General features: G+C 43.4%; 1 protein-coding gene across 3 annotated transcripts; it reads left to right on the top strand.

The window, feature by feature from the left end:
• The first annotated feature begins 102,284 nt into the window (after positions 1 to 102,284).
• ZNF608 (zinc finger protein 608) lies at positions 102,285 to 225,273 on the top strand. Of its 3 annotated transcripts, none has more exons than XM_086961096.1 (10): positions 102,285 to 103,420; positions 103,994 to 104,909; positions 156,246 to 156,501; positions 199,829 to 199,916; positions 202,958 to 205,409; positions 211,376 to 211,796; positions 212,291 to 212,466; positions 215,273 to 215,426; positions 221,880 to 221,958; positions 224,301 to 225,273. In XM_086961096.1, the coding sequence occupies exons 2-10, from the start codon at positions 104,220 to 104,222 to the stop codon at positions 224,305 to 224,307; spliced, it is 4,323 nt and encodes a 1,440-aa protein (XP_086817222.1). In that variant the 5' UTR covers positions 102,285 to 103,420; positions 103,994 to 104,219; the 3' UTR covers positions 224,308 to 225,273. The 3 variants fall into 3 exon arrangements, with proteins under 3 accessions (XP_086817222.1, XP_086817221.1, XP_086817224.1); XM_086961095.1 differs by having other exon boundaries at positions 211,373 to 211,796; XM_086961098.1 differs by lacking the exon at positions 224,301 to 225,273 and having other exon boundaries at positions 221,880 to 221,962.
• Positions 225,274 to 288,358: the final 63,085 nt, after the last annotated feature.

The following is a 288,358-nucleotide window of genomic DNA, read 5'->3' as shown; positions in this document are numbered from 1 at the left end:
CCATAGTGCTCGTAGAATTTGTTCCTTAAACTCCCACTAATGTTAGAGCAAGGATGAAGAAGTCGGAGGTTACATAGATACTGTCCTCAATAGTTATGCACTGTGCTTTCAATTTGCTACTTGTACTGTGACAACTTTCTGCTCAATCATTTTGTGTTAATCTTAAGGAGCATTGGTTACAGACTATGTCTTTCTTTTTTCATGTAGTTGCTCCTTCCAAATCCAAGACACCATCAAGGAGGAAGGAGCAGGCTCGAATGGCCCGGCAACGGAGGCTGGATGCCACTGTTGCTGAATATCGGCGGCTGGTGGCCCTGGAGGAGGAGGAGACGCAGTCTGGAACAACAACAACGTCCACTGGGACAGCTGCCTCCTCCTCCGTGCGGGCTGCCAGCCAGCGCAGTGCTCCAGCGGTACGGAGCCGGGCTACCAAAGCCAAACGCCACCGCCCAGCAGCAAAGAAAGCAGCTGCCCCTCACAGGATTTGCAAGGCACACCGGCGCCGCTTATCCCTCAGACTGTCCTACCTGGAGCAGGAGGTCCATAATTATAAGAACGTGGTGGAGGGCCTCCGCTTCGAACTTGCCACCCTCCGCAAGGAGCATGATGCCCTGGCTGCTAATTCCAACAGCACCCTGCCATAGTGTCCCTTGCCCCTTTTTTAGAGACTTTTGGGGGGTGGGAATTGGGAGTTGTGATTTTTGGGGACTTTTGAAGGACAATCGTTGGGGTTAGGGAGGGTCTTGCGGGAGATTCTTTTGTTAGGGCTATAAAAATATACTTTTTGAAACTTTATCTGACCATACCTGTTTTTTACTGCTTTTGAGTCTGGTGGGTGGGGGTTTAACATAACAGTAAGTTTGTTTTCCTGAATAGTCCTAGGACTTTAGTAGTACTACCGTCAATCAAATCTCTCGTCTCTCCTAATACTCCATTATACTACCTCCAACCAAACGCCTATCTTACCTGTAATTTCTGTTTGCAAGTAGGGCTAGGCCCAGGGCTGGCTCCACGGGAAACAGCAAATAAGGTTGGCAATCCTGGGCGGATAAAATTTCCTCATAGCGGTGGTACTAGTGGTGTGACACAGTGGCAGTTGCTTGCCTATGAAAAAAAGAAAATGAAATCTGGTTTGTCCTCCTGAGCAATACAAAGGTACAATACAGAATATAGCAGGTGACAGAAGTACACTAGAACAGTGCCACGTTGTAGCCTAACAAATGTTAAAGTATAACTAATTCGGTTGAAGTTCTTTGACATTAGCCATGGGTCTTTGTCAAGCAGAGTAAGAATATATCCTCGGATTTCTTCACCAGCCTGTTGCTATCACCTTATCCTCCCCAGCAAGTGTGTGGATTTATTGCTGTAATTTAGTCACACATCAATCAAAACCACACAGCCCGGGGGAAGAGGGTTAGGGTTTGAAAAATGGATGGGTACGGGGGTTTTTGGGAAAGGTTTTGGGAGACAAGAAAAAGTAGCACAGCATGGACGAACAATTGTGAACATAAACAAATCTTTGGGTACAAACCTATCCATCAATCTTTGAAAGTGCATACACTACTGTAACTGCATGCATGTCAGTTAAAAGTAATTAGTACTTTCGACAACTGTGGAAGAAAGAATGCGACAGTACAGGGCGTGGGTGGAAATATTGATAACTATATTCAACATAAGGTCTCTGTAGCCAGATACCTGAGAGCCTTGCTGGTCACTATAAATCCATTCACAACAACACTCAATGGGGTTGGTCTGGAAGGTGTCAGGTTTACTCCCCGTGATCCAGTCGATGCAAATATGGTTCCACCTCCAAATGTCACCAACACCCAGAAGTGTAAACACAGGGTGTTCGAGGCATTAGGCGGGGGAGAAAAATAACAAACTAAAATAAAAAATGTGGGATGGGTAAAGGTAGGGTCAGCAGGGAAAGGATACCTGTAACAGAAGACAAGACAGGCATCAGTGAAGTGCTGTCCTAACATACAAGGGTACTCTCATATAGTCTCACTAAATAGTCTGCAAGTCTCCCGCCTACTCATGGGAAATGTAGTTTCATAGTACGGTAGGCGCTTAGGGGCTGCGTAACCTGACAGAAGGTATAGTAGATAGAAAAGGAGAAATTGCTTTTTTTCTAGGTGTCCCCTCACTCACCAGGGTTGCCCCTTGGTGACATGCTTCATCATTGGGGCCATCCCAGTCCTCTACGGCCTGGGGCGTGCTGCGACTTGCGAATTACGTAGGAGCACTTACAAATGACTATGTGTGGTGCAGATGTGATAGTGGAGTGGACTAAGTGATGTGTTAAGGGATCAATGTAGAAGCAGAGAGAGAGCCAAGAAATGCAGTCACAGTCAGAGAAAAAGGCAAGGGATACTGTATCTATGTGGTTGTAGTGGTCCTGTTGGAAGTGGTAAGTAAGTTGCCCGCAGAAAAAAAATCCTCCTATTAGCGGCACTCCTCCATTGCAGCCGACGCTTCGTCCATCGATGTTGGTCACCAGAAGACACCCTGTCCACTGCCTGCCTGATGCTGAATTGTGGCTCGCTACTGTGAAGCCTGACTCCATCCTTTTTTCCCCATTGCAGAGACTGAAACCCGGCCTGTAATTATTCAACGAAAAACAGGAAGTGATATAATATTACAACACCACTGATAAATAAATATAAGGTATGTAGGCTGTGGAGTGCAAAAAGTCACAATTTGTTTTTCCTAGTAGACAGTACAATGTTTTTGAAAGTGCGTACTCTGAGTCACCTTTTGAAGGATAAATAAGTATGGGCAAATTAATGTATCGGATCTTGCCCCTCAAGCTAGGTGTACTGTAAACTGTGTTTTAGAACAAAATTAGATCTTCCTAGCAGTGCTCCCACCCAGACCCTTACTAAAGCCAGTCGCAAAAATGTAGAAGACCCCCAATCAAATCTCAAAAAACGAGGCCTAGCAGAAAACTGGTGACAAAACTTACTTTGAAAGTAAAAGTAGGCCGAAGTACCCTAATTACCCATTACCCACCGTGGATTGCATTCAAACCACTTGCAAGCAACCAAGCAAAAGTAGCCATAGCCAGCATCGCTCCAAGACTCGAAATCCCCCCCACTCAAACACATGCAATAGAAATACTGCTAACCCTAACGAACCCTAAGTTAAGAATAGTGGCAAAGGCTTTCTTTAACTATGCCAAATCCCCCCTTTCCCACCATGGATTTTCTTCAAATGACTTGCAACCAAAATTACACATTCTCACGAGTGCTCTAAGACCCCAGAACTCAGTTTGAAAAATCTAGAACACCCCGAAACACATGCAATCCTGCTGCTAGGGCTAACCCTAACGAACCCTAAGTTACAAAAAGTGCCAAAACTAAAGGCTTTTCCGCGCGGATTTTGTCCCAACCACTTCTACCCGGTATTAGACCTTCCCAGGAATGCCCCAAGACCCGGCAACCCACCCGCCAAGAAGCGTAACACCCCCAAACAGGCCAAAAGCAAAATCTCATACTTGCAATATTTCTGGGCCTTCGGTCCAAACGCGCTGCGTAGCTAGGCCATAAGTCGGGGTTGGCACGACGGATTTCCTGAAAAGCAAATGCAATCAAGATTAGAGTGTCCCAGCAGTGCTCCCAGACCACGAAACTCACCCGCAAACAGACGGAACCCCCCCTAAGAGCACCTCAAAGGCAAGCAAGTCATCAAAAACACAAAAAAAATTCCGCCTGGGATTTGGTCCAAAACACTTTTATCCGGTATTAGAGCTTCCCAGCAATGGCCCCAGAGCCGTCAACCCAGGAGAAAACGAGTAGAAGACCCCCAAACAGCCAAAGAGCAAAAGTACAAAAATGGGGACTTAGTCACTTTTTCACAAATTTCCCAAATCACTCCGCGCGCGCTCTGCAGCTAGGCCCTAAGTCCCCTCAGCCACCATGGATTTGCTTCAAACCTCTTGCAAAGTAAAGTATTTATAGCCAGCAGTGCTCCCACACCACGAAACTCACCCACAAACACCAGGAAGCCCCCCAAACAGGCCCCCGAAAACGCTACATAGAGCAAAATGTCAGAAATAGCCCAAAAAAAAATCGGCCTGGATTTTGTCCCAACCACTTCTACCCGGTATTAGACCTTCCCAGGAATGCCCCAAGACCCGGCAACCGACCCGCCAAGAAGCATAACACCCCCAAACAGGCCAAAAGCAAAATCTCATACTTGCAATATTTCTGGGCCTTCGGTCCAAACGCGCTGCGTAGCTAGGCCATAAGTCGGGGTTGGCACGACGGATTTCCTGAAAAGCAAATGCAATCAAGATTAGAGTGTCCCAGCAGTGCTCCCAGACCACGAAACTCACCCGCAAACACCAGGAAGCCCCCCAAACAGGCCCCCGAAAACGCTACATAGAGCAAAATGTCAGACATAGCCCAAAAAAAAATCGGCCTGGATTTTGTCCCAACCACTTCTACCCGGTATTAGACCTTCCCAGGAATGCCCCAAGACCCGGCAACCCACCCGCCAAGAAGCATAACACCCCCAAACAGGCCAAAAGCAAAATCTCATACTTGCAATATTTCTGGGCCTTCGGTCCAAACGTGCTGCGTAGCTAGGCCATAAGTCGGGGTTGGCACGACGGATTTCCTGAAAAGCAAATGCAATCAAGATTAGAGTGTACCAGCAGTGCTCCCAGACCACGAAACTCACCCACAAACACCAGGAAGCCCCCCAAACAGGCCCCCGAAAACGCTACATAGAGCAAAATGTCAGAAATAGCCCAAAAAAAAATCGGCCTGGATTTTGTCCCAACCACTTCTACCCGGTATTAGACCTTCCCAGGAATGCCCCAAGACCCGGCAACCCACCCGCCAAGAAGCATAACACCCCCAAACAGGCCAAAAGCAAAATCTCATACTTGCAATATTTCTGGGCCTTCGGTCCAAACGCGCTGCGTAGCTAGGCCATAAGTCGGGGTTGGCACGACGGATTTCCTGAAAAGCAAATGCAATCAAGATTAGAGTGTCCCAGCAGTGCTCCCAGACCACGAAACTCACCCGCAAACACCAGGAAGCCCCCCAAACAGGCCCCCGAAAACGCTACATAGAGCAAAATGTCAGAAATAGCCCAAAAAAAAATCGGCCTGGATTTTGTCCCAACCACTTCTACCCGGTATTAGACCTTCCCAGGAATGCCCCAAGACCCGGCAACCCACCCGCCAAGAAGCATAACACCCCCAAACAGGCCAAAAGCAAAATCTCATACTTGCAATATTTCTGGGCCTTCGGTCCAAACGCGCTGCGTAGCTAGGCCATAAGTCGGGGTTGGCACGACGGATTTCCTGAAAAGCAAATGCAATCAAGATTAGAGTGTCCCAGCAGTGCTCCCAGACCACGAAACTCACCCGCAAACACCAGGAAGCCCCCCAAACAGGCCCCCGAAAACGCTACATAGAGCAAAATGTCAGAAATAGCCCAAAAAAAATCGGCCTGGATTTTGTCCCAACCACTTCTACCCGGTATTAGACCTTCCCAGGAATGCCCCAAGACCCGGCAACCCACCCGCCAAGAAGCATAACACCCCCAAACAGGCCAAAAGCAAAATCTCATACTTGCAATATTTCTGGGCCTTCGGTCCAAACGCGCTGCGTAGCTAGGCCATAAGTCGGGGTTGGCACGACGGATTTCCTGACAAGCAAATGCAATCAAGATTAGAGTGTCCCAGCAGTGCTCCCAGACCACGAAACTCACCCACAAACACCAGGAAGCCCCCCAAACAGGCCCCCGAAAACGCTACATAGAGCAAAATGTCAGAAATAGCCCAAAAAAAAATCGGCCTGGATTTTGTCCCAACCACTTCTACCCGGTATTAGACCTTCCCAGGAATGCCCCAAGACCCGGCAACCCACCCGCCAAGAAGCATAACACCCCCAAACAGGCCAAAAGCAAAATCTCATACTTGCAATATTTCTGGGCCTTCGGTCCAAACGCGCTGCGTAGCTAGGCCATAAGTCGGGGTTGGCACGACGGATTTCCTGAAAAGCAAATGCAATCAAGATTAGAGTGTCCCAGCAATGCTCTCAGACCACGAAACTCACCCACAAACAGACGGAACCCCCCCTAAGAGCACCTCAAAGGCAAGCAAGTCATCAAAAACACAAAAAATTTTCCGCCTCGGATTTGGCACAAACCACTTTTAGTGCTTCCCAGCAATGGCCCCAGACCCGTCAACTCACCTGCAAAGAGGTAGAACAACACCCCCACAAGTGCTGAGTCTTTCTTCATTGGGCGTAAACCAGCCCTCTGCTTTGATGGAAATAGGAGTCTGGAGGAGGAGGATAGAGGAGCATGTTCTTCTGAACTTGTGAACCTGAGGAATGCAGACTGCGGCACCTTCTAATAAATTAGCAAACAAGTGAAGACAGTTCTGCTGATGGGCTTGTTTTTGTGATTATCTGATTAAAGTTTGAATTATATTAACTGTGCACAACAAAGAAAGACAGACACACAGGAATAAAAGTGAATAAGGATGAAAAAGAAAGTTATTGATTCGTTGTCTCATTTTCAGGGCTCGAAGTCGGTATCACGGTCCAGGAATAAGAATAAGGCTTCGTCATCATACTCTGCGAATTCAGCCAGGGTGAGGTCAGTCACAGTGCCACCTGACAGAGTAGAAATTCCCTCATCTATGGTGCTGGCCACCTCCTCTTCATCCGGCACGCTCTCTCGTACTCTTATATCTGGTGGTATGAGGTGCTGATTCATCTTGATCATTGTTAACCTCTCCACATTTTTGGGCGAGAGGCGGCTCCGTTTGGGAGTTACAATCCCACCAGCAGCACTGAAAACCCGTTCAGAAGACACACTTGCGAGTGGGCAAGACAAGTAGTTTAAAGCCAGGTTGGTGAGCTGTGGCCACAATTCTTTTTTCCCATGCCAATACGCCAATGGGTCAGAATTAACATAGACCTCTGTGGAGTCATTCAGATAGTCCTTCACCATCGACTCAAGGTCCTCCTCCAAGGTTCCTCCACTTTGCGTAGCTCTTGCTGTGCCTCTGACCTTTTGAGAACCAAACCCACGCAGAGCTAGCCAATCCTCTTCAGCCTCCAATGTTTCTGTTGTCTTTCGTGCAGATGATCCGGTTGCGGGTGTCTTTAACGGCTGAGAGGTCACTTGTGCCACAGCCACAGGTGCAGAAGTGGATTGTTTTGACTGGGGATGGCCTGCTGATGTACTGCCATTTCCTTCAATTTCCAGCCGTTCTGTTTCAAACTTCTTGGCTGACAAGGCTAGCCAACGTTTGTACTTTGTAACATCTTCATCAGCAAAAGGAAAGAATGCTCTGCCTGCCAGCGCCTTTTTGTAGCGTGGATCCAGAATAGTAGCACAAATGTAATGCTGTTCTGAGTGGATCTTTTTAAGACGTTCATCACCTTGTAGGAGCACTAATAATTGCTCAGCCAGAAGCAAAGAGTCTTTCTTTTTGTCATCTTTTCGAAACACAGAACACACCTCCTTCAGTTGGTCCTCCAGCATGTACAACAATGGGATAGCTTTTCCCAAATTAGAGTCCTCCTTGCTGACTGCACGTGTGAAGACCTCAAAAGGACGAAGCATGCGTGTTAGGCTTTCAACTATGTTCCATTGCGGCCCACCCATCCTCAGCTCCTCTATACCCTCTTTCAAGAAATATTGATCGAGTTGCGTATACTGCTCATACAGACGCTCAAGCATGTAGAAGGTTGAGTTCCAACGTGTTACCACCTCCTGGATGAGTGCTTTCACTGGCATTTGACATTGATATAGCATGCTCCTCAGCTGCTTGCGGGCCTTAAAAGAATGCCTGAAATGCTTGCAAATTTTTCGGCAGTTCTCCAATACACTGTACGCTGCACTGCGTTTATTACCCAAGAGTTTTTGGACAACCAGGTTTATACAGTGCGCCAAACACGGCACTCTGAAATAGTAACCGTCCCTCATGGCCTTAACTATATTGGAGCCATTGTCCGTGGAAACATAACCAACCTTGCGTTTTAGTGGGGACAGACAGTTAAGGACCTTTGTGTTAAAGACATCCAAAATGTTTTCTGCTGTGTGACGTTTCTCCAAGCCAAACATGGCTAGTGTTGCATGTTTCCGAGCACCTTTAAAAACAATGTTAGTGTCAACACCTGAGTTTAGCTTTGCTTTAGCCCCTGAAAAAGAGACCCAGTGTGCAGTGATGCACATGTAATCAGCGCCTGCGCCACTGGTCCACATGTCTGTTGTCAGATGTATAGTGTGAACAGCACTCTTCTGCAAAGCTGCCCCAATCACCTTCAGAACATCTTCATGTAGTGCTGGAACCGCAACTCGGGCAAAATAGAACCGGCTAGGAACCTTCCATTTAGGGCAGAGCGCTGTCACTAATTCTAGAAAACCAACCCCTTCTACAAAAGAAAAAGGGAGAAGGTCCAGAGCTAGCATTTTAGCCAGCTTAGTGTTATACAGACGGGTCATTGGGTGGTTGCGTTCATATTGCGCTTCTGTAAACAACATCTTTTTAATGTTGCCCTGGACCAATGATTTACGGGATGATGATGATCTCTTCGACCCAGTTACGCTCGCTGATGAACTTTTCCGCATTGATGTCTCACTCTCTCCCACACTCTTAGTGTGGCTCCCATGGGGTGTGCTGCTGACATGGGAACTGGGTGTAAGTGAAGTGTTTGAATCGTCTTCTTCTACCTCCTCGTCATCAGCAGATGACAAATCAACGTTTTCATTACGTGCAATTCCGGCTTTCTTGACCGCCTCTAGGTGCGGAAACCATTCGACAGCGTGCCTTCTCTCAAGATGACCTCTCTGGCCTCCGGTACCATAGTTAGAACCAAGCTTACCACGACTAAATCGAAGCTTACAAAGGCTACAAATGGCTACGTTTTCCTTTTTTGGGCAAACACTAAAGAAGTCCCAAACTGGAGACTTGAAATGTCTTCGGGGGCCGGAGGAGGCGGCGATACTGGTGGTGGTGGTCCTGCTGCTAATGACAGATGAAGTGGAGGATGTGGATTGCCGAACTTCAGTACGTTTTGCACTTTCACCACCACGAATTGAGGTCGAGGACGAGGTGGGTACCTTCTTGCGAAGAAATATGGAAGCGGTAGGTTTTGGTGTACTACTTAACTCCAAATCTAATGATTCCATTTCCATTGCCTCCTCGCCGACATCATCATCACGCTCAGCAGCTTCTCGGGATAGGGTCAAAATGTCTCTTTGCTGCATGCCCGGTGGGGCTGCAGTGACCTTTGTGATGACTGGCTCGTCGTCATCGTGAGAGGCTTCATCACCAGCAGTATCTGTCACTTCTTGTTGAGCCTCATCACACTCCATAGGTTTGAGTTTTTGGACGACCTTCCTTTTACGCTTAGGTACCGGTGTCAGATCATGGTGTGCCTCTGCCTCACTGTCAGACCGCAGTTGTGGTTCCCAAGACAGATCACTTGCACCAGAACGAGGTGGGCTTGAAGAAGATGTAGACACCCCCCTTGATCTTTTCCTTGCTAGGGATGTGGAAGACAATGAATGATCATCAGGAGGAGTGGCTTCCAATGATACCTCAGCTTCATTGTCGATTTCCAAATGTGCCCCTACTTCGGGAGGAACAACTATTGTGGGCACTTGTGAACGTCCATGCACCTTTGCTTGCGCATCTCCTTTTGCTGCCTCTCCTTCCACATGTACTTGGGCGTGTACTTGCACATGGTGTTGTTGTTGCGGCTGTGGTTGTTCAACACTTGTCAGATGAGTTACAACAACCTGTGTTGATTCAGGGACATTGCTGCTACTTTCTTGCGATGAGCCAACATCACTGGTCGATGGTGATTGGAGAAGTACACTGACTGCCTCTGAAGCACTCAAGGGCTTTGACTTAAGTTGGCGTGGTGGTGGAGGCACTGAACCCAATGGAGCAGGGGTGCTGCTCTCAGGTTGGTCCCCAGCAGATCCTGCTGCTGCAGGCGTACTTTTTTTTTTGCTCCCAAAAAAAGTGGCGGGTGGCACACCAGCCTCCTTGGTAACTTGCTTCTTCTGCTCCTTACTAGCAACTTTCTTGCTAGAGGAGCTACGGAGAACTTTCTTTGGGGGCGGGGCCATCTTCTTCAGAGCAGGTCAGACAGCAGGCCGCAGTTGCACGAATTGTAGAGTTGTCTGAGGCCAGACGTGACGTCGCGTGACGTTATGCTGCACACACACACCGCTGCAGGACTTCTTCCTGGCACTGGTGGTTCTCTTGAGTCTTGTGCACCTAAAAAAAATGGAAGACAGAGGAACATCAGTTCAGTTATAGAGCACAAAAAAATCGAAAAACACTGCAAAATCAGCACAATCCCAATCCATCCATGCCCTCCATAATGTTTAAATTCAAGACAACCCACAGAAAGACTAGGCCCATGCTAGACTCAAATACCCCTGGTGAAAAGGCCACAAGTACAGGCCCAAAAATCGAAAAACACTGCAAAATCAGCACAATCCCATTCAATCCATGGCCTCCATGATGTTTAAATTCAAGACAACCCACAGAAATACTAGGCCCATGCAAGACTCACTACCCCTGGGCATAAATAAAGGTTGAAAAGTAGGCAAAATGGTTGGAGGCCTAACAACAAAGCCTGCATTCAAAATGGCCACTTGCCTGCCAGCACATGGCCAGTGCCTGTAGCTGCACTCAAAATGGCCACCAGCCACATGGCATGTCCCTCCCCATGAACACCCCCAAAAATCGAAAAACACTGCAAAATCAGCACAATCCCATTCCATCCATGGCCTCCATGATGTTTAAATTCAAGACAGCCTACAGAAAGACTAGGCCCATGCTAGACTCAAATACCCCTGGTGAAAAGGCCACAAGTACAGGCCCAAAAATCAAAAAACACTGCAAAATCAGCACAATCCTATTCCATCCATGGCCTCCATTATGTTTAAATTCAAGACAGCCCACAGAAAGACTAGGCCCATGCTAGACTCAAATACCCCTGGTGAAAAGGCCACAAGTACAGGCCCAAAAATCGAAAAACACTGCAAAATCAGCACAATCCTATTCCATCCATGGCCTCCATGATGTTTAAATTCAAGACAGCCCACAGAAAGACTAGGCCCATGCTAGACTGAAATACCCCTGGTGAAAAGGCCACAAGTACAGGCCCAAAAATCGAAAAACACTGCAAAATCAGCACAATCCCATTCAATCCATGGCCTCCATGATGTTTAAATTCAAGACAACCCACAGAAATACTAGGCCCATGCAAGACTCACTACCCCTGGGCATAAATAAAGGTTGAAAAGTAGGCAAAATGGTTGGAGGCCTAACAACAAAGCCTGCATTCAAAATGGCCACTTGCCTGCCAGCACATGGCCAGTGCCTGTAGCTGCACTCAAAATGGCCACCAGCCACATGGCATGTCCCTCCCCATGAACACCCCCAAAAATCGAAAAACACTGCAAAATCAGCACAATCCCATTCCATCCATGGCCTCCATGATGTTTAAATTCAAGACAGCCCACAGAAAGACTAGGCCCATGCTAGACTCAAATACCCCTGGTGAAAAGGCCACAAGTACAGGCCCAAAAATCGAAAAACACTGCAAAATCAGCACAATCCCATTCCATCCATGGCCTCCATGATGTTTAAATTCAAGACAGCCCACAGAAAGACTAGGCCCATGCTAGACTCAAATACCCCTGGTGAAAAGGCCACAAGTACAGGCCCAAAAATCGAAAAACACTGCAAAATCAGCACAATCCCATTCAATCCATGGCCTCCATGATGTTTAAATTCAAGACAACCCACAGAAATACTAGGCCCATGCAAGACTCACTACCCCTGGGCATAAATAAAGGTTGAAAAGTAGGCAAAATGGTTGGAGGCCTAACAACAAAGCCTGCATTCAAAATGGCCACTTGCCTGCCAGCACATGGCCAGTGCCTGTAGCTGCACTCAAAATGGCCACCAGCCACATGGCATGTCCCTCCCCATGAACACCCCCAAAAATCGAAAAACACTGCAAAATCAGCACAATCCCATTCCATCCATGGCCTCCATGATGTTTAAATTCAAGACAGCCCACAGAAAGACTAGGCCCATGCTAGACTCAAATACCCCTGGTGAAAAGGCCACAAGTACAGGCCCAAAAATCGAAAAACACTGCAAAATCAGCACAATCCTATTCCATCCATGGCCTCCATGATGTTTAAATTCAAGACAGCCCACAGAAAGACTAGGCCCATGCTAGACTCAAATACCCCTGGTGAAAAGGCCACAAGTACAGGCCCAAAAATCGAAAAACACTGCAAAATCAGCACAATCCTATTCCATCCATGGCCTCCATGATGTTTAAATTCAAGACAGCCCACAGAAAGACTAGGCCCATGCTAGACTGAAATACCCCTGGTGAAAAGGCCACAAGTACAGGCCCAAAAATCGAAAAACACTGCAAAATCAGCACAATCCCATTCAATCCATGGCCTCCATGATGTTTAAATTCAAGACAACCCACAGAAATACTAGGCCCATGCAAGACTCACTACCCCTGGGCATAAATAAAGGTTGAAAAGTAGGCAAAATGGTTGGAGGCCTAACAACAAAGCCTGCATTCAAAATGGCCACTTGCCTGCCAGCACATGGCCAGTGCCTGTAGCTGCACTCAAAATGGCCACCAGCCACATGGCATGTCCCTCCCCATGAACACCCCCAAAAATCGAAAAACACTGCAAAATCAGCACAATCCCATTCCATCCATGGCCTCCATGATGTTTAAATTCAAGACAGCCCACAGAAAGACTAGGCCCATGCTAGACTCAAATACCCCTGGTGAAAAGGCCACAAGTACAGGCCCAAAAATCGAAAAACACTGCAAAATCAGCACAATCCCATTCCATCCATGGCCTCCATGATGTTTAAATTCAAGACAGCCCACAGAAAGACTAGGCCCATGCTAGACTCAAATACCCCTGGTGAAAAGGCCACAAGTACAGGCCCAAAAATCGAAAAACACTGCAAAATCAGCACAATCCCATTCAATCCATGGCCTCCATGATGTTTAAATTCAAGACAACCCACAGAAATACTAGGCCCATGCAAGACTCACTACCCCTGGGCATAAATAAAGGTTGAAAAGTAGGCAAAATGGTTGGAGGCCTAACAACAAAGCCTGCATTCAAAATGGCCACTTGCCTGCCAGCACATGGCCAGTGCCTGTAGCTGCACTCAAAATGGCCACCAGCCACATGGCATGTCCCTCCCCATGAACACCCCCAAAAATCGAAAAACACTGCAAAATCAGCACAATCCCATTCCATCCATGGCCTCCATGATGTTTAAATTCAAGACAGCCCACAGAAAGACTAGGCCCATGCTAGACTCAAATACCCCTGGTGAAAAGGCCACAAGTACAGGCCCAAAAATCGAAAAACACTGCAAAATCAGCACAATCCCATTCCATCCATGGCCTCCATGATGTTTAAATTCAAGACAGCCCACAGAAAGACTAGGCCCATGCTAGACTCAAATACCCCTGGTGAAAAGGCCACAAGTACAGTCCCAAAAATCGAAAAACACTGCAAAATCAGCACAATCCCATTCCATCCATGGCCTCCATGATGTTTAAATTCAAGACAGCCCACAGAAAGACTAGGCCCATGCTAGACTCAAATACCCCTGGTGAAAAGGCCACAAGTACAGGCCCAAAAATCGAAAAACACTGCAAAATCAGCACAATCCCATTCAATCCATGGCCTCCATGATGTTTAAATTCAAGACAACCCACAGAAATACTAGGCCCATGCAAGACTCACTACCCCTGGGCATAAATAAAGGTTGAAAAGTAGGCAAAATGGTTGGAGGCCTAACAACAAAGCCTGCATTCAAAATGGCCACTTGCCTGCCAGCACATGGCCAGTGCCTGTAGCTGCACTCAAAATGGCCACCAGCCACATGGCATGTCCCTCCCCATGAACACCCCCAAAAATCGAAAAACACTGCAAAATCAGCACAATCCCATTCCATCCATGGCCTCCATGATGTTTAAATTCAAGACAGCCCACAGAAAGACTAGGCCCATGCTAGACTCAAATACCCCTGGTGAAAAGGCCACAAGTACAGGCCCAAAAATCGAAAAACACTGCAAAATCAGCACAATCCCATTCCATCCATGGCCTCCATGATGTTTAAATTCAAGACAGCCCACAGAAAGACTAGGCCCATGCTAGACTCAAATACCCCTGGTGAAAAGGCCACAAGTACAGGCCCAAAAATCGAAAAACACTGCAAAATCAGCACAATCCCATTCCATCCATGGCCTCCATGATGTTTAAATTCAAGACAGCCCACAGAAAGACTAGGCCCATGCACCACTCACTACCCCTGGTCAAGGCCCCAACAACAGGTCAAAAATCGAAAAACACAAAATTTTACAAAAAAAAAAAATCGAAAAACACAGAAAAATCAGCACAATCCCAATTCATCTATGGCCTCCATGATGTTTAAGTTCAAGACAACCCACAGAAAGAATCAGTCCACCCACCACTGAGTACCCCTGGGGAAAAGGCCCCAAAACAGCCCAAAAATCGAAAATCCCAAAATTTTAGTTGCAGCAACTGTAATGCCCCAAACAAACTTACTTGTAAAATTTCTAATCCAACAGTGATCCAAAGAAAGTCAAAAAGGCCTCAAATCCAAAGATCCAGCAGCATCCACAAAAAGTAATCCTTCCAGGTCCACATCCGAATGAAAAGTGACCAGGAGATGGACAAAGCACTGGGAGGAGCCTGCTGAACAGGAACAGGAAGTTGAAGACTATGGGGCACTTCCTTCCTCCCACCCCCCTGCCCCCCTCCCCAAAATGGACTCCTCGCTAAAAAAGTGCAGGCAAATGTCAAACTAAGGAGTTATTCACATAAAAATCATCATTTCTAGAAGGTTTATGCTGCTTGCTGGTGGATTTCTTGTGCAGAATTGCAAATTTATATTTTCGCTCGCCGCATCTCAAATCTCGCAATTGCGAAGTACCGCGAGACGTGATCTCGCCGTACTCGCGTTGACAAACTATCGCTGGCAAGCCGCGATGACGTAATCGCGCTCGCAAATTCCCGCGGGATCACACAGCAAGATCCAAAATGGCGCAGCACTCGCAAACTATCGAAAAAAACAACTCGGCAAACGATGATAAACGCCGCGCGCCGCAAAAATTGTATCACCAACGCCGCGCGCCGCCAAAAAAATCCGCTGCGTGCGAATTTGCGGATTTTGCGGGAAATCCGCAAATCTCGCGGATTGCGGATTTCCCGAAAATCCGCAAAATCCGCGAGCGGAACGGATTTTCCGCCCACGCTTACAACCTGCACAGTACTCTGTTATGTTACGTTAATTATTATTTGTACAGCGCACGTACGCCCATGGGCTTCATGGTGCTATTGGAAAGATCAGATAAATAACATAACAAGGGGAAAGTCTTCACAACATTCTATACAGCGAAAGCCTGTGTGAAGAGCAAGGTTTTAAATGCCCGTCTGAAGGTAAGGAGATCCTTACTCTGTCTAAGAGTCAGAGGCAAGGAGTTCCATAAGGAGGCTGCCAAGAAGTGGAAACAGCTGCCTCCTTGTCGCTTCTTCTTAAACCGGGGCACCACCAATAGATCTTCATGGGCTGAGCGCAGACTACGCGAGGGGGTGTATCTCCCTATCAGCTGTCTTATAAACAGGGGGCCCTTGCCTTGTAAGGCCTTGAAAATAATGCAGCCGGCTTTAAATGCGGCTCTCTGGGCCACAGGTAGCCAGTGTAGTCTCTCTAGTCCTAGTTTGATGGATTCCCACTTGGGTAACTTGCAAATCAGCCCGGCTGCTTGATTTTGCAGATATTGCAGTCTTTTAAGTTGACCTGCAGGCAGGCCCAAGTATAGACTGTTGGAGAAATCAATGCGGGACAGAACTAAGGCGATAACTGCTTGGATCAGGGCAGAATGGGTAAGAAGGTGAGCAATTTTCTTGATTTTTCTCAGTTGGAAGAACCCCGAGGAGACTACTGTTCCAATCTGTGTTTTCAGAGAGAGATCCTCGCTGATGGTCACTCCCAAGCTTTTTACTGAGTGAGATTTTTTAGGAGGAAGGCCCATATCCAGGGGCCAGAAATGGGGGCCCCAGCTGATCTCACTCTTCCCGGGCAAGATCAACTTGGTCTTGCCCGGGTTCAGCTTGAGATGGTTCAAGGTCATCCACTTCTGGAAATGGGTCATAGTAGCCTGGAAGTCACCAGCAGCATCGGAGGAGTTCAGGGTGAAAACGAGCTGTAAGTCATCAGCATAATTATATGCGGTGACTTTATAATCTCTTAAGGAAAACAATAGGGGCCGCATGTACAAATTAAATAATAATGGGGACAAAGAGGAGCCTTGAGGGACTCCGCAGAAAGAATTAATTTTGGGGGCTGTAAAAGACCCTAGCCGGACAGACTGGGTGCGCTCCGATACGAAAGATTGCAGCCAGCCCAAAGCAGAATCTCTAAGGCCGGCCTGTTCGACACGAATGACCAGAATGGAATAGTCAACTGTGTCGAACGCTGCAGACAAATCGAGAAGCACCAAAGCCTGATGGAGATTTTTGTCGGCATTGGACCTCAGGGTGTTCTGGACGGCAAGTATCACTGCTTCGGTGGAGTGACAAGGCCGAAAGCCTGCCTGATTAGGTTGCAGGTACTCAGTGTTTTCAATAAATTTCGAGAGGCAGTTGGTAACATGAGCCTCCAAAATTTTTGAAAGGTAGGGCAGGAGAGAAATAGGCTGATAATTTGTGAGGTCGAGAGGGTCTATACCGGGCTTTTTTGTGAGTGGAATTAGTAAAGCCTGTTTAAAACTGTGAGGGACCGTGCCAGAAATAAGGGATTCGTTAAGCAGTGGTATCATGCCATGAGGGATGGCACGTCCAATTTCCCTCATAATGTGAGGCGGGCATATATCCTCAGGGGATCCTGATTTTACTCGTGTCAACAAGTCTGAGAAGGTTTTTAGGTCAATAAGGGGGAAGGAGTGTAATGTAGAGGGGTTGTAAAAGCAGTCGTCCAAGATGGCACAGACAGGGGATTGAGATATATTTTGTTTTATGGCGGCTATTTTTTCACTGAAGAAGTTATTCAAGGAGTCACAGAGTGTTTGTGTGGGGACTACCGGGGGGAAAGTTCTGTCATTGTTGCACAGCTCGTTCACAATGCTGAATATCTCCTTCAACCTGTTTGTAGAGCTTAAGATTTTTGTTGAGAAATATTCTGCCTTGTGGTGGAGAAGAATTTTTTGATAAACTTTCTTAGCCGAGCAATAAGCTACCCTGTCTTGTGGGTGATAATTGGATCTCCATGCTCTCTCTTTCTGTCGTACTTCCAATTTTAATTTTTTTAGATCGGGTGTAAACCACTTATGGGCATCAATGCTTCTCGAATTGCCAAAGCTAATAGAGGGAGCATAAACATCAGCGGCTTTGTTCAGCCATTGTTTAAGCCTAGAAATTTGCAACCTCCACGTCAGTGCTCTGCGAAGGGAGAGATGTGCTCAGTGAGTTTAGGAATGCAGGCATGTCTGCTGTTTTCCATTTCCGAATGGTCCTGCTTGTTTGTAGCCTGAATTGAGTGACTTTCTCCATATGAAATGAGAACACTATGCTAAAATGGTCTGACCAGCTACAAGGGTTTATAATAATAGAGTGGACAGGTAAGTTCAAGGTCCAGATTTGGTCGAGACTGTGACCCTTCTGATGGGTCTATGTATTAATGTGTTGGGTCAGGTTAATATCATTTAATATGTCTCTCAGCTCGGCTGCTTGAGGATCCAGTGTTACATTGTCAAACCAATAATTTAAGTCTCCAATCAGGAGTAATTTAGAATGGTTTGTAGCAAGAAGGGCAAGCTGCTCTGCTAAAATGGAAGGGAATGTGGCCATCGTTTGTGTTGGGCGATAAAGTAAGACCACTACTAGTGCTCCATTAACGGTATCTAACTTAACAACAATGTTTTCTGAGTTCGGCAACAGTAAGGATGCTAGTTGCCTAAGTTGGTGTGTTTTGTGGATGATAATGGCCACTCCTCCCCCAATTTTCCCTGATGAACGGATTACTGACAAGATGTAATAGTCAGCTGGTAGTGCGGACAAAATGTCCGGTAGGGAATCTGGAGTAAGCCATGTTTCTGTCAACAGCAACATGTCCGGTTTTTTATCAGTTAACAGTAAAAATATGTCGATCTGGTTTTTAGTCATAGATCGGGTATTTAGATAGATACAACGGAAGTTGCATGTTGTGCCGGAAATGGTGGTGTGTACTAAGTACTTGGGTAAGGGATCAGAAATAAGAGTGCTGGTGTTAATGATCCCAAGCCGAGATGTTCGTTTTATCGTGTTGGGGGGCACGTTATGGAAGTAGGTCTTAAAGCTAATAGCTCAGCAGATTAGTAAGAGTAGGAACGGGCAGAGTCCATGGCCCCTGGTCCCGGACGCTCGCGGACGAGCGCAGACGAGCGCAAACAAGCTTAACTCAAGCGCAACTCCAGCGCGCCTACGTCGCGCCTGCTGCGCTCCCTCTGACACATCGCGTTTTATGGGAGTGAGCCTCGAGCAACTGGACCGCTGACTCTGGTCCCAGTGCTCTACGGCTCCTCCCAATATGGCGCCCGTTCTCGCCACCAGACCGGCACAGGGAGCCGCGGTAGGAGAGCCGCCCTCCACTCAAACGGCACAGGAGCCGCGGTGGACTGGGACGGGGGGGCTTATTGCTACAGGTAGGAAATTAAAATAATTGCCAAATTGCAATACATGTGTTGAAAAGCGTGTTACTCTGGTCGGTTATTGCATTTATGCTTTTATGAAAAATGTATTCAGTAGCACAATATCAATCAAATATCATTGCTCAGATATATGTAAATAATATGGCTTTAGTATTAACTTTAGATTTTTAATCTATCTAATTTTAACAAACTGATGAGGATTTTAAATTGTTTGGAAGACAGACTATGTATTTCCATAGCTTGTAGTGTGTCCTTGCTTTCTATTATCACATGGTGTGGTTATTTTGAAAATAATGCAATGAGAAAAAAAATGTGAAAAAAAATATTTTAATGGTGTATGGTTCATTACCTGACGATCTGTGAGCAAAGGCGGACGCCCGAAACGCGTCAGATTTAGTGACTCTTCTTTGAATAAATCTCTGCCGAAGAAAATACGTTGGATTTGTGTGGTCTCTGCTATCGCGGTGGTGGTGTGGTGTGAGACTGCTGCTGTTGCATTCAATTTCGGAAGGCGGTTGCTTCCGAGGTAAATCCACTCCCTACAAGCTGGCTGTAGCGTTCAACCTACTTGTCTTTGTTTTCTACTAAGGAAATCTTCCAGCGACAGCCCCCGCGTTCATACGGATCAAGCAAGTCACGGTGAAAGGAATACGCAGTGACGTCGTTGCAATCAATATCAGATGGCGTGTACTGCAAATGGCTTTCGGCGGTGAATGACGGCGGTGGGGAGGAGTACACAGCATGAGCGGTAGGACTTTGGAAGCTTATGTAGTTCAAGACTCCCGGATTTATATATACCAAACAACTCAGAGTTCACCTTTAATATGTCAGCCAAAATTCTACGGGGCAGAGAGGCAGCGGCGGATGCACTCTACTCCAATCTCCCTAAAGTGGTCTCCAATTCCGGAGCTAATAACAAGAACACACCAAGCGAACAGGACAATACTAATGAAGGTCAGATACAATCTGCACTAAAGCGCCTTGAGAAATGTATGCGCCAAGAAATTACTAAATGGTGGGAACACAAATCGCTCACCAAATACCTCGAGGAGGGACGTGTTCCGTGGGGTCTCTGCATATTACTAGCCCCAAGCTATGACAATCCAAATCCTGACATGTTGAGGGAATGGGGCCATAGCAACCTGGAAGCATCTGCAAAATTGGTTCAAATTTTAGTTAAATATGCGTCCATCGATAGGGATCTATTGATGAAGGAAATTGACGAGATCAATGAATTACTGGCAAAAATTTGAACCTAACAACATCATCACTAAAACACGTAAGGAGATCAAAGAAAGACTGTCTAAACAAGAAGAGAAAATAAAAGCGAGAAAAATATATAAATTTGCCCGCGATAAGGAGGATTACGCACAGGGGCGGATCTACACTTTCGCTCGAAAATTTTAAAATGCAAAAAAATCCAAATTTGCACAGCAGACGAAACAAGTTAAACCTGCAAATCCACCTGGAGCCTCTACATCGGCTGCCTTGGACTCGAACGTGGAAACCAGTGACGATGAATCACTAACGAGTGGCCCATCGTCGGATGATGGTGGCTCCGCTGCAATGGACCCTAATGCCAGAATTCTCGACTTTCGGGAAGAAGTGGATTTTTTTGTGTCAAACCGGCTACAAACACTCAGACCTTTGACTCGACAGCAGAAAAAAAGTCAAGACGCAACAAAAGGAGGCGCGAGCGCCGAAAAAAGCGAAAAATCGCCCAAAAAAACAAAAAGGCAATACTGGCCAAAAAACGATAGAAGATAATGCTATTATCAATTTGACAACAATGACCCTCACCGAGGCTGTAAAACACCTGGTTAGCCTCGGTTTAACCTATTGCCAAGTCTCAGACTTCAATTATGCCAAGACCCGAGTTGATATCTATTGTTATAATAGAAAACTTAAATTGAAGAAGTTTTTCAGTCTTAAGGATGGTCCCAGTGAGAACGCACCATCCAACAACACTACAACGGTCTTAAGGAATCCAGCATTACCGGCTAGAGATACTAAACCTTTTCTAATGCTACATCAACTGGTGACAAATGACACACATGATGCCAGCTCAGTTTCAACTCAGGATGAACTCCGAATAGCATCTATTGAACAAGTTGGCGCCAACATCAGTCCTTTTAAACCTAAATCTAGGTTTACTCCAACCATGTCCAAAGACTTTATTGATGTTTTTCAGGATGTAGTGGTGGAAGACCTGAAACAACTACATCACAAAATCAAACAGAAGAAAAGATACAAAAGCAAACATGAACATGAATATTCATCTCTTATTTCTAAACTGAGTAAAGACCACAAAAACATTGTTACTACCGCTGATAAAGGAGGCAATGTGGTAGTTTGGCCTCAGGATGCTTACATTGAGGAGTCTATGAAACAACGTAATGACCCCTCATGTTATACCAAAACGACAGGGAAACATTACAATGAGGCCAGAGAATCTTTAAAGAAACTACTGCATAAATGGAAAAGAGAGGGGATGATCTCCAAACAAGAATTTGACTTCTTGCATGTTAAGTTTCCTGTGTTACCCAAGCTATATCTCCTCCCTAAGTCCACAAAAAGGTTGTCCCAGTTCCCGGCCGACCTATTATTTCGGCAATTGCTGGAGTGGCGGAACGTGTCACTGAATACATCGACTACTTCTTGCAAGATCTAGTCAAAGAGCTGCCAACATACATCAAAGACACAGGAGACTTTATCAGAAAGATCAAGGGTGTTCAATGGAGTGACGATTTGCTATTTATGACTTTAGACATTGAATCGCTCTATACCAGTATTGTACATGCAACTGGTCTAGTGGCCTTGGAGCACTTTCTTGGAAAAAGACCTATTAACTGTTATAATTATAACAAAATGTTAATTGAACTCACAACGTGGTGTATTAACAACAATTTCTTTCTATTTGGCAACGATATTTATGTCCAGAATCGTGGTGTTGCTATGGGGGCCTGTTTCTCCCCCAGCTACGCGTGTCTTCACGTGGGCTGGTGGGAGGAGCAGGTCCTCAGGCATGCATATGGAGCGGCCTTTGATAAGCATGTGGTGCAGTGGATGCGTTACATAGATGATGTTTTTGTTTTATGGAGGGGAGACTATGAAAGTGCTAATACCTTTCTTTTGTCTATTAATGCCAACCAGGAGAATTTAAAATTCACTCCCAACATTAGTAACTCTGAAGCCGAATTCCTTGATGTCAAAGTATTCATCCACTATGGTTTTTTAGCAACTAAACTCCACAGAAAGAGCACTGCTGGCAATAACATCTTGCATGCCAGCAGTGCCCATCCACAACATATAATTGATAATATTCCTTTTGGGGAGTTGCTCAGACTAAAGAGAATTTGTAGTACAGACACTGATCTTGCCATCTGTACTAATGAGGCCTTGGATAGGTTCAGACGTAGGGGAAATAGGGAATCCATCTTGAAGTCAGCAATTCAAAAAACCAACGCTAGAACTCGTGAGTCATTGCTATCTTCCACTCAAAGTATTTCTTTGGAAGTTGAAACTAATATGGATGACCAAGCCCCCAGACTAATAACCAAATATAGCAAACAGGCCAGGCAGATCAGATCTATCGTTAAACAAAGATGGCCTATCTTAAAGGCTGATCTAGTCCTGGCACCCAGACTACCAGATAGCCCCACTATTACCTATCGGAGGGGACCTTCCTTAAGAACTCAAATTAGCCATGAATTCCCTGAGCTTGGTAAAAAAGAAGAATTGTTGAAATCCCTACCGGGATTTAAATGTTGCTCTACTTGTAGGGCGTGTAAATTTGGGAAAAACACCACCCAATATTCCACACCATTCAGCCCAGTTATGACGAACATTAAGGGGCACATTAGGATTGCGGGCGGACTTTGTCTGCCCGCAACCCTGACGGAGAACGGGACCGGCCGCCATAAGGGCGGGGGTCCCGTAGATAGAATTAGGATGTGCCCGCCACAGTGGCGGGCACATCCTACATGTTTATCATTGTGGCGGGCGGTGCACTCAGCACCGCCCGCCACAATGATAAACATTTCAGCACGCATTTGCATATGCAAAGCGGCAGGCTCCGCGCGGTGCCTGCCGTTTTGCATATGCAAATGTGGGGGGGTACCATAGGTAACCCCCATGTACACCCCCAACACTGGCATCATCTGGGGGCGCCGCGGGGGCCCGCAGCAATCACCGCCTGCCTTTCCGTGGTGGCATTGCCGCCGCAGAAAGGCCCCTGAATTTAGCCATCGTAATATGGCTGGCGGTGTCCATTGGACACCGCCACCATATTGATCTATCACTGCCGCGGTCACAGGGCGACCGCGGCGGTAAAGCGGCGGACGGTCTTTCCCTCGCCACTGTCCCCTCCGCCATCCTAATCTGGCGGGGGGGAATCAGGACATGCATGTCGGGCGGATTGCCTCCGCCAGGCCTGGCGAAGGCAATCCGCCTGACATCATAATGGGCCCCTTAGGGTTCATTCAACTGCAAGACTGATTTCGCTGTCTATGTCCTGACATGCACCTGTGGCCTCAGATATGTTGGCAGCACGAAGCTACAGGTGCATGCCAGGATTCTCCAGCATTTGCGTGCCATCGTTAACAATGATGGAACATATCCGGTGGCAAGGCACTTTAAAGCCATTCATAATAATAATCTACAGTGCCTTGAATATTATGTCATTGCCTTGGTTCCTAAACCACGCAGAGGCGGTGATAGAGATAGAATGCTAAGGAGACTGGAGTCACAGATGATCTTAGAACTAGACAGCAGGTTCCCCAATGGGTTGAATACCACAGAAGATTTACATGTGTTTCTATAACCACTAAATTTTTCTTTTTTTTCTTGATTCAACTTTAGTGGAGTGCTCCGCCTTTTCTGCCTCTCTTGCCAGTTTAACTTTTTTGAATTTCACCTTCATATTACACCAATTCTTTCATATTCTTACGGTTTACCTATATACATTTTTCTTTTCTTTCTGTATATTAGGACTCACTCTTTCTTGCACTTTTTTAACGACACAGATGCATATTTGTTTCTGTCTTCCTAGTTTGTAATTCCCCATCATGATGTGGTTCTTTATTTATTTACTTATTAGTATCCTGAGTTTTTTTGAAAAATCTTGATATCCAAATGTTGCTGCTATTATACTTATGACCTTCAATGCATTTATGCAGAGATACTATCTGTTACTGTGATAAGCCCTTTTATGAAAATATGAACTATGGCTTACATTTTTGCGATTTTGCACATATTTCCTTTGTTTACAAACAATCTGCATTATTTGCACAGTTCATACTTGCACTTTATTTGCGAAATTTGCACTAATATATACAATGCTTGTTTTGCACATATGACATTTTTGTCAACCTGCACAGTACTCTGGTCGGTTATTGCATTTATGCTTTTATAAAATATTTATTCAGTAGCACAATATCAATCAAATATCATTGCTCAGATATATGTAAATATTATGGATTTAGTATTAATTTTAGATGTTTAATCTATCTAATTTTAACACACTGATGAGGTTTTTAAATTGTTTGGAAGACAGACTATGTATGTCCATAGCTTGTAGTGTGTCCTTGCTTTCTATTATCACATGGTGTGGTTATTTTGAAAAAATGCAATGAGAAAAAAACTGTGAAAAAACATATTTAAATGGTGTATGGTTCATTACCTGACGATCTGTGAGCAAGGGCGGACGCCCGAAACGCGTCAGATTTGGTGACTCTTCTTTGAATAAATCTCTGCCGAAGAAAATACGTTGGATTTGCGTGGTCTCTGCTATTGCGGTGGCGGTGTGGTGTGAGACTGCTGCTGTTGCATATATATTTATATATATAAGAACAATCTCAGCTTTCTCTCGCCAGGAGCCCAATTCACGGATACCAGCGGCGCAGAAGAAGAGAAGGAGACCCAAGTGCAGGTGAGCAGTGATTTATTCAATCGTGTGGAAGGCGCACCTTAGCATAACGTTTCGGCCTTCACAGAGGGCTTGGTTCCTAAACCACGCAGAGGCGGTGATAGAGATAGAATGCTAAGGAGACTGGAGTCACAGATGATCTTAGAACTAGACAGCAGGTTCCCCAATGGGTTAAATACCACAGAAGATTTACATGTGTTTCTATAACCACTACATTTTTCTTTTTTTCCTTGATTCAACTTTAGTGGAGTGCTCCGCCTTTTCTGCCTCTCTTGCCAGTTTAACTTTTTTGAATTTCGCCTTCATATTACACCTATTATTTCATATTCTTACGGTTTACCTATATACATGTTTCTTTTCTTTCTGTATATTAGGACTCACTCTTTCTTGCACTTTTGTAAGGACATAGACATTCTGGCACGCATATTTGCTTCTGTCTTCCTAGTTTGTAATTCCCCATCATGATGTGGTTCTTTATTTATTTACTTATTAGTATCCTGAGTTTTTTTGAAAAATCTTGATATCCAAATGTTGCTGCTATTATACTTATGACCTTCAATGCATTTATGCAGAGATACTAGCTGTTACTGTGATAAGCCCTTTTTATGAAAATATGAACTATGGCTTACATTTTTGCGATTTTGCACATATTTCCTTTGTTTACAAATGATCTACATTATTTGCACAGTTCATACTTGCACTTTATTTGCGAAATTTGCACTAATATATACAATGCTTGTTTTGCACATATGACATTTATGTCAACCTGCACAGTACTCTGGTCGGTTATTGCATTTATGCTTTTATAAAATATTTATTCAGTAGCACAATATCAATCAAATATCATTGCTCAGATATATGTAAATATTATGGATTTAGTATTAATTTTAGATGTTTAATCTATCTAATTTTAACACACTGATGAGGATTTTAAATTGTTTGGAAGACAGACTATGTATGTCCATAGCTTGTAGTGTGTCCTTGCTTTCTATTATCACATGGTGTGGTTATTTTGAAAAAAATGCAATGAAAAAACTGTGAAAAAAACATATTTAAATGGTGTATGGTTCATTACCTGACGATCTGTGAGCAAGGGCTGACGCCCGAAACGCGTCAGATTTGGTGACTCTTCTTTGAATAAATCTCTGCCGAGAAAAATACGTTGGATTTGCGTGGTCTCTGCTATCGCGGTGGCGGTGTGGTGTGAGACTGCTGCTGTTGCAGATATATATATATATATATATGTCACTGACCATGTTATGAATGATGTAATATGTGATGTCATCAGCAGTGCATTACACGCGCAAGTTATAGTGAGTCCAACTAACTATAACGTGGAATTTCATTGGTTTTATGTCAGTAAACTTTCCAGCTAACTATAACTGGTGTGAAACCTATGGTTTTTCAGTGAATTTAATAGGTTTTTTAAATGATAATTCCTAACTATAACTGGTATGAAACCTATGGTTTTTTCAGTGAATTTAATAGGTTTTTTAAATGCTAATTCCTAACTATAACTGGTGTGAAACCTATGGTTTTTTCAGTGAATTTCATAGGTTTTTTAATAGCAAATTTCTATAGCTATGAAATGTAATATTTTCTAAGATGAATCCTATATTGTATATTTATGTAATACTATTTTTTTATATGTATTGTTCATGTTTTTTTTTTTGCCTTTGAGCGCTCTTGGTTCGCGTACCGGTGAGCGCACCGGTAAGCGCATATTTTTTGGCGCGCCCCGGTGCGCGTACCGGGGTGCGTCCCATTAGCGCTCCCCAAAAAAATGTGGGAAAGTAATTTACATAAAAACCACTGGAGACACTTACACCTAATATAGAATAGGCCCTACTACATAGCAGTCCCTACCATTTACCCAAATTTGGTGGTATTCCATTGAGCCATTTGCGCTGTAGCCCTGTCTAAATATCCTGAGGTAAATTACATGACAAAAACACATATGAAACTGTTTGAATTTTCAACCAATTAAAATGTTACTTACATTTTGTACTTTTATGTGCTGACATTTGATTGGTTAAGTACATGAATATATATGAAAAATAAGAGGGAAACACAGCCATTTTGACTAACACTACCTAAGGTACATTTGGAAAGAATTTTGACAGAAAACTTCAACTACTTTGAAATAGGTAAGTTGTTAATTTGAAAGGAAAACTATGTTATGTACTTTAAATTAATTTGGGAAAACGTTTTCAGATAGTTATATACTGTCCCTCTGTAAGAGTTAGAGATTGAGATAGGTTTCTCTGTTATAATTATGGATTGAGTTAGGCTTCTCTGATATAATTATGAATTTACTTAGGCTTCATCACAGGCACTTTCTAATAGTTCTACTTCCTGCCTGAAACCATACACTGCCCAAAGATAACTTCACTGTTAAAAACTCACAAGTACCTGTCTGAACTGAAACCCAACAGTGCCCTATCTCTACTGATATATTTATTTTTTATGCAATTTACAGCAACAAAATGGAAGGAGAACAGAATATTTATTTCGAAATTGTTTTGAACAACAAGCCTGAAGAAAAAATTGCTGAGAATGATAACTTTGATTTTATGGATGACTCTCTGGACCAACAATTAGTTCAGTGTGTGGAATCAATAGAATCACAAAATGAAAATGAGGACATTCCAGACAATATATTTTTAGACGTTTTATTAAATTTTGAAAAAGAATCAGAAAAATAAATTTATATTTAATAATCAAAAATTGTTCGAGCCATTATTCATTTTTATATGTAATTCATCAAGTATTTCCAAAATGTTTATAATATAAAGTTAGGCTTATAGTATACTGTGCAACTTTTTTGTGTTACATAGTAAGTTTGCTCATAGTTACTTCCTTTCTCCCACTATATTATCTCCAATGTGTATTTAACATCTCTTTATCATCTCCTTCCTCCATGTTGTTTCTGCTTTCCTGACAAACTATGGTATGAATTCCATATACCACAATAACTTCTATAACAACATGCAAGATATCTACAAAGGAGACGGTGTATATTAAATTTTAGACATGTTGGTACTTAATAATAAATAAAAAAAACAACAAAAAGAACAATTAATAAACATACAATTTTTGAAAAGTCTGTCATTCTTTTTTCCCCATGGTTCGCTCCCCGGTGCGCGTACCAGGCGCTCCTCCCGCAAAAATCAAAAAAAAAAATTGACCCCGCGGGGCCCTTTTATGGCCCCCACATCAAACCTAGGGGGTCTGGGGGGATCTACCCTGCCCCCTTATGGTCAATTCCCCCCTTTGTTTTTGCCACCTCTTGTGTCTCGATTTTACCGAGAGACAAAATGGCGGCCGCTCCGGACTGTTTCGAATGTTTACAGACACCCGAGAGCCAATCAGCTTTCCGCACGCAAGTCGCGTAGCGCGCCCGGTACACGCCCCGGTGCACGTACCGGGGCCCTGCCATAGATATATATATATATTTTTTAACCTAAATTACTCAAAATCCACTGGAGCACATATCTTGAGACATAGCAAGGGCACATCGGGCTACCAGTCCCTACAATTTTGCCAAGTTTGGTGGAAATCCATTCAGCCATTCGGGCTAAAAGTGAAGTCGACCGCCCTATGGAAATTAACATGGGGAAAACACGTTTTGGGACCCCCTTTTATCTCGGCCCCCGCTTGACGAATCACCCCCAAACTTTCAGGGAAGGAGCGGAGCGGAGCGTGCCATTTTCTTGGAGAAATTCGCGAAGATTCGTCCACCGGCGCCAAAGTTATTCCCAATAGAATGTTGCGGATTTCCAATGGAAAGTAGATCCTAACTATAACTACCTACTGGCGACCGCCAGTAGGTGATATATATATATATATATATATATATATATATATATATATATATATATATATATATATATATATATATATATTACCTACTGGCAGCCGCCAGTAGGTAGTTATAGTTAGGATTATTTTCAATAGAAAATCTCAACATTCTATTGTGAATAACTTTGGTGCCGGTTGAGGAATCTGCCTGAAAATTTCCTCAAATTTGCCTCGCGCCGCCCCGGTCCTTCCCTGAAAGTTTGGGGGGATTTGTCAAGCGGGGCCGAGAAAAAAGGGGGGTCCCAAAACGTGTTTTCCCCATGTTAATTTCCATAGGGCGGTCAACGTCACTTTTAGCCCGAACGGCTGAATGGATTTCCACCAAACTTGGCAAAATTGTAGGGACTGGTAGCCCGATGTGCCTTTGCTATGTCTCAAGATATGTGCTCCAGTGGATTTTGAGTAATTTAGGTTAAAAAAAAATAAGCGCTCCCCGGTACGCGCACCGGGGCGCTAACCAGCGCGCGGAAAGCGGATTGGCTCTCGGGTGTCTGTCAACATTCCAAACATGTCAGTAAAATTTCCAGTTAACTATAACTGGTGTGCAACCTACGGTTTTTTCAGTGAATTTAATAGGTTTTTTAAATGCTAATTCCTAACTATAACTGGTTTGAAACCTATGGTTTTTTCAGTGAAAAAAAAAATATATATATATAAGACTCCACTGCTGCTTGGCACTTCAAATTTCTGAAGAAAGGAGCACGGACCACAGCTTGGTGCATTCAATCAGTTTTATGCCATAAGGTACATAAGCCATAACTACAAGAACCATAAGGCTCTACATTGCAGCCCATTGTGGCGCCCACCAGAGGGCAATCATTGAGAGACACATAAAAGCAACATTTTGGTTCCAGTTAGTTTGTTTGTTTCAGCCCACAGATGCCTGAATAGCTCCTCCTCAGAAGAAGAAGGCCAAAGTTTGGCCGAAATACATCAGGAACATCGGAGTGTGCAAAGGTGCAATAAAATGTATATATATATATATACATATATATATATATATATATATATATAAATTCACTGAAAAAACCATAGGTTATAGACCATATATAGTTAGGAATTCGCATTTACAAAACCTTATTTTACTCACACAAAACCATTGAAATTCCATATATAGGGGCCGATTAGGATGGAGGATTTTCCGCCTCCTCCGGGCCGGCGGAAGCCACCTCCGGCCCGGAGGAGGCGGAAAATCCTCTGCGGACTCACCAAAGACCCACCGCCGCATTACGATGGCTGGTGGGTCTTGGTTTCTGTCCGCTGCTTTTCCGCCGCGGTCGGATTACAACCGCGGCGGAAAAGCTCTCATTTGGCTGGCAGTGTCTATCAGACACCGCCAGCCAAATTAGGAAGCATTAGTAAACATGCTTTTCCGCGGCGGTTTTTCCGCCGTGGAAAAGCATGTGTACTTTTGATTTTGGGGGCCCGTTGCGGGCCCCCAGGGTGTTGGCGGGTGGGGGGTGCACATGGGGGGTACCTATGGTACCCCCCAGCATTTACATGCACAATGCGGCAGGCACCGCGCGGTGCCTGCCGCTTTGTGCATGTAAATGTAAAACATGCACTTTTAACATTGCGGCGGGTGCTGCTTGAAGCAGCACCCGCCGCAATGTTAAATATCCAGGATGTGACCGCCAGGGTGGCGGTCACATCCTAATCGCACATGAGGGAACGCCGCAGCCCCTGCGGACGTTCCCTCATACTCTGGGGTCGCGGACGGACTCAAGTCCGTCCGCGATCCTAATCGACCCCAAAGTTAGTTGCACTAACTATATATCGCGCACCCGCAATCCAATGCTGATGATGTCACATATTACATCATTCATGACATGGTCAGTGACATCACTGATGACATCGCTGATGACATCTCAAATGACATCACTGATGACATCTCAAATGACATCACTGATGACATCACTGATGACATCTCATTTGACATTACTGATCACATCACTGATGATATCATTCATGTGATAATACGATGAACCTCTTCAGACTCTAATATAACCTTAGATACAATCAGTGTAAACAGACACTCACAGACTGTCACTCATCCATGGAGTTACTCACACACCTAGTCAGTCATGCAAAGAATCAATCACACCTCCAATTCCTCAACTATACAGTTATACAAACTTTACTTATTCAAACATATACTAACACATATTTACTCTCTTATACAATCCCTGATACAAATTCACAATGATCCATACAGCCACTCACACATTCACTGGCTCTTATGCACAGTTATTTATATATGTCAACTCTCACATTTACTGTGTTTTACATATGTACTTACTTTGACATGTAGCACTGAGATATCCATTCACTCACCAATACACTCATGCACACAGTCAACCGCCCATACAGCTGTTTCCACATGCACTTTTGAAACCATACATCTAGTGAATCAACTGCTCACACATCTATGCACAGAGTCATACACCTCCCAGCCACCCACACACACACTCAGTCTCCCATATAAATACTTGGGCAACCAATCAATAACCCATATAGTTACTCATATAGCTTCTTATCAACACATGCAACAGTTTACAGAACAACAGACATAATGATGCACAAATTAAGACAGTTTAGTCACTAACCCATGCACTCAGTGAGACACATTTAATCACTCACTCATACAGTCAGTCATGCACCTACTAAATCCTTCATCCAGACACTTATACATCCACTCATTCTTCAATATGTAAGACATATTTTAACTTTACAGAAACATACAGTCACTGGATATTGTCATCAGTGATGCCATCAGTGATGTCATTTGAGATGTCATCAGTGATGTCATCAGTGATGTCACTGACCATGTCATGAATGATGTAATATGTGACATCATCAGCAGTGGATTGCGGGTGCGCGATATATAGTTAGTGCAACTAACTATATATGGAATTTCAATGGTTTTGTGTGAGTAAAATAAGGTTTTGTAAATGCGAATTTCTAACTATATATGGTCTATAACCTATGGTTTTTTCAGTGAATTTTCAAGGTTTTGTAAATGCTAATTCCTAACTATATACGGTCTATAACCTATGGTTTTTTCAGTGAATTTTCAAGGTTTTGTAAATGCTAATTCCTAACGATATATGGTCTATAGCCTATGGTTTTTTCAGTGAATATATATATATATACATACATATATAAACATATATCATCTGTATATCTATATAAATACAAACATAAATGCATGCATACATATACTTATATGCATACAGATGCATGTTATTTACATGAAAGTTGAAAAAACACTAATAAAAGCAAAGCTAAAAAGCCACCTCATTATAAACAGAATGGCTTTAACTTAAACGAGGGCGAGATCTATTGCATTTTCAATGCTTGTTTACTTTGGTTCCATCAAGAAGGCATTCAGATGTGTCACACATTTGCCATAAATTCTGAATGTTAGCACTCTAGTTGCACATTAGATCACTGTAGTAAAGCTACTGCTCACCAGGGACGTCTGCTGCTGGTATTCAAAGTGCATGTTTCAGTCTGCATGTCAGAATTTTTTTAATGAAATAGAAGAGGATTTGAGAAGTCACTCAAAATGTTCCCTAATTTTTCTTTCTGAAGCACTAATCATACTTTCTATGGCAAAATTAACCCCCTCATGTTGTTCCTTTTTAAATTGAGTTTTTTCAGACTTACCACTTCATTCCAAACAAGATGGCTTCTGGTGTGCCATACTTTTGTCATAAGTAAGACTGTTAGCGCTCTAGTTGTTCTTTAGAACACTCTGGGACATTCTGTCATTGGGCTATACTTGGGGTACATCTGGGTGATATTTGGGCTACATTTAGGCTCTTTTGTATCTGGTGGCCATCTTGGGAGACTGTATGTCAGAATTGTTTAATGAAATTGAAGAGGGTTTGAGAAGTCACTCAAAATGTGCCCTAATTTTTCTTTCTGCAGCACTAATCATAATTCATATGGCAAAATATACCCCCTCATTTTGTTCCTTTTTAAATTAAATGTTTTAAGAGTTACCACTTTATTCCAATCAAGATGGCTTTAGGTGTGCCATACCTTTGTAATAAGTAGGACTGTTAGCGCTCTAGTTGTTCTTTAGAACACTCTGGGACATTCTGTCATTGGGCTATACTTGGGCTATATCTGGGTGATATTTGGGCTACATTTGGGCTCTTTTGTCTCTGGTGGCCATTTTGGGAGACTGCATGTCAGAATTTTTTAATGAAATAGAAGAGGATTTGAAAAGTCACTCAAAATGTGCCCTCATTTTTCTTTCTGCAGCACTAATAATACCTTCTATTGCATAATATACCCCCTCATTTTGTTCCTTTTTAAATTAAATGTTTTAAGAGTTACCACTTTATTCCCATTACGATGGCTCCAGGTGTGTTATACCTTTGTAATAAGTAGGACTGTTAGCGCTCTAGTTGTTCTTTAGAACACTCTGGGACATTCTGTCATTGGGCTATACTTGGGCTACATCTGGGTGATATTTGGGCTACATTTGGGATCTTTTGTCTCTGGTGGCCATTTTGGGAGACTGCATGTCAGAATGTTTTCATGAAATAAAAAAGGATTTGAGAAGTCACTCAAAATGTGCCCTAATTTTTCATTCTGCAGCACTAATCATAATTTCTAGGGCAAAATATACCCCCTCATGTTGTTTCTTTTTAAATTAAATGTTTTAAGAGTTACCACTTTATTCCAATCAAGATGGCTTCAGGTGTGCCATACCTCTGTAATAAGTAGGACTGTTAGCGCTCTAGTTGTTCTTTAGAACACTCTGGGACATTCTGTCATTGGGCTATACTTGGGCTACATCTGGGTGATATTTGGGCTACATTTAGGCTCTTTTGTCTCTGGTGGCCATCTTGGGAGACTGTATGTCAGAATTGTTTAATGAAATTGAAGAGGGTTTGAGAAGTCACTCAAAATGTGCCCTAATTTTTCTTTCTGCAGCACTAATCATAATTCATATGGCAAAATATACCCCCTCATTTTGTTCCTTTTTAAATTAAATGTTTTAAGAGTTACCACTTTATTCCAATCAAGATGGCTTTAGGTGTGCCATACCTTTGTAATAAGTAGGACTGTTAGCGCTCTAGTTGTTCTTTAGAACACTCTGGGACATTCTGTCATTGGGCTATACTTGGGCTATATCTGGGTGATATTTGGGCTACATTTGGGCTCTTTTGTCTCTGGTGGCCATTTTGGGAGACTGCATGTCAGAATTTTTTAATGAAATAGAAGAGGATTTGAAAAGTCACTCAAAATGTGCCCTCATTTTTCTTTCTGCAGCACTAATAATACCTTCTATTGCATAATATACCCCCTCATTTTGTTCCTTTTTAAATTAAATGTTTTAAGAGTTACCACTTTATTCCCATTACGATGGCTCCAGGTGTGTTATACCTTTGTAATAAGTAGGACTGTTAGCGCTCTAGTTGTTCTTTAGAACACTCTGGGACATTCTGTCATTGGGCTATACTTGGGCTACATCTGGGTGATATTTGGGCTACATTTGGGATCTTTTGTCTCTGGTGGCCATTTTGGGAGACTGCATGTCAGAATGTTTTCATGAAATAAAAAAGGATTTGAGAAGTCACTCAAAATGTGCCCTAATTTTTCATTCTGCAGCACTAATCATAATTTCTAGGGCAAAATATACCCCCTCATGTTGTTTCTTTTTAAATTAAATGTTTTAAGAGTTACCACTTTATTCCAATCAAGATGGCTTCAGGTGTGCCATACCTCTGTAATAAGTAGGACTGTTAGCGCTCTAGTTGTTCTTTAGAACACTCTGGGACATTCTGTCATTGGGCTATACTTGGGCTACATCTGGGTGATATTTGGGCTACATTTGGGCTCTTTTGTCTCTGGTGGCCATTTTGGGAGACTGCATGTCAGAATGTTTTAATGAAATAAAAAAGGATTTGAGAAGTCACTCAAAATGTGCCCTAATTTTTCATTCTGCAGCACTAATCATACTTTCTATGGCAAAATATACCCCCTCATGTTGTTTCTTTTTAAATTAAATGTTTTAAGAGTTACCACTTTATTCCAATCAAGATGGCTTCAGGTGTGCCATACCTTTGTAATAAGTAGGACTGTTAGCGCTCTAGTTGTTCTTTAGAACACTCTAGGAGGCTGCAGTAGAACACAAAGGAATCAACTGACAGTCTCTGTCCTTGTTGGATGTACATGTTTTACTGAGAATGTCAGACTTCATTTTCACATGACTGAGAAAGATAATGTGAATTTACAGAAAATATGCTTTCAGTTTAGCTTATAGATCCCCTTCCAAACCACTGTGGGAAAATCATGAGATATTAGTTTTCTTTCAAACAATATTCATGATATCACAGCAGAAGGTTTTTTCACATGGTAAAATCACCTTAGAACCCACCACAATTCCTAAAACGAGTATGGTACCATCAACAAATGATTTATAATGTAACTAAAGTCCTAAAACCCTCTATTAACTACAATGCTTTTTAATGAGGTGCTATCATGTATATTGGTCCCAAGATGGCTGCCAACACTTCTTGGATGAAGTGCTGACAGCCAATCAGATCAGATGTGTGGTTAGGCTCCGCCCAGATATATATCTTTCTTTGAACCTAAATTACTCAAAATCCACTGGAGCACATATATTGAGACCTAGCAAAGGCACATCGGGCTAACAGTCCCTACAATTTTGCCACGTTTCGTGCAAATCCATTCAGCCGTTCGAGCTAAAAGTGAGGCCAACCGCCCTATGGAAATTAACATGGGAAAAACGCGTTTTGGGACCCCCTTTTTTCTCGGCCCCCCCTTGATGAAACCCCCCCAAATTGTCAGGGGCTGCTCAGAAACAAAATGTTCCATTTTCCTGAAAATTTCAGCCAATTCCGTCCACAAACGCCAAAGTTATTAGACATAGAATTTTCAAAAATCCCATAGAGAAAAAATCCTAACTATATATACCTACTGGCGACCGCCAGTAGGTAATATATATATATATATATATCTATATATATATATATATATATATATATATATATATATATATATATATATATATATACATATATATACATATATATATATATATATATATATATATCTCCAACTCCAAACATCCTACAGATCGTGCGACCTGTTACAGATACCACTCAAAAGATATTTATTCGAAAACCCTCAGCACATCAACAAGACGCGTTTCGGTGATCAGTAATGTCAAATGAGATGTCATCAGTGATGTAATTTGAGATGTCATCAGTGATGTCATCAGTGATGTCACTGACCATGTAATGAATGATGTAATATGTGACATCATCAGCAGTGGATTGCGGGTGCGCGAAATATAGTTAATACAACTAACTATATAGGAGCAATTTCAACGGTTTTTTAAATGCTAATTCCCAACTATATAAGGCCTGAAACCTATGGTTTTTTAAGTGAATTTGCAAGGTTTTTAAAATGCTAATTCCTAACTATATAAGGCCTGAAACCTATGGTTTTTTTAAGTGAATTTGCAAGGTTTTTTAAATGCTAACTCCTAACTATAATACTATAAAAGGCCTGAAACCTATGGTTTTAAGTGAATTTGCAAGGTTTTTTAAATGCTAATTCCTAACTATTTCAGGCGTGAAACCTACATTTTTTTTCAATAAATTTCAAAGGTTTTGTAAATGCTAATTCTATTAGCAGATAACGTTTATATATGTTATTATCCTCCTGGGACCACCTGAGCAGCCATCTTGTTTCTCAGGAGAAGTGAGGCACAAGAGAGCACAAAACAAGAGTGGAAAACGCAAAAAGGGGGCAGGGTAGAGATCCCCTGACCCCCTAGCCCTTCTCAGGGGGTCCCACAAGGACCACCAAGTGCAAAAAAAATTTTTTTTTTAAATTGCGGGGTACACGCACAGTACGCATACCGTACACGTACAGCGTGCGTACCCCTCGATTTTTGGGATTTTTTTTTTTTTTGCCCTTGGGGGTCCTTCTGGGACCCCTGAGAAGGGCTAGAGGGTTGGTGGGTCTCTACCGTGCCCCCTTTTAGTGTTTTCCACTCTTGTTTGGGTGTCTCTTGTGCCTAAGTTCTCCAGAAAAACAAGATGGTGGCCAACACTTCCTGGTTTGGACAGTTTGGAATGTTGACAGTCAACTGCCAGCCAATCAGAAACTCGCTCGCGCATGTAAGAGTTTGTGCACGTACGCGTACCGTACGCGTACGATGCGCGTACGGTGAGCGCATATAGATATATAATTTGCTCAAATTCAATTTTCTCAACAACTACTGGAGGGATTTTCACCAAATATAGAAAAGGCACTACTGCATACCTGTCCCTACCATTTTGCCAAGTTTGGTGTAATTCCGTTCAGCCGTTCGGGATGTAGCCGTGTCTAAAGGCCCCATAGGAAATGCCATTTTAAAAATTTCAAATTGATTTTTTCTCAAGAACTACTGAAGGGATTTTCACCAAACATAGCAAAGGCACATGTGCATAGCAGGCCCTACCATTTTGCCAAGTTTGGTGTAATTCCATTCAGCCGTTCGGGCTGTAGCCGTGTCTAAAGGTCCCTATGGAAATTAACATGGGGAAAACACGTTTCGGGACCCCTCTTTCGGCCCTCGCTTGATGAATCCCCTCGAAACTTTCAGGGAAGGAGCGGAGCGGAGCAGGCCAGAATTCTGGAAGATTACACGCAGATTCCTCAATCGGCGCCAAAGTTATTCTCAATAGAATGTTGACGCATGTAGATATATAATTTGTTCGAATTCAATTTTCTCAACAACTACTGGAGGGATTTTTACCAAATAAAGAAAAGGCACTACTGCATACCTGTCTCTACCATTTTGCCAAGTTTGGTGTAATTCCGTTCAGCCGTTCGGGCTGTAGCCGTGTCTAAAGATCCCATAGAAAATGCCATTTGAAATTTTTTTAATTCAATTTTCTCAAGAACTACTGGAGGGATTTTCACCAAACATAGCAAAGGCACATTTGCATACCAGGCCCTACCATTTTGCCAAGTTTGGTGTAATTCCATTCAGCCGTTCGGGCTGTAGCCGTGTCTAAAGGTCCCTATGGAAAATAACATGGGGAAAACACGTTTTGGGACCCCCTTTTGGCCCCCGCTTGACGAATCCCCTCGAAACTTTCAGGGAAGGAGCGGAGCTGGCCAAACTTCTGGAAAATTACACGCAGATTCCTCAATCAGCGCCAAAGTTATTCCCAATAGAATGTTGAGCGCATGCAGATATATAATTTGCTCAAATTCAATTTTCTCAACAACTACTGGAGGGATTTTCACAAAATAAAGCAAAGGCACTACTGCATACCAGTCCCTACCATTTTGCCAAGTTTGGTGCAATTCCGTTCAGCCGTTCGGGCTGTAGCCGTGTCTAAAGATCCCACAGAAAATGCCATTTGAAATTATTTTTATTCCATTTTCTCAAGAACTACTGGAGGGATTTTCACCAAACATAGCAAAGTCACACCTGCATACCAGGCCCTACTATTTTGCCAAGTTTGGTGTAATTCCATTCAGCCGTTCGGGCTGTAGCCGTGTCTAAAGGTCCCTATGGAAATTAACATGGGGAAAACACATTTTGGGACCCCCCTTTCGGCCCCCGCTTGACGAATCCCCTCGAAACTTTCAGGGAAGGGGCGAAGCGGAGCTGGCCAAAATTCTGGAAAATTACACGCAGATTCCTCAATCGGCGCCAAAGTTATTCCCAATAGAATGTTGAGCGCATGTAGATATATAATTTGCTCAAATTCAATTTTCTCAACAACTACTGGAGGGATTTTCACCAAATAAAGTAAAGGCACTACTGCATACCTGTCCCTACAATTTTGCCAAGTTTGGTGTAATTCCGTTCAGCCGTTCGGGCTGCAGCAGTGTCTAAAGGTCCCTATGGAAATTACCATGGGGAAAACACGTTTTGGGACCCCCCTTTTTTCTCGGCCCCCTCTTGACGAATCCCCCCAAAACTTTCAGGGAAGGAGCGGAGCGTAGATGAGCAAATTTAAGGAAAATTACACGCAGATTCCTCAATCGGCGCCAAAGTGATTCCCAATAGAATGTTGGGGATTTCCTATGGTAACTAGGTCCTAACTATATATACCTACTGGCGACCGCCAGTAGGTAATATATATATATATATATATATATATATATATGAATGCACCAAGCTGTGGTCCGTGCTCCTTTCTTCAGAAATTTGAAGTGCCAAGCAGCAGTGGAGTCATGTATATATATATATATATATATATATATATATATATATATATATATATATATATATATATATATATATATATATATTCACTGAAAAAACCATAGGTTTCACACCAGTTATAGTTAGGAATTAGCATTTAAAAAACCTATTAAATTCACTGACAAAACCAGTTATAGTTAGCTGGAAATTTTACTGATATAAAACCAATGAAATTCCACGTTATAGTTAGTTGGACTCACTATAACTTGCGCGTGCAATGCACTGCTGATGACGTCACATATTACATCACTCATGACATGGTCAGTGACATCACTCATGACATCACTGATGACACCATCCAGTGAATATGTGTCTTTCTGAAAAATAAATATTAGTGAGTAATGTTTAAATATTTAAATATATATATTATTGTTTCACTTTGTTTATAAGTGGCTACATGTGTTGGTAAGTAGCTACATGCGTATGTATATGGGTTATTAGATGTTTCTCTTAGTATCAGTATGAGTGTCTATATGGTTTGGTGGGGGTATTACTTAGCACATAGATGCATGAGTGACTGACTCGCTGTTTGTATGTGTTTTGAAGACAGCATATGTGCAGGACTGTATGGATGGATGAGTGTGTATATGTGTTTGTTAGTGAGTGAATGACTGTCTCACTAGTGTCTTTATCAGTAACTACATATGTTTTAATCTAGTATATGTGAATATTGATGTATATAAGTGAGTATATGTGAGAGTAAGAGATTGTAAGAGTTCCTGTTTAAATAAGTATGTGTTTCTATAAGTGATTGTTTAAGAGAATAAATATGTGTAATTTTCAATACAAGTAAGGTTGTAGTGTGTGTATAACTCTATATTCAAATAAATGGATGTTCAATAGTTTATTTGCACGTGTGAGTATGTGTGTGAGTAACTTTTGGATGACTGTCGGTGTGTAACAGGATGTATAGGTGTATCACTTCATATGATAAGTGAGTATATGTATGAGTGACTATATAGAACTGTTGGTGAATGACTGGATGTGCATATAGATGGTGGAATTACTGAATTGCTTGTTGTAACTGATATGGGTATCTCCATTTTTTTTTAAATTTCAGTTTCTATTTTTGAATATGTGTTTCAAGGGTTACATTACACTGAAAGGAGGTCTGTCACTATGTCACAAGGATGGTGTCATCAGTGATGTCATGAGTGATGTCACTGACCATGTCATGAGTGATGTAATATGTGACGTCATCAGCAGTGCATTGCACGCGCAAGTTATAGTGAGTCCAACTAACTATAACGTGGAATTTCATTGGTTTTATATCAGTAAAATTTCCAGCTAACTATAACTGGTTTTGTCAGTGAATTTAATAGGTTTTTTAAATGCTAATTCCTAACTATAACTGGTGTGAAACCTATGGTTTTTTCAGTGAATTTCAAAGGTTTTTTAAATGCTAATTCCTAACTATAACTGGTGTGAAACCTGTGGTTTTTTCAGTGAATTTCAAAGGTTTTTTTAATGCTAATTCCTAACTATATAAGACCTGAAAGCCCACCAGGAATCTCCAGTATGCGCCAGGGGACTGCATTGCAGAGAGGTGTAATGAAGCCACAACCCTTTTTACACCTCTCTGCAACGCAGCCCCCGTGCATGTTTGAAGAGGGGAAACTAATTCCCCTTGCATACTGGGGGCCCCTGGGGGCCTATTAGCCCACCTGGAACCTCCAGTATGCGCCTGGGGCTGCATTGCAGAGGTGTAATGAGACTATGCCCCTTGTTACACCTCTCTGCAACGCAGCCCACTGCCGCGTTTGCAGAGGGGGAACTAATTCCCCTTGCATACTGGGGGTCCCTGGGGTCAACTAGTCCACCAGGAGCCTCCAGTATGCACGAGGGAGCTGCATTGCAGAGAAGTGTAATGAGGCCACACCCTTGTTACACCTCTCTGCAATGCAGGCCACTGGCGCCTTTGCAGAGGGGGGACTAATTCCCCTTGCATACTGGGGGTCCCTGGATCATATCTGCCCAAACACCGATATTCCGAACGATTGTAAATGACTTTTCTTGAGAAACATTTGGATTTGGATTATCATGTCCTATACTTTGGAATTTTTGAAAGACTGACTTTGAGGATGCTATAAATTACTCAAGTCTGCCCGAATTGTGTGGGTAAAATTGATACCTAGTCACTTTTAATAAGAATATACTTATGTCTCGTCTAACATTTGGAAGAAATATCTAGTTATATGACAACGGGATACCGACATAACTTGAAGGAAATAAGAACGCCCTGAAGAAGTTCTGTTGTACAGAACGAAACGTTTCGGCTGGCTGTGGTACATAAACTTAAGGAAAATAAAAGCATTTGAATATACACCAAGATTCAGCGCTTCAATAAGTACTCTAAGTGATATGATTTGATTGGACTCATTGTGAAAGTGGTGCTGTGCCAAACTTTGGAATATTCTCCACTACTCTCTACTACTTACTCTCTCCCACTCTCTACTACTCACTCTCTACTGCTCTCTACTACTCACTCTACTACTTACTCTCTACTACTCTCTACTACTCAGTCTCTACTACTCACTCTCTACTACTCTCTACTACCACTCTACTATTCACTCTACTACTCTCTACTACTCACTCTGCTACTCTCTCTACTGCTCTCTACTACTCTCTACTACTCACTCTCTACTCTCTATTACTCACTCTCTACTCTCTACCTCTCTACCTCTCTACCTCTACACCTCTACCTCTCTACCTCTCTCTACACGCACACATATAGACATATATGCATATATATATGTGCATATGCATTTATATATATATGTATGTGTATATATAAAAAAAACAACTAAACATTTTTTTTTCTAATCAGCTACTTTTAAAACTGTCATTCTTTTTCCCCATGGTACACTCCCCGGTACGCTTACCGGTGCGCGTACCGGGCGCTCACCCCGCGAAAATCAAAATTTTTTTTTTATTTTTTTTTTGCTCCGCGGGGCCCTTTTATGGCCCCCACATCAAACCTAGGGGGTCAGGGGGGGTCTACTCTGCCCCCTTATGGTCATTTCCCCCTTTGTTTTGGCCACCTCTTGTGTCTCGATCCTACCGAGACACAAGATGGCGGCCGCTCCGGACTGTTTAGAATGTTTACAGACACCCCAGAGCCAATCAGCTTTCTCCGCGCAAGTCGCGTGACGCGCCCGGTGCGCGTACCGGTGCGCTTACCGGAGCGCTGCTATAGATATATATATTTTTTTGAACCTTAATTACTCAAAATCCACTGGAGCACATATCTTGAGACATAGCAAAGGCACATCGGGCTACCAGTCCCTACAATTTTGCCAAGTTTGGTGGAAATCCATTCAGCCGTTCGGGCTAAAAGTGAAATCGACCGCCCTATGGAAATTAACATGGGGAAACGCGTTTTGGGACCCCCCTTTTATCTCGGCCCCCGCTTGACGAATCCCCCCCAAACTTTCAGGGAAGGACCGGACCGCCATGAGACCATTTTCCTGAAAATTTCAGGCAGATTCGTCAACCGGCGCCAAAGTTATTCAAAATAGAATGTTGAGATTTAACATTGAAAATTATCCTAACTATAACTACCTACTGGCGACCGCCAGTAGGTAATATATATATATATATATATATATATACATGACTCCACTGCTGCTTGGCACTTCAAATTTCTGAAGAAAGGAGCACGGACCACAGCTTGGTGCATTCAATCAGTTTAATGCCTTAAGGTACATCCGCCATAACGCGTTTCAACTCTGTAGAGCCTTGATCACATGACACGCTAGGAAGTCAGCGGATTGTTTAAATATCATTTTTTGTGATTTTATCAACGTGTTAAAGTGACAGTGCAAATAAATCATCGTGTTGCTTTCCTACTTAGCTTGTTGTAGAGTAATGTACCTTAACGCTGAGCCAGTAAGCATATCAAATAATGGTATAAATACCTGCTTAATTTTCTCAACATAAAGAAATATAAAAATATATATAAATATAAAATACATATATAAAACGCTTTTTTCCCATGGAGTTTCTCTACCAACAGTACATTGTACAAAGTTCATGCGTATTATCATAAGTACATCTATAAATAAGTACCTAGGTGGAATATGTGTAAAAACGATTTTAAAATCCCATCAAATCATTTGAAAGAGGTGGTAAACTTTTAGTTAACGTCACGGTTTAAATACCGGATCATCCATCTCTTTTGGTGCAAAGTATAGCTGTAAACTTGTCAATGGACATTAATGCATTGTGAATCATTCCCCCAATAGTTTGTGGACCTTATCACAGATGATTTTGATGTCTTGTGCAACCTCAATGCATGTCATATAAATTACACAAATAAATACAATATCTGTAAAAAAGAAGATCTTAAAATTTCATAAAATCCAATTTTAGAGGTAAGGAATTGTATTGTGCGTCTGTTTGTCAAATATATATATTGTACTCATATCAACGTATGTTAAACTTGGCATGATAGCATTATGTGCAAAATTGTGCAATTCAAGTGCAAAACATCATATCCTTTTGACAAAAGCCTTAGTCAATAGTTATTAAATAACGAAAAAAATAATAATTTTAAAAACAAGATTAAAACCAATATCTTGTGGAGACTTCTGTGTGACCTGAGGCTATGAATAGCTGCTTCGTTACAGTTTGAAGCTCCAGAATGCTGTTAGTTTATTTTAAAGAATTTCATTTATAGATCATTATACATAAAACTAACAACCACTGAAAAGTCAAGAAAAAAAACAGAGATGTGCATCATAAGACGGGTTTGTGTTATTGGTCTTTAGAGACATGTGTATAAGTCTTATGTTATGTTGAGACCATTGGGGCTTTTAGAATCAAGTTCTAGATTATAGCGTGTTTCTAATTTTCTTAGGATTCTTTCTCTGTCCCCACCATGTCTATTGAATGGTACACCGACTATTATAAAATATTTAAGATGTTTAGGGTCTGATTGGTGGTGTTCCATGAAATGCTGGACCACCGGGTACACAGGATCTTGGTTAGTGTTTGCTCTCATATGTTGTAAAATCCTCTTGTGCCCCTGCAGCTTGGGACTTCCCACGTACCTAAGCCCACAAAGGCATACAAGAACATATACAACATATTCAGTCTTACAAGACAGGGCTCTGTTGATGGTTTGCTCCTGCTCACTGAATGCAGTTCTGAATGTTCGAGTATTATGGCCAAATTGGCAAGCTTTGCAGATTCTGCATTTGAAAAATCCCTTTCTTTGGCGTAACCAGTTGCCTTTCGGTTTGTCAACAGGATTAGTCTGTACCAGCCTATCATGCATATTGGGAACTCTTATGTTGGTGACAGAGAGCTTAGTGGGTAGAGTGGGGCCTAAGACGGGTCATTTTTTACCAAAGGCCAATTGCTTTGATGATGCAGTTGATCTCCTTACTCTGGTTAATATATCCCACTATCATCCAAAATTCATCATTGGATGCGTTCTTAAAATTGGATGATAGTATGGGGGCATCATCAGTTATCCCTGTTTTGTTAAGTTTAAGGAGGGTGTCCCTGTTAACCAACCCACTTTTTAAGATGGCAGCGTCAATACACTTTTTGGTTTAACCCCTTTGGAGGAATCTTGATTGGCTGTTTTGTTGGGCCTTCTGTAGTTCACCATTAGTGCTACAGATCCTTTTCAGTTGAATCATTTCCCCATAGGGGATGCTTTGTATAAGGTGTCTGGGATGTAGACAGGTTGCATGTAACACCAAATTGACTGCTGTGGGTTTCCTGTGTATTTTTGTCTCAATTTTCCCATTTTCTATGTACACATCAACATCTTAAAACTTGATCATTTCAGCACTAATGTTGGACGTAAATTGCAAGTTTATGTCATTCACATTCAGTTTATCAATAAATACTTTAGCCTCAGTTTCACAACCATGCCATATTAAAAACACATCATCAATATAGCGCCACCAGCATTTTACTTTTTAATCAAGGGTGTTTGAAAATTTTCTATGTAGGACCAATTCCTCCCACCCACCCCCCATGTGGGGACAGGCGTAGCTGGGGGAGAAACTGGGCCCCATAGCGACTCCACATAACTGTTGGTAGACAATGTTCTGAAATAAAAACAAGTTATTGTGGAGGCAAAAGTCAATCATGTCCATGAGCATTTCTTTTGTGGTTCATGTAAAACAGCTCGTTTTCTGAAGTAATGTTTCTCTGCCCTCAGGCCGTCTTTGTGGCTTATGCTTGTGTATAGAGCTGTAATGTCCTTGGTTATCAGTAGAAATTACTTTTGCCACAGCTTGGTTCATTCAATCAGTTTAACGCCTTAAGGTACATCTGCCATAACGCGTTTCAACTCCGTAGAGCCTTGATCACATAACACACTAGGAAGTCAGTTGATTATATATATATATATATATATATATATATATATATATATATATATATATATATATATATATATATATATGTGACAATCCCTGCTACCTCTCGCCCGGAGCCTAGTCCTGGATACCGCTGCGCAGGAAGAAGAGAGGAGACCTCAGGTGCAGTGAGCAGTAATTTTTATTTCCTCGAGGAAGCGGCACACCGCAGCATGACGTTTCGGCCTACACAGAGGCCTTGATCACATGACGCACGCTGGGGAAGAGGCAATTTTTAAAGTGCTAGTGCTCAGTGAAAATACATTCTCATTGGTAGGTTGTGGTCACATGTCACGCTAAGTCATAGACATAGACAAACGGTTTGTGAGCAACACACATCATGGGATAATCCCTGAATCTGCGCACATACTGCAAAAAATACACTTGGTAATATTAAAAGTGCCAAATGCAAATTGGATTATTGTAAATAATACAAGGCAGGAGTCACTGGATAATCCAATGGATGAATAATGCAGAATAAACGCCATTGTGCAAAGTGCAAATTGTGTCATGCTAATAATTAATATAATACTCAATATATACATTTTATATACAATACACTTCATGTACATAATCATGTAAAACATCGAATTTTAAAGGAATGTATAAAAATATAACTCCATAAATAACGTGTTATAAATATATAGATCTCTATGTTAAAACCATGACTGTACAAGCATATTGACAATAAATATATATGTATATACAGCACTATTTACACGGGATGAGACCTGTAGTAAACATGAATGAAATTACTGCATAAATGCATTTAAACCATAACACTAAGGTCGCAGCATCCCACAGTTATTGCACATATTGGTTGCTCATCTGTCTGCGCAGAGCTGGATAGTTTGGGAGCAGAGGAGATGTTAACCCCTCACAAGGAAAGGAGACCATCGCAGCCTCTGCCCCCCGAACCTCCAATGTAGCTCTGATAATGTCAAGTTGGACCTAACCCTACCATGGATGTAACTAGGTGAGCGGTGAGAGAAAAAAGAAAGAAAAACTGTGCACGTATTTTTATGTGAGAGTTTTTAAGTTTTGTGTGAATCTGTGAAATTGTTTTCAGCTCTTTCGCTATATAACCTTACTAATTGGTTCTCTCTGTAAAGTCAAAGTGTTAAGCTCTTAGTACATCCAAGTGCAGCCTAAGCCTAGGCTGCACTGCACACTTAAACCATCCGAACCTCTAGATTTTGTACTGTTAAGAAAATGCATCTTGATAAGAAGATAGACAGGTACACTCAGAATGTATAATGGAGGGCAACCAATTACCAGAAGGGGGAGGAACACAGATGTTTTACGGTAGTTTACTTGTGTCATAGACACGTGTAAAAATCTTCCGTGGAGTTCAACCCCCCTGGGGCTCGACTGTCCATTTCCAGTATATATCTGGTCTCCAATTTTCTTAAAGCCCCATCTCTGTCACCTCCTCTCTTAAGAGGACCAACACAGTCAATGGCATAGTAGCGCAACAGGGAACTGTCATTGTTGTGGTGTTCTTTAAAGTGGCGGGCCACCGGATATGCTGGATCATTTGTATTGATGGCCCTTATGTGCTGGAGTATCCTCTTGTGCACCTGCAGCTTGGTACTACCCACATACCGCAGGGCACACGGACACTCCAGCACATACACCACATACTCGCTTTTACAGGTAAGTTGTTTTTTAATCTTACGAGCATTGGGGGTGAAAGGGATCGCATACTCTGTTTTGTTCAATCCGTGCTGACAGGCCTTGCAGGATGAACACTTCCTGAAGCCCTTACTCTTCCCTAACCAATTCTTACTGGTAGGGACTTCTGGGCTAGATTTCACTAGGGCATTTTGCATAGAATATGCTCTCCTATATGTGATAGACGGGGTGTTTGAAATTCTATCCCCTATCACTGGGTCACATTTCACCAAATTCCAATGTTTGGAGACTATTTTCCCTAGCGCCCCATGTTGCTTGTTGTAGGCCCAAATCAATCTGACTGTTTGGTCATTAGGGGTGGTAGGCGTACTGTGGACTTTAGGCTGTAAGGCTTGGTCACGGGAAAGAGCATTAGCTTTAGTTATGGCCCTATCAACCACTGCAGCCTTGTAACCCCTAGCCAAGAATCTGGCCCTGCTAGCTTGCTGAGCGAGACTACATTGGGCTTCTGTACTGCTCAGACGTCTTATACGCAGCATTTCGCCATACGGAATGCTGCGTATAAGATGGGCTGGATGATGGCTACTGGCATGGAGAATTGTATTTCCGGCCGTTTCCTTGCGGTACAACCTGGTTTCGAGTTTTGCTCCTCCTGGTGTAACTGTCATATCTAAGAAATGCACCTGATCCCTGCTAATGGTGGAAGTAAAGTTCAAGTTGTAATCATTACTGTTAATCAAGTCAACAAAGTGTTCAGCTTCTAGACGAGTGCCCTTCCAGACTAGGAACACGTCGTCTATATAACGATACCACCTAACAATAGATCACCTGGCAATGTCAGAGTGTGTGCCAAAGAGGACCTGTCTCTCCCAATAGCCCATGTGAAGGCAGGCATACCTGGGAGAGAAACAGGCCCCCATGGCCACACCCCTGACCTGTTGGTAATATCTATTGTTAAACATAAAGAAATTATGGTGTAAACAGAATGAAATCAAGGAAAGTAACATGCGATTATGGTCAGCCATGATTATCGGTCTCAGCCCTAAGTAGAATTCGATGGCTCGCAATACGTCTTGATGGTTAATACTGGTGTATAAAGACGTGACATCTAATGTGATGAGCCATAAATCCGAATCCCACTCTATATCCTGTATCTTTCTTACAAAATCATTGGAATCTTGCACAAAAGATAGTAAACCCTGAACGAATTCCTGCAAGAAAGAGCCCACACACACTGTTGTTTTCTCTAGTAAACCCCCACAGGCTGCAATTATCGGTCTTCCCGGGGGTTTGTGTGGGTTCTTGTGGATCTTCGGGATTAGGTATAGGACTGGCATGACTGGATGATTGTTCTTGAGGTATTTAAGTTCATCCATGCTCAGTAGGCCAAAGGATCTCCACCCCGTAAGCAACGAGTAGAAATCTTCCTGAGCTTTTTTGACCAACGAAATGTCACTATGTCTGTAACAGTTCAAATCATTTAATTGGGAGAGGGCTTCTTCCAGGTATAGCTGTCGTGGCCACAGAACTATATTCCCTCCCTTATCAGACTGTCTGACAATTACATTTTCATGGGCCTGAATTTTTGGGATGAGTCGCATGTATTGGTCATTCTGTGTAAATTTCTTACGTTTTGAATTGAGCACTTTGGAATGTAGCAACTTGATATCTTTGATTACAGCATCGTGGAAGATGTCAAGATTATCATAGAGCATAACAGGTGTAAACGTGGAGCGCTGTTTAAAAGACGTTAGCCCTCCCACCCTACTAGGCTCACCTCCAGAGACTGCTTGGGATGATGACTGCTCCAGTCTGAGGGATTCTAGGGCCTCCAAACCCGGCACATCGCGGGCTTGTAGTCCATCATCAACTGTTTCAGCCCTCGTCGGGGTACTGCGGGTTTTTCCTCCTGCAAAGTGTTTCTGCAATTTCATTTTGCGGACAAATTTATAGAGATCAATTCTAGTGTCCGCATAGTTGAAATCGCATGGAGGGCAAAATGTGAGACCTTTAGACAAGATGCAATGTTCAGACTCTGACAGGATCATATCAGTCAAATTTATGATGGAGGGGGCAACGTCCTTTGCTCCGGCTTGTGAGTTTATTTCCTGTTCCATCTCCTTGTGCTCTTTTTCTTCTTTTTCTGCTGATTTGGCTCTTCCTCTCGATTTGGCCTTGCGACGTTGGTAACGCTTGGCGTTGATTCTTTTGTTCCTGAGCGCAGTTGCGTTCTCGGGCGTAGGGTCTCGCGCCAGTCTTTTCTTATACAGTCCAGTTCCTCTGCTGGCGTGAGCTTGGTAAACCCCAATTGCCTTCCTGATTGTGCAGAATTGGAGTCTGAGTCGCTATTCATGCTTCAACTTAGGTTAGACTCCGAGGAGTCATCCTGCTGGGCTGCTCCATGTGCTTGGTTTGAGCGATCTGCAGTTGCTGCAACTTTTTGGCGTTGTGAGGCTTTGATGGCATCGTATTTTTTAGCAAAAGTAAAAATGCGGCCTTCCGCATAGTCTGCCTTGTCGCGTTGAAATTTCCAGGCTTTCCTTTTGCTGATTGACTCCTCTTCCTTTTGTATCCTCGCCATCATATCGCTTCTGAGTTTAGAGCACTCACTTGGACAGTCCACACTGGCCGCTTCAATGATCTGATTAAGCTCTTCGATTTTGGCCTGTGTTTTGAGCCGGTCACTCTCCGCATAGCGAACCAGTATTTGGACTAGTTTGCGCGACGACTCCAAGTTGCAGTCTGCCCATTCACGGAGCATTTCTGGGTCTGGGTCCTCGTAACTTGGGGCCAGCATGACTCGCAGACCACGTGGTATCCTATTAACTTCTAAGTAGCGACTCAGAGAACGGTGCTCCCACCATTTGGAGACTTCCCTTTTCATCAATTTCTCCAATTGCTTAAAGTTGTCACGAACGCTGCCAACTTCATTAGCCGGTGCATTAGAGGCGGACGGTTCAGAGGACCCCCCAGCCGGGGAGTCGTCAAACGCATTTAGCGCTGCCTGTTCCCTCGCTCTTAATGCGTCAGCCGACATGCCGCTTCCTCACAATCAAATGTTGCGCGCAATGCGCTCTCACAACTGCTTGGGCGATAGCTGTAAGTACAAGCCGCCGTGCAGTCAGGCACACTCTTCCCTTACCGGTGTTTTCTTTGCCGAGTCAAATCACTGACACCCAGCCTAAGGAACACATCAAGTGCAGGACGCTCACCAGGCTCCTCGTTGGGCTCACGGACAGCACGGCGTTAACAGCAACCGGGGGCTATATATATATATATATATACACATTCAAATATACATCTATACACACACTTACATATGTGTGTGTGTGTATATGTGTATCAAAACAGCTAACCAGTGATAAGTAAAAACATTAGGCAAATTAAAGCATATATATATATATATAAATATTCGAACTTAATGAAGAAACTCAGCAAAAACCAAGAAGTTATAATCAATAAATCCGATAAGGGAGGGAATATTGTACTTTGGCGAAAAAAAGATTACACCAGTGAGGCCATGAGACAGCTGGGAAATGTTGATTGCTATATCAAATCGAATGGTATTGAATACAAAAAAGCAAAGGAAGTTTAAAAAAAACAATTGGCTAAATATAAGAGGGAAGGTCTGATATCAACTACAGAATTTACCTTCCTACATTCATAAAAACCAGTTATTCTTAGCATGTATTTAATATTTAATATTTAATACCAAAAGTGCATAAGATGATGTTTCCAACACCTGGTAGATCATCTCAGCAGTCAACATTGTGAGTGAAAATATCTCCGAATATATTGATTTTTATTTGCATGACTTTGTAAAAAATCTTCCGAGTTATATCAGGGACACTGGAGATTTTTTAAACAAACTTCATTTGATAAATGGGCAAGATGACTGGTGAATGATAACGTTGCACATTGAATTATTGTACACTAGCATCAATCACGATAAAGGAATGGAAGCCATAAAACATTTTTTAGGAAGAAAACCCTACGAATATTATAGCCATAATTAAATGATACGTGAATTGGTGAGCTGGTGTTTGAATAACAATTTCTTTATGTTCGGAAAGGATACATGGAGACAAACTAGAGGTGTGGCGATGGGATCCTGTTTCTCCCCCAGCTATGCATGTTTGCATGTTGGCTGGTGGGAGGAGCAGGATCTCATCGTCAACCCAAATTTTAGACATGTACATCATTGGTTAGGTTTTATTGACAAAGTCTTTTGTGCGTGGGAGGGGGAGGAGTCCAGTGCCCAGAAATTTGTAGAATCGCTGAACAATAATAGACACAACCTCTACTTTACATCAAACATCAGCAAAATAAAAGCTGAGTTTTTAGATGTACAAATTGAAGTAAAAAATCACACACTAGTAACATCTTTGTTCCGTAAAGCCACTGCTGGCAATAGTGTTTTACATGCCAGCAGTCGGCATCTGAGACACCTGAATGAAAGCCTCCCATATGGGGAGCTTTTAAGATGAAAATAATTTGTAGCTCTCCTGAAAGCTTTGAGAAAGGAGCAAAATAAATGATAGGACGTCTGAAAGCAAGAGGCTATAGTGATCTAACCCTGTCAAAGGCATTAACCAAGACACAAGAACAGTCTAGGGAATCTTTATTGATGCCCAAAAGCCGTAATGAATCAGAGGACAGTGATAGTCCCCGCTTGATAATGACATTTAGCAAGCAGGAGAGGAAAATAAAATTGATCATCAAAAAGAACTGGCTGATTGTATTGACCGACGGGGTATTGGGAAATAGACTGCCCGATACACTTACCATTACCTATAGGAGAGCCAAATCCATGCGCAGAAAATTGGTGAGAGCCAGCCCAGAATTAGGTAGTGGCAGTACCTGGCTGAAACCCTAAGAGTGGTTTTACAAATGCTCAACTTGCCGAGCGTGCAAGTTTGGGATTAATACAACCCATTATGAAACTCCCTTCTCCAACTGTCAAACTACGATCAAAGGCAACTATAGTTGTCGAACAGAGTTTGCTGTGTATGTTCTGGCGTGCACCTGTGGCTTGCGTTATGTGGGAAGTACCAAGCTACAGGTGCACGTCAGAAATTTACAGCATCTTAGGGCACTTCATACCCGGTGGCACGGTATTTTAGGACCACGCACAATAACAACTTAGCATGCCTCTCATATTTTGGGAATGACGCAGTGGCCCTCCAGAGAAGGGGGGGCAAATAAAGAAAAACTGTTGAGAAGAAAGGAGTCAGGCTATATAGTAGAACTGGATAGCAAGCATCTTAATATGAGTTGAATACAACGGAGGACTTGCACAACTCCTTATAAAAATATTAAAAAATAATAAAAAATATTATAAGCAGGACAAGATTGTTTACAACAATAACATTTTTACCAACTATGAAAATAAATATGAAAAGAATCAAGATGTAGGTGAGGCGAGCTGAACTAGCACTGATGAGTAATTTAGAAAAATAAGTATATTTTCAACATGCTTTTGTATAGAATCGAATTTGGTAGTTATTTAATGACAAATTTCCCGGAGTACAGACTTTTTAAATCACTATGTATTGTTATTGGGGTTGGGTTTTCATGTTTTTTATTTTAAGTAGTACAAAAGGGGGTGGTGATGGATTAAGTAGGCATGAGATATAGAACAGTCTTTGGAGTTAAATTGTACTGTTTTGCACAAAAAAGCGCTTTATAATAATTTTTTGCGCATACCACATGGATTTAGGAATATATACTGTTATAGAATAGTAGTAGGGATAGATATAGCAGGAGCCAGTATTGTAAATATCGGAACCCACTTTCCATGCATTTATTTTTGCAGCCCTTAAGAATATGTCTTAAGTAGTCAAAATGTTATTTGATTTATAACTGTTAGCATACTGGTAGTGGCAGATGACACATAGGCTTTATGGCGAACAAATACAACACACCCCTGTATTTGCAGAATTTTGCACATATTGCTTAGATTTGCACATATGATAATATTTTGCACATATAAAATTGTTTATTTAATCGATTTGAGATACGTTTTTGCACAGTTCAGAGATTACATTACTGTAGCAGTGTAATCTTCACAAGATTTCGGGATCGGGGAGACAAAAATGACCACACAACAACAGTGTTTTAGGTGTGCTTCCCAGCAACCTTTAATAAGTACAGAATAGTGGACAAAGTAAATAGCGATCTATAGTCTCGCGGTGTGCGGAATTCCCCACAATCTGTAGTAAACCAAGAAATAAACAATATGTATAACGATACCCATTAGCCGCCCTGTACTTCAGCAGGGCTTCGATCCAACCGTCCTCCGCATGAATACCGGTCCGGGTATTCCCCAGCGGAGGGCACTGTGCAGAGCAACGGCCGACAATGCCGTTCGAAAGAGGCTAATGGGGTTGACTCGTTCCACTGAGCAGTAGCGCCTGTTATAACTGCTTTTTGCGCTGTGTTGGAACGCCCCCGGGAATGCCCAGCCGGGCACTCGACCGTAAGGTACTGTGAGCAAGGAAGGGAACAGCCGCTCCACCTTCAACTACTACACACTGTAGGCTGGCTTCCACTTGTCTTTCCGGTGGGGTGCACTGTTACAGCACCTACACCCTCTAGAGCCTTTCTGATACACCGGAATCTTAAACCCCAGCAGAGACGCGGCAAACACCTCCATGGTGTGCGTCTCTGATCAATCCTGTCTTGGGAGCGTAGAAACCAACACTCTACCAAGACTCTTCTCGAGTGACGGGAAAACGAGCAGCCGCTCTCTCTTACCTCCATCGCGGAGCTGTTGCCTTGAAATCAGGTCCTTTGGTATCACGAACGACGCTGGTCCGGTGTCAACGAACAGCAAGGTCTGTACAGGAAACAAGGAGGCCAGCAAGGATCTCAATATCCGATGCCGTTCCTTGCTCATGTGCGCCTTATGTAGGCGTTTCTGGTTCACGCGCTGATCGCGATAGGCATGCTGGTACTGGTAGTTCGGGATCCGCTTGTTAGTTCCGGACTTCTCTACCGTTCTGCGCGGCAGTACCACAGTGTGCCACCGGAGACCGGGAGTTTCTTGACAAGCAGGGAGTCTTGGCACTGCATGAGACAGAAAAATCAATCATGAATAGAGATATTAAAAATGTACAGAAGATGTTTTTTATATGTGTATATTTGAATATGTATTTATACAGTATTTATTTATTTATTGCACCAGCCACCTTTTGTCTGGTATGCAGCATTCAAGCTGAACAAAATCTGTATTTGTAAACAAACAACTCTTGGGGTATATCCATGTCTTCCCTAATGCTGCCATTTTTAAGATCGTAGTGCACTACTAAGCAATAGTATCGTTTCTATGTCTATGCATGTGGTCAAGTGATGTGCACAGGGAGGTGGTACACACAGCATATTTAAAACAATGGCTGACGCGGTGCTCGTTAAGTGAACAAGGGCACTTGAAGCTCGAAACGCGTCAACTGGAAAGGGCGGATTGAAAAACATCTTCTTATCTGAAGCCGCTGGGTCAGTTTCTTCATTGCACCCGTGTGGAAGTAATGAGGAGTGCTGTGCTGAATATAAATATATATATATATATTACCTACTGGCGGTCGCCAGTAGGTATATATAGTTAGGACCTAGTTATCATAGGAAATTCTAAACATTCTATTGGGAATAACTTTGGCACCGATTGAGGGATCTGCCTGTACTTGTCCTTAAATTTGCCTCGCTGCGCTCCGCTCCTTCCCTTTAAAGTTTCGGGGGGATTCGTCAAGCGGGGGCCGAGAAAAAAGGGGGGTCCCAAAACATGTTTTCCCCATGTTCATTTCCTTAGGGACATTCTGACAAGGCTACAGCTCGAACAGCTAAACGGAATTATACCAGATTTGGCAAAATGGTAGGGACTGGTATGCAGCAGTGCCTTTTGTATGTTTTGCGTAAATCCCTCCAGTAGTTCTTGAGAAAATTGAATTTGAAATTTTTCAAACGGCATTTTCTATGGGACCTTTAGACACGGCTACAGCCCGAACGGCTGAACGGAATTACACCAAACTTGGCAAAATGGTAGGGACAGGTATGCACTAGTGCCTTTTCAATTGATTTGAGCAAATTATATATCTATATGCACTCAACATTCTATTGGGAATAACTTTGGCACTGATTGAGGAATCTGTGTGTAATTTTCCAGAATTTTGGCCAGCTCCGCTCCATTCCTTCCCTTAAAGTTTCAGGGGGATTCGTCAAGCGGGGGCCGAAAGGGGGTCCCAAAACGTATTTTCCCCATGTTAATTTCCATAGGGACCTTTAGACACGGCTACAGCCCGAATGGCTGAATGGAATTAGACCAAACTTGGCAAAATGGTAGGGCCTGGTATGCAGATGTGCCTTTACTATGTGAAATTCCCTCCAGTAGTTCTTGAGAAAATCGAATTTGAAATTTTTCAAATGGCATTTTCTATGGGACCTTTAGACACGGCTACAGCCCGAACGGCTAAACGGAATTACACCAAACTTGGCAAAATGGTAGGGACAGGTATGCAGTAGTGCTTTTTATATATTTGGTGAAAATCCCTCCAGTAGTTGTTGAGAAAATTTAATTTGAGCAAATTATATATCTATATGCGCTCACCGTACGCGCACCGTACGCGTACGGTACGCGTACCATACGCGTATGTGCGCGTACCCTTACGTGCACGAGCGTGTTTCTGATTGGCTGGCAGTCGACTGTCAACATTCCAAACTGTCCAAACCAGGAAGTGTTTGCCACCATCTTGTTTTTCAGGAGAACTGAGGCACAAGAGAGCCCAAAACAAGAATGGAACACGAAAAGGGGGCAGGGTAGAGACCCCCAACCCTCTAGCCGTTCTCAGGGGGTCACAAAAGGACCCCCAAGGGCAAACAAAAAAGGGGTATGTGCACCGTATGCGTACGGTACACGTACCGTGCGCGTACCCCGCGATTTAAAAAAAACCCTGCCCCCTTTTCACGTTTTCCACTCTTGTTGTGTGCTCTCTTGTGCCTCACTTCTCCTGAGAAACAAGATGGCTGCTCAGGTGGTCCCAGAAGGATAATAACATATATAAACTTTATCCGCTAATAGAATTAGCATTTACAAAACCTTTGGAATGTATTGAAAAAAAATATTGGTTTCACGCCTGATATAGTTAGGAATTAGCATTTAAAAAACCTTGCAAATTCACTGAAAAAACCATAGGTTTCAAGCCTTATATAGTTCGGAATTAGCATTTAAAAAACCTTTCAAATTCACTTACATAACAATAGGTTTCAGGCCTTATATAGTTAGGAATTAGCATTTAAAAAACCTTGCAAATTCACTTAAACAAACATAGGTTTCAGGCCTTATATGGTCAGGAATTAGCATTTTAAAAACCTTGCAAATTCACTTAAAAATTATAGGTTTCAGGCCTTATATAGTTAGGAATTAGTATTTAAAAAAACATTAAAATAGCTCCTATATAGTTAGTTGTACTAACTATATTTCGCGCACCCGCCATCCACTGCTGATGATGTCACATATTACATCATTCATGACATGGTCAGTGACATCACTGATGACATCACTGATGACATCTCATTTAACATCACTGATCACATCACTGATGATATCATTCATGTGATAATACAATGCACCTCCTCACACTCTAATATAACCTTTGATACAGCCAGTGTTAAATACAGACTACCATTCTTGAAACCATTGACACACCAATACCAGTTACTACATACGCACTCACTGATTCCTCGGTCTACACACACATTCACTCATTCACCCATAGAATCACTCATACATATAGTCACTCATCAATACAACACTATCATATGCACTCATACACATACAGACACTCACACACTGCCACTCATCCATGGAGTTACTCACATACCTAGTCAGTCATGCAAAGAATCAATCACACTTCCATTTCCTCAACTATACAGTTATACACACAACACCTTATTTATTCAAACATATACTAACACATACTTACTCAATTATACAATCACTGATACAAGTACACAATGATCCATACAGCCACTCGCACATTCACTGGCTCTCATGTATAGTCATTTATATATGCCAACTCTCACATGCACTGTGTTTTACATATGTACTTACTTGGACATGTAGAACTGAGATATCCATTCACTCACCAACACACCCATGCACACAGTCAACCGCCCATATAGCTGTTTTAACATGCACTCTTGAACTCATACACCTAGTGAATCAACTGCTCACACATCTATGCACAGCGTCACACACCTCCCAGCAACCCACACACACACTCAGTCTCCCATTCAAATACTTGGGCAACCAATCAATAACCCACCTAGCCATCCTATAGCTACTGATCAACACATGCAGCAGCTTACACAACAACAGACATACTGATGCACACATTCAGACAGTTTAGTCACTAACCCATGCATTTAGTAAGACACATTTAATCACTCTCTCATACAGTCAGTCATGCACCTACTAAATCCTTCATCCAGGCAATTATACATCCACTCATTCTTTAATATGTAAAACATATTTAAACTTTACAGAAACACACAGTCACTGGATGATGTCATCAGTGATGTCAAATGAGATGTCATCAGCGATGTCATCAGTGATGTCATTTGAGATGTCATCAGTGATGTCATCAGTGATGTCACTGACCATGTCATGAATGATGTAATATGTGACATCATCAGCAGTGGATTGCGGGTGCGCGAAATATAGTTAGTACAACTAACTATATAGGAGCCATTTCAATGGTTTTTTAAATACTAATTCCTAACTATATAGGGCCTGAAACCTATGGTTTTTAAGTGAATATATATATATATATAGCGTGAACAAGGGCATTTCGCTCGAAACGCGTCGCTGGTTCTGTTGGAAAATAAAGAACACCTTTTTGCTGACTTTGTTGGTCCGTTCCTCATTTCTGCTGGCGTGGAGGCGGTGTCTGCGAGCGCAGAGCGAAGCTGAGGAGGAGCTCTTGTTTCTTAGAGATATATATATATATATATATATATATATATATATATATATATATATATATATATATATATATATATATATATATATATATATATATATATCAAACCATAGGTTTCAGGCCTTATATAGTTAGGAATTAGCATTTTAAAAACTTTGCAAATTCACTTAAAAAACCCATAGGTTTTAGGCCTTATATAGTTAGGAATTAGCATTTAAGAAACCATTGAAATTGCTCCTATATAGTTAGTTGTACTAAATATATATTTCGCGCACCCGCAATCCACTGCTGATGATGTCACATGTTACATCATTCATGAAATGGTCAGTGACATCACTGATGACATCACTGATGACATCTCAAATGACATCACTGATGACATCACTGATGACATCTCATTTGACATCACTGATGACATCACTGATGACATCATCCAGTGACTGTATGTTTCTGTAATGTTTAAATATGTTTTACATATTGAAGAATGAGTGGATGTATAAGTGTCTGGATGAAGGATTTAGTAGGTGCGTGACTGACTGTATGAGTGAGTGATTAAATGTGTCTCACTGAGTGCATGGGTTAGTGACTAAACTGTCTTAATTTGTGCATCATTATGTCTGTTGTTCTGTAAACTGCCGCAAGTGTTGATCAGTAGCTATATGAGTGGCTATATGGGTTATTGATTGGTTGCCCAAGTATTTGAATGGGAGACCGAGTGTGTGTGTGGGTGGCTGGGAGGTGTATGACTCTGTGCATAGATGTGTGAGCAGTTGATTCACTAGATGTATGGGTTCAAAAGTGCATGTGGAAACAGCTGTATGGGCGGTTGACTGTGTGCATGAGTGTATTGGTGAGTGAATGGATATCTCAGTGCTACATGTCAAAGTAAGTACATATGTAAAACACAGTACATGTGAGAGTTGACATATATAAATAACTGTGCATAAGAGCCAGTGAATGTGTGAGTGGCTGTATGGATCATTGTGAACTCGTATCAGGGATTGTATAAGAGAGTAAATATGTGTTAGTACATGTTTGAATAAGTAAGGTGTGTATAACTGTATAGTTGAGGAAATGGAGGTGTGATTGATTCTTTGCATGACTGACTAGGTGTGTGAGTAACTCCATGGATGAGTGACATTCTGTGAGTGTCTGTTTACACTGAGTGTATCTAAGGTTATATTAGAGTCTGAAGAGGTTCATCGTATTATCACATGAATGATGTCATCAGTGATGTGATCAGTAATGTCAAATGAGATGTCATCAGTGATGTCATCAGTGATGTCATTTGAGATGTCATCAGTGATGTCATCAGTGATGTCATCAGTGATGTCATTTGAGAAGTCATCAGTGATGTCATCTGTGATGTCATTTGAGATGTCATCAGTGATGTCATCAGTGATGTCATCAGTGATGTCACTGACCATGTCATGAATGATGTAATAAGTGACATGATTAGCAGTGGATTGCGGGTGCGCGATATATAGTTAGTGCAACTAACTATATATGCGAATTTCAATGGTTTTGTGTGAGTAAAATAAGGTTTTGTAAATGCTAATTGCTAATTCCTAACTATATATGGTCTATAACCTATGGTTTTTTCAGTGAATATATATATATATATATCTATATATATATATATATATATAGATATATATATATAGATATATATATATATAGATATATATATATATATATATATAGATATAGATATATATATAGATATATATATATATATATATATATATATATATATATATATGCTAGTGAGTTGAATGTTGTGTTTACACTTAGAGAACCATTTTGCTCAATCTGCTTTCATGCACTTTCCATACAAAAAAAGATGAAGGAAATAAAAATAAAATAAACATTATATTGTTAAATGGAGTCTTTAATGCACTTATGTCAACATTAATAAACTGATTAGAATTCTGTGGGACAAACCAACTTTGCATTAGAAACCTGAATGCATTTGATCCAATGGATTACACAAACGCTAGTTCTAGTTAGATATTTCATGAACATTTACTTCTAAAGTCCACGAAAAAAGGAAATTAACTGTTCATAGGGTGACACAATGTAGTCACTGTGTTGATAGCCGCAGCATGAGGTTTGACTCACGCACTGGGAAGAGTATTTTTCTAAAAAACAAACACAACTTGCACCACACCTCTACCATCTCCCTTGTTCAGATATCTCCTAGCTAGGCATACATTGACAAAGTGAATACATGGGCTTTATGACTGGTAGAAGTGAGATGATTGTTAATGAGAGAGCACTGTGGTGCTCTCTCTGACTAGCTAGGGAGAAGAAGGTTTTTGGATCAGTTATAAGTGGGTGCACTGCCAGTTCATACGCATACAGTTATAAGTAATATGAGTCTCCTAGGTGCTAATCGGCGAGTGGACAAACCTAAACCACTCCTGTGAGTAGAGAACTACTACTATCTAGTATATGGATTGCCGAAGCACTCTATTTTAAGTAAAAAGATTGTTCAGTGACAATTTACAAGCAAATTCAAAACACCAATTTGACAGAAGTGACAAGAGTTCCAATAGATGAGTAAATCTTGGAGTCTTTAATGAAGATTACAGCCAGCCGACACGTGTTTCATCGCCTTCGCGATTCCTCAGGGCTGAAACAAACAAATGAGTAGCATCTAGCATATTCTTTGAGCAAATAGATTTACATACAAGACCATAATGTCTGGTCATTATAAACGTACAGTAAATGCTTCCTCCTGCAGTGAGCATACAGTGATTTTTTCAAGTTTGTTTCACTAGTGCCACCACAACACATCCGTGTCGAAATAGGGTGTCTACAACCGATGTTCTATAAGGACGTGGATATATGTGATAATGATTGTGATGGATATGTGCAGGAACGAAATAATCATCGGGTATCTCAACCGACAAACAATGACACGTGCTCTACGTCGCAGCGGAAGTGTCCTATCCGTGTGCGGCTCTTACATCCTTCATGCCAAATCTTTGTGATATAGTGAAAACATGTGTCATTGTGAAAGCATACCTAGATGGCCGTGTCAACGTCAGAAGGTCTGCATATTTGTTGAAAAGAAAAAGACAAAATCGAAAAAATCTCATCACTAACCGTGCTTAAGTGATATTCAGGCAAGATATCACCACAATGAGACTGTCGGCCAGTAATTATAAGCAGACTCACCGCTCAGCTGGTGATAATTCCGACCCAGCCGGGCCCTTGACCAGTTGCACTAGTTCGAGTGCGTCCAGCAGCGGTAAATATCTTTATTTCTGTGACAGAGTAAAAGTAGAATATGTCACCTTAAATACATAGCGTTTGAATCGTCATCCCGGGGACCTAAGTTGGTTCTTTCCTATATCATTTAATTTCACAGAGATTTATCTCATTAGAACCATAGTATTCAAAATACCTGCGTTCAAATTCCCTATCTTATTCTCACTTGAACATCATTACTAGTTCCGAAGTTTTAAGCATACGTTGCGTGTCATGCATTACCCTTGAAGGTACTTCTATTCTACTTACATGAGTCTAGAGATCACAAAAGTATAAGTGGGGCTCGGAGACCACCCGATATATTGCACAAAATTTTGAGACTTCCGTTTTCGAAAAAGATGCTGTTAGAGAAAATGATACTACCGTCAAATATTGCCATGGTTAGTCATTACTGGGCAGAGTTACAAATTGGACGGTCTAGACTTAATCTTACCTATTTAACTTCTTGAGCGTGGATACCGGTTGCGGTTCCAATTCAAGCGTGTACCAAGCTAAAAAGAAAATGAGTGATAGGGGTATTTAGACCTATACTCGTTTCCGGAGAGTGAATCATAATAAACGTCCTGTTAAGTATCTGTATACGCTCGCATGATTCACTTACCCGTGTTAGGCTCTTCCGACTGTGTCCGGCGGGTGCACCTCCTCCGAGCCCTGTTCCTGTTTGGACACGTGACTGTGTTCAAACCGACGTATATGCGCGCCTAAACGTGACGCGTTCCGTAGACTAGAGCGCATGAGAGAATAGCGCTACCGGCCATGTTGGATTGTCTCTTAATATTAAATCCAATTCAGCCAACTGATGACTACAATTATCAGTATTGTGATATTTACATAGCGAACAAGATGAAGAAAAGTGCGTATTGGAAATGAGAAATGATTAATATATGTCTATTAGACGCGAATATACTGTTACAGATATGCGATCAGTTGGTCGCAGTACCAGTCGTCCGAAGTGCTCTAATCGATGCATACAAAATTACATACGTACCATATTGCCGGTGGGTATATGTCATAGGGAACTCGGGTATTTCTCATGGTAAATTCATGTTCACGAGTACAGCGTGACACTAGATTCTAATATTGTTACCAATAGTGAAGTGCGCACCGTGGTTGAGAATGGTTTCCTTACGAGTGAATAGCCCAATCATACTGTGACTGCATATCACCAAACATTGCGTACAGTATCATAGGTTAGTATTTGGGTCTCATAACAATATTTATCAGTACAGGAGACTCATCCCAGCGTTAGGAAAAATCTAGCTAACAACGTTTTCACAAACACAATTCTGCAACATTTTTAACTTTTATGACAATCACATGTGACGGCAATACTACAGTATCTCTATTCAATCACCCAAAAAGTATTGCATTTCTTGGTCATAATTTAACCCTAACTCCACAGATTTCAAACGCATAATCCAGGTCGCTTCAGTGCGTCTTAGTCTCAGTTCACGATTCCCACCTCTTATTGCCAAAGGTACAGTTTCTATTCCAAAAAATTGCACATTTTTGTTTTTTTGATCTTTTTGGCATGAGGCTACGTGTAAGGCCACAGGATATTTGGGGTCACAAGTCACAATGGCTCTCACATGTTCCATCATTCTTTCTTTCAATGGTCTAATCGTGCTTCCCACATTCACATTCAATAATATAAATGACGAATTTGGTTGTGCAATTAATATTACTCCTGATGGTGTAACATACTCCATCAGGGCCCACAAAATTTGTTGTGCCGTGTTTCGCCCATTTACACATACTGCAGAATCCGCATTTGTGGAAACCCAGACCACGTTGTGTCAACCAATCAGCACTCCTTATGTCCCGGGGTACTGTGGGACTCAACTTGCTCCGTAATGTATTCCCTCTTCTAAAAGAGATTTGTGGTCGATCTGTGATGTACTCAGTCAATGCTTTTTCGGATTTCAGTAGACTCCAATGTTTTGTTAGACTTCTTCGTAAATCAGAATGGAGTGAATTGAAATCCGTGACCATTCTTATGCAGTCCTTATCATCAGAATTAAGCTTTTGTCTGGTGGTTAGAGTGTCTATTCTCTTAACTCTCTGAATTTTTTTCTCAGCTTTTGCAATGGTGTTCTTTGCATAACCCCTGGTATGGAATCTTTCTTTCATGCTGGTAAGACATCTCCCGAACTCACAGTCCTCACTACAGTTTCTTCTTGCCCGAATAAATTCGCCAAAAGGTATGGCGTTGATCTGGTGTGAGGGGTGAGAGCTTGAAGCATGCAGGATTGCATTGCATGCTGTTGACTTCCTGAACAGTCTACTGTGCAAACAATAGGATGAAATATAGAACTCAATGTCTAAGAATTCTATATTCGTTTTGCTCCACTTCATAGTGAAGCTGATCTTCCACGTATTGTCATTTAGGTATTGAAAGAAATTCTGTAGTTGCTCCTCTGAGCCTGACCAAATGAGGATGCAGTCATCAATATATCGACCCCAAAATATTATGGAGTCGATATATTGAGCACCCTTTTTGCCCCAAATCAGGTCTGCCTCCAGAGTGGAGCAAAACGAATATAGAATTCTTAGACATTGAGACGGGAGATGTCTTACCAGCATGAAAGAAAAATTCCATACCAGGGGTTATGCAAAGAACACCATTGCAAAAGCTGAGAAAAAAATTCAGAGAGTTAAGAGAATAGACACTCTAACCACCAGACAAAAGCTTAATTCTGATGATAAGGACTGCATAAGAATGGTCACGGATTTCAATTCACTCCATTCTGATTTACGAAGAAGTCTAACAAAACATTGGAGTCTACTGAAATCCGAAAAAGCATTGACTGAGTACATCACAGATCGACCACAAATCTCTTTTAGAAGAGGGAATACATTACGGAGCAAGTTGAGTCCCACAGTACCCCGGGACATAAGGAGTGCTGATTGGTTGACACAACGTGGTCTGGGTTTCCACAAATGCGGATTCTGCAGTATGTGTAAATGGGCGAAACACGGCACAACAAATTTTGTGGGCCCTGATGGAGTATGTTACACCATCAGGAGTAATATTAATTGCACAACCAAATTCGTCATTTATATTATTGAATGTGAATGTGGGAAACAGTATGTGGGAAGCACGATTAGACCATTGAAAGAAAGAATGATGGAACATGTGAGAGCCATTGTGAATTGTGACCCCAAATATCCTGTGGCCTTACACGTAGCCTCATGCCAAAAAGATCAAAAAAACAAAAATGTGCAATTTTTTGGAATAGAAACTGTACCTTTGGCAATAAGAGGTGGGAATCGTGAACTGAGACTAAGACGCACTGAAGCGACCTGGATTATGCGTTTGAAATCTGTGGAGTTAGGGTTAAATTATGACCAAGAAATGCAATACTTTTTGGGTGATTGAATAGAGATACTGTAGTATTGCCGTCACATGTGATTGTCACAAAAGTTAAAAATGTTGCAGAATTGTGTTTGTGAAAACGTTGTTAGCTAGATTTTTCCTAACGCTGGGATGAGTCTCCTGTACTGATAAATATTGTTATGAGACCCAAATACTAACCTATGATACTGTACGCAATGTTTGGTGACATGCAGTCACAGTATGATTGGGCTATTCACTCATAAGGAAACCATTCTCAACCACGGTGCGCACTTCACTATTGGTAACAATATTAGAATCTAGTGTCACGCTGTACTCGTGAACATGAATTTACCATGAGAAATACCCGAGTTCCCTATGACATATACCCACCGGCAATATGGTACGTATGTAATTTTGTATGCATCGATTAGAGCACTTCGGACGACTGGTACTGCGACCAACTGATCGCATATCTGTAACAGTATATTCGCGTCTAATAGACATATATTAATAATTTCTCATTTCCAATACGCACTGTTCTTCATCTTATTCGCTATGTAAATATCACAATACTGATAATTGTAGTCATCAGTTGGCTGAATTGGATTTAATATTAAGAGACAATCCAACATGGCCGGTAGCGCTATTCTCTCATGCGCTCTAGTCTACGGAACGCGTCAAGTTTAGGCGCGCATATACGTCGGTTTGAACACAATCACGTGTCCAAACAGGAACAGGGCTTGGAGGAGGTGCACCCGCCGGACACAGTCGGAAGAGCCTAACACGGGTAAGTGAATCATGCGAGCGTATACAGATACTTAACAGGACGTTTATTATGATTCACTCTCCGGAAACGAGTATAGGTCTAAATACCCCTATCACTCATTTTCTTTTTAGCTTGGTACACGCTTGAATTGGAACCGCAACCGGTATCCACGCTCAAGAAGTTAAATAGGTAAGATTAAGTCTAGACCGTCCGATTTGTAACTCTGCCCAGTAATGACTAACCATGGCAATATTTGACGGTAGTATCATTTTCTCTAACAGCATCTTTTTCGAAAACGGAAGTCTCAAAATTTCGTGCAATATATCGGGTGGTCTCCGAGCCCCACTTATACTTTTGTGATCTCTAGACTCATGTAAGTAGAATAGAAGTACCTTCAAGGGTAATGCATGACACGCAACGTATGCTTAAAACTTCGGAACTAGTAATGATGTTCAAGTGAGAATAAGATAGGGAACTTGAACGCAGGTATTTTGAATACTATGGTTCTAATGAGATAAATCTCTGTGAAATTAAATGATATAGGAAAGAACCAACTTAGGTCCCCAAGATGACGATTCAAACGCTATGTATTTAAGGTGACATATTCTACTTTTACTCTGTCACAGAAATAAAGATATTTACCGCTGCTGGACGCACTCGAACTAGTGCAACTGGTCAAGGGCCCGGCTGGGTCGGAATTATCACCAGCTGAGCGGTGAGTCTGCTTATAGTTACTGGCGGACAGTCTCATTGTGGTGATATCTTGCCTGAATATCACTTAAGCACGGTTAGTGATGAGATTTTTTCGATTTTGTCTTTTTCTTTTCAACAAATATGCAGACCTTCTGACGTTGACACGGCCATCTAGGTATGCTTTCACAATGACACATGTTTTCACTATATCACAAAGATTTGGCATGAAGGATGTAAGAGCCGCACACGGATAGGACACTTCCGCTGCGACGTAGAGCACGTGTCATTGTTTGTCGGTTGAGATACCCGATGATTATTTCGTCCCTGCACATATCCATCACAATCATTATCACATATATCCACGTCCTTATAGAACATCGGTTGTAGACACCCTATTTCGACACGGATGTGTTGTGGTGGCACTAGTGAAACAAACTTGAAAAAATCACTGTATGCTCACTGCAGGAGGAAGCATTTACTGTACGTTTATAATGACCAGACATTATGGTCTTGTATGTAAATCTATTTGCTCAAAGAATATGCTAGATGCTACTCATTTGTTTGTTTCAGCCCTGAGGAATCGCGAAGGCGATGAAACACGTGTCGGCTGGCTGTAATCTTCATTAAAGACTCCAAGATTTACTCATCTATTGGAACTCTTGTCACTTCTGTCAAATTGGTGTTTTGAATTTGCTTGTAAATTGTCACTGAACAATCTTTTTACTTAAAATAGAGTGCTTCGGCAATCCATATACTCTCTCTGACTAGCCCCTGACAGAGAAAGTTACAGAGCAGGCGGACAGAGCATGCTCCCAATTGCCAATGTCTGAGGTATTTTGGATCGCTTGGATTGAAGGTCGACCAGACTGCTGGTTTGGAGCATCTCCTGCAGGTGTGGGAGCTTCTGATGCTCTCTGTTAGGAGATACAGTCAAACATCTAGGCACACTACAACAGCACAGATGGGTCCCAAACCGACCAAGGGAAGCAGCAATGGAAACAAATCATTGGTGGGTGCCCAGGCAGCATCGATGGCAGCAGCGGGAAGCCAGAGGGCAAATTGAGAGTGCAGCAGTAAAACTGAGAGTACAGCAGGGCAGGCTGTATTGAGAGCGGAGGTGGCTAAGAAAAAAATGCAGGGGAAAAAAGCAAATCCCACACCACCTACCCCGCCTCGTATCTCACCGACCTTCCATGGTGGATCTTTTGTGGTGACCAGTGGGAGGAATAAGACTGTTAGATAAGCCCACGAAGGCCGTTCCCATGACTAAACCTACAAAGGCTCTGGAAGGAGTCGAAATGGCTAAGGAATTGAATAAAGAAGCTGATCCGGCCCTTGACAGCAGCATTAAAGACCCCCTGAGTAGCTGGGGAGTCCACTCCGGGTATAAAGGAAATGCAGTAGCGGATGCTACAGGGCACTACTGGTGGGGTAAGGAGCAGGGGAGGAGGAGGAGGAGGAGGAGGAGGGGGAAAAAAAACAAAAGGTAAAAACTACTTACCTGCAAGCCGCCTACTCTCTTCTGTCTGACATCTGACGCAGGAAACCAGGAAGTCCACAAGCTTTCAGACTCTCCTATCCAATCATGACACTACTGTCACCAGCATGTCAGCAGCGTCGTGATTGGTCTGAGCGCTGTGGTTTGGTGCTCAGACAGGGACTGGAGCCAGTACATGTTCCCACCCAGGCTGTGCAATACAGCCGGTAAGAGAACATGCTAAGTGCCCATGACTGTATTGCCAGCCCAAGACGGCCGTCCGAAAAGTTGTGAGCACTTAGAAAGTGCTCACCACTCCTCCCCCTGCTGTGTGGGAAGCCCAGCCGCGCCCCACACTTACAGCCAGGACGGAAAAATGTAATGATAATAACAGGGTGTTATTATCATTTTATTTTTCCTGTGGGGAGACGCTCTTTTGCCTTAGCGGTGGAGCCACCGCTGAGGTAATGTGTACTACTCTCCGTATAGCAACTGAGAGCACAGATGCGTCTTGCGATTTAGGGGAGGGCAGATATGGAGATGCCTTTACCTATTGACATGAATGTTGGAACTCATGCAATGCCTAACCTGACCAGAAAAAAAAGTTAAAGAACAGCAACAGGGCAAACGGGAAAAAGCACCCCTTAAAGCATGGAAGCCCGACCCAGATGTTGCTGAACATTTTATTTCACTATCAGATGAATGAGAGTGATGATTCGGATCCAGAATCAAAGGACTCAGGGGAAGATAACTGCAGAGTCTAGTGACATGTCCAGTTCATGGCTATCCCATAAACCTCATGGAAAGAACAAAAGGCAGGGTGTTGGATATGACTTGAAGTGAGACTACGCTCATAGTACACTGCACCTGAAAAGAAAAGCTATGGGAGACCCTAAGTGGCATTAATCCACAGTCTCTGGAACTTATTTATCAAACTATCATGTCCCACAAGGGTAAGATCTGTGCTGATAATCGGAGAGCCCGACTAGCAACTAGTAAATTACAGAGTCCAGTGCACATGGTAGCTTAATTGCAATTACGGATAGAATGAGCAGCCTGGAATTGAGGACTGCGGTGCTTGAAACGGATGTGGTTGCCGCCAAGGATTCATAGAGGTGCATGATGCGTGGGTTGTACATGTCCAATGGAAGCTGGAAGACTGTGCAAATTGTCAAAGAGGGAATCACCTACGGGTTCTAGGAGAACCTGAGGGAAAAGAGGGAGAAGATGCAAGATTTTTCAGATCAATTTATTTCAGAAGGCCTTCCCGAAGCTTCAGTGCTGGGACTAGTCATGAGATTCAGAGGGCCCATAGAACCCCATCGTGCAAAAACAGGCAAACCAGGACCAGGGAAAACCTAGAACAATTCTGGTTTATATTGGTAACTTTCTGCTGCACATAGGAATTTTTGAGAATGCGCACCCAGATCTAAAACGCACCATGGACGACTGTTTAATCTTTGTTCGGCCTGACTTTTGTCATGCAACAGTGGAATGGAGGTTGCAGCTTACGAGGTTCATTAAACCTTTCTAGGACAATGGGACGCAAGTTTTTCTGATCAATCCAGCAAAACTGAAAATCATTTGGAACAATAAGACATGGGCGTTCACATCCGAGATTAAGGCCCAGGAATTTTTGGAGGGCATCTGTAATGGGGGGTATGAGTTTGGATCCACAGATATGGACTCTTCTTGAGGCAGCTAGAAGCTTGATGTTGTAATGGGGATTTGGGCTGGGTATTCAATTTGATTTATTTAGCAAAGACATGAAAATGTGGTGGTGGGTACACGTTTCATATTAAATGTAAAGTATTGGAGGAGCTTAGCGCGCATCCAAGATGGTCGCGTGAGCACAGGGCTCCCCGGACCCTCGCCACCCTTCGCCATCTATCCTGCAGTTATCCTGATTTCTTGGACGGATTCTTTGGGATGAACCTCAGCTGAGTTCATAACTCTTTTCAAATCTTAAATCGGACTTGGGAAACCGAAACTGTGTCGATTTTAACTTTTTGGGCCCACCGGGAGGCAAGGCGGGGACTGGGCGAATCGTGGATCCGGGTCGGAATCGAACAACAACGGCAGTGGGGTCTCCTCCGTCGCCCCTTCATCACTTTCGGTTTTGGTTCTGGATCCTGATACGGTCTGATTGTGAGGCCGTATCCCTCGGCCCGGTGCCATTCCAGCCTCCAGTTAATGCAACCGCTGCCCTGACTCTGCAGTCGTGTGAATCGCTTTTGTACTTTGGTTTTGGCATTACGAGCCGACTTTTTGGGGTCTATTGGTGCCCGGCCTCACGGTGGCCATTTTTACCAGGTCTCATGGCCCCTCTGGGGCGCATCTTCCAACGTGGCTGGTAAGGGTGATGCTGAGAAGCGTAAGACGAAGGCACCTCTTCGTGGGGGACTGGTACAGACGAATGTTATCGATCGCTACACTCAGCCCAAAGGATCCCCTGGCCTTTCCAGTCGTACCCCAGAGGATGCCAAAGAAGATCCCTCAGCCCCTGTCGATCTGTCCCTACAGGACATCATGGGCGCCATCTCGAACATGAAGGAGACCATCGGTCAGCAATACGAGGCACTGGCTCGTAAAATCGACACGGTCGCCATCGATGTCACCCTGATCAGGGCCGACCTTTCCAAGACCAATGAGAAAGTGAAGTCATTGGATCTCAAGACTTCCAGCCTCACGACCGATGTATCGGAACTTCAGACGGAAGTTGGTAACTTAAAATCGGCCAACGATCTGATGTCCCATCGGCTTGAGGAGTTTGAGAACAGGGCGCAACGCAACTACATTCGCGTCATTGGGGTGGCAGAAAATCCTGAGCCTCACTCGGTGGATCTCCTGGTTGAGGATCTTATCCTGAAGCACCTTTCTCCCTCTGGACTCAGCAAGTTTTTCGCTGTGGATCGGGCGCATCGAGTGCCGGGTGGAAAGCCCAAGCCGGGCGCTTCTCCGAGGCCCATTATTGCGAGACTCTTCCACTTCAGAGATCGGGATGCGATCCTACAGGCTTTGAGAGTATATGGCCCGGTACACTTCGAGAACTCCTCCGTCAACTTCTTCCCGGACTTTACCCAACAGGTCCAGAGACAACGAATGGCCTTCCAGGGGGTAAAACGACGGCTTCGAGACCTTGGTATGAAATACGCTATGCTCTTTCCTACTAGGCTTCGAGTGAAGTACGAGGAGCGGACTTTCTTTTTTGATCGGCCGGACAATGTGAATGACTGGCTCGACACCCTACCTGGCCGGGGTGATCGGACGGAGCACCCTGGCGGTGCCAAAGGTGGTGAGCCCACGCGGATGTGACTTTTTTGGTCCCTGACTTCCGAACATTAGACCTTTCTCAGCTGGGTCCTGTTTCTTTTCTAATATGGTTCAGTGCGGTTCATGTCAGGGTGGCGGGTGGTGACGGGCCTCTTTCCTCCTCCGGGGTCTTTTTGTAGAGTGGGGTTTTTAGGGCGACAGGCACACTGCATGTTGGGGTGGCATTTTGGTCTATTGCAGGGGTGCAGGAGGGGGGAGTTGAAACGGGTGTTGGTTGGGGGGTGGTTTGGGGGTGTGTTTTTTCTTCTCAAGGCGACGATGTAATTTTTTTCTTGTTTCGGGTGTCTGGCTCCTTGTGGGGTTACTCATGCCTTACTTGTGGGGATGGGGGGTAGTGGGTTGAGGTTGGTATCATGGAACGTCAATGGATTAGGGGATCGTATCAAACGGGGTGTTGTGTTGCAATATTTGCGTCGTTTGTCTCCTGATGTGGTACTCTTGCAGGAAACGCATCTGGTGGGAAATGTGTGCCATGCTTTAAACAGGTGGGGTTACCGACTGGTGGCCCACTCGGGGTTCACAACTGGTTCTAGAGGGGTTGGTATCCTGATTCGGGCTTCCCTCCCCATCGAGATAGATAGTGTTACCCTTGATGATAGAGGGCGCTACGCCGCCATCACCGGTAGGTGGGAGGGTAAAACTCTTTCCTTGGTTACAGTATACATTCTCCCAGGTCTCCAGACCTCTACTTTCTCTGATGTTGGCCGACTGCTGCTGGGCCTCCCTGACAGTCTCCTTCTTATGGGTGGGGATTTTAATTCGGTGCTTTCAGGCGGGTTGGATCGCCACCCCCCCAGGACACTTCCCAATCTTGGCTTGGGGGGGTTCATAGATACTTTTGGCCTGTGGACTGCTGGAGGTTAATGCATCCGACGCAATGTCAGTACACCTTCCATTCTGGGACACATGGGAGTCTATCCAGGCTCGATTATGTCCTTATGCCTGCAGTTCAGTCTTCCTATGTCAGGGAGATCAGACATTTGGCCAGAGGTATCTCTGACCACTCTCCTTTGTGGCTTAGCTTTGACACGGGGACACACGCTGCGGGCGGATTGCCCCTATCAATCCGTGGTATCTGCGCGACCCCAAGACCCGTAATAGCCTGATAAAGTCCCTAGATTCTTACTTCTTGGAAAACGAGGGGTCCGTTTCGTCCTCTGTGTCCTTGTGGGAGGCATTTAAAACTGTCATTCGTGGTCAGGCCCTGTCCCTAATAGCCGAGACCAAGAAGGCTAGAAATATGGTGGTTGAGAATCTGGAGACAGAAATACTTGAGTTGGAGGCTGAACTGGAATCAGGCGTCACCCGGGAGACACTCCACGCCCTTAGTTTGAAACAGTTTGATTATAAGTCCCATGTTACAGACGCCGCTAAGACAATGTTCAGGGAGCAGCAGGGCAGACTGTATGATGCTGGTGATAAGGCGGGCATGTTATGTTATGTTATGTTAATAACATTTATTAGGCGCAACAGCTGCCCCAGCGAAGGGGCGTACTGGCGCCTGATCATGTACACAACACAACAGATCAGAGCTGAAAAGGGGGAAAATCAGATAGCAGAGGTGAACAGGTGGGTTTTGATGGCGCGTCTAAAAAGAGTCGGGCTGTTGAGGGCGCGAATGTGTACAGGAAGGGAATTCCATAGATCCGCCGCCAGAACACGGAAGGAACGTCCTCCCATCCTGCTCAGCCTGAACCTAGGCTTAGTCGCCAGATGGTGAGTTTCGGATCTGAGGGACCGCGTGGGGACGTACGAAGAAATAAGGCCCGCCAAGGCCGGGGGAGAGGAAAGCTTCAGAATCTTACATGTCAGACAGAGAGCTTTAAATTTGATTCTCTGTCTGACCGGAAGCCAGTGAAGAGAGGCCAGGACAGGAGAGACAGAACATCGTCTCGGAAGACCTACAATGGCCCGTGCAGCAGCGTTCTGCACCCTCTGAAGCCTAGTCGCTTCAGCCTGGTTGACTCCAAGAAGCAAGGCACTCCCGTAGTCTATCCGGGAAAGGATAGAGGCCTGAACCACCAGTTGCCGAGTGGGAGGGTCAAAGAATTTGAGGACTGGTCTCAGTCCTCGCAGAATACCATAGCAGGTAGCTGCTGTCTTCCTTGTATGGCTGGTAAAAGAAAGGTTGGAGTCCAGCCAGACCCCCAGATTTTTGACTTCGGCCGCTGGGATGGGGGCCACCCCCAGTTCGAGAGGCCACCACTGATCTCCCCAGAGTTCCACCTGCTTCCCTACAATCAGGACCTTGGTTTTCTTGGCATTAAGCTGTAGGCAGTTGTTACGCATCCAGCTAGCCACAGCTATAAGTCCTGCCCGGAATCTGGGCGCAGTCACCTCAGGGTCCCCACTGAGTGTCACCGCCAGCTGCGTGTCGTCGGCATACGATGTCATGGTAAGGCCACATTGCCTGACGACAGCAGCCAGCGGTTTCACATACAAGTTAAATAATGTGGGGCTAAGGGCAGAGCCCTGAGGGACTCCCAGTTCCAAAGAGTGGTACGAGGACTGGCCAGGTGGAATGGCTACTTTAAAAAACCGGTCCGAGAGGAATGAGCGGAACCACTGAAGAGCCTTCCCCACGATACCCACTTCCTCCAACCGCCGCATCAAAATGTCATGAGACACCGTGTCAAACGCGGCGCTCAGGTCTAACAATAGGAGCGCCGCGGTCTGCCCCGCATCTAGCACTGACCGCAAATGCTCGATCATAAAGAGCAGGGCAGTTTCAGTGCTGTGTTGAGGTCGAAACCCGTTTTGACTCTCGTCTAGAATATTATTACGAGAGAGGTGGGCAGACAGAATGGTATTCACGTGCGCCTCAGTGACCTTGGCGGTCCAAGGCAGGAGGGAGATGGGCCGATAGTTCTCCGGGAGCAAGGGGTCAGAGTTAGGTTTCTTCAGAATGGGCTTGACCACAGCTTGCTTCCAGGATGGCGGGACCACGCCCTCACTGAGGGAGAGATTGATCAACTCCAAAATGGGCTCACGACAGAGAGGCGGGAGACGGGTGAAAAGCTCCGGCTTCAGAGGGTCTAAGGGGGAGCCAGATTTAATTTTGAGGCTCAGAGTGTCGAATACCTCGTTAGACATGGCCGGCAAGGTGGACAAGGTTTCGGACACCGAGACCTTTATATCACTAAGAGCATCCCCGGGAGCAGATGGTATAAATCCTCGGTAGATTTTCTGCACTTTCTCCACGAAAAAGGATGCCAAGCTTTCACAGTGCGAGTCCGTGCAGATTTCTTGCGAGGTGGCCCGTTTCCCCATCAGGTCTTTAAGTACCTTGAAGATTAACTTAGAGGGGTTAGGGCTATTGGAGAACTCAGCTGCATAATATGCGGCCCGGGTTTGACAAATAGCTCTGTGGTAGGTCTCAAGCTGGGCAAAATACAGCGATTTTAACGTGGGATCAAAAGATTTTCTCCAGGCCCTCTCAGCTTGCCGGCAGGTTCTCTTAAGCTCGGCAAGAGTCTCATTATACCAAGGGCTACGATTTTTAGCGTGACATTTTGCCCAGCGCAGCGCAGGGGTATGAGAGAGTCGAGGGCAGTAAGAACCCAGTTGCAGAACTGTTCATAACCCTGTTCTACATTCTGCAGTTTGCCTAAGGGTTGAACCTCCAATATCCTGACAAACTCCTCCAGCTTAAGTTTACGCCAATTGCGCTTTAAGATCTGTTTATCCACAGATTTCAGTTGTGGATTGTCAAGGGGACATGACACTTTAACCAGCAGATGGTCAGTCCAACCCACCACCATCGGGTCAGCTGATCTAGCCCGAACTAAGGTGGTAAAAAAGGGGTCCAATATATGTCCTCCTATATGGGTGGGGGAGGTGACTAGTTGGTTAAGTTGCATCGCTTCCAAGTCCGCCAGCAAGGATCTGATGGAAGGAGATGACGACTGGTCAAGATGTATATTTAAGTCGCCTACTATATTGATCGCATGGCTTGATAGGAAGGAGAGAGTGAATCGTGTGGTTCCCGAGATACTGACTTCGGATGGTGTGTGTGTGACTGACCCTGGCGAGATAGTAGACTGTTTTGCCGATTATTTTCGTGTGGTTTACTCCCCGGTGTCCGACAGAGATGAAGATGACTCTCATTTACTGCTGAGGGACATTGCTTTGCCTTGTCTGTCTGAAGAGGATCAAGAGCGCATGGAGGCTCCTTTGTCAGTTGATGAGATTGCTACTGCAATCCGTTCCCTCTGTTCTGGTAAGGCCTTGGGCCCTAATGGCCTTCCTGTCGAACTGTATAAACTGCGCCCGGACAAAGTTGCGCCCTACCTTCGCGCGATGTTCAGGGAATCACGTGAGCTCGGTGCCCTCCCCTATGATCAGCGTCTGGCAACTATAGTTGTGATTCCTAAGGAGGGCAAGCCCCGTGATCGCAGTGCGTCGTATCGGCCTATTTCCTTACTAAACGCCGAACCTAAGATCCTTGCCAAGGTCCTTGCCAATCGCTTAATCACTGTAATTTGTGACCTGATCCACCCGGATCAATCCGGATTCATCCCGCACCGAAACACTGCTCTCAACTTGCGGCGCCTACACGGTGTTCTCGCTAGGGCGGAGTCTTTATCTGAGTCGGCCATCTTGGCTTCCTTGGACGCCACGATGGCCTTTGATAAGATTGAATGGCCGTATCTCTGGGCCACCCTGGCTAAATTCGGTTTTGGTGCGGGCTTTATCAGTTGGGTTAAGCTTTTGTATGCGGATCCGTTAGCTCAGGTCGTCGTCAATGGCAGAGTGTCCTTTGCTCTCGGGAGGGGTACGCAGCAAGGATGTCCGCTGTCCCCCTTGCTGTTTGCTCTTGCTCTCCAACCGTTTGCAGCCTGGCTCCGTTGGGGCCTTCAATAAAGGGCATCCGGTGGTCCCCCGATTTTGAAGATCGTGTTTCGTTGTATGCCGACGATATCCTTCTGTACCTCACCTCCCCCCGTAAATCCCTTAACGTCCTGTTTGATGTTCTCACTTCTTTTGGCAAGAACTCTGGTCTGATTATCAACTGGTCCAAATCGTGTGTGTATGTCATCTCAGGCGGCCTCCCCCCCTTGCCGATTAGGTTCCCCATTCAAATCTCGCAATCCGGCTTCAAGTACCTGGGAGTCTACATATCGTTGGATCCAGTTGCCCGCTACGAGCAAAATCCCCTTCCTCCGCTCCGACGTCTGAAGCTGGACGTGGCGCGGTGGTGTAAGCTGCCATTGTCGCCACTTTGTCGAGCGGCACTCTTTAAAATGATGCCGCTGCCTCGCTTTCTCTATGCACTTCAAAATTCTTTTGAAGCTATTCTGGCGGCGTACTTTAGGGAGGTGGAGGGTTTGCAGAGGAGGCTCTTGTGGGATGGTCGTGCTCGTATTGCGCTTGCAAAACTTACTCTCCCCTGGTATGACGGGGGCATCGCACTCCCGGACATCAGGAGGTATTATTGGGCTTCTCAGTTGTCCGCTATTAACCATGCTACGAACGAACCCGGTCCGGCGCCTGCATTCGATATGGACAAACATCAGTTGCCCGGCGGTAATTTCAATAGAGCACTTTACTCTCAGGCCGCGGAGAGGAATCTCACGGGACCCACCAGGGTTGCGGTGCGCGTGTGGAAAGATGCGAATGCGGCTATAGGATGGAATGATCGATTGACGCAAGCGACCCCACTGTACGCATCGGAACGCTTGGGATGTCTCTGGACAATGAAAGGTTTCGAGAACTGGGATATCATTGGTATCAGCAGAGTGGGTGATCTTTGGGTGAAGGGAGCGGTGAAGACCTTTGCAGCGCTTCAACATGAGTATGAGTTGGGAGACCGAGAATTCTTCCGGTATGTACAGGTTTGCCACGCCTTACTGTCTGTCTTCACGGCTGGTGAATCTGTTCCTGAGTCATCCCCACTCGAGGACCGCATACTTGATGGTCATCTGCCCGATAGTACGATCTCCTTGACATACAAGAAACTCATTAACAATCGGGCAGACCTTCTTGTGCGTCTCAGCGAGGTCTGGTCCGGGGACGGGTTGGAGTTGGATGACGAGGATTGGCAGGCCGCCTTATCCTCCCCCAAAGAGGTCGCCATTCCGGCCCGTCTCCGACTTGTTCAGCTCAAGATTCTCCACCGTGTGTATGTTACGGGTCCTCGTCTGGTTGCGATGGGTTTTTCCTTGGATGGGCTGTGTAGGCGAGGATGTGGTATAAGTGCTACCTTCCTTCACATCCTCTGGGAGTGTCGGGAGGTGGCGGCGTATTGGCAGCGGGTGCATGCGGTCATTGAGAGTGTTACCGGGGTTGCTTTGCTACCTGAGGCCCGTAGATGTCTGTTGAATGTGTGGGAACCGAATGATTATAACATTGCCCAGGACCGGTGGGCGGCACTAGGGAACATGATTGCGAAAAGAGATATTGCGCAGTTGTGGGGTTCCCCGCGGCCTCCCACTGTGTCGGCATGGAAGGAGAATATGGACTGGTGTATGTTTAGGGAGAAGACGGTATATGTGGCTAGGGGCAAGCCTAGGGCGTGGAGGAAGATCTGGGGTCAGTGGAACGCCTACCGAGGGAATATTTGCACACCTCCCCTCGAAGACACTCTGGACATTCCATCCTCCCCCTGATCCGGTGGTTCCTGTACCGGTTTATTCTTCCTTTTATTATTATGTGTCTGACTTCCCCCCTGCCTCCCCCCCTTCCCGATTGCACTTTATGCCCTCCTGATCGGTTGGTTTATGCCGTGGGTCCCACCCTCCGGAGCTTGACAATGTTTTACTCATCTTTCGCCTTGAGTTCTTTTTCTTTTGTTTCCTTCTTTCTTTTTTCTTTTTAAAAAATTAAAAATTTCTATATCCTGCCTACATCCTGTGTTGCCGAAAAGGTATCCTGTGTTACTCTGAGCCACAGTAGAGCGGCCATTGCTCTGTGATCTACATAGATTGCTTTCTATGTCCTAGCGGCCGGCCCCTGTGGTTGTAGGCCCGACCTTGTAATGCTTTTTTGCACAATAAAGTTTTTCACAAAAAAAAATGTAAAGTATGATTAATAGCAGCAGGGCAGCTACGGACAGGGAGATATGTGGTAATGAGTAGGCTATGTCTCTGCTGGCCCTGGGAGCTAGACAGGGGGAGCTCAACCATCTTCAGCAGACTTTGGCTGGTCTGGTTGCTTCACATGGGTGGGGAGGTGGGGAAGGGTGAACTGGGGAAGAATTTGGAACAGGAAGAGGGATGGGTGGGGGGCACGCAAAGGGAACAAAATTAGCATAATCATGTAGACGTGGGAGGTGATCCAATTTTGTAACATTGGGGACGTTACTTGTGGGCTGGGCTATTTGAGGTTATTCAGGATGAACTTTATTCAGGTATCTCTAAATACATGGGGATAAAATTGTATATGTGTTCATTTAATGTCGGTGGGCTGAATAACAAAAATAAGAGGTCAAAGGTGGCTGAAAACTTAAAATATGGGGTCCAGCTATCATCTGTGAGCAGGAGACTCATATCCCCTGGGCAAAGAGGGATCTACTACAGGCTAGGGGGTGTTCTCTGGCAGCTTGTACATTACAAAGTGCCTGCACTAGAGGGGTGGCAATTTTGGTAACAAGAGGCCTTATTGTGTATAAATGGAAGCTGGCGGACAAACAAGGCCGCTGGGAGACTACTGAATGTCAGGTGGCAGGAATAAGATTTACCATCTACTTGGTTTATGGCTCTAACTTAGCTGAGTCAGCCATTTGAGAAGAGCTGATGGTAGAGCTTGCTTGGTGGCCACAGCCTTGATAGTTTGCAGAGGCTTTAATATACATCTGGAAGTTTGTTTGAGTGATAGTAAAGCAAATAAGTATGTGGGAAGGAAGCTATTGAGTTTCAGAGCACTAACTAATTTTAAGAAAAGCCATGAGTTGGCAGATATTTGAGGAAAAAATGCCCTGGACCCTTCTCACATCCCCATCAAAAGTATGCCCGCTTGGATTACTTTCTGGTTTCCTCAGGGTTGGTGGCCAACTAAGGGGCCGATTACCATGTCAGGCGGAAAGCCTCCACCCGGCATGACTCAGAATCGGGACTGACCCACACGCGGTCGTCAGTTCTGACTGTTGGATTAGGATGCAACCGTACACTTTTCGTTGGCATTCCATGTTCCGTATGAGAGCTCGTGTTCAACCCAACAACTGGCCAGAACACCGATTCCTATGGGGGAAATGGGGTGTCTGCGGAAAACCCTGCACCCTGTCGTAGGCACTGCATGGTGGCTGCCACACTGGGCAGGGTTTTACAGGGGGTCCCTTATATACCCCCTCGTCCATCAAACATAGGCCTCTGGGCACAGGGGGCCCTGCTGGGTGCCCCCAAAGTCACTTTACAACAGCCTTTCTGTGTCCAAAGTGCCAGCACGGAAAGGCTGTTGGAAATCAACATCATAATCCCAAAGGCAGAAACACTCTCCACAGTGGTGTATGATGCGTCATAATCGGGCAGTCGGAATGTAAACCGACCAAGTCGGTTGGAGGGGCTCCAACGCAATCGCAGAGATTCCGACTGTCAGGAAGAGGCTTTCTGCCCGACATCATCATCGGCCCCTCAGTCGTTAAAATATTACCGAAAATGTTCTCTGATAACAGCCCTTAAGTTTTGAAACTCACAGGTCTGGATATGGGTAAGCCTCTATTTAGATATTTATAAATCATTTCTTCTGGCATTGGTTAAGGACGTGTTGGAGCTTCTCTGTGGGGTATAACTGGAAGGGATAACTCTGAATGAATGAATGAAGCCAGATTTATATCGCGCAACTTAGCCCCAGAGAGCGTCAAGGCGCCTAACCAAATGAAATGATACGGTCAGAGAGCATGATTAATGGTAGGCCTTGATGAAACACCACGTCTTTAAAGCTTTCTTAAAGAGAACCATGGTGGGTTGGGATTTGATCTCAGAGGGGAGGGCATTCCATAATTTAGGGGCCACAGATGAAAAGGCTCTTCCGCCCCATCTGACCTTGTTTGTCCGAGGGACGGTGAGAAGGTTCTTATTGGCAGAGCGAAGGTTTCTGCTAGGGGTGTAGGGACTCAGAAGGGAGCTTATGGCCTCAGAGCTGCCGCCGGATAGGGCACTGAAAACTAGGCATAGGATTTTAAAAGAGACTCTAGACTGGATCGGGAGCCAGTGAAGACTCTTCCTTGCAAGAGAGACAGAAGCGGTGTTAGGGACGTCCAGAACAAATCTGGCAGCCGCGTTCTGGATGGTCTGGAGGCGTTGGATGAGGCCTTTATTGATGCCTGCATAAAGGGCGTTACAATAGTCCAGCCGTGATGTAACTAAGGCCACCACGGTCTGTTTGCGAGCTTGAGGAGAAAGATAGAGGGCGATTTTTCTAAGTACTTTTATTACTCCCCAACAGGTAGAAACAGTTCTATTGACCTGTAGTGACATGTCTAGAGAGGTATCACAAATCACGCCAAGATTCCGAGCGGAATTTGACGGTACGGGACAGGCTCCGAGAGAGGGAGGCCACCATTCATTAGACCAACTGTTTTGATCTTTACCGAAGATCAGGACCTCTGTTTTCTCTCCGTTCAGCTTCAGGACGTTTAGAATCATCCAATCGGAGACAGCTTGCATGCAGTTCCTGAAGCTGAGCGTGGAGGTACTCACCGAGTGGGAGAGGGACATCATGATCTGGGTGTCATCGGCGTATGACACCACCTCCATCCCCTGAGATCTTACTAGTCTTGCGAGTGGGGCCACATAAATGTTAAAGAGGGTCGGACTCAAGGCCGACCCCTGTGGAAACCCACATTGCACAGGCTTAGCAGGGGAGAGGAACTCTCCTAGCTTGACCCTCTGTTCTCTCTGATCAAGGAAAGAGGACAGCAAGCTCAATGCAGGACCCTCCACCCCTATCTCCCTCAGACGAGCAGTTAAAGTCAAGGGAGATAGGGTATCAAAGGCGGCGGTCAGGTCTAAGAGGACCAAAAGAGTGGTCTGGCCTTGGTCGACCTTTGATCGTATATTGTCTGTCACTACTGTGAGTGCCGACTCAGTGCTGTGGAATTTTCGAAAGCCATGTTGAGACTAGTCCAGGAACCCAGAGGCATCTAGGAAAGCAGTCAGATGATGATTGAGGTCTGATTCCAACATTTTGGCTGGAGCAGGCAGTAAGGAAATCGTCCGGAAGTTCTTAAGGGTGTCCGGATCCAGAGTAGGTTTTTTAAGCAATGGCTTGACTATGGCCCGTTTCCAGGAAGCAGGGAAAAGGCCTTGGACCATAGCCTGGTTCATTACCTCAAGAAGCGGGGGCAACAGGATTTCCCTGCAGTCTTTTAGAACCTTCAAAGGGCAGGGGTCCATAGGAGAACCTGACTTTGTCCTATTTAGCAGGGAGTCTAGTTGGTCGAGAGTAAGGGGCGGGAAGTTGGTCAGAATCTTAGAGGGGTCCTTGGCCCAAGATTCTAGGACAGGTTGAGACGGGAGAGGACGGGAACACATAAGGTCTGAGTTCCGGACAAGGAACAAGCATTATAGGTTTTTTTAGATAAGGAAAGCCTTCAGAGAAACCGGTGGTCTTACAGACAAATATCCCTGATTTATTTTGACACTAAGGTGTACTCAAAGATCTTAGCAACTCGATTGAGGAGAGATTATAGTCTAGTTAGTCTTGCTATGGCAACACAGATTTATCCTGGGCCGGGGCACAGCAGACCATGTAAAACAAGCTATTGCTTTATTTGACATTGCTGCAACTACAGGAACCCCCTTTTCTATAATTCTTCTTGATGCCAAGAAGGCATTTGGCCTGTGGGAATCTCTGGAGGGCTCTTAAGTACAAGGGGGTTGGGGTAGGTATAGTGAAGTATTTGAAGGAACTATATTGCATCCTTATACCCAACTACAAATTGTGGGCCAAGAATCAGCAAACACTCAGATTTTGTGGGGTATAGGCAGGGCTCTCCTTGTTTCCCTATTCTGTTTGCCTTGTATATCAACCCGCTAATAAGGAAAATGGTAAACGATCAGATGAATCAGACAGTTAGGGTGAATGGCTTTGATACTAAAGTGTTAGCATACGCGGACGACGTAGTGCTGTTGTGTAGGTCCCACCAAACTATATAGGAACTGCGCATTTAGACAACATAAACTAGTGGATTGGTGTCCAGACTGATTCCAGACACCCCCAAAGGATATGTTAGTCTGTAGACCAGCTAGTTCACCGTGCCACTATAAGCCCCACAACCTTACCAAGGAGCAAATAGTTTCTGGCAACTATCGAGCATGACAACCCTAATCCCTCAGGGATCGTTGAAACAGTGTACTACTTTTCACTCAGTCACTCGCGCTCACTTGTTCTCAGAAAGATATACAGAATAAATGGAGGGGATGTTTTTCAATAAGCATTTTTTGAACCAGCGTAATTCTAGTGTGAATTTTAGGTGCTGCAACAACCATTAGACAGAAACAGATATATATGATTATGAGCACCGAAAGAGTAAATAAAAAGTTGAATTCTACCAAACTGCTAAAACAGTGAATATATGCAGGCATATAGATACATGGCAGTAATCATCAGTACTCCTACGATGCAAACCCTAACTAAATGTACCCAAGTGCATTGATTTTTATTTGTTTATTTAAATAATTAAAATAAAAAAATAAAACATACGATGCAAACGCTAACTAAATGTACCTAGCATGTATGTCGGTGTATAGTCAAGAATCCCCCTAGGAAAGAGCCAACCCCATTACCTGATGGGAGAGAACGAAGGACCCCGTCTTGGTCTCGAGTTGGGCACCCCACGAGGGATGTCAGAGGACTGGGTGCTGGAGTGTCTTCGTGCAGAGACTTCAGCGTCTTATGGAAGCTTCTCCTCTGGTTTGCCTAGCGAAGGTATGGTACTTATACATTTGAACGGTACCCTCAGGGGTTCTACCTATATGTGTCATGGTACTGTGGGCCTGCAGAAGATGGTAATCCCACTGTGATACTAAGAATCGTCAGGCATAATGAATTAGGCTAGTTTTTAAAGAAAACCAAGTGACATTAATTCGGGTACCTAACTAGGTAAAAGATCAGTACCAGAGCCATTATGTAGAGCACAGTAGGACAAAACTAGTTAAAAGGTCGTGCAGCTACCTATGCCTATATTGGGATACATTGGGGCTCATAACAGCCGCTAACTCCTGTTCCCCAGACCGCCCTCCCAGATGTGGAAAGACTGGCAGAGTAATTCGAAGCACTTTCAGGGTACCATCTCAATAAGTGGAAAACTCAGATGAAATGCGCCAGCAATATTGACTTATTAGACAACCGGAGGGTTGATAATGTCACATATCGGGGAACAAACATGGCGGCTCAAGTAGACAGCATTTACAAAGTGAATCTAGAGCAGCTGTCAGGAAAGCCCAGCCAAGATCTAAGAAGGATTAATGGGCTGCATCTTACTCTAGCTTGCAAGAACAATGTTCTGAAAATTGTGTTTTTGCCTATAGTACTATATGTATTCAGAACTATTCCCCTGGAACTGGAAGGACAGTGGCTTAAAAAGCTAGAAGGTATGTGCACACATTTTATGGCAATATACAAGGGCACAATGGGCTTTAAAGTATTTAGGGACATACTTATCAAAGTTCGATTGTGCATTCCACAAATGGCGAATTTTAGGTAACCGCTATTAAGGGAATGTAAAATGATATGTAAGAAAATAGTGATTTCCTAATATCTATTCCTACAGAGTCGCTATTGCAATTAGGGAATCCCTATCAGGAAATGCTACTCTATTCATTTCTTTGGCCCTAAAGGCCTGTAGTTGTGAATGGTTTTGCATTACCAAACTTGTGATTACCTAATTGTAATCGCACATTAGGAAATGCAAAACCAAGGGTGCACGGGGTCCTAAGGCCCCCCTGAAGCACCCCCCAAAAAAATGTGCACATGTAAATCACAAACATGCCCATGGGGCATGTGTGCATTACATGACACTTACCTTTTGTGCATTTACAAAAATTGCACATGGTTACCACAGACTTGGAGTCAACGATAATAGCTTTTTCTAAACGCCCAGTTTGCATTTAGGAAATGCTTAGTACATGTGCTTAGGGAAACGCAAATTGTGATTCCCTATGATGAGTTGCAATTTTTGGTAATCGCAAAAAATTGCAATAACCTAAAATGCACTGCAAAGCCTTTCATACATGTTGAAAGGCTATTTTGCATTCACAAATGGTCATTTTTGGCAATTCGCACTGTCTGCGAATGCAAAATAGGTTGTTGATGCATGTGGCCCTTGGTTCTTTCATGAGCCCAGGGAGAGGTGTGGGCTGTGCCCAATTTATATTATTGGACTGCAATTTTGCAGTATGTGGAAGGTTTATTTGCAGTCAAAGGTCGTACTCGGCCACCTGGATTATTAACGGGAGATCCCCCAAATATGTATATGTTAGCCATGGGTGGGAAGCTGTGGGGTGCTTTCTAAGACAAATTGACCCCAATTATTATGAAAAAGTCATGCTTAATGTAGTCTCAGCAGTGGTGATTATCGGTGACAGGGTTAAAGGAAGGAGTGAATTACTAAGTATAATTGCTATAATCCTTCATGGCATTCTTCTTTATTTCCATCGGTATTTCTTGATGGGATATGCAGGGGGTATTAAAAGGCAGGGATCACCCGGGTGACAGATTTGTTTTTATCAAGACCAATTGTGCTTCTTTTCGGATCTGCAGCAGGCTTTCGGCTTCAAAAAGGGTCTTTTTTTTATATATTTCTGCAGTTTAGAGATTGCTTGAAAAAGCTGGTGAATGATCAGTTCTCACTTGGAAAAATCCCCCTTTGGATATGTTGCTATGCCAGGGTACCAAGATCAGGCAGATCTATAAACTAAGGAACAATATGGAGGTGGATGATCTTGATTATCATTAGGTTAAATGGGCGAGAAATTGGAGGCTCAGAGCCTAGATGGTTGGATCTCAATAGAGGTAGGGTTGAAAGTACTGCTGACTTCTAGTCTCAAATCTCAACACTTTAAAACACTTTTTAGTTTATATTGCACACCAGCCAAGTTGTTTATGTGGGGCAGAAGGGCTGATGACAAGTGCCCTCAGTGTGGGAATAACCTAAGTGATTTGGTACATGTTTTATGATTGTGTAACACTAATCCCACTAAGAGAGTGCATTGAGGATTGCTGGAATAGGTTTTTAGAAGGGAGGTACATCTCAGCTCATCTTTGATGTTATGTGGGGTCGCCTTGGCTCTTATGGGGGATGTGAGGCAGATTTATTTATGGTAATCTTACGGCTGTGGCAGGTCTTTTAATAGCAACCGTGTGGAAGTAATGTGATCCACCTACAGTACAACAATATCTTTCTCAGCTGATGAGTATGTATAATATGGAGAAAGCACTGTATAATTGTACGGAAAGGAGTGGTAGAAAATGGGAGGTGCAGATTTGGTCCCCCTTGACAATCTGAATTGAAGAGCGCTTTGGGTGTAGGCAGGGCTTTATGTGGGATGGAAAAACTGGGGGGTCTCTCAAAGTGGCGTGGCCAATGTAATTAAGAGCGTGGCTTAAAAACATGCAAGCTAATAATCTTTGCTTAGCATAGTGTGCCACCTGACTTGTATTTTGCTGTTTCTGTCATTGCATCCAGATATAGGACATAACAAGTAACATCATACCTACAACAAGTCAGGACTTTTGGCTTTGTCAATGGTTGTTAGTTGCATACGCTAAATAAGCAGCAACTATGATTTATTGTATATAATATTGAAAAAGCTTCCACTTCTAGCCCAGGTGACAACCCGACAATGTTGCTGCTCCTGGGTTTCAAACAGAGAAGGGAAATCCAAAGAGAAAATTACTCCCTTAAAAGGATTTCCCTTTGTCTACAAAGCTCACCTGGCATGACGTCATGCTGTAACTTTTCCATGAGTGAGAAGTGGGCAGTGTGAGCAGCTCACATCGATGTGCCTGCTGGCACTGCAGTCCAGAAAAAAACAGACGCATGTGCCAGGGCACAAAACAAAGCCTAATTGAGACCCGTTTTGAGGCCCCATTAAAAAAACTGCAGGTGCTCAGACCCGATGAGACCCGCCCACTTAAAGCCATGGGTGTAGGGATTGGCTGACTCCGGAGCACGTGAATCTGAGATAGGTAGATATGTTTGGTCTCCTCTCTCAAGGATGCTAAATGGAACATAGATCGTAACTCTTGCTATTTTAACCTGATGAAATCATTATGAGGAAAATGGCGGAATGTATTATTTAACTAATGCAAAATATATGGTAGTTTAATATATGTCCTGATGGCAGATGTTTGAATGAATGGAAGGATTGTATTATGCTAGAAAAATAAAAAGTAGGTAAACGTTATTTTCATTAGTTAATAAAAACCCTTGCAATAAAAAAAGTAAAAGAAAAAGTGAATACATAAATGTAACAGATTAAAGGCCATAACCAAAATTACTGTGACCATACTAGTTTTGAAGGTTTATTAGGCAAGGTAAAGGAAGTGAGCAATGAAAGGAAATAAACTGCCTTTCTGCCTTATTAGGCAAAAAACACCAGGGCTATATCCGGCGCCAAGCCTTTCGGAGTTTGCAATCCATCTGGGCACCGTAGTTCACATAAATGAGGTCCCACAATGGCAGAGCGTTACCAGACAAACTCACCATTACATAAACGTACAGTTACCCGTCAGAATAATGGGGTACTGTGAGGTCTCTCGGGTATTGTCCCTGTGGTAAGGACACCCAGGTATAGGCTTGAAGCACCCCATTGGGCTTTTTCTTGTGTTTGTTTTCTGTGACCAAAGTCTTTTGGATTGCTATGTAACTTACACCAAGATGAATCGCCAAAAAGGCGGTGCAAGATGGTCCGAACCATGTAACTATACATACCCCACCCAGAGGTCATCAAGCTTGGCGGGCTAAGAGCTTTCCCCTTCACTTATCCAGATTCCTGACCAGCCCTTTGGGAGAGAAGATTTGTAAGCAAGTTGTGTATGCTGGCGGGGGAATGCAGGGCAAAACTGCTCCATGCCAAATTCTGTCAGGACCAGAGGCAAAAATTACTTTTCGAGCAGTCATGTAAACAATCAGAAAAACATGGATATATAATTTAAAAATATATAAATCCCAGAGTTTAAACAACCCGGTATGTCACAATAGAACGTCCTATAACCATCAGCAGTCACATCAGTGTATAAACCAATTGCATTGCATTAACTCCACCTCCTCTTTGCTGCTCGACGGCCACATGCAGTATTTTCTCATCTTACTTGATTCATATATTAGAGTTTTTATTATCAATTGTGCCTTTGCAATGTTCTTTGTTACTAAAGGGTTGCTTTTCATGGCACAGCTTGGTTTTCTCTTACCTTTCCCACTGCAGGCTTTTTTCAACTGTAATTATACTTGCGTGTCTCCCGCTGGTGAGCACCAGCCAATCCATCCGCTGCCATTTTAGATATCGGCTTCTGGCAGCGGACTTGAGCAGTGCCCATCACAAGTCTCTCCTGTTTTCTCCCAGGCAAGAGCTCCTATTGCCCTGAGCCTCATCTCATAAGCTTCTGCTGAACTTTACAGGCGCTCATCCTCACCTCACGCCCGCTGATCACACTTCTCAGTGCGTTGCTGCCCTTTCTGACCACGCCCGTGATCCTCTCTCTCTGCTGTTCTTTTCAATAGTCCCTTGCTCATTGCACCATCAGGATTCAAGCAAGCCGGGCCGACGACGGCTGAAATGCCAGAAACCGGTCCCCGGAAGCTTGTTTCCTTCCCAGTGTAAGAATTGGCTTGGTAGTTTGGTTTGCCCTGTTCCCATCATGCACTGGGACAGGAACAGACTAATTTGCATATAGCCAGGTTCTGAACTGGGATGGTGCAGTGAGCTAAAAAACGGTGTTGGATCTAGCCCTGATCTCTTGACTGGGTGAGAGTATTCTGCTTAATTCAGAAACTCTGTCCATTACCACCCCTTGTTGTTAAATATGTTCTTTTCAATAAGGCAAGCATCTCTTTTTTCTGTTTTTCATGCTCTGAGCGGAAACGCCTTTCCAGGGCTGTAATACTTTATTATCCCTTAATACCTTGACAGGTCTGTAATAATTACTGAAGACAGGTGGTAGACTATGGGTGAATATTATGTCCTTTCGATTCTATTAGTGCTCATCCAAGCCCCAGGCTCTGTGTTTTTTGGATATATAGACTTACTTGGATTAGTGGGGCTTGTGCACCATGGAAATTCTACAAGTTGGTTGACATTTAAAGCAGGCAGTGATGTTAAATTGCCAGGGTCACCCACTGTATAGACAAGGCTTGTCTGTAGCAGACGCGAGGTGTGCTTTTATAACACTAGGGCGTCTACATAGTGGAGACTTAAATTGATGCTGCTCATTGTGTTTTTACACTATGTCTTGGGCCAATCCGGTTGACCTGTCTATTGATTTGATGCAGGAAAGTGTTTCTGAGTTTAAGCTGACCTCTGATTAAGAGGCTTTAGCTTGAGCCACAGGACCATCACAAAATCTTTGGGACCTTTGGCTAGGAAACTTCAGGTCTTTTTCAAAGGCATGCCCTGGACTCTGACTAAAGACGACATGATTCGTCTGAGGCAGGAATCTTTTTCCTTCAAAACAATGTTCAAGGCAGACACCTTGGAGCAATTGAAATAGGCCTACTTAATGGGGATACAGATGCTTCTGAAGGACTGGGTTTTATTAAGACCCAGCGGTGCCAGGGGACAACACCTGAAACCTTCGTGGGTAACCTGTTCCGTCGTACCAAATGACAGAGACACGGGACATTTCCTTCGGCGTCAAAGATTCGAGGTTTATTACTGCAGGGAAAACAGAAGTCACGAGAAGTACAACACGTGTAAGTTCTGGGAGACTGCTTCAAATTGTTGATGTGGGTCGCTCCTTTTATACACATTTCTCTCATAGGTTAACATGGTACACAAAGGTTTACAACTTGGTTCCCATAATAAACCACAAGGAGGTTGCTTTCATGCTTTCAGGGCCCGGAACATAAGTACGGAAACACTTGGTGGTTCCCAACTGTAAAAACCCATCTTCCCACCATTAATACATTCCAATCAGCAATAAACAGATCGAAGAAGGAACAGGAACAGGTGTAGAGGAAGACAGAAACAGTGGGGAGATCGGAAAGGGTGTAAAAGAGGTGGTACCGGGAAACACGAGTTGCAAGCATCAAAGGGACGCGCCTAATGAGATGCACGGCTGAGACAATAGACCGGCACGGCAAGATGTGCCTGGAGCGGGGCCATCTGCCTTACAGTATCATCCCCCTCATCATAAAGACACTTTCAAGGGAAACGTGTCTTCCGCAAGAGTCTTGGGAATCCCAGGGTCGCGAAGCGGACAGCGTCCGTTCGCTGGCTACTTGAGGGCAAGGGACAAAATGGATGCCGTATCTAAGATGGAACCCGTGGGTACAGATATAGAAACCCACGAAACAGACGAACGGTTTAGGATAGTACAGCGAAACTGCGTACACCCACTAAACTCGTCATTTGCGGTTCATAGATACCAGACTCGACTAGATTCGTGCGAGTCAAAAACACCACTTACGATCGTCACGGAACCTCAGACGCTCCTTTTGCCCTCATGTAGGCAAGCACTAGTCAGAGTCATATTCAATATTCATCAGACCATCTAGATGTTGCTGCAGCATAACTCTATCCATCTGAGCTCCCTTGGTAACAGGTGGCTGTCTCATACACGTTGTAGCACAGAGGCCACATAAGGCAGGACCACACTGCACGCAAAGGCAACACGTGAACAGAAACGCTGCAACAACTCCAACGATCATCAGAATCTTCCAACCCCAAGTCGACATTAGGCCCCAAAACCATCCAAGTAGCGTCCAATCCCCTACGTCCACGTGTATGGACTCAGAGATCTTATGCAACTTTGAGATGGCTTGATAGACAGTCGGAGCGTTGTCTGGAATGAAAATACAGCAGCTCGAATGGATCACCTTACATACTCCACCTCGATCTGCTAAAACAACGTCTAAAACCATACGGTTTTGTAACGTCATGAGCCTATCCGCCTGAAGTTCTGTGGTGATATTACCAAGGGCACTGGCAGTGATATTAGCTGTCGATTCCACCACTCGAGTCAACTGTCTCAGGTTCCTACTATTGACCATAGGCCCCCAAAACGGAAAGAAACCCTTGAAAAAGTCTCCTGCCTCTTGACCGGCAGTGTCCTCTTCGCTAATCACGCCCCTCACAATTCTAGTCTTGTGATAATCTGCATCAACGGTAAACGTCGGAGGCAACAGATTTGCGATATAGCATGAGCCCAAAAAATCAGAGGGCAACCATGCATGCGCACGATCATGACAGATGAAGTATGTACCCTTGGCAGCCAGAAACACAGGGGAAGAGAGCATCGGCAGGATATAAGTCTCGGAGCAAGCGCTCTCTCCAAGACGAGCTCTCGATCTTCGGCCACGACCTAGCAGACAGAGATTACCAAGGTGGGGTACGATCCATATCGGAGGCGAGCTTCTGAGCTGTTTTTCACCCACGAGCGCACTATACTCAGCCTCACTCAGGTCCCTATAGGCTCGCACCTCTTCCTCTGGGATAAGTAACGGCTCATAGATATCCCTATCTAAATCCGCAATTGCTATAGCCAAAGGCTTGTGATACGGACCAGGACCAAAGTGGGTAGGACGTGGCTCTAGATTGGGGTAGGAATCTAGTGCGCTTCGAAACATAGTTTGGAATGCTCGAGCTGAACCCTGGGAACTATAAGGAAGGACCAGATATGGAATTCCCTTATCCGTGTTATGTGGCATTAACCCACACACCCAGCAATTTGTAGTATTCAACACTAACTGATGCTGATGAAGGAGCTGAATAAAGGAATTATTTCTGAATTCTGCACGTCTAGCCTGCTCGTGTTGTGGTAAGATGTGGAAAGAATGAGGAGGAACAGTGGAGGTAGTTTTAGGTTCAGGAGAAGGGGTAGGTGAGGCAGTAGGCAAAAACGTCAGTATCAGATAATACACCCCACCCACCAATAATGAAGAAACAATTAAAAACAGTAGGAACACCTGAAACATAAAGCATTTGGTACGGGTAATTTGTTGCAGTCTGAATCTTTGCGCCTGAGCTTTTTCCAAATCCACAAGCTTTGAAAACGCTATCCCCTAAGACCGTCCGCAACGTTTCTTGACGCACTTCGTTCTGTGTAGCAGTAGTCAATCCCTAGGAGTTCCCAGGAACCGACGGCCTTTGACCTAGTGTCAAGACCTACTAACCAGAAGGAAGTACACGCGCGGCCCTACGGTACACCTGGATGCAAGGTATCTTATTCACAGATTTATACAAAAGTCTCGCAGCTGTGGAAGCAAAAACACAGATGTGGAAAAAACTCAAAGTTTACAAGAAACAGTTATACAAGTGTCTAGACTGATCATAGCAATGGGGTAACGTGGATGTCGAGCAATAAAAGCAATTTTTATTAGTCTTTGGTGTTAGATCGCAAAAACTATCGGCTCTTTCCAGGACGTGTCTGTTCGTCAAACAATGAGTCCGATGAGGGAATAGAGTTCTGCTGATCAGTCAAATTTTCAGATCTTGAGCTTTGCGGTGACAAATGTTCAACAATGTTGTTCTGCTGCGCTGAGGATTCTCCAACAGGTTCAGCGTCGCTAAAAGGTGCGAAGGTTTGCAATTTCTCTGTTTCAGATGAAGCAATGCCTTTCCTCACCCACGAGTCCGCCGGTAAAGGTATAGGTACCTTTTTAGTATGGGTGGCATGTACCCAGTTCTTCCGGCCTTCCAAACGGACAGCAGTTCTCGTGGCAAGGAGGACCTGGAAGGGTCCAGTAAAACGAGGCTCGAGGTTTCTTTTTCTTCCGAAGTTCCTCGTCACCACCCAGTCTCCGGACTGGAGCTGGTGGCCTGGACCCTCCGTCTGCGTCGGCAGTGCTTCAAAGACCTGTTGGTGAATTAACCTCAGTTTAGCAGTCAGATCATGAAGATAATCGATCAACATTGGGTACTCAAGGTCAGAAAAAACACTCGGTCTAGGGACCCCCCAAACATTCGCAGGACGGCCGAACACTATTTCATAGGGACTGAGCCCTACTCGGGAGTGTACTGTCGCCCTTGTTGACAACAAAGCTAGAGGCAAAGCGTCAGGCCACGAAAGACCAGTCGTGGCCTGAATCTTAGCTAGTTTGAGTTTAAGGGTGCCATTATACCCTTCAACCAAACCTGCTGACTGGGGATGATTGGCGCTATGGAATTTCTGAATAATCCCAAGGCCCTTGCACACACTCTTCATCACTCTCCCTACAAACTCACTTCCGTTATCCGACCATACAATCCGTGGCATTCCATACCAAGGAAAGTATTCCTTCAGCAGGATTTTCGCAGTGGACAAAGCTGTGTTGTCTTTAAGAGGGTAGGCTTCGATCCATCGGGAGAATGCGCAAACCACAACTAAAACGTATTTCAGGTTATTGCATCTCTCCATATGGATGAAGTCTAGCTGAATCACTTCAAAAGGATATGAAGGGGGAGCAAAATGGCCAGGAGGTGTAGGGGTTCCTTTACCAGGATTGTACATCATACATATCATGCAATTCTTCACCAATCTCTCAGCACACTTCGTGATACCATCATTCTTCCACACAGGGGACAGCAATTTACAAATACCTTTCGCACTAATATGTGCTAAACCGTGTGCCATCGTCACAACAGCTAGCACATACGCATCTGGCAACATCCATCTCTTATGCTCTGACAGATCAATCCAACATCCATTCGCATCCAACTTTCCCGTACTCTCTTTCCACTTCATCTTTTCAGTCTCAGTGGCCTCATTCTGTATCGTTTTCACGCTCTCGATGGTATCCTCGCACATACTAGTCTCTGTAGGCCACCTAACCGAACTCGTCACGTACATTCTAGTACTAAGGTTCCGGGCAGTCTCCTTAGCAGTCTCATCCGCAAACGCATTACCACGACCAACATCATCCGTCACCTTACGATGCGCACTACATTTAACAATCGCCACCTGCTTGGGTAACGTAAGTGCATCCAAAAGATCATTTACAAGTTGTCCATGCTGAATCTTAGTGCCATGCGACGTCATAAAACCTCTCTCTCTCCACAATCGTCCAAAGCTATGAGCGACGCCAAAAGCATATTGGCTGTCGGTAAACACATTCACCCGTTTCCCTTTCGACAACACACACGCTCTAGTCAGGGCGATCAGCTCTGCAGCTTGGGCAGAGTTCTGATTCAATCTCGCAGCTTCTACAACAGTATTCAAAGTTACCACAGCATACGCGGTCGTTACATCACCATTCGGTAATTTAAAACATGAACCATCCACATACAAGGTCCCATCGGGATCTTCCAAAGGAGTGTTTTTAAGGTCCACACGACCTTTTGTTTCCTCCTCAGTCCGCAAGTAGCAGTCATGAGGGGTTACTTCATCTGACTCCATGCTAATGGGCAACAAAGTTGCCGGGTTCAGGACATTACAACGTCTTATCTGAATATGACTTGCCAAAAGCATCAACTCGTACCCAGACAACCTCGCACTCGTCAGGTGCTGAGTTTTCGTACGATTCAAAAGAGTGTCAACTGCATGCGGAACCATCACCGTAAGCATATTATCCATGACCAATCCTGCTGATTGTCGGATGGACACCGCAGCTGCCGCAGTTGCTCTCAAACAACTCGGCAATGCTCTAGCTACCGGGTCCAAGGTCGAGGAAAAATATGCGCATGGACGCTGCTTACCGCCAAAAGGTTGCGTCAGGACACTCAACGCACAACCTTCTCTCTCGTGCACGTACAGTGTAAACGGCTTACTGTAGTCAGGGGTACCTAACACAGGAGCCGAACACAACGCGTCACGCAATTCAGAAAAACTTTTCTGACATTCTTCCGTCCATGGTAAAGGAGTTGGAACATCCTTGCACGTCAGAGCCACCAATGGTTTGCTAGCAATGAAAAATTTGGAATCCATTGCCTGCAGTATGACGTGATACCCAAAAAGGCACGCACATCTCTCTGAGTTGTTGGCACAGTCATTCGGGCAATCGCTGCAATTCTCTCTGGGGTCAACCTTCTTCCCTCCTTTGACAATAAGTGACCTAGGTAGGTTACTTCTTGACAACAATATTGAAGTTTAGAAGGAGACACCTTGTGATGTAAGTCACAGAGATGTTGCAATAATGATACCGTAGCAAGTTTGCAAATGTCCTGAGTATCTGCAGCCACCAATAAGTCGTCGACATATTGGATCAAAGCTGCGCCAACCGGCAACACAAACGCATCAAGTTGGCCCTTCAAAGCTTGACTGTATATAGATGGACTTTCACAGTAGCCCTGAGGAGCACGTTTAAACCGGAAGCTGCGACCACCAAGAGAGAAACCGAAAAGGTCTCTTTCCTCAGCAATCGGGATGCTGAAGAACGCATTCTTCAGATCGATCACTGAAAACCAGGATGCCGAAGCTGGAATCAGAGTCAGTAGCGCCGTGATGTCAGGCACAACAGGGAACTGAGGAATCACAATTTTATTTACCTCCCGTAAATCGATAACAAAACGATAAACAGGCGGTTTTGATGGATCTGTGCGTTTTAAGATGGGCAGTACAGGACTATTGCACACGTTTCCCCGAGTCTCCTCGATAACATCTTTCTCGATCAAATCATAGATGATCGCTAACAGCGCTCGCTCACCATCAAGGGAGATACGATACTGGGGAATACGTGGCAGTCGTACATTAGATTTTAGGTGAACAACATAAGGGGAGATATCAAGCAGGCCCACATCATTGGGACCTGTTGCCCACAAAGATGCAGGAAGAGAACTCAATTCCGGTGGAAGCTTGTCGAGAGACAAATACATTGGAGAGACAACTCTCTCACCCAACGTAAGCTTCACTCCCGCAGGGGAACAATACAAAGTCGCATACAGACGTTTTAGCAAATCCAAACCCAAAAGATTTTCACCACACCCAGTGGTCAAAATCAACGGAGCTTCCAGCACACGTGGCCCAATTGTAAGGGGCAAAGGGCGTGAAACCGGATTGCTAACAGGGGCACCAGAGAATCCAACGGAAACATTTGTTAAGCCAGACAAAGGTGCGCCAGGGAGTTTCGAATGCTTTATAGAACTTTTCGCTGCACCAGTGTCCAACAGAAAAGGCTCGACGACGCCCGAGGTGGCAACTGCGACGTAAGGCCCTCTCTGATCGACCGGAACTGATACTACTCCCTCTCCTTGTCTATGGCTGTCCTAGTAATTACCGTCGTCAGCGTCCTGATCGACGTAATAATCATCCACATTATACTGAGCAGATCGCCCTTGTGACGATCCACGCTGATCAAAACAATTATTGGAGTCAGAAGTGTTAGTGGAACGATCATTCTGAGCACCACGACCTCTACCACGTGATGTCTGTTGATAACCACCACGACCTCCTCTAGACGAGTTACCACTATTACGCTCATTGAGAACAGGACAGTCGAATTTCAAATGACCCTCCTGTCTACAATAGGCACACTGATTGTACCCTAACGATGATCTCTGCGATGAGGAATCATTGCGTGATTGTGACCTATTAGATTGCGACTGCGATCGATTACGTTGTTGCGAATCATTCTGATTCGAACGCGGAGGATACGCCTGTTGCAACAACACTTTAGTTTTAAGCTCTTTCGTCTTCTTGTCAGCACGATCGTTCTCCTCTTTCTCCCTATTCTCATAATATTGCGCCATAGCCAATATTTGAGCAGAAGTAGAAACAGCCCACGCACTTTCAGAATTTCGCAATTTGTTGCTTAAGTCGGGCAGCAAATTTGAAACAAATTTGTCCACAAACAACCTCTGGCCACCTTCGGTACCCATATCCTGACCACTATGGTCAATGAAAGCCTCCTCATATCTCGTAAAGAAATCGGAGACGCTCTCATCCTTCTTTTGTTTGCAAGCGGACAACTTGTCCCAATTTACCTTCATGGCTGGCATAAGCGTTTTCATTAGGGTAATAATTCTCTGAGGCAAAGCCGTAATGAGCTGTTCAGGTTTAGCCCCACCAATTTGTCGTGTGTCTGCCACTACAAGAGCAGCCCAATCATCATAAAGACACTTTCAAGGGAAACGTGTCTTCCGCAAGAGTCTTGGGAATCCCAGGGTCGCGAAGCGGACAGCGTCCGTTCGCTGGCTACTTGAGGGCAAGGGACAAAATGGATGCCGTATCTAAGATGGAACCCGTGGGTACAGATATAGAAACCCACGAAACAGACGAACGGTTTAGGATAGTACAGCGAAATTGGTTACACCCACTAAACTCATCATTTGCGGTTCATAGATACCAGACTCGACTAGATTCGTGTGAGTCAAAAACACCACTTACGATCGTCACGGAACCTCACTTCTGTTGAGGAAGATGCTAGATCTTAGTTACCAGCCCCTAGGAAGAAGTCTTTAGATACCTTGGCAGGTGAGGACCCATTGGGTTCCTCTCAGTCCCCTTCATTACACCACACCTTTAATCCAGATGATATTGTTCATCTGAATGCCACAGACTAGACACCATTCCCCAAGACCGCAGCCAACTTACAGTTTAGATTATGCAAACCTTTCCCCATGGAGGTCAAGAGCCACTTGCGCTTGGAACGTCCCGACCTACCTTAGAGGGCAAGGTGACTTTGACCCTTGACATTGACCCTAAGCTTTTCAACTTCAGGGGTACATTTGTTAAAGTCCCCAAGAAATGGATTGATTGATTCCTAGAAAGCTTGCCAGGATAAACCTTGAATATTTCTGGCCCCTTGGCAAATGTTTTAGATTTGACTCTCGTGGCAAAAGGCTACAGTTTCCCTATTGACCCTGATATATTGGCTGGTTGGGCTCAACGAGCTGTATGCTTGTTGGACAATGCTAACTGTGTGTTGTATTATGAGTGTCACCGCTCTAGCCTCCTTCGCATCGATCAGAAACTCTAAAAGTTCACTACAATGAGGCCGGTCCCTCTGTGGATGGCCACCTCTTTGGGAACGCCTTGTTAGGGCGGTAGCTAAGTTTGTGAATATCTTCACTTCCCTAGACAAAGCTCATGTAGCACAGAAAAAGGTTTTTCAACCCACCTTTTTTCCCAGGCTGGTCGAGGCAGGGGCCACTCCATCAGGCACTCGCCATATCCAGGCTCCTCCTTTCGAGGCCAGTGCAAATGAAGATCCTTGAGTTAGAATGACGGGCAGAGATGAATTCCCTTATACCCTACCCAAGCATGAGGTTTCCGAGGACGATTTTACTGTGGGAATGCTCGTGGATCAGCTTTCAACACTTTTTTTCCAAGGTGAGTCCTCACCATTTTTCCCATATAGAACTAGAGAACAGGATTCACCTTTTTCTTCACAACTGGAAGTACATTACCGACTATGTGTGGGTTCTTCACACTGTTCAAGGTTTTCACCTGGAATTTTACGAGATTCCAGTTTAGAAAACCACCACTCGCTCATTCTATTTTCCTACCCACAAGCCTCTACATAGATTGAGAGGTGTCTTCTTTCTGACAAAAGAAAACAGCCCCCTACCAACCATGCCCTATGGGATTTCTCTGCAACATCTTGCTAGTAGACATAAAAGGTGAAGGCTTGTGCCTAGTCATCAACCTCAAAGAGTTCAACTCTTGGATTCTTTACCACCATGTTAAAAACTGGCTGATTCTTTTATTTGATGTGTTTTTCTTAGCAATGTGTAGTTATTCCCTACCCCATTTTTCTACACATTACAAGCACTTTTCCTTTCAGTTTCAGTTTCAGATCAAAAGCCAGAATGATATTTTGAGTTTCATTATTCAAGAAATATTTTCCTCCCAGCAGAAGTGGCAGAGATAATGTAGTGCAACTGGTTTATACACTGTGACTGCTGCTTGGTTATGGGACGTTCCATTATGACATATAGGCAGGCCACTGGAAATATGCAACAGGGGAGGGTCAAATTATGCAGCAATAAAAGGCACATTATGTGCATTATGATGCATATTTTGCCATAGTATTACTCCATTATGTTGTTTTGTTAACATTAGTTGTACCTCATTAGTACCAATTTAACACCCAAATATAGCTGTAAGCTACGGAAAGGTGACTAGTCAACCTTTGCAAAGGGCATTCCACTGCACAGTAACACGTGTCTCTGCTTTTTACCAACTTTTGAACCATCTGAGATATAAACAGAATTTTGTTTTAATCTGTAGATCATGCGTCAGATGGTGGATTATGTGGTAAATATGCAATTTTGCAAAAATTGTCACAGCCGCTAAATAGCATAAACCAAGTGGACCTGGAGATAGGGTTGTTTGAACTCTAAGAGTTGTGGTTTATTATATAGCCATGATTTTCTTTTTGTTTACGTTGCTGCTGTTAAAATAAAACAATAAAGAGAATGCCTAATCTTCTCCTCTGTGTACTTAATAGAATAGAAAATAGTTGTTCACAAATGCTAGAAAATTTACGATTATAACACAATATGCAAAGCAGGCTGTACTAAGCCAATAGTGGTGCACATCTACTTGAACAGAGCCATCGAATTGGCTCTGCTATAAAGAGAAGGCTAATAGGTAGCAGAATAAATAAAGCAGACCAAGCCGGCCTCCGCCTAGCAGTTCCCATGTCTTTCTCACTTAAGTAGCTTGCACCAGGGATATTTTTCCATCTGGAAAGCTTTATGTTAAAATGGTGATACAGCTTCACTAGCACAAACGAGGTCAAGAAACAAAAGACAGGCTTCAACAAAACACACTGCAATGTAGCAAAGAGGAAAAGATGGACTCCATGCATTAGAAAGTGTGATTAAAATTTGTTTACCATAGGTGGGGGGTGGGACTTCTGCAATTATAGTGTCTCTATTCAGACAGTCAGTCCTCACAATTCTAATCAAAAGCAGCTGGCGCAGTAGACAATGTGAGCCTATGTGAAAGAAAGCAATTCATTGCGGTCAGTTTCACCAAGCTACTGGCTCTACTTACTTTAGCCTCACTGACTGGATACAAGCCTGGTTCTACCAGAAGCAGATGGACCGGGATTGAAAACTGTTGGCAATTAACCTTTCTAGTGTTATTTTTATTGACTTTTTGCTTTTCTCCTTCCCAGTTTTCCACTGATCTAGGTGCTAGCCATAGGACTTTGAGCAGGTTTGACACTGCTATTCAGTGCCAAAGTGATGTGCTCGTCATATATACTGGTGATTGGTCAATACATGATTGGCTGATTCGAGTTAGCTGTAAGTCCCTTGTCTATAAGAAAGACATATAACCAGGGCATGAAACTTGCATGCACCTCTGGGGACCTGCAGCACTGGTTGTGCCATCCATGGAGGTAGCTCATCGATCATGCCACAAGTTTGCCTTGGTGGGGTCTGTGTGCGCACGTTGCTGTTGCTCGGCTTGGCATTTATAAAGGAATGGGCCACGGTTCTGCATGTCTCTTGCTATATCGAAGTTCTCGTGGGGACAGGGTGCAGTGTGTTAGGAAGAGGTAGGGCATGTGTGCGGATGAGTTACATGCAAGGGTCGTGAATAGCACTGGGTGGTGCGTTTGGTATGACAGGGCCAACTTCTCGCATTGGCATGGGGGAATGTAGCGAAGGCTACTGAGCAGAATCCCGAGGGCAGAGTAGTAACACTATAGTGTTTGGTATCGATGAGTTCATAATGTGGGATCCTCTCCGGTAGTGCATGGGGATTCAACATTACGTGTGTGGAAATGTCATTTTGGGAAAGTGGGCATTTCAATACCCAGGGCTCTGTGTGCCTGCCAAGTTGTCTCCAATTCACATCTGGGTGCTGGGGGGCAGCCACGTCTGTGCATTTCTGATAGAAGGCCATAAACTAGGGGCTCAAGGGAAACTGTGGACCTCTGACTCGGAGAAGCCTCTCTGGGACTGTTACGTGGGGATAGAATTGGCACCTGCATTCCAAGGGGCAGGGTCTTGGCCCCTCAAAAGACAGTGATCCAACCTCCTGGGGTAGGATGGCAGACAGCATAGAATTTAAAAAGGGCCTGTGCATTTTAATGCTGGCCTTTTGAACTGATTGCATCTTCAAAGGCGATTGTGTGTATAACTACTGGGGCTCTGGCCTCAGAAGTTAGGGACACTTTTGGATTTGGAACCATTCTGTGATGGTACGATGCTGGGACATCAACAGGAGGAATTAGGGCAGGAGGGACTGCAACTGGATAATTTCCAGACTTGTGGTGGCCTGAAGCTTGTTGTGTGCCAGGAAGGGAACTATCACTTGGTGTATTTTGCATGGACGTTGCTGGCCTGCAGCTAAGTGCCGACTGTCATGGCCCGTATCCCCAAGTACTCACCAAGGACTTCTTGTCCACGAGATCCCAGGGACACAAAGGATCTCCCCATTTGCATGAGATCATAAGGACTATGCAGAGTGTGGAGGAATCGGGTCGAAGTGATCGGCTTTTGGGGCAAGACAATCCTGATGTACACTGTCATCACACTGTGCAGAGTGGTGTGCCTGTAAAGATCTGCAGCCCACATGAGGTGCAGGGATGTGAGGAATTTGAGGAGAGTGGGAGTGGGGGAAGCTTACCAGAGTCCAAGGGACCCGTGTTTGCAACCAGGGGAACTGTGCTAGCTAGTACACCAGAGCGTGTGGTGTGTGAGGAGTGTTGGTGGATCTGAGCTGGGAGCTGAGACTATCTTCGACCTCCAGATCGGGAGGATAACAGTAACTGACATCGCAGCATCCGTCTGAGGTCACTGGCTCCTCTCCCTGGACCCACGCCACAAAGTACTTTCTTAATAAGAAAGCTGTGACAAGTTATGGGGTTACATTGTGCCTTGTGGGCACCTACAGCTGGCTGTAGGGAGTTACGGCAGCCCACACCTCCGCCTGAGGGGAAACACTTCTCCAGACTTGGAAGAGTGCCAGCTTCCTGGGTCTCCACCTTCCTTCGGTCTGGGAGAGGGGGGGGGGGGGGGGGGAGTGATCCCAAAATCATGCAGGTGCTGCAGGGTGCCTGGAGGTCTAATCTGTATGGAGGAAACTAAGTAACCTTATTTCTGTGTTAGGTAGTTCTGCTAGTCTAATCAACGGGGCGCCAGCAGGGACAACGTGTATCGTTGGATGGTGTAGTTGAGCGATTGAGGGGCTGGGTCATGAGGCGTAGTCAAAGACCTATGATTTGTTAGCCATTGGAAATTATGGGGCATGCAATATTGGGAATGTTGCGTTTGTTGCTTATATCTGAATGGGGCATTTGTGGTTATGTCGTTCTGCTGCTAATGGGAACGTTTGACAGTTTCATATAACTGTGAAGTATATATTCAATGTACAGATCGTTTTGATTTCAATATATATTGTGTTGATTTTGATTGTGTGTATGTGTAATACAAACACCAGTGTTTTATACATACCATGTGGAGTCTTTTTGTAGCATACGAAGTGAGTTGCGAGGGTGGTATAGTGTCAATACTTTACGCATTGACCTCAAGGATAACCCAAGGGTGAGCACAGGTTATTGGAAACGTATCGTACTCATCCTATCTAGGACAGGGGATTACTACTGGCTTTAATGTGTCCCAGTCAGCTGGAACCCACTGGGTCTAACACACACCCTTTTCCTAGTCCTCAGCTGCTTGCAACCGGAGTGGCTCTGGTCACCCCCACTTAACCTGACAGGTGACTGGCTCTACACAAATCCTACTGGTTTGACGTGCAATAGGTTCTGCCCATACCAATGACATTTTACTGCTTCTGCCCTAGCCCTGTTGAACTAGCATGTGATTGGACCTGCCCCAGAGTCATTAACCTGGAATGAGACTGGCTCTGTGATATCCCACTGATCAGGTTGGCATGTGAGATTATTCTGTCCCAACCCTGGTAACCTGCCATCTGAATGAAGCTATCCAGCCCTACTACCTGCCTTCTAATAAATTCTGTCAACCCTACTGAAATGGTAAAGAACTGGCTCTGCCCAAACCCTGCCGACTGCCATCCTGACTAAAAAGGGCAGATTTCCAACTCAAATGTATTTTCCCATTCATGAAATCTCTGGGGGACGCTGGAGCGAGGCTCCGTGACTGGTGGGCTGGTATTGCCCACCATGCTGCCAGGCTTGGAAGAATAGAGGTCGTCCCCCAACCCCCAGTGTGGTGACTGGCAGACCATGCGTTTGCACTTGTGGAGAAAGATATATTTTAGTTTGACAGCATATGTACAGAGGGGGTGGGGGGGAGGCTGTGCCATTTTATTACGAAAACGTTTAATGCCACAAATTCATTTCAGACAGGGAGAGTTGCTTGAGCATGGATTAGCCTCCGCTCCACCCTGGCGTTTCCTCAGCTCTCGCTCAGCTGCAGCCCTGCGGTGGCTCGCTGAGAAATGTTTCACATTCACCACTCGGCAGCCCAGCAAAAGCTAAGCTGGAAAGGAAACAAACACGGACTTGTGCTTTTTTTAAGCAGATCGGTATTTCCTTGATACGCTTGTCACCCATTTCTTTCCCTGTTTTGTTCTCACGACAACCAATTGAGCCTTTGATCCTCACGTGATGTGAAAGGCTCGCAGTGTAACAAAATAGCTGCTTTTAGACGGTTGGCTGGTGCTTAACCTACCCATCCCCCTCGCATCTCTTTCCTCTGCCCCAGCCTTTCCAGCACATTGCAGCTTTCTAGTCCTTCGCGGCGGTCCCGGAGAGCTCGAACACGTAAATAAACTTGGGGAGACCGTCAAGGAAGGTTAAATAAAGCGAACACGAAGCAGCCGCGTACACGTTTGGCACGTCACTGGTGCTCGACTGTGCGGTGTAAAAACCGCATTAGGGCCAGGGTGTCTCTGCCTGGTGCTTGCGTGTTTTTCATCGGAGACAAATGCTCATTTTGCGAAATACAAAACGAGACAAGAGGGTCCGAGGGGGCAGCCAGAAACAGCATGAATAACTTTTGAAGATGACTTCATTTCGCAAACGCCCCCGAGAGGAAATGTGTTTTCGCGATGGCTGCTTTCTGGGAGCAGGCATGAGATCTGTCACAAAAGGGGTGTGTTTTGGGAAGAAAGGGGTGTAGGGCTGGAAGCAGAACCAAAAAAAAGTCACTTCCCTGTTTCGACAGCAGGAGGAATCCGGTCCGGATTTTCTGTTTTTTTCACCCTCGCCTCATCCGTCTCCCTCTCCCTTTCACTAATTTATCTCGATGTTAGCACATTCTGTCTTGTTACAACCGGACGCCCGTAGGTTTTCTTTCCTGGGAACGTTTAGTCTCGCGGCTAGGATAGCTCTGAGCAGTGCGGCTGGTGGAGAAAAGTGATTGGAGCTCCGTGCGGAAAGGGAAACGTGGAGGATACGAAAAAGAAACCATTTATTTCTTTTTTTCTGCCTGTGGTATTTTTTTCTTCCTTTGGTGCTTGTGTTTTTGGACTCCATTTGGGATCATCGACAGAGCTGGGCTTTGGTTGCGAGTGCGGAGCCCCCGTCGCAAGCTGTGACATTGGGAAGGAGGCACAAAGAGGGAAATGCGTGGAATGCGGGCTCAGGCGCAGAGCACTTGGAAGCGCTAGTGTGCGATCGCTATCTGACCGGGATGTGCTTGCTTTCTCCTTCATCACTGCCGTTGTGTCGATCTAAAATGAAGCGCATAGCCGCGGCTGCGAGGGCCGAGCAAGGGGTTCTTGGCGTGCAGGTGTGACTGGACACCCACCACAAAATGTCAAGGAGGGATTAAAAGAAGGAAGGTGAGCATTATGCTGGGCAGTCAAGAGCCTATGGGAGGAGGGGCACCCACACTGACCTCAACCCAGCAGTGCCTGAGGCCAACTCGGTGCATTCCAATTTAAAGTGTATGTCTTAATCCTTTCTGTTTTGTGTCAGATTGCTGTATTTACAGCACCGTGAGATCTAGGTTAATGCCAAATTGTGCTAAAGGTACCAGAGTGTAGCTTGAAAATAGCACAACAATAATGCAGTCTTCTCGGTTTGTTTCATCATATGGTGTCCTTTTTTAGGCAAAGAATGTTATTTCGCAGCCAAAAAAAAATGGGCGTGTTTTTTTACAACTAATCTGTCAGGAATTTACTATGCTTGATTTGTATAACCTCCTAGGTTTTTGAATATTACCTAAGATTCGTATTTACATAAGTATTTGAATGTGTGGGGGAGGGGCGCCACTTGCAGTATTGGACTATAGACTTGTTAACTGGGACGGGAGAGGCAGATGCCAGAACAAGGTCATTATTAATGTCAGGTGTAAGTGCACACAGAGCAATTTGTACACTTTAGTAATACTGTCACTTTCTTTTCACACCCAGGGACTCTGGATCTCGCCCTGGGATCGTCACCGGAGAGGAGGAAGAAAGGGTGCCTCTGCTGAAGACGGGCGGCCTGGAGCTCTGTCACCACAGCTGGGATCAGAGGCGAGGAATCACTTGCAATCGGGTGTTTTATTTCCCATTTTTTAAGGATATGTGAGCAAACCAACCCCGATTGACGAATGTCCGCGCTCTCTGCCCGGGGAGCTCTTCGGCTGTCTTCAGGATGTCAGTGAGCGCCTCCACTCTAGGGAAAGCGGTGGACCCGGGCGCGGTTGAGAGCTACGACAGCGGCGATGACTGGGAGATCGGCGTGGGCAATCTGATCATCGACTTGGACGCCGACCTGGAGAAGGACCGACAGAAGTTCGAGATGAGCCACCCCGGCGGGGGCCCCAAGGACTGCGGGCCGGCCGCGCACCCCGCCCTGCCCGACGGCCTGAAGTTCGCGCCCCCAGGAGGCGGCCACAAGGAGGCGGGCAAGTCCACCAAAGTCAGGAGAACTAAAATGGCCAAGGAGGCCAAAAACCACCTGCCTTCCGTCTCCCTCTACGGGATCCCCGAGATCAGCGGCAAGAGGCAGCAGCCCGAGAGCCACGCCGCCCCGGCCGTGAACGGCACGGCGAAGCCGGCCAAGGAGGAGCGGGCCGGCCGGGGCCGAGGCGGCCGCAGGGACAAGGAGCCGGGCCGGGCTTCTCGCAAGGACAAGCCGCAGGACGTGGGGCCGGCGGCCGGCCCGGCGAACGGGCACCTGCTGTACGGGTTTGGGGCCGGGGGGAAGCCGGGCGGGAGCCCCTTCCACTGTGCCGTGGAGCTGGGCAGGAGCCCCGGCGAGCCGGCGACGAACGGCGCGGTCAAGGAGGAGGACGGCGACGACGACAGCCAGGGGCGCAGCAAGAAGCAGAAAACAGAGAAGGTGAGCAGTAGGCGCCGTCAGGTGGTGGGTGGAAATGGGGGTTTACTGCTAGGGGTGTCTGTACTGGCCGGTGCCAGCCGGGTTGGGGCAGCATCGGTCCTTGCCACTCACTCGCCGGCCTGTTCGCACATGGTGGGATTTTCCGGCGCCTCCGCCTATCCCTCCCAGCGCTACCCTTCACACGCTTCAGTTCCTGAATTAGCTCAGTAAGCAGCACCCAGGGGAGAGGCTGCTCTGTTTACATTCCACCCCGCCCCCAAATTAGAGCTTGTCCGCTCTGCAGCCGCTGGCGAAGTGCCAGCTCCCCCTCTGCTCGGCCCCTCCGGACACCGAGTGGTGTTTATCCCGCTGCGGCCCGCCCCTGCGGGGAGGGAGGAAGGAGGAGGGGGCGCGCTCTGTCGTGTAAATAAAAAGTGCAGCCTCGCCTGGCTAGCAGTTCAGAGACGGCTCCGCAGGAGCGTGCAGTCTCCATGAGGCACTCTGTCATTGTACCAGGCTGTGTTACCTCACCTGAGCCATGCGTACCGCATCGTTAGGTACAATGTCTGGGCTGCATGGAACTCGAGTGGGCAGTAGACTTCCCACTCGACAATGTGTCATGTATTTGGGAGGAAGCAGGCTGGGCGCCAGAGCCACGACTGCCATGCTCAGCTAAAATCCGCACATCTGTGGGATACCTTTAGTTTACTTGTACTTTCCAATGCGTGTTTACTTCTAACCATTTTATTTAAATATCGGTCCGCGTTGAATGAGAGGAATTTGTTGTTTGCATTATTACTCATGTCTGTGATGTCACGCCAGGGACTCTGGAGGTGTGCAGGGCCTGCTCGTCGTATTCCCACATTTTGGCAGGTGTCGACAGTATTTCTGGAATCTGATACCATTGAATGCACTATGTCTAATGCCTTGAAACAAGCTTATCCATTTCATATGTTTTCCAAAACTCTGTTTAAAAACCGTTTCCCGCGAGCACATCTGTTTTTCACCCCGCGAGCACATCTGTTTGCTCCTAGCTTAATTTTCGAGTTCACTTTAGTGTCATTGAGTGGAGTAAAATGCCTGACATCACACGGATCACTCGCCCCTTCGCGTTCTGTACAGTAGGCTTGTTTTCCTCGTGTTGCCAGCAGTCTTCAAATTGCAGTTCTTTAATCCTCCCTTAACTATCTGGATAAATTGCCCTAATCCACTCTGCACAAAGGCTGTGGTTAAGGAGTCAGAGTCATTTGACGGGATTCATTGGCTGCCCGGAATGTGGGAGGCACTGCCCTTTCGCCCCCCTTAGCCTTTTAATCTCCCAGCCAAATGTTCACATTCAACAGTTCTGTTTAGCTGGCGGTCAGCGCATGTCATTGTCTCCTCGGCTGCTGGCATGGCAACAGAGATTACACCGCCGGCCTCCTGCCGGGAGGGGGCGGGGGGCTTTACCCTGCAGAAAAAGGGAAACCGAGACTGAAGCTATTGCAAACACCATTTCTGCCCAGGGTTTGACAATGTCAACACACCGTATTATTTTATTCGGTGTTCTAGGAATCATATTGCACTTTCAGATATTAAGGTTGAAGTCACACCTGATGTGTGGCACACACACCAGGAAGCCAAGCACAGCCCTGCAGTGATGGGGCTGACTTTTATAAAGCCTCTTTGAAGTAGCCTTTCAGTACTGCTGATACTCTGCTTGTGGTAACGTCATAAGCAGCAGGGCGTTTGCTACAAGCATCTCGCGTGGCTTACACTTGGCATTTTGTTTTTACTACAACATCTCGCGTTCTCCAATCTCTCATGGCCCAGGAATGTTTTGAGCAGAATGTACACAGCAGGTGTGGTGCCGACAAGTCAATGAGAAAAAAACCTGATGGGAAATGGGGGATGGGTCGCCACTTGCTATATAAAGGTTGTCAATGGCGCTTGAAGGAGCTTGGCGTTTAATTGCTTTGTTTCATTATGTGTTTTTGTAATGTTGCACGGTTGTCTCCTGGTGCTTATATAACCAAGACACGCATATAACCAAGACACGCATATAAGTCAATATGCGTGTAATATAAGCTCAACTACATGTACAAGGTACCAAATCAGTGAGTTATTAGCAACTGGGTCAGGCCCAATGGGCCCAGCCTTTTAGTACAGGTGTTCGTTTCCTTTTGTTTGTTTAGATAGAGAGAGTCGTTCTATGTCTATATTCACTACTGATTGCACACTGTACTTTACTTTTATCTGAAAGTGTTAACTGTTGGATATGTTTTGTATGTAGTAAAGACATCACACGGCGTGGTGGCCAACGTAGGACAAGAGCCCTTCAGAGTCTGGTATACTATTAGATCGCCATTTTTAAGAATTATAAATGTTTTCACTCCTGTTATTATTATTTGTTTAATTCTTTGTGAATATACATGTGCAAATCGTTGTTGCCATGCTGATACTGAAGGTGCAGTGGGAGATTATTATCTGTGATCAGACAGCAAGCTATAATTATGTATTCCAAACATGTGGGTCAGAATTATATAGAGACCATATACTGTAATAATTATTAATCTTAATGTGCTGAGCTTTTTAAAAATCACACGAATTTAACCAGCCATTAGCAAATTGCTTATGCATGTGCATCTTCGCGTTTGATTATAATTTCATTATGCAGTTTGTATCACCTTAGCTTTCTCTTTGCCCTAGATGATTTATACAGACATATAAGAAACCTGGCATTAATGAGTATATTCTCAATGCTTACCTTCTAAATTCGTATTAAACATTGTAGCAGTTTTTTTTTATCTCGTTCTATTTAGCATCAGTTGTACCATCAGACTATTCACCAAATTAGGTTTAATTACCAGTGTGTGAATGTACTGAACGTTAATGTTTGCTTTTGGAGTTCAGGAGTCAGTCATGTGGCATAGAGTCCCTGTATTTGGCCAACACAACGAGTCTGAAGTTTCCATAGCATATAAACTCAGGAGGTCCCACTGGTCCTTTCTCCCAAGAATACCACGTGCCATGTTCCGGCCATGTGCCACAGTGACTGCTTTATAGATTTCCTATTGTCGGTTCTGATACTTACGTATGTGTTGTAGGGTTGAAAGGAGAGGATGAAGCATCTAATAAACGCTGCAAGAGCACCAATGCGTTGCTGCTTAAGGCTCAGCATTCATGAAGTATTCACAGTTGTTTCTGTCAGTGTGCTGTGTATTTACTAGATTTTTTTTGCAGGCAGATGGGCTTTGTGTCTCTTAGTTGATAAGTTATTTTGCTATATTCTGTTGATTATTGTTGTTGTGTCCCTTGAATGATATCTCTTGTTCAAGCCGCTTACGATAGGAAACAATGTAATAGCGGTAAAGCAGAGCCAGTAAGCTACAGGCATGGTTCATTTGAAGGCCTACCTCCACCACCTCAGACTAGTGTTGTTGTTTTTGTTCTGAAAAAGTAACCCATAGGTAGTTCAACTTCATGACCTGCAACAGACCATACAAGGTTGTGTGCGCATTTTAGATGCTGTGTTTGAGAACTACCTTCACTGATCGCTCATTGTGGAACACTTCATCTTTTCAGCATGGTATATATATATAATTAATGTACCAGTGTTGGCTTGTGAGCCTCATCTTTGCATAGTCTGTTATTCAATAACAGTTTATCTTTGGAACGGTTTCAGAGTCCTGCTTAATCTACTGGTATTGGCAGTTACAATGAATACTTTCCTCCATATATTAAGTTATTGTTAGTAGTATTCAGGGTGAGTTATGTTGAAGTTCCCATCAGAACAGTGGTGATGACTTTGTAAGGTTTAAAGTTGATTGTCAAATAAACACGAGTGGGATGGTAAACAGTCACCACTCTTCACATCTTCTGGAAGATGGATACATGTCCTTGATTCCCAAGACCATGATCACTTTGGCGTTTGTTTTTTAGCCTTCATCATTGCAATCTTTAGATTGATTCTCTTTCAATATTTGGTACAATTGAATGTCTTTTAGATTTTTCATTTCATTAAATTTGATGGGATTTCAGATGAGGGATCTTCTGTGAAAGTTCGGACATTATAAGTGGCCTTCTAAACAATTCGAGTATCATGGCGACTTGAAATGCTTTTGGAATACCTATGCACTTCAGTATCTAGCTGGGCAATTGCAGCCCATGAATTGCTACTTCCTTTTGGCTGTGGTTTGTGAATGTTGGCGTTAAATTATATATTAAAGCACTTTTTTTCTAATCCTTCCCTATCATAAAAAAAAATCCATGCTGTGGTGCCATAGTAAATATATTCTGTTTGCTGTCATTTGTACACATTTACAAACTAATGTACAAATATGCATTGTGAAGCTTTTTACTTTAGAGTGGAACAGTTTAAGCTGTGGATTTAACATTCAGAAATACAGTATTCTTTTAACCTAAATGTAGCTGAGCTCCCCTGACCAGCTCTTATTGTTGTCAACAAGAAAGGGATAACAAGTGAGCTCTATGGTATTCTGGAAGGAAAGAAGGATACCTGCAGAACACATTTCCTCCAGGTTAACCCAGCGCAGGAAATATTGTCCATGTAATTGAGGATACCTTGCTACCCGTCTAATCTGAATTCACTGCAGACCACAGCCCAACTAGGATCTTCTTGCATTTACCCTGACCTATTTTTTCCTCATCTCGTGGCTCTCTGTAACTAACTCCTCTAAGATTCACAGTAATCCCTGACTGCTGAAAACGTGCCCAAGTTATTTTGCTGTTAAAAAAACAACCCCCAGAGGATCCTTTTCTCTACTCCTTTCTAATTACTGGCCAATTCCTATACTCAACTGCTAAATGTGTATAGAAAATCATTAAAAACAGTTTACTTCTTACCTGGAATCCAACTCTCTGGATTTTATACAATCCAGTTTCTGGGCTAATTGCATTATCGAAACCATGCTGATCGCCGCCACTGACTGTGTCAGTAAGATGATGGTGCATTGGCTCTTTTAGACCCATCTATGACATTCAACACCATATCTAATTCTATTCTGATAGACTTTTCAAAATTGGCATATGACAATCTACCCTTAAGGGGCTGGCGTCTGTTCTAACTGAAAGGACACAAGCTGTATGCTCTGCTTCCCACAACTCTGCAGCCACTCCACCCGTGCTTGAAATGGAAAAATAGAAGTGCAGGTACACTGTGCCAGAGAACCTGCTTGTTTCCGAGAAGTGCCTGTACTCTACAATTAAAAGTATATAATTTCTCTTGAGAAGTGCCGGTACTCTCCCTCCTAAAATATAAAAGTGCCAGTACTCCGTACCGGACAGTACCAGCCAATTTAACCTGTTGGCTGCTGCCGTTGGCCATTGGCCGACGGCAGCACTACCTCGCTGGTGCTGCAGTCGGCCAATTGCCGACGCGACCGTGCCTGTTTTTTAAAACTGCCGCACTGTCGCAAAATAGCGGAAGCAGCCAACGGGTTAAAGCACTGCATGCCACTCAATCAAGGTGTTCTGTGCGCCTCATTTGTGAGCCCTACATTATTCAACATTTACATACTGCCTTTGGCAAAGGTAGTTTTCTCCATTTATTTTCAAATTTTAGGCATTCCTTTTAAATCATTGGCTCCGTTGTAAAACTTACCCCATCTTGTCTGTATAGATTCTTTTCTCGATGTGCTAACCTGGCTTTCAGTCAGAAAAAGAGCCAACTTTAAAACTCTCTATTTGGATCATAAATATCTACATAGTACTGGCCTCAAGCATTTGCTTACCTCCGTCTATCCATATGTTCCCAAAAGAACCCTTCGATCTGCTAAAGCAGACTTCATTGTGGCATAGGATGTCCTTTCTCTTACCCGGCCCCTTTTTGATTAAATGAGCTGCCTTTCTATTTGCAACCGGAAACTGGTTTTTGACGGTTAAAGAAAAAAATGACAACTTGACTCTTTTCCTTTTTATAATGTCAGTTTCCCCTTTTCCTTATTGAATTAGCGCCAGGACTTCCTTTTCTGGGCAGCAGTGCGCTATACATGCCTACCTAACATAACATTGTTGAAATTTATTGGGATTTCTTCATCCAGTCAAGGTCTGTGCCAACAAAGTTAGTTGTGTTCTGCAAAAAAACAATAACATTTAATCATTTGTTGTTTTAATGGCATCTACTAGCCACCATGTCTCTTCAACAGTGGCTTGTATGGTATTTCAAGGGTTATACTCTTATCTTGTTGAAATGAATCCACACCCTGTTAGTCTGATCTACTTAGAATCATAGTGTTGTACAAGGATATGAATGCTTTCCTAGAGCCTTAAGGAATGTACTCCTCCTTCCTCGCATCACCAGGGGATGTGAGCCATCTCCAATAACCACCGTCATTGATTTGTCAGAGGTTCTTCAAACAGGAATACACTGAAGATGTCAGAGTAAATTAGTTCAACAAACTGTCTAGTTACATCAGCACATGGTGACTTTATTCAGATCTTACTTGTGTAATACTTCTGTATTGTGAGATGTGTGGTTAACACACATAGTAGCATCTTATGGGGTGCTCTGCTGTGCTTACAGTCGTGGCATTGTGTGGACTGTGTTGGACCCCCTGCTAATCCTTCGGGTTACTAAGGCAGGGAAAATAACACCGGTGTGCAGAAACCGTAGGCAACCACAGCATTAACAATATGCTATCAATAAAGAGAAAAATATACAAAAGGGCAGAAAGAAAAATATATGCAGGGTGTCTAATAGCAAGTTTTTTATTTAAAGTTAACATTCAATAATTTGTATATAACATTTAACAAAAGTACTAACAAAAATAAAGACGTTTACAGCAATTATTATATCGAGGATCCATTTACCAATTGAATGCAAGCCACAGGAAGATTAATCATAACAAGACATATGTTCAGTAGAATGGAATATTGACCGTTTTATCCATTTATTATACAATGAAATATTCTGTAGGTGATACTCCACTGCTATACATATTTCTCTTGTACTCTGCTTTCATGTATGTGTGTGTGGTTTCAGAATGAATGCTGATGTGACATTAGTATATATGAACATAACAGTTTTTCAACGTTATAATTGCTTTAAAAGTCTTTTTTTGTTATATTTGAAAACATTATTGAAGTTAACTAATAATAAAACACTCGCTGTTAAACACGCTGCATATATTTTTCTTTTTGCCCTTACGTATATTTTTCTCTTTATTGGTAATAGATTGTACATGCTGTGGTTGTGTAAGGTTTCTGCACGTTGTTGGACTGTGTTGACTGTATTTTCAATGGTTTCTGTCATTGTAAGTATTTCTGCCTGGAAGCATTGCTATCATAAGGCTTGCTTGCTATCTGTAACTATTGCTATGTTTGCAAGGATTACTCCCAAAAGAAATTTATGTGAAGTATTCAAGTGATTGACTTGTTAGAAAGTGATTCATAATTCCCCTGTTTAGAAGTTTCACGTCTTCACATTTCTCTAAAACTGATTCTGATTCTTACATTTATCCGGTGACCCTTTAACACTGCCACTCTCTCCACTTCTTGCTAGTTTTGTAGTGTTCCCCATTGCCGTAGGTTGTTATCAATACTGCGCAGCATCTTCAAGTACTTACTTGACCTGCAGAGGAGCAAGGATTCAGAATCCTTGCATTATGCTGATAGCACACACCTCTGTGTCTACTGACTATCCAGCCTGTTGAGGCACTTCAGCTGCCTCCATCTGTGCAGTGGAAAACAAGACAAATTGGTCGTGCTGTGACAGCTGCAAACTGAAATATCAGTCATATCTGGTTAGCATGCACACAACCCAACTAAGAGCGCCAAAGACTGACCCCCATTTACGTCTCAATGATTTCCAACCGGATTGCCTTTCCATGGATTTTGCAAGGCTGTTTCTATGGCATTCCTGTAGACCAATTGATACATGCATTCCAAAATCTATGCAACAAGATCACAGATGCTGTTAGGGACTAAGGCCACCCCTCCTTTCAGGGATGATGTGAATAGAGCTCAGTAGAAGGCACCAGTCTTTGGAGCAATTAATGGACTTACACCCCCCCCCCCCCCATTGACTGCAAGACTGAATTCTCCTTTCAACAGTTGACATGCCAGACAGTTTTCTTTTGGCTGAGAACCTTGCCCCATCCAGGAACTGAAGGATCACCACACTTGGGGTCCGACTAACATACGTTTGAAAAAAAAAGGATTTTGCTCTTATCTTGTTACTCCTACATTTAGAGCAAATGCCATGCTTTTTTTTTACAAATCCCAATGACAGGTGTACTCTGCAACTGTTATGCAAACCCTGAAGTAGGATCATGTACATCTCCCTATGTATACAGGGATAAAAAATCAAGTCCAAATAACACTAGTGCCATTGTACCTGAAAGCATTTCCATCATAGGATGGTAAAATATGTTTTTCTCCCCAGACAGAAACCCTTTACACCTACAACACAGTAGTGACTGCTACCAGACAGGAGTGGGGATGGGGGATGAAATGAAAACAAAAACGCTTACCTGGGCTGGCTGGCTGGCCGGCCGCATTTTCTCCTCAGTCCTCTTCCTATCTCTCACAGCAGCAGGAAGCAACTGGATTCCCAGGCTCCCCATAGCCAATCACAACGCTGCATTGCAGCGTTGTGAGTAACCTGAGAGCCTTGGTTCGACGCTCAGACGTGGACTGTGGGGCTTTGCCTGTTCCTCACCAGGGTGCGTAAGGCAGTCGGGGGGCAGGGGGACATGCTAAGTGAACATGACTGTTTGGCCTGCCCGCTTGGGCTGGCCAAGCAGTAATGCCCACATAAGGAGTGCAAACCACTCCACCCCTTGCTCTGGCCAGCCCCACCATGAGAGCCACTGACTTCAAAATGATGATAACGATACATTATTATCATTTTATTTTTTCTTTTGAGCAGTGGGGTGACGCTCTTCTGCCTTAGTGGAGGAGTCGCCACTGCTACATAATCTCCCTTTCCCTTCCTACTCCAAAAGTGTTTTAACCCCTGCTCCTCGAAGGAGTAGGTTTATTGTCATTTCTAGAGTTGTGAAAATATTTCTAAATTGTTGTGGAATGGCCACACACGTAAGAGAAAACAAACTATGCACTCTGTAGCCACCTGTCAACAATAGCAACGGTAACAATTTTTTTTCATCACAGGTATGCTACTCTTGCTGTGAATTGTGTTGCTGTCCAAATGCATGTGTATGTACACTTGTTGTGTCTGACACTCAAAGCTATTCATTGACTACAGAATAAATATGTGTTTCTGGGAGTACCTTTGGCCCCTCATAAATTCGGCCAGAAGTCAGGCACTGAATCCATTTTCTGTACCTTTTTGCTGATCCATTGGCAACCTGCTCATGAAGTATACAAATTGAGTAGGCTCAAAGGGTCATTAATGTATTCTTGGGCTTAATCAAAGCCATGAAATTTCTATTAGATACAAACTTCGGTATGACATTTTAGGAATACACCATAAAACAAACTGATAAAATACGACCTTGCTCATTTTTACATTCACACGAATAATATTGTAAAAACCTTATGCTTTGCCTTTGAACTTTCTTTCCCCCTGTAAAGGACGTGCTACTAAAGGATTGTTATATTCCAGATACCATTTACTGTGTCGGGAATACATAGAACATCAAGCAGCAAAAGCAAGTTGTATATAAGAAAAAGTATTGCATTCAGGCATATAGATACTTGCCCAAAAGTGTGTGTTTGTTTTTTAAAAAATATATTTTTTTTATTGAGAGTTCATACAAGTTACAAATCCATAGAATTGTCAAAATGGTGTACATATAAACAGGTTAAAACAGAACATTAAATTACATTGTCAATAATAATAATAATATTTATTGTATAGTTAGTAAAAACCATTACAAAATGTAAATGCAGCAATATTAAAACACATGAAAATTTACACTGCTGAGTGAGTAAAAAATGTTATGAAAATGAGAGCGTCTTTCGGGTTAATAAAGTAAATGTGTTCAGGGCTCAAGACTTCGCCAGTTTTTTTGCTTTTTCTCGAAATTGTCATTGAATTTGATTGCCCTGCAAATGAGTTGCGGATCTACTGAGCACAGGATTAGCATGATCGCCGACCGGCAGGTGCGTGTTCCATATTCCTTAAACTTGGTCTTCAACCAACTCCGACGTTCCTGGTTCAGGGCCGGGCAAATACAGATCAGGTGGATGAAGTCTTGTCTTTCTGCGCCACATAAACAGCATCCATCACTGGATTGTCAATAGATGATGTATAAAGAAAACTGCAACAATACAGATCATAGATAAATACCATATAAAGTGCTGGTGCTAGATCTTTAAAATTGAACATTTCATCAAAATGTTTCAAAACTGTAAATGTATCGGATAAAGTGCACAGTGCTTACAGCTCCCTATTGCAGAGAATATAAATCATTTAAAGTGCAGATGCTAAACATTTAGGTATCACTCTAACCTAACAGTGTTAACCGTTTTCCCCCTAGAAAGAATATCATTTAAAGTGCAGGTGCTAAACATTTAAGTGTGATTCATTTTTTTTTTTATTTCAATACGTTTTTTATTGTTTTTGCACACACATAAATCGTAATCTAACCTAACAGATTTTAACAATTTTTCCCCTAACACTTGGTTATAACCCTAATAGACTCCAGCGTTTCTCAAACTTTTTCGTTGAGCCCTATAATAGTGCATATTTTATTTACAATTCTTGGATTCTATTTAGTTTTGCTCTCCATGCCTGAAAAGAGGGAACTATATCAGATCGCCCAAAAGTGTGTTTGAATAAAAAAAACAGACACAGTTATTTCTTGGCGAAATACGGTCCTTATTGGCTATCGAGCCCTTTCAGCACAGTTTCATCTGGAGCACTTTCGTGCTCTGCTTGAGACATTGAGATTTTAAAGCGTTAATAACTATTGTTCTCTTGAACAAGAACAGATTAGCATTGTTAATGTTCTTAATGTCCTCTTCTAAAGGACACTTGTGTGACATTGCTATTCAAGCTGGGTCAAAGGTTGCAGCACTTTGCCCAGGCCAAGCTTTTTTATGTGACCCCTTTGACCTCAATGAGTGTGTTTCCACTTCCAGTAATGAATTCCAGCGGGTGGCCAGTATAGAATATCAAACGATCAGTTCAGTTAGGCAATTTTTGTTCGATTATGAGAAGTGAAAAGATAATTAGATGTTCTTGACAAACGATTCGCTTGCACATTTTTGAATGATGTTAATTGCTTAATGAATAATCCTTTTATGTAAGAGACGGTGTCTACTGGCTTCACAAGGTTAAACAAGTTCTGCTTGTTGAACTGCTTCTTTTATTTTATATTTGCACCAGTTGGTTGGTTGGGTGCATTTGTTTTGTTGATGCCATCTTTCTCGATCATGCTACGTACACTATTTAGTTGAGATGTCGGAGCTTGAGCCATTTTTTATAATGTGTATCTTGACTGTATTATGAAGCCTTTGCTGAAATGGCAAAATAAGATGTCTAGGATTCTGAGAGTGTGACATTATGTAGACCGTGATAGACAGTTACTGATGCAACTGAACTCCTGATAAATTTACCTCTGCCTACAAAAGCATGTTATGATGCATTTGTTCCAGATTATAATTTAAACTGATCTTCTGCATCAGGAGGAAGCCCGACTAGTTCAGACAACTTCGGGCTGTCACTTCACTTTTCCCTTTCACTGCCTCTTCACGCCGGTCGTGAATTCAGAATTTACTAAATATTCTCACACAATAATGACCGTGTTATCTAACCTACAAGCTCTTACTCCTCAGGAAGCTCAAGACTGATCGGAAGTAAAGGCCCGCTACACCTAAACTTCTTGAAGGTGAAGAAATCAAAAACTTTAGAAACCTGTGAATCCACTTGCACTCTTCTGCTGAAGTCATCTGCCCTGTGGACTGTTCTCCGTCATGGAAGTTTAAACGCATGACTGTCCATGTCTAGCTACAATCACCAACTTGAATCTTCTCCCTTTCCTCCACTTACTGAATTGTTTTTGACATCAAAAACGTTTTTCTACATTTCAGTTAATCAGAGTGGTTCAAGGCTGAGTTGGATTTCGAGAGAGAGATCACCTTCAGAAGCCTTTGACAGCATGCATTTATCTTTCTTCTTGGTTCAACCATGAATGAGGAATCTTTGTGCGTGGAGTTAACTTCATGTACTGTTGTGGCTTTATTGCTTCACGCAGTGTACAACGCAGCATCTTCTCTGTCATTAAAACAAATAGAATGGGTTGAGTTTGTGATAACTTTTATTCTGATTAACACATGGTGAGTGTCTGTCTTTTAGGGCTGTAGTCATCCCATCTCACTGACAGGAGTCTTTGTGCTTCAAACACAATCTATCCGTATGTTTGTATAGATGGAGGTCAGAATTATGTCACAACCTTGGGCGACTCTAGTTGCGTCCAGCACACAACTGTACCCTTGCTTTGCTCGAGCCTGGCTAGCGTGGGAACAGTGGGCCCAATTGGTCCTCCTGTTGAGCTGAAACCAACTCATCGCCCTCATGTTTCCGCCTTTTTCCTGACTTTGCTTTTGACTGCGCTCCGGGGTTGCAGTTCAGCTTCTTGTAAACAGTGATTGCCTTCCCATACTTGAGATAGCCCTATCTGCGGTAGCCACTCGCTTTGTTTGCAGTTGTGCTTGTAAATGAAGAGAACCACACAGCTCAGGGTAAGAGTTCAATGAAAAGGGCATTTAAAAACGATTCCTGCTTCGGTTCTTGAGGCATTTACCCCAACCATAGGCCGGTTTAGCTGTATGATGGCGCACATCACACATCTGTTCATGTGGCTTTACCTCCCAGTGTGTCTGTCCCCAGACCCTCGCCGCCTCAAGTCAACACGGGCTGTGGCTGCAGCATCTGAGCCCCGGAGAAAGGCTTTGTCTGTGGCCCTCTGTTGAGGCTAATGACTCGTCTTGTGCCGCCCTGAGATAAAAGGCATTATCTGCAAATGGCTGACAGGAAACAGACATGTTAATGACGCAGCTCCAGGGAGGGAGGGGGCTCTCTGCATCTCCCACAAAAGAAGGGAGCCGACCCCTCTGGTTGTGTCATTAACGCACAATGTCTTCTCTCTCCACGGGCTCGGTGTTTGGCAAACAGTTTCCACAAACAAACACTCGACAGCCTCTCTTGGATAAGGCTGGCTTCTCCCCCCTTCTGCAGGCCGCGCCGTCGTTATAATATATGAAACTAATCGTCAGCGGCTTGGTAACAGGAGCACCTTACAGAACGAGGCCAGCATTATGCACCACCACATTACTTCCGATAGCAGGGTTTGGCAGAAGACTCTTTCTCCAATTCTAAGCATTGAAGACATTGTAAATGAAAGCATGCATTACAGCGAGCCTCCTTTCTCTGTTTACCATTGTGTGCTTCTTACCCTGACAAATGCCTCTCGTTTTTGATGAAACAGCAAGAAGTACTAGTCCCAAAAGCAGCTGTCCGTGCGGACGATGCAGTGCCCGAGGGGGGGGGGGGGGGGGGGGGGGGGGTCTACCCGCGTCTTTGAATTAAGTTCATCCGCGGTGCACACCATCTCCAGAGATGTTGATCATCTGCGATTTTGGGTTATTTAGTCCTTAATCCATTAAGCATAGCGCGAGCTGCTGGCTGCGATTGTAAAATCTCATCACATATTGTTATGGTAACCAAGAACTCCAGCGTATGCCGGCGCTGACACATCAAAGCTCCGATAATAGCGCTTACGTAGGATTTCTGAAACACAGCCCTTGGGCATCCGAGCCTAGGCCCTTATATACCAACACATTCCCCATAGACGCAGAAGCAGTAAAACACGGCGATACATCAGGCCCTCCTTTCGTTCCGTTGATGTTTGTTGCATGATGCAATTAGATATGCCTAAAAGGGTTTCCAGGAATGAGACGTGCAAGCCTATGCATTGACTGCCTCCCCTTGGTGTATTTATATCTCTTAAGCTCTGATGCTATTGCCTCTGCTTGTTCAAGTAGATGTCACACTTTTGCCTGCTGTGCATCCAGTGATTGCACATTTTTCAATAGAGGATTGCGACTGGCTGCAAGCGGCATTTAACAACAACATGGGGGCATTGTCGATTGGCGCACTTACTGGTGTGGCCTGCCAGTCTAGAAGAAAAATGCTACTATTGCAGTCATTTTGTAAACGTTTATGACGTTTTTCTGGGTAGGTGGGTTTTAGACTAGCACACATGATCTTGAATAGGTTGATTATTGTGACTCGTCTCTGGTAAGGCGTGTTTTTTTCAATAAGCACACCTGGCCAGCTCCTTAAAATTTCTCCTACAATCTATATAAAATAGGGATCTTTTTGGAAGTAATAATTCAATTTCAATTCAAAATCTTTATTCGAATTTCAAGAATTCATAAAAGCATGTCACAATATTTAAATAGGTCTGAGCATACTGAGTCGTCCAATAGGAAAACCCAGTTTCGTCTTCAGAATATTACAAGAAAGAAGAGGGGGAGAAGCGTTATGGAGAAACTCTGCTTCCAAAGTCAAACTGTAAACTAAATTAAGAGAAATCCCATGTGCTGTGTGCATAGTTTTTAGATGCAGATGATAACTTCTTCAGATTCTCTTTCTGATATTGTTCTCTCTCTTTTGGTTCCCGTTCAAGCAGAATATTATGTTTTGGTCTGCTCTTGAGGGCAGTTGGAAATCTGGGAGCTGCAGGACTTTGATTTTTTTTTGTCACGTCGATTCCACTTCAAATAAACTTAAAATGCAAGCTGAACTTTGAAACGAGAACACAGTATTTGAGATTCTAAATAAAAAGCAAGACCACATAAAAATGTACCGTCATCTGGCACTATTACAAGTCTATCACCTCACTGGATTGTGTGTCATTTGCTGCAACCATTCTTGCGTGCATATGCATTACAGGGAGTATATTGAGATATACTATGTAATGTGGTGTACTGCGAGACCTGTGCTTTACACCAGTTAAGGTTGAAAGCTACACATATGCCTAATTTTTGGTTGATCACTTCCTTTACATATTTATAAAGTTATAGTCTGCTTTTACTGTAAGATCCTTGTATGCACTTTGGCTGCACGATCGTGGGACTTGTCAGAAAGACAAAAATCATTGTTCTTGTGATGCAGTTTCAGTTTCGCTCCATATCTTTCTAAATTGCTTTTGCAATTGAATTATTCATAAACCATTGAAACACAGATCGAGTCATCACAAAGCAAACTGAGCATGAAGCATTTTCATTTACACAGAGAAGGAATATCATTTCCTTCAAAATGTAAATTCTGTATTGGGACACTTGTGTTTTATTTGCTGAAAATGCTTTTATCTGGGAAGGCACTGTGGTCAAGGTTTGTTCAACAATGTAGACACAAACCCTCATGTTTAAAGTAGGATATACTGTAGACGTAAGTTAGGCAACACTCAAACTGCTCTTTGATATACGGAAAAATATGGCTTAGATGCAGTTTTGTAATCCTGTCTGTGCAATAGGCGTTATCCGTTTATTGATTCCGGTGATGTTTCTAATACTGTTTATCTTCAGCAGTTGGACACACAGTCAATAACACATGCATGTTGTAGACGTTTACGTGCAAATATTTTCTGTAATATTATTTGATGTTTGGAGCTGTGATGTGCAACACCTATTTCAGAAAAACATTGGTGACTCTGATGAAGATTTGAACTTATCTGTGTCCCTACAAACCAAAGTTTAGGGATATGTCGGAGTATTGGAGGCAGTTATGGTATTGTGTTCTATGTTTTCTAAAGTGTGTAACTGGCTTGCAAGATTGGTCAGAGTTACTTCCTTGGCCACAGGTGATGTATGTAATGGATGTAATAAGAATTTTAATGTAACTGTGAATTAGAAACTGAAATTCTGTACACAGTCGTTGAAAGTTGTTTGTGTTTGTGTATAAGTGTAGGAAGTTGTTCTGTGTTGCTTGATTCCGTTATTTCCTAATAGTGTTACCCATCTGTCAGCAGTTTTATTGGCCGTCCTCATACAGTTGCATATGGCATTGGCTGCTATGTTCATTTGGTAGGGCTCCCCAAATACAGACTGAACATGAGTAGATTGCCAGGAGTTGGCTATCTATTTGACCTACATGAAAATGACAACATGGAAGGCGTTTCACATACAGCTCTGCTGTAGTCTCAAACACTAACCTGGAGCAAAATCCAATCTTAGCACACAACAAAGATAATGATGCATGCAGTCTCCTGAAAGTTAGGTAACTGCATGCCTCGGAATATAAGGGGTGAAAATTAGCATTCAGCAGGCAGCTCTTAGACCCAGTGCTTAGAAAGTAGCAAAATGTGCACACTTCATGTTGTGCCTGCAGTTTTTCCGACCGGTTTACACTTGTGTGATTCATCTGCAACGTCTCCACACAGTAGTGTTTGTATTCAGTTCTCTCTTTTGTATGCACCTCTCTGAGTAGCATCAGCAGAAGCAATGGCCCGTCACACAATGTGACCTATAAACGGTAGGACTGAATACATCAGCAACATCATCCCAGTAGAAGTTTCACGTTCACAAATAAAAAATAGAAATGTTTATTTTAAATGATTGAGATTTGTCTATTTATAGAAAGACCGGCAATCCATAAATAACCCTGTCGAGTAACCAGGCAGCGACCCAGAAGTTGGGTGGCTTTAGTTCAAGGAACTTTATGGGCTTTGATGTGTTCTCTCTTTTCTTATTTCTCTGCTGGTTTCCCGTGACTGAAGGGTAACTTGAGAACACCTGCTAGCAATTTCCTGCCCTCTCACGAGAATTTGTAATAACATTTAGGTCCTTAGCTGCACTGATCTCCCACAAGTCTCTCTAATTCTGGATTCAGTCATACGACCATGAAATAAAAGGTGTATATGTGGAGTTTCCCGAAAGAAACTGAATCTTTTACATGCTTCAATTAGCAGCAGAAAGAAGCGGCTTGGATTGGTCACACTTTTGTGAGCTCCTAGAAACCACTTTCTTTCATTCTCTGGATGAATGGAGGCCTGAGAGTTTCAAGCTTTCGTTCCCAGGAAAGCTTAAGGCACATCTGGCCTGCGAAACTAGAAATTAATTGTGCTCAGTTTTCTATTTCAACACGAGACATGCATTCAAGTTCTCATAACTATTCTTTTATAATGAGAATTAAGCCCAGGGTACCCTCTAAAACAGCTCTTTTTGTTCAAATATTTGCTTCACAGCAGCAAAAGAACATTACATTACATTATTTGTTCTTCATTGATGCCAGTTTATAATCACTGGGAAAATACTGCCATATGCCTCCTTGACATCCGAAACAAAGGTACTTGCATTGAACAGTTTATTTTTCTCCAACTAGAATTTATGGTACATAAATAAAATACTCGCGTTGTAGACCTTTCTCCCTCCCAGACTGCATTTTATGATTGATTTAAAACTCTGCTTGGTGTTCCCTGTGGAAGCAATTGTCCTTGTTTAATTAAGGGGAATCTGTACGTTTCTTTAGCATGGGATGAATAAATTATTCATTATTACTAATTGTATTGCTTTCCTATATTGAAGGGAGCTTATTTTGAGGTTTTGATGGTATTTTTTTTAATTTCTTACTTTGGCAGGCATTCTCCTGGTTCAGTCAGATGACCGAGAAAGATCAAGATTATCCGACTATCATTAGATTAAAATATATTTATTTTAGTAATAGGAAGATTGGTTGCCAACTCTTGGGTTTTCTTTTCTGCAATGAGCAGTTGTTCGCACAGTTGACAGTCTTGAATCGCGGCACAGCTGCAGTTTCACTTCCTATCCTAGACTAAATCTGTCATTGGGAAGGCATTCTGTCGTGGGTGGCTTTGTTCGCTGTCTGCTTCTTTGTCTGTTCTGCAGCCAGTTATCAGGGTCAGAAGACTATGGAAACAGTTGTCTTTGGTATAAAGCACAATTCAATTAGTTCTCCAGCTCGGAAGGAGGGCCCTGCCCTCACACAGTGGACAGGCCAACATACATCCCAAGCCAAATTTCACTTTCGTAAATAGCCCAAAGTCGTAGGTTTGTCCTTTCCACATATAATTTCAAAGATACTTGTGAACAAATAAGCCTCAGCATTTATTCAGATTGTAGATCTCTGACAACATTTTTGAAGAATGTTTTAAAAAAGGAAGTTCTGCGCTCAGAAATGTATATATATTTTTTTATCTGCCAAAGTAAACTAAAGGGCTGGTTTGTGTTCTTCTACTTAGCCGAAATAGTGGGAGGAAACCAACGTTGAATAGTTTGGTAACCTTTTCACAAAGTTGAGAATTGAACCCTAAGAAGAATTCTGGACATGTGTAGGTACAGTCTGATTTGTGATGGATTAACACATTACCCAAGCACCAGAGAGCCAACCAAACTAAAACACTCTCCAGAATGGCTTCCGACATATGTCATATTTAGTAAAGACCCACATAGAAGTCCGATTCTGAAATTAGTTTTTACTCAAGAGCAAATTTAATGAGCAACACAGAGATGGCTTAATGCAATCAACAAATTAGAATTGCTAAAAAGCACAATTTTCTTGGCACACAAATCTCATTTCTCACTCTTGCTACAGCAAGGTAGTCTTGTGGCCTTGATATCGCACATATCTCGTCTTAGATTTGCTGCCTCGTCGTAAGCACAACAAGGCCATGTGAATGGTGACGCTTCATGCACTGATTCTGTTCTGGTCTTTGCATGCAACTTTTATGGATTCTATAGACTTGGTTGATAATTAAAGCAAAAGAACAGTGTCATTCTAAGGCGCGAGAAAAGGGATATCAATAGAATTACAACTAACTACATTCTCTGCTTACATTTTAGGGAAGGGGTGGCTGCATTTTGTTGGAAGGGAGTTAGGTAGCCTGAACAGTGTTGGGTGATAACTTATGTAAAAAGTTATTGAGCAACATTGATCAATAACTTTCAATCATCTCTTGCAAGGGCCAGATTAGAATAAGTAATACAAAAATAACTAGTCCCATATCAATTCTTAATAATATAGTCTGTTTGGATTCCTTATTACATTTTATTTGTGTGACTGAAGAAGAAGAAACCAATTTCCCATTCTACATTCATTCCTTTCTATGAATGATGGTTGTGTTTTTGTTTGAGGACAGCCGGGCAATAACATCGCTTCTTTTACCCGACCATTGGCACACTCACAAGTTTGGTGTCTACATTCTTTTTGAAATCTTTCAGCAGCTCGCCCCCATGCTGCTTCTCCAGATGTCTGGCACCAGGGTGGAAGCCAACCAGCTGTTTCTATTACAGCAACACTGAATTATTACACCATCTCCTTTGCGTTTGATGGCCAGATTTTTTCGTCTAGATATATTTGCACATATCTGATCATCTAGGGTTATTTTGCATACGATTACAAATCTGCGCATATAATCTTTAACTTCAAGCTTCTTATCACCTCACTTTGCAACTTGTAACATTCTGGTATTTTTTTTGCTCCGTTCATTTCTCCCTTACCTGCCGAAACTCACGCTTTTATAGTGTCTTTTATTATCAATATGTGACTAAGAAAACTGCGAGCACTATCAGCGAAACGCATTCATTTTCATGGAGTGCCCGTTTATTGCCTCGAGCGCTGTAAATCTGTCAGGCCTCAGCGAGCCTTTCACCTCGCTCTTCCCTCGCGCCAGCTCCCAGCCTGACAGGGCTCCCCAGAGACCTCGTCCTAATCTGTTTTCAATTAGTTGCAAAATGGGACTAAAATTTCCCACATTAGGTCCGCTGTTTTCCTTCTACGAGTACATTTAAAAACAAATCATTGCTCTTGAATATTTAATTCTAGCCTTTGGATTTGTAGTAAGGAAGTGTTGGCTTTTTAATGTGCTTCTCAGTACTGCTGCCCAGACTATTGGCTCCAGAATGCCCTTGGTAAGGTGCGTCATACTCTGACACGTTTTTGAATCCACCAATACCGTCCCGTGTTAAAAAAAAAAAATTCCCCTGTCTACCTTGATGAATGGTTACGTGGCATTAAATGCATTAATTGTTGTTTTTTTCATCACTTCAGGCTTCCCCAATCAGTACTTGCACATGTCAAGTGTGGTGAGTCAAGTCAGTCAGACTTGACATACTGACTTGCCTCAAAGCACTTATATAGCGCACTGTACCTTATTAGGGTCTCAAGGTACTGTCTTCCAGAATGTAATCCTCATATATCTGTAAAGAATGCCTTTATTCTGTGGCCAGAGAAGAAATATGTTGAGGGCTGATGACCAGGAGTTATAGAATGAGGACACACTGAATTCAGATGTGGCTGGTGAATTTATGCTATTTTTATCTTCCGTCCCTTTTTTTCTTTAGGTTTGTTGTGTATCATGCTTGCACTATTCATGGTGCACATATTGTATTCTACACCTTAAGGGGGTTGGGGTCAGTCTCTCTAAGCCAGGGACTTCTTTGCTTTTGAACCTTCAGCCATTGGCTTGCTGATATTGTCATTCAGCCGTTGGTTTAGCCTTAGGAGTATTTTGGCATCAGTGTTTTTCTGTTGGCTGCATAGGTGTACCTTACGCTTCCATTAGAGTTCTTGAGCAACTAATTTACAGCCCACAAGCCGTCCTGTAAAACTGTGGAGCGAGCATTGACAACGGCATCAGAAAAATGGATGCTGCAAAAAGAAAGAAAGACACCTTTTTTCTATGGCTTAATTTCTTTTAGATGCTTTTATCTGTGATTATCCCCTGTATGCAAACTAGCATAATGTAACAACATACTTCAGCTCGGTTGTCTTTGCCAGTACTTGTTCAAATTTGAGGGAATCCTAGCATTGCCAGGGATAGAGCATTAATTAGGCCGACAAAGAATGAACTCGGAAGATGAAACGAGGCGTGAAAAATTTAGAAGACACTGGCTGGTTAATTTTGAGTTTTGCTTCATTATGACTTGAAATCGGCATTAAAACATGGCAATGGGAGTTGCAAGGGGGATTCTTGCTGCTTTGGGGATTTTTGCTTGCAGAGAGGTTTGTGTGTTGAAACATGAATCTTACCCTGTAGGTTATTTCTTATTCATACCATGTTCACAGTTCATTTCCAATCTGCGGCGCGTTACCATGTCTGCCGCAGTGCTGTGTGTTTAGCTCTCACGGATGGCAGACAGTAGCCACACTTATAGGTGCAAATCTTTAATGGAGCTTAGCACTCTGCAGCTTGGCAGATTGATGGCAGCAGTAATAATAGACTTTCGAAGAGTTCGCCGGATGTCGGTGTGAGTAACTTGTTGAAGGCAGGATTTCTAAGCACCTGTTATTTAATTTTAAAAAATGAGATCTGAAACTGTAAAAGTTTAGTGCGCCGAAGCAGGGTCAGTGTTGGTCCACTTTCAAACATAACAATATATGAAGCAATGTTATGTTTTTGAAACAGTTGAAAGATAGGTCTCTTGGATTTATTTAACATCAAGGCTGTGCCTTTCATTTCTGCAACCCTAGCACAGACATGCTTTCCGGCTCCGTTGTTTGCTTTTCATATCTAGTGGGGACAAACTCTTTGCATGTGTGATTGATGCTTCAAAAATAAATTGGCTTCCAGAAATCCAAAACAAGAACACTATCAATTATTATTTTAATGCTTCCAGATTTTTTTTTTATAACTAGTACATCTTTTCCATTTTTACCATTCTGTAGTTCTGTAGTTTGTGTTAAATATTAATATTCTAACTGGAAATGATTTTTTTACTGCTTAAATGACTAGAAGATACATTTATTGTTACGGATAGTAAGAGAATAAAACATTCCCTGTGAGTGAATTAAAGCCCGATGCATAAAACGCATAAGAAGGTTCCTGGAAAGACTGGCAGCTCCACCAGCCACACTGCTGTACAAATCTAGGGCATTCCCAGTGCGAGTTTCCCTGACTCGGAGCCTAATGCACTTGGGTATTTTTCCGCAGGGCAGCAGCACTTGTCACTGTCAACACACTAAATAATGCACTAATGGTCCAATGCTTTGTCCTTTTGTTGAGATGGCAGACTGAAGGACGTGCACAAATGAACCTTTGAAGGTTATTCCATGCTCTGCTTGATCTGGAGTAAAGATGGCATCCAAAGCTCCAGTGAATCTGCACCAGCCTAGTAGAGCGCGGTCTGCTTTCTCACACTGGATTATAAAAGGTGGGAAACAATTCAACCTCTGAGTGCATTCCCACAATATTTTGGTGACTCTCTCCTTTTCGCTATTCCTCAGTGCTTGCTACTGGCCCCTCCTTCTCAACAAACCTGCCCCCCCAGCTGGGACTTGCCCTTGTGCCTCATAGAGGCTTGTGGCCCTCCAAAGGGACAAACAGAAAACAAATGCTTCTTTAAAAAAACACACGCTGATTTACCTTGTCAGTGCTAAGCTCAATATGCTTGCCACAAAGCTTAGCACCTCTACAAAGCAGAAACTTTCCTCCGTGAGCTAAGCTCACACCCAGGGCACCAAAAACAACCAAGCACCTAAAAACTCTACCATAAAATCCCCACACAACCCTCTTTTCCTGCTTGGTCCCTCTCCCCTTCCGAAACTGCCACAGAGAGTCCCAACCTATCGAGGACTCTTGGGTCAGGTGAAAACCTGAGCCTGCTCAGCTTCTGGTGGCGAGGAAGGGGCCCACAATTGGCAGGCAGCGTGTGGTTGCTTTGGGGGTGGGCCGTCTTGTGCACGGCGACACATCTTCTCTGGCCACTATCGGGCAACAAGAGACCTGCTTGCTGGTGCGTGGTAGCTTAAATATGGGCGGTTCAACCTGCGCTGCCCGGTAAGCACTTTATTGCTTCCGGGGTAGTGCCCACCAGGACCCAATCATTGGTGCCCACTCCCAGGTAGGAAGGGGTGACTACGCCCTAATCGCACGCGTGGCCTGGGCTCCCCGCCGTATCGCCGGCTTTCCCGAGGTGGGAAGAGCCTCTGTTATCCTATAGCAAGGAACTGCTGTACCAGAGTTTCATCAAACTACATCAACTCTGCTCCTGGTATACCTTATAGGACAGCTAAGGTGGCATCGGACTCCTTGCTCAGGACACCCATATTTCACTCCTGAGCCGAATCTACAAAGGACACTATTGTGGGTTCCAGATCCCTTATTCAGAGTGGTACACCACTCTTGAGCTTCTGTACACGCTAATTATGTTTCCAGTTGCTTAAAAATTACAACGGAACCGGTCCTATTAAAACTACAGAAGAAACATCAGACTCATATACCAAGCATGTATCTCCACATAAGCTCTTCCAGCACTCATCCACCGTCATTCCTCTCACCAACAAAAACCTACTGCATGGTTCAACTACTACCATTTACCTCCATACTAATACTTTCCTTTCCATCCCTCAATATTTATCACATATATATACACATCCCTATTCTCCTATCCCCTCCCATGCAGCCTGCCACGAAGAGCCATCTGTGGTATACTCAATCAGTTAGGTGGTGCTACCTTTTAGATCGCAAATAATAATGTACAATTAAATAAGAATGATTGTCTTGTTATTGCATAATATACACCATCATGCCTTTATACATCATATACCAATTATAACCTACTAATAGGTAGTATTCAAGATGTTCACTGCATAACTCTTGACAAAAGCCCACCTCAGTGTTTATCGGGAAGCAGTCTAAACAAAACATTTGGTAAGAATTTGCTTAGGTCGGAATAGCAACCTTAATAAAAGCAGCTTTGACAAAAAGCACCCGAGCTAATATTCCTAGCTATTCCTTAACCTGTCTGCACACATAACCAATCTCTATATATGAATACCACTGGTATACATGAGATTTGTTTTAAATTGCTTGCCCCAAAACTGGAATAACACAAATAACCCCAATCTTTTTATATTACTAATAGCTAACATTGGGTACCCACAGGTAACATACTATCTCTCCGGAAATGGAATCCATCATAGTGTTCCTAAGACCAGGTTTATCCAGTCTGTACAACTAAATAACCTACTGAAATGAATGACACGAATTACAAAAACTTCCATGCAAAACCTATTAACAGTTGCATGCCCTTACAGTGGAATAACATTGATATCTCTGTATGTGTCTAATAACTTAACACACTACTAACCGAGTACCCATGAGCACTTCACAAGGAGTAGTAAGCCCTATAGAGATGTCAATACCATATTACGGGTGCTCTTAAGTAGATTATTTGCATACATTGATACGTATAGATGTAGACATGTAATATTATGTAAACCCCATCATAGATGGGAAGGAGGATCCTGCCTTCTTGCAGACCTGTGCTTCTCGCACTGGTGCTATGAAAGTACGCTTGTCACGATCCGCCTTAAAAGAAACTGTGATGGCATTACACAATGCTCATGTTCCTGTAACTTGTTCTGTATGTAATACAAACATTTTATACTATGGTTTGTGAATGAAGGCCATGTGGTTGTACCTGGTTACAGAAAAAATTAATGAGTAGAAGTACCATGTATTGTAAGCCACTTGTAGGTCCTCCACCACCCCCTCAAACATTTTCCTTTTTAGTCTTGTTTTCATATCTCAGCGTCTTGAGGCAGAAACCTACAGTGCATCTTGGAAGCATTAGCGGCTTTTGTTGATAGCTTATGGTTTCATAAACTCTAAATGAGCTTATCGCCTTTTAACCGTCATGAGCATTAAATAATAGAGCAACCTAAGTGCCTTGGGGTTGGAAGGCGGCCAAACACCTAGAGAAAAGGAGAAGGACGTGAATGGTTTAATTGTACAGCAAATCATTTGTTTACAGATTAAGACCTATTTTTGTAGTCTATTGCTGTGGACAAGGAGGTTAAGAATGAGGCACTGCGGCACAAGCGGATGAATGATCGCCTTTATTTTTGGGAGGCCTGGTATACTGCTGCAGGCTCTCTCTCTGCCCCACCAGAGAAGGGATGGAAGGCATCAATAGTTCTGTGAAGAGGAGCCCATTGCTGGACTCTTAAAGGAACAAAGGGGGCCGGGGAGCAGGAGGGTTGGTATGACCTAGCAATGTGAAGGGAACCTGTCAAAGCTGGCCGCTTCCAGCTAAAGGGCACAGCTTGTTGGCAGGGTGAGATGGCGCCTTTTGTTTGAATGCCAAATTAAACAAGTGAAGAGAAATGCTCTTTCTCCATGGCAGCAAGTAGAATGCTTTCTTTTGCCTGCTTTGCATTATGGTACTTTTGCACTTTGTACATAAATGTTCAACAAATAAAATAAGAGGCAGCCAGTAAAAAAGTGCCCTTTATTTTCTGCTGCCTCATTAATTATAGCATTTGGATTGCTTCTGTAAGCCCATCTGTCATTGTTTTACTGGCATATTTTGAACAAGGAGTTTAATGTTGATGCCTTGCTGAGCTATTGGTGAAGGGAAAAGCATTCAGTTTATCAGTGTCTTCAGGCATACCTTTCTCCCAGTTCCTCTTTAAACAAGCTAGAATTCAGAAAATATCAGAAAATAGAAATACAATATTTACCTTATTGATTATACTCTTACAATGGAGACAGAGGCTTTTTTTCACATGACATTCAATAGCCATGCCTACTACCCATGACAAGACGTTGATGTTAGCAACTGTATTTGCTGTTTTTTATGCTTGGAAAACACCAGTTGCTATCACATGGCAAAATAGGTGTTGGGAGACATTGAGGAGTAGCTTTACGCTGTCCCTGGAAGGAAAGTGCTTCTGCCTTACAATGTGACCAGACACTTTTCTCTAATAGGCAGTTGCCTAAAAAAACAGCATGGGAGGTGAGACCTAAAAATTGTGGTGATATAAAACTTTGGAGTCCTCGGAGTCAAATCTAAAGCTTGTGCAGCTGAAAGGAGTGACTGGTTTCCTCCTCTGCAGTGCTCACTCTGCAGTATCGCTGGGAGGGCCGGAGCACAACTGGTGTTAAGCGTCAAAGAGGGGGAGTTGTGCACTTCAGTGAAAGCAAGCAAGAGGGCCTAGCCTCCTCCCACGGTGACACCCACGGCCACCATTGTAGGGCCCAGAACTCTTGGTGCCACTGTGCCCCTTTGTTCCTGGGCAAAATTGATCTAAAAGTTGTGCAGGTAATTTTCTCCCTGGAGAAGCATATCCGAATCCCGACAGCATCTCTGGAGTAAATCACAAATGGGAAAAACACAGATGAGAATAAACAAAGTGGGGGGGGGGGTGTAAGCAATACGGAAGGCTGGCATGGTGGAATCACAGATACTGTAGTGGGGGAAGCAAGACAGAATGCAGGGTGGAAGCAACACAAGGGTGTGGGGAGAAGAAGCAAACTAACAGGAAGAAAGTGCAATTTGAAGAGCGGGGGAGTTAAAGTAAATGGGCGAGGGCAACATGAACAGGTAGGGTAAAAAGCACAAAGGGAAGAGAGAGAGCTCAACATCGAGCACAGGGCGGTGGGAGAGGCACACTTGGGCTGCAGCTGAAAAACACATGCATTGTGCATTAAAATTAATAAAGGTATGACAAGGTTAAAATGAAAATGAAAAAAAAAGCCAGTTAAAGTAAAGCACCACAGAGCCTCACTGGAGTGGGCTCACAAAAATATCTCTATGATTGGCTGACTTTTGTCCTTTCTCTGCTACCCAGCCATATGCAAATAATTCTTGACCCTACTCCCAGGATGCTTGTTTCCGGTCCAGGGAGTCACGGGAGGATTTGGCCTGGCAGTTTGGGCTGGACTGTTCCCGTAGCGAGCAGGATCAAGACTGATTTGCATATGGCTTGGTCCAAACAGTGGATTAAACCCAGATCTGTGACTGGGGGTGAGTGTTTGAAAAGTTTCAAAACTCCGTCCATCATTTAATTTTGTGATGTTATAACTGAACCTCCTAGTCTTCCATTGTTAATGATTTCTACAGATGAGTATCTGATTTTTTAAAATAGCAAGATTAAAAAATATGGTCCTATTAAACACAACATATTATTCCAGGCCGATACCTGGACAGAACGGCAGAATGGGGAGCTTAAAAAAGGTTATGAAACGTTTTAAAACCGATTTGAAAGTGAATTTGTCTGTACTATAGCGCTAATATTTTCACAAGCGTATTTTGATATTCTATTTGTCAGCCTTTAATACTAAAACTGACTGGCATTAAAGTTGTGCATAATTTTAACTGTTAAATGAATGTGCAAATATATTAGGTAAAATGTAATTTGTTCATTAAAAGCAATATATGAGTAGTACAAACATAAATGCTCAAAAATAAATCCCATAATAGCCCTAATTTTAATTTATGAATTTGGTGTTCACCATTATCATCTCAGCTGCCTAATGTTTCAAATTCACAAACCATTGCTTACAATAGCGGTATAAAGAGCGAGACACTCACCTAAAAGACAAATGTTCCTTTGAAGGACAACTCCAAGATTACGCCTTTATTGCACTGTACTGTCTATTTACTCGTTGCTCACCCATTTCCTTAAGTAGTGACTATTCTCCAGGCTACTTTAGCAGTAACACTACCTTTGTGATCTCAAATTGAGGTATAGTGATGATAAAGGTTTTGTAAAGATTTTTTCTATTTGAATATTACACAATGTTATGACTTTTGCCTCTCCATTAGCTGCATACAGGCAACTGTCTCTGATTCCTTTCTGATGCTTTCATGTCATCACTCTTGAAATCACAAGTCTGTGTTTGAAAGCTACCCCATGGACCATAAAGAACAACCCCTGCTGTGGTGAACGAGCCATTGCTGTAAAATGTGCTCTCATTACTAGATCAAGGTGATGTTTGAAGTCTTGTAGTCTGGTGATTTTACCATCCCATCTAGGAAGCCTTTCCCCTTGTTAAATGCTCCTTTCCTTCCTAGTTATGAATGCTTTCTTCTGTATGAGCTTTTTCTTTTTACTTTTAAGAATATGATTCTCTTCTTGGTGATTACTCCCCATTTATTACTTGTATCATGTTTTTGTTGCCACTTTAAGCACGGTCTTTCACATACTGGGAATATGGAACTCTTACATCTTTCTTCTTATGTTAAAACCTAATGCCTGTTGATTCTTATCCTCATGTATTACAGTTCTCATGTTTGCCAATCCATGTGTATTGTGGTCACCAGAATTTCATTCTTATCAATACACATTAAATTCATTTTATGAATTTTATATCTATTATTTTTTAAATTGCCAACTATAGAAATGTAAGTTTTTTGCTACAGTTGCTCCTTTTTTTCGTCCTTTTAGTACATTAATCCTCCTCACGATGTTTCATGATGATTTTGATTCAAAATGCAAACCTTCGGTATAATGCTGCACTGAGGCTTTTTTGGGGGTTTTGAGTAGTTCTGTGAAATCTTTAGGGCTGACTGCCTTCTGCAGTTTTTATTGTCAAAACCAAATGGTAGAAATAGCTGTTAAATATTTTAAATCATAATAACCGTAACATGGCCCATTACTCCTCCTTAACTTTCATGTAAATCCCAAATACTGTGGCATTTGAGATAAAAGCATTTCAAGGAGTCTGCTTGGTAGAAATAGCACTACCCCTAAAGTGCTACATTTTCTTTGCAAAACAGCACTATCCCTAAAGAGATAATTTATACAAGCTTGCAATAAAAAAACAGCATCAATGCTGCATTGGCCTTATCTTTGACATTTGACAAAGTGGATCATTTGAGACAATTGCTTCATGATAATGGCGACATTTCTAAAAGAGATCATCACATTATAATTGGTTATTTTGGCAACCAATTACCCCACTATTGTTTAAGTCATACACAGGCTAAGATGTGAGTTAATGCTACAGAATCACATTCATGTGTCCTTTAGCGAGGATCAAATCCTAGTTTCACAAGCTATGTCACGTCTAAAGTGCATAAAATATATTTCTAATTAAATGGATCCAAAACTGGACTTCTATATCTTGTGCTGCCAGAACACGGAGTAAGGTGATTTATTTGGCATGTAAATGGGGTAAGCTAATTTCTTTGCATTCTCAAAAAATTGGGAAATCAACAGCTCTAAAAGTATAAAACCCACTGTCAAAACAAAGAAAGGCTTTCGGATAACTTCTACATAAGCTAGTTAAAAAGCCCAAATCTAAATGCATAAGTTAGTTAATATTTTGTCTTGTATCCCATTACAAACATAAAATGGACTTAACATTTTCAAAAAAATCTAATTTTTAAATAAAAACTTTTTAGTGGGTTTGCTTGATAAAATGTTGGCAAATTAAAGCTAATTCAGTGCCACACCACTAACTTTATACAATAAAACAACATCATTGCAAAACCTCATCCTGTACAGCATTGTGTGGTCAGTATACAACACACCTTATTTTGGATACATGTTGCATCGTAGTAAAAGTCACATAAGGTCAAATTTGCATACACTGCTAGATAAAGGCATAAGCAGTTGCTATTAAACAATGTAGCGCTATATAAAACTTATTAATAAATAATGTTAGTTGTGAAATTCAAGCCTGACCTCCTCTATGCTGCTCACATGTACCTTATCGCTTACCCTCATTATATCAATATTAACATTAATATTACCCTTTTGGCTACCCTTGTCAAAAGTAATTCAGTGAGGCTCCTTGTGCTACATATGATGGCAAATTTTTGCCCTTCATATCATGGGAAAATCTGCTAAAACAGCTATTCAAAGCAAGAACCTTGCATTCTTCTACAAAGAATGGTTTGAACTTATTTTGTTATCCTTAATACTTACTAATTTCCGGTAGCACGAACTAGATCCCTAAAATGACATGCAAACAACAATTGACACATTTAAAGGCTCTAAATAAAAACATTACAGAAAACAGTGAGATGTTCAAAGGCCCTAGAGAGTTGCTGTGCTGTTCGTGTGTGCGGGATATTCCCTGTTCTCCCTATCAGTGGACACAGACTACTGATAGTGATCCAAGAACTGAACATACATTTAGACTGATGTGGTCTTCATGAAAGTGATTCAAAGTATGCTTCCACTCAGTGGATCATTGTGGAGAAAAATATATATTTTTTTACATTTTATCGATTGATTGAGGTTGAAAAAGACCATCACTGTAGCAAATTTCACACTGTGTTGGCCTAACCCCAAGCCAGGTTTTGAAAAAGAACACTACTGTTGCAAAATGTGAAAGGTAGTGAAGCCCTCTACCATCTCTCTTCTCTTCCACGCCCCTACGAACATCCCCGGTCCAGCAGAAAGCTATCGTAATATTGTACTCTTCTTAATATTTTGGTCACTTCTTTGAAATATTTTTGCATTGTGGTTCAGCTGAAGCTTTCAGTTGGTTTCTTTGTATTGATTGTTAGGCTTTGCAATAATGGATGGATTCAAACTGTTAATAGGCTTGAAATTGTATGGCTAATTTTAGGTGACACTGAGAAGTGTCACTTCAGCTTTTCTAGTAAAGAAATGTTCAAAGTACAATGGAGACTTATTTAATGACTAAGCAAATACGGGCTAGGTTGAGAGAATAATCTTTTGCATTATGCAGAAACTTTCATCCTGTGTGCATCTGTGCGTGTGTGATAATTGGAGAGAGTACTGGGGAGAGAAGGATTTTTTTTCTGTGGAGGATGTGGTTGGGAATCTCAGAGCGAGGATTATTTGCTTTTTTTGCTTGCCCACAAGGCCTGTGACTAATTTATTGAAAGAAGATTTGTATCCACATGGTTTCTTTAACTTGTAAAAAGAGCTGCCTTGAGATGCAGAAGAAGGCGGGGGAGGGGTTAATGCTTTACACAGCGAGACACCACATGGAAGAACGGTTTAAAGTGGAAACAAAAGTAAGAGGAATTCCGTGGAAAACTGGTTCGGGATTTTTTTTTAAACGTGTTTATACCATTTAGTTCGACACACCTCGGGTTACAAATCCTCAGAGGCTGTGGGGCCTCATAACCAGCAAGTTGTGAGATGGGCAGGCTTACTGCTGTTTATCTCACACTTTTTTTTATTAAAAAAACGTCAAGATGCTCTATGGGTAAAGTAAAAATTCACATATGCAGTAATACCATGGCCTGGCAAATGGGTGTGTCAACAATGGTATGCTAACATTGAAACCCATATCTGAATATTATGCATGGCGGCTAATTATTTTTGAGTGTAATTGCATTTGCAGTGACCTTTAGCTGGCGGTGTAATGGCTTCTCAATCTGTGCAGCTTTCTCTACGCCGAGATGTCACAGATTATGATGTGTGGCTGCTCTGGTGAGACTGCAGCTGTGAATCTGAAAAGGATGTAACCGTGCAGAATGGTTCTTTTAAGACGGTCATTAGCGCTGCATAAGTACAAGCCTCGCTCTCGGAGAGCATTTATTCTTCACGGTTCTCTTCCTAGTTTTTGATGGCGCTCTCATTTGCCAAACACTGAATATCAATGAAGGGTTTATTGGAGTACAGTATTCAGCACCAGTGCCTTTAAAGTGTTTTTAACTGCGTGCTTTGCACACGGCTGCTCATTTTCATGCATATCTGAGGACAGTGAGGTAGTCAATACAGTCTTCTGCTGTTCACGTTCTTCGGGTGAATTGGCGGCTTTGGAAATCGCCTGGTGGGGAGAAGCTGTCTGTGCCCTTGAAGCATATGCAGCCTTCTCTCCGTGGGGGGTCTTTCTGCTGACACCGCCTGCTTTTCCCATTCACGGTGCCCCTTCAGTACTGTTGGCCTTTCACACAGCAGGCGATTAGTTCTCTGGGAAACACAAAGCCACAAGAATTTTGTAGCCGTCGTTCAGTGGAAGTACAACAGCAGAACTAGCCTGTGCTCTGCAAAGTTGTATCTGTTGGTTTATGTTTTTTAACCTATGCGTCCCATGCATTTTAGCCCCTTTTCTCCCTACAGAAGATCCTCTCCAGTTTGCAGCACGGTAGGGGCAGCACACAGTGAATGGATTATTCACGTCTGTTGTGACAATTTTAAAACCTACTCTTCGTGTTGCCACTTGGGGTAATCTTTAAAATGTTGCTGAAGCAGAAGCTGGCGCCCCCTTTGATTGGCAGTAGTGGGGTCACAATACGTTTAATACTTGGTATATGGTCATGACATTAACCTATAAAACCTTGGCAAACCCAAACAATAATTCTATATCCTGGCTCATTTGTGATTGCACTCAATGATTTTACCTCACTCCGAACATTATCACTTTACAAAGTGTGGAAAAGAAGGCAGTTGCAAATGGCTGCCAAGTTTGGCATCCACCAGAGCGGAAGGATGAAGTTAATACAACAGCCCAAATCAATTGGAGGTAGAAAGAAGACTCACTTGGTGTAACAATGAGGTGTTTCACCCATCTCTGTTTCTTAAATGGCCACAAAGGCTATAGGGAAGGAAACAAGAGACCTGTATGCATTCAAACTAACTGTGGCAGTGTTATCTGAGAAAAAGGGGAGAGATGAGCACCAGGGAAAGTACGATATCTGATGGACAGACGGAGAGAGCAACAATAGAGTGCAGCAGAAGGGCCACTGCTAGCTGGCATGGGCAGTAAGAGGCCAACAATTTGGTATGAGATTGGATGGGGAGTGATAATATTTTGCAATCATGGGTTGGAAGTGGGTAGGAGAACATGAACTGTATTGTTTTCAGCGCCTATTGTAGTAGCATCCTCTGCGTCTGTGGGTGGCACATAAAGATGGGTGAAAAATATCAAAGGTTTATGCAACTTGTTGTTTTAGTCTCAGTGCTAGAGTTCCATCATTGTAAACTTGAAGTTGTTAATGATTTGCAATTTGTGTAATTCGAGATTATTGCACTCTAAATTTAAACACAATTCAATGCTTTGAAGTAACTATAAGGAAAAGGAAAAATATATTTGCCACATTTATTGTGCTGGCTGTAGTATCACTTGCCGGATCCTATCAGGGTCTCAGAATGGTGCCATGTGGTGTATGCCAGACGTGTTCTTATCAGAACCCAATTTCTCTGGGGCTGTTGCCATCCGTTGCACATAAAGAGACCTGAAGTAGGGTGAAGGATGGGTTTAGCCAGCCCCATGGTTTAGGAAGCCTATTGGTGATTGAGCAATTTCAATTTCCCAAACCAAAGAAAGGGTGCTCTTTTGACAGTTTCATGTTGGTGGTGTGTGTGCATGATTTGTTTTTGACGTGGTTAATTGTATGATGGATGATACTAAAAAAGTATTCAGCAGTGCCATAGCAATGATTGAATTTGTAAAGCAAACTTCTCATTATTTCATTCTACTGCAGTATTTAAGAGATTTAGTTACTTGCTTTGCCCTTCCCTGCATATCCCGTGGACAGATGGTATAACTGTTTCCTGGATTATCTTTGAGGGGTTCAGCTATATGCTAGAGGGCAGTTTTCTTGTTGCTATCTTTCTCTTTCACAGGCATGCAAAGATTTATTAAGGCACACATGTTGTATTGCTTTTATGCCCAAAAGCCATACATTTGATATTGTATTATGATCTTCATCAGGTTCACTGCATACTTAACAAAACAATTACTTTTATTTCGTGCTAAAACTGGAATGTTTTAGGTTCCAGATGAAGGAAGTTGCCTTATCACACTGCGTTGGTGTAACATAATGCAGGTTAACTTTGGGAAAACTGATGTTATCTTTCTGTCTTGTCAATGAGTATTTTTGAGCCCTTTTTGCTGTTAGAAGCTGAAAATGTAAAGCAGATAATAAATCTAGGCATATCTAACACTATTCTTCTGTTCTTAATCGGTTTTTTTTTATCTCCGATCTGTGACTTCTTTTGTCTTTTCTAGTTTTTTTTTAGCTCATTTAGTCTTTCAGCTTTTGTTTGGGGTAAGGCTAGTGCTTCTGCTGCAGATTTCATGAGTGAATTGTTTCTTCGCTCCTTTGGCTCCCTTGCACTGTCTCTCCTATCTTATAGCCTTTCTGGTTTAACCTATGTGACATCAGACGTCAGTTTGCATTAAGCATTGAGATGTGACCTAAGATAGCGATAGGCGGTTTGGAAAGTGCTGCATTAGTATTGGCTTGGTAAGCGAGGACTTATGCTCTAATTTGTTTTTAAAAAGCTCCATGTTTCTATTGCTTCTTCGTCATGTTAATCAATCTGAGTTCTTTGATGTTATAAAGGTGGCCTGTACTTTTGGTGGCAGAGCCATTGGTGGCAAAACTAGCAGAGCCACGGACTATCAACCCAGCAAAATCCCCGATGAACATATCAACTGTGTAATCGGTGATCAAACATACTGAACCACCGGCAATCTAACCAGCAGAGCCACCAGTTCACTGGTGATAAAACCAGTAGGGGCACGGGTAATCAAGCCAACAGTGATATCCATAACGTTTGTTTCTCTACCTTGTAACTCGACGGACTTGTAGCCAAAAGTGTGGCTATTTACTGTTGATGCTTGGTTGAAAACTCAACTTTTTTTGTAAGTTAGAAAGTGCCTGGAGCTACCTTATTTTACCAGATGTGGAATATAATATTCTGATACTTACAATTCTTTCAACTACTCCAGATAATTTGCTTGCTAAATGGGATTGACTGACCAACGTGTTACTGCCAAATATAATATGGAGATGGCAGCAAGTGCTTGAAGCACTTTTTATGCCAGTTTCTAAAGATCTCTTGTTAAATTATATTTGCATGTTTTCAGAGTGTGTGAAGTTGTGCAGTAGAAAATCTAGAGTCGTTCCTTTAATTGTTAGGGTATTAAAATAGAAATCCGGTTTCAACCATTGCAAGAGATGTGTGTTCCACACCCGGTGATCAAGAGATTTTGTTTTTTTTAAATGTGGACACAATCTGGAGGCCGGCCGAGGGCGACATTGATTAAACTGCAAGAGTTGTGGCCCTTCAAATGGGCATTTGCATACCAATGGTCAACATGTTCTGCTTCCTAATGTACTGTTCCTCTTAGTGAGTGGAACTTCGGGGAACAAACTGTGACGTTTACAAAGTGCTCTTGTTAATATATGCCTTTCACCCTGGGCGTGTAAAGAAAATTGTGATATATTAGGAAGCGTTGGCAGATGCACTAAACAATACTTTATTTTAACTGTGCTCTGTGGAACAGCAAGCCTATTTATAGTGGTGGAATTCTGTGTGTGCAAAGCATGGACTTTGCCACCACAACCTAGTTATCAAATTGTTTAGAGAATTATGATATATGAATCTTTTTTTTTTAAATGTTTTTTATTTTATCGCCCAATGCCTATAGTTTGTCTCACTTATATGGGCCAGGCTTGTTGAATTTTTTTACATTTAAAAAAGAAAGAAAAACAATCGTAACTCAACTTCCCCTTACTGTCACTCCTCCTCCTACTCCTCCTCACGCCACATCCTCCATATCCTTCGGCCTGTGCCCACTTATCTAGGAATCGGTTTTACTAAAGCTGCTCAGAAGGTGGTGGTAAATGACTTGAAAAAGCATGAAACTGAGTGGAGCCTGAGTTCTGTTTCTGCTGCTCCAAACCCTTATAATATTTCTTTACCTACTCTTTTACATACACAATGCTAACACATAACTTTAAGATAAACAGGACACAGTCAACATTGGAGCAGCAGGCTTGAGGCCACCTCCTCCCGTGTGCAGTGTGATTGGGTCTGCGTTCTTCTGGCTCCCAACAAGGTTCCGGTTTCCCCGCGTCTTCTTGCTCAGGCTGCGAGGAAATTGCTGCGGCTGGGCGCTGGGTCTCCTGCGGTGGGAGATCCGTCTGCGGCCCGGGCGGCTGCTGAGAGAGAGCAGCGCCGCGACTGTGGGAGAAGTACCGGCGACAATTCAGCCGGAGCCGGGAGTGTATTCCCAGAGACTCATGGTGAGAGGCGACTGCGCTGGCTGAAAGGGCGGGCAGCGGTGCGCTATCCGAAGAGCCGCTGCTGTCCCCCCTCCTCCCCCCCCAGAGCGGAGGAGAATTGCTGTGGCGTGCGGCCTGGGAGCCCTGCCGGGTGCACGTCTTTGGAGGACTAGCGGGAGGCTCCTGTGGCCAGGTGATACCGGGCCGAGAGGTGCGGTGATCGCGTGCGCCGGACCTTAACACCGGGGCCTGGCGCGTGGCCCCTGGGGCCCCCATTGACGAGGGTTGTGGGGGAGACCCCCCGCCATTCTGACCTGAGCGTCAAGTCAACCAAGTGCAAGCACCCTCGCTTCACATATAACACCTGTTCAAAGTTCCCCGTTGCTGCTGTTGGGAACGCTTTACTCTACTGTTTGACTTGCTGGGACAGCTGCTCCAAGCCGCCATTGCTCTCTATCGCTCCGGACTAGGAAAACTACATTTCCCAGAGCTCGCCGCGCACAGCAACGTGGGCGCCGGGAGGTGCTCGTAAGGGGGTGAGGGGTCCGTGCCTGTTAGGGGCCGAAAGAGGCCAGGTTGGGCTATGTTATTTTTCCTTTGAGAAAGCGAACTCACTTCGTTGCCTAGTCATTGATATGTTGAATGCTTATTTAACTGTCTGAAGTAAGTGGTTAACTTTATTATTTGTCTAACTCTGCCTAGTCTATAATTAGCGGGATTATTTTATCCTCCAACAGGGCAGTAACAATGGGGAGAAGAAAGACCCAAGCACCTACCCTAGGGCGTTTAGCTGCATCAAAATGGATGCCTTTTTGTCGAGGGCTGCTTCAGTCATCGACAAAGAGATCAAATTGGTCAATAGACGTCTATCTAGATCCCCCCAGGTACTCTTTATCATCCCCGGAGTGGCTCTAACAATGGCTCCAAAGACTCTATCGTTGAGCTAGAAGGTACCCCACCCTAAATGGGAGTAGGTAATGAAACACCGGTAAAGGATATGCTTCACAGTATTCCAGAAGCTGTGGGGGAGGTACCGCCTAGGCCTTTCTCTCCTGTAGTATTAATTGCAAATAGGAAGGTTATCGCACATGCTGTTACCTCAGGGGAGGGTGGGTCCAGTGGGAAGAATACTGCTGCTCATCAAGAGGTTCCCCATGGCCCTACTCCTTCGAAACATTTGAGGGAAGCTAGTCGCTCCATTGGCAGTCTGAAAAGAAAGTGTAAAGCCATCGCCAGTCAAGCAAAAAAAATTAAACCTAACGAGTCGCTAGCACCCTCCTTAGTCACAGGGGGGGCTCAGGCGGTAGCGCTGTTTATGGCTGACCATCACATATTGGAAACCTTGAAATCGATGCTGAGCTCTATAGGAGGAAAAGTTGGCCCCCATTGTGTCTAAGTTAAATAAGATAGAGCAAAGTATAGCAGCTCAAACCAAAAACCTGCCACCAACTGGTTTGTTAGACAATTTTAACACGTGCCAACTAGCCTTGATTCTACTGCAGGCACCCAACAATCAACAGGGGCACATCTGAAAACCAATTTATCCCGTATTATTGCGCCTCGGGGGAGACACTTGGACACTAACAACATAGAGTTGGTGTTGGGGGGTATTAGTGAGGGCCCGGCAACAAATAGGAATCATCCAGCTAAACAACAGGGTAAGGCACCTCAGGGTTTGGGGAACAATGCTGGAAAGCCCCAGGGAGATTCCACCATTGACCTGCCAAACTCGACGGTCATTAATTTACCACCCCAATCAACCCCGTTGGTGATTATCCTGGGGAATGTCCCGCCACTTTCCGGTGGTACTAATGAGGCCTTTTTTCAGCTTAAGAATAAAGTCATCCATTGGCTCTCTTGAAACACCTCAGTAGGCCCAGTAGTAGACCGAAAGATTATAATGGTGCACCACGTGGGTTGGGTGGGTAGTGCCAGAAAAAAAGGGGGGGAGATTGCATCATTGTGAACTTTAACGATCGAATGATCATTGAAACAATATTTAGAGAGACCTGAGCAGGTTTGGCTAACAGGGGTTCTAGTATTCAGCTCCTCCCTCTGGCCTTTTTTTTACCAACCTGAGCCGTCAAGGAGCACTAACTTAAATTCCTCAAGTAACTGCCAGTTTTTCGGCCCGGATGATGGCGGTGCGACCAGTCACCTGATCCTCTCCTTAGTGAGGCGCAATATTCCGGGGGGCTGTTATTTTTCACCTATTCCGCAGGGGATAAACAGATTTGCTGTGCTCTCAAGGTTAGATGACTTTGATTGACTGTGTGTAAGTATAGAACCCAGTGTTCCAATCTCGGAACACCATGCATCTACCCATCTCTCACATCGTAGGGCTGACTCTTTCACACAGTCGCTGCCAGGGGCGTACACCCCCAAGTTAACAGAGGCTCCATTTAATGCTTCTCTGGGGGATCTCATAGAGCAAGTACCCTATAACATAATTTCTTGGAATATCGCAGGCCTGGAGGGGAAGTTCCAGCACCCTGAGTGGGTGCTGTTTATTAGGCAATTCCCTGTGATCTGCCTACAAGAGACCTGGATGGTGTATTGCAATTTATTTTTAGAGGGTTATAAAGCCTTCTTTGTCCCAGCCTCTCCATCACCCAGGGGTAGAACCAAGGGCGGTTTGGTTATTTACATAGCTTTAGACTTGAATGGTAGAATCAAGGAAATTTCATCCACCCATACTGATCTCCAAGCTGTTACTCTAAAGCGAGGGAATGCGAGCCTGTGCTTGATCATCTTTTACAATGCAGTGAATACCATGGGGATCTGTAAGATTGCCCAGTTGGGCGATTTTGTTGAACAGCACTGCGGACATGCTTCCCACTGCCTCATGCTAACTGGGGATTTTAATTTACACCCATGTGGTGACCCGGCGACAACCTCCATGGGAGAAATGGGCTGTGCTAGGATGTGGGGGCTGCATTTCGAGCATTCGATCCAGGGTGATGCACCCAACAATTTACTCAATGAACTAGACTTGATCTCTTCTATGTCTATTGTAGACGATTCTAGTAAACAGCCTGTCACTTCATTTAAAGGTTATAATAGGGGGACCTTTATAGATCACGTTTTGATTTCTGCTGGCCTACAATCTTTACTTTTGGGGTTTAAAATCCGAAATAGTATTTTAAGCGACCACAACCCTGTCTGCGTTTACCTGGGTGGAGATTTACTGAATTCACAGACTAAGAAGGTAACATCTGGTGTGATGAAACTCATGGACGGTAGGCACCGTCTAAAGTGGTCCCAGGTGAACTCAGACCTGCTTTATGATAACGTCCGTGAATCATGTGCCCTTGAAATAGAATCATGTGTGTCCTCCGATTCCCTTCATGTGGATGTTCTCAAAGCTTTTGAGGGGATTGTCTCCAAGGTGAGGGCCTTATTAACTGTTCCCGCACAAAGTTCCTCATCTAGAGACCCTAAATGGTTTGATCGTGCCTGCTCCAAAGCTGCTAGAGAGTTAAAGGCAGCTTTGAAAGCTAGCCCAAGAGATCAACCGCGGATTTGGTTTCTTCGCCTTAACTATAAGAAGAATAATGCAATAATTACAAAACAAGCCCTCACCCAAAAGAAACAAGCGCTCGCCATTTTTCACTAAGCCCTGTCCTTTGCAGACTGGGGGGCGTGTTTTTCTTTCTCCCCTCTTCTCCATTGGCTGGAATGTGAACAACGGGCGTGTTTTTGACTGTTGTTTTTACATTCCAGCCAATGGAGAAGAGGGTAGAAAGAAACTAAAAAACACGCCCCCCAATCCGAAAAGGACGGGGCTTAGATGGAGAGAATGACATCACTAAGACCTCTTCTCCAATGCGGGCCACCGTTTAGGAGGTCAGCCAATGGAGAAGAGGGGCGGGGTTTAACCTCGCTACTCAGTCAATAAATGTTGCCAGCGAGACTGCGCATGTGCGCAGCCTACGCTAGCCGAGACCTAAAAAGGCCATGGCAAATCGGAAAAACGAAATAAAGGACGCTACCTGGAAAGAACTCCTAGATCCAAGTACCCTAGGTAACAGCATGAAATTTTGGGGACTAATCAATAGACCCCTGTTTGAGAGGGAAGGGGTGGATGTTATCGGCACCAACATTACTGAAGATGAATGGGTAGAAAATTTTGGATCCATATTTAAGAGTACTAGAACTGAGATATATCCGAAATTGAGAAGGCATAACAAAACTTTGCTCCTGTTTACGTTGAGGGAGGTCGTGAAAGGCATCTCAGGACTGACTTGTAATAAGGCTCCGGGCCCTGACGGTATGCCCCCGGACCTTTTTACATCAAACCAGCCTCTCTGGGCCCCGGTCCTCACGGCCGTGCTTAACGCGGTGGTGGGGTCAGGTTGCCCAGAAGTCATGGGGTACCTCGCCGATTGTGCCGGTTTTCAAGAAGGGAGGTCGTAACAGTACTAGTTGTTATAGACCGATCTCCCTTATTGATTCTGTGGTCAAGGTCGTGGGTGAGGTAGTGCTGAACACATTGACATCCTGGGCAGAAGATAACAGGGTTATTTCTGACATCCAATATGGGTTTCGCCCAGGGCATTCCACCTTGGCACAATGCCTTAACCTGTACATCATTCTCAGGAAGTATACCGTTCCCCGTCAGGGCACTATCTACTTGGCGTTCATGGATCTTTCCTCCGCCTTTGACTGTGTCAATCGGGGGAAATTGTGCCAGTCCATGAGCTCCATGGGGGTGGAGGTTACTCTGGTTAACTTCCTGAGGGATCTGCACAGGGATACAAAGGTGAATATCAGATTCTCCCAGGACCTTAGAGTATCAAGGAACTTTAATGTTGACCGGGGAGTAAGGCTAGGCTGTATCCTGGCCCCTTTCCTTTTCAATCTGTACATTAATGAGTTGGATAAGACCTTGGTTGAAACTGGTGTGGATTTCCCATATATTGGGGGCAGGGGTCTCCCCGTCCTGCTTTACGCGGATGACGCGGTCCTCCTGGCTAGAACCGCAAGGGTGCAGTCTCTATTGAATGCTTTCCGTAGCATTATTGCTGACCGTGATCTAGCCATAAAGAACACCAAATCTTACATAATGCAGGTTGGGACGCGTCCTAAGCTTCAATACCCTTTTACGGTGAATGAAGAAAAAGTGCCCATAGCTACAACCTTCTCTTACCTGACCGTCCTATTCGATGACCATCTAAATTGGGGCGCTCTAGTTCAGAGGAAAAGAGGAGAGATTACACGTGCGAATACTGCTATCTTCAACTTTGCAGCCAAAATGGGCAAGCGCCCAATTGCTGCAATGTTGAAGATATACCAGGCAAAAAGTGTCGCACTTGGCAGCTACGGAAGCGAGCTATGGGGATATGTAGCAGCCAAGGGTATTCAGGTGGCTGAAAATAATTTCTTAAAACAGCTCCTGGGAGTACCCAAAGGTACTTCAAATCTAGTAATACATGAAGAAACCGGGCTGCCTTTCATCGGTGATACTCTAGCAATGCGTCCTTTGCTTTTTTAGGCTAAATGCTGGTTAAACAAAGACCTAGATTTTAATCACCAGTTATTGAAAGAAGCCCTGTCCCTGGACAATATGCTTAATATTCCCTGGTTAAAATATTTAAAAGATTGTTTCAATGAGCTGGGGTGCCCGGACTTTTTTTTAAGACCTGACCTTATCACCGCTGGGGATGTGGTGTGTGTAAAAAAGACTTTTACCCAACAACATTTTTTTTATAGAGATGGGATAGATGTGGCAAAACTCAGGGTACTTTATGTTTTTTTGTCGCCACTATGTTGCTCCCCGGAGGTTCTTTTTAAAGCCCCTTTTAAAAAAGATGAATTTTATTCAGGTCTGTCCGGCCCTTTGATTTTTACAAATGTTAAAACCAGAATGTACTTTATTTGTGGTTGGATTTTTAAAATCAGCACTGAGAATGAGAAGTTGTATGGAGAATTAATGGATCCCCTTATTGTAGTTGCTACTCTATTCAACTTCGCTCAAGAGCTTAAATGTATTTCACGGGCGATTGTTCTATTCCAAATCTCTTTTATCTATATCAGAATGAACTTTTTAAATCATGTGATTATGGTTATTGTGTCTTATTACATGATGCTTTTAATGGTTGAAATGTTGCTTTTATGGTTTTAATACTGTAAAACTGAATAAAGTATTTTTTCATTTGAATTTGAATTGTAAACCCTTCCACATGATTTGGAAGAACTCTCTATGGCTTTTAACAATATCGATTTTTTATAAAGTACCATTATATGCAACAACAAAAAAATCGAAATGGGAACTCACCGAATGTGGTGTTTTTGGGTGTGCTCTTTTAAGGTCTTGCCTAGCTAACAGTTTAAGCTGTCTGTTTTGTGAAAACACCCATTATTAGCTTAGAGGTAGGCCATTGCTCTCCTTTGGTTGGCTTTATTGTCACTCTCATTTGCTTGATTTTTATTTGTGAGCTTGTATCTGCTTTGCTTTCTCTTGTGTTTATCCCTCCCCTGCAGCGTGGCTTAATTCCTTGTGTCCTTTCACTATTCACTTTTCAGGCACTACTTGTTTCTTTTTGATTGAGCACTCAGTGAGAGTACATGTGTTTTCCAGTGGTCTCCCTCATTTAGTTCTCTTCCCACCACTGTCTCATTCCAAGATGCTCTCTCCTCTGCGGTTACCCCACCCCTTCTGTTTTGTGCTCGCATGTGTGTGCTTCTTCCCCGGCATTGTTTTCTCACGTGTGTGCATCTTCTCCCAGCTCCATGTCCCTCTGTAGCCCATGTGCTTCTCTTCCCCTGCACTCCACGTTCCTCTCTCTCTCTCGCCCATGCAGTTTCCTCCCCTTCGGGTTGCTTCCTCCCCCCGCACCTTCTTTGTTGCTTTAGCCACCCTACCATCTGGGTTGCTTCACCCCACTTGTGTTGCTTCCTGTCACCCTTGCGACCTCTGTGTTGCTTTTATTCACCCGCACCTTCCATGCTGCTCCTCTCACCCACTTTAGGAAAAGAGGAAATCTTTTCACATACTGTTTTTTTTTTAATGAACCATTCTACTCACATCAGTAAATAAAAAGAAAAGAATGCATTTTGTAGGTCCAAGTATGTGTGGTTTGCCCACTTACAAAATGGCAACGCTGCATCGTAGTTCTTTTTTTTCATTTCTTAGTTCGAAGCCTACCAGACAGTGCAGTTATCCGGTTGCAAAGACATATTGGCGATATGCTGAAGGCATACCTAGGAATTAAATCCTCCCATTGCTTACCATTAGCTTTGTGTTTTGTCACTCACATTTGCTTGCTTTCTATTCTTCGACTTTCTTTGCATTAGCCCGTGCAACATGTTTTTGACCCTCGCGTGGAGCATAGCCTGTTTATGCTCAGATTGGCTCCTTCTGGTTACCCACGATTGCTTGCTTTTCTTTTTCATAAAACACTCCATGAGAGTGCATATCCTTTCCAGCTGTCTTCCTGGTGTGCTTGTCCACCCACCCTAGCAATCCACATTCTTCTATTGTTGTGTGCTCTCTCCCCCACCCAGCACTCCACGCTGTTCTCTCTCACTGTGTCAGGTGCGCCCAACCATATCTGTCATGCCCTCCTCTACCCAGTGCTCCACGTTTTCCTTTTACCTGTCTCCTGCTCTACCCCACCCAAATTTCCACGTAGTCCTCATGCACATCTCCCCCTACCAGTCCTTAAAGTTGCTTCATTCCCCTTCCCATGTGTGCGGACAACCCACTCTCCTGTTTTTTGTTTTTTTAAACCCTTTTGGTGCTTCATTTATTTGGTAGGCATATGCTTGCGTGTTGTCACATGACTACAAAATGATGAGGTATCGCAGTGCTTTTGTAAAGAAAAGAAAAGAAAAAAAGAAACTAGATTAGCCCTGCAATAGATCCTAAAGGCCAGACCTATTGGTTTTGTCAATTTTTGTTATCAAGGTAATAGAGATTAATGAAGCCTTGAAAGGAAAATAATTAATGCGTTCTGGCTCAGTGTATTGTGCTACAACTGGTAGCACGTTCAAGCCTGTTAGCGAGGTAGCGCAGCACTTGTTAGTAGTTGTGTGGTTTTTCCTTTTCTGGCATCTATAGAGAACATCCAATTCAAAATACAAGTTCACCTGTTAGCTCACGTAAGTTCCAATAGAAAAAAGTCTGTGAAGGAGATTTACCATTGTCTATGTAGTTGCCTCTCACTTACTAAAGAGTTTATTGAAAGAAACGGTGAAGGGTAGTGGCTTTAGATGAGGAATCTCTAACCTTTTCCATAATAAAAGCAGTGGCGGCTCGTCCGCAATGGCAGAGGAGCGTCGCCCCACTGCCTGGTTCAGAGCCAGCAAATGTAAAATAAAACTATGTTCTTGCATTGTTTTACTTTATATCTGCCGGCTCTTAGCCAGTGGTGTTGGGAGGGGCGGGGCTGAGGCATGGGAGGGGGCATATGACGTTTGGCCGGCCGTCTCAGACTGACCAAAACACACATGTGCACTTAGGTTTTCTCCAGCCAAGCTGCATTGAGCAGCCGGGCTGGAGAAACCCCACAGACTCCCTGGTTCTGAGCAGGACATCTTTCTTGCCTGCTCATTTCAATGCCCACTCTGCTCTGCAACATGGGGATTGGATGAGAGTCCTTCCCAGGGGCTGTTGGGACATCACCCACAAAGAGGAGAGGCAGCGCAATGCTGGAGGCAGCCGGCGGATGTAGGTGTTATTTTATTTTATATTGTTGACCCAAACCTCCCCTCCCCCCTCCCGACCCCTGCGCGACACCTCCTGCTCACCACCTTTGCTTATGACCGCTGCTGAATAAAAGCTACCTAGGTTAAATGAAAATCATCCTGAGCTACTTATATTGCCTGTGTTGTAATAATGACCACATCAGACAAGATTTCATTAGTGGCTACCCTATGCAAATGTATCTGCAATAAACTTGTCTATGCATTAGGCAGGGTTTCCAGCAGCAATGTAAAAAAAAAGGCTTTGCCAATTCGGAATGCCTTTGACTGGGTAATGCATACCGATACAGTAGGTGATAATGTTAGCAATTAGTCTACCCATTGCCACATCATTTATCACTTCATATTAGATTTAAAGATATTTTGGAAATTCAACCTTTTTTTCCCATATCAGCTTATCCGTTTTGGAAATATACACATTTTCATCTCAGATACACTCCATTCAAGCTTGTAATCTGTTAGGCTGAACGGCATACAGAACAGCTACTTGCTGGTAGCTGGAGAGCTACCAGTAGCTCATGAGCTTCTCATTGGAGAAGCCCGCTTTCGATGTATATTGGACTGAATACTGGGACACTGTCCAAGGGTTTATCCTTTAATTGTCCATATGATTGTTGATTGTGTATGGCTAGCCGTGTGGAAAATACCCTTTCTGAGCACATTTGAGTATTTTAGCTGTTTTACAGGCTTTGGGTGTGTGTCTGTGGTGTTATTTTGTTTATGCTGTAACAGGTCAATATACAGAGGTTTGTGTTTCTGGCCAGTATGTGAAGGAACAGACTGCATTGGAAGCTTTGCCTGAAGAAAGTTTTCACAAACGTGCTTATATTTTTATTTAACTTAACATTTTTGGGGAGCGGGCCGTGGAATTTTGTAGGTGATATGCCAAATCGTGCCATTATCTGATGGCTTGATAGCTTGGCTTGTCCAGCTTGTGCCTGTTGATTCAACAATGAGGCCATTCTCCTTCAGTTATTGCAGATGCCTGGTCGCTTAGCCAGCTTCAGCTGTTGAAAAAATGCAGTGTAATTGGCCGCGCCATATTCTGAAGCTAATGCCAGCTTCTTCCATGGGCCCGTTTCAGCACAAGGGAAGAAAACGAGGCCTTGTTTTACTGACTGAATTATGCTGACAGGCCTTCGCCTCGCCCCTCCTCTTATTAATATTCCTTTTGATGTGAGCTTGTAAAACAGAGGATTGGCTGTTAATCCCCGGGATCTCAAGGGCTTTTGGCGCTGGCCCATAATTGATGTGTTTACATGGCTGTTTTCTGACTACTAATGATTAGACGGCGATGTTATCCCACAGCTAAAGCAGCCTTTCTTTAAACCAGACTTGATAAAATGCAATTTCATTTCCTCGAAGGGCCCATACAAGTCTCCACCGTTTCTGTGAATTGCTCCAGGCATTTCGGGCTTTTATAACACTGCCGCAGATTATTCCCTTTCAGTATATTTTGGCAAATGCGTGAAGGCTTGTACCTTTCGACTTCTTACAGTTAATGTTTTTGCCAATTTTGTTGTTTACTCTCAACGCCGTTGTTGCCTTTATATAAAACCATCGAAAATGTTCATATTTTCATCTCCACCGCTTTCGCTTGTACCTTCATGGATGAAAGAGTCTCTCGGAGCTGCAGGGGCTAGAAGAGAAGTGAGTGGTATGTAGGCCTTCCTGTTATGTATAGTTTAACAGTGGTTCTTTATTGCTGTAGTTCATTTACCCTATTATAGCGCGCACTTTGTCTTTAGAAAGAGATCCCAATGCCTTTTGGTAGTCTGGGGTTTGCCTTTCCAAACATTTGCGTCGCAGACTGGGGTCTGGTGCTGCTCCACGGAGAACTGTAGTTTACTAGTGTGTGTGTGTATTTTTTTTTTTGTTTGGGGCGAAAAGGGCCGGAAGGTCGTAAAAAATGCTTATTTGAAGCTGTCTCAACTGTTCAGTGTCCGGCATCAAACAAAACGTTTTCAAGACCTTTCTAAAAACATGCCAGATGACTTCCCTCCAAGTCGCATCAGGTCCTAATTAGCAGATATTTTCGGCAGTGCCGGGTTTAAAGTCTTGACGTTGGGAGCTTCACTAGAACACGTGTGTGCTTTCCAGCGTTATCATAACCTTTTGATGCCAGAGAAAGTAGCTGGTGCGGGAATCTGGGCTTATGAGGCAGGTTAATCATAAGTTGAGCTTTTACTGGAAGTCCGTGCAGAGCAATCCGTGGAAGTGTCATGTGATGAAAGGACCCGCTGGGTGTTATCTTAGCAGCTGCTCTTTGGATTGACAGTACACTCCAGATCTGTGTGCTGGTGGTGGTTCCTGTCATGTACCTACCGGTAGTGATTGATGGTGACTATTGAGATGGATCGCACATTTGTAACACATTTTAGTGAGGCACAAGATAGTGATGTATGCCACTTGGGTGCTTTAAACTACTTTGTGGTCTTTATTTATGTGCATAGGGACTTTTCTTCCAAATAAAGATGCCTTGCTTCCTATGCCATCGAATTGGAACTCTCTCAGCAGTGTCATTCCACCATATGTGTATGACCTTTCCACCCTGGTAACTTTTCAGGAATTTCTCGCATAAGTCAACGGATTCTAATAAAAACTCGAGTCTGCAACATGTCACTAAACAGTTACAGATAAGCAGCATAGGTAACGACTCATGGCAGCAAAAGCAAAATGCACATAGGGAGATAAGAAATCAGCTTAGTAAAATCACAGGGTTGGCAAAGTAAACTACTTGGGTTGTGGGCAGCGACTGAATAGTAGTATTATCACTCTTGGCTACCCCTAAATGACGGTGTTGGATTCTTTTCGCACTAGTTTTATGCTACATTGAAGCATACGTAAATGTTCTGCATGCCAAAAGGATAGTAAAACGCAGGATATTGTATGGACGGCCGCTGTAACTCTCTTGCTTGTTAGAGGCCATTTGGTTGGGAGTGCTAGAAGGAATTAGCTCCTAAAGTCACCAACCCTGTCGGTGTACACAGAATAAACGTATTGTATGTCTGTAGCACAAAAATGTTTATTCATTCGCTTGAACCCCACAGACCACCCATCACAATACAGCTCCCAGTCCTGCAAGACTGAAATACTTTGTGGTAAAGACTTGTGTTATGACACCAACGCTAAATCTGCTGGAGTCAACTGTGCTGCCACTTTGTTTTCCTTGGCTTTCCAGTCTACCTGTAAATAATGGTATTATGATAAGCCTTTGCTTAAATCCTTGCTGTTGAGTTTAGGGGTTTCCAGTGGGAAATGTGCACAAATATAGATTCTGCCTATTTTGCACTTATAGAGGGGAATACTCTATCAAGTGGTGGTCAAAGGGGAGTCAGACGAGTGTTCATGTAGATAGATTAGCAAGCCTAAATCTGTGCTCCACGGCCTCTTGGACCTACTCATGGAATTTGAGTGTTTAGAAAATTACATATTATTTGCAGATTAATAAAGTGTATATAAATAAACAAGCACAACTGAAAATTTTACATTTGAAAACACTTTACAAATGTGAAGGAATTTGAATTTGGAGTCGAAAAATTGTGTTTGTATCCTTATCTTGATAAGTGGAAGGATTGCAAGTGCATCAAACGGAGTCTAGAGTGGTGGCCTCAATTAAAGCACTGATATGCACTAAGAAATAGAGGGTATGCATTAGGAGCAAGCAAGTTAAACAGGTATGCTAAATTCTAGCATGTTGCCTCGTCGAATTAAATAAAATATTTAAGAATGTGTATTTTTTAAATATACTAAATTCTATGCTTGGGGTATTGTTTTGAGGTTTAAATCATATAAATTGTTTAGGCGGCGCTCCTCTTCTTCCCGTAGTGATTCAGCGAGGGTCCACAGAAGTCAAAATGTTAAGAACTGCTTTAATGGGAAATGAGTCTGTTCTGCTGCCTAATAAAGTGGCAGGATGATTTTCTCCATGTTTGCCTACACAGTATCATTGAGGTTGCCTGCTACAGAACGTTTGTGAAATGAAACTGGGACCAGCACAGCGACACTGATTTCAGATCTTGGATATGTCTGAATATGTCTGCTACTTGGAGTATTCATAGCAAATAACAAGTTATAATGTTTTCAAAGGGCCATCCCTGTTGGAAAGAACAACATTTGTGGCTACCACTCATACACACTTGCATATGCAAATATTCAAGCAAAATATTTAAAGTGATAGGCTGCAGACCGTCTTCTTTTGACATTATCTTTTCTTTGTTTGATTCACTCCCACCACCAGCTGTCATATGTTTTTCATTTGCACTGGAGATGGCTGCTGTACTGCTCTCTGTAGTGAGGTATTAATGATTCTCAAGCGCACCCCTCTGCGATGCTATCAAAAGAACTTTCTTGACAGTGATCTCTGACGGGGACAGCTTTGTTGCTGTTGACTGTGTTCTGATCCATGCTGCGGAGATGCCTAATAACGCTGTTGGTAAACACTGTTCCACTGACCAGAATAAGAATGATGATGTTCATGACAGTCTGTTTTTCTAAATGTAGTGCAAAAGATAAATCCCCCTTAAAAATCAACCAAGCACACACGCTCAGCTGTCATATCCCATGTAGAGTAATTCTGTCTTTTGATGAGGAGAGCATCCTGAGGATTTTTAAATAGTGGATGCTAACCAGTAAAAATCTGCAAACCTACATCTTCCGCATGACAGGGTGTGGTCCTTGGATATAGGTCGACCGGGTAGTCTTGTGTAGAGATTGGCATATAAAATACTGTTTCTAAACTGAGCATGGCTGTAGATGGAGTTTTTCTATTTGTGTCATTTTGCAGATCACTGATGTTGCATGGTCTCCGAGTGTTAAATATTGTGAACTGGGTTCTCAAAGTCCATACACACGTAGTGTAGCTTCTGGGGGACACTCCCAGTCCTCATTCACAGAAGCAAAACTTGCAAAATATTACATTTCTGAAGTGCGTTTCCAAATTGAGGAATTCTGCAGGATGGTGGAATTTCTGTAATCTCAAGGTAGGCATTTGGCAAGTTCATGGGTGTTCTTTTGTGCATATACCTGCAAAAATAGGTGAACAACCACAAACTTATAGGTTTGTGAAATTTATTAGTAATCACATTACCCCTGTTGGTAGAGTCGAACCCTAAAACGCATGCATAGTTACTATTGTCAAGTGTAGGAAACAGGTTCTGTAGGGGGCTCTTGAGAGAGGATATGCGGAATAGGGGAAGTTGGGTTCTCCAAACCCAATGTTCTTCCTTTAAAAAAACAAGCATTAAAAAGAAGCTAGATGGGCAAATTCACGTTTTCATCCCATTTAAGTATGTGTTCTGTTGTATTGTTTATAAAGTGCATCGTATTCCATACAGGGTATGTAGGCAGAGTTCTCCACCCATTGGAAATTCAGCATGTCTAAACGTGTGATTCCTGCTGAAAAACTACTACTACCTCTCATCCCTAAGCCCTCCTGGGTTTCACCCCCAGGCTCTTGTGGGTTTCTTTTGTGAATTGCATTAAGCTTTGCTCCAAACGACAGAGCTGGCGAACAAGGGCGCTTTTTCACACTGTGTTGTAGTGGTTTGAGGCCTAGACCTCACCGGTATCATGTGTAACATTGAAACATGGCAGAGTTTCATAAGCCTTACTCGCACCGTGCCTTCATTACATTCGTGCAGACAGCCTTGTTAATGTAACCATGGTGATGGGAGAAGGGTCGAGGGTCTTGTTTTACAATGTTTGTATTGCCTTGATTCGTCAGATGTGAAATGTCTGCATCCAGTCGGTGTGTTGAGTAGGAGTTATTTGTGTATTAGTTTAATTCAGATGCTGCAGGCTGCTTCATTTGCATGCCTGGTTACTTGCACCCGAGCCGTTTGTAACTCGCTTTGAATAAGCATAAAACTGTGGCCTTAGCTGAGAAGCATGCGCCCTCCCTCAGGCTTCGGAAGAATCGGCTTCGTTTCCCTCCCCCACCATATCAGTAAAGGAAAGGCATTTATCTTCCCAGCATCGGCTGAGGAAACAGGCCAGAGAAAACGTGCAGAGGCCTAACGACACTTTATTACCAGTTCGAAAGCAGGAAATGAAGTTCTTTAAACAGTCGGATGGATCAAGGGCTGCGGAGAGCTTGGTGTCTGTGCTGTGCCAAGTGAACATCGGGTTGTGATTTCGGTCTAAAGGGGAGCATGAGCGCGCGGGAGCCCCTCCGCTCCCACAAATGGGACTGCGACACAGCTGACTGCTTCAGCTGTCTAATTGGGATCGCCTTCCTCTGTTGTTCGCTCTGTTCCTGAAGAGAACATTGTGTTCACAGGAAAGCGCCGAGCCCTCGCCGTGCTGGGGAGTGTGGGAATGCGAGAGAGGGGCTTAAAACTGCTGAGCGACTCGTCGCCGAAGCAGCAGCAGCGAAACGTGTCAGTCAAGGTGCATTAAAATGCTGCAAAAACAGGCAAGTACTTAGTTTGGAGGGGATTTCTGGATTTGTGGGGCGCCTGTGCGATGCCATTTTCCATCATGTTAGTCGATGAAAAGGCCCTTTCTGCGTCACAGCTATGCAGGCTGTTCGAAAAGGCACGCCCGGGTCGTCAGTACGGTTACAAGTGTCCCAGCTGCTGACATCCACCAGGTTTAAGATGTTGGGGGTGGTCCGCTTAATTCATTTCTGTTTGCTCACTTTACTATTCTCATAGTGCAACTGATGCCTCCATCGGGTCTGCTTGACTTCACTCCTAGGTTTTTTTTCTTGGTTTGTTTTGCGTCGTGTTTCCACTGACAGACATTTGCCTTCTCCGGTCTCCAGCTATAGCCAAAGCTTCCCACATGAATGTAACGGATGTTATTGGCCGTTATAGGCAACGACACTCCATTTCCTTAATCTCCCAGCAAAGCGCCGTTAACCTTTAAATAAATGAGCTTACTTCTGCTACCTATTTTTTAAATTTTAATGCTGTGCAAAAGTTGCAAGAATGTTACTTTTGGTGGTACCACTGTTAGAGTGGTTTCTTGTAGGCGCTTGCATAATTTCAGTTGGCATGCAGTTGATGTGTTCTGGCCCTCGTGCAATAAATGTGTTTCTTCTTTCAGGTGGACCCTCTGTTTACAGTGCCTGCCCCTCCACCACCGATTTCCAGCAGCATACCACCTCAAATTCTGCCTTCCTATTTTTCTCCATCCTCCGTTAACATCGCTGCACCAGTGGAGCAGCTCTTGGTACGGACTCGTTCAGTGGGTATCAACACTTGTGACGTTGGAATAGTGACAGAGCCTGAATGCCTTGGACCCTGTGAGCCCGGGACCAGCGTTAACCTGGAAGGAATTGTGTGGCACGAGACTGAAGAAGGTAAACACTGTTTCGTATACTCGCTTTGTTATGGTATTATTTTTAAATTGGTTTGGTATGCCACGCTCCCTTATTCGTCTGGTGTGATTTATCATCAGCTCTTGGATGCTACATCTGGTGGGATGTTGTTGTATGTTGTAGCTGCTTTATTGCTATGTGTTATAACTATTTTCAGATGTGCTGCTATTAAATTATGTGGGTTTGCTTGTAGCAGTGTGCAAGTTTCCCATTTTGTTTTCATGCTTAGTGGCTTTCTTGAGAACAGTCATTTCTTGTGGTTACAGTCATGCTTTTGGGTAAAGTATTTTCCCTCATACTATGATTTATTGGTTCCGCTTGTACAAAAGTTCCTAAAATTTAAGTCTCCTCCTAGTCGTGCCACTATAACAAACCCAGTTGTTTAGCTCATAAGTTCTCTGTCATTTAGACTAACACCCAGGGTGAGAGACCTGGAGGATACCTAGCAAATCCTGGGGTGCTTTAGAAGTAGAGGAGGGTGGCTGGTGGGAGCTCAAAGGTCATGAACAAACAATATGGAGCTGGCTTTTAATGCTGCTGCCTACCTGTCTAGGAAATGTGAGTGCAAGAACAATGTTACCTATTATTTACTTGTGTAATGGATACATTTTTTTGTTAGAAGTTAGCTGTCTTTAAAGAAGCAGCATTCTAAAGCTTTTCAAGTCTTCTGTTTCCCGTCACCCAGTTAGACATCTAAGGAAAACACATTTGTAGTCTTTTTTTTGCCTGGGAGGTTTCCAAGAGGTTTGCTGCGCTGACCTGCAAAGCTCATAGAAGAAATCACTCTATGAAACATGTGATTGTTGTTAGAGGTTATCAAATGTAAAAAAAAGTGGTAGTGGCGTAAAGTGGAAGTGGCATATCATGTTCGAACTCAGTTGTTTTTGACCTTTGCTTCCTTCCTCAAAGACCCCAGTCATCACTCATGGATTTGATTTGAATGGAACTTGTCACTATGATCTTGCACCAAATACTAGCCCGAACAGTTCACCCTGCATTATTATTCATATTGTAAAAAGCATTATATTGGGCCACTCTTCTTTCACTGGTGTTGCATAAACAATGATGTTAAATCTTACACTTTGAAATGCTTTTGATTAGCTACTGCTTAAAATAGTTAGATTTTTTTTATATAACTGATTGGAAGACATCTGTTGTTTGCTTTACGTTTGATTTCATATTGTGCCCATATTTTCCAATGTTTGCTTTGGTTGAGTGTTTTTTATTAACAGGAAGATTTGTCATGTTCATAGAGCTTCTTTAACGTCTTTGAATGTTTCCCAACAATCTCTTATCCTAATCCAGTTTGACAGTACAAACAGGTTCTGGTATCCATGTGTTCTGAATCCTCTAGCGCTATTTTTCTCCACACTATAACCAGTCAACTTGAGGGTATTCCTTCCAGTGTTAAAATTGATAGGGAAAATATGTATAGACACATTTGTCTCTCTCTTGTGTCGAATTAGAGTAATGTATCTGTTAGGACGATTTTGAGTGACATATTCACATATTACATGGTGGAAGCAAGATCTCATGAGAGTGGCCTTTACGGATTACATACGCTGTCATCTTTGACTAGCACACAACTTTCCTGGCAGTTTTTAGCATGCCAGTCATGGCTTACCACAAGTAACCTTCAATGGAGGACACAGTCTACAATGTTGTGTTCTTAGCTTGAGCATTGCTTAATTTGCTACTGATTTTTGTGTAGAACATGCTGGCATGTCTATATTTCACAATGGCAACATCACAGTCACTCTGAATTGAATGTTATCTCTTTCTGAACCTTGAATATTGTTGGCTGGACCATCAGGTGTAATTGTGGACTGGGATATTGTTCAGTGGCGTTGATAAGTGTGGAGGGCTATGGATGCCCCTCTCTCGGTTGCCTTAAGCAGGAGGTGCTGCTTGGAATTGCATAGACCTCTGGCAGGCAGAATTTAGACTACGTGGTTTTCATTTTCATCAGTCCCTGGCACAGTAGATTTATTGGCAGCCTTTATATCAAACTGAATGTTGTTTCTTGAAATGTGCATTTAAATAATTGAATATAAGGCAATTTATATTTTATTGCCATTAAAACTAATTATTTAAAGCAAGTAAGACTATGACATAGTTTGTCCAGTGTGCACAGCAATGACCCTAATATACTACCACATACATTGGTGTATGAAATTTGATTAAGATGGTTATATCATTCAGTGTAAAATGTATTTCCGTTAATCAAATTGTGGCTTGCCGCTTGGTTCTGCCCTTTACTCCTGTTTGGCTCTGAGCTGCTTTATATTTTTTGTGGTGTTGACCCGTTAAAGTAGCAGATACTGAGGCAGAGGCTTTCATGGCGGTCGTATTTTTAGGACAGAAAACAAAATCATACCATGTTTATTTTTTCTCATCATTTCAGCCTGACATAATCTTCAGCTAGGTGTTGACATGTGTTGAGACTGTGTGCAGCAGAGTGTGTGGGAACAAAAACCTCAGCTGAAGTAACCATAACCCAATTTTCCCACCACCACCACCTGCTACCCTCCCGCACCGCCCCCTATCGCCTCAGTTTAACGTGCCTGGATTAGAAAGTAGGACCTCAGTCACCCTTAAAGATGCAGTAACACATCCCTGTTTAAATAAACATGAAAGTGTGTTGAGGAATCCAGGGAAATGGTTGTTAGGAAGAGCGGGTGAGGGGCAGATAATTGCTTTTTAATTGGAGCTAGCTGGGCGTGACTCCAAGGAGCAGAGTGCAAAAACACAACCGGGAAGCTACAAGAGCTATTCAGATGTCAAACAGTGCCTTCTTATTTGCCTCTCTAACTGGTTCTGCTTAATCTGGTTACTGTTTTTGTCTGTCAAACTCGACTCTTTTCCTGTGACATTTTCAAGCATAAAGTGTCTATCTGTACTCGATTGAACAATAACCTAAAACTTCTCTCATGCTTTGTATGTTCTTCGGGCAAACTTGAGCAAAAGGTATTTCTTTTCATAAGTGAGCCAGGATTTACTGATTTGTTTCTCATGCCTTTCAATGACTGGTGTAATTAAGCTGGTGTTTTCTTTGTATTAAATTGATTTTCTGCTTAGATTTGCCTGAGTCAACGATTTTATGTGTTTTAACAATTGACTTCAATATATATTTTTTTGCTAAGTTTTTCAAAGCAGCTCAACAGCCCTTCCCTGCTTGGCACATTCCCCTGCTGTGCTGGGGGAAGGGGGGGCGCGCAGCGCTCCCATGCTCATGACGAGCTCTGCTTAATGACTAAAACTCTAGGACGCAATTATTTTATAATCAAAATAATTTATTGTCCATTGTGGTCAAATCCTTGACCGTCCGATAATTCTAGAAGCCACAGTATAGAGATGGTGCAGAGTCGGAACAACACAGGTGGAAGTGTTTTATACAAGCCAAAATCATTTTGAGAATTACGACTTGAAAATAATGGATTTCTATTATATTACAAACAGCATTTGTAGAACATTTCCAGTGATCATACCCCCAAGGATATTGCACTCTGGTGTGCCAAAGTTTGCAGCATCTTAATTAATAAAAAGTTAGGCCCAGAAATGCAAAATTGTAGACGCCAAACTCCTGGCCCTTCTCCTTCAGTGTGTCATCACCTAAACCTTGCCGGAACCCAAGCTGTCATTTCTGATAGACTCTTATCTCACACCAGAGGCCAAAATAAATACATGTTGATATCAGCTTCTTCACATGGCTATTACGAACACTGTCTAAAATCCTTGTTGTACTACTAGACAGAGTCATCCCTTCCATGGTAACATCTCTACTTGATTCTATCAACTGTAACTAGGCATACTATCCTACCTTACCTACTTCTTTCAGGACATCCAGATCTCTGACACGTGGAAGGAGAGAACCTTCTGACCACACCTTAACCAACCTACTAGTGCAACACACAATCGTATTGAAAGCACTGAGCACAGTACAATAGGCACCTTAGCAAACATTGCCATCTTTCTTAACTGGCAAGTTCTGCCATAGGATGCCCCCTCTACTCACTCAAAAGAGTTTGGGTGACTGTGCTCTGAAGTTGGTGTGCAGCTAGGATCGTATATTTCTGTGTAATTGAATTGTAAGTTATGCGTAGTAACTTGTTTATATGACAATATTTACATATCTGAATTTAAAATGTTAACAAAATATATGCAGATCACTTCTCATTACGTCTACACATCTGTTTATCTAAGTACCACTTGACCTTCCAGAAACTCCTTGAAACATGGCTGTTTCCCCCAAAAAGGCCTATCCTCATGGCCACCTTTGGGGTGCCAGTGCTAAGAGGTCACTCTGTTGGTAACAGAATGCTCTATAAATAGCATAATATGTTTTGACACAACAAAATTATATTTTGTTTTGAATGAGATCTACGTTAAGAAATCAAATACATTCTTAAGCAACCTTGAGTTTTGAAAAGGTGGGTTCCTAAAGGTCCATTGTATCCAGTATGAAACTCTAAACACACTACTCCAATTTCCTTTTAATGATGAAAAGTGTAGAGAAGGAACATATTAGCATATAAAAAAAAGAAATCCTTTGAAGTTAATTGAAAATAACACATTCATAAGTTATAGTTAGGACCGAAATCATATCTCGAGCAGCAGACATGCAAACAGTAACACGCACTCCATATGAAGTGCTTATGCCCTCACATTATTTACTTCAATTAGTAACAACACCTATATGCTCAGATTAATTAAATAACAATTCATGCTCCAACCAATAAATGATAGTAGATAATAGAAGCCTCTTTCACAGTGTCACAGGCAATATGACATGTAACCTTTATGTGTAAGATTATTTACATTTGTAATTACATCTGACGCAACAAGAGTGAGTTTAAGAGAATCACATCTCGTGTGCACGTTATGGATGTGGTCCTAACCATAAGTTGAGAATTTCAGTATTTTTTACGTTTGAATTTGTTACCATAACTCCACTTATCTGTGTTTTTTTTTTCCAGTGAGTTTTTAAGTTAAAAAAACCAAAACATATGTTGATGTGTTACAACCAGGGCTAACCATAACTACCTCATTGTGTCCTTTTTGTTTTTTTCCTGATTTAAAAAAAAAAGATTATTTATAGAAGCATATGCACATGTGCAGAGTGTCGTATTCTATTTATTAGTGCTGTTGAGTTTGGGTAGGGGGGCCATGATATATTAGGGACACAAACTCTGATCATGCTGCTCCTCCTCTCCTTCAACATTTAGTAATAAAAAGCAAATTATACTTTGCTTCTCTTTCTATATCGTTTATATAATTACGTTTTCAGATTCATGGGTTTAAAAAACAAAACGTGTTTAGCCAAAACCAGGATGCAAGAGGTTACATTTACGATGGGACGTACCATCAAATTAAGGCAGCCCCTTCACTATTATTAAAGTATTGTTCTGTACAATGTTAATGTAAAATGCAATCAGTGAGGGAGCAAACCGTGTTTTTCTGATGTTATTTTTGTTGTACTCTGGTGATAAATGACTGAACCTGTGTTTGCCAGTAGAGTAGTTTAATGTTGTTGGGACACTTATTTTCGCTGGTTTCTTTTTTAGGCATTTTTCAGTCGAACATAATTTTTTGCAACTTTTTTGCCTCTTTGCCACTTAGAGGAAATCTTTGCTTTTTAAAGACAGGGTTTCTCTGTAATCCAATTCTGGGTGAAGCGCTTTTGTGCTCTCCCTTGTCAGCAGCTCCAGTTTCTCAATCCCTTCTTGACTGTGGAGTTTTTGATATCTGGCGGGTCGCAGACAAAAGAGACTAAATCTCTTGAAATCTGTGGATAAAATAGTCCAATAGACATTTGTTTTGTAAGCTGAATGCTCTCAAGGTCCTTTCTCAAATGGCTGCAATGTTTTCCCATGCATGTTCGGTAATGTATCCCCGATTTTCCCTGCACCCACTGCTCTTTGTTGTTTTTGACAAAAGCGTTATGCGCCGATTGTTTTAGATGCGTGTGAAACATTTACGACTCCGCTTCCTTTCTGGAAAGGTCATTTCGAGATTTTTGGGCCGCGCATTTGATATTGATCCTACTTCGTTGCCTGGAGGTTGCTGACCTCACATGAGTGGGCTTTAATTGCACATTTTCATTTGACCAGAACTCGTTTGTGGTCTCGTGCTCTGAGTCACTCGGCAACACACGATCTCCACGAAGAGAGTGGAAAGGCAAATACTGATTTTTATCAAGTGGTGTCCTTTTTCAGGCTCAAGTATTCACTTACAGCTTGCTTTTGATTGGAGGCAGCAGCCCAGTAACCACGAGATGCACTGATGTGGCATTTGCACATCAACTGTGTGTATTTTACGCTCTACATGCACCATTTGTTAACAAGACAAAAATACGGTGCCAAAACAAGACACTAACATGTCGAGCAAATATTTGTGGCCCTGTAATTAACAGATTTGTAGAGTAAGAGGAATAGCATATGGTAGTCATCAAATAAATCCTCCTTTTTGCGGTTTACACCTGGCCTTTATATTTGCTGTTTACTTTTTCAATAAATACACAATGGCGGCTCCTCCGCTAGGCCGGAGGAATGTCGCCCCGAACGAAAAATAAAATTATAACAATTATATCAATTTATTTTGCACTATTCTCTGGTGTTGTAAAGGTGTGGGCAGGGCTGTGCTGGCCGCAGAGCAGGGGGGGAGTGGTTTACACACTGTAAAGTGCGCATGACTGCTGGGCCGGCCGTCTTGGCCCGGCCAAACAGTCATGCGCCCTTTGCATGTTCCCCACCAGGCTGCATTACACAGCCTGGTGAGGAACATGCCCATGCTCCCAATCTGAGCGCCGATTCATGGCGCTCAGACCAATCACAATGCTGCAATAATGCAGCGTTGTTATTGACTAGGGGACCCTGGGTGCTTCCTCACGAATCCTGGACAAAGAGGACGGAGGAGACCCGGCTGCCGTGAAGGTAGGTGCATTTTTCTCAAATTTTTCCCCCACTGTTTCTATTTTTGTTTTTAATATCCCCACGCCCACCTCGACTATAAAAACGCCTTGAATGTGAACCTAAAATTATATATTTTCTTGGTTATCTGACCTAAGAACAATCCGGATATTAGGTGATTCCAGAAACATAGGAGGCTGGTCATTGGTAGAAAAATTAAACCAGGTCGGCCAGACCTTGAAAGTTCTCTGAGAGATGATCCCATGACAATATCTAATAAGGTGGTTTGCAGCATACGACAAGCATGTGAAAAATATTTAAGACCTAAGAAATACAAGACATTATAGTTCCGTCCAAAGATACCAAAGCTGTAACACATTTTATATGACTTGTTAACAAAGAGGGATCATATACTTTTTTTAAACTTAAATGGCTGTGACAAGCGATTAAAGATCAGTTTTGTCAGCGTTTTTTTGGTACCAGAATATTCTCTTTTGAGGCCTAAATTGTTGACCTTTAAAGTATATATGAATCCGATTTTAGAGGTGTTGTAGATGCAATGCACACTTTCAAAGATGTTGGATTTTTTTGGTGGCATGAAAGAGTTATGAGAAAAAGGCATCAATTGTAGGGCCTGAATTCTGTAAGAGAGATTTACATGACCATGTTTGAAAGGTCAGACAAATTAATTTAAAAAGTCAGTGTTTGCAATTTACAGCAGTTGAACATGCATTTAGGAAAGCAGTGGAGAGAAGGTCAGATGAGGAGAATAATCACATAAACAGTGGTGATAGGCTTTCAGCCGCATGAAGCAAAACAGTAACCGTTTTTGATAGATAGGTATATTGATAGGAATTAGTGCAGGTGGTAGTATTCTCATAGGCAGGCAAGGCTCAACATGTCGAGAGGAGTATTGTGAGAGCGTGAGGGATATTGTGACGTAATGGGGAGATGGTTTGACACAAAAAAGAGAGGTGGTAATGACCATTTACATTGCACTTGACATTTAATTTGAAGTATAATTTCGTTTACGATCTCGTATGTTAAAAGGTCGATATTACAGAGATGATCGGTCTTGATTGTCCGATTGAGAAATGGCCTAGAGTCCAATCTTACATGTGTCATAGGAAAGAGGAAGAGCAGAAGTGATAAAAAATACTGCTCTCGGTGAGTTATGCTGTGATGTAGAAGTAGAAAAGTAGCAAATTGTATTAAAGGGACAACTGCATCTCCAGCCTGCCTTACCAATACCAGCTCCCCTTGATACCACAGCACCCGTTAGCAGAAAGCACGACCTGTAATGAAAGAGGAAGTGAGAAGAAGCACTGCAATGCAATTCCTCACTTTAACTATTACTTTGTATAAGCCACCAGAATGAGTCAGCCTTTGCATCTTTTTACACTCCGATATAAAAATTGGCCTCTGGCCAGATGACAAAACTAACTTAGAAGCAAAATGCACACTATCACTTTTTTCCCAGCATCTAAACTAAATGACCTGTGATTTATGGACTGCTGTGCTTGTGAACATCCCATTAACTGTCTCCTTTTGATAAGACCTTAACCACACATCCTCTACTGTAAGATCCATATTTAAGAACCCACTCTCTATTCATAAACCCATCCACAATGCTACCCTCCATCACAGTACTACAACTAACCACCTCGGGTCAATACCAAGACTGGTATCATATGTGCCGCTTTAATGAGTTGAGCATAATAAAGACCAATCTGTTTAAGTCCTTAAAATCAGCATCATAGACTAATGTTCACCAAAATGCAAAGACTCCCCAAACTACTTCATTTAAAAAAACGTTGTCTATCAGACTAGCCTCATAGACTTACCTGTCAGAGCCATACAGAGCATTAAATAATAATTTCCTGAACATCTATAAAGATGTTTGAAGGCCACCCTCTTTATTCATTTATAGTCATGCTTATAGTGTAGACTTCGTCAAGGTGGTGGAGGTGTAAAAAAACACTTCACATAACAACAATATTAATAACTACAATAGTGTAGAGAACTCTTATGAAAGCACATTAAATGTAGAGTCTCCCTGACGGAGGTGCAGTATCGCTTATTTGTCTAGAAGGTGTTGCTGGAAATATTCTTCATAAAGTGCAACCTACCTTCTTCAAGATGATTTGTTTCTGACCTCTTTTAAAGCCCATCAGGTGTTTCTTTCACTCTGTTTTTAGATGCAAATTTTGACTTCACATCTTTGAAACAGACCTCCAGCTTACAATATACATGACATGGGCTTTGGGTCTGTTCTTTTCAAATGCTATTTGTTTCCATTCTGCCTGAGCCATTTGATTGAGATTTTGTCAATCACATCTTGGCTCAGTTCAGTTGAGTGTTCATCTTTCACTCAATGGTATTGGCTGTTTGCATGTCCTTCTGCCTTCTGTGCTAGGTCCCTATCCTTTTTTGTTTGGCTATTTGGGGTTGTTGGCGCTTAGGCCCCCACAACCTTTTGTCCACATAAGGTATCCAAGCCAAATTTGCGTTCTTTTTTACCAACATCCTGGTGATTCAAAAGGTTCCCTGGGTTTGTGGATTCCCCCGGAGGGGACCGAGAAATTGGCCAAAACACAGCTACATTTTGGGGGGAAATTGGGAAAAAAGGTGCTACAGATGAAGGCGTCTGTTTTTTCCCCTGCAATAGGTATCAATGAAGGGTTTGTGATGCTGAAATCACCATCTACCCAGCTTTCAAGAACAGGCAGACTTTTTTCAGAAAACCAACATTTACAACACAGTTTTGGCATTTTACTGGGACATAGCCGATTATTGTTTTTCCTATTTTGTTGTGTGCTTTTAACCTCCTTCCAGTAAGTGGTAGAAATAAGTGTGAAACCAATGGTGGATTCCGTAAAGCTATACATTTCTGAAAAGTAGACAAAATTCTGGATTCAGCAAAGGGTCGTTTGCATAGCTCCTTCAAGCTTTTTCTATAGACAGTTGAAATGAAAAATATTGAAATTTGTTTGAAAAAATCATCCATTTATGCATACGTTTTCATCTGTAGTTTTTTATAATTATGGCAGATTTTTTTAAACAAAATACTAGTATATCCGCTGGGCCCTTCAGGTTGCGGGGATATATAGGACTTGTAGGTTCACCAGGAACCCGAAGTACCCAGAGCCAATAACTGAGCTGCACCTTGCAGTGGTTTTTCATTGTTTATTGGGTATGCAGCAATTCATTTGGTAAAATATAAAGAGTGAAAAATAGGTATCAAACCTATGTATTCTGAAATGGGAACAAGATATGGAGTTTAGAAGCAGTGGTTATTTGCACATCTCTGCATTTGTGGGTATCCATACTAGCATTTTTTTTTAAATGACTTTTGTTTTACACACCATCTTACATTTGGAAGGCACAAATGCAGAGAAAGACAATTGTTAATAACACTTGTTTTTTACCATTCCATGTTCCCATAAGTCTCCCGATAAAAAAGGTATCTCACTTGTGTGGGTAGGTCTAGTGCCCGCTACAGGAAATGGCCCGGAACACAATATGGACACATCACATTTTTCCACTGAAAACTGACCCTTTTTTGCAATGTGCCTCGCTGTGGACTTTGGGCCATAGCTCAGCCGGCATCTAGGGAAACCTGTACATTAAGTAGACACCTAGGGGAATCCAGGATGGACTGAGCTGCGTGGCTCACTCCATATTTTTTTTAACCTGTAATCCCTTGCAAACCTCAAAAATTGTCTTTACAAACAAACAAAAAACTAATTTTTCTCACATTTCTGTGATGGAAAGTTCTAGAATCTGTGGGGGGCCACAAACTTCCACCCACCCATCTTTCCTCCCAGATTTTTCTGGAAGCTAGACACCATGGGGAGTCAAGAGAGAGTCCCAAATGTTTTCTTCCACATAATGACCTGTAAACCTCAAATTTAGCTTAAAAATGATGTTTTCCTCACATTTTTGTGTGGAATATCCACGCTGGCACAAAGTTCCTACCACCCAGCCTTCCCCTCCGTCTCCCGATAAAAATGATACCTCCCGTTTATGGGCCTGCACCAGGGAAGTGCCAAAAACATGTAGAGATTGAGCGGGTATCATAGCGTGTTCATGAGCACAATTTCTTTTAATACGTTTTTAGTCTGGCTCTGCTTTGGGCACCCACACAAATGAGGTATCATTTTTATCGGGAGCATGAACGGAACACTGGGTGGTAGGAAATTTGTGTGGGTGTGGTTATCCCAGCCAGAATTGTGAGGAAAACTTTGTTTAGATTTGGAGCTAATTTTGAGGTTTGCTGGGATTCTGGGTAAGAAAACTTGGAGAACCCATGTAACCTCAGTTGCACCATGTTCGTATTTGTTGCATCATCTGTAAAATTGAAACTTTTCCCCATTAGTTCGGAAAATGCAGGCAATCCTTTCCAGCCACTTTACAAGACTTAAGTGTTCAATGTGCGGTATAACATATTGGCTTTAAGCTACATTTGGTGGAGGGTGCAGTAATGCTGTAACGAAAGGAGCAGCTGCTGTAATGGCCCATTTCTTAAGCTGGAGTTCTGTCTCAGGACATGCGTAAACTCAAATGTCTCCGCAACGCATTCACACCTAGCTAGCAACCCTCAGATTTGACGTGTTATGAGCAAGTTCTATGTCCTTGTCACATTCACCACAATATACCATGGTCTATGTTGATCCATTCTGTTTTTTCCTGTTACCACTTTTTGTTTTAACTTTCTTTATTAAACCTCCCCCCCCCCCCCCCCCCATTTTTCCCCCACGACATCAGTACATATTCACTTCAAAATATTAATCGCTTCACCCAAAAATGAAACAGAGATGCAAGAATCAGTCAAGGAAAAAACAACAGAGATGCAAGAATAAGTCCAAGAAATCATCGAAACAAAATAGTACATTACATTTAGATTTAAAGGGTTCATATGTCTATCTGCTAGAATATAGATCAGAGAATAAAGGAAAAAGAAAACGGAAAAAGAAAAGGAAAAAAGAAAAACAAAATACCATTAGAGAGAAATACAGAAGATTGCATTAACACACATCTCGTTTTCACATCATGTTTGTTAGTTTAAGCCAGGCTAATCACACTGCTATTAGTTTCCATTAAGCAGCTGCCTTCCATCTTATAAGAGGAGCCCAGATTTGCTGTCCCAGCAATTTTGCTTTCTTTCCCTTCCTTTCATATATAGCTTTCTCCAACATAAATGTAGAGAGCAATCGAGCCAACCATTGCTGAAATGTAGGTGGGAGAGGATCTAACCAGGCAGATGCAATGTTACTCCTTAGCACTGCCATAGATATGAAGAGAAAGCGATCAGCAGCACTAGGGTCCGGTGTACTACTTATCCCTAACCAGATTAATTCATGGGTTAATACAACTTTTTCTCCAATTGAGGGGTCTAAATATTCCGTGATTGATTCCAGGATTACCTGTAACCGCGGACATGAAGCAAACATATGAACTAGATCTGCCTCAGGCCCACCACATCTGGAACATGTGATCCCCGACAATCCACCCCAATGTGCAATCCTGGCCGGTGTATAATATAAGGAGAAAACCATTTTAAAATGTTGTGCCTGAAAGCTGGTCGAGCATAACACCAACTGAGCTAACTCCAAAGATTTCAAAACTGCATTAGAAGCAGCGCCCACCCGCTCTTCCCATTTGACCACATGGTTATTCAAATCGTCTGGTTTTAAATTTATCAATTCTCCATATATTGCCTTAATAACCCCCTTAGTCCGGCCTTTAATAGTGTCAATTATTACACTGCTTTTAAAAACGCTCGTCCCACCGTTTTTATTGCCAAAAAAGCTACGCAGCTGTAGATATTTGAATAAATTGTCCTTTTCTAGCCCAAACTCCATCTGCAGATCACTAAACTGGCAAAACCCTACTTTAATAATTAGGTCGCCAATCTTTCCAATCCCCTTTCTGATCTTCCCTGCCATTATCTCATCTGAGAAGATTCCTGGAAGTGTGGGATTCCTATTTAAAACCGTTTAGTAGTTGAATCTCTCCAAGCCAATCTTCCTTTTTACCTCCCCCCCCACAGATTTTAAAGGCAGCATTCAGGGTCTTGAATCTTGTCCTCTTGTAATAGCTTGGCTCTATAAATTTAAAAAAGCAATCTTCTGCGTTATCGCCCAATAACAATCTGTAGACATCTGGAAGATCTTTTCGGCTTCGATATTCATATCTCCTGAGCTTGTTCCAACCAGTATCCCCATATATTGTAAGGCGGCTGCCCAATAATAGCTTTGAAAGTCAGGAACCCGAAAACCCCCCTTTTTCCTGTGGTAAAGACATAAATCTAAGTGCCCGCCTAGTTTTCCCCTGTGCCCGCATAAAACAACAAACCAAGATCTCTGAAATTCTAATGGTATTGTCCTAAAAAGATACAATATCCTTGGTAAAAACAGCATCTTGATGATGTTACATCTTCCGACGAGGGACAGATGGAGATTATTCAATCTATCAAAATCCCCTCTTGCTTTTGTGACTACTGGTTCCATATTTTTATCTACCAGTTTCTCCAGATCTGCTGTAATCCGTATACCAAGATATACTTCCGAGTCAACCACACGCAAGTCTTCACAGCTTATCCACTGATTCTGTATTATTTGGGACTTAGAGCTGTTAAGTGCATAGCCTGACAACTTGCCATACTCTTTAGCGATAGTCTCGACCGTCTCCAATGCCTTACGTGGATCAGCAGTGGTAATAGTCACGTCATCCGCATAGGCAAGGACCTTTGTTTCGAGCCCCTGACTTATGACTGGAGAAATTCCATTGCTAGCCACAAGTAGCCGTGAAAAGGGGTCCCATGTATATGGCAAATAATAGAGGGGAAGAAGGGCATCCCTACTGCGTCCCCCTTTGTATATTAAAGGAAGGCGTGTAGTTGCCATTAACTTTTAATCGGGCAGTCGGGCCCTATATAACACTTGGATAGATTTAAGAAATCCCTCCCCCAATCCGAACCATCTCATTGTTCCCCAGAGGAAATCCCAGGATACCCTATCAAATGCCCTTTCAGCATCTAATAGTAAAACAGACGTAGGGTCTCCTGAGATCTCCATCGCGTCAAAAAGAGTAATCACCCGACGTATATGTTGGGTTGTACTTCGACCAATAATAAACCCATCCTGACTCGGTGTATCATTTAAACGGGTAGCTAAAATGTTCGAGGAGATTTTAACAGCACTATTCATAAGGGTGATCGGGCGGTATGACCCTGGTTCTCTGGGTGGCTTATCTTTTTTTTTTAAAAACACAATATCAGCTCCCGCCCAGGAATCCGGAACAGATCCACCCTTTTGAGCTAGCATCATTAACTCTATGAGGTCTGATTCAATAGAATCCTTAAAGATCTTGTAGAACTCTAAAGGGATCTGATCGGGGCCAACGGCTTTTCCAGAGGGCAAGTCCTGTAGGGCTCCTACGATCTCATCTTAAGAAAAAATCCTACCAAGATTCTCCCTGTCTATAACGGCCACTTTTTTGTTAGATACCCTATTCATATATTCACAGATCCCACTTGACGCTATAACTGAGTCTGCAGCGTATAGCTGCTGATAAAAGAGCCTGAATGCTTCACGTATTTCTGATGCCTCTGTAATAACTTTCTTTTCAACGTCATAAATCTCAGAGATCTCTCCGGCTGATGTTTTTTGCCTAGCTCTTATAGCCAAGGTGTGCCCCCACCCGCTCATTAAATTCATAGCAGGGTTCCTTTTTCGATAAATATATCTCAGCAGCCTTCTTAGAGAGGTGGTCCCCTGCCTCCACCTTTTTCAAAGTCAGCTGCAATATTATCCTTTCAGCCGGTTCCCCGGCACCAACGGTCCTAGCTAATGTTTCTTTCATTTTGTTTAGTTCTTCTCTTTCTTCTAGGTCCCTCAATCGCTCCTTCTTTTGGCAACTCAAGCTGTAGCTTAATGGCTCCCCTCTCACCCCGCCTTAAAAGCGTCTCAAACAGTTCCCAACCCACTGCTCCCCGGATTAAAATCCCCAAACTCCTTAATCCATCCCTTCATAAATACAACATAGTCAGAGTCATATAGCAACCTGTGCTCAAACGTCTAGCCAGCATTTTTTTTCCATTCTCAGACAGTTAACAGTCAGGAGTAATGGATTGTGATCGGATATTATTCTTGGGTGCTTCTCAACCCCTAGATCTGTCTTAATTCCTCTAGATACAAAAAAATAATCCAGGCGGGAGACGACCTTGTGAGGAACAGAAAAAAAGGTGCTTCCTCCCTGAGAAGAATTCAAGTAAGCCCAAACATCCAATAGGCCATTATTATGAACTAAATTGGATAAAGCAAGACCCACTTTTCTTTTTTTCCCTAAGTATTCTCTTCCTTAGACACCCCATTGTACCCCTAAACCATTTGTTAAAATCCCCACACATAATTATCGGAGCAGACCAGGTCGCTAAGCTGGAATCTAGATACTCTATTAACTCTGGATCATCACACGTTGAGCCATACACTGAGCAGAGTGTAAACTTCTGATAATTTACCAAACATTCAACCATAGCCCAATGCCCCCACTGATCCACTGACTTTTTGAGAATCTTAACATCATTTCTCCGAGTAAAGATTGCCACCCCCTGAGTACCAGAACCCTGTGTTGTAAATGCCAAGAGTTTAAACCCAATTTGTTCCATAATACGAGCTCTGCAGCCCTCTACATGCGTCTCCTGTATACACAAAAAATCTAGCCGAAGAGTTTTCAACCAGATAGCCACCTTATTCCTTTTATGCTGGTCACTAAGCCCACATATGTTGACTGTTAAAATCTGCAAACTCATGTTACAAAGTTACTGGATTCTCTATGCTTAAACCTATCTAGTATTAATGATGGTTCCACCGTACTTCCCTTTAAGTCATACAACAAAACACATTAAATAAGCAAACAAAATCAGCTTGAACCCACAAATAACTCATCTCCCCTAATCCTGCAGCTCGATGCATCTCCTGTTTTACTGATGTCCTAGCTGACTCTTCCCCACACACCACCTCACCCCCCCTCGCCACCCCTCGCCACCCCAACCTCCCATACAGCAAGCAGGTCAAGCATGACCTAGGTGTGTCCACTGACTTCACTCCCTGTCAGCACAACAAATTAATAACATAATCCCCCTTCCCCCCCAAAAAAGCATACCACCACACTACCAATTCATACAGGGAAGAAATGCAACCAGCGATGTTGACCCATTCTGAATGTCATTTTGATTTATGTATCATAGTTACGAACCTCATGTAGGCGAATTTCTGTTTGAAATCGTGCACCAATTCAATTCTAGATAGATATACGCATATATTGATACATACTTGCTGACTATTCTTGGTAAGATATGAAAAGCTGTCCGTAAAATGTTAAATGCGAAAGGTTTCACGATTTAGGGCGAGATGGGTGTGTTTTTTCGGCTGTCAACTTACATCTGGTATGACTATGATAAATGAGCATGCTTGTATATGCATACGTGTGTGTGTCATACACAGTAGTGTGCTTTAGTATAGAAAGGCATCAGTTACTCAGCCTATGTCCTTTCTCAACACTGATAGCTTTAAAAACACATTGTTATTTTGTACTGCATTGTAAGCCAACATTATTTTTTTGCTTTGATTGGACACCTGACTCCGTGTTGAATCTCACACATACCTTGGCGCTCATTACTAATATTAATAATCTCGAGATGATTTCACATTGAGATTAATGAAGTAATTGTTTCGGAGCTGCAGATTCATTGCCGATAACTTTATTTCCCAGACTCGACGCTTTGTCTTAGCTCATTAGGTCCTGCCATCATGCGATCACATCTAGCAAGGTGACCTCGCATAATAAGTAGCTGTTGCATATCATTGACGAGTTAAACACCGAAGCCAGGTCTTTGATATGCAGGCAAAAGCCGTGTAAACCTCCAACCAAACAAATCATTACAAGGTCACATTCTTGGTTCTGGATGATTAATGCCGCCTTTATGCACAGGGACTCTTAAGCAGTACAATCTGACAGAACCAGTTGACTTATGGATTACTGTGGCACATGATTTAGGTCAGTGTAATTTACTTATGAGTATGTAGCCAAATGCTGTGTAAGGATTCTTTTTTTCAATCCATAAATTAACAAGCTGTTGTAAATTCATTAAAGTGTATCGGTGTGAGTTGAGAATGGCTTGGATTAGCGTCCCCAGATCGGTGTGGAAAGTGGATTTTAGGGCCTCGGAAAGGTTCTTGCCTCAGTCTTCTAAAGCTGTGAGTGAGGGGTCGGTTTTGTACTCGGAGTCCCGTACTGTGCAGCTATTTGCCCATTGGTGAAAATCTCCATTGGGTTGTAAATGCTGGAATACTGGCCGTGTTGGTCATGACTATCCATTCACGTTTACAAAAGTAGAATCTTGAAGCCTGTTCCTTTAGAGTCGTTCCTACAAACAGAATCATTTCCTTCCTTTTTACCCCTCAGCTAATAGGCCAAGCAGATGGGAGAGCAGACCTGAAATAGCTGTGTTTGGCTGCCTGCCACCATTCTGTGAACTTTGATTTGTGCGGATATGTAACATTTTTATTATTCCCTTTTTGGAAGTGCCTGCCTGTAAGGCTTGGGAAAATTAATCCTTTGGTTTCCTGTGGAATACAGACTTGTAAAACAAATGTTCAAGCAGTGTGCTGTGCAGACTCTGCATTGTGTCGAACTCTGTGTGTGACATCAGCAGGCCCTGTGACCTGTCAAAGCCTCAAGCAGTATTCACAAGATTTCATTATTCATGGCCTATTAGAACATAAATACAGAAATGACAGACTTCGGAGACTGTGGGAAATTAGTTTGACTTCCTCCTCTTATTTATGTATAAGAGGGTTGTCACTCATACAGCTTTGAATAGCCCTTGTTCTCACATGACTTGTAAAATTGAAGGGCGCATTTATTTTTTAATGTGGAACCATCCCCATTCCACCATCACGCTGTTTGCGATATGCCTTTCACAAACCTTGGCATTTAAGAAGTGTCCATCGGGTGACAGTAAATGGAAGTCGAATAATCATCCTTTATTCTGATTTGGTTGAGGCTTTTCGATTTGAGCGCCTGTGTAAATCTGTACTCGTCCACAGGACTATTTTTCAGCTACAGGAATTGCTGGCTACCTTTTCATCTCGAAAATTGTATTGATGTAGTTTACAATATGAACTAATTAAAGATGTGGTTTTGAATGTGCCGTTAGAGTCCACCTGTACAAAAAGTAATAGACTATACCTTACCGTTTTATAAGGCATTCTAGGTCATGTCAGACTTTACTAAAACTCCAGTGGGTTCTGCCTTCATTCAGTAGTCACTTACTTCTTTTAACATCAAGGGGTATTGACTTCCTTTAAAATAAATGAGGAGTTGTAAGGTCTTGCCTAGAGACAGCTGTCTGTTGTTAAAGAGATGTTGTAAACAATATAAATACTTACAGTGAGCTTTGGGTCAGCCCAATGTTGGTTGGCTTCTTTGTCAATCTCGTTTGCATATTTCTTATTTACAGGTTTTCCTTCTTCATTTTGAGTTTGTCCCTCCACTGGTGCACAGCTTCTTTACCACCTTTTTGTATGGATCATTTGTATCGTTCCATGGCTCACATCAGAGAACGACTTTTTTTTTATTTCAGCACTCCGTGGGTGTACATGTGTCTCCTTGCTCACTCTGCCATGTGCTGCTTCCCTCCTCTCATCCCTGCCCTCTGCTCTGGCATGCGCCATGTTGCTGCCCACTCCTCCTAGCTCATTCATAAATGCATAACAGCAGGTATATTTTTGCAGGTTCCACTACAGTGCAGTCTTTCTAATGATTTTTTCTTTAATCTCCTGCCTCACGTTGTGTGAAAGCCCATGGCACGCAAAGGCAACATTTATGGTGGTGGGTTGGGGTGGGGTGTCCGATGGAAGGGCACTGGACTCTTGCTCAGTCAGCAGTTATGTGCCTGTTGGTGCTGTCAACTAGTCCTTTTATTTTATAGGTAGACCAGGTGCAATTGTTTTTTTAAATGCAGTTTAAAATGTTTTCTATGTGTAATCTGGAAAATTAATGGCATCGTTGATAAGAAGTTAAAATAATGAATTTAGTGTTCACATTAAGAAAAGTGTGTGCAATGTTTTACAGGTAATCATTGGCAAAGTTAACGACTTAGCACTCATATTATGAAACCGAGACCTGTTGACTTTGCCAATGCTTGTTTTGAATTTCCCTGATTGCACACAATCACTTTAATCTAAGATGGCTTCCACCTTGAAGTTGAGCTTGAAATCGGATATATTTGCAGGCTGAAGGCTTTCAATCTAAGCACTTTTTTTTTAAGTTGACAATATTTGGTACGCATCTGTATGTATTCCCAAGTCCATATTTTAAATGGATTATTAATTTTCGTGTTTTGGCTTCAAGTTTCCTACAATCAGTCGCTGTTGTAAGTTTCACTCCCCAAGTTTCACTTTTTTGGTTACAGCCTGACGCGCATCCAAGAGTGACCTATGTTTTGAAAGACTGCTCCATGAACAAAAGCGGTGTATGTTCTCATCCTGTTGGACCTTTCCTTTCCCCTTGACATTGGTATTCCTCAGTACTTCTAATACTGCCTAATAACCTTTCAGGAACTGTTGAACCTTCCCTTCTTTCAATAAAGCTTAGATTCTTTTGTGCATGGTTTATCGTTTCCCCTTTTAGCCTAAGCTAAGGTTCTCTGCTGTCTATTCTCTTCTTAAGTGTGTACATCAGACCTCAATGAGATATATCATAAGTTATCAGGTCACGCACACCTTATCAGACTGCTGTAAACATTTCTCTAACTTGATGCCTCACAACTATCTGGTGCAGAAATTTGATCAGACTCGCTTAGAACCTAGGAGTCCAGTGGTCTTATTCCCTGAAGTCGATAGCTATGTAGGCATGCTGGGGTATTGAAAAGGGACATGCTATTTCAATTAGAGTTTAGATGTATTGCCTGTATTGCCTGTCAATTACAAGAGGCTGTGCCAACCTTGGTCATGCAAATCCTAGAATTATTATTTCAAACGTTGACAATACAGGATTACTAATTGTCAAGCACCTGTTGGATTCCAGAGAAATCCATACTGTTTATGGTGCTTATTCTAGTTTGTTATGCTATCTCATTTGTTATGACCTTTTTACACTGTCTATTAGCTAGGTTATTTAGTAGACCACTGCTGCAGCCATAGACCTTTGGATCTCCACAGGTGTCACGACTATTCCAGACAATATTGCTGATAGGTAATGATTTCAGCTACATAGTTTTCAAGTTCTCTTAAGAAATAAGTATTTTCCCAGGTTCATAATTGTCCTCAAGTACCACAAAAATCTGCGTTGAAATCACACACGAAATGGGTGTTCTGTCAAAGGTGATCTCTATTGTATGATTGTGCTAAGGTAGTTGGCAACACTGTATGTTTCCTAATATATAAATGTGTTTTCAACGACTCAGTATAAAACTTTGTTTGCCAGGCATTACTTTAAATTCAGTTAAAACAAATTGTAAGTTTTTACATGATTGTTTTTCGAATTTCTAACTTATTACTGGTGGAGCAGTGCAAACATATTTACATCTAATGCCTTGCATACACTTCATGAATATGTGTTCTGAAATATAAAACGGAGTCCTTTTGATTGTCCAACTAATGCCGGCTTCATACTAGAGTAGTATTTTCCTCCGATTACAGCTTGGACTTCTAGCTATCCAAACCATAAATGTGGTCTGTTGTCTAATCGATAGCTATCGATTAGAGGGGAAGCTTAGATGGCACTTTTTCGCCCGCAAAAGTTAATGCCATTGTCTCAGCCTTTGAATCGTCTCACTCATCTCGGCCTTCCATAGAGGGCAAATAGTACTTTTGTGCCATCAAACATGGATTTCCACAAGCTTGTATCTAAACATGTTTAGCCTTCATGTATTTTTATGCAACATTTATTAACTGCATCATGAGAAAATGTTTGGAACGTAGGTGGTGAGATGGCTGAGAAAGCGGAGCACATTTTTATGTTGAGAAATAATGTTTGTTGTTCCTGTGCCAAAGCCGGAAATATTGGAACTTCATGGCTCTTCAGAACTGCCAGTAAAATCTATGTTTTTTTTTTATAGCTAACGTTTTTCGGAAATTATACAGTAAAATGAAAAAGAGGTTCTTGCCAGAAGGTGCCAAAAATCTCTTGAAGATAAAAATGTATACAAATATTTTTGTAGGATGTTTTTCGCTCCCAGCCGATCCTTAGACATTAATAACTTAATCACAGTGCATTCATGCCTGACCCTTGTTCTCATATTTGATTTCTGATCAGAATTTAAGTTTCTTGCCCTTTGGACATATTCAGTATTTTAACTGAAATAGAACACTAGCTGTCAAGATAACCATGCCACAAAAATCTCTATCTTTACACAGTTTGCAATTTATTCTACTAGGTTTTGAATCGCATTATGAGCAGTAATTGCACATTATTCTTGCTCTCAATTACACTTTCCTTGATTGAACCAGGTAATGTTGAGTTTAATTGCTGGCTTTCAGAAACAGTCTGTTTCAGAACTGACATAGTAAGTAGAAAGGACTATAGAATTGTGTGCTTGTAAATGAGTCCTTATGTTAAAGATCGAAGAGCGAGCAAAAGAGTGAGAAAATAAGTGGCAGACCAAATGAGAGGGCGAGAAATGGAGAGAAGATGACGTATGCAACGAGAGAGAACGTGAGTGAGAGGGCAAGATGTTGAGTTAAAAGTCAATGGCCGTGGCTGGTGGAGCCAAGGCTTCTATTGGGTGGTAGAGCAGCAGGGGGATGAGGGAGAGATTGCCACCCGGCTCATGCATAATTGACATAGCCCGCTGTCTTTTTCTGATTTTTCTTTCAAATCTGCAGAGCATATGTATTTGTGTTTTTGCTTTCCATTCACGTAGATCTTCAGCTGGAAAAAGCTAGTGTGTACAATACACTCTGTCTTTAACTGACATTTCTCATAAATTGCAACAGAAACACTGCTATCAGCAGCTTAATAGCAGGTAGAATAAAGCTCTACATATCAACTCTCAGCAGGATTCAGAAACTATGGTTACCACATTTCCAGCGCAGAACAAAGGCTCGGGTGGAGGGAGTTTCAGTACAGGAAAGACTGGAACAATAATCAAAATATATCCTTTACTGGCTTCCCTTTGAAGGGGCTGACTCGCTTAACGTGTCCCCTACCAAACCATGAATTTATTATGTCTGAATGTTTTCAGCCGGACAGTAACAGTAAACACTTTATACTATTGTTTTACGACACTGTTCCTTTGTACAGCTAGGAAAAGGCTACAACTGTAGATCCCTTGCTGGCTGTTTGGATGTTGCCTGTGCCCAATCCCAATTCTATGCTTGTGGTACTGTCAAGAAATATCATCTTGGCATCTAGGTGCTTAGAAATGACTGTTGAAAGCATTCAGCAACATTTATGGAGGTTGGAATTGTTAGCATTGAAGGACCATGTGATGTTTGAGAGGACAATCTGCTGATGGATCCCTTCCTATCCATGTCCTATGTATACTACTCTCGATCCAATCAGCAGTAATTATTTAGGAGTGTCATTTTTCTCTGATTCCTTATTACATAAAAAATGGGTGCTATATTCACTACAAAAAATAAATCTATTTTCTACATTGCAGACCTCTCATGTTTTCCGGTTCCGTTTTGACTATTGCTCGTCATATCACAGCTGCACTTGTGGACCTGTACAATTGTGCTTCTGACTTGTTTGTGTGAGACAACGTGTAAAAAGTCTACGCCTCCTGTGATATTTAGGAAAACCTGAATTTCCTGTTCTAATGTTGAAAACAAGCCATATTTAACAGTATAGAAAATCCACTCGATTTGAGCCAATATTGTCACATTTAAACTGATATGTTTTGTATATATGTGAAAAGAGACCAGGCCTCAAGGTATCTGTGATGACAGGCCTGTTTGTTCTGTATTTGGCTTGTACCAAATATTTTCTAATAGTATAACTTTGATGTCTGGATCGTTCTGTTCATTTTAAGATGTTTGCAACGTTAATCTGTCAATTTCACATTCTGTCAAGGTCAATTTTGGCTTTATTCTTGACGCTTAGACTGAGGATCCCTTCTTTGTCCTCTGATAGTAAAACATTCCTTAGCTGTACTTCCAGTCTCGATCCCAATCAGAGCACGAGCTGTTCCTTGCTATGAGGAAGCAGCTTCCACTAGCTTGTGCAGTGGGAGCATGCCAAGCAAGAACCTCAGACACCTGGGTATGTTAAGAAGGAGCACCTAAACACTGCTCCCAGTTGCAGCAACCACCATGTTTGCTGAGCAATTGCAGATAGTAAGAATCTATCTGTGATTTAATGTTTGAGGAAGGCATGAAAGTAGTGTTTATCTGAAACCACAGCCCTTCGTTCTGGGTTACTTCTAGCCCTGGCATCAACTGCATGTTCATGCACACGCATCAGCACGTCAGCTCATTGCCCACTGCAGCCTTGTGTGTTGTGGGTGTGGAGTCGGTGCAGAATTGCATCTCCGTGAGTTGTTCCTTTTTGACAGCAGTGTGCTGGCACGCTTTCTCCTACGATTATAAATGGACATTGCAAGATATACTATTTTGCAATTTGCATACATTCACACTGCATGTTTTCCAGTCACTGTTAGGAGATAGCAAATGGTCCTTATTTTTGTTGTTTGCTGAAAAGCAGTTACCAGGGAGGGGCTTGTTGGTCTCCAGGATAATGCTGCTATCCGTAGGTACCATGGCTTTCGAACAGAGGTACGTCTTTGCGGAGCACATCTGTATTAAGGATGCAGATGTGTTTTACTCCATCCACCACAGCATTTGTTTTCAAATGATTTGGCCTCTTCAGAGCAGGGATTCGTCTCAGACAAGCGCCTGTTATCCACGCTCCGATCTTTTCTTTGTTATTGCAGTAATAGGCTGCCCATTTGTTAGACATTCTGCAGCGGTGGCCCTGCTGATCCGTCAGTCCAGAAGAAGCATTGCCTGTTCGTCTTTTGTTTAATGCGTTCGCATCTTTGTGCCCAGAGACGTATGCACTGGAATAGCCTTCCACGTTATGTCTCTAAGAACGGACTCTATCGGGGTGAATACGTGGAGAAATTGCCCTTTTTTTCTCATTTTAAATGTATGTTTAATGTAAGTGAGGCCAGGATTTTGTGATTTAATTATCAGCAGAGTATAAATGAAAACGATCATTCTGTTTCGCACGGCGTTGCCTCGATTTGCATAAAACGAATCTGCATATTTGAGCATTAGGTTAAATAATTTAAAAGCTCACTGAAATCAATTTCCGCTAATATAAATGCGATTAGACAAACCACGGATTTAGACTTCTGAACAGCGGCTAGCACTCGCTTCATATCTGCTCACCGTATTGTCCAGTTTCTTTGGAAAATTCGGGGACAGGTACAGCAGGATATAATATTCTGACAGGTACAGCATGGTAAAATATACTGACAGATACAGCATGGTATAATATTCTGACAGGTACAGCATGGTATAATATCCTGACAGGTACAGCAGGATATGATATCCTGACAGATACAGCAGGGTATAATATCCTGACGGGTACAGCATGGTATAATATCCTGACAGGTACAGCATGGTATAATATTCTGACAGGTACAGCAGGATATGATATCCTGACAGATACAGCAGGGTATAATATCCTGACAGGTACAACAGGGTATAATAGCCTGACATATACAGCAGGGTATAATATCCTGACAGGTACAGCAGGGTATAATATCCTGCTACGCTGACAGCTTTATGATGAAAGCCTCTTTAATCCCACCATTGACTCCATCAGCACAGTCAATCGAGTAGTGGCAAAAGTGGCCCTCGATCTATGGCCCACTGTATTTCAGCGTGATAATTCAATACCTGGGTAATGTTATTACAACAGTACGCAGTATTTACTATGTGAGCTTTAGTGTCCCAACTATTCTGAGTTCTGCATCGTAGAATGGGGGATAACGTGGTTATATCCCACTTTTCCACCCCAGTCCGAGTAACAAAAATCTTCAGGCTTTACTTTACAGCAAAAAGGTGGGTAAAAAGCATGCAGAATGTGTTAATTCTAGCATATGTTGGAATTCCACTTAGTTTGCACCCAGTTTGGGATTCCTGCTGGTTCAACAATGAGTCCAATACGTCTCTTGTTTGAGCAAATGAGTTTCTTTGTCTACCCAGTATTTTTGATAAGAGAAAGGGGGGAGGTGGTGTGAAAAGTAATGCCATTGGCAGCAGCATTGGATATGACTGTTGGCAGCAGCGTTAAATGTGACCGTCTGCGTCCACAGAGACCATTGACAAAAGTAGTCTGCTAGCTGTTTGCACAATGCGTTTTTTATCAATTGCATCACTTGATACCCAGTTTCTTGTTTCTGCAGTTCATCTGGCATTTGTTGATGTAAGTACTTGGTAAAACAAGGTAGTGTTTGCATTGCCATGCACCGATTCTCTGTTCTGTTAGCTGATCGTGATGACAGCAGAACATATTAATTTCCTGCTTCATTGCACGTCTTTCTAGGGAAAGCAAGAACATAATAATAGGCTCGGTGGAAATGGAGCCGGGGTCATGGGCTCTGATGTCAATGATGCACTATCCTTTGACATGTCTCTTTATCTTTTTGAATAAAGCAGAACCATTTTGTAATATTTGAAGAGTTGCTTGTAGTACGTAGAATTGTCATTCTGTTGTGGTCTGTGAGTCGAGATCCTATTGCTTTCCGGTTGATTTGGGTGCATGCTGATGAGCAGAGTGACAAATGCCCGCTGCTGTTCACCGTGTAGTTATGGTGACATGAAAAGGGGATGGCGGGCCGCTGAATTTGAAGTAAGCTACTCTAGCAGGAAGACTGCTGAAAAGACATGCCACTGTTTCCATGAATTTACCAAGAGAGAGCTGCCTTCTACAGGGTTATTCAAATCACTTCATTATGGGAGTACCCAAACTATATCACAAATTGAAATTAAACGTGAGATTATAAAGTTTCAGTAAATTTGAAAGCCGGTATGGTACACTGCTCGATTAATTGATCGGATTGCAGCAGGGTAGTACAGAGATAGGGACCGGGTTATGCCATTTGACATGCTGTACCATTGTGATTACACCACTGTTTGTGTGACTGATGCAATAAACTGAAATTTGGGAGTACATAAAAAAAGACAACAATTTCTGAGAATGTTCTCTAAGCTCACTTGCAGAAAAAAATGGAGGATCAAAGTTTCTATCAATTTTGTGCTAGTATGAAAAACAACATCCCCTTAGGTGTTGCATGTAAAGGACCACATTAGATATGTCGGGAAACTGTTGCTAGGAAATAGGGGATTTTTCATATTCGGAGCTCAAAGGAGTTTAGTATGTTTTATCAGGAGACGGTCATGATAATTCTTCCAAAAATCATTTGAGTCCCTCACACCGGTCATCCCACGGAATGTCCAACAGTGAAGCCTTGTGGCTGAAAATATGTTTGAGGAAAGTCAGTAGCTCATGATGTGTCCCTGGCAGAGGGCAACAAGTATTTTTGAAGGAAGGGCAAGTGGTCACACCAAAATTAGGAATTCCATTAAGAAAGCAAAATGCGGCTACAATAATGGAAAAGATAATTCCTTATTGTATAGAGGATCATGCTGACATTAGTTGTAGCTATTACCTCCATTGGGTAGCTGTTTCTCTGATGGTCCAGAAAATAGGCACATGCACAATTTACAATAGCGTAGCTTTCCCACGGAAACCTTGGACTTGCCATAAGCCCAGTAGAGGGCAGGGAAAAATAAATTTGAACAATGGCTGGCATAAATTTGTTCAGGCCTAATGTAAGGAAGTTGAAAACCGTCAGGCAGCCTTGAGTGATTAGTTCGCACACTGCACTCCTCAGTACAAAGTAATAATGTCCCTGGGCCTCTCGAGAGAAGGGAGGGTGTGGCACTGGGGACAAAGCACTCCCACTGGGGGAGGAGTAAATGTGTTACAAGACAGACCACAGTGCAGACAATGACTTTTACAGATGATGAGCCTCAGTTCCCAGGTAGAGCACGTTCTATCATGACTGAAAATGGTGACAAGGAGTACATTTCCTTTGCTCACTTTCTACTTTTGAATGTGTATGCATTCTAAAGAGCACTTTCGTTACTTTCTGCTTGTTCGTGCTATCAAGCAGGGGTGGGGACCGTATTAAGTGTAATGTCTAACCGGCAGCAATGCATTAAAACACGTTTATCCTGAGAAGCTTGCCGTCTTTATCATTTGTGTTTTGGAAAGCGGATTTGACACTGCATAACGTTGAAGGAGCTCCCATTTCCCATTGAAGGATAGCTGCAACCTGTCACATCCATCATCTTTTTGCCTGTCAGCTGCATTTTTCATTCAGCTGCCACTCCTGTTTAATATGGTAGCAAGTTTTATATGTTGTGTTTGCTGGCGGCTTTTCTGACTAGATGGCTATGGAAGAAAAGCACACTGACTTCAGGTCCATGATCAGTCTGTCAGTAACCCTTTCCTTGGAGTTGTGATGTAAGGATTCAGGAAACTCACCTCAGTGAAATGCTACAGCTGTGTCTCTTGGAAGAGCATTATATGCAACAAGCATTGACAAAGCCAGTAGATCTCGGCCTTGGGAGAGCTTTTGGCATTGGCCTCAGGTGGGGGGTGGCAGACAGTGAAGGAGGGGTGCATAACCGGATAATTTGAAGGAGCACTATGAAGAGGCCAATGCTGGCCGCATAATAGCACTTTTTAGATTGAGATTACAGAGATTGGGGCAGGTGAGCGGAAGGAGGACGAAAAAAGGTACAAGAGAGGGAAATGAGACAGTGGGAAGGAGGGGAAAAGTTAAGAGAGGAGAATAAGGGAGAAGGAGAGAAAGACTGAGAGTAATGATGTTAAGGGAAAAATCGAGAGATAGTGGAACAGTGTATCAAAGAAAACAAAATTATGAGGTAACGAAAGCATTAGAGTGGGAACAAAGCAATAAAAAAAAAATTCTAACAGCAACATCATGAAAATACACTGATACACGTAGGGTTGGATGCGAGAGAAGAAACGGACGATATGGAGGTGGGGGGGGGGAGATCAAACTGGGTACAGAGGAGATAAGTTAAATATGTTTTTTTTAAGAGCTATGGAGAAGGCCGCAAAGAAGAGCGACAATGATGAGGCGAGAGCATATGTGCTAGGGCATGCTTTTGCAGGCTCAAAGTAAAAAGGGACACATAATTATTCTCCAACGATACTGCAATGCATAACTGCAAGGGAAGTATGATAGACAGGAGTATTTGATAAATGCACTGCATATTTCTTTCGGAGCGATGAAAGCCGCCAACTAGCAAAGCAAGTCCGAGCATCCTGCCTACTTCCGTCACTCTGGCGAATGAGGCGAGAGGGGCAACACTTCTTACATTGTGAATAATCTTTCTTCTCATTACAGGCCCATGTAAGGTTGTATCAGCAGCAGGGTAGGTTCAGAAATGTAGAAATGCGGCCAGTGTGATCAAAGTTGGATATACCTTGTTACGAAACGAGCTGTGTTGGTTTACACCAGAATATATTCTGCTCTTGTGCTTTTGTAAACTGCATGAAGAAATATGTGCTCCAAGAAAGAAGCGTGTATGTTCAAATCTGCAGTAACAATTCAGGCCTTTTATCTGCCTACATAACCAGGAAAAAGTTCCAAAATTTGAATCGTGCTATCAAGAGAATCCAGGCTAATGTGAGGATGAGGCTAGGGCATCATAATTACAGAGTACTAACGAAAGATGTGTTCTTTGTTCAACGACATTACTGTTGAAAGATGTGCATCCTGCAGGAGAAAGCAGAACTTGGACGCAAACTGGAAGCTTGTACTCGTTTGCAGGCTGTATTGAGGGGGCATTTAATCAGGAAACACATGCACCAGTGGAAGGAAGCTGCAACTGTCCTTCAAGCCCAATATGGGATGTTCCGCCAAAGGCAGCTCTGCTCTGACTCCGCAGTGCAGCAGTTGTGATTCAGCGTCATGTGTGCTCAGCTTTACCAGAGGCAGAAGGTCTTGAAACTCAAAGCATCTGCAATGTGCATACAGGCACCATACAGAAGATAAACAGCACTTAAAATTAAAGACCACGCAGCATTGAAAATTGAGTCTGTTTTTAGAGCTTACTGTGCCCAGAAAAAATGTCTCTCAAGCCTGACACAAGGAACAAACAATATCCCAGGAGGTATTATTGGACAGACAGTTATGTATGTATGCAAAAAGCATTACTAGCAATGAAGAAGGAGACTCAATTTAGTTTTTAGAAAGTGCATACAGCATCATATATTTAAATAATAAACAAGGTATACAGTTATGTCAGCACTGTATGGACGTAAATCAAGAAGCAACCCAAATTGCACTTGGTGCTCAGTGTGTATTGGTGACACAAGGTGGCGACTCAAGTGACAATGGTGCACAGCAAATAACGGCGCAGGTGAAGTGAGTGGAACAATATACAGTGTAATGAAACGCAATGGCTAAAATATGTAAGTGAGTCAGATAACATATGATTTACAATTTATAATTCAAGTAAGCCACTGCAGGAAGTTGCGCCAATGATTGCGTTGTGTGTTGTCGACGAACGTTTCGATCCACTTTAGTTGAGATAGTCTTCAGGGCGGGGTTGCGGTGAATGAACGGTGCTGTTCGAGAGAACTTGGGCGAAGTCAATTGGGAGAAGATGCCCCTCTGTGGTATCCGGTACAGTGAGGTAGCTGTCTTGGTTGTTCCAATATAATAGAAGCGGGAATGGGCCGATATATGTGGAATGCGGCGCGTATTGTACCGGAGAAGAATCCTTGGATGAGGTTGTACCGGGTACGCGCAGAAATATTCAATTAGCGGCGAGCTCTGGCTGAGTAGATCGGCCAGTCCAGGCTGAAATAAATCCGGGGGCAAGGTATGCGTACCTTGCCCCCAGATTTATTCCAGCCTGGACAAGCAAGGACATTTTAAGGACGCTGACAAATGAAATTCAGGGGGCGGGCTGTAAGCTCACAACTTAGAATACAATGTGTCTCGAAGAGACAGCACAAGCGCTGTCTAGGCTCAAACAAAAAATGAAATGAACTGTACAGCACTGATCCCTATGGTGACTTGTCATTCCTCCAGCATTTAAGCCTTGCTCTGCCATAGTCAAATGACTACTTGCTAGCAAATACCCATTTTAACTTTGCTCTGCTTCAGGAGAACACTATTATAGTTAAAATGGGTACTGTGAGGTAAGCGATTTCTAAAACATGTTATTGACATCTGTGTAAATGCTTTGTACCTCCATTTTTAAAGTTAAGAATTTCTAAAGTAGGCCAGGACAAGCTCTTAATAATTGACTGACATTGTTTATTAAAAACACAATGGAAATAAAAATCTTAGTATTTCACCCTTCTTTAACCTCATCGCTGCTAGACATATTCCCCTCCGGTGCTGAACTATAAAGATAATGGGTGTGGTCATGACGGAACCATTCCGTCATGAGCATCGAAGGGGTTAACGACTGCTCTTGTTCCGTTCTAGATACGCACGGGAAGTGGCAGAGATTGCACACATTGAGTGACTATGGGTAATTGTAAATGATTTGTGTCCTAGGGATTTTTTACTTCCAAAGTTGTGCAAAACCTCCAATAGGCTATTAGTCAAAGTGTTGATCAGTTCCACTTACTTGCAGCGCTCCTGAGCAATAAACTCTTTATATAAGCCAATATCTGACGGAGAGGTTGTCTAAAATAGATGGCCCTCTGATCTGTTTATAGTGTGCAGTAAAAATAGTTCTAGTTTACTGTTCCCATGTTACTGTACACCTCCCAAACATAATCAGGTGTGGTCAAGCTAAAATATAGATTCCCAAAAGGAAGATGTTTGGGGCAAACTTTTAATAAAAAAATATCAACTTTTTCAACCACAGAAAGAGTTCGGTTGCGGAGTGTGTTCAACAATCTGTTTCTTCCTGTTTGGGCTTCCTCAAAGTAGGCAGATGACCTGCATCAAGAAAACTGAGGCATGTGGTATGAGCAAACATACAGTAGCAAATACGGACTCTGTGCATGTTTAGTTGACTAAATTGTAATACTCCACTCACTGGGAGAAGTTTGTGAGTACATATGGTTAAATACAGCAGTTCTGTTGGGTCATAGCAATCAATAGTTTCATAATTGCTGGTGGTTCTGGTTTTTATAGAAAGCTAATTCAATAGAAGTTCACCTATCTCGTGCAGCCCCAGGCATTTTAAGAGGATTAAAGAAACAATTTGCAATCTTCACTTAACAGGAATTCACGTCTTAACAATTTGCCTGAGATGCCTTTAGGGTGACTCAGATCATAACTATCCATATTATCTCTTTAGACTTGTAAAATAAAAAGACCAGTTTCTGAAATATTGATTGCCAGTAATTGCCAAGACCACTGACTCCTTGAAGGGTAAAATAAAAACAGGACTTGAGTGCAGATAAGTAACTTGTGGCTCTTCCTTGTTGTACACCACACACACACACACATTACTCCACATTCTCGCCGGTTCGAAACCTGCTCTATTTGTATTATTTTTCTTTGGTAAACATGAAGTATTTTCAAATGTGTGTTATTTTATCATTGGTGATACGCCTGTGTTACGAATATTCTTGCCTTACTCTCAGGTACATTTACTGTGGGAATTTCTTCTCCTGGAGATATGGGGCCAGTACGGATCGTCACAGAAAACCATATAGTATCCTACTGGTTTTATTACAATAGTCATTTTGAAGTCATCATATTGGCCCAAAATGTGTCCTTTGTTTTGAAAATCTTATACACAGTACTATGCTTATCCTGGGAAATTACAATACATCTAAGATGCCTGCAGTCCAGATCACTGTTCTTGCTTATTTAGATTCCAATTTTCATCCTTCATTTAGAATATGCTCATTGTGGATATTCATGACTTGTGCATTCCGATCCTTACTTCTTCACTCTCTTATTCAGAGGACCAGGGAATATGTTGAAGAACACTGTAATAATGACTGATCATTTTGACTCCATATGCATTACTTCATTTTTCTCAGAATGAACTCCTATTTACCAGCACCCTTTGGCTTCTGTCACTCAGATATAGACTCATCGAGTGAAAATTTAGTAACTGACTTCCCAGCCAAGATAGTTTTCCATATTGCAAGACTCCTATTTCCTATGTAATCCTCCAGGTTGGAGAAAAAGCATAGTTTAACATTGCCTCTCCCATCCCTCTCTCTCTTCTACTCTCACTTCCTGTCTGTATCTTTCTATTTCTTCCTTGCACTGCTCTATCTGTGAGTTTTCAATGTATCCATATTCTTGAGCACAGCGCTCCATTTGGAAGGAATCCAATTATTTGAAAAATACATTCAACATACATTCTCCAAAAACATGTCCAAATCCTCCACAGCACATTGATTTCTATTTTTTAAGCTGATGAATATGGTTTTCAGAACTTTATTTCTAGGCTGCTTGTTTTAACTGATAATTCAGGATTGTGCATTCCTTTAGTTTTGGCCTGGGTCATTGTGAAATCAACTGCGTCTCCTTAACAAAGCCCGGATTATCGATGCCAGCATTTTTTTGGGATTTGCCATTATCCTGTTTAACAATTTTGCTGTTCTTTAGCTAGCTTTCAGACGTGTTTCTGCATCTCTGACTAGTCCTAGTGACAGGTGCTGTTCCTTATACTTCAGTAGCTTCTTCCACGGTCAGCATGACCACTTGGCTCTTGCAGAGTTAAAACACATTATCTCTGCAGAAATGTCACTGTTCAATGTGCCAGGGAGTAGAAGGAGGAGTTTGCCACTGAGTTGGGGGTGAAGGTTAACGGTTCAGACCGCTATGTAGCATACCGGGCTGTAGCTCCAGGTAACAAGGCTATAGGTCGACCTCCTATAATATGGGAGCTGGGGTGGGGCAGGACCATGACAGATGTGTGGTAGTGCAGAGGTCAGGTATGGGAGCTCAGGATGCAGGTTGTTTCACCTGCGTGAATGGATGGAATGGAAATTTGTACCAGAATGCTGTGTAACCAAACATGCAACCAACAAAGTGTAAATAATAAAGAGTGGTGCTTCTATAGATTGCATTAAAAAATGTTGGAATTCTTAAAGGTTTCAGAATTGCTAATAAAAAAATGATTTTAATACCTATCTTCTCACAAATTGTGTAAATTAGAAATGGTTTGTTTGTGGTCGGTTTTAATGAACATGACCTGTGTGATAAAGCCACACTTTCAAATTATGACGCAGTCTGCTGTAAAGAAGGGGGGAGAGAGATCTGAACTGGGTTCGGTGCATCCCTCATCCATATCTGTCTCTCTGTGCACACTTGCAGTAGATGAACTTGTCAAACCTCTCAAGTCATACTGAATTATGATTAAACAAACAAATGCTACAAAACCATTCCTGAGGTGAATATGCTGCTTCCTGTAGGGCGCACACAATGAGTATAATTGTTTTTCTGGAACACATTACAAAGGAATTTCGGACAACAATAACTTCTTTCTACTAAATAAACAGACCATTATACTATAACAAACTAGTCTACCCTGCACGTCCTTGTCTTGTGCAAATTGTTTTTTGAGTCAAATGTCAGAAGAATGTTGATGTTTTATTTGTGTTGAACTGACATTGCAAGAGTAACTGGATTGCTGTTCGCAGCTATTTTACTCTCTCTCTTATTGACTGGTAGCTTGCTCTATAATGTGTTCACATTTGGCATCTAATTTGGCTTATTGTCTCAGGTTTGTTTGGCACAAGGACACAGCATTGATGTATTCTAGACGTACTGCATGACGGTCTTTCTCCTCAGGCTAATATAAACATTTTGACCACTACTCCTCACTCAGACCTTAGCAATGTTTAATTCAGTGTCATATTTTCAGAATTTAAAGATTTTCAGTTATAATTATTCACAACAATTGTTTTTGTTTTACTCATATAGCTGATATTGCTAACCGGCATTGGCAAAAGCAAAAGGGCAGGCTTTGGGCGTAGGTTCGTTGTTGTGTGATATGTCTGGATACAATCACAAAAAAACTAACAGGGAGGCACCCAAATACTGGTCAGGTAGCATGCTGCGTGAAGTAGAGGATTCTGGTTCCCATGATTTAAGCATTGTAATTAAACATTTACGCCATGCAGTTGCGGCTGGCATGACTCGTGGGTGGGGCGGTGGCGGGTCGCGCGGGGAGGGGGGTTAATTTAATTTTTCTTTAAATGTAACTTACCATCTCCTCCGGTCCCACGGTGCGTCTCCTCTCTATACAGGAAGCAGGCAACCTCGCTCTCCTCCCCTAAGCCAATCACAACGCTGCAATGGCAGTGTTGTGATTGGATAGGACTCTGACCCCACAGGCGTCTGTGGGGAGGCCATTTTCTCAATGTAGGCTGCATGCAGCTTACATAGAGAAAATGCAGAGTGTGCATGACTGGTTTGGTCGACCCTGGGGCCGATCAAACATTCAGCGCCCACAACAGTGGGCTAGCCACTCCTCCCCTGCCTGGAGCAGGACCGCCCACCCCCAACCAAGCCCTGCCTTCTGCTTTTCTTGCATTTAAAATACCACTTTATGTTTCTGCTTCTCCCACTGCGAGAAAGCAGTGAGGCGACGCTCCTGCGCCCACGTGGAGGAGCCGCCCCTGACACCATGCCTCTTGGAAATGATTCCCAGTTTCTTAGGCCATACTCCTTTCAGAGCCCCACCACCTCACCTCCTTTTTCATACCACTTAAATCACTGCTGGCCACTCTCCCACTTGGCCTCTTTAACACTTAAGACACCACTCAGCCTAAAACTGTGACAGAGACTGTGTCTGAACTTAGTGCTCCCAGTACTCATTTTATGTGATATAACCCTGCGTTTGAAATCAGCACCTGCAGGGTTCACTTTGTGAAGCAATACTAGGTGAAACCTGCATATTCGCTCACAATACATTTGGCAATCTTAAGTGTTAGCAGTGCCTAAAGACCTGATTTATTTATTGTTATCTTTCTCCTCCATATTTGAAGTATGGGTAACTGAACGGCAAAAGCTTCCTGCATTGCATGGTTTAAGTTCTTCCGCATTGATAAAATGCCCAAAAATTTTACATATCTTTTAAGGAATAAATGATCAAATATAGTTTGCCGACATAACAAACCTGACTACTACCAATTTCCTAAGTCAGCTTTTCAGGTTTTTGTTCCGAGACCTGAAATCGCCAGACATAGGATGTGCTCCGATTTGTGGTATCCATCTAAGAAATCAACCATGTTACTGCAATTCTACTCCCAGTATTCTATGTAATAATGAAAAAATCTTATCACATAAGGGTAAGGGTTATAACAGGCAAAGATAGCACTGGGAGCCAGTGGCTAACACAGGTCCCCGCAGCCCCCAAGAACGCGTGGGAGATCCCCCGCTGCAGCGGGGTCCCCACAGCACTGTACTCTGGCCCAAGAGCTCTTGATTAAATCCGGAGCAGGCCCCTCCATGTAGCTTTCAGGGGGACCCCTTAAGTTTAGTTACGTTACGCCACTAGTGGGAGCGCTAAGTTCAGACACCGTCTCTGTCACAGTTTTAGGCTGAGTGGCGTCATAAGTACTTAGAGGCGAGGCAGCCATATTTAACTCCTTAAACAGAGTTGAATGGATGCCTGTCACAGAAACTGTTAAGGCTCACGCTGATTTTGCCTGGAAATGTAGTAGCATGTGTTGGCATGCCTAAACAACAGACCATAACACAATAACTCTGCCTTATGTGCCACCAAGAACATAAAAGAGAGCAACCCACAAATATTTGAGGATGTGGACTCAAGTGTTTTCTTCCTTCCTATGGTGCCTTGGTTATATTAAATGTCCAGCTGACTGTTTTCAAAATACTAATAATTAAGGAATGGGTTTCAGTATAAGTGATGTATTCATCCTGCCTTTATACATTTTTCAACAATGAAGGCGACATTTCTCGTTTTTTCTCTGTCTAAAGTACGTCAAGCTATTGTGCACCATCACCTTCAGTAAAATTAATATTTGTGCCTTTTCAACTTGAAAATGAGCATTCGGGCTACAATCTGACCGTAGCGTGTTCCTGCAGCAATCCCACGTTTAAGAACAGGCATCTCTTTTCCCTGCTTTACCTCTAGAAAGGGCTTGTGCTAATGGACAAGGGAAGTGCATGAAATGCAGCAAAAGCTGCTTTTAGCTGACCAGTACGCTTGGTATTGACCAACTGTCTTTTCATGAGGAAGAAATAAATGGCAGTGAATAAGCTGGAGTCTAGTTTTCCAAGAAGTGCAACGATTTTCCCAAATCGATACAGCTCATCAGGCTTCAGAACAAAGGCTGCGGGCCATGTGACAGTGATGGAAGCGCGGTGTGCGCTTTTGTGTATTAAAGCGACGCGGGCCCGTGGGGGACCAAGCCGCTCTGCTTGCGGCTTTCCAGCAGGCTCAGCCCCTGGATTCAGTGGGGAGCTGGTGAGAGCCCGGGCTCTTCTTTAAAAATAAAAAAATTAAGATTAGTAGCGCTGGGCCTCCGTTTATGTCGCAAATTAATAGTATGAAACGTTGTCATTTGTAAATACCCTTTATTCCATAGAAACATCTATTGTCAAACATGCAAAGCACCCACTTTGCATGCACTGGGCTCCCAGCTAGGAATATAATTCATCATCTGAGGCTTAGTTTCTGAATTGACAATACCGCAAGCGAGAGAGTTTGTAAATCACAAGTGGCATTGGTGCATAGGCCGCTCTCCTGACGAACGCAGCCAGTATATCTTCCAGACTTAGAGAAATGGCCTGAAAGTGAACCGAGGAGGCTGCCCTATTGGAGGGGCTGTAATTAAGAGATGCCTCCGCTGCAGCCACCTACGGTGCTTGTCTGTGGAAACCAGCAATTTCTGTCCTTCCCCCGCCCTTTCATCTCCCCGCCCAAGGCGCCTTCTCAACGTACTGCATTAACAGCAGAGCAATATGCCTCTGCGGCCTGTGACTTTTGTGGCCGTGCAGTGGGGCAGAACGGCTGCCATTAGGCCGCGTCTGTGAGCCCGCCCCATCTCCTCAGCTCCATTGCAGCGCCTTGTTTGCTCAGATAAAGCCCAGTGTTCAGGGTGACTAATCGCGGCCATGTGTTCCAGATGGTTTGATTACAGGATGTGGTTAAAGTGACTCTTCAAACACTGGGCCCAGCAGAGGGGCTGCTTCAGAAGCCGTCCCCACGCCGCCGTTTACGGTCACCTGACACTCATTACACACCCAGGCCTGCTGGCCCGGGAGCCTGGCACGGGCACCTGCCCGAGGTGCCCCCGGGTCCCCGCTCCATTTCACAGCAAGCTTTTCTTCGGCTAATTGGCCTTGCGCCCACATGTAAAACAGCTTGAATGGGAAGATTTTTGATGGTTGCGGTAAACAGTCATGCTGTGGGTGTTTTTGTCTGTCATTTCGAACTTCTTGTTAAAAAAATACTTTTTGGCAGCTGAAGAAACAAATCTATTTGAGTTTACTTGCTTAACTCAAGGAAGTGTTTTATTTTGAGTAGATGTTTTAAAGAGCATCCGGAGTTGTGTAGGTGAGACACTGATAATGGGGTACATTGGATTTGTATACACCAGGTCCTCAAAAGAGTAAAGTCTGCTTCTTCTTGCAGAATTACTTTTATCTAAGTGAACAGGTTTGTGGTAACGTTTTACCACCCACAGTGAAAAGGAACAAGACATGTCGTAATGTCGTAAGATCACACCCTAATCCGTTGCATTGGCAGTGCTGTGACTGGTAAGTACCAGGCAAGTCTTTATGTACTAGTTATTTGAAGTTGGTTCCATACTTGTTCAGTCGCTTTCTTTGTTGCTTCATCTATGCGGAACCAAGGTTTTGTGGTTATGAAAGCAGTTCACTGACTGAGGCATTCCGAAGGGAGGCCTGCCTACTATCTGTACACATATATAGTTGGTGCACGTTTGCGCTGAGGAATTACTGTTTAGCAATAGTTCGCTGCCAATTGATCTACCTGGAAATCCACATCCAGAACAATTTCCAGCTTGTTTCTCTCAAATGGTGTGCATATGTTACAGAATTACACCATAGGGTATGCCCGCTATTCAGCGTTCTGTTGCTTTCTATGTAGGTTCATGCAAAAAAATTAAGTCACGCACTTTACATATATTGAATGCTCTCAAGAACATGAATTGCACTTTTGGAAACCCTTTGATAAGATGTGCTTTGTAATATTGTCACTTGGAGCCTGGTTTAATCCCTCATAATACACCACTGGTGTCAGATGTGTACTGGTGAACTCAGTTCTGGCTTTGTGTGCTCTATGCTGGTGGGCAAGGGAATATGGTAATGAACATGGCCTGCCAAAAATCCTTGACTGGTATATATTGCCATGGCATGTGTTTTTATTTACTCTCATCAAAAGCTGTTACATATGATGAGTTTCATGCCTAAAGAGATGTGCTCTGGAGGGATATTGGCCCCCTCCCAACAATACTGAAACACTCCTTCTTTGTACCACGAGTTTTCAAATTCATGATCGCAACAGAGCTAGGTGATATGGAGAAGTGTGGCTCAATGGTTAGAGCGGCAGACCTTGATGCAGAGCGGTGGCCAGGGACCAGCGTTCGATTCCCGCCTCGACGGGGTCGGGCTTAAATTCCTCTGGCCGGATATTCTCGCCTCAGTGCCGAATCTAAGCATGGGCCCCACGCTGCAACTCTGGGCAATAGCTTGCTTACTCTCCACAACGGCCCCCGATACACAAGGGATGCCTGGTTTCACCATGGGATGCCCAGGAGTGGACACCTCACAAGGAAAAGCCAGGAGGGGTTCCCTTGTGGTAGGAGTACAAGCGCCGGGATGCTTACGGGTTACTGTTCGTGCTATACAAATACAACACATTTACATTTACATTTACATATGTGAGTTCATATTATATGGGGTACTTTGCCTTGAAGAGATCATTCTCAAGCTTTGTTTCAAAGGCAGAACGTTTTTTGCTGTTTAGGTGTTTGTAGGAATGTTGTTTTTTTCTTTCCTGAGAGCATAGACTGAGAAGGCCTGCCACCTCATTTGTTTTCCTTTGTGCCTGTTTTCTTTTCAGTTGGATTTAAACGAATGTGAATGGGGAAATACCTTTTCCAAACCTGCCAGCTTTTCTAGGTGTTCTGATTACATTATGCGTCTACTATTAGCAATTACAAAATGAGAAATTCCTGTAGCCGTGAGTCATCCCAGTGGAGTGTGAGCAGCAAAATAGACGCTCACAATGTTATCACAACTTCACAGAAAATATTAAAAGATCTGATAGTGGCAAACATGAGTTTGTTCATTGGTTGAGCAGACAATTCAGTGTGGTACACAACTCTTAGTGAAACAGCATCTCTGTGTGTTTCCTTACTGTCCTGCACAAGGTGGCAAGTTACAGCTTGGTATCCAGATGACGTCCAAATTGTGAGAACAGCACAGTTGAAAACTGCATTAAATATGTGTTATATACATACCTTGTAATAAGTTTCTTTATCCTTTAAAACTGAACGCATTGGATATTTGAAATGATTGACAAGATTATTTTGGCCTGTGCCGCCATCGCACATACATGATGTTATTTCGATTTGAGTCGAAGGATGTTATTTTGGTTTACAGATTTGCTTTATAGTTGAGTGGTCGGAGCCCTTCATCCCTCCTGGTGGTTGGGCTGTTTAATCATCTGAGTCTGCAGTCCGGTGGATTGACATTAGAAAGGGATTTGGAACATGGATTGTGTTTGTCTGTCCAGCGATGCAGAGAACGCGCATAATACCACCAATGCATGTCACCTATTATTTGTATGAAATTATTCCTACAATAAATGCTCTCAATATAAACAATATGTTTTACAGTTCAATGTGCTGCTCCATGCAATGTTTTTACGTTAACTGGTACCAGGCTATGCAGCCTTGACTCTTTAAACTGTAATGCAGAAGACTATTGAGCCAGAGATAATTGTTCACCTTATTGCCTATCAATCTGAATGAAGCTGAACTGATTTGCATTTGATCCCATTTTCAGTCTGCGAGCACTTATTAACCTAATTGCCAATTACTGTGTCTGAGCAGTTGGGCTTCAGGGACAAGCCGATGGGCAAGGGTTTACAGACCACAAAGGCTACCTTTGTATAGGTTGGTTTCGTTTTGACTTACAACTCCATCTGTCCCATGTTTTGGGTGCTTTTGAATTGGTTATCACAACTGTGACATTTTTTAGAGATCGAAAGCCTCCTGTGTTTCCAACAACGAACACTTGTATGGTTCAAGGAGTCCTATCTCCAACATCAAATGTTGCTTGTCAGCTCTGGGTCTTTTGGGTTCTTGCTGGTGAGGCTTAGCATGTCTCTGAAGTAATTTGCCATTCATTTTACGACATCAAAATGAAACATTCTCTTGTGACTTTCCTCCAGAAATGGCACATTCATTTTCATATCTGTCACGAGAGTAACCCTCAAGGGGAATTTGAAGAGTTTATGATAGTCTTCCAAGCATGGCTAGGAAGGGAGATATTTTAATTACAGCTGCCGAGTACTAAAATCCAGATAGTGAGGTCAGGTCATTGTAACTAGTAAAACCTACTGCAAGGCAAGGTCTCTGTAACACCGATCAGCTGTCTTGCTTTACTTCCCACTGAATGCCCTCCTTGCAGAAGTTCCAAGAAAGGATTAGGGTCTGTGTACTTTGTGCTACATGAATACACCAGAACACTTTGGTCTTCCCTTCGTAGCCCTCATAATAAACCTAGAACACTCTGATCTTCCCTTCATATCATAACTTACTATTATGTTATATTGAAGACATTTGATATTACAGTGGCCCAAATGCTCCAAGATTCACTACTACGGACTGTCTTCAAATGTATCCTTAATACACATTAAACTGGAGTTGTACCAAATTCAAGTCTGCACTTGATAGATTTAAGAGTTGATGGCCAGCAGTCTGCAGAAAGTGCTAATACTGGCCACAGCAACATCTCGAGCCATTGTTTTGGGGGAAAGAAAGCCTCGTTTTTAAACCTGTTTAGTGGCTGAATAGTTTCTTTCATTGCAGGTTTATAAAGCTTTGCATTGTATTCCAAACAATAACACGGGGTTTTAGGCGCAGGCAAAATGCCGTTTGGGAGACAATAACCTTTCAGCACGCTTGACCGGCCTTGTTAGTGCAAACAAGCCAGTGTTTGATTTACAGAGTCAGGGAGAATTGGACAAGCTGCTCATTGTGCGGATTATGCGTGCCTGCCTGATAAGGCCGCGTTTGCATATGCATGCACGTTCGCCCACACTGCCTCCTCCTCTTCTCCTCTGCACGCCGCGCTGCTGCATCATTTTTTTCCCCTTTCTAGTCATAGTGACTTGTTAGTCTGAGCAGCTTGACCAATCCTGTGCACGCGCTCCCTGCCGCAGCAGGCCAATCCGAGCTCAGCTTTTGTTGGCAATGCGAAACCCGAAGGGGGGTGGGGCGGGGAGCAATAACAAAAGCCTTTCAGTGCTGACAAATGTTAAGTGTCTGTGCGAGCTTTGCCTGTTTCTAATGTTATTGCTTCGGGAATTGAATCCTTGTTGTTTCTTTTGTATTAGCATTCCGCCATTTTTTAAATCACACTACATGTTGTGCTTCTCTAGAGGCCTTGCAGCAGGGCCATTCGATCTGTTACATCACAAGCACAGTTGCAGCAACCTCCAGGCAGTGGTATATTCAAGTTCAGTAAATGTTATTCTCTGTAAGCAGTTGGGAAAATCCCTGGCTTCGTGATTATGGAAGAAGACAGAATCTGAAAAACAAGTATTTCTTTCTGCTGCTTTTAATTTGTGTTTTTCTGTGGTTGGTAATGGAATATGGGGCAACTAAAAAGAGGAACTGCTAAGGACTTTCGCATACCTGTGAAGCACTAAGCTGTACTAGCTTGGTTAAACATATCTTTATAATTTGTTGTCCTTGACGTTCCACTGCTCCTCAGAATTGTTCTTTTTTTTTTTCGTTTGACGTTGGGCGTTGATATTTTAAGATCTGCAGCAAAGCACTGCATGTTGCTTTTATGTATGTGTCAAATCGTGAGAAACGTAGATGTGGGAGCCTGCTACCTCGCAGCGGAGACGGATGTTATTTAGACCTGTCTAAAATAATGTTCTACTTAATCACTTCTTTCCATCGTACCTGGGGCTTCATCACTTCGAACCCTTGCTTTTGTTATAAGTTCGGAGGTAATGTAGCACGTGCTGCAAATACAATCCAGTGGCAGTTCATTGACCACGCAGCTACAATGTAATCATTTTCCAGCCATAAAACATTTTACCCATTTTCCAACTGCATTTTGAGCGGTGACCATCCATAGAATGTGTTTGCTGTGGTGAGAATTACAGAGGCCCCTTTACAAGTTCCTTCTGTAGCTAGTTAAGCCATTTGGTTTTGAAAAAGATATCTGTGCTTAGTAGACAACAAAGGACATTACGTTGGTTAATAAAAATGCTTACTGAAACAAATGGACACAAAAAACTAAGAACCGATTAAATACAGGCCAGCAATTGTTTTCAGTGGTAACCGTTTGTAACCGATCTGTGAAATTTTGGGCAGGGTGATCAAATGGAGCGCAATAGAGTCCAGGCTTAGCGGGTTCGGTCTGTTGTCTGTTTAGACAAGTTGAGAACTAACGATTGCATGACTTCAGGTGACATCTGCTGCTATTTGTGCACCCCAGTACCTTCATTAACTTGTATGAGACGAGGTTGTGCAGCCTCCTCTGAAGGGCCATCCATTAAATCACCTGTCAAAGCATGAATGATATATCCAGCTACTTATGTGTACTTCTCATGTATGTATGTATGTATGTATGTATATATATATATCTATATATATATATATAGATATATATATATACATATATACATATTTTTTTTCTCCAGTATACACGTATTTCATGTATTAAGGCACACGCACATTCGAGAGAGGCACTTCGTCATATACATTGATGCATTAAATCAACAGCCGTTTTAAAAACAAAACGCTTTGTTCTCAGCCCCCTCCTGATTTAGCCTCTCCTAGGCAGTGTTCGGTTTGTGCTGGCCGGCTGCCAAACAAAAGCAATTACGTGTAATAATAGCAAAATTAAGAGCCGAGTGTTACCGTTTTACAGCGGGGTCTGGGCAGCAGCCATTTCCTTCTGTCGACGCTATCTTGCTTTCACACTTTCATACACATAGACACACTGGTACAGAGACCATTTCCTGTGGGCTTTTACTTGTGGTCACTAAAACCAGAAAAGAGGAACAAAAGGGCCCTCAGTGTGTGAAAGCGTATAGGATTTTGTTAGTTTGTTGTGTGAAGTGGATTTTAAAAATGAGTCTCTGTTTGCCCTTCATCTGCAGGTGTCCTTGTGGTGAATGTAACATGGCGGAACAAGACGTATGTGGGGACCCTGCTGGACTGCACAAAGCACGACTGGGCGCCTCCCAGGTACGGCCGGTTGAATACTATCTACTACGAGAGGGAAAGAGTGGGTTATAAACTTGTCTTGGTTGTGCAAATGTTATACAAACGTGTAATGTAGCAAACCTCAGTTTCTGTTTTTTGTTCTAATCACTAACGTATGCTGCCAGTTTTACCTCACTCCTGCTATTTTTGTGTGACCATAGAATATAACCGACCACAACATGAATGTTCGCTTTATGTGTGATATACATTTTTAAATATATTTGTTAAAATAAATATATGCAAAGTTATCATAATACCATAAGGGTTTTTTGGTGTCAGCTCCAAGGCAGAAGGACGAGTGCATTTTAATACCACTTTGAAGCCGAGAGGATGTGAAATGCTTACAGTCTTGAATTTTTCTCGATTACATTGAATTTTAGGAACTTATTGGCCTATTTATAAAAAAACATGGTGCCTTTACCAAATACTGCCGGTTTGGCTTTTGCGTCCCTGCTTTCAGACCAGAAAGCTGCATTGTTTCCTAATTTTGTGTGTCATGAGATTGTGCTCTGCCTGACAACTCAGCCATACAAGTCTTTTTGAAATAACCCCCGCACAGTGCCCACTCCAGTGTACATGCAATCTCCTATCATTGTATTGATTAGAATAAACAGCCAACAGTCATTGTGGTTATAGTGGTTATTGTTGGCCTAAGTTTTACTATGAATACAAGCATATACTTGTTTGCACCGCTCCCCTGCTTCACGATGATAGGAGCTGCAGAGGTGGAGTGGCAACTTATACCCCCCCGCCCACTTTCCCACCTCTACCGGTAGTGTTCCCCCATTGGGAGGTTTGCACCTTGCCAGACCCCCACATTGGCCGGAAGGGGGGAGGGCCTGGCGCCTGTGGGGGGCACTGGGCTATTTCAATTCTGCGTCTGGGAGCTTAAAGGCACCCAGAACCGGATCCTTCCAGGGCTCTGCGTCTGTTATGGCACCGGCCCTCAAGGCCCCCTTTGGGGGCGGCCTCTGCAATTCCAGCGGTCAGAGCAGGATTGAGTCCATCTTAATGGGCTGGTGAGGGAAAGCTGGACTTCTGCTCCCTGATGAGCAGCAAACAACCCTTCCCACACCCAGGTGCGAAGTTTACACCAAATTTGTCACATTATTCGCACAAGTACAAATAAAGAGTTACAAAGAAAAGAGGATAGGGTGGGATGGGAAAATCAGATGGTAAAATTAGATGCAGCAACAACAGGACAGAGATGGAGAGTATTGAACGAGAAGAGAAAGAAATGCCAGAAAAGGTATACGAGTGAAGGAAGAGTGAGTAAAAAAAGTTAGCAAATTAAGCTGTAGAACGGTGAAAACGAGGGCACTTGGAAGAGAATGGCAGTTGCAGAGCACATTAAACTCTGGAAAGAACAAGAGAACAAGATGAAAGGAGAAATAAAAGCAAAACAAGTGAAAATTTCCAGCTAGTCATAGAATGTAAAAAATAAAAAGACTAAAAAAGTCAGCTGAAAAAAATAAAAACAAGGGGAAAATAGATGAAAGGAGGGACTGTGGATTAAAAGGAACACACGTTAAAAAGGATTCTGCTAGGAGAGAAATGGGAAAACACGAGAAGAGTCAAAAATAGGGGTGAAAACAATCCGGCTTTGAAGGTTGCAGATTAAAATATGCAGAATACATTGCATTAATCTGCAGTTAATTTATTCTAATTCCATTATTCTGGTTTATTTTATGCAGTTCTTGCCCTCCAATTGTAGTAGGCTATATTAGTTTATGCATGTACTGCAGACATGTAGTTGCAGCTTGTAGTGTAGTGCACTAACAGTGAGATCGTTATGCCAGTGTCCTATAGTAAAAAGATAAAGTTTAAACACGAGTCTGAAATATTAACCCACACCGAGGACAGCCCCAAAGTCCGACCACTATAGTCCTTCCACACGGGGAGCTGTTTATGGATCTTGCTTGTAGTCTTTTTCCTTAAGCTGGTCCTTTGAGAGAGGCAGATGTGCCACCAGCAGAAGCTATACGTGTTGAAGATGATAATCACCTGTTTGCTTTATTTCTAAAGGCTGCTCTGTTTCTGTACTGGGGCAATCCACATATTATCTTAATAGTGCCATACATGCTATCTAGAACCACAGTAAGACAGAGTAACTAAACCAATGTTTAGAAAAATATCAAAACATGTATTTAATACATAATCATTTTGCAAAAATGCTCTTCTAAAACCCATTCGGTGCAAAGATTAAGTACACATAGTGGTTATATGCTATATTATTCCATCGCTGGACTTTTAGGGAGTAAACTATGCTATTATTGGATAAAAAGTCATGACAAGATTATTCAGTTATTAGAAAGCACCTACCCAGGGCAGTGGTATCAGTTTCCCAAAAAAACCAAGTAAATACATGATTTCTGTTAAGATTAGCTATATGTAAATGTTGTGTGTATAGCTATCCGAAATGCTGCTGTAATCTGCCTTGCTTGATCTATATTTGATATGTTAAGGTAATGCATTTGGCGTTTTTTGCCACAAATCAGCAGCCAATTATTCATGACAGTTGTGGTTTTACTATTTGGCTAGGCTTAACAAAAGCCTTTTTTCAAAGTACGTATGCTTTTACTACCTTGCTTACAAATTATTATGATCTTTACAATGCATTAAAACACATGGAGCAAACTCAACAATACATTGACTCTTAAAAGAGTGTTTACTGAAATACATGTTTTCCAGAGTTATTGAGCCTCCCACTTTTACACCTTAACTAACTTTATATGGTCTTTAACTCACCCTTTCTAAATATTCCAGATGATGTGCGCACTCTTCTTTATGAAGTACGCCCATCAATAGCTTCCTATTTTATTTTACACACTTATTTTCAGGCATTTGGTGAGAGCTCACTGGAATATCTTTCCTTGAACATAGCACACTTCTGTTTACAGTTGTTGCCGTTTCTATTTTGTCTTTCCCTTTATTTGTGACTATAAATACTTGTTTTTGTGAAGTGTAATATTTTTCCACTTAATTTTTTTTGTTTTTTACTTTTGTTATTTATTTACCCCAAGGTTTTGCGAATCACCAACAAGTGACCTTGAAATGCGAGGTGGTCGAGGAAGAGGAAAACGAGCCAGGTCAGCTGCAGCCCCACTTCCACCTGGAAGTGAAAACGGATTTAGTGAGTCAAGAGGGCTGCAGAACAAGAACCGGGGTGGCGCTAACGGCAAGGGAAGACGGGGCAGCCTTAACACGAGTGGACGACGGACACCCCCAACCTGTTCACTTGAGGATGTTAAAACCAGCCCCTCTGCTGCTAACAAAAGGAAAAATAAGCCTGCAATGGAGCTAGACTTGAACTCCAGTTCAGAGGACATTAAAACTGGAAAGCGCATTCGCACCAACTCAAGGAGCACTCCAACCACGCCACAGGGCAAAACTGAAACAACTTTTTTGGACCATGGCCGTACCTCGCCAATACTGATTGATTGCCCACACCCGAACTGCAACAAAAAATACAAGCACATCAATGGGCTGCGGTATCACCAGGCTCATGCACACTTAGACTCAGAGAGCAAATTGGAGTTTGAGCCAGACAGTGAGGAAAAAGTTTCAGACTGTGAGGAAGCACTAAGTAACGCAGCACTTGAAAGCAGTGAGCAAAGCACAAATTTAACAAACTTTGATCAGATAAAAGCACCAACATCTCCAAGCTCACTAAGCACCCCAGGGACACCCAAGGGCAAGAGGGAACTAATAAACAATAGTCATAGCCCTGTTATCAGTTCTAAAACTGGTAAGAATTCTGGCAAAAAAAAGGTAATGAGCAGTGAGTTGAATAGCCTCCCTGTTATATCGAATATGACAGTGACGTTGGAAAATTGTTCAGTGGCGGAAGGTACGTTAGCTACTGAAATGCCTAAACTGGAAGCCGAAGGGCTAATAGACAAGAAAAATGTGGGAGATAAAGTGAAAAAACCTAGTAACTGTAAAATGGATAAAAACCTTTCAAAACTTAAAGCCACCAGGCCCATTGCTCCCGCCCCAGCTCCCACCCCTCCTCAACTAATTGCTATACCTACTGCAGCCTTTACAACTACCACTACAGGGACAATACCAGGATTGCCCTCACTAACAACAACCGTTGTTCAGGCAACACCAAAGAGTCCTCCTTTAAAACCTATTCAACCAAAGCCTACGATTATGGGAGAGCCAAGCACTGTAAACCCAGCTCTTGCCTCACTCAAGGACAAAAAGAAAAAAGAGAAAAGAAAGTTAAAGGACAAAGAAAGTAAAGAAGCGGGCAGCCCTAAGGCTGATGCTAAGCCGGGAAAGCCAGAGGACTCAAAAGCATCGGGCAAAGAGATAGCCGGGCATTTTCTCAAGGAGCACCTCAGCAAAAACGAAGTGCTAACCAATGGACTGTGTGAGACCCCTGAGAGCCGAATGGCAAGTATTAAGGCAGAGGCTGATAAGGTTTACACTTTCACTGACAATGCACCGAGTCCCTCCATCGGGAGTGGCTGCAGGGTAGAGAATGGTCCAGTGGTAAACGGCCAGTCCCCCGTAGCAGCACTACATGCTTTGACTCCAAATGGCGGGGAAAGCTCTGCTACGAAAACTAACAGCCCCGCTTACTCTGACATTTCTGACGCTGCTGATGATGGTGGCTCTGACAGCAGGTCAGAGGGTATAAGGTCTAAAACCAGTTCTCCAACAGATATCCTTGCCACTAAGGACAGTGTGGTGAAAGGGCTCCCGGTTACCCCTGCACAATCCCCACAAGTAAAAGAATCTCCTTCTCCCTATTACCATGGCTATGACCCATATTATTCACCTAGTTACATGCACTCTGGACAACCCGGGATGCCCACTGCTGCAAACAATGGCACTCCTCCAGGAATGAAGGTCAAAAAGGATTCTGATGGAGAAATGGAAAAAAAGGAGAAGCTTGAGCCCCAGGAGTCCAAGAAAACTGAAAGCAATCCTTGCAATCTACCGCCTCAGCATCAATCAGTTATAACACAAAGGCACCCTGCACTTGCACAGTCACTTTACTACGGTCAGTATGCGTATGGACTTTATATGGACCAAAAGTCTCTTATGGCTTCAAACCCTGCCTACAGGCAGCAGTATGAGAAGTACTATGAGGATCAGAGGTTAGCCGAGCAGAAATTGGCACAAAGTGGGAGAGACTGTGAACGTAAAACTGAGCCCCCACAAAACGAGCCAGGAAAGGAGGAGAACAAGCAGAAAAGCATCCCATCTGCTACCATCTCAAAAGCACCTTCCACTCCAGAGCCTAGCAAAAATAACACTAAAATGGGGTCAGCAGTCTCTAACAAAACTGATGACACGGGCAAATCGCCGATGTTGACACATCATCACCAGCCACTTCAACCCGACAGTTACAAAGCCAAACAAATGGAGAACCACCAGCTCATTAAAGAGGCAGTGGAATTGAAACCTGTTATGGACTCTATGAAGCAGACAGGAGTAGATCCTACCATAAGATATAAGCAGGTAAAAATGAAGGGTGTGCTGTGTGTTTTTTAATCATATTAGGTGCAACTGTAGCATGCATATTGACTGCTGAACACCATCAAATTCTGTCATTTATGTAGAGGGTGCAACCCCTAATCTACTTGACGCGAATCTGTTTTCTAAAGACACACTTGTATTTTAACTGTGTTTATTTGCTTATGCGAGAGCATTGAGAATAAATGTTTTTTGTATGAGATCTTTTAGCTAATATTTAACATTTTTAAGCTAAAGTCCGTGCCACATCACCCAGTTTCTTTAAGTAATAAAAATGGAACCCCATCAGCACATTCACAAGGAATACAAAGTCATCTATTTTATGAGGAGTTGCTGCACGCAAGTCTGCTGTGTGTTAAAGTAGCCTGGATATATGTTTTTTTCCCTCAATCCGTATTTTACATAATTGTGCACGCAGATTTTTCTGGTATTCATTCAACTGACGTGCTTGGTTCAAGGTAAAATGCTCAGCAATGAATGCCTTTCATAATTGTAGATTTTATATTTAGTTTATTTTGCCTTTCTTTAGCCTTAGATCAGAACCGTACTCCCAGTTTAAAAAAATCTCAAGTGCCTCTGCACTTGAGCTCATATTTGAGAGCCAATACTGTATTTTTCTTCACTTTTGTATAATTTTATAACAGGAGTAATACTGCCTTTTACAATGTTAATGTGTCCTACTCTATGTTTGTAAAAGTATGTCGGACAATGGAGGGATGTTTTTTATAGACCATTTTCGAAGTGATGCAATTTGAGTAGTCAATTGATTCTTTGACTTTGTGTAATTTGAATACAATGATCGTATTTTAATTAAATGTATCCAAGCCCAAGAGCAGATGCAAATTCTCCACGAAAAGAAAGACTTCAGGAAGACGTTTGCTAACAAGGAAGAATAAGGATGTACTCTCGAGTTCTGTCTGCTGAGCCCTTAGATAAATTGTGCTAATAACCACGAAGGACATGATTGCACTAGCACAATTGCCTAGTGCTATTCCACTGTCCTTCCAATGCGAAATTGTAGCTTCCAGTCTGTGCACAATATTGTGGCCCACACTTCAAACATGGGGTGTGCTTAGAGATGGGCACAACTGTTCTTGCATTGAGCCTGGAGTCAGTCTTGTCCCGTAGATGTAGGCAGAGTTAACCCTTTGTAACACCAGAGCCAAGTCTACTAATGCCTTAAAGAAGGAGCTATTGGCAAAGTCAGTAGATTATCTCAGGCCAATCCCTGAAGGTTCTGAAGCAAAATAATCTAATGGCTGAACAAGGCTTATTCAAATCAACTTAAAGTAAGCATAGAATGAAGTATGAACGCCATCAATACTTCTTCAAACGCCATATATTATGTAAAAGAATCGTCAAAGTGCTGTAACCACACATTTCATGAGTCGTTTGTGATCAGAGCCTGATTTTAGCACCCTCAAACATTTTTAGGTCTCGGCTAGCGTAGGCTGCGCACATGCGCAGTCTCGCTGGCGAGATTTAATGGCTCTGAGTAGCGAGGTTAAGCCCCGCCCCTCTTCTCCATTGGCTGGCCTCCTAAACGGCGGAGAGCCATTGGAGAAGAGGTCTCAGTGATGTTCCCTTTTCGATCTAAGCCCCATCTTTTTCGGCTTGGGGGGCGTGTTTTTGACTTTCTTTCTATCTAGTGATGTTCCTAGTCAAAAACACCCCCCCCCCAGTCTGAAAAGGACGGGGCTTACAGACATGGCGAGCGCTTGCTATTACTTTGAACTGCTTGTTTTATTTACTTGACCTCAGAGAGAAAGTAAAGCATTACTGAAATAATATCGGCAATGATTTAAACCACCCTCTTAAAGCAGGACAGGCATGTACGTGCTAGCCCGAACCTGTGCAAGCCAGGTCTCCGTGTGTTGCGCTAGTTCTGTGCCTGGGTTCTCACGCCCCCGTACACAGCCGCCCCTTCGAGCCCCATACCCCCTGGCAGGCCCCGTGTGACGGGGAAGGCTCTGCGTGCAGCGCTGCACAGGCCCGTGTGTTGTTAGTCCCGTGTCGGTGCCCTCAGACCTTTGTGTGCTGCGCATCTTGGCGGCTTTGCGCTCAGGCCCTGTGCACAGCCAGCCCTCGGTGTCACGGGGCGGGCTCTGTGTATGCAGCCGAGGCCCTACCAGTGCTGTGTCCGCGCACTTACAGGCCCCGAACAATGCCGAGGCAGCCCTGGCGGTGTCACAGGGCGGCGGTGACACGTTTCCGCCCGGCCTGCGCCGCTCGACGCTGGGCTCCTCATCTCCATCGCCAGTCCCGAGCTGGGCTACAAAGACCCGCAGCTGCCGCCCGGCATCTTCCGGTGCGAAGCGGGGGGTGTCATATGTCAGCGCCTCCCCTCTCGGAAATGATGTTGAGATGTCCGTGTCAGGGCTCAAGGCAGAGCTGAAGTTTCTCAAGTCCATTTTTGACAAAAACCACGAGCGGTTCCGGATTGTGAACTGGAAACTGGACGAGTTGCACTGCCAGTTCATCCTGGGCAACAGCCCGCTGACCATTCACTGTGACATCACGGTGAGGGATGGGGAACCAGGGTTGCGGGGACATGGGACAGCTGCCAGCTGGCTGTGCATTGCAATAGTGTGTGGAGCAGAGTGCACAAGGGTTGGGGGACTGTAAGCAAAGGGAGAGTGTGTGCCAAGGGAGAAACAGTCCGGTCAACATTCACCATAACACGAGAGGTTGCGGGGTGGGGAGACTTGAGAGGTGCCCCCCTGGGTGTTCTACAGTGTGATGCACCCTCGAGGCAAGGGTCCTGGCAGACGACTGATGAAAGGGGGTAGAGTCAACAACAGCCGGTCACTGCCTTGTCTAGGTCCAGGGAGAGCTGGGGGCTGACGGGCGGTCAGGTCCATGTCTCTCCAGGGGTCCCAGTTATGAGGATAGAAAAGGGGCTTCCGTGTCTCTATGTGAAGTAAGTGGGTAGCCGCCTTCACAGGCTATGCCAGGCCCGACCGAATGTAAACAATGCCTCTCGGGGACGGGGGCTGCTCACAAAACGGTTTTTCGAAGGGACCAGAGCACCCCACACTTCCTCCATCAGTACTTAGGCCCTGGAAGGGAGGGGGGTGGCAGCAGCTGCTCTCTAGGTACCACATGAACAGTCCACATTTCGAAAAGGTGGCATTGGCCGTTTAGGGGCAAGAGGATGGGGATAAAAAAAGGGCTGTGGGAACGGGCGGAGGCGTAGTGTCAGCATAGAAGTAGTGTGAGTGGCCAGAGAGTTTCCTTGCATCGGAAATTCTAGCTCACAACCATTTTTGAAGGTTTGTTGGCAAGAGTCCAGTGGAGTTGAAGCATTGGTTGAACTTGATGAAGAAGTTTAAAATTGACCTGCTTTTGATTAAAGCAACACTTTGGTCGAATAAATGCCTCTGCATTACATGGTAATTGCAATTAAGGCAAGAGTGAAACGCTGCCCAGGCTCATTATAAAAGTGTGCTGCACTTGGGAGCTATGGTCCAATGTTGTGTTAATGAGCTTACAGTGGTGATCTTTGAACAGAACCCTCACGACAGTAGCTGGTTGGTCATAAGGCAAGACTCTGAAACATCCCTCCCCCCAAAACAAAAGCTTCTGAAGCTACCACTAATGCCCTGGGGAGTATGTAAAAAAACAAAAAACCATGAAACGCAGCAGCTCCCACAATCCAGATATGAGCTGGAAATCCACATCCAGGGCCGGACTGACCATAGCGGGCACCGGGCGTTTCCCTGGTGGACTGCTAGGGTGGGGGCCGAATTTGGACCCCTGGGGGGGCCGTTTTTTGTTACGGGGGTCGGCAATATCGGCCCCCAGTAACAAAATCGGTTGAAACTGGCCCTCGCACACTGCTTTGCTGCACTCCCCCTCACCCCAGGGGGGCTGGCTGAGCAATGTGCCAGGGCCGGTTTCTGTTCCCAGTCCGGCCCTGTCCACATCCCACAACCCACACCTGCCGTGTGAGAGACAGCAGTGTGTGTGAGAGACAGCATTGTGTGTAAGAAACAGCAGTGTGTATGAGAGAGACAGCAGTGTGAGAGACAGCATATGTGTGTTCTAGGGAGAGACAGCAGTGTGAGAGACATTTTATTTATGTTTTGGCTTTTGAAACAAATAAAACGTGTTGTTATTTGCAATGTCAGCAGCTCAAACTGTTGTAAATACGCGACATGCAATAGGTCTCGCATTTGCAAGAAGAGATTAAGCTATTGGCATTGTAAATGACAATGCCATTTATTTATCTATTTTCAAAATCAACACATAAATAAAATGTTGTCATTTACAATGCCAATAGCTCTAACTTTTGCAAAGGCGAGACCGTTGCATTATAAATGCTTGTTTTCCTGGTAACTAAATAATTATAGACCTGAAATAATCTTTGGCTGCAGTTGTACACAATGTGTATTTAAACATAAATTCATGGTATCCGGTACTGCAGTGAACCATGTGTCTTTAGTTTCAACATTTTCAGAAGTCTTTAATCGAATCATTTTATATGGTGTAATCTTCTTAGACAAAACCTGTTGTGATAGTGTTAAATTGCCACAGCCGTACAAAGTGCTGCTACCCGTCCTCTGCCTATATGCTTATTCTCTGTACCCTTACGCTCTACCTCCCCTACCGATGAACATTACACTGCAGCAGAGCAAACCCTGGTAGCTTACCTGTTCTTAAAACCAGTAACCTCAGAAACTGAGACTTCTGCAACATTTGCAATATATTCCAATAGAATAGGATGCTGATGTGTATTGCTGTAGATTAGGTATTGCAAGCAGATTGGTAGGTATGTCGGTGCCAGAGCATTAATGCAGCATGTGGTTTCATTTCACTTTAACATTTTTATTTTAGTTAAATAATATTAACTACTTAATTTCATATTCCTAAAATGTATGGGATCTTAAATCAATGAACTGTCTATGTAACTATCCTCCCAACCAGAACCACAGTTACAATATCTGAGATCTGTGGAACACTGTGAGACTAATGAATTACCGGAATAATACGTTAAGATTGTCTCTATATTCATTGTGTAATGCCTTTTATGATATAGTATTTGCAAATTCACCACTGTCATGTATTTGTGATCAATGTTAAAACTTTTGCTTAATCACATTGTATACTGCTGTGCCAACATACTGTGTACTGTTGGAGAAAATCCAATAAAAAAAAAACTATCCTCCCAACCCTCCAAAAACATTGTTTCTCAGCTGACACTCTAGAAGGTGTGTCGTTTTAACATCCTTATCTCCCTAATGGTGGTAGTAGCAACTGTCCTCTATGTGACCGATAGTAGGAATGAAGCATTAACAATTGCATTTGACTTAAGCCCGCATTATAAGAATCAAGTTCAGAAAAATGAGCTAGAGTTTGGTCTGTTTTATCAAGCAAGTTAAACATGAATGTTTATTGGGAGTCACTAGCAAATCCCCACCTATGCTGTTGTGCCCCGGATTATTTTGAGTTATGACTGTTGAATTTCAGAGGAAAACCAAACAGTAATGCGAGGATTGCTTGGATTAATCCCAGCTGTTGCTAGTTACTGTGGGCTTCAATGCAGTCAATATTTTTTTTTTTGCCCACTATGCCTCCTCAGAAAGCAGCTGTATGTAAATTAGCCTTCGTCCTAGTCCAATATAAGCAGCCGAGCCTGAACTGCTAAGCAGCATCTCTTCTGAACAGGAAAGGAACACAGTTGTCAGCCTATCTAGGGCTCATCAGTTTGGTGCAGCATGAGTCCTAAGGCACAGTGAGTGCAGGATCCATGTCAGGCCAGTTTTATTATGCTGGGTGTGATGTGATAGGAAAAAAGCAATGCACATTTAAAGTGCACAAAATAGCAATTTTATGTTAAGAATTAGGAAGTTCTGCCTTATGAAAATTGTGTCATGTCAAACTGTACTCTGCGCCTCATAGCTATAACCAAGCCTCACATTTAAAACAAAATGTTTTTGCATTCTTAGCAGGAGCCAGAATCGAGATCATGGCATCACTATGTGTATCAGCCAAAATATCCAGAACTGCAAAAATCTGAGGAGATGGATCGTGAGAAAAAATCAAAAGACGAGATTCTCAGAAAGACTCCTAGCAAGGAAAGCATTGTGCCTATTCCTCCAGTCACTTTACCAAGCACGAAAGAGGAGATGAAAGAGCCAAAGCGGCCGGATTCCGGATCGGTCGAGGACAGCAAAAATAAGAACGAAGATCGGAAGACTCCAGTAAATTGGAAAGACTCGCGAAGTGCCAGAGTTAATGTTTCCTCACCGATGAGCCAGCATCAATCATATATTCAGTATTTGCACTCTTCTTATCCATATACGCAGATGTATGACCCCAACCATCCAACCTATCGTGCAGTGTCTCCTGTTTTGATGCACAGTTATCAAGGTATGTGCTTTGTAAAGCTGTGTGTAATTTGCACACAGGTGTAATAAGTTGCATCACTGATTTTTGGGGTTGAACACAAATGTAAACCCTTGTTGACCTTCATAAAGCCAGCAAAGAACTAAAGGGTCATGGAGGAATAAGACTTGTTTATATACATGGTGTTTGTAAAATGCTAGAGTTTCCCTTTACTCTTTCCATAAGTCCCAAAAGTCTAATTTTGTTGGTTGAATAACAGACAATAGCTAGTGCATTCCCTATTAAAACATCCTAGCCATTTAGTAAACCATTATACTCTCTTTTCCTTTCAGAAAAACCCATAAATGTTGTAAGGGCCTGCAAGAATCTCTATTTATCTGGGTAGATTATCTGACCAGAAGTCTGACGATTGATAACGTTTCCAGTCACGATTAATATGGCAATCCTAAATTGTAATTTGATTTGGCAGACAACTCTCATGAAGCCAGCAAATCATGACGTTTCCTAATTCTCTGCAGGGGCATATCTGTCTTCAGGATTTCATCACTATCCTGTTTATGGGAAGATGTCAGGAAGAGAAGAGCAGGAGAAGGCCAGCACCAGCCCCAGCATCAGTGCAAAATCAACCACCGAATCAAAAGCACTGGATCTGCTTCAGCAGCATGCGAATCAGTATCGCGGCAAGTCCCCTGCGGTAAGGAAGGAGTCTCCGAATTCCATACAAGGGTTCTACTGTGCGATTGTGATATGAACGTGGTGCATGAGTATGCCATTGGGCGTCCTTTGAAATGCTTCTTTCTGCATGCATTGTTGTGACAAAGAGGGGTAAACTCAAGAAAGGAATTCACATTAGCTGGAACTCAAGTCATTTAACCCCTTGCATGCTGATGACGGCCCCCATCCGTCATGCACTATGGCGCTCGTGTGCTGATGACGGCTGGGGGCCGTCATAAACCCGCCCACTCGCGATTTTGTCGCACAGGCCCAGAATCGCAGCAGCATGCAAGGGGTTAAAAAACTACTTATCTGCCTATTTACTTAGAACTAGCGTAACTAGAAACCTCTAGTAAGCTACATTCCGGTTAATCCTAAGAACATTCCTGATATGCGTTGCTGTGTTGTCACTTTTCAGGGCCCCCGTGATAGGAAAGAATAGAGCAATTTTTCCGGCCCTTACCTAGGGGTGTAGTGGAAGTTAATATTTTCCCTTGAATAAATGATTGTTTCCTTAGACCCAAATCTCAAATATATAGTGCAACAGTAGCGAGTTTGTTTGCTCTTCTCAAACTTTTAATTCGGCCAGTTACTACTCGGTCAGGTACGCATACAAGAAAAGCATGAATTGTGCCTCCTAGCTGTTGTACGGTGGGCAGGTAGTATGTTTCAACTCCTGCAACTTATTTCAAATAAAATGAAGCAGTGTTGGCCTGGGATATAGTCTGTGCGTACAGGTCATTGCCCATCACTGCGGTGAACTGCCCTAAATCCAGAGCTAACCAGTCTTCTTTGGGTTTAGGCGGGTGACCTTTAGTCCGTGTGTATGGTGCCAGAATATTGTAACCAACCTAACATCCAACAGAAACTATGTCGCACCATAGAAAGTCTACGCCCAAAATTATATTTTGCATACTGTATTGAGGACATGCTTTTTTGCTAACGACATTCAGACATAAAACCGCTCATTATGTTTTCAGTTAATGGTCTTCCGTAACCTTATGTTTTTGTTTTTTTGCCCCCTCAGTCCATTGTTGTTGATCAGTTTCTTATGTTCAGACATTTCAATGTTCTTGACGTGGTCGTAGTTTTATGCAATGTGTAAATGTTTTGTTGAGCATAAAGCAGACTTTTTGAGATATTGGAGCATTATACAGTTGTGACATTCAGTACAATACATCTATGCACACACTGAGGCAAGTACATGTGATATATGCCTGTTGTGCCATTGCTAGATGAATGTCTCCATTATGGTTATTTTATAATAGTTAACTCGCCCATTGCAGTGTAAGACTACATTAAGAACTGCGTATTCTGCACACCCCCCGCTGACTTACAGGGGTCCAGTTACATGGACAGGGAAAAAACGTCTTCTTCTGGGAATATTCTCTCATTTATGCTACTATACCTATGTAGAAAAAGTAGCAAAGGACCATAGAAGAAGTGGTGGCACCGTGGCTGCCCTGAATCTAAGTTGTGCTGAATACGTTCAAACGTGACTTCACTTCTTAGGTGTATTAGGACTGTATTGGTTGTGAGGTTTATTTCTCTCTCCCCATGCGTTGTCGTTCCCTGCACAGAAGCATCCTTATTCTTAGTAAGTGTATTAACATAACATTAAGTACCGTGTCAGCAAAGAGCAGGCTGAGACATGGATGGATAGTAGGTGTGCTTACCGTGTTAGGCACAACTGAGGATGCAGACTCAATCTCCCACCTAAAAATTGTACTCCAGATACTGATGTGTATTAAGCATACAACAATACTATAAGCATGAACTTGCTAAAAGCTCACTCCTCCTGGTTTTCTTCTTAAATCTTCCAGCATATGTTGCAGTGATTTTAGAAAGACTTTGTGTGAAGTTGGCTCGTAAATAAAAAGTAGTAGCTGAAAGTAGAAATATTTATTAAATATGCAAGTAAGTGGGTTAAATATTAGCGAACTGATGATTGAATAGAGTCTATTACAGTGATTCCCATATATCTCGAACCTGGGCAGTGGTAATGGGCTACAAATGCATGTCTTCATAGTAGCAGTGCCTTTCTCCGTAAAGTATCCAAGGATCAGCAAGAGAAGTAATTCCATGGGAAGTAGGTGTGATGTGGGGGACTTCTGAGGTTTCTAATCATGTATTCCTAATTTATCTTCAGTGCAATTTCTGAAAGTCTTAACTATCTCACTTAAAGGTGTGGTGGGTCCTTGACCTTTTATGCATTGTACGTGTTCAAAAAGGGTTTAAATAAAGTACTGGTCATGAGGTCTCTTTCATCCATCATAAATGTAAAGTTTGTTTAGGAACAGCTACCAAGTGTATGCAAAGAGTAAATGTAACTTGGTCCTCGTATCCACATTTGTGCATTAATGGGAGTTTGACTGACCTGTTTAAACCTGAATATAACAATTAATATATATAACACAAATATTTTTGTTATTTCTGAATATTGCATATATATTGATTTTCAGGGAAGGGATGCTTTCATCAAGTTTAGGGGAGAGATATTTAGAAAAAAAGTTTTGAGATCATACCTCGGATTGTAGGATCAGAGGTTACCCTCAGATGTGGTGGGTGCAAGTCCTAGATTCTGGGTTCGATCCAAAGAAACCTTACTTAATCACTGGCAACTTTTGAATTTGGCACTTTCCAGGCACTGTATGTCATTTCTACAAATTAATACGTTTGAGATAATTATATTAATTTGTACAAGTCAACTGCTATGTATGGACCACAACCATCACTTTGTGAAAGATGCTAGTATTAAATATTAATGTATATTTTTGTATCATTAGCCTGCAGAAAAAGCTTCAGTGGAGCGAGAACGAGAAGCAGAGCGGGAGAGAGATCGACACTCTCCATTTGGCCAGCGACACCTACATACACATCATCATACGCATGTTGGAATGGGCTACCCTCTTATACCAGGCCAATATGATCCTTTTCAAGGTGTGTAGGACTTTGAGCTAGATTAATGTTTCTGTGGGTTTTAGAGTAAGAATAATGCTGTTTGTATTATCTTAATTCCACACACTGACTTTAGGTTCGACAGCTAGCTCAAAGTGCATGATGGTTTAGTTTATTTCTATATCTCTCTAGTTATTTTTGCTCTCTCTCTATCTCTCTCTCTCTCTCTCTCTCTCTATATATATATGGTTAGGACTACAAAAGCATACCTAGCACAACAAGGATGCAATTCAAAATTCACACATGAAATGCAATGCTGATAACCTCAACTGTGATCTGACAAATGCTATTAAAATATTGTAAATAATCTTATCGATTAGATTACATGCATATTACTATTAACATATGTTACTTAGGTGGAACTTCACCTTAATCTTTGGCTGTTCAGTGAACTTTTATTTTTTTGGATCATATATGTTAGAAATGGCGTATCTAAATGGCAGTTTTTTGCATCCTGTCAAAGTAGGAACCCACACTCTAGTCAGGGTAAATGTAGTACACAATAAGTTTACCTGTGCTCCCTCTCAGGTAGCTTGGCACATAGCAGTCATGATAAACTAAAGAGGCTAATGTGGAAAGTGCTTGTGCACACAATAACTCTGTGAAAACACCACAAAAGTACTCCACTTCAGTTTGGAACAATAGCCAATATTTGTCTGAATAAAACAAGACCAGGATGATAAAAATCCAACATACACAAGTCAAAATATGAATCTTTCAATATTAAATGCAGTTATCGGGTCTAGAAAACCATAGCTCCAACTGGAGCTATTTGGTCGTGCTTGACCTGGACAGATCCACAAGTTCAGTCCGACCGCGATGGAGCACGGGCTGGTTACAGGAGTCACACGGATCCTGGTATAGTACGTTGGATGCATCACAAAGTCAGATGGTGCGATGCGCAGAGGAGGTGAGGCACCACAAAGGCAGGTGATGTGTTGAATGCTTACTGCTATGCAGGTCGTTGTCATGCTGACACTCTGAGACGATGCGTTGCTCAAAGGAGATGAGGCGTCACTGTAGCAGAGTGCCGCGTCTGTTCCTGAAGGCAATGCAGGATCGTTGAGCCTTTTAGCGCCCGGGCCCGATTCGGGGCGCAGGGGAGGTGATGCGTTGGTTCCAGGTGCGAGACCTCAGTTCCTGAAGGCAACTGGGGGTCGATGATGCATCAATGTCACAGCGCAGTGCGTTGATTCTACGGTGTTTGACAAACCACCGGGTTGCAGGTGCTGTGTCAGATCGAAGTGGTGCGTCGCAGACATCTATGAAGCGGTGCTCAAGACACACACAGCGGCAGCACTTCGGAGGCACTGCGACACCATCAGGGCTTGCGTTGTAAGTCACAGTCATTGTCTTGTGCACTCAGTGAGCTTTAGGTTTGATAGCTAGCTCAAAGGTCGGGGGACCACGCTTCAGTGCAGGCAGCGGTGATGCATCAATTTCACAGGTTTGCGCCGCTTCCGAGGTGACACTTGAAGTCAATGCATCGATTTCTTGATTGCAGCACAAGAATCACTTCAAAGGGTCCAGAACTGGGGTTGGCACCACTTGGCAGGTCAGGACTCGTAGCAGAGAAGCCCAGTTGCTGGTAGCAAGATGTAGGTGAAGTCTTTGATGGCCCTGAGACTTCCAACAAGATGGAAGCTCAACTCAAGCCCTTTAGAAAGCTCGATTCAAGAGCAAAGTCCAGTCCTCTTACACCCAGGCAAGAAGCAGCAGACAACAGGCCTACACAGCAAAGCAAGCAGTAATGTGGCAGTCCCTCCCGGCAGTCCAACAGCTCTGCATGGCAGAATGTCCTCAGTCCAGAAGTGTTTCTACTGTTAAGGGTGTCTGAGGTCCAGCACTTCTACCCAATTTGGCCTTTGAAGTAGGGAGACTTTATTTATAACGTTTTGTATAGAGCGAACCAGACCCAAGAGGGTATCAGAGCGCTTTACATTTAGGATCATTGCGTAAAGAGTTTCATGAGATACAAGAGCATAGTAAGATGCAGTACACATAAACAATGATTCACAAATTCGTAGGAGGGAGGGGAGGAAGGAGTAATAGCGGGGAGACTACGAGGAACTGTGCCCAATGTCCGGCTGGGTAGGTGACGGTCAAGGGGGAAACCAGGGCCAACTCCTCATTAGATGTCTAGCAGCTCCACCGGGTATCAGCCAAGTTGCTCAGGTCTCAGCATTCAGGAAAACCAGATTTTAGTTTATTTGATTTGAGAAAGGTTATATAGTGCTGGCTAGACCCGGAGGTATCAGAGCGCAAAACCAGAGAATTGTTGCATTACAAGGAATATCTCAAAAGGTTTATATAGCGCTGGCTAGACCCAGAGGTATCAGAGCGCTACACAAGAGGAACATTGCGTTACAAATTACATCAGTTACAGTAGCGTAGTAAGGTACAGTCAACAAACAAAGAGGATGAGAGAATTAGTAGGAAAGGAGGGGGAAAGGGGCCATAACAGGGAGACGAAGGAAAACTGTGTCCAGTGTCTGGCTGGGTAAGTGACGGTCGATGGGGAAACCAGGGCCAATCTTCTCATTAGCAGTCTAGCAACTTCACCGGGCATCAGCCATATTGCTTAGATCTCAACGTTCGGGTAAACCAGTTTAGAATAGATACATAAGCTATGAGTATAGAGGTAACAGAAGGACGCGGGAGGCGTTGTAGTGCGCCAACAGCTCAGAATGTTAGTGCCCCGAAGCCATGGGAGTCCCCCACGGTGGTGATTAAGACTGGCCCTGAGTGGCCCCAGCCCCCATCCTGACAGGCAAACGTGTGCTTCTCTGGGTGTTAGTGTTGATCGTGCTTTGATTGCAGGAAGGTCCGCCATCTTAAGATCAAGCATCTGGGACAGTCATACCGGAGGTTTGTGAGGTGAGAGGGCATGATTTGCATTAGGAAAGGGAAGGGCTAACATGGTTCACTTTCAGTAAAAATACAAAATACAGGCAGGACAGAGGTCTTTAGCGAGGTGAAACACAGTGTGTGGGCCCCTCCCCCACTAATCAAAGCCTCTCTGTACCCATGCAGCGGGCACACCAGTCTTCCGTTATGGCAGCCCTCCCCTACATGGGGTTGAACGGCAGAGCTGCGCCTCGGGAAGACAACAGGGGAGGCCTCTGTAGATAGCCTGAGAGGGGGTCAGCAATGTCATAGCCTCTGTCCCACGTACTCAGATTGCAGCCCTAGCTCACTTAAGTGCCCTCCAGGTCACGGGCATTCTGTAACGTTGTGGATCACTTCCCAGCCCTCCAGCGACCCAGAACTGTGAAGCCAATCTCCATGCCTGTATTTGTCCCAGTGGCTGCCATTTTGAAGTCAGGCAGACCACTTGGTGGCTTTTTAACTCGCTGGGGAGTCCTGGTCCTGTTACCCCTTAAGGACCGGTTGCCGAAGCTTGCTGCGGCGTCACTGCTTACCGGTGGTTCAGTTGGCCCGAGGCTCCACTCCGTCGTTGCGCTCCACTCGGCTCCGCTCACACTGAACTCTGGTCGAACTCTCGGTTGCGGTGGCGATCCATTGCAGCCCTCTGGGAAACAAGTGGCTAAGAATCTGGTAAATCCATGGTCAAATAATGCTGTCACAAGCATTGGTATTTGTGCATCCAAATGCATGCAGTGACTGAATACATCAGAGGCCCATGGAGCAGCAAGCATGTCTGCAAAGAAAGATCTTTGTAGTGAAGAAGACCCTGCCCCTCTTGGCCATGGTTCCAGACACACTACAGGGGGTAAGCAGTTCTTTGTGTGGGGACATGCACAGCCCTACTTTGGGGCAATGTGAACTCCTTCCACCACTTTAGCTCAGAAGACCAATCAGCCTTGCGATGGGCCATCTGGATATGCAGGGCTCCCTTTGTGTGAGACTGTCTAGAGTGAATTCACAAGCCCAACTGTCATTCAACCCAAATGTGTATTCTAGGGACAGGCAGAGGCACCGAATTGGTAAAGTAAGAAAATATCAACAGTCTAAAAAGTGGCGTTTTCAGATCTGCAGTTTAAAAACCAACTGCACTAAAAGATGTGTTTTTAAATTGTGAGCCCAAAGGCACCACACTCCAATTTTCTATCGGCTTCCCATTGGAAGATACCCATGTAAAATGTTACTGGTACTGGGCAGCTCCAATGCTAACCTATGGTAGAGGTAGGCCTTGCTGTAATGAAAATGTGTTTAAAAAAAAAAAGGTGTGATTCCTGTTAGTGACCAGGACAACCTTTTAACTACACCGCACCCGGCCCCTGGGGCTACCTAGGGCCTACCTTGGGGGTGATTTGCATGTAGTAAAAGGGAGGGATTGGGCCCAGCAAGTTAGTTGTACTTGCCAGGTCGGCATGGCAGTTAAAAACTGCGCACACAGTCTCTGCAGTAGCAGGCCTGAAACACTTTAGGAGGGCTACTCGTGGGTGGTGCAGTCAGTGCAGAAAGCCCACTCGTGGCATTTGGTTTACATGCTCTGGATACATGTAATGATCTGGTGAGGGACTTAGTAGTAAATCAGATATACCAGTCATGGATAACTCAAATGCCATTACATTTTAGACACTGAGCACATGTACTTTAGCACTATTCAGCAGTGTTAAAATGCCCAGTGTCCAAACACCAGAAAAAACGAAGTCCAGCACACAATCAAAAGCAGGAGGCCAGAAGCAAAGACAAAGGGGAAAGCACTCCAAAATGCCTTGTCTAACAGTATATCACACATATAGTTCCCTGTGCTCAACCCTCAGTGGATTGCCCACGCCTACTTTTGGCTGTGCATTGAGAAAGTTCACTGCAAAGTCTTGCAGACCAACCCATTGTGTGTGTGCCATGTGCAGCGTACTCCTTTGGCCATGTCTGTTGGTGTTGGCCACTGGTGTCCAGTTGCTACTGCAAATTACTGCAGGATCTGGCCAATAGGCCAATCCCCGCTGCACACAAATAGATACACGCTGTGGCAGCAGGGTCTGGCTATTGACCAAACACTGTGCTCAACCCCTGCTGACAGCCAACCCCTGTATGTGGGTGTTAATAAAGTGCAGCTGTGGTAAGGTAAATTCTTTTTTTTCCAACTTTGAACATTCTTAGGTCCATCATGATGCTATGTTATTTCTGCAAAACTTTGTGTGACTTCAAGAGCGACTGGATATTAAAAGGCCAAAGTGATCATATATTATCTCATTTAGCAATTTCATAATTTTACTTAAGAACACGGTAAAGTAACATTAGTCAATCCCTTCAGAGTTTAGTGTACCATGGACACCTCTTCTTTAAATCAGATCCCTTTTAAGGCTGTTCTTAAAATTCAACATTAGCATGCGGTCTCCTATTATAGATGAATAATATCCACTCTATGAACTTCACTGCTTTAGTAGTTGGCGAATATTTAAGATTGCCTACATTTTACCTCAGTCATTACCACTGAAACATTATGAGTAAGAACGGCATTGCTTCCTCGCTGATGACTTTAAGAAAGTAGGTGATTGGCAAGGATGGATTCTATTCAGGTCTGTAGATAAGATAAGCAAGTGAATGAAACCAGTCACAGTGCTGAGAAGGATGAAATACAAATGGATATATTAGTGTGCAGACAGGTGAAATAACAATCTTTGATGCAGGGAAGAATAAAAATGGGTAATGATACAGATGACGAAATGGAGATGGGTCATCGCACAGGACTGGGTCATCCAAACCTCAGTATTTTAAATACCACATCGGATATCCATAGTGACAAGCATTCACATGAAATTAATGCCGTTGGAGATTATTTGCACATTTAGTGGTCATTCTGAAAACCCAACTGGATTATAGACTTCGGTGGGTCGACGATCCCTGCTCTGATATTTATAGAATGAACCATATAGAGGTCGGAGATGCAGCTTATATGGTCATGTATACTAATGCATATAGACTAGGTCATTACACCCTCTTATTTGGCCTCACAGGGAATGTTTTGAACTTTACCTTTTGTATCAAAGGCGAAGGACATTTAAGGCCTTTTATGCAAATATAGGCGCAGGGTAACAACATTTTAGAAATCCTGTATTTAGGTTAGAAAAAGGAATAACAATGTCAAGTGTTTTGATAAGCCCCCAATTGGGAATTGTACATTTTTAGAAAGTTGTGTGGAAGCCTACTCCTCTGAAATGTAATGAGTTTTTAACATCATTTTAAAATTATTATAATTATTTTATAATTATTATAATCTGTAGCTAGATTCCCACGCTTATTATTCCCTTTCACTGTTTTACATAAAAATCATAGGGTGTATTTCAGTAGTATCAAACAAAAATTGGTTGCTTATCCTAAAATGTGTATTTTGTTCAAATTCCATTTGAGAACATTTAAAAAAGAACGAGGTAAACTGCACCAATTTGCCACCTAATCCATTTGTTTCCTCCGCGTGGTGTAAGCCTCATGCTCTGTGTTTACGGGTATTTCCTTTTCCCACAGGGTTGACCTCGGCTGCCCTTGTAACCCAGCAGGTCGCTGCTCAGGCTTCTGCATCGGGTATATTTCCTGCACAAAGACGGTAAATATCAGCAGTATGGTTCTGTTGCTAGAGCTGCTTTAACAGAGGGCAGAAAAAAAGCTTTTTGTTTTAATTGGAGGCCTGTATGTCTGAGATAACTAATGTTGTGATCTTTTTATTGTGATGTTATTCTTCTGCGCGTGACATGCAGCTGTGAAACTAATACTGTAATCATAATATAGATAATTGCATCTACTAATCAGACTACTTGTTTACTCGGATTTTCGAGAACAGCATATTAATCTTTGCATTGCCGAGGAATATCAGGACATTATTAAAATAAATATGCCTCCAGCTGCAAATTAAGTAAATTTGAAACATAGCCATAACATAATAACCACCGTAATTGTGACCAGTGCGGGAAGGATTAAATGTTTCCTGTTCTCATAAAAAGGCAAAAGGGGTTTAGTCCTGCGCTGTGTTTTTTATTTAATGACAGAAATGGAGCAATAGAATTATCATTGGCCGTTTCCATGCAATGTTTTTATGTGTTTTTGTTACTAAATAATGTAATAAAATTATTAAAAGTTAAAAAGATGTGGGATTGGCCGTCACTCCTCTGTCACATAAAAATAGATAAAAGCAGGCAAATACATTTTCAATTCACGAAAATAGTGAACGTATAATGTTTATGCCGAATTGTTGTTTGTTAACAATCGTATTGTTGCATCAGTGTTAGTGATTTATAGGACATTTTATTTAAATAACGGCACTGTTATAGAACAGTACCGATACTTCTCACTAGCTTAAACAGAGTGACTTAGCAGAATTTGGCCCTCTCTTACCTGAACCCACTAAAGCTACTGAACAATACTAAATGCTACAAACTATGGCAGAAGCTTAAACTGGAATATACAAAGACAAACTGATTTCCATGCTCACTCCTTTTCCTCCCTGCATAGTCCTGGGCATTAGCTGCATGGTGGGCCTCCTGGCACATGCTCGTTTGAGATATGCAATTGCTGTTTTATTTTGTTTATCTTTTTCTACCCTGGGAAATGTTATTCCCTGTGGGATATACTTTTTCCTTGCACCCCTACCAAATAGCCCCCAGTGAGAACAATGTCTTACTTTTGCAGGAGAAAAAGTATATATTATATGCTTTTCCCGGCAAAGAAATTGTCTGCAAAAGCTATATATAAGCCCAAGTACTTATTTTATTTTATTTGGATCCCCACTGTAACGTCTTTTTCCATGGCACTCAAAAATTGTCATGGAGCTAGTCACTATATTGACTGCAGTAAGATTAACTGCACAACTAAGGGCGTAAATGTCCAAAGATCCCAATTCAGCGAATCGGGATCTGAGCAATTATTACTGCATGTACTTTTTGTTGTGTACCTTAGTTCAATTTAAGTGCAGAGAAACGTTTGTGATGAAACTGTAATTAGATATCTAGCCAAACCTTAAAGCAACTGTATAAGCTGCGGTGGACAGGTGCTTTTAGGTTTGGCTTGACAGCGCATTGATATTGTTACCAGTGCACCTAGAGTGGGCTTTGCATCAGCCCAGATAAACATTTCCCTTTCACCTCTTGTTGGATGTTTGGTGTAATTTTTCCGCCTTCTAGAAAGTATTTTCATTGGAATGCATGAGGGACTACTTTACATCTGATAATCTCAATCATCACACTGATTGTCAGTTTCAGTATTTTATCTCCTTTATTCATTCTGTGTAGAAATCAGTATTTTTTGTTACTTTTATCGAAAAGCGGCAACGCCTATACGTCTGATTTTAAAGTGCTAAGTTTGATGAATTTTTGCATTTTTTTTTTATATATAGCGTGAACTTGACCCGAATCGGGTATCAGAGCGCTTTACATAGCACCAGTTACGTAACATGAGGACACACATTCATTTTTGTTAGACGCAGGGAGATGAAGTGATTTGCCCAGAATCACAGGATGTTCAGCGTCATTGCTGAGACTCGAATCCAGGTCCCCAGATTCGAGGTCGACCGCTGTCGCCATTAGGAGCAGTTCACATGATTTAGCACAATAAATACAGAGCAGTTTTTCCAATGTTTGTTAGTAGTGAGCCCCACTCTGAGATATACCTGTATTGCCCCATTGTGGCTGGCAGCTTTATAGGGAGTCCTCAGCTAATGGTCTTAAGCCAATTATTTGTTCAGCATCCTTCTGTGGTCGTCCTACAGATATTATCGGACAGCTTACAGATTTAGGATTCATGACTTTGCCCTTGCCCTCAAGTACGTTGAGCTTGCCTCCTTGTTGTTTAACTTATTTAAGAACCCTCAATCATTCAGTTAAATCTTGTTTTCTGATGCTTTTTCAAAACTGTATTTCAAATAAGCTAACATGTATTTTATTTGTTTTTTTGTAGGGAGTGAAGACAATGGAAATGTACATTTGTCATGTGACTGGATCACATGGAAAAGCGCTTTATTATAGACATCAGTTACATGGTGTTCATTTGAGATGCCTTAATGGCAGGCAAAAACCAGTCATTTAATTTTTTGTAAATTACAGATTTTATAACAGAGTAAAAAATGTTGCTGTAATTAGACCTCTGTACATACATATATATACATATGTATACTTATATGTATGTGTATGTACATGTGTATATACATGTACATATACTTATATATTCTTTATTTTTTTTGTATTGGTAACCAGGCGCGTGCACACACAGGGTCTGCTGCTAAATTGCAAGCCACACAGTAATGGAAAATATATTTGTCATGGTTGAAAAGTGTTAGCCACAAATGGCTTTGTATAATTTTTTGTAAATAGGTAACATTATGTATCGGTGTGCCTGAGTCTTGCATACTCTTCCAATATTGCCCACAATCTCTCAGAGAGGCTAACTGTGATGATGACACTTTGGTACAATTTAGATGTCTATTTGGTGGTGCCTATTAAGATGCATCCGTGTAAAATGTTACTGTATTCACTGTTTCCTTGTTATTGTGAATTGTGAAGAATATACATTGAAGGGCATGGGTTTGCCAGAACCACAAAAACTGTGTTGTACATTATATATAAATTAAAAATGTGGAAATAATTAGCATCTGTGAATAATAAAATATCTCTTTAAAAGAATCTTGAATGGCAAATAACCCAATAGCCTGCATACCAGAAGACATCTGTGATTGTTCTATTACTTGAATAGTCCTGCAGTCTTTTTTAATGTTTACAATTATCCAGTTTTAGAAGAGAGACTTTAATGCCATTGCCTGGTTACTTGTTTTATGCTGTAATCTAGTTTATTTTATGTAAAATGTATATTGAATGCTTTCTTTTTTATACCTGCCTTAAATAATTTGGCAATCAGAATTAAAAAGTTGTTTTTGTAACGAGTGTGTGTTGTCATTCCTTTGATTTGGCACAAGATGTTGAAATGTTAATACAGTGAATTTATGAGACAGCGACACTTTGCCGGTGTAGCATGTTTGCTGGCTGTGCCCCTGCCGGGGTTTCCCCACTGTCTACTCTCCCTGCTCTAAACATGTTGCAACCCACGTTCAGGGGAAGGATGGTGCTAGAGGGGGCTAAGGGTTAGGACATTTCAAAATAAATTGAGGAGTATACAAGAATGGGGAGTACCCTCAACAAAGAAGACCAAATGCAAGAAAATGCCCAGCTTCAATGGATATGGGCCAAAGAAGCCCACCACAGCTTTATTCGCAGGCCCCAGGCTGTAGGTATACACTTTTTTTTGTATTGCTGGCCCTTCTTTTCTGAGGGGAACAGTAGATGCCAGCACACAATCAAACAGGTACGCAGGCTGGCGGAGCATGTGGATACCCATAAAACTGCCAATAGGTAGAGATTTCATTTTGAGGCGCTCCTTGGCAGACCGTGCACACCAATGAGTTCCGGACACCGAAAGTCTTAAAGCATGATTTTAAACAGAAAACCTTAAAACCATCAGAAGCTGACTGTACCCGCAAAAGGCCTTTTTCCTGTTTAATTGAGCATATCATTTCATTATGGGCAGTTCAAAAACGTATTTTCTCTTCTATTTTCCTCACATTTTCCTCTAAGTAAATATCATGATTTCTAAAGACAGTGGTCCATAGACAATAATTTAGAACAATACAAATTAATATAGACTCGATCAGTACTATATTTCTCTGTTCAGCCGGACAGGTATTAAATATGCAATAAAAATATACCACAAAGTAAGGGAAACAATCCAAGTGGGACACACCCTGTGGCCTACTAACACGAACTGACAAACAACATTAAGTAAAGGGTTAAGGCAAAAAAAGCGTGTCTGTATATGAGCACAATACAAATGGAACAGACAGAATATTGTAGAGACACCATTACATATTAAACATAACAGTTTAGTAAACGTATATGGTGTACATTGTGTCGACGGCGTTTTGATCCCTTAAATAGTGGGATCATCAACATGCCTGTATTTAATAAACTCTAATTGCGAAAACCATGGAAATATAGGGAGGAAGCAATAAAAAACGCAAAGTTAAAAAGGGGCAGTTGAGAAACCATACAGACGTGCTTGTGAGGTTATCTCAAATGTTATGTTATGTTATGTTAAATAATTTGTATAGCGCAACTGTGACCCGGAGGTGTCCTGGCGCTGTCTGCTGTCCTTAAGGAAAACAAAGATGCACGATCAGGAAAAGAGTCTAGAATAACCAGATTTTGAGCATTTTTCTGAAGGGGAGTAATTTGGTACAGCATCTCAGGTGGGCGGGGAGATGGTTCCAGAGTTTTGCTGCCCCGACCACAAATCTCTTATCACCCCAGCAGGCTTTTTATACCTGTGGTACTCTTACTAATCTTTGCGCTGATGAGTGCAGAGATCTAGAAGGTGAGTACCATTGCAGTTGGTCCTGAAGATAGAGTGGACCCTGCTTCTGAAGCGATCTAAAGACAAGGCACAAAGATTTAAAATGTATCCGTTGTCGTACTGGTAAATAATGAAGTTTACGAATTTCGCTAGAGATGGAGGAGAATTTGGGTAAGCTCAAAATCAGCCTGGCTGCAGTATTCTGCAGCAGCTGTAGCCTCTGCATCAGCCTCTCTTGGGTGTTTAGATAGAGGCTGTTGCAGTAATCAAGTCTAGACATGACAGGTGCAGTAACCACCGTCTGCCAACTCTCCTTAGGCAAGAAAGGGAGAATTTTCTTGGTGGTTCTAATAGTGAACATTGTAGAAGAAACCACCGCGTTAATTTGTTTCCTCATGTCCAATCTGTCATCCAGGTAAACTCACAAGTTCTTCACCTGTGTGGAGGGAACAGGTAGAGGACCCAGGGAGTTTGGCCAGCATTTTGGGGTCCGGATACTGATGTCATTGCCGAATAGGATGACCTCAGTTTTATCTGAGTTTAATTTCAGACAATTGCTGGCCATCCATAGTCCAACTGCTTCCACACAATCGTGTAACTTGTGGCAAACCGCTCCTTCTGAGCCAGGAAGAAGGGAGACCACTATCTGTGTATCGTCCGCGTAAAATGTAAGCTGGAACCCGTAAGATCTTATCAATGGGGCCAGAGACGATACATACATATTGAATAGGGTTGGACTTATTGATGATCCCTGAGGGACCCCACAGGGCAGATGGAATGCGGTTGAGCAAAAATCTCATAGGGCTACTATCTGCTTACGCCCGAAAGGAAAGATTTTAACACCTTCCAGGCGGAGTTCTTTACTCCACAGGCTGACAAATGGCCCAACAACAATGAGTGATGGACCGTATCAAACGCTGCGAAGAGATCAAGCATAATCATTGCTGCTTTACCCCCTTGATCCAGCGTTTTCCTAATCTCATCTGTTGATTTAAGGAGAGCAGACTCTGTACTATGACCTTCCCGAAAGCCATATTGGGTACAGTCAAGCACCTCTGCCAAATGAGATACCAACCGTGATGCACGGTATTGATAAAACCGATGGTGCATGAGAGCTGGCCATGTACGGGGATGAAAGGTGTGACGGCAGTGGGATAAAAGGATAGACAGAGTAGAACTAGGGATCAAGTTGCATGATCTGGTGAAATAGGAACGAGGTTTGTGGAGCAGGATTGATATGTTGGCCGTGAATAGAAGAGAGCGGCGAAGCTAATAGGTAGTGTGTATATTATAGCGGAAGGTGCGAGGTATGCAGGGGCGCTGGCAGTGAATCTATTGTTGGATGAGAGTGGGCGGCATTTCAGTACTCAAGCTGTGACTAGGGCCGCGCCGGAGGGTAAGCGTGGGCTTCAAACTTACCAAAGTCCATATAGGGAGTGCTAGTGAGGCACTGTGTACAACCTGAGTAGTTCTATCGTAATCGCAGAACGGGTCCTTGTGTATAGAAGGACACCAACCAGATTCAAGCAGCGGATAGTTAGCTTGAGCCGGACTGAAAGGAAATAAACTAAATTACTTTGAGGGTAGCAACCTAAAATTTAAGGAAGGCTGAAGGCTGCCGAGGTAATAGGAGCGCTTACCGTCAGGACGGGAAGGTCCATTGCAACTTGTAGAAAAATTAAAGCCGCATATGGCATCAGAATACAAGGCCTGAGTCAAGCCCTGAAGGGGGAAGCATGGAGGGCTGAGTTAAAATAGGTGCCAGCGATTGTAAAAGTCTGGAAGTGCGCTATGGTGAACCGCGTGCTTATCGTGGTAAATTGAGGGCCGTGAATGGCAGAGGGATGAGGGAGACCACGTGATCTCAATGTTGGCAAAGCCTATGAATAAAAACAGTGGACTATATTTAGAAGACAATATGGGATGACCTAGTAAAAATGAGCGCGCTGTGATAATGCGCGTGCTTACCTTAGTTTTAAAATGCCAGGATTAGAGGGACCCGCAATCGCAAGCCCTCCATTCTTTCCCCTTGCAATCTTGACTCAGGCCTTGCCATATGCGGCTTTCATTTTTCTACAAGCTGCAATGGGCCTTCCCTCCTAACGGTAAGTGCTCCTATTACCTTGGCAGCCTTCAGCCTTCCTTAAATTTTAGGTTGCTACCCCTGCAGTAATTTAGTTTATTTCCTTTCAGTCACAGCTCGAGTACTGTTATGCAGTCCAGTCTCATCCGACAATAGATTCACTGCCAGCGCCCCTGCACACCTTGCACCTTCGCTACGATATACTCACTACCTTTAGCTTCGCTGCTCTCTTCTAATTACGGCCAGCATATCAATCTTGCTCCCCAAACCTCGTTCCTGTTTCACCAGATCATGCCACTTGATCCCTGGTTCTACTCTGTCTAAGAAAAACCAAAGGTGGTGATGGACTCTGTCTATCCTTTTATCCCACTGTCCCCCTGTTGTACCACCTTTCATCCCCGAACACAGCCAGCTCTCATGCAACTTCGGTTTTATCAATACCGTGCATCATGGTTGGAATCTCATTTGAGATAACCACACAAGCACGTCTGTATGGTTTCTCAACTGCCCCGTTTTAACTTCGTGTTTTTTGTTGCTTCCTCCCTCTTTTTCCATGGTTTTCCCAATTACAGTTCATTAAATACAGGCATGTTACTCTAACGTCCTGAAGATGATCCCACTATTTATTTAAGGGATCGTAACGCCGTTGACACAATGTACACCGTATACGTTTGCTAAACTGTTATGTTTAATATGTAATGGTGCCTACAATTTTCTGTCTGTTCCATTTGTATTTTGCTCATATACAGACACGCTTTTTTTGCCTGAACTCTTTACTTAACCCCTTCGATGCGGATGACAAAGCCAGCTCGTCATGGGCGTTACCTGCGCTGCGCGCATGACGAGCTGGCTTTGTCATGTAAACCGCGATTTTCGAATCATCAGCGCGCAGCGGGAAAACCCACTAGCGCGCATGCGGTTAATGTTGTTTGTCCGTTCGTGTTAGTAGGACGCAGGCTGTGTCCCACTTGGATAGTTTCCCTTACTTTGTGTTATATTTTTATTGTGTATTAAATACCTGTCCGACTGGACAGAGAAATATAGTACTGATCGAGTCTATAGTAATTTGTATTCTACTAAATTATTGTCTAGGGACCACTGTCTTTAGAGATAATTAACTTACCCACGGTCCCTGACCAATCGCAAATTGGGTCCCCTTGATTTTTCAACACTAAGTAAATATCATGCCCTTTCTGCTATTATCCTCCCCCCCCCCCCCCCCCCCACACACACACACACTTGGAGTAGACTTCACTACACATTAGAAGAGAATAATAACTTAAGAAAATAAAATAAAACTACAGCATGGGAATGTTTTTCAATCACATTTGTTGGCCATCCATTCATAAATACACCCTTTGTCCATTCCCAGATCCACAGGTCAGAAAGCTAAATCAACTGATGCAAAGTCCTTCTTCTAACTTGGATGTCAGAAGGTCCATTGCACAGTAAGGTAGAATAGCATAACATAATAGTAAGATAGCCTATCATTACAAAGGAGAGTGACAGATGTTTTTCCTGCTGCTTGATTACCCACAAAACAGTATGGCTGTAGGTACACCTTGTCGCGTTCCTGTGGAAAAACGGCAACCGGTTTCACAACCACCAACTAGCGTTCAGGTTAACCCTAGGAAAACCAACTACTTTGGCCAACATTAAAGTATCTCCTCATTTTCCCCAATTAGGGTTCACAAGCTGCTTTGATTTTACATCAAAACTAGTGTGCGCCAATCTGCCTAGGTGGTGTAGTGCAAAGTCCCAGATGGGTCATCTATTTTGCACTTGCTGATATGTTTTTAAATCCACCAAATAATGAATAGATTTGGAAAAATACAAGTGTATATTGATAAAATAGTTAGTAAAATGACAAATATATTGGTAATGAACAATAAAGTTAACTGGATGAAAACAGCATTTTATTAGCCAGTATACATTTCCTGCATGACTTTGTTGTAATTATTAGTAAGTACTGAATGTGCCATTAGGGAAGTTGAGAAAAAGAATCCTCATACCTGAGACCAAGGCTGAGTGCAGCACTTGTTAAACAAGTCATAATTCATAACAGGCTATACCTGAGATGAATTCCAAATGTCCTTGAAACAAATGACCCCTAAACGGGAGCCTACAATTGAGAGCAAGCAGTGCAGGGTCTACAACTTCCAGTTCTAACTGTCTTGGACAGAACAATAATTTATCTTCGACACAGCATTACTTACACAATACAACAGTAGGAAAAAGGTTGATGGAGATAGACCTTGACCTCCTCTCCTTCGCTTAGTCAAGGTATCTGTGTTTGAAGAGATGGTGATGGCTCCTGGGAACAAGGATAGGGAGAAGCTAGTGAGTATTGTGAGAGACCAGTTAGAGAAACTGGGAAGTAGTTAAGAAGCTATGATGGACTCTGAAGGTGGGCTAGGGGCGATTTGTACAATGATAGGAACCTCGGGAGGGAGGATTATAGGTTCAGGCTATCTTAGCTCCTAGCACAAGTTTATCCCCAAATACTCTTTGAATGTATCCCCAAATTTGCTTTTTGTGGTTTTTCCCCCCCTCCCGAGACATTACGCCCACACTCTATTACAACTCTCAGTTTGCGCTCTAGAAGACTAAGGCTGAGGAATAGGATAAAGCCAAACTGGTTGAGCCGGAAAATATGACTTTAGCTCTCTATGAACAAGAGAAAAGGAGGCAAGTGAGACAGAAGGAATCGCACCAAGGAGAAAGAGGGAAAAGTAAAGGCAGAAAAAGGAGGAAGACAAGAAAATGAAATAGGCAGGTAACATAAGAGGAGGGAGTTGGAGGGATGATAACCTTGGAGAACAAGAAGGTCAGATGGAGCAGAGATTGCTACTTATGGAAAAAGTGATTCTACCTGCATATGTCTCTGCCAATGATCCAAAATTGATTGTACATATGTATTTGGAAGGCCAGGATATCTTGGAATCGATTGTGAATTTTGAATCCCTTGCAGAGCACAGGCTTTGTAAGATGTATCCAAGGCAGTAATGTTAATGAGTTCATTGCCCATAGAAGTAGCAGAGGTCTTTGGGAGAATGCCTGTAGCTGATCAAATGAATTGGAGTACACGATGGAAGCGCTTAATAGGCAATGCTGGCTGAGGAGAGCTCTGTACCTTCAGAGATTCAAATAATGGAAAAGAGTGTTTGGTGTTCCATTTTAAATTTGGATTCATGGTGTGTTGCGTGATTGGAATGAGTGCATGAAAGGGGTGCAGGTCAAGAACATTCATGCAGTTAACCAGTTTCTGGTAATAGAGTAAATCTAGGAGACGTGTTTTACCCCACTTAAGCAATACCTGACTTGACAGCAAATGGGACAGATAAACTTGCAGTTTTAGCTAACAGGGTTAACAAAGTGCTGGAGCAGCATGCTGTCAACAAAAAAAATAGAGGTCCTCTCAACAGACTACTTCCAAACTTGAGGGTAAAGGCTAGAGCAATTCACAAGAGTCCTTAGGAAAGACATAGGTGCCCATTACGATCGCGGACGGACTTGCGTCCGTCCGCCAGCCCTGAGTAGGAAGGTACGTCCGCATGTGCTGCGGCGTTTCCTCCTGTGCAATTAGGATGTGACTGCCACCCTGGCGGTCACATCCTCTATTTTTAACATTGCGGCGGGTGCTGCTTGAAGCAGCACCCGCCGCAATGTTAAAAATGAAAGCTGTGCATTTGCATGCACAAAGCGGCAGGCATCGCGCGGTGCCTGCCGCTCTTTGCACGCAAATGCAGGGGGGTACCATAGGTACCCCCCATGTGCAGCCCCCACCCCCCTTCACCCCTTGGGGCCCGCAACGGGCCACCAAACAAGAATCCGTATGCCTTTGCACGGCGGAAATGCCGCCATGTAAAGGCATTGAACTCCAGACATCCTAATATGGCTGGCGGTGTCTGAGAGACCCCGCCATCATATTAGGCATTTTCCGCCGCGGTTGTAAGCCAACTGCGGCGGAAAAGCAGCGGACTGAAACCAGGAACCACCAGCCATCCTAATGTGGCAGTGGGTCTTTGGTGAGTCCGCAGAGGATTGTCCGCATCAACCGGGCCGGCGGTGGCTTCCGCCGGCCCGGAGGATGCGGAAAATCCTCCATCGTAATGTGCCCCATAGTTAGGGAATAGGGTTCTGAGGAAGAACAAAGAGATAAGGAAGGATGGGTAGGTTCCTAGGCAAAAGTGAGTAATTGTTCTAGATGTCGCAAGAGGGGCACTATAAAATGGACCATCAGGTGAAATGCTCCATACAGCTTCACCCATTACAGTGAGTATTTTTTACTATAGGTGCAGGGACATGTGAGATCCTCATAGCACTCTACCTCAAAACAATTGGCATTTGAGAAATGATGATCAGGTGCTCTAAAGCACATCTATCCAAATATAATTGGATTGCTGTTGTAAGTGCACATCGATGAGATAAACATTCCTGCCATGAGGGATATAGGTTCTTATAGAACTATGTTTGAGAGGTACTGTCTTAAATCTGATCAGATACTCACTAGTGCCAGCGGCACAGGTTTGCTTGCCTGTGGGGATGAGATGGTGTACCAAATTTCCTGAGTTGTGGTTTAAATCAATGAAAAGGCAACCATGGTAATTAGAGGTGGGAGAGTATCAAGATGCTGGAATTCTCTTTGGCAGCTATTAGATTATCCCAGTTTACTCCCAGGATCAGAAGCCTACATGGCTTGAACCACATCAGTTGTGTTGAACAGAGCCAGTCTGCACACCTGTTTTAGGAAGTGACTGGGACAATCTTTTTTTGCCAGGACCACAGGAGGGTAGTGAGTGGATCAAAACAGACCCTGAGAAGGCTCAGTCCATAGCACCTATCGCTCCTGCTACAAAGGGACCAGTGTTTCACCTGAAGTGTACTACTTCCTGCAAATGAAGCAGGCCAGTTTTCTAGTCCTGGTCACTAGCAGAGCAGTAGAAGATGTTTGCTGCTGGAGGGCCAACCCAGGAGGAGTTCTGCCAGGCAGAAGTTAAGAGCTCTACACTTGTGGGACTTCAGAAGGAAGTCCAGGATTAGATGAGCAGCATGTATGTATAGGCGTTTATATAGCGCACTACTTACCCGGAGGGTCCCAAGGCGCTTCGACCGCTGCGAAACCCTTCCTGGCTTCCCTGAGAGATGGTCCCTTAATGGGTATCTCCAGGGTGAGACCAGGCATCCCCGGCGGTCTGGTGGGGCCGTTAGTGAAGATGAGGCAAGCTAATGCCCAGAGTTGCCGAGTGTGATCGCTGATCAGAGTGGGCACCGAGGCGAGAGAATTATCGAGTCCGCTGACCCTGGTCCAGAAACCTGCCGCGCCGGGAATCGAACCCTGGTCCCGGGCCGTCCTCTGCTCTCGGGTCTGCCGCCTCTAACCATTATGTTGGATGTGCGAATGGACAGCAGGATGGTGATCCCATGGAACCAGAATCATGAGATAGCGAGAGGCTTGTGATTCCCCTAGAACTCAGGAACGTCATAGTGTCACAGGCCCACAGAGTGCCTTTAGCAAGTCGTGGGCAAAAAAGACCCAGAATAGGTTGCACTATTTTTTTCTATTGGTCAGGAATGGGCCTAGGCACATAGTGCAGCTCATTAGATTCTGTCCTGCTTGCAGGTTGAGTGGTAACTCTGGAATCAAGATCAAGGCGCCATTAGTGCCACTGCCAGTAAAAGGTGTTCCATTTGAGTGGGTGGGCATTGCCTTTGTTGGTCCATTTACCCCCTCAGCATCAGGCAACAAGTATATATTCATTCTAGTGAATCATGCCACCAGGTAACCGGAGATGATACCTCTTAAGAGCACAACCGCTAAGGTAAAAGCAAGGGCACTCCTTGGATCTTTTCAGTGGTAGGAGTTTCTAAGACCTTGATCAGTGGCGGCTGGTGGATCTAGAAAGTACTGGGGCGTAAACAAAATCTATGACCTTCACTGATCACGACAATGAAGAGAACAAGTGAAACCTTCCCAGGTGGGCTTGTGGATCAGGGGGATCTCTGGCCAAAAAATGCTTGCAAAAAAGTGGAGCCAAATGGAGTATTCCACAACACAATCATCTCACATACTGACAAAAAAATGAAGATGGTGCGCAAGCCATTGAAGGTCTGAGCCAAATGCCCAACTCAGCCTGAGATCCTCTTTGACTATTGAGCCTAAAACAAACAGACCTCTGACTATCACCCAATTCAAACCTCATGTGCCGAAAATTAAAGCCAAAACTCCACAGCAAACCTCCCACCAGCTCACCAATGGCGCAGTCGTCATTGTAGGGGGTGAGGAGTTGGGAGTTGCATGTCTCAAGTTCATTACAAAAAACACTGGAGGCGATGTGCCTAGTCGGCCACAGTTGCCAAACATGGGGAAGAAGCCCTGAATTCCAGCACTTCTCCCCATGCTGAAAAATTTGCCGCTGTCTGTCTCTCCTGTCCGACACTCTGATCCCATCCTCCAAAAATGCAGGACAAAGCACCAAAACCTGATGCTTGAGAAAGACACTTGCCTATCGACCAAACTGCATAGTGAAAAAATTGAAAATATGGGCAAATCTCGGTTTCGCTGTCTGTGAGGTACTTGACAACCTCTCCATTCCACCAAACCTTCTCCATGCACCATCAAACAGAGCCCCCTCAAATATTTAAGATCAGTGTGTGTGCTGCAGAAACAACTGCCCTTCATTTGATTTAACAGACCACAAACGTGCTCAATGCACAAAGCATCTAACCCATATATAGGATACAGTGATGACGTAGAAAAGCCAGCTGCACAAAGCACAAGGCAGTACTGATGAATGTAAAAGAAAAGAGCATGAAGTAAAAGGCAGCAGGGACAAGGGAGAATGCATCAAGAAACTCTCACCTGACTGTGGTTTTGTAGATAATGTTCTGACAAATGGCGTGAATTCCTACATGTTAACAAGCCTTTATTAACTTTTATGTTTTATTAGCAATAGAACGCAAACTGCCTTATTGCCACACCTTGCAGAGCTCTGTGTGTGACCCCAGATCAAAGGTGAGTCCCGGTTCATACTTTGGTCTTCCCAACCCCATGGCTGATGACATCTGAAGCGCTTAAAGGCAGTTTCCTTGCGTTGAATAGGCACTTTACAAGTAGCTCAAATAGCTGCAAAACTCCAACATTTATACATTTCTGTGCCAATCATTAAACAAGCACTAAGCATTCCCTGGTATGTTCTTCAAGCCTCTGCCACAGCTATATACTTGAATGTAGTGCGAGTACAAGCAATGCGCACATGCCACACTGAGAATGTGCCACGACGTAGCTTTGCTGCAGACACCAACATATAATTTGTAACGTGAATGATTGAATTCTCTTGTGCACCACATGCTGCATGATTTACAGTCTCTAGGAACAATGAGCTAAAGTGATTTGCCAGAGACCACACAATGCGATCGAAAGAGAAAATAAAAATTCGAACGCGAGTTACTTAGCTACAAAGTTTTTAACTTGACATCTCCGCTATTCCTTCAGTGAGCACGAGGCACAGTGAGGAGACACGACAGGCTATTGAAAGGCTGACATAAGATTAGCCAACTACTAGAGTTCCTTCTGAAAGCTGTGGGGGCTGAGACAGTCAGTCGTGTGTTAGGTGCACCCAACACAAACAATCACACCAATGCTAACCTTGATGCACTGTGTGGGTGGACCATCTCCCAATTCAGTTATTGGCCAATCTACAATATGGTTGTCATCAACCTTGATAGTGAATCAGTCGCGCATGGCGCACCCAGTCTATTGGGAATCGCAGCTCTAGTCTACATACTGAATCGACTTTTTAGAATGACAAGCTGCAGCAGGCCCTCGAATTGCCCTGTCCATAATTCATTCAGTTTCCCTGACAGAATATATCCATCATAGCTGCCAAGGAGACTGGCATCACGAAGACACTTTTCCCCTGGCCTCGGTTTTAAACTGACATACTCTTGCATTCTGGGACAGATAGTTTCTCTTCTAACACTATAAGCCTGGGCTCACCCCCCCCCCCTGCAAAGTGCTGTGACCACAAATCAAGGGTGGGGGAGCAGGGTGGATTTGCCTTATCACACAGCACTGTTGCCACACAGGAACTGTAGCTTATGCGCACAGTTTGGGGCAGTACTCAAACTCCACCATCACAGACCTGTCCTCCAGCCCTAGAAAAAGCACACTGAAGACTAGCCACGTGGAACTGCTACAATTATTCAGTGTCAAAGTACCCCGTCTCACTGTCCTACCTGCCTGGTCTCCGGGCTCGTCACCGTCGGTCCCACTCTCAGCACTGATTACACTACACTCAAGTCGTGCATGTGTGCTGCAAGCAAGTTATCAATTAGACTACATTCAATGGCAAGTCAACCACACTCTACTGTGAGCCGCAGCAGCAGCCAATTCAGACGCTGCTCTCAATCCTGGCGCTGCTCAGAGTAGAGAGCAACGCCAGGATTGGGATGAGCAGGCAAAGTCGCCACTCATTTTTTGCCTACTGGGGACAGCTATTTAGGCCAGCCCCCACTCACTGATACAGTTTCTGCTGAAAAGCTAGTGTGCGCATGTTGGGTTCCTGGCTGGATAAAGGCAGCCGGCCAAATCCAACATGCGCACTGCCGTCATGCCACAGACAGCTGCTGAGCCGCACAGTGAGTCGAAATCATATTTCCTGCCAGTGCGTGACGCTCTTCAGTGTCATGTGACGCCGCCGCACAAGAGTGCCGGTTTAAGTTGATTTAATTAGAAGATTTTCGACTTTCAAACTTTTAAATATGTATTTATTTAAAAGTTTGAAAGTTGAAAATGGTACAAAAATTATAAGTGGGGCAACGCCCCACCGCCCTAACGCAAAAACCGTCACTGACCGTGATTTCCATTAGAAATTTCAGAGGAATCTGGTACTACCTATCCATGGTATACAACCCACAAGCTAATAAGTCAGTGAAAATATTTAAGAAACTTAAGAGCATGACGAGAACTTGGACAGAGAACATCAGCGGGAAGTGGGAGCTTTTCCTACCATGCCTCTTATTGGCGTGTAAAGAAACTCCACAGAAGAGCTAGGTCTCTTCCCTTATAATTGCCGTTTGGTCATCCAGTGCGTGGCCCACTAACTTTGTCAGATTTCAGGCTCAGCAAACAGTGAATATGGCATAGACCTAGTCTGTGGTGAAGATTGTTGAGAATAGGACAGAGGAAAATAAAGGGGCAATGAAGCCCTTGGCTGAAAGACAAGTTCATTTTCAGTTCTTTTCTTTGAATTGGCAGTCTTTTTGAAATCTGAGTTTATCAGCGAGTATAACCAAGATGCCTTTTTAGGTCTCTCCTAGGCAATGTTTGTGCTATCTATTCGAGACGTGCTGTATTCAGGTATGGACTTGAATCTACGCCCATCTTTTCAATTGGCTCCTCTTTGTAAATGGTACCTTTTTATTCATGAATAGGCTTAGTAGTCCCTTCTTAGTAACTTCTTTTTTTTTCCTTTTGTAACCTCCCATGAGAACTGCCCCGGTAACATGTGCTGTTACTCTGTTTTATTTATAGTCTGGGAGCAGTATTTTCTCAAATGACTTTCTCCTACTGCACACATGACATATTTTCCTGCAGCTGCTTTAAAAAAAAAATTTTAAGCAGCGTAGCACTCCGCGCTTTACCCTATCTTATGTTTTTGGTTCAACAATGGCGGCTGCGCCATTAACGCTGCACATGCCCTGATATATTTCTTTGAAAGCAGCGTGGCACGCCGCACTTTATTTCTTTTTAAAGCAGCACTTATTTTTTTTTATCACCAGCACGGCACACTTCATGTTAAACAATGGACATATGTATGGGTGCCACGCTTTAGGTTTCAGCACGACAACCACTTTTATATTAACAATACGGGCATTGAATTTTATGTTGCAGCATGGCGCCTCGATTTCATTATTCCTCTCCCCCGTCACTGCCCCCATCCCTGTCCTGCCCCCGTACACACACTTAAATATGCATAGGCGCAGACATGCCAACCCTCCTGATTCAGGCGTGAGACTACCGATTTCAAGGCTAGTCTCCCGCCTCCCGATTCCTGCAAGCAAAAACCCGATTCCTCTGGGTTTCAGCTGAGTGGCAGGGCTTGGTATTGTGTTAAGTGCCAAATCTTCCAGCAATAGTCAGAGTGGCCATGCAGGGGCTCTAGAAGGGGTGAAAAACCAAGAAAGCGTAATTAACAAGGGAATGGTCTTTTAAAGACCTGTGAAGTATTGGGGGGGGGGGCTGTTTGTGTGCACAGGAAGCTGTTTTAGCCCAGGCTGTCACACGGGGAGTTCGGAGCATGAACCGCCAGCAACCTGCCAGGCCAGTGCCCAACACTTGCATCACCCTCTCTGCCTGCCATTGCGCTCCATGCTTCTGAAAGGTATGGAAAAAAACGTGCATTTGTGTTTCATATGTCAAATCCTGCAGCAGCACACTTCCAAAGCCCATACATGCCAGTAACCCAATTCAAGGCCCCATTCTCCCGATTTTTTTTTAAATCTCCCTCTTTGCTCTTCTGAAATGTTGACATGTATGTAGGCGGTGCTGCATTTAGGTTTCAACATGGTGCTCGCTTACATTGTTCCCCACTAAGTCGCCACGGCACGTACCTTCTTTCCCACAACTGTCCTATAAAGTATTTCAGTCCCTTGGCGCTTCCTGCTTACACATGCGCTTCCATACTTTATAGCAGGCACTTTCTTTAAAAAAATACTCCACTGCAAATAAAAAGAACACAAATAAAAAAAGGGTATTTGATAAGACAAATAGCTCTAACTTGTTTCTTACTGAAACTACGTTTAGTGAATCGTCCCTGCTGTTTGGGAGCATTATAGAATCATAAGACAAAGATCCCAGTGGCGGTCGAGGAGGAATTGTCATTATGTTTAAAGCTATATTTACTTGTCACTTCGAACCAAAACAGCCGCCAAGGGCTTCATTGTCTCATTAGGTTTTCCTATCCTATTCTCAACAATCTTCACCACAGACTAGGCCTTCACCAGATGCACTGTTTGCTGAGCCTAAACTCTGACAATAAGGTTAGTGGGCCATGCATTGAATACCCATATAGCAATTAGAAGGGAACATACCTAGCTCTTCTGTGGAGTTTCTTTGTAAGCCAATAAGAGGCATGGCAGGAAAAGATCCCACTTCCCCCTGATGTTCTTTGGCCAAGATGGTAGTGAATCCTTCCCTGACCTATTGCATAATGAGAAGGATGGTTATGACTGAAAGGGCACACCATGCCCCAGAACTGACACCTAACAGCAGTAAGAGTTTAGAAAGGTGCTAGGACAATGTTATCATCTTTCCTCATTCCCCCCATATGTATTGCTAGTTTATGGGCACCCAGTGAGCCACAGCTTGCGTGTTTCCTCTGCCTGGATTAGTTTCTGGTTTAGCTTAGTCTAGTCCTTCCCGGTTCCAGCTGTTACCTGCTTTTTGTTTGCTGCCTGCACTGCTGCTGCTCTGTTACTGCTGATTCCTAGTCCCGCCAACCCCAGGACTATCTTAATGCAGGCTGTTTCAGAACCGCACGTAGGGACATGGTGACTCACTGAGCCACAACTTGCCTGTTCCTTTGTTTGGACTAGTTCCTGGGCTAACTTAGGGCCTGATTAGATTTTGGCGGCATTTAACCGCACTCCATGAAGCTGATGAATTCCTTCCCGCCCTATTTAGATGGGGGCTGGTTGCTCCTCCGTCTGCTTTGACAGAGTGTTTTCAGTCACATAAGCGATTCACTTTTGTCAACACGACTTCTCTGCTGGCTAACATTAGTCCATTACCGTCAGGGTGGCGGGGTTGCACCGAGCCTATTTCGATTTCTCAGTTGTGCTGGCATTCTCTGAGCAGCAGATACCTGATGAAGGGATTCTGTCACAGGAAGCGTTCAACATTGTACTTTTCCTGTGGCTTTTGGATGAATGCTAGGATTACACACCTGATGTGGTTTAGAAGCATGTCTACACCTGCATACCATACTACAAGACACTCCATTTCAGACCATAATACACCAATTCCACTACAGCAGAACATTGTTCTTTGGAACTTTTTGAGTGAAGTCAGGTATTTTTTACTTTGTCTGCTTCTGCTTCTTGCGAATGTTTTCTTTTGTTCTTTTTTTTACTTGTGGTTTTATAGTTTGATAATGGCAGTGTTAGGTCATTCTCTCTATTGTGAAATGTAAAATGTTATGTATTTATCAATCTCTAGTTTAGGTCGATCTAGATAGCTCATGTGCTGTCTCTTCGAGAGCTACTGTAATCAGTCTGTATGCATCAAGTCCATCCCCTTTTTTGTCATTGCTTTTCATTTGACTATGTCAGTGTCCTTTAAATATCACTGCTTGCTCGTGGTCAGTCCTGTCTCTATGTCCCTCCATTCTCTCTTCTGATCCTCTCACACAGCAGGGACTTAGTACTGTCTCATTCTGCTTCAGTTATTTATCTGGTCTTTGGGGGACTATTTTTTTCTTGGTTTCCTGCTCTGTTACTGTTTGTCTGTGTTCAGTTGTAGTGCCCTAGTGGCTTACATTTAAATATAGCATTTTTCCTCCCACACCTCTTAACACCACAGCTATATTACTGCTGCTTCCCCTGCCGTGCCTCCTGCTCCCTTGCTTGTTTTTCTGCTCCGTCACTGTGGTATAGGAAGGCTCTTCTTATGCATTGCTGCTCCACCTGTCTTTTCATTTCAAGCCCAAGTGAAAACAGGCCTGTAAATCTTGTTACTGAACTTTTATGTTTAATAATGGTGCCTTTTATTTGATCAGCATGCAGCCCTACAGCTGTTCCCAATTGCCGTAGGGTTCAGTGGTGTGGAGACAGGGTGATTTTATGTGTCTTTATGCATTCCTTCACTCCGATTGAGCTTGCACATTATGGTGCCCCAAGGGCACAAGCAGGGACCGACTAGAGTGCTCCTGTATCAGTATGCACTCTACGATCCCTCCGAGGTACAAGCAGGCATCCACTCCGGTGCTAGACAAAAGAGGGCTCAATGCGGCGGGGAAGGGGGAGCAGTTAAAAGATTAAAACATATGTCATGTATTGTTTTGTTGTGCAATAGCAGCGTCTTGTGATTTCGTTGATCTTCAAATTGATTTTTATAAGTTTGCTAGACGACTGAAGTTAAAAGTTTTTTTTGCAATGAATGTAACATATCGAAAAAAATGGAATACAAAATCTGATTTGATGATTGCCCATTACCATGATGCACAGATGCTTTTATCGCTGTCGAATGATGATAAAATGGAACTAGAAGAATTTGGTTTGGCAATGCCTTCGAAATTTGTACCTTGTACCCTGAAACAAGGGTGAATATGATTACAAGAGAGGAGAGGTTGGTACAAAGACCAAAAAGACAGTCCCAGGAGAGATCAGATGTTGTATCCTCATACAGCACAGATCACAAAAAATCTTCAATGCTTTAAGTAAAAACTGAGAACTTTTGAAGGGTATCCCCAAGCTAACCAATACCATTACTAATAAACCATTACTAATAAGCCCTTGGTAACGTAAAGGAAAGGTCCCGTGATTTGTAACAAACTGACAAGAAACTATCTGGAACCAATGATAGACTCAGGATCTAACTGGCTACCTACACAGCCTAAAGGATTCTATACATGTGTGATCCGTGGGCATGAGCAAAATAAATTGAAAGAATTTGAATACAACACAGGTAAAACATATCACATACATTTATCAACTGTAACAGCTGCTCTGTGATCTATGTGATTATATGCAATTGTGGTAAAGTGTACATTGGAAGTTCAAAGAGGGCAATAAAAATTAAGATCCCTGAATATCATAGATCCATTTTAGACAACGATATCAGATCCCCAACATCCTAACACATGATACGATGTCATCCATATAACACCAACTTCAAATGTCATGGGATACAAAAAATTAAGAAAAATAGGAGATATGGAATTGAGGTTAAGACAGGAAGTGGCCAAGTGGATAAAAAGACTGAGGACAGTACAATTGGGCCTTAAAATAGAAAATGAGTTAAAAAAAATCTTTGTGACAGTTGTGCCTGGGCATGGTTTGACACATGGTTGGTTGGAAAGATGAGTCAAATAATGCAATGAAATAGTTGTTCTTACGCCTCTGATTAAAGAGAAAGGGAAATTGGATGAAGGGAAGGTAATACATTGGGTCCTTCAAGACATATGAGAGAGACGATAATAGATTTTCTCATCTGTGGAGGTGGATTTTGTTGGTGGAAGGGTCAAGCTGGCACTACAATAGAGAGAGATGACCATGTTTTATGCTGGCTCAGTGTCGTACACTTAAATTGCGGGTGTGAACCTGATGGGTCGAGAGCAGGCTGAAACTGAACGGTACTTGTTCTGTCCATGAGTTTAAACAGATATTGGATAGGCTTATAAGCTGTTGTTGATTGACGAATTGGAGGCCACAGGTACGATGGGTTTAATAGGACAAACCGGTATGTCTGACATAATTGCTAGATTTTCCCATTTTCAGAGACATAGATGGTTTGGTGGATGGGTTGAGATAGCACTAAAACAGTGAAAGAATCTTAAAAAACGCTATGTCATGTATGGTAATGATGGGCGCAAACTTGATGGCACGTGGGCAGGCCGAATCTGAAGTCCAGAATCTTGCCTTCTGATCCGAACTGGTAGCATATGGGTTGATGAACTGTGAATAGGAACTGGGGTTATTGAGCTACTCAGAAACGATACAACGTAGCCTTCTGGCACGAGGTCGAGCATCTGATTGGAGGGAAACAATCCAGAGCCGAACAGCATGGTTTCCATTCTAGTCTGGCTGATTCAGAATTGGTTGAGGAGATGGTAAACAAGTAAATGGAAATTCAGCTAATTGTGAGCTAATAATTCAGAGGACAATAGGAATGTGATTATTTCCAATCTTTGACCGGATATGCCGCAGAGGGATGCCCGTATTGGTCCACTCTGCTGAGGCAGAGAAGGAGTGTCTCTGGGTAGCAGAGATTTTTGCTAACGGTTTTTGGATCAGCCACAGGGCACACATTTGAGCATCTAATTGGAGGGATATAAGCCGGAGCCAAACATCACGGTTTCCAATCTGGTCTGGCAGATTAGTGATTGGTCGAGAAGGTTGGGAATAAGAAATTGGAAAATTGGGGTCAGATGTGAAAAGTTAGAGTATAATAGAAATGTGATGATTTACAGTCCTTTACCAGATATCCAGCAGAGGATCCAGTCTTAGGTCCACGCTACTAAGGCAAAGATAAGGAGTCTAGTTGTAGGTATCTCCGTGCACACCTTTTGTGTATAGCAAGATTGATTAATCGACAGGTTAAGTTTGGCGCAATCCTTGTCGCACCGTACCTAACAGTGCCTTGAGTAAGTAGAAGAAAGTGTGATAGAGAAATCACGAAGGGTGCGCTCTTTCAACATGAAACTGTGGGGTTTCTTCACATATTTCTTTCATAATATTATGAAAGAAATATGTGAAGAAACCCCACAGTTTCATGTTGAAAGAGCGCACCCTTCGTGATTTCTCTATCACACTTTCTTCTAAAGATAAGGAGTCTCTCATTAAGGGAGTGGTGTCTTGTTGAAAAGCAGTTTTTGGATCAGTCTGAGGGCATGTTGAAATTTGATAATTTATGCAGAAAGAATAGCTCATGTGCTATTAGTTGTTTGATTAATGCAACGGCAAGTGAAACAAACAGGAGACATGTAACAGAACGGAAACCCTGGGGTTGTGATTCCTTTACAAGCAGGTATAAGTAATGGCTGTCTGATGAGGACAAGGGTAGGTGTTGATTCATTTGGCATTTCGGCCGTGAAGCATGAAGGATTAAGGTCAGTATTAAGCGTCATGGATTAGTTTAATAACTAAGCACGTTTTGGTGAGGAATAGCTATTGATATATTGTTAGACATTTTGGAAATACGATTTTCTCTGTGAAATTGCAATTTTGCTAAGAGTTTTATATTTAGGTTGGTTAGGATTTAGGTGGGATTTCGGTAAGAGGAGTCTTTTCTCAGTGCAACTGCAATTTGGTTGGGAGTTAAATATTTTTTGGCTTGCCACATTCACTTACTTGAACAATTGGCTTTGGGACCCTGGGACGCTTTGTGCTCTGTGTCAGAAGCATGAGATTATCCCCTAGTTCTGATGATGAACCATTGAGTCCTCCTAAGGGGTCAAAATATAGACTTGCCGTTAGTGGGCATGTCAAATCTTTGTGTGCATTAACAACATTTTAATAATTCCTATCATATTGGAGGATTGTCTATTACGACCTAACTTTAAATCTGGCCTAAGCCTTTCCACTAAAAATATTGTAGAATTATTGATCATTTTGGACTACTAGTAAGACAGTTTCTGATATTAGACAGATCTCTGTACCAGATCTAAGAGCTTTAGCCAAAATATTTCTAAACAGAGAGACATTATTGTCTTTCAAAACTGAGCAAGTGGCCGTGGTTCTTTGGAGCAGGAGGACTGTCGCTTCCATGCACACCTCGTACGTGTCTCTGAAAAACAATGTCGTTTTGGCATAGAACTTGACAGAATATCCCTGAAAATGGAAAACTGTACCTCATTGCTGTGTTTAAAATGTTAAATAAGTGAATTTGAGAAAATAAGCAGCAACAATGAGTTCATGTTTTTTAAGCATTAAAGAATATTGCCTCTCTTCCCACATAGCGCCCTTCCCCGAGAGTGTGGCTCAATCATTCAAAATACTTTCTGGAAAAAAAAGATTGGAGTTATCCACCTAAGACTTCTTGACATTTTCGAATAATTTGTATTTTTTTCTATTACGTATATATAATGAGAAAGTAAATATTGAAATTAAAAAAGTCAACCCAATATCCGATATTTTCTACATTTCTTGGGCAAAAACACATGCACCCCTAAAACCTATGATTTAAACTGTCTGCGATAGTTAATCTTTTCTATATTGCTTGTGAGCAAAAACAACTGTTGTTTCATTTGAAGAATGGGGCCTAACCAATCCTCAAGCAAGGAGTCCTTGGCATAAGATGAGCTTGTGTACCAAAGACTCAGGGGAAACCTGAGGCTAGCGACCCCACCTTCCTATCATACAGCAGTTCTAGCCCTTGTGTTTACTTATTCGATAAATAGCCAGATGGTTGCAGAAAATCGTGAAACTGTATTCACAAAGTGCATGTCATACTGTGCAGCCCAGCACTAGCAAAAGTGACCTTTCTTATTCATTAGGCCATCGACACTGCAGTTAAAGTAGACTTAGACGGGGAGCATTGATCATCTACTCCTCTCTTTCAAACACTTCTCAACAAACGCTATAATTATTTTGTGTTTTTTGGGAGATAACATAAATTGCCAACGTCAGAACGTGTTTCACCCTAGTGGGTGTAATTTCTCTTGCTTACTAAGAATACCGACAAAGTATGAATTAAAGACTCCCAATGGACAAATGGGATTGGCTCCTTTTTAAAACCGTGATGATTGTACCATTTATTACCATAATGGAGGCGCTGCTTCAGGAATAACAAGCACTGAAAATGAAATAGGTCTCGCCCTCGTCTAGGTTAAAGCAATTCTTTTTAGGTCTCGCCTGTCGATGCGCATGCGCATCGAGCAAGCGAGAGTATTGGCACTTATCCACTCTTTATCCGCACTGCAAGGAATCGTGGCGATTCCTTGCAGTGCCCGTGACTTTTAAGCTCAATGCGCATGCGCATTGAGCTTAAAAGCGCGTGCACGTCCGTCTTTGTTTACCCGCTCCGCCCCCTCCCCGCCGTCTCGCATTTCCCCTGCCGCATCAAAGGCTTTCACGGCCGGCCGGCCATGCTTTCAGTTTCACGACCGGCCGGCCGTGTGAATTTCATTCCAAAGCCCGCTCTCCCTGCTCCGCCCCCTGCTCCGGCCGAGACACATTTCTCCTCCCTCCTCCCCCCTCCTGGGTCAGGTTACCCTGCTTTCTCTAGGGTTTTTTTATTTAGCTGTTTAGGGTTGTTTAGGGTTTTACTTTCAAGCTCTTCCATCCAACCTGCATGATTTGTGTATGGTAGCCTTCTGCTCTTTTGCGCGAGTCAGTTCTCGTTCCCGGAGCTCCAGTTGGTTTGTGTTGTTCGCTGTATAGCTTGCCGCGTTACAGGCTGTCCTCGAGTGGGGCTGTGTGCGCGTCCTTTTTGTGGTGTAGCTCTCTGCTCTCTGGCGCTGGGTGCTGACTGTTATTGTTGAGGGTAAGTACTCTCTCTCTCCCCCTCCGCATTAGTTTCAGTTCTAAGGGCGCCAATTTGTGTCTAGTGTCTCTCTTTTTGCTACGCCTTTGTTTCTCTGTTGCTTTTGCTTCTATTGCGGTAGCGTTTGCTCTTCGGTACGAGTCTGGTTCACGATCACGGTGCTCTGGCTGGTTCGTTCTGTGTACAGTGCACAGTGTAATGCTGGAGCGTTTTAGGCTGTCTCCGAGATAAGCTGCTTGTGTGTACGCATTTGATTGGTGCAGTCCTATGCTCTCTTGTCGCTGGGTGCAGCCCGATCTTGTCGTGTGTGAGTACTCTCTCTCCCCCTCTGCATTAGTTACAGCTCTTCGGGTGCCATTTTGTGTCTAGTGACCCACGTTCTGTTATGCCTTCATTTATTCTATTGCTTCCTGAGCTCGATCTCGGGCATTCTGCAGACCACACGGAGTGTGGCAGAGAACGTTGAGTCGTTCTTTTTTGGGTGATGGCAACTTGTAGGGTGTTAGCAGTTAGGTTATGGGCAGTCGGGAGCTCTTTCTTAGTGACTCCTCCCCCTTATGTAGCCCACTGCACTCCGGTTGTAGCTGCTTGTGTGTACGCATTTGATTGGTGCAGTCCTATGCTCTCTTGTCGCTGGGTGCAGCCCGATCTTGTCGTGTGTGAGTACTCTCTCTCCCCCTCTGCATTAGTTACAGCTCTTCGGGTGCCATTTTGTGTCTAGTGACCCACGTTCTGTTATGCCTTCATTTATTCTATTGCTTCCTGAGCTCGATCTCGGGCATTCTGCAGACCACACGGAGTGTGGCAGAGAACGTTGAGTCGTTCTTTTTTGGGTGATGGCAACTTGTAGGGTGTTAGCAGTTAGGTTATGGGCAGTCGGGAGCTCTTTCTTAGTGGCTCCTCCCCCTTATGTAGCCCACTGCACTCCGGTTGTTTCTGTTTCAGTTTCATTTTCCCCCTATCAACCCCTCACCCTCACTCACCCTCAACCCCTCACCCTCACTCACCCTCAACCCCTCACCCTCACTCACTCACCCTCAACCCCTCACCCTCAACCCCTCACCCTCAACCCCTCACCCTCAACCCCTCACCCTCACTCACTCACCCTCAACCCCTCACCCTCAACCCCTCACCCTCAACCCCTCACTCACCCTCACTCTCACTCACTCTCACTCACCCTCACTCACCCTCACTCACCCTCACTCACCCTCACTCACCCTCAACCCCTCACTCACCCTCACTCATCCTCACTCACCCTCAACCCCTCACCCTCAACCCCTCACCCTCAACCCCTCACCCTCAACCCCTCACCCTCACTCACTCACCCTCAACCCCTCACCCCCTCACCCTCACCCCCTCACCCTCAACCCCTCACTCACCCTCACTCTCACTCACCCTCACTCACCCTCACTCACCCTCACTCACCCTCACTCACCCTCACTCACCCTCACTCACCCTCACTCACCCTCAACCCCTCACTCACCCTCACTCATCCTCACTCACCCTCAACCCCTCACCCTCACCCACCCTCAACCCCTCACCCTAACTCACACTCACCCTCACCCACCCTCACTCACCCTCACTCTCACTCACCCTCACTCACCCTCACTCTCACTCACCCTCAACCCCTCACTCACCCTCAACCCCTCACTCACCCTCCCTCACCCTCACTCACCCTCACCCACCCTCACCCTCACTCACCCTCAACCCCTCACCCTCACACAGTGCAATAGGTCTCGGAGCATTTGAGTTAGAGCTTTTAGAATTGTTTATGGCTTTTTTTATTTGTAATTCTTTAGCATTGGCTACAGGAAACAAAAATGCTAAAGATTTACAAAAAAACCCATAAACAATTCTAAAAGCACTAACTCTAATGCTGCGAGACCTATTGCATTTCCAATGCTTGTTGTAATTAGTTGGCTTTTTAGCTTTGCTTTTATTAGTGTCAAACTTTCATGTACATAACATGCATATGTATGCGTATATGTATGCATGCATTTATATTTGTATTTATATAGCTATGCAGATGTGTATATATATATATATATGTTAATATATGTATTTATGTATATATATATACACATACATATATATAAATGCATATATATATATATATATGTGCATATGTGTGCGCGTAGAGCGTAGTAGAGAGAGAGGCAGAGAGAGAGGTAGCGCGAGAAGTAGAGAGGTAGAGAGTAGAGAGTAGAGAGGTAGAGAGTGGAGAGTAGAGAGTAGTAGAGAGAGAGGCAGACCTGCCCTTAAAATTAAGATAGGTTAGAGGGGCTAGCCTGAAACTAGAAGGAAACCATATCTCCTGCTTATTATACGCAGATGATCTGATAATTATGGACCAGATGGAGATTGGTCTACAAAGAAAACTAAACATGTTTAGAGAATACTGTCAAAATAAAAAATTCGTTGTGAACATGAAGAAGACCTAAATCCTATGCTTTGGAAGAAGTAAAACAATGTTTTCCTGGTATCTAGGCACAGAGACGCTGGAAAAAGTAACAGAATACCGACACCCGGGGATGTGGTTTTTGAGTAGCCTGAAATGGTATACCCACCTTGATGCATTAAAAATGAAGGCATCTGCTTCTGTGAAGGGATTAAAAGGATTTAATGATATATATGACAAATGTCCGATAGGCCGGTTATAAAGGCCTATCTAGCAATGGTCCCTCCACAGTTCCTGTATGGCATAGAGGTACTCTATTTAAGTGGCAAAAATGGTTGGGACAAAGAGGAGGGAAATATCCCTAATAGTTTGTTCTCGCTGTTTAGATCGTCTATGGCACAAACAGCAAGATTAGAATTGGGAATCACCTCTTGGGCTATAACAGCTTGCATGGCTTTATTACGTTTCTGGCAACGTTTAGGATCAGGTGAGGACCAAAAAATCTCACAGTGGTGTTAAAATTAAATTTCCAACAGTGAGTTGACCTAGGCAAAAGAGACAAGAGCCTCATTAAATAAAGCATATGATGAGTTAAAGCTAAAGTTGTGCCCTCAGTCCCTCCATCTAAAGATAGATAAGAAAGAACTTAGGACACTGGGAATTGAAGTGTCTCGAACACACGACCAGGAGTACCTCTTAAGGAAACCTCAGTTTCCCATATGGCCATGGCATGGAAAAATGATTCACATTACCCTTACGTGGATAGATTACCCCGCTGCATGTTACGGCGTGAAGTGCTAAGATTGCAAATTGGGATAAACCACTGTTAAGCGAATAAAGGGGTTAAAAATTTCATGATAGAGAGCAATGGTAAATGCACCTGCACTTTAGGTACTACCTGTGATATTTTACATATTTCATTAGTTTGCTTGAAGATTTTAGATATACGAAGAGAGATTTTAGGCCCGATTTTTATAAAATATGATATTAAAAATAGGATGCAAGCAATAAACCTCTTAGTGGGACGATGACTTTAGATATTGCCTGTGCTATTGGGAAATACATAAATAAAGTTAAAGTGTTCCTCAAATGTAAAGAGTAATGATGAAATATAGATCTTTTAGGCTATTAGGAGAATTAGTTATAAAAGGATAGTAGTATTGTGTGTGGCATACCAGAAGGTCTATGTGCCCAAGAATGGAATAGTTGGTTTTAATACATTTTAAGATGATATTTATCTCCTATCATAAAGAAAATGTGTTTTATAGGCTTGCAGAAGATGTATTACATATTTTATGATACTGACTTGCTTATTTTTATTTGAATGATATGCTGTTATTGTATACCTTTATGGTTGTAAAAAAACAAATAAAGTTTTATCGACTGACTGACTAGAGAGAGGTAGAGAGGGAGAGGGAGAGGTAGAGGTAGAGGTAGAGGGGTAGAGAGTAGAGAGGTAGAGAGGTAGAGGTAGAGAGGTGGAGAGTAGTAGAGAGAGAGGCAGAGAGAGAGGTAGCTTGAGAGGTAGAGAGAGGTAAGAGGTAGAGAGTGAGTAGTAGAGAGTGAGTAGTAGCGAGTGAGTAGTAGAGAGTGGGTAGTAGAGAGTAGGGTAGTAGAGAGTGAGTAGAAGAGTAGTAGAGAGTGAGTAGTGGAGTAGTAGAGAGTGAGTAGTAGAGAGTGATTAGAGAATGAGTAGATTGAGTAGCAGAGATTAGTACAGAGTTAGTAGTAGAGAGTAGTAGAGTGAGTCATATAGAGTAGTAGAGTGATGAGAGAGTAGACTAGTAGAGAGTAAGTAGTAGAGAGTGAGTGGAGAGCAGTAGAGTAGTAGAGAGTGAGTAGTAGAGTGAGTAGTAGAGAGTGAGTAGTAGAGAGTGAGTAGTAGAGAGTGAGTAGTAGAGTGAGTAGTAGAGTGAGTAGTAGAGTGAGTAGTAGAGAGTAGTAGAGAGCAGTAGAGAGTTAGTAGTAGAGTGAGTAGTAGAGTGAGTAGTTGAGTGAGTAGAAGATAGTGTGCACATGCATACTCCAGTTTTGTTGTATGTCGCTTATGTGTGTGTAGTATTATAGCAAATATAAATCGTAACAGCCAGAGATGTTTGTTTTAAGTGACTGAAGAAGGTCTATCATGTCTGTGCCGAAGCATCTGTTTATCCTGTTGCGTTGACCATGGGGTAAAACATTAATGTTAAAGTGACTCACGGTAAATAGGCCCATGTCCGTAGGGGCTATTACCACGTTTATACTGTTCATAAACAATAGAATTTTAATGTAATGGTTATACACCGAAAACTATTAAATATCTAAATGCTGATCTAAAACAATCTCCTCGGAAAAGCGTGCACGGGTGTGTGAAAGCGCAGCCCTCTCAGACTTTGAGACAACTTGAAATGGAAGGTGAACATGTTTTCTTCTTCAGGTTTTTGAGGGGCTTTCCTGGCATAACATCTCTATACACAGCTTAGATAGTGATTGCTGAACCTTAAACATGCAATTAGATTCAGTTTAACTTGTTGTTTATTATTCATTCTTCTCATACAGAGGCAGAAGTTGAAACAGTGATTTGCGCAAGATCACATCTTTGCGTAAAGTGAGAAACCGGGATTATAATTCACGCCTCTTTGGTTCACAGCCCACAAAATCAGTCGCACCTCATAGAACTCATTTTGCGTGGCATTTTATAATTACACGTGTCTTTAATTTAGTGCATTAATGTGATCTAAAGTTTCACATAAAATGTGCACAGACTCAGACCTGAAATAAAATTGAAACTGCCTTTTTAAAAAACTAGACTAACTGTCCGCTACCGATTTCATTCCCATTGAGTCTGATGTAAGAATATTGCCTGCACCATGTTTTATCAGCGCAAGGTGATATCTTCGTCTCTAGGCTCCGTCTCGAGGACGCTATTGATTATGCATTGTGTCAGGGTCCTTTTCTCATTCAGATGAGCCTCGACATAATGAATTTGTCCATTTAAAACATGACCAGGAATATTGTGCATTGAATGGGACAGGAAATGACACTTGACCTCCAGATGCTGCGGTCCCCGGAAACAATGACATCTTCAGATATGAGCTCCCGAGCTGCAGGTGGCCACTGGGGCCACAGACACCCATTTTACAAAAGCTTTTTTCAGGGAAACTCACAAACAGACAAACCACAGACAGTAGACCCGTCTCTGCTCCGGCTCAGGCCTGTGTTTGCTCGTTTTTGTTCTAAGCCCTTTTTGGGAGGGAGGGGTGAGGGGGGGTGAAGCAGACCAAGACAAGGAAAATGTGGAAAAGGCCGCTTTATTGGAACAGGTGCGCATCACATGTTAAATAATCCTCAGCAAAAACCTTCCAAAACGAAACCTCACTAAATACCTAAACAACCCTGACCCCGCCCCCCCTCCCCTAAAATGTTATGACCCCTCCTCCACCCATACAATACAACATTTTCAAAACATTACAAAAACATTATAAAAACATTACATCACCATATCAACCATTATAACTTATAAATACCAAGCCCTTCGTTAACCAACTCCCATGCCTGCCCCTTCACATCTGTCAATCCCCCAAAACGTGTAATCAAACTAAAAACGACCATCTATCCTTTCCCTGTCGATAACACAACTTACCCATTAATTTACAAAACTGCCCAAAAACAACTAGACCCCGCACAGCACCTGCTCCAAGCGGCATGGTACTACAAAAACCCTTGCTCCCCTGCTCCAACAAAAAACAGCCAAAATTGAAAAACCGAAAAAACGCTAACAAAAAGGATCGCAAGATAAAATTGAACAAAAATTGAACAGAAAAAAGGAAGGAGGGGAAAAAACACCAAAAACATTAAGGGCGGGAGGGAGGGACAAAAATTACTACCTAAGCTCCCAGCCACCAGGTCACCAAACCTAAAATGGTGGCTGGGGGCAGGAGCTCAAAGCATTTATGCTTGGGTTCCTTTGGGCTTCAAACTAAAACAAGCCCAACACCTAAAATGGCCACTGCCCTGCCCCCCCCACTACCCCTCCCAAATCTCCCAGGGGGGGACCTCCCTTCGGTCGGCTGCCCCCCACAGCCCCTCTTGGGAGGGAGGGGTGAGGGGGGTGTAGCAGACCAAGACAAGGAAAATGTGGAAAAGGCCGCTTTATTGGAACAGGTGCGCATCACATGTTAAATAATCCTCGGCATAAGCCTTCCAAAACTAAACCTCACTAAATACGTAAACAACCCTGACCCCGCCCCCCTCCCTTAAACTTTTATGTACCCTCCCCTACCCATACAATACAACATTTCAAAACATTACAAAAACATTATAAAAACATTACATCACCATATCAACCGTTATAACTTATAAATACCAAGCCCTCTGTTAACCAACTCCCATGCTTGCCCCTTCACATCTGTCAATCCCCCAAAACGTGTAATCAAACTAAAAACGACCAACCTATCCTTTACCTGTTGATAACACAACTTACCCATTAATCGACAAAACTCTGCCACAAACTGCCTAAAAACAACTAGGCACCGCCACCCAGAAAGGCGGGGAGGGAAACTACCCCCCTTTCTGACCCCCAAGTTGGAAAAAAGGCCGAAAAATCATTCACTTCTGCACATTGAAACATCTGGCCAAAACTTCTCTTAACTCCAGCAAATACAGGTCCATACCCAATTTAGATAAATAGACTCCATCATCCCGAAAAACTCAACAGACTCAAAACGGATATCCCTTTGGGACACCCTTCCAAAACCCAAATGACAGCAAAACCTGGAAATCTCTGAATTCACCTTTTTCCTGGCCCTGTCAATTGCTCTAGGATTCACTGCCCCTCTCCAAATCCTTTGCGGAACCAATTCTGTCCATAAAACATGGCATTTTTAATTAAAGATAAATCCTTCTCAATCGCCCGCAACAAAACCACTCCTTTAACCCCACAAAGATCATTCTCTCCAAGGTGTATATGTAGAATGTCCGGGCAGCAACCTCTCACCATCGCCTTATTCAAAATTGGAATGAGTTCCCTCCAAAGCCTACCCCCTTCCCCTTTTCACACAATATATAACATTTTATCATTAAATCCCAACAATGTTCCAAAATAACTTTGAGCCGCCTGAACCCGTGTCCATTTGACGAACGAATGCCCCACTATCCAAAATGTCACTTCTCGAGACTGGGGCCCAGCAACTGAACCTGTAAAAGAAAAAACAATGAATACTCAAGGCAAGGAGGATGACGCATGCACCTCCCCCGCGTTGGCCCGCACATAACGCTGAAAGCAATTAGAAGACCAGCGCCCTAACCTCATGATGTCCCCTTGAGACCATCCCCTATTATGCGCTTCTGTCGCTGCACCAATCCTAAAAGAGTGAGTTCAATATTGCTCCCCATCTAAACCAATCATCTGCAAAGCTTTACGCAGCACCATGCGCAGTTGATACGCTGTAACCGGTGACCTGTTGGTATGCCGAAAAACAGGGTCGCAGTCATAACCCCCTGACAGTGTTCAGTAGCTCTGGGCCAGACGCAATGGACAGGTAACCTTCAGGAACCGGGCTTCCAACCACACCCCTTTTCCAAACTTCCTCTGATCAGTCTTAGAACTAGAAAGCCAAACATGCACACCCTCATCCGAGCAAAACACTTCACGCCAGCAAATCCCCTTTTTTGATTTGGAACCCAGTAACTCTGAGACCCTAAAGGCCGCAAAAAAACATGAAAGCCATCAACATGGCAAACAAACAAGCTTCAAAATCGTCTCTGCAAACTAAGGGTAGAACATCTAATAACCGAGCCAAAGTCTGCCATGATAAGGGAGCCCGAGACAATTGGGTACCTCCCCGCACCCTCGCCGAACCTTCAAGCATTCTCCTGCCACTTTCGCCAGCCGAAGGAGAGTAACCCCAAAAGAATTTTCCCATAAACGAAATACCTGCTAACTTCCCAGCAATGGTCACCTTAGACAGGCCTTTCTCTATGCGGTCTAGAATGAACTGTAGCACGTCCTCAGAACGACACCAAGTTTCTTCTCGCCTGCACTCATCAGATTCCAAAAACTGCTTCCATGCCAGAGAATATGCTGTACGCGTAAACACAGACAAAGAACCTACCACCAGCTGTAATACCCGACATTGCCTACATACCACAGATGTGTCGGTATTGGGGTCGGCGTCCTGTCTGCCTCCTTGGCCAGTCCACGGAATCTCCCCCACTGCGAACGAGACAAAGCATCCGGTATGTCATTGTCCACACCGGGGATGTGCAAAGTTCTAAAGGTAATGTCATGTTTCTGGCAGCCAAGTACAAATACACTCATTAGTTTCAAGATCTGCTCATCCCTAGCTGACTGCCTGTTAACTATCTCCACCACTGCCATGTTGTCAACCCGAAACAGGACTTTTTTGTGTGCCAGCTCATCCCCCCAAAGGGTCAAAGCCACCAACAATCGGAAAAGCTCAAGAAATGTTATGCTCCTCCCACCATTCAACCAATCTTCTGGACATTTTTCAGCACACCACCTTCCATTCCAGTACAAGCCAAAACCATCACTGCCTGCAGCATCTGAAAACATTTGCACATCCCACTGAAAATCCCACTGAAAATCCTCATCTCTGGCCATTGTCACACCGTTAATAGAAGTGAGGAAAAAGGACCACATCCACAAATCCTCCTTGACACCTGCTGACAAACAAACACAATGGTAGGGCAAATGCTGACCAGCCAAACCCCTGCCTAATCTTCTATTCAATTTATTTAAATATGTTTTGGAACTCAGTTGAGATGCACATATAAACAGAACAACAAGAATCAACAAAAAATACAAATCAAAAAAGAAAATCATCAAAATACATTCCATTTATACAAAAATTGAAAAATAGGGATTATACCTATTAATATAATTCTAAAAAACATTTTAAAAAATTAAACATTCTGTAACAGAACATTTCATTAGGAGGGATGAGAATGGCATTGAGGAAAGATTTAGCAGAAGAAATACCTAGCTTTAAGCATATTGGTCTCACCCACTTTCGACGATGGACCATTAGGGCAGGGCATATAAAAAGGATATGGGTGATATCCTGAGTTGAGCTATCAATGTTACATAGATTACATTTATCGGAGCAACCATGCCATTTAGCCAATCATTTATTTAAAGGGAGAAGATCATGTCTCAAGAGGAACCAAAACGGCGTAAGCCATGAGGGAGAATCCAGGATGCATAAGGTTGTATTTGTTTGAATAAGTAGGAATTAACAACCGTTCTTTGCAATACGGGCATCTCTATCCCTCTTAAAACTTAACTCCCATGCAGCCCGTTTTAATGACAACTTTAGCTGATGTGAAGATAATAGAAAAAGAGTGATTCCTCCAGTTCTAATAATGTAACAGCCTTTCTGAAATTCTTTATAAGTAAAGAATATTCTTTCATAGGCCCCAATAATTTTTTAATGAGGGATCTTAAAGTAGCCGGTTTGCCTTTGGCTAAATAAAAGACCCAACGTATTACTCCTGCTAGGGCCTGAACCCAACTACTTTGTATGCTCAATTCCAGTCTGAGGGATTCCACTGTACAGGCATTATTGACCAACAATAAATATCGCAAGAGTCTACCCTCAACAGTATCTAGGAAACCCCATTGCCTCAAATCTATTAACTCAATGCCATAAAGCAGGGATGCTGGAATTTTTGCACGAAAGGCCTCCAGCAGATAGACAAAATGTCTTCTGCCGGTTGCTTTATAGAGGGCACTCAGTCCATTTCCCTGAGTCATGGATTTCCTAATGTTGCTGTCTATGTGAGCCTTGTCGCTCAAGTTACCACATATTATTTTCCCAAGGAAAACATACAATTTTACAATTTCCAGTTTCTCACTCCCTAGAAACCAACTGAAATTACCCAATTTCGTTTTTTTCTTCCCTGTAATGCACATTACCTTGCTTTTGGACATGTTAATCTTCAAATGGTGGCGATCAGCGAATAAATGCAAGGCATGCAGACGACTATTGAGACCCTTTGGCGTAAGGTCTAAAAGAAGTATGTCATCTGCATACATTAAACATGCAATCGGTTTATCTCCTAGAGTGGGGGCGATGCCTTCGCTCAGGGATAGGGTCTGGGGGAGATCACAAACATAGAGAGAGAACAGCAAGGGGGCCAATAGACAACCCTGTTTAAGACCATTGGCAGAAGGAATTACTTGCGATAAGCCTCTCTCCCCACCCAATAATACTCTACACCACGTCTCAGAGTGGATTTCCTGAACCAAATTCAACAGCCTTACTGGCATACCCAAAGTAAGTAATTTCTTCCACAACAGAGGACGGTCAACTTTATCGCAAGCCGTGGAGAAGTCTATGAAAGCGGCATAGACTCCCCCACCTCTGACCCTGATATATTTGTCCGTTATTACCTGTAGAGCCGTTGAATTATCCAGGGTACCATGGTGCTTTCGAAAACCCGTCTGTTCAAGGGGAAGTATATTTTCTTGGTCGACCCAATCATTTATTTGCTTCAAAAGGCATCTTGCAAATACTTTGCCAATTGCATCTTAGAGGGCAATTTGGCGATAGTTTTGGGGAGCATATCGGTCACCCCTTTTGAAAAGGGGCACTAAGATGCTCCCTTTCCACGAGGGGAGAATCTTTCCGCTAGAGAAACAAATGTTGAACACAGGGCATAACAATTTGCTCAATTTTTCACTGCTTTGCTTTAAAACAGATATTGGAAGTTCATCCGGCCCCATTGCCCCAGATGAACGCATTTCCTTTATAGCTGTTACAATATCATTTTCAGATAAGAGATCTAAAGGCTGACCACTTACAAAAGAACCTATAGAGGGAACCACCGCTCCATTATTTGCATATAAGGATGTGACATAATCCACCCATGTTTGTTCTTCAATGGGGATAGGAAGCGGTCTTGTTCTTGATCCACACCCCTCACCTATAAGCGACCAGAACTGTCTCATTTGTCCTTTAAAAGCTGCCTCTCTTAATTTCATCCAAATAGTATCCTGCCCTTTTTTCCGTAATTTCACTTTTAACCTTTTCCTCCTTCTTTTTAATAAACTTACTTTGTGTGATCCTTCTACCGATTTACACAAGTATTGTTCCCTCACTAGTTTATTTATCTCTATATTGAGTGAACGTAGGGGACAAGAGGGTGTTACAAAACACCTTTTCTTATTTGTTTTTTTAGCCACCGAGATCACTGACTTCATTAGATCTTGAAAGCATACAATTTCAAAACCTTGCCACATAGCAAGGTCATCAATTGCAGCATCAAGAACACTCTCCAGATCTTGTTCAGCTTTAGTGTTTCAATACCATCTTCCTGATTTCGCTCCAAAGCTTACCTGGGCGCTATCAAGAGACCATTGGTTAGATTTCGGAGGATTTATATTCATAGAAGAAGAAAGTAATTTATGGTCGCTAAAAACTGTTTCAGTAACCCTAAGATCCTTTAATAGGGCAAAGGTGGAATTCTCAACTATCATGTAATCTAATATGGATTCTCCCTGATGAGATTTATGAGTAAAATTTGCAGGAGAATCGGAAGGGAGCCTTCCATTCGCTATAATCCCGTCCATAGCGGACAGTTCTTTAAGAAGTATTTTCCCTCGCTTGTTTGTTTTAATATTCTCAGGAAGGAGGGCTTGGGGGATCTGAAGAGATTCTTCTTTATATTTATCGCGAAACAGACTCATGCTTAGATTAGAGATTTTGCAATTCAAATCCCCTACTAAAATTATATTAGGAGAAGGAGATTTCTCTCTAAGACTCTGAATATAGACGAAAACCTTTTTCAAAGTTGCATTAAAACTAACTTCAGGGGGTATATAGGCATTAATCAATACTAGGGGTTTAGATACCTTAACATTGTCATGGCTGAACAGTGTTACAGCTTGAAAAAGGTTACAAGGATCCAAATAATGGGAGAAATTCCATTTTATCCGATTGGATAAAAGACATGCAATTCCCCCCCTAGCGTGGCCTCTCCTAGAGGGAACAGCGCGACCCTCCAGAACAAAATAGTCCCTTCCTGTCTGAAGTGTCTCTGAACACCAAGACTCCTGGAGACAGATCACACTGGCCTTTAGGGACATGAGGAATTGGATTTTTTCTGGACAATTCTTCAGCCCAGCACAATTCCAAGATAACAACAATATGTTGTCGCTAAAGATGAGGATTGGAAGGGTACTTAATAGTCAATTTCTTTGAAAGAACGCCAGGTAACCAGTTCCAGCGAAAAGTTTCATCTTCAACCTTATCCTGAGAAGGGGGAATTGGTAGTTTAGGGTAAGATACAAGGCGAAGATCTTTTCATAAACAAATTCTCAAATCATCGAACCTTGCTGCTTCTTCTACATTATCAGGAGCTACCTGCAAGAGAGATAGGGAGGACCCAGAGATTTAAAGGGTCTAACAGAGGGGAGATTCCCCCAGAAAGGCATAACATCAATTCCTCTACTCTGAAAATCTTCTGACCGTTGTAAGATTAGGTTCATCACTAATTTGGAGTAAAATTTTACCCTTGTTAAATTTCCACCCTCTGTTTTCAAAATCCGTACTAAATCTATATCTGCTGTTAGTAGCAATTTCAAATTTGCTGATTCCTGGAAGTATTTAAGAAGTAATGATCTATTTAAAATACAATCAGCATCAAATAGAGGGAAGAAGTCCAGAGTGGGGGTATCAACGCTCTCCTCCATAGAAATTACAGGAGGGTTTTGACAAACTGCTACTCCCTCCCTTTTAATGGAGTAGAGGTTGGCCAGAGGATTTAGAGTGGAGGTTGCATAGCCAATAGAAATGATCTCATTTTTTGGCGGAATTGGATTTAACAAATCCCCTTAAGCCATAAGGGGCCCACCAGAAGAACAGGGAATTGATAGTAGAGAAACAGAACCCTGTGCTGTAGTAGGAGTAGGGGTATCCTCCGCTATTTTCTACGTCCACACTTTCATCTTTTTGTACCAGCGGGGAAGCCTGAAATAATTCTTGATTTGAGACAATTTCCAAATTTTCTTTCCAAAGAATCTTTCTCCGTCTATTTTTTTCAATTCTTCTAATTAGTCTCCTCTTTTTTGACCCCTTCTTTTTAACCTTCCCTAAATTCTCCTTTTTCCCATCTCCTTCTAGTTCAGAAGCCTCCTTATCACCTACATTATGCTGTTTAATAAAGATCGGAAAAAGTTCCTTATCTTCCTTAGGATCCGTTTCATATAGATCCTTTATTATTGGGGATGGTTCTATATCATCTTTTAACACCATTTCTTGTAAAACCTCTACTACAGGTACTATATCAACTACACAATTTGAAATAGGGGTTTTTCTGGGGAAGGACTAATTGTTTGCAATCATTAAGGGGATGGGAAATATTCGGAAGTCCAATCTTTGACCCAGAATTTTCCTGCTCTACGAGATCTTCTCCCACGGTATCTAAATTTAAGCGGGATTTCTTCTCAATTTTATCATGTAATAAAACCTTCAGAATTTGGGTTACAGTTTCCAATACGCAATCAGAACCCCCAACAAATTTCTCCAATAATGATAGAATGGAAGAGAGCAAATTTTCAAGAGAGGATAGACAATCAGAGACAGGTTTATCCACCCTAGGAGGAGGCATAGCGTTAATACCTGTTATATTGAGATTAGAGCGCGTTGAGATATTTAACTGAGAGATATTCGAGGGAGTACTGCTATAAAGATGGAGAACAGGTGGAACTGATATTGTAGGAGTTTTTATGAGATCCCTAACCTTTTCAGTGTCAACTTCAATATATCTCTTACAGAGCTCCAAATTCAAATCAGAAAAGACAAGATCATTATTGTGCACTTCTCTTCTACAAAAAGTCCTCCCTGCTCTCACCACCCTGCAAGCGAAATTAAGATGTCCCAGCAAAACCTGAATCTCCTTCACCTTCACTTTCTGTTTTGATAGCATACAGCCCAACAAGTCTAACATTTTCACATTTTTGTCATCCGGCAAGCGAGCCCGCATTGCCACGGAATCAATTTCAATACCCAAAAAGGATAAGACAGTGGAGGGATCTATTGTTTTTTCCGGAGCCAAAGGCACACCCATCTCCTCCATGAGCCCATGAAAAGTGTCCAGAGCTGTCTGGCACTCCGCGGAGCCCGGGGAACCAACAAAAAAGAAATCATCTAAATAGTGCGTCACCAGCGTATGGCCTGAATGGTGCGTGAAATGCCACTGCACTTCCTTGCTCAGTTTTCTCGCACCACCGCACTATGTTCAGATGCTGACTTCAAGTTATCCGCCCATCGTCTTTGCCTTGGCCCCAGATAACCCAAATGAAAACCATATTGAAAATCTTCCAACAGCTTCTGTTTCACCCCTGCATCCCCATGATCCTGAAGAGCCCGTTGTAGCTGTGACAGCCTAACTGGTGTAGTCAAGTCAAGTCAAGTCAAGTCAAAAAATTTATATAGCGCGCTACATACCCAGAGGGTCTCAAGGCGCTTGAAGAGGGGTGGGGAATTACTTGTCAAATATTCACGTTTTAAGTTGCTTTCTGAATGCTAGGTGGTTCTGAGTAAGACGAAGGTAAGTGGGAAGTGAGTTCCAGGTTTTGGCTGCCAGGTAGGAGAAGGATCTACCTCCCATGGTGGTTTTGTTGATACGAGGTACCGTGGCAAGGGCTTGGTTGGATGATCGTAGCTGGCGGGAGGGGGTGTAGAAGGACAGTCGTGTGTTGAGGCATTCGGGTCCGATTTCGTAGAGTGCTTTGTGTGCGTGGGTTAGGAGCCGGAAAGTGATCCTCTTATTGACGGGAAGCCAGTGGAGGTTTTTCAGGTGACCAGAGATATGTTCTTTACGCGGGATGTCTAATATGAGCCTGGCTGAAGCGTTCTGGATTCGTTGGAGCTTTTTCTGGAGTTTAGCGGTAGTACCGGCGTAGAGGGTGTTTCCGTAGTCCAGTCGGCTCGTGACCAGAGCGTGAGTGACCGTTTTCCTAGTTTCGGTGGGGATCCAACGAAATGTTTTTTTGAGCATGCGAAGAATGTTGAAGCAGGATGAAGAGACGGCGTTGACTTGTCTATTCATCGAAAGTGAGGAATCCAGGATGACGCCCAGGTTCCGTGCGTGGTCCGTCGGGATGGGTGCTTTTCCAAGGGCTTCTGGCTACCAAGAGTCGTCCCAGGCAGAGGGAGAGGTACCTAAGATAAGGACTTCTGTTTTATCTGAGTTCAGTTTCAGACGGCTGTGTTTCATCCACTCGGCTACTTCTTTCATTCCTTCGTGTAGGTTAGTTTTGGCGGTGCTAGGGTCATTGGTGAGTGATAGGATCAGTTGAGTGTCATCCGCGTAGGAGATGATGTTGAGGTTGTGATGGCGTGCGATGGCCGCGAGGGGGCTCATGTATACGTTGAAAAGGGTGGGACTGAGTGAGGACCCTTGGGGTACGCCGCAGATGACTTCAGTGGCCTCTGTAGGAGCCCTTTGGCCCAGAGCCCTGCGCCCCTCTACCTCCCCGACCCCCTTGAAACTGCTGTGTGGGGCCGGAAGTACCTGCATTTGACTGAATCCCTTGCTGGCCAGCTGGAGGTTTGGGCCCCAAACATTTAACAAGGGGGTGGCGCCTCCCGCAGCTAGAGCATCCTGTCTATACTTGCAATATTCTCTAGTGCATAACCCCTTGTTGAAATCCCAGCACACTCCATTTCCAGATTGTGTAGCTGAACCGCTTCCCACCCCACCCTGGGTGGGCTTGCCCTGAAAGGGCCGGTAAATTAACGACAGACCGTTAGCCGTAAAAATGGTCTTGCCACCTGAAGCTGCCCCAATGTGCTCTGGGAATTTCTCAAAATATACGCTTGCATATATTAGAAAAGCCGCTGTCCAATTCTCAATAGTCAATGGAACCTTAGGGCGCTTAGCCAATTCATACTCCTCCTTAGAACCTTCCTTGGACCTGACCTTGCCGGTGTAAGAACTTCAAAATCTCCACATACTCACCCTTCCAAATGTGCTCTTTTGTTGCCAACATTAAATGAGCGCCCAAGGCTTTAGTGACCCCCATGTAAGGCAGCTTCTTAATCTTCAATTCCTTACTCTCAAGCAGCTCTTTAAACCCCCAGCCGCATCTGTGTTAGTCCCACTCTCCACCTTACGCCCGCTGCTCCAACTCTGTCATCAGTGCCCACACCTGTATCTTTAACATATTTTCCTTTAAGCAACCTCCCCTCCACCACCCTCCCAACCCCCTCCACCGCTGTCCCCACAGACACCATTGTTGGTTTGGCCTGTGTAACCGTCTTCTCACCTGGCTCTAAAGAAACTGCTCTATCAGACTCCGTCCACCGCACTGACACATCCTGTACATTCCTCTTCCGATGAGCCCTCACCAATGTGCCGCACTCCCGTCTGTCTGGAACCTGCTGTGTCACCTCTTGAACCTGCAAAACATTATGCGACATATGAGAGGGTCCACCCCCCTCCATCTCCCGTAATTCACCTTCTTCCGGGCTGTCATCATCATAATCAAGCAAAACCGGCTCCACCACCTGAAGCCCAGCATTCTCAAAATCCACACTGCGGGTCCTACCCGACCCTTCATTACCAACACTAGCTCTCACAGGCTGTGAACGTCCTCCTTGTGGGGGAGCCGACTGTACCCGCCGGTACTCCCCCATGCGCTGACTCTGTAGCTCCATAGCCGTTGGTAAGACTGACCACCTAGACCTGCTAGTCATTGGGATCAGTGAGGGTCAGTGAGGGCGCACCGGACCTTCGTATACTGACCGCGACGGGCTCCCTCGGTGGTATGGAAAGTGCCGCGCTAGGCTTCACCCTCACTTCACCTCGGCGATAATGGCCCGTACAACGCCCTACGGAATCGGGCCGTTGCGCCGCTCTGATGCCTGAAAAGAAAAAGTTTGGACTGGTGTACTAGGATCCCTAACAATCAAAGCTGCCTCAGCCCCTTGCCACCTAGGCAAAACTGCACCAGCTGACCGCCTTCTTATCCGACCAAACTGCACAGACCTGCCCACACTCACCAACAGGAAAGCACTACCTACTTCTTCATCCTGACTCCAATCTAGCATCTACAACTCCTGTGTCTACAAATCGCGTCTCACCCCTACCTCTATCAACATTCAAACTCCCCATGCGCACCCTACCAGACTGGCCATCCATCCTACGGCTCCGCAATTCTTCTGACCAAGAGGGAAATGTATCTAAACCCTTCCGAAAACCGCCTGCTGGCTCCAATGTTCTGTATAACTGTGGAAAAGAGCTAGGAACAAAATTACTTACACTCCCCTCTACTGATATGGACCCCGCACCAGGTTACGTACCTCCAAATATCTCCCTCATTTCTGGCTGCCTCACCCTCGAAAAAGAAAAACCTTCTTTACTGGAGCACCCTTCTCCCACTTGCGCCCACTCTCCATCACCTTATGAACTCCCAACCACTGATAAAACATCCCCTCTCACTGATGCAGGAGAAGAAAACAGTTAAGGGCTGCCCAAATACCCTTCCTCCACATATTGTTCCTCCAACAAATCAGTGTCTGAAATAAACTGTCCTCCTTGAAATTCAGAGGGCACTGCCCCACAAATTATCTGTGGCTCCACTATTCCGCCAACTGAAATGCCCTCAACATGAGCGCTCGCTAAAACTTGCTCCTGAGCCATTACCGATGCAAGTTCAGGCTCCCCGCCCGCCTCCCAGCTGCCCCGCTCCTCTCCAAAGTGCACTGAACCTCTACGCGACACACGCGAAGGAGCAACCGCTCCCGGCTCTGTCTGATGCTCCAAAGCTGAAAGCGAAGAGGAGCGCTTCTTACTCCCCTTCCGGCCCCCCCCCCGCTTACTACCAGCATTCGGGGAGGCCCTAAAACCAACCACGCACTCTACCACGCGACCTCCCCCGAAATGCACTCCACTCCGGTGGACAAAGTCATGACCTCCGCTACCACCCGCGGAGGGTCGCGTGACATGCTAGGCGCCTCCCCGCCCCCAACATGCGCAGCATTTGACGGGACCGGCCCCTCCCACTTACTGGAGCCCTCCGCCAGTAAACAGGTCCATTCTGCCCGCTTCAGCGAGCAAACGAAGCGCTTCCAAAACACTGTGATCTTCCATGACAAAAACGTAAGTCCACTCCCATGACCTTAACGCTAAGTTTAATTAAACTAGCGCTAATTACAATTACCTCACAATACCACAAAAATTACTACCTAAGCTCCCAGCCACCAGGTCACCAAACCTAAAATGGTGGCTGGGAGCAGGAGCCCAAAGCATTTATGCTTGGACTCCTTTGGGCTTCAAACTAAAACAAGCCCAATACCTAAAATGGCCACTGCCCTGCCCTGCACCCCCCCACTACCCCTCCCAAATCGCCCGGGGGGGATCTCCCTTCGGTCGGCTGCCCCCCAAGCTCCCCTTCTCCTGCTGCATAAATTCTTGGGCGACAAATTAGGGCCTAAAGTCCGCTCGGATGCTGTGTCCGAAAATAAACCCAGCCTCTGAACTTGAGGCTCTTTGAGATAATGGGCCCACCAGCATGAAGCGGTATTCAGGGCTGGGCCAGCTGGCGACTGGGTGCAGAGGGCAGCTTCTGGGGTTTGTTTTCAGCCGTGAGGGAAGATTTAAGTAAAAAAAATAAAAAAAGTCATTAAATAGGGCTACTTTTCAGTGTCACCAACAGAGAGGAGGCCTGTGGCATTGGGCAGAAACACGCAGCTACAGACAGAGACACAGGGGTCGCAATGTGTGATCATCACATGCACAAACATCACAACTCCGATATTGATACCAACTCACGCAGTGGCATCATCTCACACCAGCACACTAGCAACAGTAAACACATTAAACATACAATGGGACACGTGAAAACAGATTGGCCAGGCAGCCCTTCTGGCCTCGCCAGTAAGCACATTAACATACAATGGGGCATGTAAAAACAGATTGGCCAGGCAGCCGCTGTAAACAAGCAGCTACGTCTCAGAGAGACAGACGGAAGGGGAAACAAATAGTGCTTCCCCAGTGAATAAAGGCACCAGTGTAACGCTGCGGGTAAAAGATCCAATCCCGCAGGGCATAGATAAAAGGAGACAGGGAGGCAACAATAAGGCGGTGACATGCCTTCAGTGCAATCATTGCACTTCCTTTGGCATAATTTGTGACGCAAAACAACACGCACAAATCAAAAGTTAAGGCGGAGCTGGGACAAGGCTTCCGGAATTTTATTGATTCCAAGAAGCTTCGCATGCATGTCTGTCAGGCCGAGACCTAAAAATAGTCCCTTTACTGACTAGTAATACGTTTTTTTTATTTTACTATGTATTGTTCATCCTTAGCTAGTTAGTACCTGTCATATATTCTTAGGCATATTCAAAGCCCTCTGTTACAACATCATGCTATGGAAAGTAATGGAGGATATTTCAGAATGATGCTGCATAAATACAAATACGAACCTGTTTAGAAAATGTAACTATTTTACAAATCATATGAGCTAGCAATCCACCGATTTTGCGGATAATTTGTATTTAAATGAATGATCCTGACCCCATTCCAAATCCAGTTATATGCGAATGATCAGGCACGAAGCAGCGTCATTTTGGCTTCACATGTACTCTGTGTGTCCTAACGATAGTAATGCAAGGTGTTGCGCTTGACATCACTATTGAAGTGCATTCACTTTAGGAATAGAGACTCACCTGTATACTGTGTGCCTTAACCATGATAAATGATATATACTTCTTAGAAATCTGATGAAAACCATCCTTACACTATTAAAATTAATTTACCATAGAAATTAAAAGGATGTATGTAATATGGACCATAATGTTTCATATTTGATTCATAATGTAGAACAGGGATCCCTCCCCCACCTTACATGCCGGCGGTGCGTTGCAGGCCTAGCCCCCTGCCACAGCCGTGACGGACAATTACGCGTACCCGCAGGATTTCCTGTATCTCCTTCAGGCCAACGGAGGTGACTGAGACTGCGATCGACACCCAGACGAGGCGGTGAGGAGTGCGGAGGATCCCGACCAGAGCCCAGCCGAGAGAGCAAGGTCCGAGGTGTTCAGAGGCCCACCAGTTCCGAAGTACCTACGTCACGAGTCGAGTCAAGTCCAGTCCGGTCCAGTCCAGTGTCGAGTTTCCGAGGCCTTCCGTTCCGTGCTTCCCGGTGAGTACCGTTGCTGGGGACGCATCTAGACGGGTGCATTAATTTGTGTCCGGTCAAGACGGGTTTGGGTACACAGACCCGGTCTGCACTGTTTTAGCAGTGTATCTGTACTGTTTAGCAGTATATCCAGTATCCAGTTATCAAGTTATTGTCCATTTCCGAAATGTTTTAATGTATTTCAATGTCGTGGTATGAGTGATTGTTTGATCGTCATTACTGTGTTTATTGTATTAGTTGTGTTCAATTTCGAGTAAGTATCAAGTATCAAGTATCAAGGTTCAGAATGCCACTGTTTTCTAAGCTACGTCAGATAGGAACTAGAAAAGGGATACTCGAGGAAGCTGTTCCCATCCCACCCAGGGACACTCCCGGATATTTTATGTACCACAAGCACGGCTTAGACGCCATATTATATCTCGACTTGTGGGTGGATTACACTAAAGACTTAGCAGAGAATCAGAAATGGCCCGCTACAGGGACATGGGATGCCGAGTGCATCATGAGAGTAGAGGAAGCTTTACGGAAAAAGAAAGCCAGACAGTCACAGAAAGATGCCATTGAATTATGGCGTAAAGAATTACATAGACGGACAGAGAAAGCACTCAGAAAAGCAGAGAAAAGTAGAGAGGATTCTGAAAAAGCTAAAGAAAAGGAATTACTAGAAGAAGGACAGAGAGTCAGAATAGAACAACACGAAAGACAGAGCAACGCCATTATGACGGGATTGTATCCAGTCCTGGCCGAGGGCCTGCCCAAGGCGACCCCGGAAACACCAAAAAATCTGCCCCCTCCATTGGTTCTGACTAAATTACGTCATAAGACCGCAGCAGACATTTTTCTTTCTTCCTATTTAGACGATGTAGCTCCTGCTTACACCAATGTACCTGCCCGTGTCCCACCTGCTGACGGTAACCCGCCCCCTGGTCATCAGCCCCCAGGTCAGCAACAGCAGACCCCTCCCGCACCGTTTTCTGCACCCGCACCCGTTGTCCCTCCTGGTATTCAACAACTGCATCCACTTAATCCTTTTGGGGCTGACGCTGCTCAGGCCCCAACCCAGTTACAGCAGGTACCGACCCTACAGCCAGGTTATGATCAAGCCTCCGCTTCAGGAGGTGCTACAGGAGGTTATCAAACACCCCCACCGTTACACCGAGTGACAATGAGAGATTTAACAAAGGCTCGGACACCTAAAGGTGCACCGGCCGAACAGCTTAGAAGAGGACTTACAGATTGTAGATATGACACAGTGCCCGGTACAACAGGACCCATGTTGTTAGCGTCCCTACGTTTGAGACGTGTTACAGATTATTTGATATTACTACCAGGAATGCCAGAACATCTAGACAAATTGTATTATTTTATTAGAACAGGAGAAGGACCGGAGTGTGTTGCTGAAGCCATGTCACGTCAGAAAGTAGAGAACAAAGGTTTAATAATGCGATTTATGGTTAATTGTTTAATAAGAGAACAAGATCAGGCAGGTTTTCCCCAAAGTGAGATGGATAGACTGAATAGATGGAGCCAGAATATTGCGGATGGTAAACACGATAAGGAGAACAGTGTACATACTATGGTTAGAAAGATCCGTAAAGAAATAATAGAAATACATGCCCAGCGAGCACCTGAAGAACAACTTGAATCAGACGGTCCGACTTCCTCGCAGGAGGAGGATGATACAGAGGATCTAGCGAAACTTCGCATCAGTCAGACAAAAAGATGATAGGATATGTAGGCAGAGAGAAACTCCCTAGACCGCATCCTTTTGATAGGCCCTTCGACAGACCCATTCGTAAACAAGAAACGTTTGAAAACAAGAAACGTTACCTCTGTCCAATACCAGAAACATTTCACTGTGCCATGTCAAAGCCGAGGACTCCTGAACATCTATTTCAGGCTACCGATAAAGTACTTCAAGAACGAATGGGGTACCATGTACTCAATTCCATGGATGAACAAGAATTAGCCAGGTCAGCAGTACAATGGGCTGACAATTCTGATAAATATAATGATGACGCAGTAGCGCAAACCTTTTTGAGTCTCTGAATTAAGCAGAAAGCTCTCACCCAGTCAAGAGATCAGGGCTAGATCCAACACCGTTTTTTAGCTCACTGCACCATCCCAGTTTCAGAACCTGGCTGTATGCAAATTAGTCTGTTCCTGTCCCAGTGCATGATGGGAACAGGGCAAACCAAACTACAAAAGCCAATTCTTACACTGGGAAGGAAACAAGCTCCCGGGGACCGGTTTCTGGCATTACAGCCGTCTTCGGCCCGGTTTGCTTGAATCCTGATGGTGCAATGAGCAAGGGTCTCACATCTGAGAATACCCTTCCACGCTTAGGGTGCTCCATCAGGATTCAAGCAAGCCGGGCCGAAGAAGGCTGAAATGCCAGAAACCGGTCCCCGGTAGCTTGTCTCCTTTCTGGTGAAGAATTGGCTTGGTAGTTTAGTCTGCCCTGTTCCCATGACGCACTGGGCCAGGGACAGACTGATTTGCATATAGCCAGGTTCTGAGCTGGGATGGGGCAGTGAGATAAATAACGGTGATGGATCAAGCCCTGATCTTTGGACTGGGTAAGAGTGGTCTGTTTAACTCAGACACTCTGTTCATCACCACCCCCTTTTCTAAATCGTTTTTGGCCACTATAGGTGTGGCAGGGTATACTCAGACATGAGTCCCTTTCTCACTGCTCCATCAGGATTCAAGCAAGCCGGGCCGAAGAAGGCTGAAATGCCAGAAACCGGTCCCCGGTAGCTTGTCTCCTTTCTGGTGAAGAATTGGCTTGGTAGTTTAGTCTGCCCTGTTCCCATGATGCACTGGGCCAGGGACAGACTGATTTGCATATAGCCAGGTTCTGAGCTGGGATGGGGCAGTGAGTTAAATAACGGTGATGGAACAAGCCCTGATCTTTGGACTGGGTAAGAGTGGTCTGTTTAACTCAGACACTCTGTTCATCACCACCCCCTTTTCTAAATCGTTTTTGGCCACTATAGGTGTGGCAGGGTATACTCAGACATGAGTCCCTTTCTCACTGCTCCATCAGGATTCAAGCAAGCCGGGCCGAAGAAGGCTGAAATGCCAGAAACCGGTCCCCGGTAGCTTGTCTCCTTTCTGGTGAAGAATTGGCTTGGTAGTTTAGTCTGCCCTGTTCCCATGATGCACTGGGCCAGGGACAGACTGATTTGCATATAGCCAGGTTCTGAGCTGGGATGGGGCAGTGAGATAAATAACGGTGATGGATCAAGCCCTGATCTTTGGACTGGGTAAGAGTGGTCTGTTTAACTCAGACACTCTGTTCATCACCACCCCCTTTTCTAAATCGTTTTTGGCCACTATAGGTGTGGCAGGGTATACTCAGACATGAGTCCCTTTCTCACTGCTCCATCAGGATTCAAGCAAGCCGGGCCGAAGAAGGCTGAAATGCCAGAAACCGGTCCCCGGTAGCTTGTCTCCTTTCTGGTGAAGAATTGGCTTGGTAGTTTAGTCTGCCCTGTTCCCATGATGCACTGGGCCAGGGACAGACTGATTTGCATATAGCCAGGTTCTGAGCTGGGATGGGGCAGTGAGATAAATAACGGTGATGGATCAAGCCCTGATCTTTGGACTGGGTAAGAGTGGTCTGTTTAACTCAGACACTCTGTTCATCACCACCCCCTTTTCTAAATCGTTTTTGGCCACTATAGGTGTGGCAGGGTATACTCAGACATGAGTCCCTTTCTCACTGCTCCATCAGGATTCAAGCAAGCCGGGCCGAAGAAGGCTGAAATGCCAGAAACCGGTCCCCGGTAGCTTGTCTCCTTTCTGGTGAAGAATTGGCTTGGTAGTTTAGTCTGCCCTGTTCCCATGATGCACTGGGCCAGGGACAGACTGATTTGCATATAGCCAGGTTCTGAGCTGGGATGGGGCAGTGAGATAAATAACGGTGATGGATCAAGCCCTGATCTTTGGACTGGGTAAGAGTGGTCTGTTTAACTCAGACACTCTGTTCATCACCACCCCCTTTTCTAAATCGTTTTTGGCCACTATAGGTGTGGCAGGGTATACTCAGACATGAGTCCCTTTCTCACTGCTCCATCAGGATTCAAGCAAGCCGGGCCGAAGAAGGCTGAAATGCCAGAAACCGGTCCCCGGTAGCTTGTCTCCTTTCTGGTGAAGAATTGGCTTGGTAGTTTAGTCTGCCCTGTTCCCATGATGCACTGGGCCAGGGACAGACTGATTTGCATATAGCCAGGTTCTGAGCTGGGATGGGGCAGTGAGATAAATAACGGTGATGGATCAAGCCCTGATCTTTGGACTGGGTAAGAGTGGTCTGTTTAACTCAGACACTCTGTTCATCACCACCCCCTTTTCTAAATCGTTATTATTAATAGTGGCCTGAAACCAAGTAGCGAGTCATACCCGCACCTTTTTGTATCCAAATTAGTCGAGAATTCTCTGCCCCAGGTTAAGAACCGTGTACTGAAAGTCGAGAGCACATGGCAAGCAAACACACCTTCGCAAATGTTACAAATGTTACAGTACCACCAGAACAGAATTAGAGAAGAACATGACCACGAACAGAGACGTATGAAAGACACGAAAATGAAAATGTTAGTTGCTCAGTCAGTTCCAGCTGACGGTCAGAAAAAGGGCATGACACAGTCCAATAATTCAGCAGCTCCTGTTAAAGGGACATGCAACTATTGTAAACAGCCAGGTCACTATGTAAACGATTGTGCAGTTTTGAAACATAATATATCCACAGGTAAAACTAAAGAGAGACAACGTCAACCTAGACAAGACCAGGCCCAACAACCCGTTCCACAGAATGTACAGCCTATGCATGCTACACAACAGACAGTACAGACCGTAGCGGTACCACAGCCACAACCGATTGCCGCAACACAACATACAACTCAGCAGATGTACCAGTATGCACAAACTGATTATCCCGATTACCAGCGATACACATGAAACAGCCTAGAGAGGGAGGTTGGCTTGCCTCTTATTGAGGTTCCTGTAGATCAAGAGGGTCCTTACGTACATAGCCAAGTATTAGGGAAAGATAGAAAGTTTTTGATTGACACAGGGGCAAGCAGAACAACAATCAGTCACGACGAGGTTCCAGGGGCACCCCTCTCAGGCTCACAGAATGTTTCCCTTGGATTTTCAGGAAAACCTATTGTAAATGAAGTATCGAAACCAGTTCCCCTTTCAGTTGGTCCGTTGTCTCGCACTACAGATTTATTGCTCACGAAATCATGTCCAGAAAACTTACTTGGAATTAAGACTCTGAAAGCTCTAGGAGCTGTAATTTGTTGTTCTCCGGAAGGAGTAAGATTGTTTTTGCGTGACTTTAAGGGTCACTATGTGTTGAGAGATATTGATCCCAGATTACAGAATGTTCCTGCACATTTATGGGCACAAGGCCCCACTGATGTAGGTTGTATGCACATTACACCATACCGAGTTACACTGAAACAAGGTGTTGTTTTACCACGCATCCGACAATACAAGTTACCACCAGATGCTGTAGTGGCTTTACTGAAAATCATTGACGAGCTCATTGCACAAGGAGTGGTTGTAGAAACCGACTCTAATCTCTGTAATTCCCCTATCATTCCAATTCTTAAACGTACTGACCCAAATGCTCCCCCAGTTTATCGATTAGTTATTGACTTACGAGAATTGAATAAATGCATTGTACCACAGTATCCTGTGGTCCCAGACATCTCTTCTTTATTGACAGCTATTGATTCTGAGGCAACGTTCTTTACTGTAATTGATCTGAAGAACGCCTTCTTTAGTGTCCCCATTGATCCGGAAAGCCAATACCTTTTCGGATTCTGTTTAAATGGCCGAAGCTTCAAATTTGCACGTGCACCTCAAGGATTCACAGAAAGCCCCAGCATCTATAGCCAAGCATTGAAAAGACAACTTGACAGTATTCACATGCCTGACAACACTGCCCTACTTCAGTACGTCGATGATCTATTGATCACCGCCCGAAGTGAACCAGAATGTGAACAAGCGTCACTGACAGTTTTACATTTCCTGGCTGACAAGGGACACAAGGTGTCTCCTTCGAAGCTGCAATTCTGTGTTCAGCAAGTGGTGTACCTTGGGCACTTGCAGTCCAAAGGGGGGAGACAGCTAACACCTGACCGCATCCAGTTAATTGTAAACATGTCACAACCCAAGACACAAAAGGAGGTACGGGCCTTTATAGGCCTCACTTCTTACTGTAGACAATGGATCCCTCAGTACGCATTTCTAGCCAAGCCACTCATACAGTTGACAACACAGGAGGCAGCGTCATCGACTGTCCTCCCTTGGACTCAGGAACATACACAAGCTTTTGACGACTTAAAGAAAGCCTTATGTCAAGCACCAGTTTTAGCAACACCATGTTACAGCAAGCCTTTTACACTTTTTGTCACAGAACGCGAAGGTACTGCATTGTCAGTACTCACCCAAGATCAAGCAGGTTCACACAAACCGTGTGCTTATTTTTCTAGTACATTAGACCCAGTAGCCCAGGCTTTGCCTGCGTGCTTGAAATCAGTAGCGGCAACAGCTCTAGCAATTAGACAAAGTGATTCCATAGTATTAGGACACCAATTGACAGTACAAGTTCCACATTCCGTGGAAGTCCTTTTAAACAGAACACAGACTCAGCACTTGACTATAGCACGACTGACAGGTTATGAATTGACATTATTTCAGCCACACATAGAAATCCGACGTTGCAATACATTGAATCCAGCTACACTCTTGCCATTACGTGAGACAGACCCTTTGGCACATGATTGTATTGAAGTCATTACCATTACGACGAAACCCAGACAAGACTTGACAGACACCGCATTACCAGATCCAGACCTGACACTTTACGTGGATGGTTCATGTATGAGAACAAGTACAGGAGAGTTAGTGGCCGCATATGCAGTGACAACAGAAACTGAGGTCATAGAAACACATCGTATTGACACCCTGTCAGCTCAAGCAGCAGAGCTCATCGCTCTGACCCAAGCCTGTATTCGAGCCAAGAATAAGAAAGTTAACATATACACAGACTCACGTTATGCATTCGGAGTTGTACACGACTTCGGTGTACTCTGGCGAGAGAGAGGTTTTTTAACTTCTCACGGTGCCAAAATCCAGTACGGACCCCTCATCCAAGCTCTGTTAGACGCAATACATTTGCCTACAGCGATATCCATCATGAAGTGCAAGGCACATACGAAAGTCACAGATACCATTTCCCAGGGTAATGACCTGGCAGATCGAACAGCCAAGCACACAGCTCAGACTCATACTCACGCAACTGACCTGACAAAGACAGTAGTCCCGACACCGACACATTGCATGACAATTAAGGATCCCGCCCTAGATGTAATTGACATACAGACACATGCCACACCAGACGAAATTAAGAAATGGACTGAACTAGGAGGGATACAGACAGAACAGGGATGGATGACGAAGGGTAAAGCCACATGGTTTCTCCCCGACTCTATGGTTCAAGTTATCATTAACACAGTACATAGTCCTGCCCATTTAGGAGAAAAGGCCATGTTAGACAGTATTCAAAACCTTTGGTTCAATAAGCATTTACAAGCAGCAGCAAAGCAGAAAGTGCGTACTTGCATGATCTGTTGTCAGTTCAACCCAGGTAAAGGCATTCCCGTAGAGCAAGGTGGATTTAATCCTCCTGATCACCATTTTGAAGTCCTCCAGATGGATTACATCCAGATGGAACGTTGTCGAGGATTCAAATATGTCCTCGTAGTTGTATGTGCACTTTCCCGATGGACAGAAGCATATCCGGTCCCAGATTACACTGCTCCGACCACTGCCAAGCAGCTGGTACGTGAATTTTTCCCCAGGTATGGTTTGCCCCGCATTGTGTACTCAGATAATGGTCAGCCATTCTCGTCCGAGCTTATGAAGCAGGTATCACTCCTGCTAGGTTATCAGTGGAAGTTCCACTGTGTCCGACATCCCGAGGCAGCAGGTCTCGTAGAGAGACATAATCAGACCCTGAAAATTCACCTTGCCAAGATATGTAAAGAGGAAGGCGTTGACTGGATAGTAGCTTTACCAGTTGCTCTTTTTTACATGAGAATGGTAGCTCATTCAAGAACAGGGCTATCCCCGTATGAGGTGGTCTTTGGTAGGCCACCGAATATGTGGGGGACGCCTCTGCCTCGTAAGATCACAGATGTTGACTGTAATATGCTGACAGATTACCTTGCCTCCTTGATGTCTGCACTACAATCATGTCGTTCACAGGTAGCTGCAGCCTTTCCCGACAACACCGAGGTGAAGCCACACAAGATCGTTCCTGGAGAATACGTTTTTATCCGGAATTTCGACAGGAGGAGTCCGCTGGAGCCCCGTTGGCAGGAGCCGAAGCTTGTGTTATTAACAACAAGGACAGCAGTGAAGGTGGAGGGCCGCAAGGGCTGGCTCCACTCGAGTCATGTAAAAAGACACTATGGACTGCCGCCAAAACCAGACTCCCATCCCTGCCCCCTTCCAGAGGCTGATACTAAACTCCCCCTGGTAGAGAAAACTCCTTCTCAAGAATTTCATATGAAGTTGAGGTCTAGCAAGTCAGACAGTTTAATTGTTTAAGTCCTCCCCTAGGTGAATCGGTTAGACAAGTTCCTGACATGTACAGGTTAGACCCCAATAGAGAGAGAGATAGACAGAAACAGCTCAAGAAACGAGAATATTGTAAATCTCTCCGTAGTCACTGCATCGTGACATTATTGATTATGTTTTTTCTGAGTCTTATGATTATTGCTGCAAGTATACTGCTACACATGTATTTTCCTATTTTCACACGTGCACATTCTTCCTCAAATGTCACTGTCGAGCATACTTTCAGTGAATTGCCCCCGCACGAGTTATCTTACCGACTTGCGCTGCGCAACAATACCTTTATTAGTATGTTACATCATTCCCATCAGACCAGCAATGCTACCAATTGTTGGATATGTGGCCGACTCCCTCCCTATCAGAAATACAAGGGAGTTCTGCCGCTCTTTCCGTATCCATTCACACATAATGATTCCTGTGGTGCATGGTTTAGTTTAATGAACTCTTTAGATTCTGACTCCGTAGTTTACCAGGGAAATTGGGTATGGGGAAATCTGAACACAGTTTTGCATAAAGTATGTTTCCCTGACAAGGAGGGTCTTCCACAAAGGACAGGGACCGATCTAGAAAACGAAGTATATGGATTAGGTAATTTTACACTTAACCTCATGATTCTAAATGTCCAGTCCGAAGCCGAACCAGTCTTGCCCGCTATGTCAGTATTACCAGTCAAAGGTGAATTATGTGTCAGAAAGAATGGTTCAGTACACCTAGGTCATAGTAAATGTACTACTGTGATCGAATTCAGTGATAAAGGCAAGTCTACATTCAAAGCTTCCCGTCATTCCTATTTCATTTGTGGTCATACAGCTTATGTTCGCTTACCTCTAGACTGGGATGGTACTTGTTACATTGCATTCCTTCTGCCACCTGTTTTTCTAGCCCCACCTGATTACCATAAGAACTCCCGTCTAGTACCTAATAGACCCAAGAGAGAACTCCCGATTGTCGACTATACTGAAACGGCATGGGAGCAGTACACAGACTTCAATAAAGGTTTCTTTCCCTATTTAGGAGCTGTCTTCAATAGCAAATCAATACGCCACTTAACCAGAACCCTTGAAGCAGTAGTAAATGAAACTACTTCCGCCCTAGGCAACTTAACAGAGGAGCAGTCTGCCATGCGGATTGTTGTTCTTCAGAATAGTCTTGTTCTTGACGTCATCCTGGCCGATAGGGGCGGAGCTTGTAGAGTCATCGGATCGAGTTGCTGTGTTTTCATTCCAGAAAACGCGCCGTCAGTATATAGAGCCATAACCCGTCTCCACAAGATTGCAAGTCAGATACACCAGAATCCAGGTACCTGGACATGGTCCGGTTGGTTCTGGAGCGTGTTATCAGCCTGGGGATGGAAAATCCTATCCTTCCTCGGAATAGCCCTTCTCATAGTATTCAGTTGTTGTCTATGTCTGCAGTGTGGGCCAGCGATTTGCGGCTTGTGCGCCACATCATGTATTCCTCATCCCAGTTCACGTTCTAAATCCCGCCTGAAAAAGGAAGAGCAAATGATGTTATATGAACAAATTGATGGACTAATGAAGATTGATATATCATGAAGGGTCCGTAGGGGACAAGGAGGGAATGAGGTAATATGAATTTTTATGGTCAATTGTGTCCCCTAACGTAGACCCCAACGGCTCCATGTACGTGCTTCAAGTACATGTATGTTCCCTCCACAACCTGCTATGAAGACGCAAATACATTTGCGTCCAACGTTAACATGTCCTCTTTCAGATCCACCATGAATGGATCGATTATTCAATTCCTTAGTATGCCGTGCCACCGTCTTCACATGGTGCACTTTCACGTTTTCCTGGCTCTGGCGAGTTATGCCCTGATTTCTGCCATCGAGCCTTTTCTGCCTTCTGCCTCTGAAAGCTGCAGCCTGGATCTGCATCCGTGACCCTTGTCCTACTCCCTGCGCGGCGAGCGGTGCCCGGCTCGGCCTGCTTGCCTGCCAAGACTGTATTTTGCCTTCAAGTTATCTGCTCCGCTCCTCGAAAATACATTCCTGTCTAGTGTTTTAGGTAAACATCTCCCCAGCTGCAGAGCAAAGGGCCCGGCCTTTCTGTCTCTGTGCAAGTTAATTCATTGCTCCCGTTACCATGGTAGGCCCATGGCCCCCTCGCATTACACGTAGACACGTAGTCACATATGCATGCACTAGCAGTCAGTATAGAATAGCCTCTGCCCGAGAGACCTTTCCTTCTAGATAATACAGTTCCTCAAACACAAGATATTAGATATGATTTGGGATTAGGTTGTTCTGACACGCCAGACTTCTGTCTCCACGTGTAGTGCTAAATGTCAAGTCCCCTTCACCCTCCAGTTCCACGTCAATCACACGTCATGCTGCTGCGCGCGCATCTCTGCCATATATTTCTGCTGACACTGCAGGATTCCTCTATGGATCCACCCACCTGTGACACTCTCATGTGACGTTTCTAGCACACACCTCCGTGTACGCCCTCGTGCACGCCTTCTGTTACGCACATGTGTTCTTATCTCGTTTTCTCTCAGCTGTTACGCCTTCTGTATCCATCACCATTGTATGCATTTACTATATATATTGTACTCTGTTAATAAAGCATTGTCTATCCCTTCCTGAACCTTCGTGGTGATGGAACATGATACCTGGTTCGAACCAATTCCATTTTATGGAATAAAACCCTTATAAACTCAGATGCCACGGACTCTGCCTCTCATTTTGAATGAGTTATTATATTGACTATTTAATCTGTATGCTAGGTGTAAACTGAATCTACTTTATCTACAGTTTCCATTCATTTGTGGCTGAATGTGCAGAAGTATAGTAATTGTGCCCTATTGATTTAATACGTTAACTTGCCATAGCCAGGTCCGTATTTCTTTCCTCATAAAATACTGTTTTCCATTTTCTGCTTGGGCGTCTTTTCCTTGCAGGTACATTCACATGGTTTGTTTGTTTGCGAATATATGTAACACTGTACTAGTGATAGAGAGAGCCTGAGAAGGAGAACTTGACAAGGAACATGGGGAGCCAGAGTAATTTTGCAAGGAATCAATGATAATCAAGGACAATATAGTTTCCAGGTTTGGCCTGGGTTATTTGGTAAATGTTGCAGCTCACATCTTGAGGATGGAAAGATCAATGGAGTCTGCAATGATGCGAACAAGAGGGTGTTGCTTTGGAGACTTTCGCATTAATAACTGGTGTTCACACTGTCTGAGGATAAGCCACTTTTCTTTGGACTTTTGAGAGGTGTAAACCTCTATGTTTATCCTCTCTGACTCTCGCTGAGTGTGGCTTAGGCTAACACTCATTTCCTTGTGCAAAGAACACTCTTGACCAAACTTCTAAAATGCTGACACCTTACCTGCATTTTCTAATTCTTCAGACATTTTTTATTTAGATCTTTTTAGGTTTTTTACTATCCTCTTTAGTTTGTACTTAATTTAGATGATTTTAGAATTCACCCATTATAGAAGAGCTAATTACAGACTCTTCTCCAAGCATCAAAGTCTGTTAATAATCTTTTGTATTGCTGTGACTGAACTCCTTGTCTGCTTTATTCCGGTGCCTGAACTTCTTTAGGAGGCTGGATTATCCAGTTGTTATTCTGTATCTTAAAAGCATGGTATTGAGATTTATTTACCTTCATTTGACTGCTAATTTGTAATAAACTTTCATAACTATAATCACTGATTCTTGGTTCGTATTGTGTAGCCAAATGGGTTGCACTGTTAATGAGATTGTTTGATTTAAATGCTAACTCTCTTTAACTCTCAGTCGGCGAAAAAGGTCTATTGGATAACAACTGTTAAGAGGGTTGGCTCAATGTTGGATCGGGCCAGACGCCCTTGCATTGTCAATAGCTCTAAACTGATAGATTAAATAAAGCATTTGCAAAGTTCTCGGTGATTTAATGTAATCACAATTACATAGACAAACCAATGTGTGTGATTGGTGTTGCAGGGTGCTCTATACAGGGGCTGCTCTCCACCTAAACTTGGGAACTACCAAGAGTCCTATGCTTCTTTTTTGCCTAATTTAAGTGAACCCCTATGCCTGAAAAGGGTTTTATTTTGCCTTATACTGGGTGTTCTCTTGTGTCTGGATGAAGCTAAACCTCTCTGAAGATCTATAATGATAGTGAAACACGTGTCAGGGGTTGCTTTTATTCATTCCAGGTTGGCTTGCATGGTATTTTACCAATTCAAATCTCTAATACTGTGCCTGCAGTGGTAAAGGCTTTGTCATTTCACAGCTCAGCATCATGGAAGGCACTGTGATCCTATGCTTAAAGGCCTTGCTCTAAAAATGGCAAAGAACTTTGGGCCAGATTTACAAACATTTCATTTTGTGAGTCATAATTGTGTTTTTTTTGTGACTCGCAATTAGAGACTTGCAAAATGAAATGTACTAATGTGTCTCATTCACATTAGTCATTCCCAATGGGGTCACAATTGACCTTCCTCGTTGATATTTATGAGGCAAGTCACAATTTGTGACCGGTTTTGGATGGGCAATAGCACAGGGATGGTGGCCTGCTGGGGACAGCAGACCTCCAAATCTGTGTTTGCTTTCAAATAAAGCAACTTTAATTTTTTGAATTGCAGCCCGTTAATGGAAAACGGGATGCGTTTCAAAAAGAAAAATGAAATGTTTCTGTTTCATTTTTCAAGGTTAGGCAATGGTCCATGGGACTACTGCCTGCTCTTAAAAAACATTTTTATTACCATTCACAAAAGGAAAGGGAATACTTGGGGACCCCTTCCCATTTGCGACTGACTTAGCCCCTACTTGAAGAAGATGGTAAACTGAAATTGTTTTGCAACTTCATTCTGGTCGCAAAACTATTGTACATCCTCCTGTGACTCGCTATTAGGAAGGGATGCTCTTGGCATGCCCCTTCCTAACAGTGGTTCGCAAACTCTAGTCTGCAAGTCGGTAATAGGTTGAAGACTCACAAAATAGGGTTAGTACATTACAAAAGCCAGTTTAGTGGTTGCAAATGGCCCAAATCTCCGTTTACGACCACTAAAAACTGTTGCACCACTGGTCCTCTGTCACTTTCTGCCTCAGTGTGGATGACAATGTGCTAATCCTATGCTTAAAAACTTTGATAGAAAAGCATTCATTTTTGGTGAGCAAATTCAGAGTGTTGCTCGTGTTGTAGGGTGCTCTCTATTGGAGCTGCTCTCCATTTAAACTTAGGCACTACCCAGAGTTGTCTGCTTCTTTTTTGAACAATTCATACAGCACTCTGTGCCTGAAAGGGACGAAGCAAAACCTCTCTGAAAAGCTATAATAGCGAAACACGTCCAGTTTGGCTTGGATGGTGTTTTTTCAATCTAAATCTGGTATTTGTAAAGGCCGAACAACTCACCCCTAACACTCTCAAGGCACTGGGGGCCATTGGGGAGATTAAGTGAGCTATTGCCCAGAGTCACATGGTGCTGAGCTAAGCTGCTGCCGGGGATGTAACGGTAAGCCTTGAGCTCCAGAGTCAACCGCCCTGGCCTCTGCACTCCACCTCTCCTAAAATCCAAAGATGTAATACCATACCTGGAGTGGTAAAAGGCTCTTGTCATTTTAACAGCTCAGCATGGCTGGCATTGTGATAATCCTATGCATAAAGACATTGCTGTAGAAATGGCAAAATACTTTGCCCCTTTCTATCTCAGTATGGATGACACTGTGCGAATCCTATGCTTAAAAGCTTTCATAGAAATACATTGTTGCTGGTGTTGTAGGGTGCTCTATACAGGAGCTGCTCTCCACCAAAACTTGGGAACTACCCAGACTTCGCTGCTTCTTTTTTGCATTTTTTATGTGTCACTCTATGCCTGAAAATAATAAACATTCACTGACAAAAATAAAGGTTAAAGAAATGTTATAGTTGGGTGTGTTTAAATAATTCTGCTTTTGTTTAAAAAATAGCACTAGAAATTCCCTTAAAAAGCCAAAGGTTATAGTTATGTGAGTTTGTGAGTTTCAGCATTATGTTTTGATTAACCCCTTCCATGCTCATGACGAGCTCAGCTCGTCATGAGGCACAGTTGAGCTGTGCTGATGACGAGCTGATCTCGTCATGAATATAGGAGAATAGCTATTTCCAGCACAGGAGAAAAATAACCACAGCAGCGATGTGGTTAAAAAAACACAGAACTTTGACAATTATAGTTAGCAGTATTAACTAAACTTGCACCCTCACTATGCACTGCTTATGATCTCACATATGACATCAGTCATGACATGTTCTATGACATCATGTATGACATCACTGATAAGATCTGAAATTATATCATGGATGACATCGCGGATGACATCATCCAATTAGTGATCAAGTTTGTTTTACAGTTTATATTGTATTGAGTAACTGCCATATTAATTTTACCTAATTTTGTACAGATTGGCTGCAGCTAATGAGTGTAAGTCTTTACAAAACCCATGTGCTTCTAATGTACCATAACTGTGTAGAGGTATCAAACATGTTATACATGTTCGCATTGAAGAGTAAATCTGTGTGCAAGTGACAGTTGACTTGTATTCAATATGTTCCACACAAATTTTCGGTTCTGCAGAAAATGTTATCAACAGGAGAAAAATTCTACGCATTAGATATTAAGAGACTCATTTACAAGAAATTGGCTCATTAGAATTGAGGCGTCCGTTTCCTTGCTGCTGCACCAAATGTCCTTGCAACTTCATGGATGCGCTGTATTTACAATACCGGGCTCCGTGGCGCAATGATTAACAGATGCACATAAATTCTGACACATCTGACTTAACAAGCGACGGGGTCCGGTATCAGAGGATTATACACAGGTACCGAGTGGGTGCCTGGCAACGCAGGCGGTGTGCCACTTTCGCCACCACCCCCCTCCCGAGACCCATGGTGTGAGGATTTCTCACATCAATCGTGCAAACTGGTTACTCTAAATCAAAGGGCAACCAACCATTTTTTCTGATTGCACACTTTTAAAATTTTTCACTTTCACGTCTTCAGGTCAGGGTGGGCCTTAGCGCACTAATACCGCCGAGGTTTAGCTCCTAGGTCGTGACGAATGCCAGGTAATTGACACCACAATGGCAGAACCATGTTGACCCCACTTAATGGGAAGTAGCTGAACAATCTATTTAGCCTCCTTCCCACACTTTGTTTTTGATGTGTCTGATTGGCCATTGGCCACTTAATAAAGTTATTTTTGACACAATCCAGACATTTTTAAACCACACTATCACCCCTTCACTCTTCACAACACAAAAAACAGCACTGCAGTAATTCTGTCTTTGAAGCACACCGGGGAGGCACTCTGCCTCTCCCGGTGGGGCCCAATGATGAAGCATGTCACCAACTAGGTTGGTGAGTGAGGGCTTTCTATATAAATCTAAGAAGATTTTTTTCCCCGTGCTCCCTTTATTCTTATGAAGTAGTCACACTCTTTTGTTGTTTATACTACATCTGACTTAACTCCAGCAAGGCATCAGAACACATAGGCGAGTCCCATTCTAAGAGCCCTGCATCATTCCTTACGCCTTGTCTGAGCAGGCATAAGGATTTTGACGCAGTGAAGTGGTAGAGGGACGCAGTGAAATGCAAATTTCACTGCACTAGTTCTATGTTGCTTTTTTGTGTGGGAATGCCTACCTTGTATTAATTATACATTTCTTGGTATAATGTGATGCAGGGCTCTACAAACTGAGGCACTGGACCCAATGTATCAGTTTGTGGATACGGTGCAGTGCGGCACACTGATTGTACCACAGCTGTGTCACAAAGGGCTTGTAATTGAGGTCCTAAAGTATGTGAGCAGCATTGAGTTATTAGAGAAAATCATGTCAGCATGATAATTTATACTTAAAATAGAAGAGTGTGCGCACCAGGTATTAAACTATGAACACAATTGTAACCATGCTTGTTTTGCTTCAGTCAAAGGGCTATCTGTAAAGTTTTCACAACAGTATGAAGAGTGCAGGTAATATGATCTTTAGCATGTTCAAATCTTGGTTATTTTTAGCAAATTGTCTCTTTATTTACAACTGTGGCATAGAATGTACACTGTTCTTAGTAGATTCATTTGAATACACTGTGGTGTATTTCTCATGAGAGTTTCACTGTTTGTAAACAGTGTGGTGTAGTAAACACTATTTACAGTACTCAGTTCAGTACTGATATCAACTGCATTTCTTAATGTAGTTTCAGTCTGTGTCAAGGGTTTAATACAGATAAAAGCTGTCCATAGTAGGGCATTTGTTTAAGAATTGGCATTCACTATTTTGGCTTTCTCAGAATTGTTGTATACAGACTGAACACGGTACTCAATGAGGGTTTTCCCATATATCTATGTTTGATTGTTAATGTAAACTATGCTACGTGTAAAGCCATAGCAATTTCTACAGCAATATGTGGGAAAATGATGCTTGGATGATGTCATCAGTGATGTCATTTGAGATGTTATCAGCGATGTCACAAATGATGTCAAAGAACATGTCATGGTGATGTCGTAAGCAGTGCATGACAGGGTCACAAGTTATAGTTAGTGCTGCTAACTATAACTGCTGAACTACTGTTTCTTTTAGTTCACAATGTTAATGTTGACACTGAAAAATCCAACTAACTATAATGTTACTTTAAACTTTATGTTTTTCAGCGAATTTCCAAGGTTTAAAAAAAATACAAAAACATGTATCTTTAACACATCTAACTATAATGCTACTTTAACCTTTCCATGAATTTCTATTGTTTTTCTTAAGGAAATTAATTATTTTTATAACTATTCATATAATATATGTTGTGTTCTGACATTATTTTAGTTAAAGGATGTTTTTAATTGTAAAAAAACAGAATAGGGTTTACGGTTTGCAAAATATTTGCAAAATGTATTTGAGTATTAAACAGATTCTCATTCAGTCGAAATGATTTATTTGCTCAGTTATTGTAACTCTGACATGAAGACATTACCCAACTGTCTTTTTTTGAACTGTCAATACTCTCAGAAGAGGAAGCACACCCCAAAGAAGGATTTTGATTGGCTTATATGGATATCTACATTTCATCCTTTTTGCTTCATTTCACTATTGGACTAGGGACTTTGGTGACAGTAGACATATTTTGCGTGCTCTCCTATCCTGTTTGCCTTTCAGCAGGAAGACGTCTTCATCAGATTCAGATGAACAATCAGGGGCTTCTACGCCAGCTCAGCCATGCCAGTCAACTAAGGAATCCTTAGTGTAACAATTGTTTGAAAAGAGGCAGGGTGGCAAGAAAGGTTCTGCAGAAAAGAGGTAAGCTGGGAAAGCAGAAATGAATAAAATAGCATGAGTACCACAGGGATGTGGAGACACCAGAGGTAAATGCATCTGCAAAGAGTTACACGGGCAGAGTTGACTCATGCTACAGAGCTATACAGCCCTGCAGAGGCTTGAACATCATTTGTTCTAAGGGACTGTGCCTGCACAGGTTTTAAGTGTCCATGTCAACAATAACCTCGATGTTTTTAATAAAGTGCTATTTTGCTGCTCGTGTAAGTAGATAATTTTTTCATTAGAGCGAAGCAGGTCTACACAGGAGAAGCTCGTCTAAGAGTACAAGTGCCCCATAGACAGTGTGTTTTTAAAAAATAGTTGTTTGTAAGTTTTTCTCCTTTTTGATTTTAAGGAGATGCTGTTGTTTGTTTAACACTTTAAGTTGTATAATTTTTGTGGTACCATTGAAAGAAAAAACAATAAAATATAAAAAATGTTTAAAAACACAATGTTGTTATCTCCGTAGAAAACTTAGCAAAAATGACTGCTTACAGAGCTACCCTCTACTTTTCTGCATGGACATCATGTGGGGTAGTCAGGGGTCACAGCTGCAGCATCTAACGTGTTCCTTGCTACTCCTCTCACTTCAGTTGTGACCCCTGACCTCAGAGGAAGGAGGCAAATGTTTTGCCCCCTCTTACCCAAAGGTTGCAAAGGGAGTGCCAGGAAGCAAGCTAGTGACCGCTGACTACCTCCAAATGACGTCCATATTTTTATGATATATATTGTTTGAAGTGTTTCTGTTTTTCCGCTTCTTAAAATCTCTTGTGAGACTCATGTCAGAGTGAGAGCACACAAACGCCTGCCTCCTTCCATATATTCCTCTGAGACTTGAGAGACTCTCGTGGGATCTTAAAAAACCATGTGGCAGGCCCAGTAATTTTCCATGTGGACCTCGCGAGACGCTCGCAAGATCAAATGAGCCTCATGCAGCAAGCTTCACTTCCTGAAGCTTGCACACTACTCTTGGAAAACTCTTGTGGCATTGCAACACAATTCTAGGGAAACAGTAGTAAATGGAAGTGACTAGCCTGTCTACTGAGAGCCCTCTCTTGAAAAATGGATGTCCGCACTAGGGTGTAAGAAGAGACTGCTCTCTGTTTTCAAACTTCAGATGACAGATATGCATAGTTGGTGTGTGGATGGATTGGCCTCTCCTTCAAGACCTCTCTCTCAGATGACGGGTGTGCATAGTAGAGTGTGTGGAGGAGCTTGCATCTCTGCTAAGACTGCTTTCTATAATGATAGCTGTACACAGTAGGGTATGGGAGGAACTGGGCTTTCCTTTCAGACCTTTCTCTCAGATGATGGGTGTGCATAGTAGGGTGTGTGGAAGCACTGGCATCTCTGCTGAGACCTCTTTCTGTAATGATAGCTGTGCGTAGTAAGGTGTGGGAGGGACTGGGCTTTCCTTTCAGACCTTTCTCTCAGATGATGGGTGCGATTATTATGAATTGTGCAGGCACGGGCCTGTCTGCTGAGACCTCTCTCTCTGTAATGATAGGCGTGCATAGTAGGTTGTGCAGAGGGACTGGTCTCTCCTTTCAGGCCTCTCTCTCAGATGACGGGTTTCCATAGTAGGGCATGTGGAGGGACTGCCCTCTCCTTGAAGGCCTCTTGCTCAGATGACAGCTGTGCATAGTAGGGTGTGTGGAGGAAGTACCCTCTCCTTTTAGACCTCTCTCTCGGATGACAGGTGTACGTGGTAGGGTGTGTGGAGGGGCTGGTCTCTCTGCTGAGACCTCTCTCTGTAATGTTAGGTATGCATAGTAGGGTGTAAGTGGGACTGTGATCTCCTTTCAGACCTCTATCTCAGATGATGGGTGTGCATAGTAAAACATTTGGATGAGCCTTAACTCTATTCACAACTCTTCTTAAACCAATGAGCATAAATATAAGAGTCTGATAAACACCATCTGCAGTAAGACTCCTTCCTACAGTTACAAGTATGCATACCAGAGTGTATTCAAACATCACCTACTCCTTTGGGAGATAGTAACACTTTTTTAACAAAATATTTAACCTTCTAATCATCACAGTACTTATCTCTTACACACTTCCTCTAAAAAACAAGACCATAATATCCATTCCTACTAATAGTCTATTGAGAACTCATGCACACCTTTTTACTATTCATGATTCAGCGAGAATCCTGTGAGATCGTAAAAATTAGTTAAAAACAAAATAGATTATTTTTCTTCACAGTAGTTTTCCCTCAGATACCTCCTTTCTAAGCTTAGGATGACAGCATAAATTTCTGCTACCCATCATATAGCTTTTTTTATTTCATTTCCACAACATCTCCAATCTTTGACAGAAAACAGTCATGGCAGCTATTTCATTTCTAACATAGGGGCCCATTAGGATGGCGGGCGTGTCACCCCCACCAGGCTGGCGGTAGCCACTGCCGGCCTGGCGGGGGCGATCCGCCCACCATCCTACCTGGAATCACCCCGCCATATTAGCATGGCGGGGGTGACCGCGTCCGCCACTTTTCCGCCCCGGTCGTCTTGCGGCCGGGTTGGAAAAGATTTAATATGGTGGCAGTGTCTATGAGACACCGCCAGCCATATTAGCATGGGCATTTTTAAATGCAGCATGGGCATTTTTAAATGCCTTTCCATGGCAGCAATGCCGCCATGGAAAGCATGTGGAAATACCCTGCGGGGGCCCGTTGCGGGCCCCCAGGGACTACGGAGGGGTGGGGGTTGCACATGGGGGGTACCTATGGTACCCCCCAGCATTGCAAAGTACAACATGGCAGGCACCGCGTGGTGCCTGTCACGTTGTGCTTTGTAATGCACTACATGTATCTTTAGTATTGCGGCGGACGGTGCA

The sequence above is a fragment of the Lissotriton vulgaris genome, chromosome 3_1 (genome assembly GCF_964263255.1).
Source record: "Lissotriton vulgaris chromosome 3_1, aLisVul1.2, whole genome shotgun sequence".
In the NCBI taxonomy this organism is placed as follows: domain Eukaryota; kingdom Metazoa; phylum Chordata; class Amphibia; order Caudata; family Salamandridae; genus Lissotriton; species Lissotriton vulgaris.
Note: the sequence above shows the minus strand (reverse complement) of the source record. Positions and strands in the feature narration are given on the sequence as shown.

Bases quoted from the DNA above. Each gene is read 5' to 3' on its own strand.
- ZNF608 (XM_086961095.1), top strand. From the start codon at position 104,220: ATGTCAGTGAGCGCCTCCACTCTAGGGAAAGCGGTGGACCCGGGCGCG. The intron at 156,502-199,828 runs GTAAACACTGTT...CTTCATCTGCAG, and splicing joins GTGGCACGAGACTGAAGAAG to GTGTCCTTGTGGTGAATGTA. The intron at 211,797-212,290 runs GTATGTGCTTTG...AATTCTCTGCAG, and splicing joins TTTGATGCACAGTTATCAAG to GGGCATATCTGTCTTCAGGA.